Below are 288,358 nucleotides of genomic sequence, written 5' to 3' on the forward strand. Positions count from 1 at the left end.
TCCTGATGAGAGCTCTTCTCCCCTTCCTCATTCCCTCTCTTCCAGCAGCTGACTTGCTCTATTTGATCTTTATTTGTGCTCCCTGTTATACCATATGCCAAGGGGAATGCCTATTAGTACACACATGTCTGGGAATGACTGGTTGTGCAGCATGATGTGCTATCAATAAGGCGAAAGACTACCGATATGCCAATATAAGTGTAGGCTTTTATTCACAACAGAATCAGGAGCAGATCCCAACAATTAACCGACCTGGACTGAACAAGGGGGAGGAGACAGCCACCTTTATACTAGGTGCTGAGGGGAGGAACCAAACTGGAAGGGGATGTGTCCAGGTATGACAAACACACACAACGGTGGTCCATATAGGACAAAGGCACAACTGAGGTCCACCACATTCACCCCTTCCTTTTAAAAAAACAACACGGGGGTGAAGCGGAAACAATATCACAAGTCCAGACGAACCGGTGGCTTGATCCGTCGTCGCGATTGTCCTAGTGCAGGTCGCAGAGTCGTCCGAGCAGGGAGCGATGTCGGCCCAGGCTCCGCACAGTGAGCGTCGAGAGAAGGTGCTAGGTGGTGTGAAGCAGACCGATCCGTCGTCCCGTCCAGTCGTCGGGTACTGCGTGGCGACGGCTCCGGCGACTCAAGCGAGCTGTACATAGGGGCGAGAGGAATGAGCAGTGGCCCTGGTGGCGTATGGGGAACAGTGGGAACCGGAGCTAGGGGGTGGGGGGCTGCAACAGGCTCTGGGCACACTACATTGGGGACAGGGACTGAGGGAGGAAGAGGCGTAGCCGTCTCCGAATGGACGACACCAGGGACCGTGGGGCGGAAGGACGTGGTGACCTCCGGGGCACCCGCGGGTGCCAAGTCACGGACAGAAACCGTGTCCTCCCGCCCATCAGGGTACGCTACATAAGCATATTGGGAATTAGCATGGAGCAGTTGGACCTCCTCGACCAAGGGATCTGCCTTATGGGTCCGGACATGCTTCCGAAGCAGGACGGGTCCCGGGGACATCAGCCAATCCGGGAGCGAAGTACCCGAGGAGGACTTCCTGGGAAACGCAAACATCCGCTCGTGAGGGGTCGTATTGGTCGCTGTGCACAAGAGTGACCTAATGGAATGTAATGCGTCCGGAAGGACGTCTTGCCAACGGCTGACTGGAAGGCCCCTAGACCGTAACGCTAATAGAACGGCCTTCCAGACGGTTGCGTTCTCCCGCTCTACTTGACCATTGCCCCTGGGGTTATAGCTAGTGGTGCGGCTGGAGGCAACGCCTTTGGCGAGCAGGTACTGCCTCAGCTCGTCACTCATGAAAGAGGACCCACGGTCGCTATGAATATAGGCTGGGAAGCCGAACAGGGTGAAGAGCTTGTTCAGGGTCCGAATCACTGTAGCCGTGGTCATGTCCGAGCAGGGGAAGGCAAAAGGGAAACGTGAGTATTCGTCAATGATATTCAGGAAATAAACATTGCGGTTAGAGGAGGGGAGGAGGCCTTTAAAATCAACGCTAAGGCGCTCGAACGCGCGAGTGGCCTTTACAAGGTGCGCCCTACCTGGCCGGTAGAACTGCGGTTTGCACTCAGCGCAGACCCTGCATTTCCTGGTAATCGTCCGGACTTCCTCAAGGGAGAAGGGCAGGTTACGGGACTTGACAAAATGGAAAAATCTGGTGACACCCGGGTGACAGAGGTCGTTATGGAGGGACTGTAGCTGGTCTAGTTGGGCACTGGCACATGATCCACGGGACAGGGCGTCTGGGGGCTCATTGAGCTTCCCGGGCCGGTACATGATGTCATATCTGTAGGTGGAGAGCTCAATCCTCCACCGCAAGATCTTGTCATTCTTAATCTGGCCCTTTTGCCTGGTGTTAAACAGGAAGGCAACTGACCGCTGGTCCGTAATTAAGGTGAATCGTTGGCCCGCGAGATAATGGCGCCAGTGCCGGACGGCTTCCACGATGGCCTGGGCCTCCTTCTCGACCGAGGAGTGTCGAATCTCAGGGCCTTGTAAGGTCCGGGAAAAGAAGGCCACCGGACGGCCCCTCTGGTTAAGGGTGGCAGCTAGGGCAAAGTCAGACGCATCACTTTCCACTTGGAACGGGATGGATTCGTCCACAGCGTGCATCGCGGCCTTCGCGATGTCCGCTTTGATGTCATCGAAGGCCCGACAGGCCTCCTCCGCCAGGGGAAAAGAGGTCGATTTTAGGAGCGGACGGGCTTTATCTGCGTAACGGGGAACCCACTGGGCATAATAGGAGAAGAAGCCCAGGCATCTCCTCAGTGCTTTGAGGGTAGTAGGGAGGGGAAGCTGCATAAGGGGACACATACGGGCTGGGTCGGGGCCAAGGACACCATTTTCTATCACGTACCCAAGGATGGCGAGGCGGCGTGTCCGGAAAACACACTTCGCCTCATTGTATGTGAGGTTCAGGAGAGTGGCCGTACGAAGGAATTTTTGTAGGTTGGCATCATGGTCCTGCAGTCATGGCCGCAGATGGTGACGTTATCCAGATACGGGAAAGTGGCCCGTAGTCCGTGCTGGTCCACCATTTGATCCATGGCCCGTTGGAAGACTGAGACCCCATTGGTGACACCAAAGGGGACTCGGAGGAACTGGTAGAGGCGGCCATCCGCCTCAAAGGCAGTGTATGGGCGATCCTCCGAGCGGATAGGGAGCTGGTGGTAAGCCGATTTCAAATCGATCGTTGAAAAAACCCTATAGTGCGCGATGCGGGTGACTATGTCCGCGATACGGGGAAGAGGATATGCATCTAGTTGGGTATACCTGTTTATGGTCTGGCTGTAGTCAATCACCATGCGGTGTTTCTCCCCCGATTTAACTTCGACCACTTGCGCCCTCCAGGGGCTGGTGCTGGCCTGGATAATCCCTTCCTGGAGCAAACGTTGTACCTCGGACCGAATGAAGGCCCGGTCATCCGCACTATAGCGCCTACTCTTGGTGGCTATAGGCCTACAATCCGGGGTGAGGTTATCAAATAACGGGGGGGGGGGGGGGGGGGTGATCTTGAGGGTCGAGAGACTGCAGGTGGTGCGCGAGGGGCGCTGCAGTGACGGCGCCTTGCAGACAGAGAGCGGGGGATAAGGTCCATCATACTGCAGGGTGACGCTTCTATGATGGCTGAGGAAATCTAACCCCAGCAGTACAGCTGCGCAGAGTCGCGGCAGCACGAGGAGCTGAAAACGCTCGTAGACTGTGCCCTGTACCGTCAGCGTCACCAAGCAGCACCCGAGGACCTCCACTGAGTGGGAATTCGAGGCCATGGAGATGGTCTGGCTCCAGGGTCGCACGGGAAGGGCATATTGACGCACTGTGCGAGGGTGTATAAAACTTTCCGTGCTCCCACAGTCAAACAGGCAGTTTTCTGCATAACCATTTACCTTGATCTCCATTATGGACTTGGAGAGTTGATGTGGCTGCGACTGGTCCAAGCAAATCGATGCCACTGTTGAATTAAAGAAGAATCCATCTTCGTCGCCGTCTGATGACGTCACGGATGAAGCTTCCTGCTCAGCTTGCCTTGATGCCAGTCTCAAAGATGGCGACTCCCGCACGTCCGGTGACCGCATCAAAGATGGCGATTCCCGCACTTCCGGTGACCGCATCAAAGATGGCGATTCGCGCGCAGCCGCCGCCTGCATCAAAGATGGCTGCGCCCTCGGAGCACACATGGCTCCACGAGTCTTCAGAAGCAGCTTTGCTCGGCAGACTTTAACAAAGTGGCCTAGCTTACCGCATCCGGAGCAAATCGCGTCCTTTGCCGGGCAGCGACGCCGAGGGTGCTTAGGGAGGCCACAAAAGTAACATTTGGGCCCTGCTGGAGCAGCCGTCGCAGTGGAGCCGTCGGTGGAACGGGATCCAAGGTAAGACCCGAGATTATGGGAGGCTGCTTCTAACGTTTCAGCCATCGTGGCCGTTTTCCGGAGGTCTAGGTCATCTTGTTCCAGCAGACGTTGCTGGATGTATGTAGACTCAATGCCCGCAACGTAGGTGTCGCGGATCAGATCCTACGTGTTCTGAGCTGCTGAAACAGCCTTACAGTCGCATGCTCGGGCGAGGACTCGCAGGGCGCGCAGAAATTGGGCGCACGATTCTCCTGGCTGCTGTTTGCGGGTAGTTAGGAGGTGTCTGGCGTAAACCACGTTAGGGCTCTTTCGGAACTGCCCTTTTAGGAGTTCGATAGCGTCCGCGTAAGTAGCAGCGTCCTGGAAGATTCCATAGACAGTTTCGCTTACCCGGGCGCGGAGCACGTGGAGTTTAGCAGCGTCGGTGTCGATGGCCGTAGCGGTGTCGACGAATGCTTCGAAGCAGTCCAACCAATGATCAAATTTATCAGAGGCTCCAACCTCTTGAGGGTCTAATGCTAACTTGTCGGGTTTTAGAAACTGCTCCATACTAGTAACTGTTGTGAATAAAATTGATGCGCTATCAATAAGGCGAAAGACTACCGATATGCCAATATAAGTGTAGGCTTTTATTCACAACAGAATCAGGAGCAGATCCCAACAATTAACCGACCTGGACTGAACAAGGGGGAGGAGACAGCCACCTTTATACTAGGTGCTGAGGGGAGGAACCAAACTGGAAGGGGATGTGTCCAGGTATGACAAACACACACAACGGTGGTCCATATAGGACAAAGGCACAACTGAGGTCCACCACACAGCAGTCAGCAGAAAGACATTCAGAACCTGCCGCACCACTCCCTGCAGACTTTTGCAACTTAGAACTGCAGAAACAGCAGAAAAAACATCAACTACAGCTAACCAATAAGGAATTGATAGTGCTGGTGGATGGTCCATCATGCTGCTGAGCATGTGTAAGAAGTTTAACAACACCAGGTTAAAGTCCAACAGGTTTATTTGGTAGCAAAAGCCACACAAGCTTTCGGAGCTCTTAGCCCCTTCTTCAGATGAGTGGGAATTCTGTTCACAAACAGAGCTTATAAAGACACAGACTCAATTTACATGAATAATGGTTGGAATGCGAATACTTACAACTAATCAAGTCTTTAAGAAACAAAACAACGTGAGTGGAGAGAGCATCAAGACAGGCTAAAAAGATGTGTATTGTCTCCAGACAAGACAGCCAGTGAAACTCTGCAGGTTCACGCAACTGTGGGAGTTACAAATAGTGTGACATGAACCCAATATCCCGGTTGAGGCCGTCCTCGTGTGTGCGGAACTTGGCTATCAGTTTCTGCTCAGCGACTCTGCGCTGTCGTGTGTCGCGAAGGCCGCCTTGGAGAACGCTTACTCGAATATCAGAGGCCGAATGCCCGTGACCGCTGAAGTGCTCCCCAACAGGAAGAGAACAGTCTTGCCTGGTGATTGTCGAGCGGTGTTCATTCATCCGTTGTCGCAGCGTCTGCATAGTTTCCACAATGTACCATGCCTCGGGACATCCTTTCTTGCAGCGTATCAGGTAGACAACGTTGGCCGAATTGCAAGAGTATGTACCGTGTACCTGGTGGATGATGTTCTCACGTGAGATGATGGCATCTGTGTCGATGATCCGGCACGTCTTGCAGAGGTTGCTGTGGCAGGGTTGTGTGGTGTCATGGTCACTGTTCTCCTGAAGGCTGGGTAGTTTGCTGCGGACAATGGTCTGTTTGAGGTTGTGCGGTTGTTTGAAGGCAAGAAGTGGGGGTGTGGGGATGGCCTTGGCGAGATGTTCGTCTTCATCAATGACATGTTGAAGGCTCTGGAGGAGATGCCGTAGCTTCTCCGCTCCGGGGAAGTACTGGACAACGAAGGGTACTCTGTCTACTGTGTCCCGTGTTTGTCTTCTGAGGAGGTCGGTGCGGTTTTTCGCTGTGGCGCGTTGGAACTGTTGATCAATGAGTCTAGCGCCATATCCTGTTCTTATGAGGGCATCTTTCAGCGTCTGGAGGTGTCTGTTGTGATCCTCCTCATCCGAGCAGATCCTGTGTATATGGAGGGCTTGTCCGTAGGGGATGGCTTCTTTAACGTGTTTAGGGTGGAAGCTGGAGAAGTGGAGCATCGTGAGGTTATCCGTGGGCTTGCGGTACAGTGAGGTGCTGAGGTTACCGTCCTTAATGGAGATGCGTGTGTCCAAGAATGCAACCAATTCCGGAGAGTAGTCTATGGTGGGATGGAACTTGTTGATGTCATCATAGAGTTGTTTCAGTGATTGTTCACCATGAGTCCAAAGGAAGAAAATGTCATCGATGTATCTAGTGTATAGCATCGGTTGAAGGTCCCGTGCGGTGAAGAAGTCTTGTTCGAACCTGTGCATGAAGATGTTGGCATATTGAGGTGCGAATTTGGTCCCCATGGCTGTTCCGTATGTCTGGATGAAGAACTGGTTGTTGAAGGTGAAGATATTGTGGTCCAGGATGAAGCGGATGAGATGTAAAATTGCATCTGGAAACTGGCAGTTGTTGGCGCTGAGCACTGAGGCCGTTGCAGCAATGCCATCGTCATGGGGGATGCTGGTGTAGAGTGCCGAGACATCCATTGTGACGAGGAGCGCTCCTGGTTCAACTGCTGCATGTGCGCCGAGTTTCTGTAGGAAGTCCGTCGTGTCGCGACAAAAGCTGGGGGTTCTTTGTACAATGGGTTTCAGGATGCCCTCGACATAGCCGGAGAGGTTCTCGCACAGGGTCCCATTGCCCGATACGATGGGACGGCCGGGTGTGTTTGCCTTGTGTATCTTCGGGAGGCAGTAGAGATCTCCAACGCGGGGAGTACGTGGGATGAGAGCACGGAGGGTGTTCTGAAGGTCCGGATCAAAGGTCTTGATCAGAGTGTTGAGTTGACGGGTGTGTTCTTTGGTCGAATCTGCAGGTAACTGTCTGTAGTGTTCCTCATTGTTGAGTTGTCGGTACACTTCTTTGCAGTAATCCGTTCTGTTCAGTATGACGATGGCCCCTCCTTTGTCTGCTGGCTTGATGACAATGTTGCGGTTGGTCTTGAGAGTGTGGATGGCATTACGTTGTGCTTGGGTGATGTTCGGGGCTGTCTTGTGAGTGCGGCTGATGAATTTGGTGTTGACGCACCTCCTGATGGCTTGGGCATACATGTCAAGTCGAGGGCAGCGGCCTTCCGGAGGAGTCCAATTCGACTCTTTCCTCTTCGGATGCACTGCGGATCACTCTGTCGGCTGTTCCGGTTCATTGGCTGTCTCATTGTGTTCGTTGTTGGCCTCTTGGGGTTTGTGGAAGAACTCCCTCAGCCTCATTCGCCTGATGAATTCCTCTGTGTCTGCTACGAGACTGATGGGGTCTATTTTGGTGGTGGGGCAAAAATTAAGCCCTCGGCTGAGAACTTCGATTTCATCTGGTTGAAGTGTGTAGTCGGACAAGTTGACAATGGACTTCCCTGCAGTGGTACTGTTTTCTACTGTGGTACCGGGGGAGGCTTGGTTGCTGCTGGTGGTGATGCCGAGTTTCTCAAGTTTCCTGTTCTTGGTGTGCATGTAGATGGTGTAGTTCCTTTGTCTCGTCCGCTTGGCAGAGTTTCGCAGCTTGTCTGCGTCCTGAGCGCAAGTTGAGAATATGGATTCTATCTTGGTTTCCAGGCTGCGGCGTTTGCTGTAGAGTTGGTGTATGAGGTGGTTGAGGATGGTGAGAGAGGTGCGACGGCAAAGTCTCTCAGCGTAGTCTGTGTTATAGGTTGACCTGAGTGGGTTCGTGATCTGTAGTCCTTTCGGTATCTTGTCTGCTTTCTTGCATCTTTGTAGAAACTTGATGTCTGTGTCGATATGCGCGATCTTCTTGGCGATCCTCTCCACTTGGAGCCGGCAGTTTGCGGTGTCGATGGTAGTCATGATGTGGAGATGCCGGCGTTGGACTGGGGTAAACACAGTAAGAAGTTTAACAACACCAGGTTAAAGTCCAACAGGCTTATTTGGTAGCAAAAGCCACACAAGCTTTCGGAGCTCTTAGCCCCTTCTTCAGGTGAGTGGGAATTCTGTTCACAAACAGAGCTTATAAAGACACAGACTCAATTTACATGAATAATGGTTGGAATGCGAATACTTACAACTAATCAAGTCTTTAAGAAACGAAACAATGTGAGTGGAGAGAGCATCAAGACAGGCTAAAAAGATGTGTATTGTCTCCAGACAAGACAGCCAGTGAAACTCTGCAGGTCCACGCAACTGTGGGAGTTACAAATAGTGTGCCATGAACCCAATATCCCGGTTGAGGCCGTCCTCGTGTGTGCGGAACTGTGTGTGCTGAGCATGTGGTCAGCTGTGCAAGATTAAAAGAGGGAGCTGGCTGCAAGATTGAGCTGCAAAATGTCAAATCGGTGTTGCATGCAGATTGACAACATGATCTGCCTGATTTGCAAACTGCGGGCGTTTCCGGCACGTGCACTAATGCCTGCACCAAAATGATGCCTAGCATGATTTGCCCCCCCAAGTATGTATTGTGTGCCGCCAATGCCAGTTCGGAACTCTAGGGCACTCACTTGTGTCTGAAAAGGGTGCCAAAGAGCTCAATTTCTCCTCCACTGTTTTAGAGATAAATCAGAGCTTAGCTGACTAGTGACCACAAATACTTCTGTGTTTTTTATAAGTGGGAAATTCCCTGAGAGGTTCTAACTCTGGGTTACTTGACATCTGTTCTACTTTTCAACTTTAAAAAAATGAATGGCTAGAATTTTCTCCATTTGATGATCACAAACTAACTCCACAATTTCCTGATGATAGATATGCCAGTGAGTTGATTTATATTAGTCACTATATCACACCCTATCAGACAAATAGGGATGAGGATGGATGGGAACAGTTCCTTATGTTGACACATGGTCAAAATGTCACATTTGCCAGAGAAGCAGCACCTTTCGTTATTTTTCGAAAAGAGAAAAATATAAGTATAAATAACTAAGCTACAGTTGCAAAAAAATTGACAACATAATTGCTGGCTTAACACTTGGCTCATGGTGAGATATAAACCCTTATTTATAATAACGCATGAAAAGGTTAAAATGATCTTTAAAATATCCCAATTCTTAACATTTAGTCAGAAGTGCTCACCACTTATGAAATAAGAAAGGATAAACTAGGACTGTGTTTTGTATCCTTTAAGTAGATTAAAACATCAGCTTTACCTGAAGTTTTCATTGCTTTGGCAGTTGCCGTACTTAACAACTGTGTGAGTCGTGCCATGGTTACCATTCTCTAATTTCTCATTTCCAATTCTGCAATTTAAATTAAAGTTTTGTCTTTAATCGAATTCTAAAAGCCTGCTGAAAAGTATGTGCAATTTAATTGTTGAATTTTCTCAAAGCTTTCACAAAATGAATACTGTGGCATGGCTTAGCAAATTGCAGTGATGTAAATATAGGTTCCTGACAGAATATTGTGTGTGAGCAATGGTTTAATTATCTGCTTAATGTCTCACAAGCTTAGCTGGGAGCATAAAGTGTAACAGTAATGGATAAGATATTACAGATTGAACACGCATTTGAACCTTCGTTTACAAATAGCTGCTCAATGCGTCATTGAAACAAAAGGCACAAGCGAACAATGCCTATATCCATCAAGTACATTTATTGACAGCTTTTTTCTAGTTGGCTTTAATAATTAACCATGAGATTTGTCCTTTTCAGAAAGCTAAGCTGGTTCATTATGTAATAATTCATATAAAAAGGATATTCTATACAATATCAACAATCTGTATAAAATTAGGTATTCCAAATCAAGACAGTCCTCGTAAATTGCTCAGAAGTATTTTCAAATATTTGAGAAATTCAGTTATTTCTCATCCATTTCTTTCTTTTATTTTCGAGATTGTTTAAAACATAGTGAAGAAAATATTCTAACGTGCCATCTGAATTAAGACTTCCATCTGCTTAGTTAGCTTGGAGTCAGTATGAGTCCCTGTATATCTCATGCAACGTGTTGTATGCTACTCATTCCCAATGGCAGAATTCAAAGGAGTTTGACTAACAACAATTTAGATACAGCTAGGTTTATCTGGTAACCTCCCTCATCCCTCCAGAGTTCAAAGTTTCAGATACATTTATAAATTCCTTTGAAATCCTCTAAACATCAGAAATGTGAATTAGTAATATATACAATAATTGTGTTGATTAATGGTGTTTGTAATATTATTTAACATCAAAACTGCTTAAATCAGGCATATTTGAGTTATCGTGATTATGTATTACCCTGGGGACATTCTCTACCAGGGCATTTTTTAAACTCAGCTCCCTGTTAAAAGTGTCTGTTGTTGATACTTGTCTTCAAATCAATAGTGGTCAAGACATTCAACAAATTGAACACTGATTGTGAAGCATTTATTATTTTCCCCTAGAAACAATCAGAGTCTTTGGATAACATCCAGTGCAATCTTAACTGTAATTAATTCAGTCAGTGATAATAAATAAGATTTCAGAACAATTTACTTGAATGCTCTTCCACAATTCACAACCTGATCTTTTCACACATGTATTTGGAATTACGAATTGAATATTTCATATGTGAAAATATTTAGTACAGAATTATAAATTGAAATTTATTATATTTAACGTATATGATTCATTTACTATAGGCTCTTTCATGCAATTATGAAAGGGTAGTGCTCTGAAAAACAGCAGATTTCTAAGCAGGAATACAGCCACCTGAACAAATAATGTGGTAATCATAATGTCCGCATTGCAAAAACGCTCCATTGAGACCAAACAAGTTGGCACAAATAAAAATTTTAAAATGCTGGAGAAACACAGCAGGTTTGGCACAACTGTTGAGAGAAAAACAGAGTTAGCGTTTCGAGTTCGTATGACTTCTTCAGAGCTGTTTGCTCAAGCTCATATGGGCTCTGAACGTTCGATTTGTATTTGAGTACCTACTGCTTAGTTCACTCATTCTCAGCTGGATGTGGGGATGTTCGCTGATGATTGCAAAATGTTCCGCACTATTCCTGCTGCCTCACAGCACCAGGGACTCGGGTTCAATTCCCGGCTTGGGTCACTGTCAGTGTGGAGTTTGCACATTCTCCCCCTGATTGCGTGGGTTTCCTCTGGATGTTCCGGTTTCCTCCCAGTCCAAAGAGGGTTAGGTGGATTGGCCATGCTAAAAATTGCCCCTTAGTGTCAGGGGGACTAGCTAGCGTAAATGCATGGGGTTATGGGGATAGGGCCTGTGTGGGATTGTGGTCAGTGCAGACTCCATGAGGCAAATGGCCTCCTTCTGCACTGGAGGGTTCTATGATTCTGTGATTCAAGACTGCTCAGATACTGAAGATTTCTGCGTCCACATGCAGCAAGACCTGGACAACATTCAGGATTGGACTGATAAGTGGCAAGTAACATTTATTCCACACCTACTAGACAATGATCAACTCCAAGAGAGAATCTAACCATCTCCCCTTGATATTTAATGGCATTGCCATCACTGAATCCCCAACTATCAACATCCTGGGGGGTTACTATTGACCAGAAACTGAATTGGGCCAGCAATATACAAATGCTGTGGCTACATAAGTTGTTCAGAGGCTAGAGCGAGAAACCCAGTTCCTGACTCCCCAAAGCATGTTCACCATATTCTAGGCCCAAGTCAGGAATGTGATGGAATACCTTCACTGATTTAGATGAGTGCAGCTCCAACAATGTTCAAGAAACCTGACACTATCTGAAAAAAAACCGCTTGATGGGTACCCCATCCACCAGCTCCAACTTCCACTTGTGCATCACCAACATACAGTGGCAGCAGTGTGTACCATTTACAGGATGCAATGCAGCAACTCACTTTGGTTCCATCAACAGCACTGGTCAAAGGCTAGGAGTCCTGCAGTGAGTAAATCACCTCCTGACTCCCCACAGCCTGTCCACCATCTACTGAAATAGCTGAGTTGAGAACTGAGGAGTGCAATGGAATATTCTCCACTTGCCTGGATGAGTGCATCTTCAGCAACACTCAAGAAGTGTGACACCATCTAGGATAAAGCAGCCCGATTGATTGCTTCCTCCTCCTCAAACATGTAATCCTCCACCACTGTGAACCATGGCAGCAGTGTGTAACATCTACAAGATGCACTACAGGAAATCAGCAAGGTTCCTTAGGCAGCACCTTATAAACTCACATCAGAACTCTGATGAAGGGCCATCCAGGCTCGAAACGTTGGCTCTATTCTCTCTCCACAGGTGCTGTCAGACCTGCTCAGATTTTACAGCATTTTATGTTTTTGTTTCAGACCTGATAAGAACTTGGATATTTGTTTGGATAGCCTGGGGAATCCCTTTGGAGAGTGCAAGTACCCCTGTTGAATTTGATTTAATTTTTTATTCACTACCCCAGAAGTGGCCCAAAATCATTTCCGCTGTCTTCCCTTAACCTGAGGCATTTGGAGAAGTGGCTCCTGGTCTCACAGGACAATTTATTTTTATCCCTTGACTTGTGCACCCAGGTGCCAGGAAGAACTTTATGCTGGAAGAGGGGTCACCGTGCTTTGTGTGAAGGAAGACAGAAGATGGGCTTGGCATCCTTGTACACACGGGCCATAGATGCCAGTCACTGTGAGCAGCCGGAGGCTAGATGGAGGGCAAAAGATCAGGAAGAGGAGGCTGCTGCATGCACATGAGGAAGGAGCAGGAGGAGGGGCAGGATAACCTGGTCTTACCCTGGGGGTGAGGTGTACAGATCTAGGATGGAGAATTAATCTTGAAGGTGACTGAGGCTAAGCGGTGAGGTGGCGACATACATATGTTACATGATCCAGCGGCAACTCCAGCCCCAATCCATCAACCTCAATGCCCTTCCAGTGGCTCTAAAGGTAATTGGCACTCTCAGCTTCTGTGCCTCAGGATCTTTCCAAGGATCATCAGGAGACCTATCCCAGTAAACAACACAAAGTGCATTAAGGCTGTAACTAATGCCCTGTTTGCTCATGTGGAGAGCACATTAATTTCCCGTTGGATTTGGTATCTCAGGTGTAGGGAACCATGGCCTTTGCCCAATTAGCAGGCTTCCCTCAGGTACAGGATGCTAATCATTGCACTCACACTGCTATAAAGACCCTAACTCAATATGTGGCAACCTTCGTCAACCTAAAGCCCTTCCACCCAATCAATGTGGTTGATGATCACTACAAGGTTTTCCTTCATGTGTGTGCAAGGTTTCTTGGTAGCTGCCATGACTCCTCCATACTGAGGAGTTCTCAACTCCCTCAGCTAGTTCAGCTACCATTGCAGATTCGTGATTGGCTTCTAGGGGACTTGGAGGATGACCCCCTTTGGAAGCCCTCAGATGGAGATAGAGGGCAACTACAACAGCAGGCATATCCAGAAGAACCATCAAGTAGGCAATTGGCATTTTAAAGATGTACTTCAGGTGTCTTAATCGCTCAGGTGGAGCTTTGCATTATGTCCCAGCAAGAATGTCAAGAATAGTCATAGTGTGCTGCATGCTGCACAGTATTGCACAGCGGAAGGACCTACAAATCGAAGATGATGATGCCACGGGAAGAGTTCCAACTTCTGAGGAGGAGGGAGATGAGAAAGATAAGGAGGAGAAGGAAACCCCTGTTCATTTGGAATATTCCGAAATGGATAAAGATGTGGAGGCCATCAAAGGCACAGCAGCTGGGAGTGATGGTCATCTAGCGAGGCTGACTCTGCAGAAGGAAATCATCCCAGACAGGTCCTAGTGCAAAATTTTATTCTCATAAGCTCCTCAGATATCTCAATTGCCATCAGCCAGTCCCCGTTACATAACCCCACCTAAAATACCTTGAACATTGACTCCAAAATTACTCAAGGGACTGCCCATTCCCCCACATTCATCATCAACACGAATCATCAACAACAATAAATGTGGCTCAGTCACAAACTGGCTGGCATCCTCACCATGTGAACCAAGGCCCACATCATATTACAAACACACATGGTAGTAAGTTCGTCACAAGGTGGTCCCCTCACATGAATGCTAGTAACTATAAATGTGGGACCCATGATGCCAACTTGTCCATACTCAACCCATGCTCACTATACGCCTGAATTCTACTGCCTCGCCTGCCACAGAATCAGAGCAAGTGAGGGGCGGATAACGGAAATGTCCATTGACCTTGGGTGGGAATTTCCGCTCTCGCTCGAGCAAGTCCATAAAATCTTGCCCATAATGTCAGAGGTCAAACCCTATACATGCTGAAACAAGCTGCGCACCATCCATTCTGGCCATTTTGTTTTTGACCTGGATGCCATATTCCTGGTTCCCATATACCTTTGCTTAGTGAACACAGCACTGAGACACCTGGACTACAAATGCAACCAAAATAGTGGGCATGACAGATGACAAATATTACCTGCATGATACATGATGTTCAAGCTGCAATATCTTCACCAAGACCAATGTATAACACTGCAGATTAGTAGATGAATATCTTGCATCCTGCAATCATTCTTGCTGCCCAGCATCAACTTCTGGACTCTGATCATTGAGCCAATCTTAAAGTCAAATTTGGATGGACAATGAAAGATACATGAAACATCTCAGTGTTTGAGCTTTCGAACGCTGGAATCTTATATGGTACAGCAAAGAGGGAAGAATCCCCTCAAAGCATCATAGATCGGCCAACAACCTTGTTGATGACACATTGAGATGGACCTCAGCATCTTACCCTCATTAGTGCTGGTAAGAACCACCTTCATAATGTTTTTGAGCTTTTTGAGCTCTCTCGTGTTCAAACACACACTGATTTACATAAAAGTGCAAGTAAATATATTCAAGAAGTGTTCAAATGTGATATATAGAGTGTGAAAAATGTAACCTCAGTGAACAGACGGTGCCCTTCTCTCTTGCACATTCCTATAAAGCGACCCCCATATTACCTCAGAGGAGATGGAGGCTGGCTGTTCATTTCTCACTCTGAACAGGAGCATGGTGGCCAATCTCGCCATTCAGGCATCTGTTGGGGCCCACCTTCAAACTGTGATCTCTGCATCTCTGCATGGGCAGTCTGGTCACTGGCACTGTGTGGAGCAGACGAGGTTCTGGCAGAGAGACTGGGAGGTGAAGGGAGATGAGGGGTACCTGACGAGCTCTTCATACCTTTGCTCTCCTTAGCTATCTCCAAAGCCCTGGGTTGGTCATCATGTGGGGTTGGTGGGGCTGGCTGCTGGTTCACAGCAGTTGTCCACTTTAGCAACTGCTGGGCCAACAGCACAACTATCATATTAAAGATACGCAGCTCCTCATGTATTCATAAGAAAATAAGAACATAAGAAATAGGAGCAGGAGTAGGCCATCTAGCCCCTTGAGCCTGCCCCGCCATTCAATAAGATCATGGCTGATCTGAAGTGAATCAGTTCCACTTACTCGCCTGCTCCCCATAACCCTTAATTCCCTTATCGATCAGAAATCCATCTATCCGTGACTTAAACATATTCAACGAGGTAGCCTCCACCGTTTCAGTGGGCAGAGAATTCCAGAGATTCATCACCCTCTGAGAGAAGAAGTTCCTCCTCAACTCTGTTCTAAACTGACCCCCCTTTATTTTGAGGCTGTGCCCTCTAGTTCTGGTTTCCTTTCTAAGTGGAAAGAATCTCTCCATTTCTACCCTATCCAACCCCTTCATTATCTTATATGCCTTTATAAGATCACCCCTCAGCCTTCTATTCCATGGATGTCAGCACGCATACTCTGAGTGGAGTGGTCCAGGCCACTGAGAGGCTGCACCCTTTCCTGGACAAGTCGCTGCTCTTGCATCCACTCTGAGTGTTGTTGCAGGTATCTCTCTGAGATTGACCAATCTCCCATTGTTGAACCCCTGGGACAATATAAAGCTCATAATGGTGATGGACTCCTCTATTCACAGTCCAAGAGCTCCCATTACTTCAAGGACTCTACCAGATGTCCACATACTTACTGCTAATTTTCTAACTATTATGCCCCAAAAGGTGATTCCCAAGCCTTGTTGTTCCTGCCCACTCAAGTATTGTCATGACTTTCCTCCCTCTTGTGAGGCAGACTGTGCAAGTATGTCTCTAACTCTGACACCTCTTCCTGCACTCTGATATGGTGACTTTCACCCTGTGCCACCAACTCTACATATGTGCTACATTACTCGAATGTACTGGTGTCTGAGTTGGTGGAGTGTGGAATAGTCAGATGTGGGTGGCACAGTGGTTAGAACTGCTGTCTCATCATGCTAGGGACCCAGGTTTGAGACCAGCCTTGGGTGACTGTATAGATGGTGTATGCACATTCTCCCAGTGTCAGCGTGGGTTTCCTCCGGATGCTCTGTTTCCTCCCACAGTCTAAAGGTGTGTAGATTAGGTGGATTAGCTATGGTAAATGCTCGGGGTACAGGGATGGGGCGGAGGGAAAGACGTGGGTGGGATGCTCTTTCAGAGAGTTGGTGCAGATTCGATGGGCTGAATGGCCTCTTCAGCACTGTAGGGATTCTATGATGTGGCTGCCTCCTCGGACACCTTTTCCTCCTCTTGATAGCTGAGGGATGGTTTGGCCTGAGGTTAGTGGTGAGGAAGCAGAACTGTGTGAGACACGAAAGGAGTTACTGCGGTATAGCCCTTCTCATAGTGAAAGTGCTCTCTGCATGCCACTGGGTTTGACTGTGCTTGTGCTACCCCCTGATGCAACCCTACTGTTGCACCCCTCTCAAAACAATGTCTCAATGTGCTCAGTGAAATGGCATTTTTTTCAGCATGTGCAGTTATGACCAAACCAAGCAATACTTTCCGAAGTGTCTAAATGGAACTCTCTCAGCTCTTTGTTGGATTTTGTCATGGCGCAGTCTTCAACGATGTGAGTCATTGCTTGGGGTGCACTACAGTTGCAGTGCGATCAATAATATCATGACCTCTGCCATTACCACTACGTGCCAGTATGATTTCAACACTGCCTTTCTCACCTACTAACAGCCATTCACCATCACCGACAGGCCACTGCTCAGGCAGCCTGGCAATCCCCATGCCATTTGTTCAATGGAAAATAGATACCTCAGGAAAGCTGACTGACCCCCCCGCCCCCCCCCCCCCCCCCCTCCCAGTGCAGGCCATCTCTGTGCAGTTTGCACCCTTTAGGTCTGTGGTGACATGATTAAGTTAGGCTGATGTACAGTGCAGGGAGGGATATTGCTCGTGACTGTGTATCACAGTGCTCATTCATGTGTTCTGTGCACACCTACATTAGCGGCTTTTACATACAAGCCTCAATACTGAAGCAGCGGTAGGTGCCGTGTCTCACACCTTAGCTGCAGCATCCAGATATGACTCCACCCTTGGGTCTCTGCGTGGATGAACTAAGCTAATCACCCGGCCAGAATACAACAGGTCATTGAGCCTTTCCCTGTACTGAAGCCATGAGCACTGATGGACTCCTGCTGTGCTCACCGCAGTCGCAATTTGAACCCGGGTCTTCTTGGTTGCTGCAGGTAGATTACTGCGGCCAGCAGGGTAGAGAACTGGCTTCTTTTGGACCTCTTCCACCAAAACCTGAAGGCCTTGATCAGAATAGGCAATAGGTCATTGGACCTATCCCTTCCCCAGTTCCTCCTCTGTGTGACATTCTATCAATGAAAATGTAAGGCCAAAACTACTGTGAGCCATTCAGATTACAATGCTCACATTCACTTTTGTGCACTTCCATGCACTCACCATTTTCAACCTATCATCAATGGTTATGAGTAAGAAAATGGTTTTGCACAAATGCTGGGTGCTATGTGTGTTGCGGCTGTGACTCCAGGACACCATTCCCTGTGCTCCACATCCACTGACAGCCCTACCAGCTTCCCTCTTAGTCACACGGTTATGCTGTGTCAGTGTGCAGCTGTGAGGGACCTGATCAAGGGTCAACAGTGTGGGCATGTCATGATGGATAAGTGGTAATGAGTCTTGGCAGCTAATTACATGACTGCATAATATTTGTACCAGGTAGCGGTACCAAAATGATGCCATCTCCATGGATATATCTTGAGAGTTCACACCATCGTTTCAGTGGTTTAGTGGTACAGCACACTTTGAATTGGCAGCAACAACAGCAATTCCCCCACAGGGAAAACCCATGATGGGCCATCTGTTCCAGGGCCAGCTAACAGCTGGACAACATTTAGTTTTGACACTCATCTGACAAGGTAAGGACATCATCTGAGGCATCTGGGGCTAAATAAGCACAAATTGCTGAAGGTGGCACAGCAAGTTGACAAAGCGTTTATTGAGGCACATGCGATCCTGGGCTTTATAAACAGACTCAACATAAATAACAAACTTTATAAACAGACTTTATAAACAACTCAACAGACTGATCAAGGCTTTTGATCCGGACCTTCAGAGCACCCTCCGTGCTCTCATCCCACATACTCCCCGCGTTGGAGATCTCTACTGCCTCCCAAAGATACACAAGGCGAACACACCCGGCCGTCCAATCGTATCGGGCAATGGGACCCTATGCGAGAACCTCTCCGGCTATGTCGAGGGCATCCTGAAACCCATTGTACAAAGAACCCCCAGCTTTTGTCGCGACACTACGGACTTCCTACAAAAACTCAGCACACATGGAGCAGTTGAACCAGGAGCACTCCTCGTCACAATGGATGTCTTGGCACTCTACACCAGCATCCCTCACGACGATGGCATTGCTGCAACTGCCTCAGTGCTCAACGCCGACAACTGCCAGTTTCCAGGTGCAATTTTACAACTCATCCGCTTCATCCTGGACCACAATGTCTTCACCTTCAACAACCAGTTCTTCATCCAGAACATGGAACAGCCATGGGGACCAAATTTGCACCTCAATATGCCAACATCTTCATGCACAGGTTCGAACAAGACTTCTTCACCGCACAGGACTTTCAACCGATGCTATACACTAGATACATCGATGACATTTTCTTCCTTTGGACTCATGGTGCACAATCACTGAAATAACTATATGATGACGTCAACAAGTTCCATCCCACCATCAGACTCACCATGGACTACTCTCCGGAATTGGTTACATTCTTGGACACACGCATCTCCATCAAAGACGGTCACCTCAGCACTTCACTGTACCGCAAACCCACGGATAACCTCACGATGCTCCACTTCTCCAGCTTCCACCCTAAACACATTAAAGAAGCCATCCCCTACGGACAAGCCCTCCGTATACACAGGATCTGCTCGGATGAGGAGGATCGCAACAGACACCTCCAGATGCTGAAAGATGCCCTCACAAGAACAGGATATGACGCTCGACTCATCGATTGACAGTTCCGACGCGCCACAGCCAAAAACTGCACCGACCTCCTCAGAAGACAAACACGGGACACGGTGGACAGAGTACCCTTCGTCGTCCAGTAGTTCCCCGCAGCGGAGAGGCTACGACATCTTCTCCGGAGCCTTCAACATGTCATTGATGAAGATGAACATCTCGCCAAGGCCATCCCCACTTCTTGCCTTCAAACAAACACAACCTCAAACAGACCATTGTCTGCAGCAAACTACCCAGCCTTCAGGAGAACAGTGACCACGGCACCACACAACCCTGCCACAGCAACCTCTGCAAGACGTGCCGGATCATCGAAACAGATGCCATCATCTCACGTGAGAACACCATCCACCAGGTACACGGTACATACTCTTGCAACTCGGCCAATGTCGTCTACCTGATACGCTGCAGGAAAGGATGTCCCAAGGCATGGTACACTGGGGAGACCATGCAGGCGCTGCGACAACGGATGAATGAACACCGCTCGACAATCACCAGGCAAGACTGTTGGGGAACACTTCAGCGGTCACGGGCATTCTGCCTCTGATCTTCAGGTACACGTTCTCCAAGGCGGCCTTCACGACACACGACAGCGCAGAGTCGCTGAGCAGAGACTGATAGCCAAGTTCTGCACACATGAGGATGGCCTCACCCGGGATCTTGGGTTCATGTCACACTATCTGTCACCCCCACAACTTGCCTGGACTTGCAAAATCTCACTAACTTTCCTGTCTGGAAACAATACACATCTCTTTAACCTGTGCTTAATGCTCTCTCCACTCACATTGTCTGTACCTTTAAGACTTGATTCGCTGTAAAGACTCACATTCCAATCATTATTCATGTAAATTGAGTTTATGTCTTTGTATGCCCTGTTTGTGATCAGAACTCCCACCCACCTGATGAAGGAACAGCCAGTTCCGAAAGCTAGTGGCGTTTGCTACAAATAAACCTGTTGGACTTCAACCTGATGTTGTGAGACTTCTTACTGTCTTTATAAACAGAGGCAGTGAGAATTAAAGGAAGGAAGTTATGATGAACCTTTATAAAACACTCATCTGTCCTCAACGGCAACATTGTGTCCAATTCTGGGCACCATACTTTAGAAAGGATTAGATGACATGTGAGAGTGCAGGAAAGATTTATCAGAATGGTTTCAGGAATGAGGAACATTAATTAGATGGATAGATTGAAGGAGCTAGGATTGTTCTTGGAGAAAAAGGTTGAGAGGTGTTCAAAATCATGGAGACTTTGGACAGAGTTCTTAGGGAGAAACTGTTCTCATTGGTGGAAAGGTTGAGAACCTGAGGATGTTGATTTTAAGGTGAATGACAAAAGAGAAGGGTGACATGAAGAGAAAAGTTTAATGCAGAGTGTAGTTAGGACCTGGAATGGACTGTCTGAGGGTGTGGTGAAGGTAGATTCAACGGTGGCTTTCATAGAATCATAGAATCCCTACGGTGCAGAAAGAGGCCATTCGGCCCATTGAGTCTGCACCAACCACAATCCCACCCAGGCCCTACCCCCATACATTTACCGTAGCTAGACCCCCTAACACTAAGGGGCAATTTAGCATAGTCAATCCATCTAGCCTGCACATTTCTGGATTGTGGGAGGAAACCGGAGCACCCAGAGGAAACCCACACAGACATAGGGAGAACATGCAAACTCCACACAGACAGTGACCCAAGCTGGCAATTGAACCCAGCTCTCTGGCACAGTGAGGCAGCAGTGCTAACCACTGTGCCACCGTGCCACCCCTTTCTTTTAAAAGGGGATTGGATAAGCAACCAAAGATAAATAATTTGCAGGGCGACATGTAAAGGTGGGGTTATGGGGCTAGATGAGTTGTCTTGCACAGAGCTGGCAGGGACACGACGGGCCGAATGACCTCGTTCTGCACTGTAACTATTCTATGATCAAAGTTACGTGCAGGCTTAACACACTCTAGTTGACACTCTAGTTTTGGCGAGCATTAGTGGTGCATGTGGTTGGAGTGTCTTCAGCACCTGCACACAATTTTCATGGTTCCCTTCCTCCCCCCCTCCGCCCTAGTGACTGCTGTACAGGCGCTGATTCATTACTGGCCTGTGGTTATTTTTAAACGCTAGCTCTTGAAGAACTGTCACGACAGTGAGGGCTGGAGCGTGCGAATCGTCTCGGTTAATCCTCGCATTTAGCTGCCATATGGCTCTCTCGAATTTAGAGGTGAGATGCGAGAAACGCAACCAATTCCACTGGAAGACATTTGGTAGAGTCGTGTTAAGCTGAGCCACACAGACGTGTGTCTCTGGGCTTTCTGCGTGGGGAGATCACAGGAACCGCCCACGGATTACATGCGGAAACCGCTCCGTCTGTTATCTGGTGTTAACATGCAAGCTTCTCATTTCAGGAGTGTCTCCTATTTCAAATGCCGACTCTGCCCTTCATTGGGACATTTAGTTTGATATTTTGCATAAAATGTGGGTAAAATAGACTCTGTTCAGAGCAGCAGAGAGCATGTGGACGTTTTACAGTAGCTAACTACAGCCTGGCTTTGTGTTTACTCAGCAGTGCGTGAGCTCCTGGGCTCTCGCTGTTGTGCTGCACGCCAGCCGTGTCCTATCTCAGCATTACTCATTCTTTCATTGCAGTTCGCACAACGAGACTCATCGTAGCCCCAATGACCTTTTTTTTTGGTTTGAAATTTCCGGTAGCTGGAGTGCGTGTGTGTGTGTGTGTGTGTTTTTTTGCAAATAGATGTCGTGCCCAGGAGTTTGCGGGGCTTGTATACTTTGGTCTCCAGATAAAGCTTTTTTTTTTAACACGCTAGTCACGCAGGGCCAGAAGTCAGGTGCAGCTTGCTGAGATCACACTTCCTTATCGGCATGGCACCGTGCCCGCAGCAGAGGATCCCAGAAGAGCGATTCCCACTTTTGCACGCAGAGAGGTCAAAATTTATCACTCTCACGGCAGCCAGCTCACGGCACCGACGCAATGTGAATTACCCACAGACAGCAAAGAATTGTTCCATGGACCGAGCCCCCTGTGATAAAACTCTCACCAATCCAGATAGTCAATGATTTAATAAGAGTATGCGTGCATTCCAGTTTTCTTAGTACAAGCCAAAGTGTATTTTCATATTAAATGTAACAAAGAGAATAATCACATTAGTGAAGGCCTCCCTCTATGAAAATGTTCTTTGTATTACATTTTGCCACAGACATTTGTATGTTTAGAACATACAAAACAATATCCAATAGTATTGCAGAGGAGCAAAGCTGAAATATAATGACATTCAGCCCTCAAAGAGTTGCAATTTCCTCCAAATAATTATTAGGAAAACCCCAGCCACAAAACTCTTATTTCCTGAGCTGAGTTTCCCCCCTCTTATCCTCCATTACTGAAGTCGATTACTTCCACCTCGATAAAATTTTGTCTCGGCCAAACTGCAGCGAAACCTTCATCGATGCTTGACTATTTCAATACTCGCCAACCTCCCAACTCCCATCCTCCATCAGCCTGAGCCCATGCAAAACTCTGCCTTATGTTATCTAGACTCACATCAAGTTCTGTTCACACCTCACCTCTACGTCATGTTGACTCCCAATCGCAATTGCTCAGTTCAAAGCCTCTAAAGGCTTTGCTTTGTCCCATCTCTGTGACCTTCTATAACTATCTGAGATCTGTGTATTCCTCCAAATCTGGCTTTTTGCGCATCACCCACTTCCCTCGTCAAACTACTGGTGACCATAGGTTCTGGAACTCCCTCTCTAAATCTTTTCCCCTCAACAGTCCTTAAAAAATTCCTTACTTCCTTCACCAAGATTTTAACATTTCTTTCTTTGGTTTGGCCTTATTTTTGTCTGACTGCACTCTTGTGGAGTGCATCTGACGCTTTCCCAACATTAAATATGCTGTACAGATACTAGTTGTTGTTGAAATTAGTTAATGAGAAGGGGATAATTTAAATCAGGGTGCACAGACATCATTTAGTTTTTATTTGAAATTATACATATTGGGTGGAATTTTCCCCCGCCCACCACAGGAATTGTAGTGAGCGGGGGAGGGGGGGGGGGAGGTTTGGTGGTTGGTGGTGGACTATGCAAAGGTCCGTTGACTTTGGGCGTGATTTACTAGTCTTGGGACGAGTGCGGCCAGAAAATCCCGCCCATTGTCTTTATTTTCCTATAAAACTTAGGTCAATTTAAGAAGCAGAGCAGCAGAATTGGAGCGTGAGTTTCTCTGTAAAACAGACTGAGAAGCTGAGAAATACAAAATTGACATGATACAGAATCAGTGAGATCAGCCATGCTCTCGTTGAATGGTGGAGCAGAGGCGATGGGCTGAATGGCCTACTTCTACTCCTGTTTCTTCTGATCTGATGGCCCAGTGGCAGGAAGGTGCAACTGCAGATTGACAGTTTGCCTTATTAATGTGGACAATTGGGGGTGGAAAAAAAGTTCATAGTGCGTGAGTGTAAACTTAAGATTTTTTATTTATGACTAGCCAACCAACCATGGTATTGCACATGGAGGGTCAAGACAAAATTTTGTCTTTGACTGAAGCAGGACTAAAGAAAAGGTGATGATTGGACCAAGACACAGACTTAATTTCATCTCCATGTTAAAGTCATGCATTTTGTCATTGCTACACAGCAGTTGATTTGGACATATCTATCACATATAAAAACATTCTTAGATCTATGTGTACATTGTGTCAACCTATTCATTGAGCAGACCTATGAAGCATTGATTCTTTGCTCCAACGGGTGAAGATGCTTCCTCCAGTATTGCCCAGCAAGAGTGTGGTGTGTCATGTTGATATGCTGCATACTGTATAACTGTAAGAGAACGTTCAACCTTATGAGCAGAGGATTCTAATGGAATGCAGGAGGCTGAAGAGGTTCAATAGTTTCCTGATGCTGGAGCTATTTATCAGCAGCTGATTGATGAGTACTTGAACAGATGCATCCTTGGCCCCCAGCATCAACAGATGATTCCAAACATCTGCCTCAGTCGTTCCATGCATACAAGCAACTACTGCCTAACTGCCAAAAAAGACGTTCATATCCTGTCACATTCCAAAGTCCCAATTCATTACAGGAACACTCTATGTACAATGCTAATGAATTGCCTCTTTGTTTATTACTAGATACACCAACTGGCTACTTTTGCCATCCTATTCAGTGCTGTGCTATCTGCTCTGGTGATTCTGTGAGATATACACCCAGTGTTTAGAGTAAAGGTGTTGGAGTATTGTTGAATGTTAATCACTTCTGAAATGGTGGTGTAAATTCATTAAGTGAGCTTGAGTCACCCAGATACAGACTGCTCCAATTCTGCCATTTCCAGAGCCGACTGTCTCAGTACGCATTCTGGTACTAGTGGGCACTATAGAGATGTTGTCTTCCTGAAAGAGAAGCGTGTTAATCCCTGCCCCTGAGCTCTAGTTTTACATATTTCAGTTTTCTGCCCAAACAAAGGCAGTTCCCCTCCAAGCCACTCACCATCCTGACCTGGAAATATATCACCATTCCTTCACAGCCACCGGGTCAAAACCCTGGAACTGCCTCCCTTACCGCACTGTGGATGTATCTACACCATATGGACTGCAGCAGTTCAGGAAGGCAGCTCGCCACCACCTTCTCAAAGGCAATTTAGGAATGGGTAATAAATGCTGGTTTAGCCAGCAGAGCCAACATTATTTGAATGATTAAAAATCAGACCCACAGCACCATGGCCTCCACCACAAGTAGGGCAAGGATGCAGGTCCTGAATCCACTCCAGCCAACCCCCCCCCCCCCCCCCCCCCCCACCAACCCTCCATTGTAGGCATCAGTCTGATCCATTGCAGCTATCCAGCTAACTGCCCCACCCCCAGGAGCCCAAGTTGCTGTGGCAACATGCACAAACATTTAGTCCGGAGCTATGAATAGTGATGGCAGAGGCTCCAATTCTTGCCCCATTACATGGCTGATAAGGAATCTCTCCTGGTAAGCCATGTGGATGCATTGGTGGTTCTATAGACTCTGGAATAGTTCCTACAGATTGGAGGGCAGTTAATGTAACCCCACTATTTAAAAAGAGAGATAGAGAGAGAACAGGGAAATATAGACCAGTCAGCCTAACATCGGTAGTGGGGAAAATGCAAGAATCCATTATAAAGATTTAATAGCAGAGTACTTGGAAAACAGTGGCAGGATCGGACAGAGTCAACATGGATTTACGAAAGAATAATCATGCTTGGCAAATTTATTGGAATTCTTCAAGGAAGTAATTGATAAGAGTTGATGAGGGGGAGCCAGTGGATGTGGTTTATTTGGACTTTCAGAAGGCTTTCGATGAGGTCCACATAAGAGATTAGCACGTAAAATTAAAGCGCATGGGATTGGGGGTAATGTATTGAGATGGATAGAAAACTGGTTGGCAGAAGGAAACAAAGAGTAGGAATAAACAAGTCTTTTACCAACTGGTAGGCAGTGACTAGTGCGGTCAGTGATAAGAACTCAAATATTCACAATGTATATTAATGATTTAGATGAAGGAACAGAGAGATCTTGGAGTCCATATCCACAGATCTCTAAAGGTTGCCACTCAAGTGGATAGAGCTGTGAAGAAGGCCTATAGTGTGTTAGCTTTTATTAACAGGGGGTTGGAGTTTAAGAGCCGTGGGGTTATGCTGCAACTGTACAGGACCTTGGTGAGACCACATTTGGAATATTGTGTGCAGTTCTGGTCACCTCACTATAAGAAGGATGTGGAAGCGCTGGAAAGAGTGCAGAGGAGATTTACCAGGATGCTGCCTGGTTTGGAGGGTAGGTCTTATGAGGAAAGGTTGAGGGACCTAGGGCTGTTCTCTCTGGAGCAGAGGAGGCTGAGGGGAGACTTAATAGAGGTTTATAAAATGATGAAAGGGATAGATAGAGTGAACGTTCAAAGACTATTTCCTCGGGTGGATGGAGCTATTACAAGGGGGCATAACTATAGGGTTCGTGGTGGGAGATACAGGAAGGATATCAGAGGTAGGTTCTTTACGCAGAGAGTGGTTGGGGTGTGGAATGGACTGCCTGCAGTGATAGTGGAGTCAGACACTTTAGGAACATTTAAGCGGTTATTGGATAGGCACATGGAGCACACCGGGATGATAGGGAGTGGGATAGCTTGATCTTGGTTTCAGATAAAGCTTGGCACAACATCGTGGGCCGAAGGGCCTGTTCTGTGCTGTACTGTTCTATGTTCTATGAACTAAATGTAATATCTCTAAATTTGCAGATGACACAAAACTGGGTAGAAGGATGAGCTGTGAGGAGGATGCAGAGTTGCTTCAGTGTGATTTGACCAAGTTGAGTGGGTGGGCAAATACATGGCAGGTGCAGCATAGTGTGGATAAATGTGAGGTTATCCACTTTGGTAGCAAAAACAGGAAAGCAGATTATTATCTGAATGGCTATAGATTGAGTGAGGGGAATGTTCAACAAACCTGGCAGTTAGGTATAGCTCTTGGGGTTAATGGGATCGAAGAATATGGGGGAAAAGAGGGAACAGCTTACTGAGTTGGATGAGCAGCCTTTATCAAAATGAATGGCAGAGCAGGCCTACTCCTGCTCCTATTTTCTACGTTTCTATGTTTATCATTTGTCATAGGGAAGGATTTACAGAGTGATACATTTTAACACATTTTCTTGGACAGCATGTCCTGGAGTGGGGCCTGAACCTGGTGATTCTAGGGGAGGCTACCCACTGTACCACAAGACTTCCATAACACTGAGGCCTTTCTTCGCCAGTTTGAGGTAGAAGAAATGATTGGACTCCAAGCCTGCATATCAACAAGAGATTCTTCTATATGTGCGTGCATGATGCTCCTGAATGGATGCGTCAGAGGAAACTAGTGAGTGACCGTTCACCTTGACCACGGCTTTCTCTGGTTACTGTTGGAGTGAAAGAAAGATCCCATACTATATTTAGTGAGCATATTGGCAAATAAGAGTTTTTTTTGTTCCCCAGGCACAGTACTTTAAAGCTTACATTGCAAATTATGTCACATTAACTCAGTTCATTAGAAACGTGCACTTGTCTATGAAAGTGTTACTTTGCATTGGATACAAAAATAGTGTTTGATAGAACCAGAAGCAAATTAGCCATACAATAGTTTAAACAATTAGTGTAGCAGCACACATTTCCCACCCCCACTTGGCAAGCTGATTATTGGCCGTGCATTTTGTGCGTGCTGTAGTCTCATGTCATGCGAATTAAAAGGTACTTTGGAAATTAGGATACATTCCTCTTTGACTTGGGAGACTCACCACATCCACCATCCATTGTTAACAGTGTGAATTTGTGTGGGTCTTCACATGGAATCAAAACTTTGTAGTTAACTATGGAAAAAGTTGTCAGCTTTGTGAAAAGTGCAGTGAGGCTGACGGTGAAGGAGCAGCTTCTGAGATCTTTCACAGTTTCAATGGAAGCTCAGATTGTTTCTAATTTGATTCTAGGTTTGAGCATCTTTTCTGGCTTTAAGGTACAAAGTAGAGAGTAGACATTGGGATAATTTGTTGGCACTGCTGCCTCACAGCACCAGGGACCTGGGTTTGATTCCCGGCTTGGGTCACTGTCTATGCGGAGTCTGCACGTTCTCCCTCTGTATGCGTGGGTTTCCTCTGGTTTCCTCCCACAGTCCAAAAGACGTGTTGGTTTGGTGCATTGGCCATGTTAAATTCCCCCTCAGTGTACCTGAACACGGAGTGTGGCGACTAGGGGATTTTCACAGGAACTTCATTGCAGTGTTAATGTTGGCCTATTTGTAACACTAATAAATAAGTAAATAAATAACCCATCGTCCTTGCAGTCTGTTCTCGTGTGAAGAATTAAGAGTAGCTGCGACACCATGAGAGAGAGAGGAAGACACTCGATTCTTTCTTAGGATGACAACACAGCTCCACATTATGCCCTTGTTGGTCACAGAAAGCTGGCTGAGTCAGACTACCCCTCGCTGACACTGATGAGATTTACAGGGTGAGGACCAAATCACTCCTAAAATGGTGCGATCCTTTGAGATTCTCATGACTTTGTCCAAATATTTTGTTGTGTTGCAGGGAACAAGATCCTGAAATCTAAGGATCAGGCCGTATACTTTCTAGGGGATTTGTACCATATAGTCATGACAGTTATAACTGTGTACTAATATTTAAGAGGAACAATAAACATAAAGATGCCAAGTTTTGTTTTGTTCTCATTGAAAACAGAATCCAGAGAATAGTTTATTATAATTCGAAGAGAGCACTTCCACCCAACGAGAATCATGAATTCACCGCAGCATAATACATGCAGCTTTAGAGGTTTATTAATTCAGGTACTGAAACTGAAAATAAAATGCCTTTATCGAAAAAAGATGTCGGAACTCTCCTGGGTTTCTACTTGAAGTTGGAGAGAAGTGGGAGCAACACTTTAAAAATGCCTGATTTTCAACTTAGTGGGTGGTGGGACAAGGGAGCGCGACCAGCAGATAAGCTCAGTAATTAGCAGTGAACACAGAGAAGACAAATGCTACAAGAGCAAGGAGTGCTGGAAATCCGAAATATAAACAGAAACTGCTGGAAATCGTGACAGTCACAAGGAGTGAATGGGGGTGAGGAGGTGGAGGGAGGGCAGTGCATGCACTGTAGTTTTGCATGCACAAAACATGTAAGGAAGGGGTTTGCCTCGGATCCTTCCTAATTTAATGGCGGCACCTGATTGACATTCCTTTGTCTCTGTTACCTGGCTGTAGACTGCCAGATCCAGTAGCTGAATGACTGTCAGACCGGGAGGCCTTTGGCACCAGGCTGAAGTTGGGGAGCAGGAAGTGAGGGTGGAATCGGAAAGGTCTGTGTTCGGGGAAATCAGAAGTTGGTGTTGGAAACGTCAGAGATGAAGGGGTAAGGGGTTGGACATTAGTGGTGGTGGGGGAGGAGAGGTGGGGGGATTGGGGGTCGGGGTGAGGGAAGGGACGGATTGGTGGCTGGTGTCAGGGAGATTAGATGGATTGCAGTGGGAGGGAGATCAGAAGGTTTGGGGGCGATTATCGGAAAGGTTGGACCGGTTGCATATCATGGCTCTTTTTTAAAATACTTTTCCAATTCAATCAAATCAAATCCAATTCAGAGTCTCAACAAGTTGAGACATTTCAGATCCAGGCTGACAAGACAGGGCAAGCGACCAAACCACCCTGTCCTGGGCCCGATCTACATGAGCCAAGCTGATTGGAGAAGGGGGAGGTTCCTCCTCCAAGACTTGGGCTCATTTGCATCTTAGCCAAAAGGCCGAGATGCCGCTTTTAAAAATTGCTTCATATGAAACATATGAAGCTTCAATGTTATGGCTCTTTGGGAGGTCGAATTGTGGAGGGGGAATAACCAATCAGAGTTGGGAAAAGTAGGCAAGCCTGGGGAGCTGGTTGGGGGGAGGGGGGGGGAGGGGAGGGGCATGGTAATGGGTTGGGTGGGTTTTCATCCTGGTCCAAAACCAGTGCTGGAAAGGAACTTACCTACTGTATTCACCTCCCATTAGCTGCTGGGTTTTCTGAGGTCTGGAAAAGCAAGATGGTGAGGGCTAAATTTAAAATGGAGATAAAATGTGAGGCACACAGTATTCGTAAAATACCTAAATGGAATATCTACCTCCTGGGAGCAGGTTGGTTACCATCCCCCGCCCTCCTGGCCTTGATTAAAGCCAGAAGTGGTCTTGTTTGAGGTGGGTTGGGTTTGGGTTTGAGATTTCTCACATTTTATCAATGTTACCAATACAAACCAACCCATTTTAGGGATAAAATTCCCCTCTGTCAGTTTACATGCTCATCATCATAGCTTAATTGCTGGCAATACAGTCACAATTACTACATGCAACTTTATTGGAAGCTGTGTGCATCCTGGGGAAATGTGTACATCATAGAATGTTATGTGTGTTGCAGAGGGACCTTTATCCCCATTATCAAATCCCTTGCTCCACCCTACCTCAGGGAGCCACTCCAGCCACAGTCATTCACAGCCAACCTCTTCGCCTCTAATACCTTTTTTGATTTGATTTATTATTGTCACATGTATTAACATACAGTGAAAAGTATTGTTTCTTGCGCGCTATACAGACAAAGCGCACCGTACATAGAGAAGGAAACGAGAGAGTGCAGAATGTAGTGTTACAGTCATAGCTAGGGTGTAGAGAAAGATCAACTTAATGCAAGGTAAGTCTATTCAAAAGTCTGACAGCAGCAGGGAAGAAGCTGTTCTTGAGTTGGTTGGTACATGACCTCAGACTTTTGTATCTTTTTCCCGACGGAAGAAGGTGGAAGAGAGAATGTCCGGGGTGTGTGGGGTCCTTAATTATGCCTGGTTACTGTGCTGAGGCAGTGGGAATTGTAGACAGAGTCAATGGATGGGAGGCTGGTTTGCGTGATGGATTGGGCTACATTCACGACTTTTTGTAGTTCCTTGTGGGCTTGGACAGAGCAGGAGCCATACCAAGCTGTGATACAACCAGAAAGAATGCTTTCTATGGTGCATCTGTAAACGTTGGTGAGAGTTGTAGCTGACATGCCTAATTTCCTTCGTCTTCTGAGAAAGTAGAGGCGTTGGTGGGCTTTCTTAACTATAATGTCAGCATGGGGGAACCAGGACAGGTTGTTGGTGATCTGGACACCTAAATACATGAAGCTCTCGACCCTTTCTACTTCATCCCCATTGATGTAGACAGGGGCATGTTCTCCTTTACGCTTCCTGAAGTCGATGACAATCTCCTTTGTTTTGTTGACATTGAGGGAGAGATTATTGTTGCCGCACCAGTTCACCAGATTCTCTATCTCATTCCTGTACACTGTCTCGTCATTGTTTGAGATCTGACCCACTATGGTGGTGTCGTCAGCAAACTTGAAAATCGAATTGGAGGGGAATTTGGCAGCAGTCGTAGGTGTATAAGGAGTATAGTAGGGGGCTGAGAACACAACCTTGTGGGGCACCGGTGTTGAGGATGATCGTGGAGAAGGTGTTGTTGCCTATCCTTACTGATTGTGGTCTGTGACTTCGGAAGTTCAAGATCCAGTCGCAGAGGGAGGTGCTGAGGCCCAGGCCACAGAGTTTGGAGATGAGTTTCGTGGGAATAATAGTGTTGAAGGCTGAGCTGTAGTCAATAAATAGGAGTCTGACATAAATGTCCTTGTTATCGAGGTGTCCTTGTTATCTAGTTATCTTGCTACCTTGCTCCTATCACTCTCCATTCCACCATGGATAACGGTTCTTTCCACCACTGTGCCCAAGCTTTCTGGAACTCTCTTGCCAAATTGCCCAATTTTGTTCCTCATGTTACTAATTTTCCCCTAAAACTATTTTTATCAACTCTGTCTTTTGAGTTCTCTCCTTCTCATTTTTCTCCTATTTGCTTTCCACTATTTTCAACTCTGTAATATCCGTATGTAGCTAAACAACACTATAGAAATGTAAGTTGTGGTTATTAATGTTTATTCTCAGTTATGAATACAAATACATAAATTTTGATTCTTGGCTTACTACAACTGTTTCTTCATGCCCTTAAAGACAATGTTAGGTCAAACCTATGTGCTTCAATGAAGAGCTTGCAGTGGGTGAAGATGGAGTTGGCTTCTATTTCCCTGGACTGCCAAAGACAAAATGAGTCAAGGCTGCGACTCCAGTGAACCATGCTGGAAGTACATTTGTGTGTTGAAGTCAAAGTTGACGTGTGTTTAGGACAAAGATTTGACTCTGTTGATCTCAGACAACCTGTCAACACTCATTGCCCTGGCTCACGCATGAAGAATGGATGCAAAATGCTGCTGGGAAGCCTTCAATAAAACAGTAAACAAAGTGACTGTAAATCTTCCTGATATTATTATTGATTCTGCGTTGCATACTTGTAATATCAGTAATTAGAAAAAGTACTACAGGATTTTCCCATTTAGTTGGAGTATTAATTTTGTTGAAACAAGCATTTTGCAATATCCTTCCAATGACATCAGCATTGCTACTGGTTGTATTTGTATTGTATCACTCGCTCAGTAACTATACAGACTTTACAATAGACAGATGTTAGACTGGTTTGTTTTCCCAAAATAATCCCCTAGGGGACAGAAACCCTGTCTAATGCAAACAGGCAGGGAAGCCTGTATGGTTACTAAACTGAAAGATTTCTCAATAGGTAAGGCTTTTTAGTGACTAAATAGAAGAAATTTTGTTCGGTTACCAGAGGTTCCAGATCTTTTCCTGTTTCATTAAAGATCATGCATGCTGTGCGATTTCATCTACGTTCCTGAGAAATGAAAGCCACCCTTTTGGCATTTATTTGCTGTTGCCGAGCAAGATTACCCAATTGAAATGATGGTACTGCTGAGATAATGACGCTCTTGTTCAATCATATTACTAGTTGGTCAATGTGATGCAGGCAAATTGTCAATCATTTCAATTGTATGGTTATCAATTATACTTTTATCACCCTAGAACATAACTACATGATAATGATCCCTTAAGACTGCAGTGCATTATATTGTAAAGTACTATGAATGTAGAATAGTTCTATGAGATGAATCATGTGTACAATTTTAGTTTGGGATAAAAAGCAATTAGGTTGCTGAACATAATCTCCATCACTTATACCATCCACACTTATCGCATTTCAGAGCAGCTGCTTAAATCAGACAAATGGTGCTAACCATTTGCTAATGACTGAAGTCAATTATGAAGGCGCCACTTAAAACCTATTGAGCATGCCAGATACTTGGACGCCATCTGATGAAATACATATCCCACAGAAATCAGAATTGTTGTTCCCTTTGGAGATCCTGCTATAGTTGAATGATGTTATCATGAAAGTTATTTCTGATTGGGAGCAGCAGAGAACAAAGGAGCAATGGATTTCTCTTCAGCTGTCCAATTAAAACTAACATGGCAAATCCTTTATCTCTTATTTTTAGCCAGGATATTTTCATTTAAATTGACAGCTATTTCATTATCTGGATTAGTCTGAATTTAATGCTTTTCCCTCTTGTTTGATTTGTCATTGTTGTTACAATAACCCACATTACCAATAAGTTCATTGGAATCTTTAAGACGGGTAAATATAAACACTATAGCCAAGGTGGGAAATTCATGCCTGAAGTTAATGGACCTTTGGCTGGTCCATCAAATCATCAAAATCCTGACCTTTGTGTCTCTTTAAAATGTCGCCAACAGAAATAAACTAACAAAAATGTTTTAACCATTAGGAAAGTGTTTTCTAACTGCAAAAACTTGAGTATTGTTGAAAAATGAGGCATGCTGTTGAAGCTTTTCATTTTGCACTCATCAGGACAAATGCAAGAATGGCTAATTTCAAAGGGAACAACAATTTATACTGCATGAGAAAAGACTGCTGATTGGTTGGCAGGTCAACTTTGATCAGTTGAGACATTGCCATAAAGCGGGGTTTTCCAAACTTTCCTGCCATGGAGTTGGAGAACTTCAGACCTCCCAAGAATACTGACAGAACCCCTGAGAAATATTCTTATTATGTTGAAGAGTTAAACCACAAAAAATTGATTGTTTTTGCTCAACAGTACAAACATACAAAAACACATTAATAAAGGTCTGTTCTATTTCTTATATGATTACATTATTATAATTTAAATAATTCTCTTATTCAACAACATAATTAAGTCTTACATTTTTGTCATTTATAATGAGAGAGTGATGCTGCTTTTTTTGCTCATAAAGTCGTTTAGTATTAGGAGTGTTGCTGGAGAGCTGGATTCTTATATCAGACACGCACATACACACTCACTCTCTTTCACACACACACACACACACACTCACTCTCTTTCTCACACACTGTCACCTCTCTCATGCATTCTCACCTCTCTCACACACTCTCTCTCCCTCTCACACATACACACTTACACTCCCACCTCTCTCGCACACTCTCACCTCACTCTCTTTCACATATACCTCTCTCTCTTTCTCTCTCACACACACACACACACACATACTCACACTCCCATCTATCTCTCTTTCAAGCACATACACGCTCACTTCTCTCACACATGTATGCATTCCCATTCTAAACCCCTCTCTCACACAAATACTCTTACCACTATTCCCCTTGCTTCATGGACTCTTCTCTTCCCCCCACCACTCTGTGGCCAGTTTTTCCCCACTCCATGGCCACTACCTACCTCAATCTGCTGTCTACTTGCCTTTGCTCCACTTCCTGCTCGCCTTCACTCCGCTGCTTGTTCGCCTTCACTCTCACGCTTGGCTGGTACTTCGAATACTCACTTTGCCACTATTTCCAGCTCGTCCAATCAGATGCCGGCTTTTCAGTGCATTGGCTGCTCATAGGAATGGCAACAAATTAGCACACAGCAATCTCCCATGTACTGCCATGTGATCATGACCAGATAATCTATTTCTGTGAATTGATTGTGGGATAAATATTGACCAGGATACGGAGATAACTCCATGCTTTTCTTTGGAATAATGCCATGGATTCTTTTACATACATATGAGAGGGCAGACTTGGTTTAATGACTCATCGAGACGAGAACCCTTCTGACTATGCAGCACTCCCTCAGTACTGCAATAGTCAACTTTGATTTTGTACTCAAGTACTAAAATGTTATAAATTACACAAAGCTTTGTTTCACTGGGAAGTGCTTTTGTAGTGGTGTCTGTAGTGGTGGGAGTAGGTGTCTGTACCTTGAATAAAAATGAAAGTTGAGTGGTTGAGCATTCTGTTTATTCCAGAATGAATTTTATATATTAGAAGTATCATTTTGGAAGGCATGACATTAGGGTTAGGTTACACACCTCAAAGTGAAGGAAAAGGTTGAGTATTAGTCATCCTAGGTTGTTGCTATATCCCTCCCATCGACGAATCATTGCCCACAACATTATTTGCCAGGATCTACTGAATGATACGGAAACCTGGAATGATGAAAAAAAAAGCTACAAAATACTTTTAAGTCATGTTACATTGTAGCTTTTAAAAATAATTTGGTAAATGATTCTGCTGTCTGAATCTCATAGGCAGTCCCTCAGATTCAAGAATGATTTGCTTCCACACTAAAAATGACTTCTCGGGTGACTGAGCTGTCCAATGCATGACCCTCTGTCTCTGTCACAGGTGGGGCAGACAGTGGTTGGAGGAGCAGGTGGGTGGGAAGGGTGCCCAGGTTGCCACTCGCTCCTTTCACTGGACACTTGACTTCAGATTGCTTATGGTGATGAAACTCAAGGTGTTCAGCTTCTTCCCAGATGCTTTTCCGTCACATCGGGCGGGCTTGGGCCAGGGATTCTCAGGTGTTCAGTGAGGATATTGTTCATTTCAGGAAGACCTTTGGGATGTCCTGGAGGCGTTTCCTCTCCCTCTTGGGGCTTCCTTGCCGTGTTGAAGGCAAGAATAGAGTGCTTGTTTCGTGTAAGGAATACAGACAATCTGGCCTGCCCAATGAAGCTTATCGATCGTGGTCAATGCTTCAATGTTGGGGATGTTGTCCTGAGCACCTTTCGTGACCTCCAGAAGTCCCAAACCACTTTGTAGATAATGACATGTTTTTGAAGTGGAGTCACCATAGTAATGTAGGAAATGGTTCCATAAATTGCAATGAAATAATAACCAAATAGTCTATTTTAATGATATTGACTAAGGGCTAAATTTTGGATTTGGGTGTCTGTGAGTTACTAAAGATTATTTGTAAAACAACAATCTTTGTACATTGGTGCATCTATCCTGCCGATGGATTTGCAGGATCTTGCAGAGGCAGAACTGGTGGTATTTCTCCAGGGTTTTGAGGTGCCTGCTGTACATAGTCCCTGTCTTTGAGCCATATTAAGAAGCCTCACAACACCAGGTTAAAGTCCAACAGGTTTATTTGGTAGAAAATACCATAAGCTTTCAGAGCAGAGCTCCTTCGTCAGATGGAGTGGATATCTGTTCTCAAACAGGGCACAGACACAGAAATCAAATTACAGAATACTGATTAGAATGCAAATCTCTACAGCCAGCCAGGTCTCAAATGTACAGACAATGTGGGTGGAGGGAGCATTCAACACAGGTTAAAGAGATGTGTATTGTCTCCAGACAGAACAGCTTGTGAAATTCTGCAAGTCCAGGAGGCAAGCTGTGGGGGTTACTGATAATGTGACAGAAATCCAACATCCCAGTTTAGGCCGTCCTCATGTGTGCGGAACTTGGCTATCAGTTTCTGCTCAGCGACTCTGCGCTGTCATGTGTCGTGAAGGCCACCTTGGAGAACGCTTTTGCTGAAGTGCTCCCCCACAGGAAGAGAACAGTCTTGCCTGGTGATTGTCGAGCGGTGTTCATTCATCCGTTGTCGTAGCGTCTGCATGGTTTCCCCAATGTACCATGCCTCGGGACATCCTTTCTTGCAGCGTATCAGGTAGACAACGTTGGCCGAGTTGCAAGAGTAGGTACCGTGTACCTGGTAGATGGTGTTCTCACGTGAGATGATGGCATCCGTGTCGATGATCCGGCACGTCTTGCAGAGGTTGCTGTGGCAGGGTTGTGTGGTGTCGTGGTCACTGTTCTCCTGAAGGCTGGGTAGTTTGCTGTGGACAATGGTCTGTTTGAGGTTGCGTGGTTGTTTGAAGGCAAGAAGTGGGGGTGTGGGGATGGCCTTGGCGAGATGTTCGTCTTCATCAATGACATGTTGAAGGCTCCGGAGGAGATGCTGTAGCTTCTCCGCTCCGGGGAAGTACTGGACGACGAAGGGTACTCTGTCCACCGTGTCCCGTGTTTGTCTTCTGAGGAGGTCGGTGCGGTTTTTCGCTGTGGTGCGTCGGAACTGTTGATCGATGAGTCGAGCGCCATATCCTGTTCTTATGAGGGCATCTTTCAGCGTCTGGAGGTGTCTGTTGCGATCCTCCTCATCCGAGCAGATCCTGTGTATTCGGAGGGCTTGTCCGTAGGGGATGGCTTCTTTTACGTGTTTCGGGTGGAAGCTGGAGAAGTGGAGCATCATGAGGTTATCCGTGGGCTTGCGGTACAGTGAGGTGCTATCCAGGTCTTAAATGTACAGAGGTTGAACAGATTCCTGTTTGTTCTGTAGTTTAACTCAATTCCAGTGGGGAGTTTTCTGAGGGCAAGATGGATCACCCTGTCTACATCTGATCTCTCCACATCATTGAGCCATATAGCAGGGTGGGTATCCCTACTGCTTTGTAGACCATGAGGTTGTTGCCAGGTCTGAGGTCCGGGTCTTCAAACACTCTTCCTCAGGCAACCAAAGGCAGGCACTAGCACACTGAAGGTGGTGTTGAACCTCTTCATCGACATCTGCCTTTATTGTTAGTAGGCTCCCAAAATATGGGAAATTGACTATGTTGTCCAAGACCTCATCATGGATTTTGATAACCTGGCAACAGTACTGTGTGACGGAGCAGGTTGGTAGAGGACCTTTGTTTACAGATGTTTTGTGAAAGATCCATGCTCTCATATGACTTTGTGAAGGTGGAGCTCAACCTCTGAGTGGGCGCAGGCTCAAACATCGTCAGCGTACTGCAGTTCAATGACAGAGGATAGGACAACCTTGCAGGTGGCAGAGGTTGAACAGATTCCTGTTTGTTCTGTAGTTTAACTCAATTCCAGTGGGGAGTTTTCTGAGGGCAAGATGGATCACCCTGTCTACATCTGATCTGGTGTTGAGTCCATGTAATCTTCTTGTGTGCAATGTGGTACAGTTAATTGTAATTGGTTTCCTATTGTGTGAATCTTGATCAAATGTCTTTTGGAAATCAAAATACTCAATGTCTAGGTTTTACCATATTTGAATTGGATTACATAGAACATAGAACATAGAACATTACAGCGCAGAACAGGCCCTTCGGCCCACGATGTTGCACCGACCAGTTAAAAAAAAACTGTGACCCTCCAACCTAAACCAATTTCTTTTCGTCCATGAACCTATCTACGGATCTCTTAAACGCCCCCAAACTAGGCGCATTTACTACTGATGCTGGCAGGGCATTCCAATCCCTCACCACCCTCTGGGTAAAGAACCTACCCCTGACATCGGTTCTATAACTACCCCCCCTCAATTTAAAGCCATGCCCCCTCGTGCTGGATTTCTCCATCAGAGGAAAAAGGCTATCACTATCCACCCTATCTAAACCTCTAATCATCTTATATGTTTCAATAAGATCCCCTCTTAGCCGCCGCCTTTCCAGCGAAAACAATCCCAAATCCCTCAGCCTCTCCTCATAGGATCTCCCCTCCATACCAGGCAACATCCTGGTAAACCTCCTCTGCACCCTCTCCAAAGCCTCCACATCCTTCCTGTAATGTGGGGACCAGAACTGCACACAGTACTCCAAGTGCGGCCGCACCAGAGTTGTGTACAGTTGCAACATAACGCTACGACTCCTAAATTCAATCCCCCTACCAATAAACGCCAAGACACCATATGCCTTCTTAACAACCTTATCTACTTGATTCCCAACTTTCAGGGATCTATGCACACATACACCTAGATCCCTCTGCTCCTCCACACTATTCAAAGTCCTCCCGTTAGCCCTATACTCAACACATCTGTTATTCCTACCAAAGTGAATTACCTCACACTTCTCCGCATTAAACTCCATCCGCCACCTCTCGGCCCAACTTTGCAACCTGTCTAAGTCTTCCTGCAAACTACGACACCCTTCCTCACTGTCTACCACACCACCGACTTTGGTGTCATCAGCAAATTTGCTAATCCACCCAACTATACCCTCATCCAGATCATTAATAAATATTACAAACAGCAGTGGCCCCAAAACAGATCCCTGAGGTACACCACTTGTAACCGCACTCCATGATGAATATTTACTATCAACCACCACCCTCTGTTTCCTATCCGCTAGCCAATTCCTGATCCAATTTCCTAGATCACCCCCAATCCCATACATCTGCATTTTCTGCAGAAGCCTACCATGGTGAACCTTATCAAACGCCTTACTAAAATCCATATATACCACGTCCACTGCCTTGCCCCCATCCACCTCCTTGGTCACTTTCTCAAAGAAGGTTGGCTAGACAGTTATCTCACTTGTCTAAAACCACAATGTCAAGAAGGTTGGCTAGACAGATTGTCAAGAAGGTTGGCTAGACAGTTATCTCACTTGTCTAAAACCACAATGATTGCAGTTTACAAGTTTGTTGTTATACAAATAATCTTTAATAGCTCATAGATACCCTATCTGATATCTAGTCCTTAGTCAATATCATTAAGATATGCTATTTGGTCATTATTTCATTGCAATTTATGGAACCTTGCAAATTAGCTTCCCATTTCCCACATTACAATGGTGCCTACACTTCAAAAGCATTTCATTGTCTATAAAGGGGTTTGGAACTTCTGGAGCTCATGAAAAATGCTTTATAAATGCAAATCTTTCTTTAACAATTTGAGGGTCTAAGCACTTGGATGCCTTTAGCATTTCAGAGGAGCAACTACAGTGGACAACCAGTTTTAAATCTGCAAAACTGCACTGGTCTCACCTATCCCACAACTCCACCCAGGCCCTATCCCCATAACTCTAACACTAAGGGGGAATTTAACAAAGCCAATCAACCTAACCCACACATCTTTGGATTGTGGGAGGAAACCGGAGCACCCGGAGGAAACCCACGCAGACGGAGGAGAATGTGCAAACTCCACACAGACAGTCACCCGAGGCTGGAATTGAACCCAGGTCCCTGGCGCTGTGAGGCAGCAGTGCTAACCACTGTGCCACCGTGTAAAGGGTATTTTATGCAGAGAAAGCCCCTGCAAGAGCCAGCACTGGTTTAATCTCAAAGATGTAATGCATAAATAATGCAATTACATTTACTGCAAAGTAGATTTATCTGCAACGTGAACTCTGTCATCTTATCACATGGACGCTTTTGTTCTGATCGAATAACAGAAGAAATGTAAGTTCTCCTGTTCTCCCTTACCTCACCCTAATAATAAAGGTGCCATAAATAGATGCTAAACAGCCGGTACAAAATAAAATAGCTTTGGACTAAGCTTAAATCACAATTTGGTTGTTATTGTCAGTGACCATTGGTCACAAAAGGCTTGAAACAAACTGATGGACAGGTTGTAACGGTGCTTCATGGATAACCAGGTACACACTAGGGATTGAAAGCTGACTGCAAAAACTGGATAAGAATGGAAAATAAACACACAATAGATTTAGGAGGGATAGAGAAGATAAGAGCCGGAGAGATAATATTGAAAAAGAGGAATTACACGCAACAAAGAAGGTTGATACAGAGCCAATATGATTGGAGATCAAACATAATAAAGCACTTGTTACCCTAGTAGGTGTGTAATACAGATCTCCAAATTAAATGCAAAAGAGCTCTGCAATCTGATTAGAAGGGAGACTAAGAATAGCGAATTGATTGCTCTGCGTGATTTTAATCAATCATTTATCAATCGAAACAAAGAGTGAGTAAATAGGGAAAGGGAATGGAATTCTTAAAATGTATGCAAACAGGACTCCTTGCTCAAGCAGAATGTTAGTAAGCCTACAGGGCTGGAGGTGATTCCAGGTTCGATTATGAGAAATCAAATAGAACAGGTAGATGAGCTAATTATGGGTGACCACATTGGGAATAGTAACCAGAATATGGCCAGGATTCTCCCGCTGCGCTGCTCCAGACACCAGCTGGTTCCCCTCTCCACCACCGATCATGCCCCACTAGGTCCCGCCCCACCTTTAGCGGGTTATGCCCGTTGCGAGGTTCCCAAGTGCCTTTTTTTTAGCGCAATCAGCTCCGTGCCGGAAATCAGTGTGGAGCTGATTATCATTTTGAAATTAGAATTTCAATATGATTGGCAGGCCCAGGACGGTATTTTCCAGGTCTGCTAACATCTTCCCCTGCCAGGAGTGGTTCCCTGAGTGGCGTTCCCCACTAACGGGGATCAGGCAATCTGACCCTGCTGGAGGGAACAGAAGCCACTGCGACCCCCTAGGGGTAAGGAGGGCATGCTCCTTGGGCAGTGCCAGCCTGGCACCCTGGCATTGCCCAAGAGACAAACTGGCACTGTGCACCAGGCACTGGGCAGTCCCAAGGGGTTGGGCCTAGGGCAGGGCATTTGGGGGTGGGATCTATTGGGGCGCGATCGGTGGTGGGGGGGACCAGCTGCTACTCTGCATGTGGGATCGATGGGGGAGGGAGGAAGTGAGAGCTATTGGGGCTGGCCATCGAAGTGGGGGAGTGGTCGGGCCTGCTCATCGAGGTGGCGAGGGGTTGGAGTGTCTCGGGAGGGGTTGGGCCTGGTCATTGGGATGGGGGGGAGAGATTGGGGCTGGCCAGGTGGGACAGGGGAAGATGGGGGATGGCCATATGTGGGGGGGAGGGGAGGGGGAGAGATGGGGACTGGCCGGGAGAAGCCGGGGGCGGGGGGGGTGTGATGACCATAGGTGGGAGGGTGGGAGCGATGGGGGCTGGCCGGGAGGAGATGGGGGCTGGCTGAGAGGGGGAGAGGTCAGATGTCGGAGGGGTCCAGTAGGCCAGTGATCAGGGGGGTTGCAGGTCTGGCTAACGACCAGAGTCCAGCGTTTTGGGGGTTGGCAATGGGAAGCCATGGTGCATGCGTTGTGGCTAGCTCAGTGCTATGCTGCAGACCTGTCGGGCGGGAATAGGCCCCAGCCCCTATTTACCAGAACCAATCATGCTGAGGCACTCTGCAATGCACAGAGTGTTGGAGTTCACGCTCCAAAAACAGACAGCAATTACTCCCATTTTCCAGCCTGTTGGGCACTTAGTTTTTTTTTGAACATCCCGGCCTATATGTTTCAAGCTACAATTGATAAGGGAAAAAAAGTATAAAAACTAGAACAGATTGAATGAAAGCAGATTTCAATAAGGCAAAGAGCGAGTTAGCTGAGCAGAGGTGGAAGGAGACATTGGCACATAGTAGTGTAAAGCAAGTGAGATAATCAAAGAAATTGTAAATATATAGAAAAATACATTCCATTAAACAAGAGGGGAACTACTAAGAGTTTTAAGATGCTATGAATAAATAAAAATGTTTAAAAATACTTGAAACTGAAAGAGGGCAACCACAGGTCTAATAAGAACATAAGAAATAGGAGCAGGAGTAGGCCATCTGTCCCCTCGAGCCTGCACCGCCATTCAATAAGATCATGGCTGATCTTTTCGTGGACTCAGCTCCACTTACCCGCCTACTCATCATAACCCTTAATTCCTTTACTGTTCAAAAATCTATCTTTGCCTTTAAAACATTCAACGAGGTAGCCTCAAACGCTTCACTGGGCAGGGAATTCCACAGATTCACAACCCTTTTGGTGAAGAAGTTCCTCCTCAACTCAGTCCTAAATTTGCTCCCCCTTAGTTTGAGGCTATGCCCCTTCATTCTCGTTTCAGCCGCCAGTGAAAACAACCTCCCTGCTTCTATCTTATCTATTCCCTTCATAATGTTTGATTTGATTTAATTTTCATTTGATTTATCATTGTCACATGTATTAACATACAGTGAAAAGTATTGTTTCTTGCGCGCTATACAGACAAAGCATACTGTTCATAGAGAAGGAAACGACAGAATGCAGAATGTAGTGTTATAGTCATAGCTAGGGTGTAGAGAAAGATCAACTTAATGCAAGGTAAGTCCATTCAAAAGTCTGACAGAGGCAGGGAAGAAGCTGTTCTTGAGTCAGTTGGTACGTGACCTCAGATTTTTGTATCTTTTTCCCGACAGAAGAAGGTGGAAGAGAGAATGTCGGAGGTGTGTGAGGTCCTTAATTATGCTGGTTGCTTTGCCGAGGCAATGGGAAGTGTGGACAGAGTGAGTGGATGGGAGGCTGATTTGCGTGATGGATTGGGCTACATTCACGACCTTTTGTAGTTCCTTGCGGTCTTGGGCAGAGCAGGAGCCATACCAAGCTGTGATACAACCAGAAAGAATGCTTTCTATGGTGCATCTGTAAACGTTGGTGAGAGTTGTAGCTGACCTGCCAAATTTCCTTAGTCTTCTGAGAAAGTAGAGGCGTTAGTGAGCTTTCTTAACTATAGTGTTGGCATGGGGGGACCAGGACAGGTTGTTGGTGATCTGGACACCTAAAAACTTGAAGCTCTTGACCCTTTCTACTTCATCCCCATTGATGTAGATAGGGGCATGTTCTCCTTTACGCTTCCTGAAGTCGATGACAATCTCCTTTGTTTTGTTGACATTGAGGAAGAGATTATTGTGGCCGCACCAGTTCACCAGATTCTCTATCTCATTCCTGTACACTGTCTCGTCATTGTTTGAGATCTGACCCACTATGGTGGTGTCGTCAGCAAACTTGAAAATCGAATTGGAGGGGAATTTGGCAGCACAGTCATAGGTGTATAAGGATACAGTAGGGGGCTGAGAACACAGCCTTATGGGTCACCGGTGTTGAGGATGATCGTGGAGGAGATGTTGTTGCCTATCCTTACTGATTGTGGTCTGTGAGAAAGGAAGTTCAGGATCCAGTGGCAGAGGGAGGTGCCGAGGCCAGGCCATAGAAATTTTATATATTTCTATAAGATCTCCCCTCATTCTTAAATTACAAAGCCTTATGAGGAATATGATAAAATAAGTGGAGAGTTTAAGCGTCAGGGAAGTTAACAGAACTAGGAGGGAATGAAGAATTTCAAAACATAATAGTATTTAAAAGTGGAGGGACAAATTTCTTTTAGAATATTTTTATTGAAAATTTTCATTTTACATTTGCCGCGAAATGCAACAAATCCCCAAAATCGAGTACAGTACAAAGTAATCATTATTCCACACAGAACATATTGAAAAGACCAGTGAATAATCATATAAATGACTCCAATTATCCATCATTGCAATCGTTGCAGTCAGATGAGTAACGCCAGAGCTCACAAAATTGTAGCCATTCCCACGCTTACATCACGTGACCCCTCAAGGAAGGAATTTTAAAGATGAGGTGGAATCGCTGAGAGATGATTGTCAATTTGTAGATGAAAACTAAAGAATGATAGAGTTATTTAATAAGTGTTTTTCATGGGTCTTCATTAAACAGAAGAATATCTGAAAGGCATTGAATGCTGAAGTTGTTGAGAGTGATACGCGTGATATTATGATAGAAAATATTGTGAGAGATCAAAAGGAAATTATAGTTATTTTGATTAAAGGATAGCAAAGTGTCAGGATCTGATGGAATACATTTTAGCTTATTGAGGAAAATTGTAGAGAAACTAGAAATTATGCTTCAGGCCTCTGTTGAGTTTGAATGTATGTGCCAGGGTACTGGAAAATTTAGTACCCCATTTTTGATATATGATTAGATTATCTAAATAATTACTGGCCAGTTAGTTTAGGAATTATGATGAGGAACATTTTAGAATGTAAAATTACTGTATATCTAGCAAAGAGAATGTAGTGTTAAGTAGCACAAATTTCAAAGGGAATGATAAGTTCAAGAGAATTTGTTAAAGATTTTTATGAAGATGTGGCTACTGTGGTTGACGGAGGAGAACCGGTGGATGCGGTGTTTTTGGATTTCCAAAAGGCGTTTGATAAGGTGCCTCACAAAAGGTTGCTGAAGAAGATTGGGTCACACGGAGTTGGGGGTAGGGTGTTAACGTGTATTGGGGATTGGCTATCCGACAGGAAGCAGAGAGTCAGAATAAATGGGTGCTTTTCTGGTTGGCGGATGGTAACTAGTGGCGTGCCGCAGGGATCGGTACTGGGGCCTCAACTATTTACCATTTATATAGACGATCTGGAGGAGGGGACTGAGTGTAGGGTAACAAAGTTTGCAGACGACTCAAAGATAAGTGGAAAAGTGAATCGTGTGGAGGGCGTAGAAGGTCTGTAGAGAGATTTGGACAGGCTGAGTGAGTGGGCGAGGATCTGGCAGATGGAGTATAACGTTCACAAATGCGAGGTTATTCACTTTGGAGGAAATAATAGCAAATTGGATTATTATCTAAATGGAAAAAAATTACAACATGCTACTGTGCAAAGGGATCTGGGGGTCCTTGTGCATGAGACGCAAAAACCCAGTCTGCAGATGCAGCAGGTGATCAAGGAGGCAAATGGGATGTTGGCCTATATCGCAAGGGGGATAGAATATAAAAGCAGAGATGTCTTGCTGCATCTGTACAGGGCATTGGTGAGGCCGCAGCTGGAATACTGTGTGCAGTATTGGTCTCCTTATTTGCGGAAGGATATATTGGCCTTGAAGGGAGTGCAGAGAAGGTTCACCAGGTTGATACCAGAGATGAGGGGTGTTGATTATGAGGAGAGGCTGAGCAGATTGGGTTTGTACTCGTTGGAATTTAGAAGGCTGAGGGGGGATCTTATAGAGACATATAGGATAATGAAGGGGCTGGATAGGGTAGAGGTGGAGAGATTCTTTCCACTTAGAAAGGAAGCCAGAACTAGAGGGCACAGCCTCAAAATAAAGGGGGGTCAGTTTAGGACAAAGTTGAGGAGGAACTTCTTCTCTCAGAGGGTGGTGATCTACATATTCTCTGCCCACTGAAGTGGTGGAGGCTACTTCGTTGAATATGTTTAAATCACGGATAGATGGATTCCTGATCGGTAAGGGAATTAGGGGTTATGGGGATCAGGCGGGTAAGTGGAACTGATCCACTTCAGATCAGCCATGATCTTATTGAATGGAGGGGTGGGCTCGAGGGGCTAGATGGCCTACTCCTGCTCCTATTTCTTATGTTCTTATGTTCTTATACATCAGAATTGGTAGATGGGGAACATGTTCTTGATGTATTCTTATATAGACTTTAAGAAAGTTTATTACAAAGCTTCAAATGGGGGATAACTAGAAATGATGAAGAGATACCGAAATTAGGGAAACAGTAGCAAATTGCATTAAAATCGGTTAGAGAAAATTAGTTAAAGTGCAAATAGGAGTTAAATTCAGGGAATAAGCTTAAATTGGCTCAAGGTCAGTGTAAGGTGATATATTCTGGTTAAGCAAATAAGAGTAATTGTACTTTGGATGGAAGTAGGCCTGTGCTGTAGAAAAGCAGAGGTATTTGGGAAAATGGGTTCATTGGGCTTTAAAGGTAACACCTCAGCTTAATAGGGCCATAGAAAAGCTAATGAGATTTGTAGCTATAAAAATCGGTGGGAAGGGAATTCTGTGGTGAGTAACTCACTTCTTAACTCCCTCAAACCTGCCCACCATCTACAATACAATAAGGTACAATACTCTCCACTTGCCCCAAAACATTCAAGAAGCTTAAAGTGTTTAAGATGAAGTGGCTTGCTTGATTGGCACTCTATCTAGCATCTTAGATAAACACTCCCTCCATTACTGGTAGCAGTGGTAGCAGTGTGTACCCCAACTACAAGAGGCATTACAGCAACTCGCCAAGGCCTAGCAGAATTGGTTTCGGATGACCATGGCCACGTTGCTGGTGCTCTCGGCTCCTTCAAGATGCTGCCTACCTGCTGCCTCACAGCGCCAGGGACCCGGGTTCAATTCCAGCCGTGGGTCACTATCTGTGTGGAGTTTGCACATTCTCCCTGTATCTGCGTGGGTTTCCTCTGAGTGCTCCAGTTTCCTCCCACAGTCCAAAGTTGGGTGGATTGGCCATGCTAAATTGACCGTAGTGTCAGGGGAATTAGGAGGGTAAATGTGTGAGGTTCCTTCTGTACTGTAGGGATTCTATGATTCAAGGATGCTGATGTTAATATGCCTGTCCTCCCAGCTGATGTGAAGAATCCGTCTCAGATACTGGTACCTCTCCAGGGCCTTGAGGTGGCGTCTGTATGCAGGACAAGTTTCTGAGCTGTATAAAAGAGTTGGGAGGATGACTGCCTTGTACACGAGGATCTTGGTGTCAACCGAATGTAGTGGTCATCAAAGACTGCCGTTCTTAGGCAGCGCTCGTGAATTGAATACAATGTTGGATCTCTGAATCGATGTCACAGAAGATGGCGGTGGTAGGTACAGTTCCAGTGGAAAGGGAACCTTGATGACTGGGGATCTCTCCACTGCTGCAACCTTCATCTGCCATCGCAGCCATTGATAGGTTAGGTTGATTGGCCATGCTTAAAAAATTGCCCCTTAGTGTCCTGAGATGCGTAGGTTAGAGGGATTAGCGGGTAAATATGTAGGGATATGGGGGTAGGGCCTGGTGGGAGTGTGGTCGGTGCAGACTCGATGGGCCAAATGGCCTCTTTCTGCACTGTAGGGTTTCTATGATTCTATGATGATACCATATGAATATCTTCTGTCCGATCCGCTGTTGTGGAATTGTTTCTGATTGCGCTTTGTCTGGTTCTTCCCCTCTGACCTTATCGTCATGGGTGACCCTGCCAGAAGTTTCAGACTCCCGACAACATTGCTCTCGGGATCAACGGAATATTCAAGACTCTCAGCCATGGCAAGATGGCAATTCAAAGAAAGTCACAGAATCCCTACCCTGTAAAATCCTATGCATTTTGAACCTGTGGACTACGTGGATTTTAGTGGGGTCAGAGAAAGACTCACCACAAGGTCTTTTGAAGCGCCGAGCCATCAAAATAAAGAGCTGGAGGATAATGTTAAGCAGAAATTAAGGAGCAGCTCCAGCAGGTCATGTAGGAAAGGCTGCAACTACTGCCAGAATAAGTAGAACACAATTTCCTCCCAGCTGCAGAATGGGCAGGTGGCCAAGACATCAGAAAAAAGGCACGAATATTGATTCAAGGCCACTCTACCATACAACAATTTCCATCCCAATTCCCAGGGGTAATGTATTGTGTTTGAACACTGGTGCAAAGCTGGTGGCTTTCTTAACGTGATTATTTTGCTATGAACCTGCAAGTGTTAGTTAACAATTATAGGATCAGGTAGTAAGGGAAGATAGAATTTATTCCTTGCAGCCTTGGAATGTGTTATATCAACATTAGAGAAAAGGCTTTGTATAGTGAATGATTCATACATGCTAAACATTTGTGTTTTGCGTGGTTGCCTGGTTCAGTTCCTGTTCATTTTTTTTTATGCAGAGAGACAGCAAGCTATGCAGAAAAGAGTTTGAATATATGCAACTTCCAGCTCATGTTGTTGACAAGAAAAGTTTATGCCCGATATTATTATGATTCATCAGGCCAAGAACTTATTGAAATTCCGAAGCTTAACTCGCGCGATAACTGCAAACCTAGAATCAACTAACTGACTTGACCAAACTTCATTCTCCTGTTAAATGAGAAAAGTCCACAGATTTCATGTAATTCTGGCGAAGCAGAACAGCACAAACAGTTAGCTCTTGGTGAATTCAGAATACAAATTAACATACAAATTATTAGCAGCAGAAGGCCACTAGGCCCCTCGAGCCTGTTCCACCATTCATAAGAACATAAGAACATAAGAAATAGGAGCAGGAGTAGGCCATCTAGCCCCTCGAGCCTGCCCCGCCATTCAACAAGATCATGGCTGATCTGAAGCGAATCAGTTCCACTTATCCGCCTGCTCCCCATATCCCTTAATTCCCTTATCGATCAGAAATCTATCTACCCGTGATTTAAACATATTCAACGAGGAAGCCTCCACCACTTCAATGGGCAGAGAATTCCAGAGATTCACTACCCTCTGAGAGAAGAAGTTCCCCCTCAACTCTGTTCTGAACCGGCCCCCACTTATTTTGAGGCTGTGCCCTCTAGTTCTGGTTTCCCTTCTAAGTGGAAAGAATCTCTCCACCTCTACCCTATCCAGCCTCTTCATTATCTTATATGTCTCTATAAGATCACCCCTCAGCCTTCTAAACACCAACGAGTACAGACCCAATCTGTTCAATCTCTCCTCATAAGCTACACCCCTCATCTCCGGTATCAACCTGGTGAACCTTCTCTGCACTCCCTCCAAGGCCAATATATCCTTTCGCAAATAAGGGGACCAAAACTGCACACAGTACTCCAGTTGCGGCCTCACCAGTGCCTTGTATAGTTGCAGCAAGACCTCCCTGCTTTTATATTCTATCCCCCTCGTGATAAAGGCCAACATTTCATTCACCTTCTTGATCACCTGCTGCACCTGCAGACTGAGTTTTTGCGATTCGTGCACAAGGACCCCCAGGTCCCTCTGCAAAGTAGCATGATGTAATTTTTCTCCATTTAAATAATATTCCAATTTACGATTATTTCTTCCAAAGTGGATAACCTCACATTTGCCAACGTTATATTCCATCTGCCAGATCCTCGCCCACTCGCTCAGCCTATCCAAATCTCTCTGCAGACTTTCCGCGTCCTCCACGCAATTCACTTTCCCACTCATCTTCGTGTCATCAGCAAACTTTGATACCCTACACTCAGTCCCCTTCTCCAGATCATCTATGTAAATGGTAAACAGTTGAGGCCCCAGCACCAATCCCTGCGGCATGCCACTGGTCACCAACAGCCAACCAGAAAAACACCCATTTATTCCAACTCTCTGCTTCCTGTTAGATAGCCAATCCCCAATCCACACCAACACCTTACCCCCAACTCCGTGTACCCCAATCTTCTGCAGCAACCTTTTGTGAGGCACCTTATCGAATGCCTTCTGGAAATCTAAAAACACCACATCCACCGGTTCCCCTCTGTCAACCGCACTCGTCACATCTTCATAAAAATCCAGTAAATTCGTCAAACACGACTTTCCCTTCATGAATCCATGCTGCGTCTGCTTGATCGAACCATTCTTATCCAGGTGCTCTGCTATTTCCTCTTTAATGATGGACTCCAGCATCTTCCCAACTACGGACATTAAGCTAACCGGCCTGTAGTTACCCGCCTTTTGTCTACTTCCTTTTTTAAACAGCGGCGTAACAGTAGCTGTTTTCCAATCAGCCGGCACTACAGATTCCAGCGAATTTTGATAAATAACTACTAACACATCTGCTATTACTTCAGCCATTTCTTTCAGTACCCTGGGATGCATTCCATCCGGCCCCGGGACTTGTCTACCTTCAGTCCCATTAGTCTACCAAGCACTACCACTTTAGTAACAGTAATTGTATTAAGGACCTCACCTCCCACCAACTCTCGATCTCTAATATTTGGTAAACTATTTGTGTCTTCCACCGTGAAGACCGACACAAAGAACTTATTTAAAGTCTCAGCCATTTCCTCGTTTTCCACTATTAAATCCCCCCTCTCGTCCTCCAAGGGTCCAACATTCACTCTAGCCATTCTATTCCTTTTTATATATTTGTAAAAACTTTTACTATCATTTTTTATATTTTGAGCTAGTTTCATTTCATAATCTATCTTTCCTTTCTTAATCGCTTTCTTAGTCATTCTTTGTTGTTTTTTAAAGCTTTCCCAATCCACTAATTCTCCACTATTTTTGGCCACTCTGTACGCATCTGTTTTTATTTTAATACTCTCCTTTATTTCCTTCGTTATCCACGTCTGGTTATCCCTTTTCTTACAGTCCTTCTTTATCACTGGAATATATTTTTGCTGAGTACTTAAAAAAATCTTCTTAAAAATCCTCCACTGTTCCTCAGCTGTCCTACTTACCAGTCTGCTCGCCCAGTCTACATTAGCCAATTCCGCCCTAATCCTATCGTACTCCCCTCTGTTCAAGCAGAGGACACTGGTTTGGGACCCTACTTTCTCACCCTCCATCTGTATCAGAAATTCAACCATATTATGATCACTCAACCCAAGAGGATCCCTCACAAGAAGATCCTTAATTCTACCTGTCTCATTACACAGTACCAGATCTAAGATAACTCGCTCTCTCATAGGTTCTGTAACATACTGTTCAATGAAACTATCCCGACAGCATTCTAAGAACTCTTCCACAAGCCCTGCACGTCCAATTTGAGTCGACCAATCAATATGCAGGTTAAAATCCCCCATGATTATTGCCGTTCCGTTTTTGCACGCATCCATTATTTGCTTGTTTATAGCCCTCCCCACCTCTAAGTTATTATTTGGGGGCCTATAGACCACGCCTACCAGTGTCTTTTTCCCCCTACTATTCCTTATCTCCACCCACAACGATTCCACGTTTTGCTCCTTAGAGCCTATGTCGTCTCTCACTACCATCCTGATATTATCCTTTATTAACAGAGCTACCCCACCTCCTTTTTCTACCTGTCTATCCTTCCTGAATGTCTGATACCCCTGGATATTCAGTTCCCAGTCCTGGTCACGCTGCAACCACGTTTCTGTGATGGCCACTAGATCATACTCATTTGTATGGATTTGTGCCATCAACTCATTTACTTTGTTTCGAATGCTTCGTGCATTCAGGCAAAGTGTCTTTATGCCAGCCTTTATCTGGACCCGGTTTGTTGAAGCGCTACTAACATCTCCCGAGCCCTCTACTCCTTTAACTAGTTGAATGTCCTCAACATTAACCTGCACTTGTACTCTCTCCTTTACCTTCGATTTTGTAATTCCCCATACTCCTGCACCCTCCCCCCCATTTAATAGTTTAAAGCCCTATCAACGACCCTAGTTATACGATTTGCCAGGACTCTGGTCCCAGCACGATTCAGACGGAGACCATCCCATCCGAATAGGTCCCATCTGCCCCAATATTGGTGCCACTGCCCCATGAATTTGAACCCATTCCTCCCACACCAATCCTTGAGCCACGCATTCGTCTCTTTAATCCTATTGACTCTGTGCCAATTTGCGTGTGGTTCAGGTAGTAATCCAGATATTACCACCTTGTTGGTTCTGCTTTTTAATTTGGTTCCTAGCTTTTCATACTCCCTCTGCACATCCTTTGTTCCTGTTATGCCTATGTCATTGGCACCTACATGGACCACGACAACTGGATTCTTACCCTCCCACTCCAAGTTCCTATGCAGCCCAGATGATACATCTTGGACCCGAGCACCAGGCACGCAACACAACCTACAGCATTCTCTATCCTGGTCACAAAGAACAGTGTCTATGCCCTTAACTGCACTATCCCCAATTACCACTACATTTCTCTTTACTTCCTCTGCCTCAATGGCTCCCTGCACCATGGTACCGTGGGCAGTTTGCTCGTCCTCCTTGCAGTCCCCGTTCCCGTCCCTACTGGTAGCAAGAATCTCAAACCTGTTGTACAGATTCAGGGGCTGAGGCTCTTGGGACTCTACCTCCTGTATCCCACTCACTGCCTTCTTCCCCCCACTCCCTGCCTTCTTCCCCCCAACTCCCTGCCTTCAATAAGGTCATGGCTGATGTGATTGTAATCTCAACTCTACATTCCCAGCTACCCCCAAATAACCTTTCATCGTTTTGCCTATCAATAATCTATCTAGCTCTGCCTTAAAAATATTCAAAGACTCTGCTTCCACCACCTTCTGAAGAACAGAATTCTAAATACTCACGACCCTCTGAAAGAAAAAGGTTCTCATCTCTGTCATAAATGGGTGACCTCTTATTTTTAAACAGTGACTCCTAATCCTAGATTGTCTCATAAGAGGAAACATACCCTCCGCACCCACCCTTTCAGGATCTTTTTGATACTATTTGATCTTTGACCAAAATACAATATTATTATAATTTTCAAAACACAGGAAGGCAAAAATACAAGGTGGCAGGGTGGCCAGAGGAGTCAGCTTTGAATCACGAGAAAGCTAAATTATAATAGAACAAAAGCAATCAAGAATGCTTGAGAAATAAAAGGAGATTTGTTTGCGAACTGAAGTTGCAAGTTGAGCAGGAGGGAAAACAGGCACATGATTTGGTAAGAAAGGTCACGAGAAGCTCTTGATAACACAAGAGGGGAAAAACACAAATAAGAAAAGATGCCTTGAATGAGACAAACAGCAACAACTTGAATTTATATAGCTTGCTGCATGTAAGAAAATGTTTCAGCAGGAGCAGTATCAAATAATGAGCCACATAGAGTCATAGAGGTTTACAGCATAGAAACAGGCCCTTCAGCCCAACTTGTCCATGCCGCCCTTTTTTTAAACCCCTAAGCTAATCCCAGTTGCCCGCATTTGGCCCATATCCCTCTATACCCACCTTACCCATGTAACTGTCTAAATGCTTTTTAAAAGACAAAATTGTACCCACCTTTACTACTACCTCTGGCAGCTTGTTCCAGACACTCACCACCCTCTGTGGGAAAACATTGCCCCTCTGGACACTTTTGTATCTCTCCCCCCTCGCCTTAAACCTATGCCCTCTAGTTTTAGACTCCCCTACCTTTGGGAAAAGATATTGACTATCAAGCTGATCTATGCCCCTCATTATTTTATAGACCTCTATAAGATCACCCCTCAGCCTCCAACGCTCCAGAGAAAAAAGTCCCAGTCTATCCAGCCTCCCCTCATAACATGCGGAGAGATTGAGACTGATGACCAAAAGCTCGCTCAAAGAGACAGATTTTTAGAAGCGTCTTAAAGCAAGAATAACAGGGAGAGAAACACAGGGGCCTATGGAAGGACTTTCAGAGCTTAGGGTCTACACAGCTTAAGTTGCAGCTACCAATGGTGGGTCAATTAAAATTGAGGATATGCAGGAGGCCAGGATTGGAGGAGTTCAGAGATTTTGTTTATTCCAATGTTTAATTGAAGGAAATTTCTATTCATTCATTACTAGATGTTGGGAGTGACAAATCAGAAATAGTGGTGGGGTGGGAGGCTTGTTGGTGAGTTAAAGTTGGATGTCATCAGCAACATGTGGAATCTGACATTGTGTTATCAGATGGTGTTGTTGAGGGGAAGCATGTAAATGAAAGATAGAAAGGGGCTTTGAATAGATCTTTGGGTAAATGCAGAGTGTGGGAAGAGAAAGCCATTTTAGGCAACATTTTGGCTATGACAGGATAGACAATAATGGGACAAGATTAGGGCAGTCCCACCCATCTGAACAATGGAGGAGAAGTATTGGAGGAGTATGGTGTGGTCAACCATATCAAGTGCTGCAGACAGGTCAAGATGAATGAAGAGGAATAGCTTCCCAAGCTCAAGTGGAATGTTATGATTTTGATGAGGGCTGATTCAGTATGGTGGCATGGTTGGAAGCCTGAATATGGGCATTCAAATATGGACTTGGTGAAGAAATTATTATGGATTTAGAAAATGATGACATGTTTGAGCAACAATGGGAGGAAACAGACTTTGGAGATGGGGTTGTAGTTTGCAAAGACAGAGAATTCTTGAATGGGTATTTTGAGGAGAACAGTCATAATACCAAATTTAAGAGGAGGTGAACCATTGACATTAACAACCACGCTGGGAGCCAGAAAGGAATTTAGGTGGCCTGCAGTTTGGTGGGAAAAGGGTCGTGGAAGCTGGAGATGGATTTTATGGAAGATATTAGATTGGAAAGGGCATGGGGGAGAAAGGAAAAAAAAGAGAAAGATGTGAGCTTGGTTGAGGGTGGGGGGAAACCTAGAGGAAGCTTGGTTTGTTGTCTGGGGGAGGGAGGGAAGCACTCAATGCATCTGAACAGATGGTCTCAATCTTAATGACTAAGATGTGCATGTTTCTTGCATTTTATGTTGGAGGTGAGAGTTTGGGGGTAGAGCAGAGAGGTTTACGAAGAAGGTTTAATGATAAATCAGTTTCTTTGCATTCCAGGATGATCTTGGAATAGTGAACAGTTTTGGCAGAAAAGAGTAGGACCGAATAGCACTTTAGGCAGTTCAGCCATCTGGCATTGCATAGTTAAATCAGTTGTTCATCATTATTGTTCAAATCCGCATCCCCTGGGATGGAGATGAGGGCCATTGCAGGAGAACGAACAGTGTGAGAGAGGGAGCAACAGCATAAACTCCTCCACCCCCATCCCAGTTTTGGTTGACAACTCCTATTGGATACTTTCCTGAATTATGATCACATGATCATGCATCTTCGACTGCCCCAGCCAGTCAAATACTTTTACCCCCATTTTCAAAAGTTGTATATTAAAGCTAGGAAATCGTGATAAAATGGAAAATAAGGAGTCTAATAATTGGGAATGTTTTCCAGTGGTTGAATGGTTAAAGAAGTACAAACTATTTTAAGATGAAAATTGTAGAAAGACCGGTTGACTGTATTGGTAGAATTAGGGTTTTTGATGTGCTGATTAGCCTAGCAACACTGTAAACAGATGTATACCTATGGCAAATAGATAACAATGGAGAATAGGGCGTCAAAAGTTAAAGCAAAGATGGTAAAAGTTCAAAAGGGAAGACGAGGGTGCATTTCACACTTACACTTAAAAAGTGAGCTCATGTAATAAAGATAATTAGAGTGATTTCTGAGAAAGTTAGCTCAGATAAGGAAAGATCAAAACGGAAACAGGATACCGGAGGCAAGTTTGCCCTATGTAAGGGAGCTCATGGCAGGAAGATTTGTCAATTCTCAACAAGATATTTCTGGAGAAAGCCTGTTTGAGAAACCAGTTGTCTCTATCCTAAGTCAGATGCAACCCTACAAGATATAGGTGCCTGATGTGGTAACGTTTGCTGGACTTTGCTTATAGTTTTAAAACACATGGGATGTTGTTTTTGGAGGTTTAGTTCTGAGGTTAGGAAAATAGAGGGGTTTGGAACTGAGTAAATTTAAACAGACTGTGCATAACCATGAATGTAGTTAAGTGTATTTTTAGCTGACTTTCTTGTGTGTTTTACTGTTTAATAAACATTTATTGTATTTAAAATCATCACAAAAATGTCTGGGACATCCTTCACTGCTTTTCACATCTTTCCTCAAAGTATGCCAAATTGCAAAATATAGTTGAATGCAGACATTCCAAGTTTCCCATTGGGATTTGGAAAACTCTAGCATTTAACATCAGCTGTGCTCTTAACACTAACAACTGAACATGTTCACAAAAATGCCCTTATGATTTTTCTGTCCAGTTGCTTGCAGTAATGTTCAGATTAAGCTTTAATTCCTGAAAACTCCAGGACAATGCTGAAAGGTCGGTTCAGTCTTCTAATATGGTAGCTAATGCATCAGACAGGATTTCTTCTTTTCATGCTGCTTCTCGTATTACGAGCCTTGATACACTGAAGGAATATATTTAGATACTAGATCCACATGTATAATTTTGAAAAAGTGTAGGGGAGTTACTTTTTCCAATATCCCCCTCAATCGTCATCACAAAAAACAGGCTATCTGGTTATTATCACATGCAGATTGTGGGAGTTTGCTGTGTGTAAATTAGCTGTCATGTTTCCTATGAATGCAGTTCAAAAATACTTCTACCTCTTCTTCTTTCAGCTTCTCCCATTTTACTTGCGGTCGCCAGTGCTGATTGATCCTCCTGTCTTTCCTCACTCACCATTACATCATTCCATCTGGTCTCCCTTCCTCTTCTCTTTCTCCCTGCAGTCCGAACCCCACCATCCCCCTCACTGCATGCCCTCTCTTTCTCTAGACCAAAGACCACTTCAATCTCTTCTTGGTTACTTTTGTCGCTGCTGCAATCTTCATTGACTACCTGATATACTGGTTTCTGATTTTGTCCTTTTCATCTCATTACCATCCAGTCATTGTTCCTCTCTTCTTGCTCAAGTTGCTCCAATATATTACAAGTCTGGTCTCAAAACAAAGAACAAAGAATACTACAGCACTGGAACAGGCCCTTCGGCCCTCCAAGCCTGCACCGACCATGCTGCCCAACTTAACTAAAACCCCCTACACTTCCGGGGACCATATCCCTCTATTCCCATCGTATTCATGTATTTGTCAAGAAGCCCTTTAAAAGCCACTATCGTATCCGCTTCCACTACCTCTCCCGGTAGCGAGTTCCAGGCACCCACCACTCTCTGTGTAATAAAATCTGCCTCGTACACCTTCAAACCTTGCCCCTCACACCTTAAACCTGTGCCCTCTAGTAATTGACTCTTCCACCCTGGGAAAAAGCTTCTGACTATCCACTCTGTCCATGCCTCTCATAATCTTGTAGACTTCTATCAGGTCGCCTCTCAACCTCTGTCGTTCCAGTGAGAACAAACCAAGTTTCTTCAACCTCTCCTCATAGCTAATGCCCTCCATACCAGGCAACATCCTGGTAAATCTTTTCTGTACCCTCTCCAAAGCCTCCACATCTTTCTGGTAGTGTGACAACCAGAATTGAACACTATATTCCAAGTGTGGCCTAACTAAGGTTCTATAAAGTTGTAAAATGACTTGCCAATTTTTAAATTCAATGCCCCGGCCTTCTTGATCACCTTTCAGTGACCTGTGTACCTGTACACCCAGATCCCTTTGCCTATCAATACTCTTAAGGATTCTGCCATTTACTGTATATTTCCTATCTGTATTAGACCTTTCAAAATGCATTACCTCACATTTGTCTAGATTAAACTCCATCTGCCATCTCTCCGCCCATGTCTCCAACCGATATATATTCTCCTGTATCCTCTGATGGTTCTCATCGCTATCCGCAAATCCACCAACCTTTGTGCCGTTCGCAAACCTACTAATCAAACCAGTTACATTTTCCTCCAAATCATTTATATATATTATAAACAGCAAAGGTCCCAGCACTGATCCCTGAGGAACACCACTTGTCACAACTCTCCATTCAGAAATGCACCTTTCCACTGCTACCCTCTCTTCTTTGACCGAGCCAGTTTTGTATCCACCTTGCCAGCTCACCTCTGATCCTGTGCGACCTCACCTTCTGCACCAGTCTGCCATGAGGGACCTTATCAAAGGCCTGTCTTGCAGATATTTCCTTTCAGCTTCAGCAATATTTTTCTATCATGTAACACTCCATTGCACTTCCAATTACTTCAACTAGAGCTAATCTATTGCTTAAATTCCATTCTCCTACTTCCATCTTCTGCACTGAACGCAGGTACTTGAAGCTACTTACTTTCTCTATTCTTTACATGTAATCAATGCACCTTCACTCTGGTCCTCTTTTCTAGGCTCAAATTGATCCTCATATCTCTGTTATCCACTGCATTTCTTCAGTTCTCCAGATACGCAGTCATGTTCTCATCATGCCCACCACAAAGCTGATGTCATCTGCAAATACTGTTGACAATGGCACGTTCTGTCTCACTGGCTCAGTTAGAGCATCTCTGACAATCAGGAAGAGGAAGGGGCTGAGTGCTGGTCCTTGGTGGAATCCAACTTTGATTTTGTAACAAAAAACAGAGAATGCTGGAAAATCTCGACAAGTCTGACAACATCTGTGGAGAAAGAGCAGAACTGATGTTTCAAGAGAAGATGACCGGGGTCTTTGGTTTTGTAACTTTGACTTCTAAAGTACTTGGCTGGCTGTAAAGCAATTTGGGATGTCCAGTGTTTTTGAAAGGAGCTATATGAATGCAAATTGTTCTCTTCTTTCTGAATTCTAATAAGTATATTCAGTTCCCTTTAAACAGTGACTTTGATCAGAGACTTTTATCTGGGGCCTCTTTTTGGTTATACATTTTTTCTTGAGTTGCAAAATTGAATTGGGTGTCAGTTTTTTTCTGAGTTTTTGCAGGTTGCCAGGTGTGGTGACGTTTCTTTACTGCCAAACATGATGCTGTTGCTATTAAACACAGCCTGAAGGCGGCTGGTCATCAGGAGCATTGGTTCCCGAACAGGGCAGGCAAGGTGCAATGCAGCAAAGTGATTGACAGGTGAGCGTCGAGACCCCACGTTCTGCGTGAACGATGGCGTCACCGCGCCCCGCGGCGTGGTCTCCCTGGTTACAGCGAACGCGGCCTGGGTCGGCAGGATGCGCTGTTTCCGGGTGGATGCCCCGCTGTTTCCATCCACTAAATGCTAACGAGTGAATGTTGTTTCCGAGCAGCGAGGCTGGGAGAGCCCCGCACCTCCATCTCTCGGTGTGTTTGTTCAAGCGGAATTAATTTATCACCCGCTCGGTTAAAATACCCCGACGCTGCGGCTGGCTGCAGGCTGCTCGCTACAAAGTCATGATGTGGAGATGCCGGCGCAGACTTTCCCAACAAGTTACACCCAGGTCCCTTTAGTGAGAACCAAGCTGTAGGCACTCACTAGGGAGGCTGCTTATTCATGATTTTTTAAAAAGATGATGTAAATCAGTCTGTTTTGTTAAAGGCAAAATACTGCGGATGCTGGAATCTGAAACAAAAACAGAAAGTGCTGGAAAATCTCAGCAGGTCTGACAGCATCTGTGGAGAGATAATAGAGCCAAGGTTTCAAGTCCGAATGACCCTTCGCCAGTCAATCTGTTTGTGTTCTATTTCCGATACGGACACCGCCATCCCCAAATATCTCATTACAAAAATAGTGGGGATAGTAATTCTAATCATGGATGATCTGTAGGTTGATAGTTTTTCAATAGTTGCGGTGCAAGTTGGTATGATTAGAAGCAAAACGCCACACGGTGGAATTGTCCTCATAAGAAGTAACCGCGGGAGGTGTTGGTCTGCAATAAGCTATTGTTACCATCCAGTGACCGTTTGCTAGTTTCCACTCTGTTGAAGGTGGTTTGAAACGTTCTGTGTTGTTATTGTATTACATTATTCTTCAGATGGCTTGCAGATTGTGCCAGTCTTGTGTTATTGTGCCCTGGAGTGCAATGATTGAATAATCTTGGCTTCACATGTAATTTTGATGTAAGTTGTTGTAATGTATACTGAGCTGTCATATAATCTAGCTATCAGGTATCAGACGATTATGGTCATTACATGTATAGAGTTCATAGATTGGTGTGATTTGTCTACTGTTTTCTGGTTGGCAAAATAAAATGTACTCTAGCTGGGAACAGTTGGGATTTTTTAAAAAGTGAAAATCAGTCATGGCTCAATTCTTTTGGATGAAGTGTTAAATTGAGGCCCAGTCCGCTCTGGGTGGATCCAAAAAAAGGTGGATGTATAAGATTGGATGGCACTATTTTGAATAATAACAGGGGAATTATCTTCAGTTTTGGCCAATATTTATCTTTCAATCAACATCACAAAAACAATCTGGTCATTGTTGTTTGTGGAAATTTGCAGTACATAAATTACCTTTTATATTTCCTGCATTATAACAGTGACTACACTTCAAAATGATATTTAATTGTATGTAAAACAACTTTGGACATCCCATGGTTATGAAAGGCACTATATAAATGCAATTTTTTCTTCATCTTTCTGTGACTGTGCCTTTGGTAATTAGTTTTGTGGAAGAAATGTATTTGTTGACATATTTTAGGAAGTTCCAAGATACTTTAACAGCAAAACAAATAAGAAGGAGTCATGACTTGTCTTTACAGTACATATAATTTGCCAATACATTTTTAGGATTTGTCAATCAGATGTAAACTCAGCTACTTTTGGTGACAAACTTTCAAAGATCAGTTTAATAAGTGAATGATGAATTTGATAAAAAAATTTAAAATGTTTTTTGACACTTAAGCTGCTATTTAATGTGTAAGTAGGTCATCTAGTTCAGTGATCTTGACATATCATTCCAAGAGTTGTCAACAGGTGTGTCTAAAATCTTGTGATTTGTCTCCAAGCTGTTGAAGTCTGAGTTATACTGTGATCTTCAATTTTGGTGACTAATTTTTTACAGGAATTTGATATGAGGCTGGAATATTTCACAGGAATGTGCCATGGTAATGTTCACAGTGATTCACCACTATACTGTAGAAGAATTTTATATCGTTTTAATCACAACTGCACAGCCCACGAACATTACTTTGCTTCCGTTCCCAAGCATTGCTCTAGCCAAGCTTAAAGTTACACATGCCTTGCTTTTAAATTGCAATTTATTTTATGGTTTACATATTTTAGTTGTAACATGTGTATGTCAGCTATGACTCAGTTACTCTCTTGCCTCTGAATTGGAAGGTCCTGGGTTCAAGTCCCACTCCAGCCACTTGAGCACAAAGAACTAGGAGACACTGAGTGAGTGTTCCATTGTTGGAGGTGCTGAGTTTCACAATGTTAAACCAAGGCCCGCTTTGGTCTCTCAGGTGGGCATAAAATATTTGATGGCACTATTTCAAAGAAAGGCAGGGGAATTATCCTCAGTGTCCTGACCAATATTTATCCCTCACTCAATGACATTTAAAAATACAGATTATCTGGTCATTATCACATTGCTGCTCATGGGACCTTGCAGTTCAGAAATTGACTGCTGTGTGATAGTGGCCACACATCAAAAAGTACTTAATTGCATATCATGTGCTTTAGGATGTCCATAGGTTATGAAAGACACTGTCTCAATGCAAATCTTTCCTTCTATATTGCCACAGGGACAGCATCAGTTTGATGGTAATGTTGAACAGTTTTGATCTTCAACTTAAACAGATCACCATGGAACGCCATGTCCCAGTCCACCCTTTACCTGAAGAGATCCAACAGGTAAGCAAACATTTTTTGATTATATATATCAGAAAAGATCTATAAAATATTTTGTCTCTATTTGTACTGAGTTGTTATGATCTGTATAAGATAAATGTATTTACCATTACCATATAGCAATGTCTAATTGGCTTTGACAATGTTTAGAATAATTGATGCATATGATTGAAATATATTCATATTTTTAAGCCTGTGATATTTGATAGCAGATAGCATATTCTGGTTTTAGTACAGATATTCATTCCTGCTTCCAACTTTATCTGCCTTAAATAAATATGAATAGTGTTGAACGGAATTGATTTAATAATTCTTAATGTTACTAAGGTAAATATTTGTATTGATTTTGTTTTGAAACTTCACACTCTGAAGCTGCCAGTCAGAAACACTCTATGATTAGACATTGGGGGCAATTCTTCCAAAACATTCTAAGTGTCGAATTTGCGGGAAAACTGCAGTAATTCACACTGTCTTTTTCAGTGGGAGTTCAGACTATAATCTCCCACACTCTGTGCAATGCAGAGGCCTCCAGCGTGAATATGATTAGATTTCAGGAGGCTGGGCCTATTCACACCCGGGAAGCTGAAACCAGCGGGCCTCTGCACATGCGCAGTGGCCCCGAATTGTCATCCTCTCATTTGCTGGCCAGCTCAATCGCTGGCCAGCCCAGGACCTCTGCAGTGTTACCCCCCAACCCCCCCACATGGTCCGATCGCAGCACCCCGTCCTGAACCCTCCGGCCCAGCCCCAATCTCCAGATTCCTCCTTCACCACCCCCCCACCGCCCCCCTCCACTCCAAGCTGGGGTGAAACATTCTGGCGGGGTGGGAAATGCTAGCGGGCCTGGAGAATTCAGCCCAGGCCTGCTAATAGCATTTAAATATAATGTTAAATACTATTTAAATGCTAGCCCTGCCTCCCAGCTGATTTCTGGCGCCCCGTAGACAATGCCGGAAATCCAGGCCCGGGAGACGCAAGCGCGGTGCGATCGCATGCGGGAATCTCACAAATCGGCCGATGCGCGATTTTCCCAGCCTGTTGCACTAAAATTTAGCGTAACGGGATGGGAGAATCGCCCCCATTATGTTTACAATTCCACCTTTAGTTATTATCATGAAGGCTCTTTCCAGTGACATTATGATTGAAGCTTGAGAGCAGCAGGTAGAATCTGAATCCTTGATATCACTGGAGCAAAGCATCTTTTAATATGTCAGGGTGTTGATGTGATACTTTAGTGTCCTTTTAACAAATTCAGATACTATAGTGATTAAAATGCAGCTTTGTGAGCAACGGATGAAGGCATAGTTGTCTGCTGATGTTAACATTTTTTATTGTTATTTTTAAAAATCATACTTGCTTTTGCCTTAAGAAAACATATGGGCTGTAACTTCCTCGGAGTGGCAATCAGCTTCAGATGGGGAGCCATAGGGAGTCAGGTTGGGGAATACTGTTGGGGGTAGTTAGGACATGGTCGTTTGGGCATGGGGGTAATCCAGTGGCGGGAGTGTGGTCCAGGGTGGGGGAGTCCCCTGGGGAGGTGGGAGGTGTGGGGGGAATCCCAAAGGTGAGGGGTAGTTGGGGGTTGGACCAGGGGGACTCACATTGGGAGTTAGGATAGGGTGTTGAATGCTGTGGGATAATCTAGGATGGGGGAGTCCCATTGAGGGACGCAGTTGGGGGTAGGGTAGACCCCTGGAGCATCAAAGTGAGGGGGGGAGCCTGTGGGAGAGTAGCGGGGGTTGAGAGAGTCCTCTGGGGAGTTGTGGGTGTGGGGGGAATCCTGTGGTGGGAGGGGGGGGCGGGGTGGTGTGGGTGGGTTGCTCTGTGTCTGTCCAATAGTTATGCAGAAGTTAGAAGAGATTTTAATTCTTCGAACTTTTTCTGGGTAGCTATTTGTGTAACATAGCTGGAAGTGTATGATTTAAATTGCATTTTCAGATGTTCCTGGCGCAAGAGAATCAGTATTCTGCAACTTGATTTTTGTGTCTCTGTGCCCTGTTTGAGAGCACATTTCCACTCCATCTGATGAAGGAGCAGCACTCCGAAAGCTAATGGTGTTTGCTACCAAATAAACCTGTTGGACTTTAACCTGGTGTTGTTAAAACTCTTACTGTGCAAGACAATTGCCCAGAGGATGTTCGCACTTCTAGGCAACTGCTGTGCAAACCATTACCTTTTATCTTTCAAAAGGGATTCCCTAGCGCATCATTTGGGTACACTCCCAAATCCGACACTGGGGAGCTCAGAAGTTATGGTCCATAATCTCACTTTCATTTCACATGCAAACACATATGACCTGAATGTTGTGGATTGTCGTTTTTTAAACATGTAAATCAATACAGCAAAGTGAAAACAATTGGCTATTCAACTATAATAAATGAAACAGAAAATGCTGGAAATGCCCAGCAGGTCTGGCAGCAGCTGTGGAGAGAGAAATAGAGTTCACGCCTGTTGTGTATTTCGAACATTTTCTGTTTTTAGTTTAGATTTCTAGCATCCGGAATATTTTGCTTTGGCTATTCAGCTTGTGGGATTGATTGATTCACATATTGTATGTACATTGTCACTGGTTCAGTGTAGCCAAGATTTTCAGGAACTGAAAGTACAGAACAAAACCTTTGAATATAATCTACATCAGATACCACCTGTATAGACCAACTCAGCTTATAGTTAAACTATTCAAATTTCTAAATAGTGCAAAACCTTTTCTCCCATTCTTATGAACAAATAAGAATATTAATTTATTTTACTTAATCAAATTATTGTAAGAAGAGTTAAGGTAAAATTAGCATTTTTACGATTTGCCTCTGAAGGACTATTGACATGGCTTGGGCAAATACTCCAAGTCCCAGCAGGAGATTGCCTGACTTATGCTTCTAGTAATTAATGCAACTGCAATAAAGGAAACCTGGCCCTATAGTTAAAATATTTGCTCTGCATTTCATAAATAAAAAAGAAGTCTTAGTCAACATTGTTATGCCAACCAACTCTGGCCTAATGCTTACCAGTGTCAGACTTTTAAACAAATGTGTGATAGTAGGTTATTCTATAGGTCTCACTAAGAGGTTCAGAGGCCTGTAAATTTGTAATGTTTATTGCCAACATATAATTATTTACATATGTATGAAATATAGCCCAAACTAGGAACTCGCTCTATGTTGATTCCTATTTCATTCTCTCCATACAACTCTGTAAGTGCGCAGGTGCAACAGGCAGTAAAGAAGGCAAATAGTATGTTGGCCTTCACAGTGAGAGGATTTGAGTATAGGAATAGGAAGGAATGTTTTACTGCAGTTGTATAAGGTGTTGGTGAGGCCACACCTAGAGTATTGTGTGCAGTTTGGTGTCCTTATCTGAGGAAGGATGTTCTTGCTACAGAGGGAGTGCAGCAAAGGTTTATCAGGCTGATTCAAAGAACAAAGACCAAAGAAAAGTACAGCACAGGAACAGGCCCTGCAAGCCCATGCCAAGAATCCTGGGATGACAAGACTGTCATATGAGGAGAGACTCTGTCGGTTAGGATTACATTAATTGGAGTTTAGAAGAGTGAGAAGGGATCTCAAAGAAATGTATAAAATTCTAACAGGATTAGACAGGGTTAAATTCAAAAAGAATGCTCCCGATGGTGGGGGAATCCAGAACTAGGGGTAATAGTTTAAGGATAAAGGGTCAACCTTTAAGGTTGAGGAGGTGATAAAGGGTGAGGAGAAATTTATTCACCCAGAGAGTGGTGAATGTGTGTCATAGAGTCATCGAGGTTTACAGCATGGAAACAGGCCCTTTGGCCCAACTTGTCCATGCCGCCCTTTTTTTTAAACCTCGAAGCTAGTCCCAATTGCCCGCATTTGGCCCATATCCCTCTATACCCATCTTACCCATGTAACTGTTTAAATGCTTTTTAAAAGACAAAATTGTACCCGCCTTTACTACTACCTCTGACAGCTTGTTCCAGACACTCACCACCCTCTGTGAAAAAACAGCCCCTCTGGACGCTTTTGTATCTCTCCCCTCTCACCTTAAACCTGTGCCCTCTAGTTTTAGACTCCCCTACCTTTGGGGAGTAGCTGATCTATGCCCATCATTATTTTATAGACCTCTATAAGATCATCCCTCAACCTTCTACGCTGCAGAAAAAAATGTCCCAGTCTATCCAGCCTCTCCTTATAACTCACACCATCCAGTCCCTGCAGCATCCTAGTAAATCTTTTCTGCTTTCTTTCTAATTTAATAACATTCTTCTATAATAGGTGACCAGAACCGTACACAGTATTCCAAGTGTGGCCTTACCAATGTCTTGTACAACTTCAACAAGACGTCCCAACTCCAGTATTCAATGTTCTGACCAATGAAACCAAGCATGCCGAATGCTTTCTTCACCACTCTGTCCACCTGTGACTCCACTTTCAAGGAGCTATGAACCTGTACCCCTCGATCTCTTTGTTCTGTAACTCTCCCCAATGCCCTACCATTAACTCTGTAAGTCCTGCCCTGGTTCAATCTACCAAAATGCATCATCTTGCATTTATCTGAATTAAACTACATTTGCCATTGTCAGCCCACTGGCCCAATTGGTCAAGATCCCGTTGCAATCCGAGATAACTAGTGTGGAATTCACTACCACAGAAAATAGTTGAGGACAAAAAGTTGTGTGATTTCAAAAACAAATTAAATATAGCTCTTCGGGCTAAAGGGATCAAGGGATATGGGAGGAAGGCAGGATTAGGGTACTGAATTTGATAAGCAGCCATGATCATAATGGATGGTGGAGCAGGCTTGAAGGGCCAAATGGCTTACTCTTTCTATGTATGTACCATGTAGCATTAACTTTAATTCCAGTTTTGGCCTCTAATAACACAAAGTACTTTATGGGCAGAACTTTATGCTCTTCCCACCCTATAATGAGTTCTAAGAGGTGGGGGGGGAAGTGGTGGTGGGAGCAGTGAAATGCCATGATGGGATTCCCTCTAGGTTCCCACATGCCCCCAACCTGGCAGCAATTTTACACTGTGGCGGACAGGGCCTTTGACAGGAAGCCCGCCCATGTCCCAGTTAAGGTCCTTAAGTGGCCTCTTAATGACCTTTGGTCATTAACAGGTGGCAGCTCAGAGGGGGAAATGCAAAAATAGAGTAAATTCCATCCTGGGTGGGACCTCCAAAAAAAGCCCTCATCTGATTGGAGGCACACTTCCCTTAAAGCTTGGTGACCTCTTCTGGCCAGCAAGCCCAGATTGGCTGGCAGCTCTCCAAGATGGAAATTTCTTCCGAGTAAGGGGCGAAGGTCCCGCTTTATGCCAATCAATGATTGCTAGAGTGTAATATGTATGGCATCAGGGCTGCTGACTCTGCCCACTCTTCGGGTGGCAGGGGCCAGCCCACACCATCTTGAAAATTCAAGTATGGTTCTACATGCTCTGAAGCAGCTTTCATTTTGTGATGTGTACCTTGATACCTTTAAAAGTCAATTGAACCATCAGAAACAGATGGGGCTAATTATCGACTAGGAGTTATGATTAGAGATAATGGATTCATCTTCAATGTTCACTATTTTAGTATCAGCAATAATTATTCATGGTAAATAAATGAACACATTCTAAAACAATGGTCTGAAGGGTATCACACAATGCATTAATATTTCAAGAGTTTACAAACTTACATTAGTGCAACTTAATTGCATTCTACCATCTATAGTGCATGTCAAAAAGGCTCATGAAAACACAGTGCTCGATCACTTCTGTGTCAGAAAGACGCAGCTTATAAATGAATCCTATCAGCTTTCATTAAGAAGCAGAAAAAAGAGAGCTTGATGACTACAGAAAGGTTTAAATTAAAATTAGTAGAAATAAAAATAGTGCATCAGTGTGAAGATTTTGCATTGCTGTGAGCAGAAGACTTTGAATTTTCAGTTAGTTTAAATGGAGGAGACTCAAACTAAGCGAAATGAGACATTTGGATTGTGACTGCCTTTCTCATCCCTAAGCACACTGATGTGCAGAACAAATGGAAGCTGGACAATATCAATGATTTATTTTTAATGAGCCTTGTTAATGGTTCCTGTCAGGATAATATTTGTTGCAATTTCTGTCTCATAATTTCTCTCTGTCTTCTATATGCACAAAATAACTTGCATTTGTATTGCGTCTTTCATAGCCTCAGTCTCCTCTCAAACGTGTCACTCCTCAGTATGATACTGAGTACCAGGATTGCCATCTTGCTGGATTATTACTACTATCAGGTTGCCGTTTTGTAACTATTGGTATAACCTAACTAAATTGGGAAATGCTGGAAAAACTCAGCAAGTCTGGCAGCATTTGTGAATTCTTTAGTGTACATGCGCCTTGTGGCAATACCACAATGTATTCCTTGAAAATAAAATAAGCAGTAAAAAATATTATTTGTGAGATACATTATTAGTTTTTAAACTGTTATTTCAACCATGCCACAAACTTTGAATTAATTCTGATCATTTGTCGAGTCATGTTTCATGTGAATGACAGTTAGGGCAGTCATATACACCTTAAATAATGAACCTTTATTACAGGAAGCTGACAAATAATGAATAGACTTCAAGTCATGGACAGTCATGTTTCCTGGATATCAACTTTCAATGATCGCATTTGATGTTTGTTTATTCTGTGAGGTATTGCTCATTTTTAAGAGTTTTAAGAGTTGGGGTGGGGCAGTCATGTGCAAAACACTAAAGAAGATGCAATCTGAAAAAACGAGTAAATAAACCAGGATTAAACCTGGAACCATCAAACATTTATGTAAAATATAATTCCTTTAATGTTTATGTGGGATTGTAAAAATTGAGACTCATGACCAGTTAAGAGAGGATGCAAGACTGGACAATCTGTTCATAATCTGGAAGTTAAGTGTGAGTCATCTCATAATCTTAGCTACTGAGCACCTTCACAAAAGACTTATCTTTTAATGTCCTGAAGTGACAGAATCGTAGAATGGTTACAGCACTGAAGGAGGCCATTCGGCCCATCAAGTCTGTGCTGGCTCTCTGACACTACCTTGCCTTCTGCCCGTAGTCGTGCACATTCTTCCTTTTTAGGTAGTCCAGTTTCATTTTGAGTGCTTCTATTGGAACTGTCCCCATTACACTTTCAGGCAGTGCATTCCAGATCCTAACCACTCTGTTGAAAAAAATGGTTTTCCTCATGTTGCCACTGGTCTTTTTGTTAATTACTTTAAATCTGTGCCCTCTGGCTCTTGTTCCTTCCACCAATGGGAAATTTCTCCCTTCCACTCTGTCTGAATACTTTTGACAGCTTTGAATACTCATGTAACTTTCTTTCAAATAAAAAATGAATTTCAATATTTTCATATTTGTTTTTATTCTGCTGAATTCCATATAAAGATACAATTAAAATCACCTTCTCTGTTCTCTTAAAACTGTGGCAATCTATTCAAGTATTATAATAAAGGGTTGGTTTTAAATTGTTCTAAAGAATGTATATTTTGTAGGGTGTTGGAGTATCTGGCAGTGTTACTCCATGGTGTGTAAAATTACTCAAATTGGAATTCTGCGTTAACCAGGGATGTTTGAAATCTAGCCTTTTTGTGCCAAGAAAACTAAATCAGCAGTTTCTGTTACTATTTTCCTCTTCTGCAACACATTTTTTTTAAGGTATTAAACAGTTTACGACAGTTAAGAAGGCAGAGAATATACTGCAGTGTTAACTATCAGTTTCATATATTTGGAATAGAATTAAACCAATTTTGGCAAATACAGCACTACAGTTGTGAAAGATTGGTTGGTTGCTTCCAGACAGCAATTTTTGGAGCCAGTATGTACAATATCTAAGCTTGTTTGTTCAGAAAGAAAAGAAGTGACAGCTTGTGAGAACAGAGTGTTCTTTTCATCATCAGCCTAGTTTAAGTTGTCTCTTTGTACTTGATTTTTATTCACTGAATAAAATCACTTGATGTTCCCTTTCTCTGTAATATTAAATTCTGTAATTTCAGAAAGATAACCTTTGGAAGATATGGAGAAACTTATCTAGATGTAGTGGGGTTAGGTTTCTTGCAAGGTTACATTTGTAACTTTTGTCTGGAAGGTGAATATATTCCATATTTACAGTAACTAGCATATCAATTCACAAATGGAACAGAGTTAAGTTAGTGTTACATCACCAAGAATCACATTATGGTGATGTGGGATGCAGTTTCAATTTCCCACATTGCTAATTTCACACTGTCATCCCTGCTGCTGTAGAGACGCTCGAAGTAGAGAACAGATGTGAAAATCAGAAGAATTTTCCTGAATTCCCAGAATACACATTTAGTAGCTGGTATTGCTGAGGGCATGAGAGTGAATTAACCACTTGCCTTCTTAGATGTAGGTACTGTGTGATCCAGGGAGATAAATTGAATAATTATATTATACTGTCTCAGAAATTATGTAGGAACATGTGTAGGCAATTCAGCCTCTTGAGCATGTTCTGCCATTCATGGCTGATCTAACTTTACCCCAATCCATTCATATCTTCAGCCAAAAATATCTATCAATATCAGATTTAAAATGATCAATTAAGATAGCATCTACAATGTTTTGTAAGGGAAAGAGGTGTTCCCTAACCTCTGTCATGAATGACCTGGCTCTTATTTTGAGGTTACTTTCCCTTGAACTAGATTCCCCCATTATGGAAAAATTCTGTCTGTCTACCTCAAAGATTTGTTTTAAAATCCCAAAACCCTCAATCAAATCACCTCTTGCCTCCTATACCTCAGGCAATACACCATTCTTAAACTTGCAAAGCCAACGTGCAGAGTGGACCAGGCAAGCCCGAATCCATCTCTTTGTTTGCTCCAAAAAGTAAATTCATGGGCTCTACAAGAGAAACATACAAGATCCAAGCTGACAAGATAAGGCATTGAGCTTGATCTGGTGCATGATCTTTGCCAAAAGGCCGAGCAATACAAGCTTAGTTTATGTAATCACTCCTCATTACTAACCCTTGGAACTTCAATAACATCTGGTTAGTCTGCACTGCATGCTTTAATGGCTGATTTTTAAAAAAATCATTCATGGGATGTGAGCGTCACTGGCAAGGTTAGCATTTGTTGCTCATCCCTAATTGCCCTTGGTTGTGGGATCGCTTAGCTCTGTCCGTTACTTGCTGCTTATGCTGTTTGATACATAAGTAGACCTGTGTTGCAGCTTCACCAGGTTGACACCCTATTTTTAGATATGCCTGGCGTGTCATCCTGCAGTCTTCATTGAACCACGGTTAATCCTCTGGCTTGGTGCTAATGTTGGAGTGGGGAATATGCCAGGCCATGAGGTTAGGGAATGTGGTGAAGTACAATTCTGCTGATGGTCCACAGTGCCTCATGGTCACCCAGTCTTGAATTGCTATAACACTCTATCCCATTTAACACGGTGGAAGTGCCACACAAGGCATTTAAGGAAAGTTTTACATGCAGCTATGGATTTAAATAAAGCAAAATATCATCCACATTTTTGAAATATGCACAGGATAAGAGGATAGGTGTCATTCTATCAAAAACATGTTTTGCATAGAATCCAATAAAGATGTTTGCGAGAACTGGGGCTAGGGGGGGATAACACAGTAAGGAGTCTAACAACACCAGGTTAAAGTCCAACAGGTTTATTTGGTAGCAAATGCCACTAGCTTTCGGAGCGCTGCTCCTTCGTCAGGTGAGTGGGAGATCTGCTCACAAACAGCAAACAGGGCATATAAAGACACAAACTCAATTTACAGAATAATGAATAATGATTGGAATGCGAGTCTTTACAGCTAATCAAGTCTTAAAGGTACAGACAATGTGAGTGGAGAGAGCATTAAGCACAAAGAGATGTGTATTGTCTCCAGACAGGACAGCCAGTGAGATTTTGCAAGTCCAGGCAAGTCGTGGGGGTTACAGATAGTGTGACATGAACCCAAGATCCCGGTTGAGGCCGTCCTCATGTGTGCGGAACCTGTCTATCAGTCTCTGCTCAGCGACTCTGCGCTGTCATGTGTCGTGAAGGCCGCCTTGGAGAATGCTTACCCGAATATCAGAATATCAGAGGGATCCCATGGCAACACCATCTATTTGGGCATACATGGTGTCATTAAAACTGAGCTCAACTGCACGAATTGAGAAACAGATTTTGAGCCCATTCCAAAGAGTAATATTGGACTTGAAACTTTAACTCTGTTTCTCTCCACGGATGCATCTCCAAAATCCACAGTATTTTGATTTTATACTACCTGAAATAGTGATAGAATCAGCTTCCAAAGGAACTGTCAAAAGGCAATTAGACGTGTATTCAATGAGAACTAATTTGCATGGTTATGGGGAAGAAACTAGTTTGTTGTCTAAATTGGACAGCTTTGTCAACATGCATGATGTGTAGTTTCAAATATTTTTGATGTGTTAAGCATCCCGTTGGCCAGCAGTAATCATTAGCGTTACTTTCTGGGAATCTTATTGGTTGCTTATTGGTAAACAGAGCTGGTTTCTCTATATTTGAGTAAAATTACTCACAAGTGATACTGTTAAAATCGTTTCCAGGCATTGGTGGAAATTTAGTGGATTTCATTTTATGCAGTAATAGCTCATTGATTTCCCCAATGGTAATTTTAATTGTGATTGCTATTGTGTACTGTAGCTTGGTGAGCTTGATTGGTCTATGGGAACAATATGATTTTAAAAAATCATATATCATTGTTTTCTTAAAAATCCAAATAAATAAAATCATAAATGGAGCACAATTTGAAAGAGAAGTATTCAACATTTTCTTCTAAATTTACTTTAAAACTAATAGAGATATATATGTAGCACAGACAAATAAACAATAAATTATAAGAAGTGTTTATGTGCACATTCATATGTAGACATTATTGCAATACTTCCAAACAATTTACCTTTGGATATTAGATTTTGTGTGCATTTCATTGAAAACACAAAAGTATCTGTTATACCTTTTTCTACTTCGGTTATTGTTGTGATAGGTGTTTTCAATATTCAAGGTGTCACACTGTGTGATGCGCAATAGCTGTTCCCTTTTCGATGGAAATGCATTACGCTGCAATTTTATAATCTGGCTACCGGTCATGCATGAGTTTCTCTTTACAATTTCCCAGCTGCCATTTCATTCATAGTAACTGAAATTTTTAACATTCAAAATAAGGGTTTAAACAAAACCAAAAAACTCAACAAGGATTGCTAATTTTACAATAACATAACAAATTTATCCATCGAATTACCATTGGATTTTAATGCCTTTGTTAAAGTTTTTAATTGATGGTCACAGGGCCTCCAATAAGCGCAAGCTTGAAAGTGATATTTGTGCCAGAACGCGTGACTTGAGTTAAATTTGGCTTGTGCATTTCTGAGCATGTGTTGGGTCCCTAATTGCTCAGGATGCATCTGTACTATTCAGTCAGCAACAATAATGGGATATTTTCTTCATCCCTGAGTATTTTTTGCATAGTAAGAAGTCTCACAACACCAGGTCAAAGTCCAACAGATTTATTTGGTAGCAAATATTTTTTGCATAGCAGCTTTTCTTTAATTAATCTTAATCTTGAGGCCACATTTGTAGTTTTTTGTGTTCTGTGTTATGCGAGAGATGAAACAACAGTGCTCTGATTACACATCAGATTTTGTTTTGTGTTCTATAAATATTCAGTTAAGAGAAAGTGAGAGTGGCTTTCTTGATTTTATTTTTGTTTCTGTTTTCAGATTTTAAAAATACACCTGTTGAGTTTTGAAGCTAACTGATTAGCCAACTGTATTGTTGTCAGAAAAAATGATCAATGCTGGTTATATACTCCTGTGAGACAATAGGGTAGATCTTGGTTTCAGCATGCTGGCTACACATGAGCATGTGCCCGACTCCAGCTACCTGAGAATTAATGGAAATTGATCCTAATTGCAGCTCATCAGCATGGCACTGCCACAGTTTGTTCACCTAAGTGAAGAGCTTTAGCTACTTGTCTCCAGTAAGCCTTGGGAAGCTGGAATGGAGTGGGCTGTGGAGGTGCAGATCTGTCATGACTCCTGTTGAGTTTTAGGAGTACCTCTACTCTTTCTGACCTGGCAGAATTTTTTTAAACTTTGATGTTCCTTTTGATGCCAGAGCTGCTGATGATTTCTGGGCAACCACTCATCAGTACTTAATATCAGCAAAGTGTCTGCCTGTAAGTATCCTTGTCAGCAAATAAAGGAAATAATGTGAGAATTCCAGAAAAAGAGGATGAGACATGCCAAGACTAAGTATGTCTCAAGTTCCAAACATAAAGAGGAAAGGACAGAGGTAAAGATGAAAGCTCCATGGAAAAATACAACAAGAAATTAGGAGACAAAGGGAGAGATTGTAAGAAAACATTTTGTCAAGATACAGGACAGTAATTCCATCAAAAGTAAGTGTTTGAAAGATTTGGGAGAGAAACAAAAACAGAGGCATGGAGGTTTGTAGAGTCATAGAGACTCTGTGGACTTTGAAAATGGCACACAGGACCCAGATTCAGAAATTCTGCCCTCATTTCCAACAAGTCTCTTTTCACCAAATGGGAGAGGGGACAGGTTGTAACTCATATGAGGAAAGCCAGAACTCAGCAGGGTCATCTGAACTCTCAAACTGACCCAATTTTCGCTGTGGCAAGGGCTTTAACTCACAGTATAGGATTTACAAATTTTTAGAGTAGTCAGAAATGATCTTGAAGGACAGGTAAAGACAGTGAAGTTATTTAAAGCCCCAGCTGTTTAAAAAATAAAATGTCTGTCTGCCTGAATCAGGGAGAGATTTAAAAAAACTCCTGCTATGAAGTAAATATTCAAAACAATAGGCTGCATCTGTCAGAGTTGAAAACATCTCTTATGGAAGTTACAACAGCTGTTTGTTGACATTACCCCAAGGGCTATCATTATGTTATTATTAATGTTGGGCTGTTTTCTACAACCAATCAATATCTTGGTAGGGAATCCTAGGTTTGTTCAAGGAAGTTAATAATGGATTAGCTGTCTTTGATGTAGGGTCATGATTACCAATCTGTTTGTTTTAATAAAGGATTAAGTACTTGAGGAACATTTAAAGTTTCAAATGAGCTTTTGTGAAGTGGAGTACTTTTTTAAATATATTAAATGATGTAATGAAGGTTTTGTGGTGAAGTGGTTCAAGTCCCACTCCAGTGCTTGATGGCCAAGGATGGTGTTTTCATAATACATAGTTTGAGTATCAACTTGTAAATCCTCCCAGAAGTATTAAGAGGAGGAGATAAGAGGAGATTCCTGGTCAACCATGTGATAGAAAAAAATTGGAGCTGTTAGCATTGCTGTTTATAGCTCCAGGCTACAAAATGGTCCCCCCATGCTGACGCTATAGTTAAGAAAGCCCACCAATGCCTCTATTTTCTCAGAAGACTAAGAAAATTTGGCATGTCAGCTACAACTCTCACCAACTTTTACAGATGCTCCATAGAAAGCATTCTTTCTGGTTCTATCACAGCTTGGTATGGCTCCTGCTCTGTCCAAGATTGCAAGAAGGTCGTGAATGTAGCCCAATACATCACGCAAACCAGCCTCCCATCCATTGACTCTGTCTACACTTCCTGCTGCCTCGGCATAATTAAGGACCCCACACACTCCGGACATTCTCTCTTCCATCTCCTTCCTTCGGGAAAAAGGTACAAAAGTCTGAGGTCACGTACCAACCGACTCAAGAACAGCTTCTTCCCTGCTGCTGTCAGACTTTTGAATGGACTTACCTTGCATTAAGTTGATCTTTCTCTACACCCTAGCTATGACTGTAACACTACATTCTGTACTCTCTTGTTTCCTTCTCTATGAATGGTATGTTTTGTCTGTATAGCGCACAAGAAACAATACTTTTCACTGTATGTTAATACATGTGGCAATAATAAATCAAATCAAATCAAAATCAAAAATGTATGTACAAGTGTATGTTGTCACATGAACTTGGAGTCTGACTCATTGTGGGGAAGGGTGAAGGTGGGATTGCTATTGGCTGGATGGCTGGTATAGATCAGATTGGTGCCAAATGCACAGGGTTTGATCCCCATTCCAGGTGGGTGGATTTGGGACCTGCCGCTTTGCCTTAACCGTAGTGGAGATTTACCTCCGATCTACATCCGGGGGCAGAAAGTCAAACTCCACCCCACCCCCTCTCCCCAGAGTGAAGTTTGTGCCATTCAGGTGAGTTTCTCCTGTGGCGGGCATGGTGCGCAAGGAAATTTCCCACTCGCGTTACTCATCTCAACAGTGAAAATCCATGCTGGAAATTGGAAGACTGAAAAAGCAAGATTTAGGGAATGGGACACAAGAAGGAAGACAGTTGAATCAGAAACCAAGTTTTCTGTCCACAGGCAAAAATAAAAAAAAATAGTTTGATATAAGAAAGTATCATTGCTTACTTTGTCACGGAACACATTACCATGCATTTGCATGGTATTTGAGCAGGTAATGAGGCTTGCGCTGGATAGCACTCCAAGCTTCAAGAATTATTTAAAGAATTTTAGGGCAAGATTGTGAATACAGTCAATCAAGCCAGTTCTGCAATCCACATTTTCATCCAGTGAAGCTCATCAATGGAGAAGAATCTCACCAAGTTGGGCCAAGTATGTTATAGATCAATTAAGAACTCACCTATTATGTTACTCTCATTAAAACAATAAGAGCATTTATCATACAACAAGATACAGAACATCTGGGTTATCCTATCAATGACTACTGTTAAGTGCACTGGCGACATTGGCAATAATGTTTCGAACAAAAGGGTGCAATGTAAAAATTTTAAAAATCTCAAACTTGAACCCTTCCTGCTTCAAACAGCCCATTCCTGCGTTAGTGGAAATGGGAAGAGGAGTGAAGGGGTGGGGGCTAGCAACTAACCTGCTCCCAGCTGATAGATTGTCTATTTAAATATTTTAATGAGATTTTGTGCATTGGACTACATCTCTCTCAGAATTAACACTGATTGCCCAAGTTTCCCTGCCCTTCGGAAGGATGATGTGGAGATGCCGGCGTTGGACTGGGGTAAACACAGTAAGAAGTTTAACAACACCAGGTTAAAGTCCAGCAGGTTTATTTGGTAGCAAAAGCCACAAGCTTTCGGAGCCTTAAGCTCTTTCTTCAGGTGAGTCACTTGAAGAAGGAGCTTAAGGCTCCGAAAGCTTGTGGCTTTTGCTACCAAATAAACCTGTTGGACTTTAACCTGGTGTTGTTAAACTTCTTACTTCGGAAGGATGGCAGCTAAAGATGGGCAAGGACTGGCACCTGGAAGAGTTAAATGCTTTATGAGCACTATTTTTGGGCCAGGAGGTGAATGGGTGCTTCATCTTGAATCCCACCCTACGAATACTGAACCCCCCCAACTAAATCTGATCTGCCGAACCACGCAGTACCCATCCCCTCTCATGATATCCAGTTTGAGTAACAGGAAATTTACCTGCTCTGGGGCTGCAGCCTCTGGAGTGCTTAATTCTTGAAATGGGAGCAAACCTGTCAATCAGGCTGACCTGGGGAGGGAATCTGTTCAGAAAAGAACACATACATGCATCTGCTCTCACTTGGGAACTGTCCCCCTGAAACTATTAGGGTGATTGGATCTCAATATGTTGTATTATGCATTCTCAACAAGCACAAAGTTTGCAATTCAGAATAAATTCATGGTTTTGGCACAAATAACAGTTCCCACATTGATGAATATGTTTGTTATAACACAGCCTTGCATTTTGTTATTTGTCTCCCCTTATTTGCAGCCATAATTGCCCCATAATTTGCTAAGTTTTGAAACCTCAACTGTTTGTAACGTCAAAATGCTTGTGGATTTTCTAAAACTCATATCTTTTATCTGATTTGCTATCAACCAATTATAAGAACTCAGACCTTATAACAAAAGTGACTGATGATGTGCACAATCAACGTGTACTGACTTAATAAGCTTACAAAATGGAACTCCTGTTTTAAATTGAGAACATTGTAACTGCACATTAGATCACTCTTAGTCCTAATATGCAACAGAGCCAGAAAAAAAATCACTGCCAAAATAGAAAGGAAAAAATGGTCACATATGGTAAACTGACAGTGTACACAGTTCATTCTCATTAGGAAATGAACATTGGGAACCAAACATTTTTAATGTTATTACAAAGTGTGCATTAGAATAAATGGTCTATGACATAACATAAAATGTACAAGCTGAACAAGCCTGTAACATTAGTTGTAAACTCTCCAAATAATATTAATTATTTGCCGGTTTTTGCTTACCTTATACCACATGGCTGCTTTTAAGGAAAATTATTGAATGCATAATACATTATTTTTGAAAACGTATTTTCTCTTCTGACCCTCAAAAGACTGACCTCTTGGTATAAATGGCACAAGCTAATTTTGGCATTACCACGTATGGCAAGAGGATTCAAAGGCTAACATGTTGGTGCACAATGCCAAAATACAAGGAAGGATGGTAAGGTGGGGTGTGGGCCAGGGTTGGGTAGAGAAAGCAGTGAATGTATACTTTAAACTAGGAAAGCTTAAGGAAGGGCAGAATAGGAGCAGGATCTGGATTTTTGGGCCGGTAAAAGGAAGCAGGAAAGCATGGGAACAGATTCTATGGTTCAGCATAGTATGGAACATGAACATAATCCAGAGTCAGGCTTGTGTGACGATACTGTGCCTTTGTGAAATGTATTTGTGTTATGTTACTTGTGCAAGATTTTTTAGCAGTCAGTTCTATACATCAGTGCAGCTTTGTCTGTAACCAGCAGCCCCTGTTGATACTATAGAAGCATTATTAATCCTAATTGCTAGAATGTCTGTTTTAATCTGGACTAATGCAGTTCTGTTACTTTAGTGTGTTCTCCTATTGTTTTTCAGTGTAGAACTTGCTTGATAAAAAATATCATCTGATTGGACAGGACTAGGCTCACACAGAAATAAGTCCAGTTGCTGCTTGGGATCTTTAGAGAGAGGTAGCTCTTTCTCTGGATTTGGAGACTGGGATCTGTCAGGAAATAAATCCTTTTTTCTGGAGGCTGCTGTACGGGAGTCAGAAAACAGTTGTATTTCTGTGTCTGACCAGAGGGGTTAAAAAGCTGGAAATCTAGCATCCACATGAGCCTATATTGTTTGTGCTAATTTAGTCTGAAGAGGGATTTATATCTGTGGGGTTATTCTTAACCACTAACCATCTCTTTGGTTCTAGTGTAAGAATTATACCTTGTCATGTTTAAGTATTTTCAATTGGTAAAAGTTATGCTGATTCTTTTTGTTATATTTTAACTGTGTTATTAAATAAAGTTTGTTTTAATAAAAGCTTCTAAGTGGGTCAATCAAATCATACTTGGAGCAAAACACCTTTTGCTCACCCTAATGCCAAAGTCAAAAGAAGTTGGGGCGAGGCTAACTTCATAGTATACCTTAGAGGTTTTGATCTGATCCCTAACATCTAGAAGAAGAAAGCAGAATGGAGTGAGAGCAACAACAAGAACCAGGACTGGGAAAAAAAGAATAGTTGGAACTGTGAAATAAAAAAAATTGAGACCAGATCAGAACAAGAACTAAGGCGAAGAAAAAAGTAGTGGCGAGAAATGATTCAGATCTTGCCATAATAGGTCAAAATATGCCAATAATGCCTAACATTGCATTTGCCCTCACTAGGATTCATATTAAATTTGTGAAGATGTGCAGCTTTAAACAAATGAAGACTGTAAGAACAAACAATATAATAGATCTATTATATTGTTCCTCGTGTTAAAGGCTGTGTTTTTCCTCGTGTCATTTCTAGGTCTGTGTAGAATAAAGGGTTAACAGATGAGATCTGCTACTGTATGATGTAGATGATGTACTACTGATATCAGTCAATCATGTGTTAGATTCTCAAGAATGAGGTTGGAACCATGCCTAGGGGCAATGTGTCTACTCTGAAACCTGTTTATATGTGGAACTACTAAAGAAGTGTTACACAGATACTAGCGTATGTCTACTGTCTGTCTACTAACCAAGTCCCATGTCTAGAATCAAGATAGAAGGACACATCTCAGAACATGGTGGTAGTAGCAGAGACATTGATATAAAATAACACATTGTTGTTATTGAAGGAACCACAGAATGAAGAAATCTTTGAAAGCAAGTCATTAAGAAATTGGCTGAAAAGGAGGCACATTGGAGAGGTAAGAATAACTGTACCTGGTAAGCAGTCCCTGTCTTTGCCCCCCTCATTTGACTGTCTAGGGATTCTGCAGAAAAGCCAACAGTGGGACTTTTCAAAATGTAATTTTCTCCGGTTCCAAGCAGCATGAGACTTTCACCAAAAAGATCAAAAGATTCTAATTAGTTCCTTTCTTTATACAGTAGTTTCAGTAGCAGATTATGTTCTCCTAAGCAAGGGGTGCAAGAGTCCACCATGGACCAATCATTCTTAAAGCCTTTGACAGATGCTATAGGAAAGAAAGAACAGGAGGTAAGAGCGGAGGGGGAGTTGCACTTTTGATTAGGGAAAACCTCACAGCAGTACTGAGAGGGGATATATTAGAGGGTTCGCCCACTGAGTCTATATGGGTAGAACTGAGAAATAAGAAGGGGGGAATCACTTTGATTGGGTTGTATTATAGGCCCCCAAATAGTCAACGGGAAATTGAGGAGCAAATATGTAAGGAGATTACTGATAGCTCCAAGAAAAATAGGGTGATAGTGGTAGGGGATTTTAACTTTTCCAACATTGACTGGGACAGCCAAAGTATTAGAGGCTTGGATGGCGAGAAATTTGTTGAGTCTATTCAGGAGGAATTACTCATTCAATTTGTGGATGGCCCAACAAGAGCAAAACTTGACCTCCTCTTGGGAAATAAGGAAGGGCAGGTGACAGAAGTGTTAGTGAGGGATCACTTTGGGACCAGTGACCATTATTCCATTAGTTTTAAGATAGCTATGGAGAACGATAGGTCTGGCCCAAAAGTTAAAATTCTAAATTGGGGCAAGGCCAATTTTGATGGTATCAGACAGGAACTTTCAAAAGTTAATTGGGGGAGTTTGTTGGCAGGCGAAAAGACGTCTGGGAAGTGGGAGGCTTTCAAAAATGTATTAATCAGGGTTCAAGGTAAGCACATCCGCTTAGAGTGAAGGGCAAGGCTAGTAGAAGTAAAGAACCCTGGATGACTCAGGATATTGAGGCTCTCGTCAAGAAGAAGAAGGAGGCACATGACATGCAGAGGCAGCTGGGATCAAGTGGATCCCTTGAAGAGTATAGAGGGTGTAAGAGTAGAGTTAAGAGAGAAATCTGGAGGGCAAAAAGGGGACATGAGATTGCTTTGGCAGATATGGAAAAGAAGAATTCAAAGAGATTCTACAAACACATAAAGGACAAAACAGTAGCTAGGGAGAGAGTAGGGCCTCTTAAGGATCAACAAGGTCAACTGTGTGCGGATCCACAAGAGATGGGTGAGATTCTAAATGAATATTTCTCATCAGTATTTACTGTTGAGAAAGGCATGGGTGTTAGGGAATTCGGGGAAATAAATACTGATGTCTTGAGGAGTGTACATACAACAGAGAAGGAGGTGCTGGAAGTCTTAGAGCGCATCAAGTTAGATAAATCCCCGGGATCTGATGAAGTGTATCCCAGGACGCTGTGGGAGGCTAGGGAGGAAATTGCGGGTCCCCTAGCAGAGATATTTGAATCATCGACAGCCACAGGTGAGATGCCTGAAGATTGGAGGGTGGCAAATGTCATGCCTTTGTTTAAGAAGGGCTGCGGGGAAAAGCCTGGGAACTACAGACCGGTGAGCCTAACGTCTGTAGTGGGTAAGTTGTTAGAAGGTATTCTGAGAGATAGGATCTACGGGGATTTAGAGAGGCAGTGACTGATTGGGGACAGTCAGCATGGCTTTGTGATTGGAAAATCTTGCCACACAAATTTGATTGAGTTTTTTGAAGGGGTAACCAAGAAGGTTGATGAGGGCCGTGCAGTTGATGTTGTCTACATAGACTTGAGCAAGGCCTTTGACAAGGCACCACATGGTAGGTTGTTGCATAAGGTTAAATCTCACGGGATCCAGGGCGAGATAGCCAAATGGATGCAAAGATGACTGAAGTCAAAGGGTGGTTGTAGAGCGGTGTTTTTCAAACTGGAGGCCCTGTGACCAGCATTGTGCCTCAGGGATTGGTGCTGGGTCCACTATTTGTCATTTATATTAATGATTTGGATGAGAATTTAGGAGGCATGGTTAGTAAGTTTGCAGATGACACCAAGATTGGTGGCATAGTGGACAGCGAAGAAGGTTATTGAGAATTGCAGTGGGAGTTTCATCAATTGGGCTCGTGGGTTGACACTGGCAGATGGAGTTTAATTCAGATAAATGCAAGGTGATGCATTTTGGTAGATCGAACCAGAGCAGGACTTACTCATTTGGGGAGGGTTGGGGAGTTAAGTAGGGCATTGTGGAGAGTTATAGAAGAAAGAGATCTAGGGGTAGAGATTCAAAGCTCCTTGAAAGTGGAGTTGCAGGTGAATAGAGTGGTGAAGAAGGCATTCAGCATGCTTGGTTTCATTGGTCAGAACATTGAATACAGGAGTTGGGACGTCTTGTTGAAGTTGTGCAACATTGGTAAGGCCACACTTAGAATACTGTGTACAGTTCTGGTCACCCTATTATAGAAGGGATATTATTTAACTCAAAAGAATGCAGGAAAGATTTACTAGGATGCTACCGGGACTGGGTGGTTTGAGTTATAAGGAGAGGCTGGATAGACTGGGACTTTTTTCTCTGGGGCATAGGAGGCTGAGGGGTGATCTTATAGAGGTCTATAAAATAATGAGGGGCATCGATCAGCTAGATGGTTAATATCTTTTCCAAAAGGTAGGGGATTCTAAAACTAGAGGACATAGGTTTAAGATGAGAGAGAAGAGATACAAAAGTGCCCAGAGGGGCAATTTTCTCACACAGAGAGTGGTGAGTGTCTGGAACAAGCTGCCAGAGGTAGTAGCAGACACGGGTACAATTTTGTCTTTTAAAAAGTGTTTAGACAGTTACATGGGTAAGATGGGTATTGAGGGATATGGGCCAAAAGTGGGCAATTGGGACTAGCTTAGGTGTTAAAAAAGGAGCGGCATGGACAAGTTGGGCCAAAGGGCCTGTTTCCATGCTGTAAACCTCAGTGACTCTGTGACTTACTTAAGCCTGAAGCAAAACTTATTAATTGAATAAACATGTTTAACTGGTGGTCACAGCAATCTGGGGAATCGATTAAACTATTTTGAACATACCTGGCTAGTTGTTGTGGATACGGGGTGCTGAAGGACGAGTCAATCCATGATCGCATAGCCATGGGTGTTTGGGATGAAAATTTCTCCAGCTCAGTGAATTTAAATGGGCTATAACATGGTGCAATTCTGAGGCTTCATATTGTGCTGTTGACTGGGCCAGTCCCCGGGCAGCAACCCCACTCAAAACAAAACCCATAAAACCAGGTGAAAGGGCAGGAAACCCCACACTGGCAGCCATTTTGAGATTCTTATGTTGTGATGTGGAAATCCAAATAGACATCAGGACATCCTAACAGGGGTTGTAGAATGCTTCCAGTGTGGCAAAACTAGACATTTGAAGCATTTCTGCAAATCCAACAATTTTAACTGAAGTTGTAAACCAGAAACAATTTATGAAATACATTCTATCCAAGTAATGGAAAGTTAAGAAAAAGACAAAATTATAGAGTTCCTAAGGGAAGTTGATAGTCTTAGTCTGGATTATTGGTCAGTTACAGTCCAAATTTCAAGGTTTCAATACTACTTTTGAAATTGATACTGGTGCTGCTGTTAACATATTAGAACATGATCTCGACTGGCTTCAGCCAATGACCCTTCATCCATCAGATATCAAGTTACATGTTCCAGGCAGCATAGACCTTCCAATCAAAGGCAGGATTATTGTTCCTCTTCGCAACAAGGGGGTGACAGATTGTTTATTCTTTCTATGTTGTTCACAATCAAGATACATTCTTGTTGAGTGGCAATGTTGGCCTACTTCCAGGAATCATAGAAAGAAATCAGATGATACTTATCACTTGAATGACTCATTGCCTTTCATGCAACCATCTTCAACTTTTTATTTAGAAGCAGTGAAAATTCAGCCTTTAGAAGCTGAGCAAGTTTATACACTCAGCAATAACTTTCTTTCTTTACAGAGACACCATCCACCAGACCCCAGGGCAGAGATGGATGTTATGAATCTCTCAGCTGTTAACAAAGGAAGGATAGTGGTCAGGGATACAGAAGAGGCTGTTGATCCTCATGAAGACCTGCTGGACCTGAGTTCGTTCTGTCTAGAAAATTATGAGAAAGAATCCCTTGCAGTGCTGAGTGATCTCCTGGAGGCTGAGGTCTTCAAGGATGATTTGCTTTTCCAGTTGATCGACCCACCTTATGAAGTCTTTGTTGTCTCTTTAGAGGAGTCAGCTGTGTTTTTGGTGGCTGAGAAGCATTCAGTTGTTACTTCCATTGACCCTACCAATGTATTTCCTACGTCTGGGAGGCGATGGCCGAGTGGTATTATCACTCGACTATTAATCCAGAAACCCAGATAATGTTCTGAGGACCCGGGTTCGAATCCGGGTAATCAGTAAGCAAGGAAACTGCTTACTGATTACCACGTACCATCTTCCTTCGGCTGATGTATCAGTATTTCTCCATGTTGAACAACACTTGGAGGAAGCACTGAGGGTGGCAAGGGTGCAAAATGTACTCTGGGTGGGAGATTTCAATGTCCATCACCAAGAGTGGCTCAGCAGCAGCACTACTGATCGAGCTGGTCAGGTCCTAAGGGATATAACTGCTAGACTGGGTCTGCAGCAGGTGGTGAAGGAACCAACACGAGGAAATAACATACTTGACCTCATCCTTACCAATCTGCCGGCTGCAGATGCATCTGTCCATGACAGTATCAGTAAGTGTGACTACTGCACAGTCCTTGGGGAGACGAAGTCCCGCCTTCACATTGAGAATAACCTCCATCATGTTGTATGGCACGATGGATATGCTTCAGCAATGGCTAAGTGAGATCTGGTTGGGGCACTATGAACTCCTTCCAAGTGCCCCTTCTCAAAGATTCAGAGAGGAGCCTTCAGACACACAGGACTAGCCAAGTTTCCCAGGGAAATCCGCCCAGGGCAGCCCAAGGGTGCCCTGCTGCTTCAACCCCATACCTCATCAATTCCAGGAGGTCAGGCCGAGGAGGATGCACCTGCACCCGAGCAGTTACCCTTAGCAGGCTGAGGCCCCCAATGTTTGGGCCACCAGAGGACACCTGTCATACTTACCTAAGACTACACAGCAATGCTGTCAGCAGGCTGCCTCCACCTAAGGTGCGGCTGCCAGGGCTGTACCTAGTTGGGCGAGAAAAGTTAAAAAATATTGAATGCAGACTGGGTGGCATTCACTCATTGTATATAGTAATCACTTTCAGTATGTAATGAAAATTAACCAGAATAAGCAAAATGTAGCATTCTGTAATTTTAAAAATGTAGCAATTCTGTTTTCCAAATTCCATAACAGATTTGTGGATTTTGGGATTATATAACTGTTTAAATATCTGGCTTTATAAAACTTTTAATCATTAACAGTTTTTGCTGTGGAGCAATAGTTCAACAAGTGCTGCTTATTGAGATTAGTCCACTGTTTTTCTGGTATGGCAGAAGAAACCAATGAGTGACCGGTTATCATTTGCCTATTATGCTACACCTGATACCCGATTGAAGCTTAGCATAGACTGGCTTTTGAGAAGAGGTTGCTTGTCTTCTTGGCTACATGAGTAATAAATCTAAGATGAGAAAAAAAGGTTAAAAGCTGATTAGTTCAGGTGAACTTTACACAATGAATTCCCACCAACAATTTGTTCTCTTTTACTGACACACTGAATACTGTCAGTTCTGGAAGATAAATAGCAAGCCTGATAAGCTGGTTCTTACTTTCATATGAGGGTAACTAATCAAGAGAATTAATTTCTACAAAGAATTTTTCATCTGTCAAAATACCAAAAAAGTCAACATTAACATTCATGCCAATCAAATTATTATTTTGCTTGTTAATGTTGTTAACATTTGAACATATAAGCAGGCATTAAGTACAGCATGAGCAAATTGTGGAAATATGGATGTGTCACTCAAGTTTTGTTGACATTCTTTGCTTTATCTAAAAGTGTTCCAGTGAAAGCAGTATGTTTGTTTCCTAGAAAGAGGTGATTTTCAACATGGTATATTTTGAGTCTTGGGCAAATGGGAGGAGAAGGTACAGAAAAATTAGACAGATTTGTTTGTGCTACTGTCATGCACTTCCTCATAAAGGCTTTAGAGCAACACTTAGAGAGATCCATGCCACCTGATGTGAACCAGAGGACAATGAATGTCCCAGCCAACCTAAAAAGATTTTTTTTGAAAGGGTGAAGGGAATAAGTATAAAGAACAATTTTCCGAGAATATGGCATTCAAAGAAATGATCCTGAAAAGCAAAAAAAAGGAGTACTGGAAACAAAATCGATTGATAAATTATGCAGAACATGGTACCATTTTTGAGATGATGTGGAGATGCCGGCGTTGGACTGGGGTAAGCACAGTAAGAAGTCTCACAACACCAGGTTAAAGTCCAACAGGTTTATTTGGCAGCACAAGCTTTCGGAGTCTCAGGCTCTTTCTTCAGGTGAGTGAGGAGTTGTGTTCACAAACAGGGCATATACAGACACAAACTCAATTTACAAGATAATGGTTGGAATGCGAGTCTTAACAGGTAATCAAGTCTTAAAGGTACAGACAATGTGAGTGGAGAGAGGACACACCTCTTTAACCTGTGCTTGGCCCTCTTTCCACTCACATTGTCTGTATCTTTAAGACTTGATTACCTGTATCTTGTAAATTGAGTTTGTGTCTGTATATGCCCTGTTTGTGAACACAACTCCTCACTCACCTGAAGAAGGAGCCTGAGACTCCGAAAGCTTGCGCTGCCAAATAAACCTGTTGGACTTTAACCTGGTGTTGTGAGACTTCTTACCATTTTTGAGAACAGGACTTCATTATGGTGACATTATTTTTAATGAGTCTTCACTGTGATCCTAGTTCTCCCTGTATGTTCTCCTAAGAACTAGGTTTCAATTAAATAATTATCTTGAAAAATTGGATTTTCCATTCGAATTATGTTGTACAAAAGGAACTATTTGTACTTTTCCTTATGTTCTAACTCGTCTGTCAAATAATACCAAGTATCTATTTCTTATCTTTAATAATACAAGCAATTGGTATTTCTTTTTCACAATAAATTATTGTTCTATGAAATGTTATAAATTAGCTAATCTGGAATTTGTTTCAATTAGTGTGGCAGACTTTAGCCTTCGTATGAATTAGAGAAAAAATAAATTGACAAAAGGTGTCTGGAGGATGAGTTCATAGAATACAGTTGAGATGGTTTCCTGGAACCAACCGGGCATAAGGCTATTTTAAATCTTGCATTGTGTAATGAGGTAGGGTAAATTACTAATCTCATCATAGAGAATTCAGTGGGGCAGCCAGTGAAAGGGTTTCCTGAGCCGCGTGGAACTTGTTACTGTCAGTAATACAAGAGCACAGTGGGAGGCCATTGATCATGAAACTAACAGATATTGGAGAGCTTTAAACGGTGAAACTGCATAGGTGATGGCCTGCCTACATGAAAGACTTGTGCTCACAGCACTTGTTCTCAGATTGTGCTTTCACCAATTATTAGGTGATTTCCAACTTTTTGGAAGTCATTTCACCTACCTACCTTACTCACCTTGATCTGATCTTCTATGCTGCCAGCCTTCACTATGGCATGGGAGTAACTTTTACAGCTCTTTGACCTTTGATCAGAAACAACCCATCAACTGAATGAACAACTGAGCATCACTGCAATAATAGGATCAACATACAGCTGCCTACTCCACCGCCACATGCTGATCCACAGGACAGAGGGGATACACAAAGAACTGCAGCTTGACAGAGGAGATGACCCAGTCCAGGGTCTACAGACTGAGAAACTATATCTTTAATGTGACTGAACACCAGTGCCTCATGAAGCTCAGGCTTTCATGGCAGGTGTGCTGACATCTGTAGCCTCCTGAAGCAGGACCTCCTTCAGATGGGCCTGTTAGGCATGTACTGTCAGTGACTGTGAAGGTGGCCATGACTGCAGAGCAACTCCCGGTTGTCTGTCTCTCCCTGGAGTTGTATGCTCTCCTCCTGTGAGGAAAGTCAACTGGGAATAATGAGTGTGAGAAATGATCGTATAAAGAGGGAGGAATGTGAAAGGTGAATGTTAGACATGGCTATGAGTTATCAATAGGAGTGTTGGCTGTTGAGATCAGGATATGATCAGGTGCCTGAATAGAGAGGAATGAGTGGAGCTGTAAGATGTATTGGTTTCAGGAGTATGGTGCAGGAGCCTACTGGGACAGTCAGAGTGTGAGACAGTAGATTGCCATACACTTTTCCTGCCCTATGGAGGTCCTTGAACCTCTTGGGACATTATCTCCAGGTTTGAAGGAACATGCTCCTGCTCATTACTTGGCCATTTACATCCATGCTTGCTTGGTTTGAGAGGCTGATGTTTTCTGCTTCTCGCGGACAGGAGGATCTTTGTTTCACTTCTTCCAATTCTGCAGTAGAACTTCCAGAGAAGAGTCAGCAACCATCCCAATACACCTTTCCATTTCCGCAGTTGCTGAAGCCTCTGGAAACAATGTAGAATTCAGCCAATCATGAAGATCAGGTAAAAGAGAGGAAAATGGCAGGTTATTAGCCTGGTAGGTGAATTTTCTTAAGTTGTGAGAAACTAATGTCGATATTCAGAGATGTTTCCTCATAGAAAAAGCACAAAATTAGTATGCAAGTACAACAGACTGAGATGAGGATAAATTTCTTCACTGGGTTGTGATTCTTTGGTATTCTGTACACCAGAGGATTGTGGATGCTCAGTGATTGAGTCTATTCAAGGTTGATACAGATAGATTTTGGGCTGTAGGGGAGAGGGGGCTAGGGATCAGATATGAAGGTGGAATTGAGGTCAAAGATCTACCATGATCTTATTGAATGGCAGAGCAGGCTTGTTGGCTGTCAGGCCTACTCCGACTCCTATTTCTTATGTTATATCCTGCAAAGTTAATCAAGTTTCCACATCATAGACATTTTTTAAAGTGACTTGATTATGAAGTAGAATGTTTTATAATTATCTTACTTTATATCTACCATGCAATGCAGTGCCATAATTGCTTTTTCAATTCTAGCTGCTACTTGTGATTTTCAAGTTTACGTTTATTTTATTACACTTCACTGTAAAATATCTCATAATTATGCATGTTCCCCCATGATGGAAAATCACTTTTTGAAGTAAGTTGCTGTTGAAACAGAGCAAGGAAGGGGAATTTTAACTGAAATAAATGTGCGGGTTTGGACAGAGTGGGTGGGTTAACATCTTAGAAATCAGCTTTAACTGAGACAGCAACTATCCCACTCCAAGAAGGTGGATTGGTACTTCGATATGATAATGAAACTGTGAACCCCATGTCATTTAGCTTTTTAAAGTACATTGTGTTTGACTGGATTGCACAAGCCTCAGAAAACACGGCAGCTACATCCAGGCAAAGACTTGGCAGATCCAGGAGGTGAACACCATGACACCTATCCCCTAGATCCAACTTGGTTGCTTGAGCAACTTCTGCAATCAGGCACATCCCCACCACTGCCTAACCTTCGCCATGAGGCCTTGTTTTCCCCCAGCCCAGTCAGCCTCCCTGACCAGATGCTGACCTCATCCCCTGCCTCAAATTTCCAATCTCACCGCCAGGTACTCGATTTTTCCTCCCTCCACCAAGGCTTCTCAACCTTATCTGGCTCTGCTGCCTGCAATGGTCAGTACCCCATTAGACCAAAAGCCTGTCAGTCAGACGGGCTTCTGGGCAAGGAACTGACTTATGAAATCATGCACATGCCATGGAATTCGTACTGGAGGGAGTTTTAACTTCTGAGTTCTCCTCATCTTTTTAATCAGCCACCTCTTCATTCCCAGTGAGTCATGTAACTAAACATTTCGGCCATTATCTTCAGGATAGATGCTCAAAATCTTCTTGCATCTTTCATTATCACTTGGTTGTGTGCTTATAATAAAACAAAAATAATTGTGTGTGAGCAAGGGGAGAGAGCAAGAAAAAGATTGTTTCCTAAATAAAATTGGTTGAAGATTGGAATGGAGCCACCAATAACATAGACTTGCACTTATATGATGTCCAAGACATGTTTTCCCATTGTTGCTATACTTATTGAACTACATTGACTCAATGGGCCAACCACACCTGGAATTTAAAGTTTTTCATACTTGTGTTCAAATAACTCCATGGGTTCACCCTTTCCCATCTCTAACTTCCTTCAGCCCTACAACCCTCCAAGAATTCTACGTTCCTCCAATTCTGACTCGCTTTGCATCTCTGATTTTCTCTGCACCACCCATTTAAGGTCATACCTTCAGTCGATTAAGGGCCAAGCACTAGAATTATATCCCTAAAGCTGCTGCCGCTTTAACTCCCTCTTTCTTTAGGACAAGTAAAACCTGCCATTTTATTGAAATATTTGGTTACCTGTCTGAATACTTCTATGTGAATCGATATCAAATTTTGTTTGACATCTTAATTGTATATTGTATAGGCTATCCTATCCGTAACAAAATGTGGTGCAGAACTGCTTTCTCACCCCCCATGTAATTGGAACATTTTCTCTTGTTAAAAACCTTTTTTTTAGTTTATTTATTATTGTCACAAGTAGGCTTACATCAACACTGCAATGAAGTTACTGTGAAAGCCCTCTAGTCGCTACACTCTAGTGCCTGTTCGGGTATACTGAGGCAGAATTTAGTATGGCCAATGCATCTAACCAGCACATCTTTCGGATTGTGGGAGAAAACCGGAGAACCCGGAGGAAACCCACGCAGACACGGGGTGAACGTGCAGACTGCGCACAGACAGTGACCCAAGCTGGGAATTGGACCCAGATCTCTGGCATTGTGAGGCAGCAGTGCTAACCACTGTGCCACTGTGAAGTGAAGTGTAAGCTTCTGCTGTACTTTTCAGCATACTCTCAGCTGTAGTCAGCTTCTTACATCTCCATCAGTCCTATCAGTGCTAAAACATTGGCATCCTTGGATAGGAAACTCAACAAATTCCTTTGATGAGCAACTTGTAGCCATCCCATGCACATTCATTCTGTTCTTGAGTTGACCTGACCCAGCCCTCCCCTAAAACAATGGTGCTTCTTCCTCTACTTCCAACTTTATTTAGGTAGGAAAAACCATGAACCTTATACTATTTGAAATGTGGCCTGTTTACCCATTTTCCAAACAGACAGCTGCATGGTTTTCAGCATCATTGGCAATTTTAAGCTTTTGCAAGCAGGGTTGTAATGAAACAGCCAAGCTCTCAATAAGAGCTGATTTCAATGTCTGGAGCTTAGTTTGAATATTCTAACTGTGCTGACCCTGAAAACAAAGATGGGGTCAATGCTAATACAGGCAGAACATCCTGCTACACTTTTGTTGTTGATTGTGGTGCCAATAAATTGCATGATTTGATGTCTATCAATTATTTGGTTACCATGATAATTGTGGAATCAAGTGGTGGAGGAGAGATGGAGTTAGGGGTTCATATTATAATATGTGCTTTCGTTGGCCACAGGGCTGTATAACATCAAGCTTAATCCTATTTCTCCTTTCTTTATTGATAAATGCAGCCCAGTAGAGAAGCTATTTTAGTCACTCCATTTCCTTGTTTAGGAAGTGTATCTCCTACTTCTTAATGAGAGAAATAATGACGTAAATCACAGGCTATAAAAGATGCCATGGCACTGCTTTGAAGAAGTATAGGATAGTTATCCCTGATGTCCTGGCCAATATTTACCCCTCCATCACAAAAACAGATTATCTGGATATTATCTCATTGCTTTTTGTGGGAGCTTGCTGTGCGCAAATTGGCTTTCATGTTTCCTGCATTAAAACAGTACCAATAATGCTGGGTAGATGCTGAGAGGATGTTTTCTCTTGAGGTAAAGTCTAGGACCAAAGGGCATCATCTCAGAATAATGGGTTGCCCATTTAAAATAGAGATGAGGAGGAATTTCTTCTCTCAGAGGGTAGTGAATCTGTGGAATTTTTTTTACAGCAGAGAGCTGTGGAGGCTGGGTTGATAAGTATGTTCAAGACAGATTTTTAATCAATAAGGGAAACAAGGTTACAGGGATAAAGTGGAAAAGTGTAATTGAGGATTATATCAGAGTGGTCATGATCTCATTGAATGATAGCAGACTCGATGGGCTGAATGGCCTATTTCTGCTCCATGTCTAATGGGCGAAGTATTCTTATTATGGACTAAGGAGTACCTCATTGTTTGCAAAGCATTTTTAGATATCCAGTGGTTGTGAAGTTTCCTATATAAATGCAAGTCCTTCTTTCTTTAATGGTATTGCTTGCATTTGATATTATTGTTGGAAATAACTCGTGTTTCTTTGACATTTCTCCTTCTCCAAATTTTATTTCCATGAAAACTAGTTAATCTATACATAGTTTTCCCTCCCAGTTATCTCAAATCATCTGTGGCTTATTACTAATTATTTTTTACCTTTCTCCTCCAGTGGAAAAATTGGCAAATGAAATTTCTGATCTTGCGCAATTTAGTTGGAATTTCTGTGGTAATGGTTACAAGGTAGTTTTGGTGAACATATATGCCTAACCACGACCTTTGCTTCATCTTGCTTCTGCTTACTTTCCATAATTTTAGAGAGTTAATTGTGCAATTTTCTAATGGAGCAATCCTGATGGAATTCATTTTGCAAATTCAGCTTTACACTCTGCTTAACTTTCCAATCGTTAATTTGACTTTCCAGCTGTTAAGTTAAATGATTGGAAAATCAGAAGTTTCCACCAAGGACTACATGGGAATTGCCTGGGAAGTTTCAGTTTCCATTGGGCAATTACCTTGCATCTAGAACCATCTGAAACCCTGATTTAGAACATAGAACATAGAACAGTACAGCACAGAACAGGCCCTTCAGCCCACGATGTTGTGCCGAGCTTTATCTGAAACCAAGATCAAGCTATCCCACTCCCTATCATCCTGGTGTGCTCCATGTGCCTATCCAATAACCGCTTAAATGTTCCTAAAGTGTCTGACTCCACTATCACTGCAGGCAGTCCATTCCACACCCCAACCACTCTCTGCGTAAAGAACCTACCTCTGATATCCTTCCTATATCTCCCACCACGAACCCTATAGTTATGCCCCCTTGTAATAGCTCCATCCACCCGAGGAAATAGTCTTTGAACGTTCACTCTATCTATCCCCTTCATCATTTTATAAACCTCTATTAAGTCTCCCCTCAGCCTCCTCCGCTCCAGAGAGAACAGCCCTAGCTCCCTCAACCTTTCCTCATAAGACCTACCCTCCAAACCAGGCAGCATCCTGGTAAATCTCCTCTGCACTCTTTCCAGCGCTTCCACATCCTTCTTATAGTGAGGTGACCAGAACTGCACACAATATTCCAAATGAGGTCTCACCAAGGTCCTGTACAGTTGCAGCATAACCCCACGGCTCTTAAACTCCAACTCCCTGTTAAAAATCTAAATTGGAAACTTTGGATAGTTCCGACTCTCTTAGCAGAATAGTTCACCAAGAAACGTTAGAAGTATTAAAACCAGTTCTAATTTCTGGGTAACTTTTTACTAACCCTCATTGATCCCTTCCTTACTGAAGATGGTTAGGCCACATTTGGAATACTGCGTCCAGTTCTGGTCGCGACACTACCAGAAGGACGTGGAGGCTTTGGAGGGAGTACAGAGAAGGTTTACCAGGATGTTGCCTGGTATGGAGGGTCTTAGCTATGAGGAGAGATTGGGTAAACTGGAGTTGTTCTCCCTGGAAAGATGGAGGATGAGGGGCGACCTAATAGAGGTGTATAAAATTATGAAGGGCATGGATAGGGTGAACAGTGGGAAGCTTTTTCCCAGTTCGGAGGTGACGAACACAAGGGGTCACGGGTTCAAAGTGAGGGGGGCAAGGTTCAACACAGATGTCAGGGGGACGTATTTTATACAGAGGGTGGTGGGGGCCTGGAATGCACTGCCAAGCAAGGTGATTGAGGCGGACACGCTGGGATCGTTTAAAACTTACCTAGATAGCCACATGAACAGACTGGGAATAGAGGGATACAAAAGAATGGTCTCGTGGGCACATGAGCGGCGCGGGCTTGGAGGGCCGAAGGGCCTGTTCCTGTGCTGTATTGTTCTTTGTTCTTTGTACTGGAACCTCACCCAAGCTATGCCCCCTGACCTCCCTTCCCCCAGACGCCTGACCATGCAATTGCCCCTGATCCACGGAATACCCCTGCACTCCCAACTACCCCTGACCACTCAGCTAATGCCCAACCCTCCCACACACCGACTACCCCAACTCCTGACCATCTCCCTGATAATTCAACTATCTACCCCACCTCCTGATTACTCTCCCAATACCACGACTGCCCTCCTATTGCCCTCCACTTAACTTACAAACTTAGCTTCTCTCCAAGTTTGCCAAAGTAGCTAGGACATTTAAACTTGCCAGTTTATGGCAGCTAGTGCCATAAAAAGGGGATGTGGCTTTGTTTCCCTTGATGATTCTGCACAGCACTGAAGGCCTCCAGGTGCAATTTACACTGCACATTTCTCAATCAGCAGGCCTGAGGGGGAAGTTTGGGAGAGAAATGTGGAGCTCCAGACTAAGGTAGAAAAGTAGGAAAGGGTGACAATCTGATCGTTATTCCATGGACGATTCAGTCCAGCATTTGTACTTAAATTACCCTTGGTTAGTATGCTTTTTTTTTACCCAAATACTGAATTATAAATGCAATATGTCGTGGACGCTGTAAATTTGAAATAGAAGCTCAAAAATGTTGGAAATGCTCAGCAGGGGGCGGCACAGTGGTTAGCACTGCGGCCTCACGGCGCCAGAGACCTGGTTTGGCTCACTATCTGTGTGGAGTTTGCACATTCTCCCCATGTCTGCATGGGTTTCCTCCGGGTGCTCTGGTTTCCTCCCACAGTCCGAAAGACATGCTGGTTAGGTGCATTGGCTATGCTAAATTCTGCCTCAGTGTACCCGAACAGGCACCAGATTGTGGCGATTAGGGAATTTTCACAATAACTTCATTGCAGTGTTAATGTAAGTCTACTTGTGACACGAATAAATAAACTTTAAAAAACTTTAGGTCAGGCGATATCAGTGGAGAGGGAAACAGAGTTAACATTCAGGTCCATGACCATTTGTTTGAAATGTTCATGACAGATCATTTACATGAAACGTTAACTATATTTCTGTCTGCACAGTTTTTGCCTCATCTGAATACTTCCAGTTTTTTTTGTTTTTATTACCATATTTATAACATCATTCATTTAAATAATAACTGTGAAATCTTGCATGTGTTCATAGAGTCATAGAGGTTTACTTCCCCCTCAACCCATCCCATTCCCTCTTACTTCCTTTCAGCAATGATCCACTTTGTTTCCCTCATTCTCCACCGCCTTTCTTTTCAGCTGTCTTCTCAGTCCATCCTGTCTTTTCACTTCTACCTCCTAATCTTCCTATCTTGCAACACCCATTCCCTCTCTATCCATTTTCTATTCCCCGATCAGACTGCCTAGAAGTTTGCTACCAAGTTCCAAAACATTCATCTAAAAAAAGATTACCGGGTTTTTAAAGTGCCTATGGAGTTATAAATGGCATGTACTGTTTTTCACACCCACTTTTTGGTTACCAGACAGTGCAGAGAAACTGGCAATAATGAGGGACATGCCTGGGAATGGCTGACCAGGAAGTCAAAGACCCGATTTGTACCTTGCTGCAAGTGGCAGAGGGTGTGAGTATTGGTAATGATTGAGGCAGGCAGGCAAGAGCATCATGAGGTCTGACCCAAGGTCTGACATGGGTGACCGAAGTTTGGAAGCGTTGGAAGCTCCAGGAGGGAAACAAACAGGAAAAAGCCTGAGAACTTAAATAAAATAAATAAAGCTAAATACAAATACAGTATACAAATGAGGCAGTATGAAGCCAAAATAAATTTAAATGGACATAAACCTACCTTATATATCCAATAAGTGGTAAAATTAGAAAAAACTAGTGAGTTAAAAAGGAGTTGGAGAAAATAAAGAATTGAACCATTAAAAAGAGAACCTGGGTAGAAAAAACAAGAATAGATATTTGAGAGAAGATGGTGTGATACTGGTTTGTTATAAAACAAGTTATAGTTATTTAATTAATCTCATAGTTGCATCATTTGACATTTTCCAGTCATCACTACAGTACGTAGGTGTTTCTGATCATGTTCTGTAAATCTTGTTAATGATTTCAGCCTAATTTTAAACTATTTGGAGGTTGGTTTAATACTAAACAAGAGTTTTATTACATACTGGAACACTTGCTATATTTTGGGAACAAGATCAGACTTCTGGTTGGTTTTGCACTGATCTCTTATGGCTTATCACATTACTTCAATATCCTTAGCCAAATTTATCCCTGCTACTTGAAGTGAAAGAAACAAAGTATGGTTATTGGTTTATTGGTTAATCTGAATTTGGGTTTGTTGTATCAGTTTCAAATAAAATTGACAAGATTCACTTGTCCAGATAGGACGATAGTATGCTGTGGAGATAATATTTCATGCACAAAGTTTATCATTGCTTATCTAGAACACTCATGCACTTCCAGATCATATACAGTAGAACCATCACCTCGTTTACAGTTTTCCTTATCAGGAAAGGCTGATTTCATCTTTTCCCAACCTTGTTCATTACATGTAGGCCCAAGTACACTCTTGCACCAGACGTTTGATTCTGCAATGACTCTTTCTGGCTCCAGTTATAATTAAATTGCTTCAGTTTTTTATAAATTTATTACATCTTCCTATTCTTTTTGAATATTTTCTACAGTTACCAAAGGAATAGACCAGTTAGAGATTATGAAGATTTCAAGGGACTAGTTAGAGATTATGAATAATTAATTTTGGTAATTGTATGAAGCAGTTACCTCTACACAGCATAATTTTAATAATATGTGCCTTTTTGTCCTTTATTTATCTGCTCTAAAGCTTACACAAAAACAAAGCTAATAATCCATTTACACTTGCCTTCTTTGTTAACTGAGAAGATAAATGTTACAAACTAAACAATTTATATTTAATAAAAGTAATTTCCAAACCTGAATTGTACATTAGGTACATGTTCCCATTTGTCTAAAAGTTTTGTACTTTTATTCAATCGTCCTATCTGGACAAGTGAATCTTGTCAATTTTATTTGAAACTGATACAACAACAGCAAACCCAAATTCAGATTAACCAATAACCATACTTTGTTTCTTTCACTTCAAGTAGCAGGGATAAATTTGGCTAAGGATATTCAGCAGTAGATGCTTCAACACTTTGTGTTCTATATACTAAGTATTGTTTACTTGCTTATTGCTCAAAGCAACAGCAAGTGAGGATGACTGGTGCTAAATGTTCCAGAAAAATATTGCCAACAGTTCCAAATTAAATGAAAACCATTAGCTTCCCAAAAACATTCCTTACTTTGGTGACAAGTATATTAGTGATCACCTCTAACATTTGTTCTGCATGAGTAAATTACTTTACATAAACAACTTTTACTGGAAAGAACTATATGTTTACTATTTCTTTTTGAATCAAGGTGAGGATTGACAGTTGTCAAGAATTGAACATTTTCTTCTTTTCCAAAGCACCAGCACTAACAGAATATAGTATGCCACCCAATATAGCATAGTATGGTGGAATTTACATTATGTTGCTCTGTCCTTCCCTTTGTAGTCAATGTCATTTTGATATAATTAATTTTCTTTTCTTTGAAGAAAGGGTATGCAGAAATTGTGTGCATTCTGTTTTGGGAAATGTCACTTAGTACAAAAATCCTAAAACTTTCCAGCCTCTAACAGTCATACTAAACCAGCTTGTTTTTGGTATACTCTATACAAGAAAAGGGCTGTGGTTAATAGACTTTAAGTGAAGAGGGTTTGGGAGAAGCCCTGGTAGTTGAAGAGGGGTCAGGAGGAGCCCTGAAGATCTAATAAAGCAGCAAAATGTTGGTGACTGTGGTACCACTTTGGAGCAGTAGTGCTGTGACGGTGTGACCAAAGAGCTGAAGTTGTGCCAGTGAGTTACCTCCTTGTAGCAGATTCAGGAATCCAGGGAATGAAATCTCAGGGGATGAGTTTGATACTGTACGAGGTGGGCCGTCTTTGATGTGTTCGACTTGGAGAAACGTTTGGAGAGGACTTCGAGATTAGATCTTTGAAGGTGAAGACAGGAACTCCTTGGGAGAGAGACACAGGGTGCTGGCACCAGTACAACAGATAAAGAAATGAAGATGAAGGCATTTTTAGCAGATGGGAAGATTGGAGTGATAATAGAGAAGAATGGACCCCAGGAGTGCCCAGGGAACTTTTAACACGTGCTTAAGATGTGATTCAAAATATCGTTATACGACAAACTTCTCGTTAGCAGAATATCAGTGTTTTTGAGGTAACATATGACAATGAGAATTCAGCAGTTAAGATGATGATGATGATCATCATCATAGTCAGTCTGAGGGAATTGTAATGGTCATAAAAAGCATTAATCTGGTGATGAGTGTACTGGTCATGGAATTATTTAATTGTGCTGTGCTGGATGATGGATGCACTTCAACAGTGCCTGGAACATGTTGAAATGTTGTTTAGATTCACTTAGTAGCAAGGATTGGAATAAGGCCAGGGAATATGAAAGTTCTACTTGTTTCAGGTTTGAGGATGACAACACTGATGATGACACTGAAAAAGGTGGTGATTCCATGTGAAATAGCTACAAAAGTTCACTTAATACTACAGAGGTAGACTTTATTGAGGTTACTGGGCTGCTGAGCAAGCCTCCCATGAGAAAGGAAACTGGACATGGAATTTGGTAAATAACTTGTTTTTACATTTTGGGATGTTGGTAGTGCCAGCCTGACACCCTGGCACTGCCAGGCTGGCACCCTGGCAGTGTCCAACAGGCACTGGACAGTCCAAGGGGTGGGGCCTAAGGGGTGGGGGCAGGGCCTGAAGGGGAGGCAGTGCATGGGGGCTGCACACACTGCAATCGGGGATCACTGGGGCGGCGATTAAACTGGGGTGACAATCGGCCTGGGAAGGGAATCGGGTGTGGTGATCGACTGGGGAGCCATGATCGATGGCGGCAATCAGGGGGAACCTGCATTCGGAGGGAAGATCAGAGTGGTGGGGGAGGTGCTGCCCGGGGGCAGTGGGGGAATGACACTCTCCTAGTGCACTGTATACTCTTGACAGTGCATTGCGCGATTAGGGCACATGCGCAATAGCAAGTCAGCAGTCGACATCCTGGCATGAATAGGCTCCGTACCACCCCTACTGGTGAGAATCACACTTTGACTCACGTTTGTTTCTAAGTGTCATAAGATTTGATTTTTTTCTCTCGCTGAAAAAGTGGGTCAGAAACTCTCCCATTTTACACTTGTTTTACATTTTACCTGGATAGTCACATGAGCAGTCTGGGAATGGAGGGATACAAACGAATGGTCTAGTTGGACCAATGAGCGGCACAGGCTTGGAGGGCCGAAGGGCCTGTTTCCTGTGCTGTACTGTTCTTTGTTCTTTGTTCAGCAATTATTATTTTTTTGGTAAGATTGGCCCCAAATTGTCTTTAAAGTTCCATAGATAATTTGCTTATTTTAAAAGGTGTAGATGTGTTGATGATGAGTTTACAAAGCTCATTGAATAGATTCGTGAAAAATGTGCCATATTTAAAAACTATCGGAGGATGCCACCACTTCCTATAGGACGTCTTCCATTGGCATGAGATGTCAATGAAGTAATAGACATAGTTTTAATTGCCTGGGACAAGGACAGAAACATTTTCCTTTTGCATTTTATAGGCATGGCAACCAGATTCAGTCTTTCTATGGTATTACATGGTAAAGACAAAAGTACGATTGTGGATGAAATTGTGGAAAAATGTATCGAGACCGGAATCGGAGCACCAGCTATATTTCTGACTGGCAATGGGAGGGGAATTTGCTGAGGAATAGTTTAGATTTTTGTGAAAACATAAATATTGTAGTCAAGAACACTGCAGTATTAGTTCCAAGAGAAGAAATGTCTACCAAATGATACTGCTAGGGTCAAGGTTAGTCAAATTACAGAACATCGTATACAACCAAAGAGGAAAAGACGTCCTCCTGACCGACTTATTGACTGTGTATAATAATTAATAATGCATACTGCTGTGTCTAGAGTATTATTGATCCTATGTATAACATTATAGTAATTTGTTGTCATGACCACAGAAGCAAAGGTGGAGTGATGTTATATATTTAAGTGGTTGCAGGTTGCATTAAGAGCTGATCACATGATTTGATGGTGATGTCATTGGGGTGTTGTAGAGGCTGCTGTTTTACTTTCAACTTGTACTCTGTACAAGCACCAGGTCCGAGAATAAATCTTTTGTTATTTAAAACCCACAGCCTCTAACAATGTTAGGACATTATAGGTCCCCACTAGGATGCTCTCTATGTAGGAGTCCTCCCTTTCTCCATCAGAAAGTTAGGTTGGAGATTATTGCATGCAACAGCCCTTGCAACCTGTGATGAATATTTAGTTCATGGTTCATGCTGAAATTTTAAAAGTAACTTTTACTTCTGGGAAGATTAAAGTTTAACAGTAGAGAATTGGGTAAATGCAAGCAAGCAGTTTGGAGTCTATTACACTTAAGCGGGTGAGGTAATGTTGACTTAAAGAGTGAACCGCTAGTCAGGGAACAGCCAAAAAACTGCAGACAGGCTTACTTAATTGGAGTTCTGGGGACATGATTTCTTTACTGCTTGCAAAGAGGATGATAGAAACAGAGGTAAGCCTGAGGATTGGGAACAATTTAGAACCCAATAGAGGATGACCAATAAACTTATAAAGAAAGGGAAAAAATAATATGAATGCAAGTTAGCAATAAATATAAAGATGTACTGTGAAAACTTCTTTAGGTATGTGAAAAGAAGAAAGATTGACTGAGACAAAATTGGGTCCATTGCAGGTGGAGAGTAGGGAGAATAGGGAAATGGTAGAGAAATTTAACAATTACTTTGTGCCTGTCTTCACAGAACAAGATACAGAAAACCTCCCAGAAATACTAGGCAACCAATGGACCTGTAAAACCGAGGAACTGAAATAGATTACTTTTAGTAAAGAAGTAGTACTTGGAAAGATGATTGGATTGGAGGTTGATAAATTCCCTGGACCAGATGAGCTACATCCCAGATTATTGAAAGAGGTGGCTGTAGAGATAATGGATGCGTTGGTGGTTATCTTTCAATATTCTATGGATTCTGGAGAAGACCCTGCAGACTGCAAAGTAGAAAACATAAGAAGGGGAATAAGGGAAAATGGAGAACTTACAGATCTGTTGGTTTGATGTCAGTAGGAGGGAAAATGTTAAAATCTGTAATAAAGGATGTGATAACTAGACATTTAGAAAATATGGTAAAATTGCACAGAGTCAACATGGATTTATGAAAGGAAAATTGCCTTTGACAACTCCTCCATTTGAGTTTTTGAGGGTGTTACTTGTCGCATTGATAAACAAGAACCAGTGGAAATGGTATATTTGGATTTTAGGAGGCTTTTGACAAGGTCCCACACAAGATGTTAGTAAACAAAATTAGAGCACATAAGATTGGGAGTAATATATTAGTATAGATTAAGAATTGGTTTACAGATAGAAAGCAGAGAGTAGGAATAATGGGTCATTCTCAGGATGGTAGGCTGTTGTTAGTTGGGATCTGCAAAGATCAGTGCTTGGACAATCTATTAACAATCGATATAAATTATTTGGATGTGGAGACCAAATATAACATTTCCAGATTTGCTGTTGACACTGGTGAAAATGCAAATTGTGAGAAAGATGTAAGGAGGCTTCAAATGGACTTGGACAGGTTAAGTGAATGGGTAAGAACATGGCAGATGGAATATAATGTGAATAAATGTGAAGTTTTCCACATTGGTGGAAAAAGATATACAGAACATTTCATAAATGGTGTGAAGTTGGGAAAAATTGGTGTTCAAAGGGACCTGGTGTCCTTGTTCATGAATCACTAAAAGCAGGTGCAACAATCAATTAGGAAAGCAAATGGTATGTTGGTTTTCATCACAAGAGGATTTCAGTACAGAAGTAATGTCTTGTTGCAACTGGAGTATTGGGTACAGTTTTGGTTTCCTTATCTAAATAAAAATGTACCTGTGATAGAAGGAGAGCAGCAGAGGTTCACCAGACTTTACCCTGGGATTTTGGGGTTGCCTTTTGAGCAGAGATTGAGAAACCAGTATCTGCATTCTCTAGAATTTCAAAGAATAAGAGGTGATCTCATTGAAGCTTACAAAATTCTTACAGGGTTTAACAGGGTGGATGTAGGTAGGATGTTCCTCTGGCTGATGAGTCTAAAACCAGGGGATACGTATCTCAGAATATAGGGCCAGCCATTTAAGACTGAGATAAGGAGGAATTTATTCACTTAGAGATTTGATTTATTGTCACAGGTATTGGTATACAGTGAAAAGTGTTGTTTCTTGCGCACTATACAGACAAAGCACATCGTTCATAGACTGCATAGGGGAGAAGGAAAGGAAAGGGTGCAGAGTATAGTGTTACAGTCATAGCTGGGGTGTAGAGAAAGATCAACTGAATATAAGGTAGATCCATTCAAAAGTCTGAAGGAGAAAAGCTGTTCTTGAGTCGGTTGGTACATGATCTCAGACTTTTGTATCTTTTCCTGATGGAAGAAGGTGGAAGAGAGTATGTCCAGGGTGTATGGGTTCCTTGATTATGTTGGTTGCTTTTCTGAGGCAGTGGGAAATGTATGGATGGGAGGCTGGTTTGTGTGATGGACTGGGCTACATTCACAAACCTTTGTAGTTTCTTCCGGTTTTGGTCAGAGCAGGAGCCATACCAAGCTGTGATGCATCCAGAAAGGATGCTTTCTATGGTGCATCTGTAAAAATTGGTGGGAGTCTTTTGAGAAAGTAGAGGTGTTGAATCTTTGAAATTCTCTACTTCAGAGGGCCATAAAATATATTCAACAATAGAGCTTCTACGATCTTCAATGGGTCAAGAATTCCAAAGATTCACAACCCTTTGAGCCAAGAAATATCCACTCATCTCAGTCCTGAATGATTAGCACCTTAACCTGAGATTGTGCCCCCCATGCTGTAGGTTTCCCAGCCAGAAGAAGCAACTTCTCAGTGTCCACCCTGTCAAGTGCATTGGAATCTTGTATACTTCAATGCGATCACATCTCATTCTTCTAAACTCCAGAGAATAGACTCAATTTTCTCAGCCTCTTGTCATTGGTCCCCGGGATGAAGGTTGGCCAATCTAGTGAGTGTTCTTGTACTGCCTCAAATGCAAGTGTATTCTTCCATAAATATGGTGACCAAAACTGAAAGTATTCCAGGTGTAGTCTCATCAAATTCCTGTAAAATTGGAGGAAGAGTTCTTTATTCTTGGACTCCAATCCTTTTGTGATAAAAGCCAACATGTCATTTGCTTTCCTAATTGCTTGCTATACATCCATGCTAATCTTCTGTTTTTTCATAAAGGCATCAAAATCTCTCTGAATTTCAACGTGTCATAATTTCACACCGCTTAAAAAAATTTCTGCCTTTCTTATCCTTCCTACTAAGTGAATAACCTCACATTTTTCCACATTATACTCTATCTGTCACCTTGTTGCCCACGTACTTAACCTGTCTATATCCCTTTGCAGCCTATTTGTGCTTTCCTCACAGCTTACATTCCCACCAAGTTTTGTATTGTCAGCAAGCTTAGATACATTACTCTGTCTCTTCTGCTAAGTCATTAACATAGATTGCAAATAGCTGAGGCACTAACACTGACCCATGTGGCACTTCACCAATCAAAACCTGATCCCTACTCTGTAGTAAACAATCCTTTATCCATGCTCATTTTTACTCCCAGCTCCATGAGCCCTCATCTCGAATATCGTTAGCATTTTGTGTGGAACCTTATTAAATAACTTTTGGAAATGCAATTATACTACATCTACTGTTTCCCTTATAGTTATGTCATCAAGAGACTCAAAAGATTGGTCAAACACTATTTCCCTTTCGTAAAATCATGTTGATTTTGTCAAAGTGGTTTCAAAAGCAATTTGAATGGCATTTGGGGTAAATAAACTTTCAGAGTTAATGGGGATAGAACAGAGAAATGAGGCTCATTGGACTGCTCCACAGAGAACCAACATGAACTTAATGGCCTTAATGTCCTTCTTCTGTACAGTTATGACTCAATTCAATCAAATTGTTAGTCGTTGATGGTAATGATTCTATCAGGCAGTTGTTACTCAGTGCATTTCACACTATCAGGGTTTCTCAGTGTCTCACAAAAAAAGTACTTTTGAATTATAACCGCTGTCATTATGTAGTGAACAGATCAGTCAAATTTCCAAAAAACAGCAATGAAATAATAATTAAATAATCTGTTTCAGTAAAGTGTTTGTTGAGAGATAATGTTTGACCAGGATACCAGGAACACTCTCCTGCATTTTTTGAATAAGGCCCTACGGTCATTTACATTTGACTGAATGGACTGTCACATCCATGCACTGAACCAATGCTGACATTGTTCTTAAGGATTCTGGATGCAGCAGGGAATAGAGCAAATGGTCACAGTCAGATTACCTGGCATTAGGTAAATGAAAATGACATTCATCATAAAAACAAATTTTTATGGTAAATAGCAGGATGTGCTGAATAGCCTTTTCCCATTTATCACTTTGAATTTGCTAAATTACAAAACTATTGGGAACATGTTTACTGCTTCAACTTATTAATATCCAAACTGTCAGATAAAGGATGTACAATATTATGGAAGGTTGTTTAAAAAAGTCTCCAATCTTTGAGGCAAAACTGTATTGCATGTGTCTCCAGAATGATGTTTGCATCACAAATGTGTGTGTGTGTCTTTGACCGGCCTCCATGTTGAGCTTCATTCAGCTTCCTTTGTAATTGAAGTTGTTCCAAGCAGCTTTCTAATTGTCTTGGAAATGTCTAAAATCTTCAGAAATTCAACATCTATTCAGCTAATATTTATATGTAAACCAACATTTTAAAACTTGGAACTAAGATTCACTATTTCCTTCGTTGAAAGGAGTGTGACATCCCATTTGTGCTAGATTACCAGTTTAACAAAAAATGAATTTGAAGACCAAGGGAAGCTTGTCAGAGATTGTGGGAGTCGCGATTGTGGTTGGTGAGGTGATGTTTTGAATGATTTTGAAGATGAGGACAATCGTTGCAAATGGAGAGGGCCTTGCAAAGAAGGACAGACCCCAAATTGGCCAATTCACTTGTTCAGTGATGTCATTGCATATTACTTGTGTTCATAATATGTGAACACATCACACTGCTTCGCTTTTGTACAAAAAACAAATTTTTAAAATTAACTATTTCCTGTGTCATTAACTATACAACTTCAACTGTGGAAAAAAAACAAATCTTTGTGAATATGCACATTTCGCATGACTACAGCAGACTCTTTTCTCCCCGTTTGTAAATCATGCATTTGTAAATCATGTTTAAAAACTGGTGTACAAAGCCATCATGATCTCTTTACAGGTTTTGGACTGATGGCTTTGGTTCAGTACTTAAAGAAAATCCTGTTTCTTCAGAAATTGATATTTCAAACATTGAAGTCTGAACTGGTTTATGTCGGACATGAGCTTGTGATCAAGAAAATCATTCTCATGTTTTGGTTCATCCCTCACTTATCATGTGATCTAGATAGACATTTCTCACCTTTCCATCAAACCAAGTATCTTTTGGTTTCAGATTACTACATTTCCCACATCTCACTTGTGTGCCTTGCAAGGGGTGCATATTGAACAAACATGTTCATTTTGTTTGAAACTCTATTCATTTTTGCTTGTGTTGCACTGAAAATTTTGACTGAATTCTTTTTGTATTCAGTTTTAACACTCATGTTTGGTAGAGCCAGACTTGACGTGCCCTTAGCCTTCTTGTGATCAAACATTTAGTGTGTGTACGCTGTTGTGGCCTGTAGGGATATTCTTTGCTTCAGTAGAAAATCAGTTAACCACTGTTTCATACAGTTTGAACATCCATGCAGTAGTTGTTTTTTGAGTGTAACGGATTGTCAGCTGTTCCATTTCATACATACAGGCATACAAATTAGGAGCAAGTGTAGGTCACTCGCCCCCTCAAGCCTGTTCCGTCATTCAACAAGATCATAGCTGATCTGATTGTAACCACGACCCCATATTTCTGCCTATCCCTGATAACATTTCACCTTTCAAGAATCTAGCTCTGTCCTAAAAATATTTAAATCTGCTTCCACTGCCTTTTGATAAAGAGAGTTTCAGAGACTCACAACTCTGAGAGGAAAAGAAATTTCGTCATCTCTGTTTTAAATGAATGACCCCTTATTTTTAAACAGTGGTCCCCAATCTCCAACAAGAGGAAATATCCTCTCCACATCCACCCTGTCAATATCCCTCAGGAAATAAATGTTTTGATCAAGTCGCTTCATACTCTTCTAAACTTGAGTAGATACAAATCTAACCTCTCCAACCTTTCCTCATCAACCAACCCACCCATTCCTGGTATTAATCTAGTAAACCTTCTCTGAACTGCTTCCAATGCATTTGCATATTTTCTTAAGTAAGGAGACCACTAGTGTACACAACACTCCTGACAGGGTTTCACCAATGTCCTGTACAACTGAAGCATAATCTCACTACTTTTGTAATCAATTCTCCTCACAATAAACAATAACATTCTATTAGCTTTCCTAATATAATGTATACTAACCTTTTGTTATTCATGCACTAGGATACCCAGATCCCTCTGCACCTCAGCACTCTGAAATCTCTCACCATTTAGATAATAAGGTTCTTTCTATTCTTCCTGCCAAAATGGACAACATATCCCCTGGTGCGTATGGGAGGAGTTCCTCTCTTTTGTATCAGAGATCGGTACACCCCACCACCATGAACAGCATAGATTGGGCCTCCTTTTTTTGCAGCAAGTGCTGGATTATCTGTTTAAAAAAAGCAACCTGTGAGCCGCACACCAGTTTTCTTGCCTCAGCCAGCACACTGCAGAAAATGGAAAATTCTGTTCATTGTTCAAATTAATGGTGAGTGCATCTGGTGTTTGAAGATGTACTTTATGATGTTGACTGCTTGTGTGAGGTAATTGAATGTCTTGTGGCACTGCATCACAGAGAATAGGCTCTCTAACTTATTAAGCAATGTAAGCTCATGCATTGGAACTTTTAAGCTAAATCTATTTTCACAGTACAGCAAAAGGTATATTCATATCCAAGTTTACAATAATTTTACAGTCACAGATTGGGCTCTGAAGTTCTCAAAATGCATGTAAAAATACATTGGCCCAGAATTTACTGGAGTCTCGCACCATCTCCTAATGTGTTATATGGAGCACAAGTCCAAGGGAATTATTGGATTGGTGATTCAGGCCATTGTTTACACCAGGCCATCATTTGCTGGAACTTTTGCACTTGTCAACCACTAACCACTCCAAAAATGTTGAATATTTAATTTTCATAGCCTCGTCCGCTTATAAATCAGTTGTTTGCTCATTGAATAATACCACTGCGACCACCACTGCCCCTTTGACTGTTGGCACTCCAGGATTTTAATTTAGATATTTCTTGCCATTTCATCTTCCTTAGAATTCTTTTTTTATGGTATGACTACACAATGTATAAATATTGCCGTAGTCGCAGAGAATCATAGGCTGCTTGTTCCTTTGAGAGAGAGTTGACTGGTGGTCATTTAACCTGAAGGTCACCACACTTCGGGCGAGGGGCAAAGTTGAGAAAGCGGGACCTTCATGGATAACCTCAGCCGGTACAAGAATTGAACCTATGCTGCTGGCATTGCTCTGCATCACAAACCAGTAATCCAGCCAACTGAGCTAACCGTGCCCCTCTAAATCAAAGTGGAGAATGTGGAATTGATCCCACTACCTCTCACATGTAATACGCGCAATCTTGCTTAGCTCAGTTGGCTGTACCATAAGATTCAGTCCAGTGGAAAATTATTCTGAAGAACAAAGTTTACAGGGTTCCTCACCTAGTACTAGGTACAGTTAAAAAAAGTTTAATCTGTTTTAATACAGGGGGCACCTGAAAATACAGCATAGAAATAATGTTCCTTGAATGTACAGAAAGAACAAAATGGCGCTATCTCAAGCCAGACTCAGAACGTGATGACATCATCACACTGCTTGCACACTTTAAAATGGAGAATACTACACTTTAAATGGAACCCAGCCAAAAAATAAAACCTTTTAAATCAAAACCACTTTAAAAGGGGACACTTAAAATGGGGATTTACTGTACTCTGTGGTGCTCAAACAATCGCTGAAAACCTCTGATCTCGTCCATGGCTGGGACTCTCTGGTGTCGCTGCAGTGAATGGAGCTCTGGCTGAGCATCAAATTCTCCATTCTCACTGACAGCAGGGCAGCTACACATGGGTTTGGAGAATCCGCCCATTTTGGGTCAAAATATAAATTGCAGTGCGTTAAGACATTGATTTATACTGCAGACATTACAGTAACTTGTTTATTAACAGATACACCAATATTTTATAAGGAAAAATAAGTGGCATTCATATTGCAGTGCAGTAACATATACAGATAACGGAAACATTTCAACCAATTCATTGCAGATAATCATTGCCACTTATGTTCCATGTAATTTAGTTGTGGTACCTTTTCAGATTAAAAGTTTCTTTGTTCCCTCTTGATTTTAGATGCCTCAGGATGAGACTGTTTGCAAATATTGTGGAGTTAGTTACCTAATACATCGTGAATTCAAATTAATGGAAGAAAAAGTGAAAGCAATGGAAGCAGAAATGGAATTTTACCGTGAAAGCATTGAACGTGAAAAAAAACTGCAAAGAGAACTTTGTTCAATGAATGAATGCATGGAACAGCTGAAAAGTGATAATCAACAGAAGAGGGAAAGGTATGTATGAAATTTGCAGCACCATACTTTGAGTGCACTTTCTGTAACACCAAAATGCTGTTTGAATTCAACATTCCACATGGTAGACTTATATTGTTTTAGTTTTGCCCATTTCACCAAAAGTGCTGTTTGCTTTTTGTTAGCTGGAAAGTATATGGTCTGACCTATACACTTCTCCATGATTGTCATCAATACCGCTGTTTCCTTGGGTGACAGGAGGTGCTCATGTGCAGCATAAGAAGCCAGCCTTGCTTGTTCCTCCTGAGATCATAATCATGCACCAAACACACTATCAAGTAGCTTGAATATGAATTGATAAACCATACTGTCACATTTGCCAAATTTAAATATTAATTGGGGTTTGTGTTTAAAAGAAACCCACTCTATTTGGGGAAAGAATACCCAGCATTGCAGTTACAAAGCCACGAAGGCTAAAACATGAGAGAGATTATATGATAAAAATATCATTAGAAGTCAATCAATAGAATTTTACTCTTAGAAAAATAATCAAACTTGGTTATTTTCTGTTCACTAAATAATTATATCTCAATTTAAAACAAATTTATGAGCCTGACTATCGAATAGGGCTGGCTGATACCCATCACTCCACAGGGTAATTCCGACTACCCTGCTTTCCAGTTAAAGGTTGTACAAATGGAAATGGTTTGTCTTGTCATCTCGAGGAAAACTTGCTTGCAAGAGGCTGGCCATCAATATGTTACTTCCTCTGTTTATTCTGCACTGTGCACAAACACTATAATTGCCAGTAGCCATCCATCAATGAGTCACCATTTTGCTAGTTTCTATTGATTAGTCTTAACAAGCAGGGATCCTACTGCCGTTGACAATACTGATACTATCAATACAACATGAAAAGTTTGGATGGCAAATTGGATACAGAAATAATAATCATAGAATCTCTACAGTGCAGAAGAGGCCATTTGGCCCATCGAGTCTGCGCCAACTCTCTGACAGAGTAACTTACCCAGGCGCTCTCCCTCACCCTATCCCCATAACCCCACACATTTGCAATGGCTAATCCATCTAACCTACACATCTTGGGACATTAAGGGGCAATTTAGTGTGGCCAACCCATCTACCCTGCAAATGTTTGAACTGTGGAAGGAACCAGAGCACTCGGAGGAAACCCACATAGACATGGGGAGAATGTGCAAACTCCACACAGACAATCAATGTGGTATAAGTACACCCACAGTGATGTGAGGAAGGGAGTTCCAGGATTTTTAAACAACAGCAATGATGGTCAGCGATATAGTGCCAAGTTAGGATGGTATGTGGTTTCAGGGGAACCTGCAAGAGATGATGGCTCCATGCATCCACTATCCTTGTCCTTCCAGATTATAGAGGTCACAGTGTTGAAAGGTGCTGTCGAAGAAGGCTTGATGGGTTGCTGCAGCACATCTTGTATATGGTACACATTACTGTCATTGACTGTGTCATTAATGATGGGAGTGAATCTTGAAGGTGGTGGATGGGGTGCCATTCAAGTGGGCTGCTTTGTTCTGGATGGTGTTGATGTTCTTGAGTGTTGTGGAGCTGCACTAATCCAAGCAAACAGGGAGTATTCTATCACACTTTTGCCTTGTGCCTTGTAGGTTGCATCAGGAGATGAGTTACTTATCGCAGAATTCCCAGCCTCTGATGTGCCCTTATAGCCACAGTATTTAAATGGCTGGTCGATACTGTGGAATTCAGCAGTGGTAATGCCATTGAATGTTAAAGAGAGATGGTTAAATTCACTCTTATTGGAAATGGTCATTGCTTGACACTTAGTCGGCACAAACGTTGCTTGCCATTTATCAGCCTCAGCTGAATATGGCCAGGTCTTGCTGCATATGGACTCAGACTGCTTCAGTATCTGAGGAGGCATGAATGGTGCTGAACATTGTGCAATCATCAATGTACATTTCCACTCCTAATCTTATGAAGGAGGGAAGGTCATTAATGAAGTTGCTGAAGATGGTTGAAACTAGAAAATTGTCCTGAGGCACTCATGCAGTGAAGTCCTGAAGCTGAGATGACTGACTCCAACAACGACAACCAGTTTCCTTGTGCTAAGTATAACTCCAGTCAGTGAAGAGTTTTCCCTCTGAGTTCCAATGAGTTTTGTTTTGTGCTTCTTGATGTCATAGTTACTCCGACACCTCCCCCAGCGGGGAGGGGGGAGGTGTCGGAGCTGCCGGTGGAGTGATCAGGAAATTGGGACTGCGGGGGGAAGATTGAGATGGACCGGGGGGTGGGGTCCAGGCTGGCATGGACACGTAGGTCAGCGATTGGGTGAAGGGGGGGGGGACGGCGGGGAGGGCAATCGCATGGCCAGCAATGTGGGGGTCACAAGTGCATTGCCATTCTCACCTCACCGGTTCATAACTCATTTTATCATGGATTGCCCATGAATTCTTGGCTTCTAGTGTCAGATTGGGGGCATACCCCAAAGATACACTTGGGAATTTCTCTTGGAAGCTCCCAGGTAAAGGGAGCAATTGTCCAGAAGCGCCAACTTCCCCATGACAATTGTGCTGGGCTGGGAATTATCTCACAAATCACTAACTTTGGATGGTTCTGCCAGTGTTAGACCAATGGTTACTCTGAAAGAATTTGAAGAAATAAAACCATTTTTAACTTCAGCATAACTATTTTAAATATCCAATATGATAAGGGTTATGGATAACGGGCAGGAAGGTGGAGATGAAGCTGAGACAAGATCGGCCATAATCGTATTGAATGGCAAAGCAGGCTCGAGGGATTAAATTGCCTACTCCTACTTCTAGTTATTTTCTCTTCCCAGTCCCCATATGGGACATCCCCCACAATCCTCCCCCACCATGGTATTCCCCATCCTTGACTTCCCACAAGCACAGGATTTCCCACCCCCACCTCCGGCCTGACTTAAACCCCCACCCCGCCAACTGACCCAACCCAGCTGGATTACCCCCCCACCCCACTAACCCGACCTGACCATCCTACTGCTCCTATCCAACTTGACCCAAACTGACCTGACCACCCACCATCTCCATCAACCCGAACTGCACCCCAGGAATCTACTGCTGCGCTGCCTGAATCTCATCCAGTCTCGGTCAGGAAGGTTGGGAGAGACAGGCACTGAAGAAATTTAGCATATTCACATGGGTATGGAGTGGCAATACGATGCTGCTTGCCACTCTGAGGAAGTTATGGCCCTATATGCTCTAATACCAGCCATGTTGCTGTGGTGGACTGCCTAATGGAAGGTAGTTTTCTCACCACAGGAAATGGACCTGATTGCTGACTGTTAAAGAATTCATGTAGGAAGACTGAGGAACATAGAAAACAAAGTTTTACTTCAGTTCCGTGTAAGTGCTCATTAAAAATAACTACTGTATAATTGAATTCAATCGACTCGTAATGTGAGAGAGAATTTAATTCAAAGGGATTTTTGAACATCTGCACAGTGGGATTCATTACCTTACAGTGAAGGATTTTGAAGCAGATTTAGCTGTCGGTTTCATTTTCTGGTTACTTTCCCCAGCTCTTATAATTCAATTGACTTCAGTCTGCCATCTCAAATATTTGTATGTTATATTGTTCTTCTGATGTGCATTGTTGTGTTTCTGATGACTTGAGAGCACCTGTTATTTTTCTGTTAGATACCTATTATCCTTTACTTTTTAACAACTTCTACCTGTTTACTGCAATTTTTCTTTCTTTTTACTTTTCCTAAAGGCTTTTGATCTTTTCCACACTTAACGCTGCGCTGCTTCAGACTCAAGCGGAGACCGTGTATATTGAGCTCCCCACTGGGCGCCACAGCCTCCGCGAGTCTCCGGCTGCCGGATTTCCAATACCATTAACTCCACACCAGAAATCGGCGCAGAGTTGTATAACTTATTTAAATGCTGATTTGGATGTGAATAGCGGGCCCGGGACTGAAGTCTCCCTCCCCGCTGGGGGAGGGGGGGAGGTGTCGGAGCTGCCGGTGGGGTGATCAGGAAATCGGGACTGTGGGAGGGGGGGGGGGGGGAGATTGAGGTGGGCTGGGGGGTGGGGTCCAGGCTGGCATGGACACGTAGGTGAGGGGGGGGGGGGGGCGGGGAGGGCAATTGCATGGCCAGCAATGTGGGGGTCACGGAGCTGGCCAGCGATCGGGTGGCCGGCAGTGCGGGGCTATTGCACATGTGCCGATCTCAGCGCTGACAGATCGGTCATTCGAAGTGACCAGCTCAGTGCAATGCTACTGGCCTCTTCAGTGGGAATAGGCCCCATCCCCTGATTTTTAATGATATTCATGTTAGTGCGCTCTGTAGAGTGCAGAGTGTGGGAGATTCATTTTGAAAATCCTGCTGAAAAAACCAACAGGCTTTGCTCCAGTTTTTATGCGAATTCGACACTTAGAATTTTTTGGGTGAATGCCACCCAATAGTCTGTATTATAGTTCATTGTTGCCAAATCATGGGCGGGATTCTCCAGCCGCAATTGCTCCAAGGCCGGAAATTCCCACCCGAGGTCAGCAGACCTTTGCATGGTCCGCCCCCTCCCGCTATGATTCCTGTGGCGGGCAGGATGGGAAAATTCCACTACAAATCTCCAAATTACTCCAATCAGGTTCCCATTTGCTGTATATCATTACCAATCGTCCTCTTGATCCCAAACCCTATATGTCTTCCACCCTCATGAGCATGTTGCTGACTTCCAATTACATCTGTCTCTTTGTGTCTTTGAAGCTGATCTGAAAGTCATCAAGTAATTTTATGTGCGCGCAGAGTGGCATTATAAGTTTTTGTTGAAGTAGAACAATCATGGATTTGTAATAGCTTCTTCGCAAATGAAATAAAATTTTCTATTAAACAAAACATCACTGGCATTGGAGCAAAACTGGTTCTGGTGAAAATTCACTCCATCTATACCGACCTACAGGTTGCCATCTGCGAACAAATGTCACCAAATAAAGCTTGCAATTTTTGTATGTATACAATACAAAGATGTTTGCTGAAAGTAAGTATTTGTCACTGAAAATAAGCATGCAGGTGCCAGGTGGTGAAGAAGGCAAATAGTAAGTTGGCCTTCATAGCAAAAGGATTTGAGTGCAGGAGCAGGGATGTCTTGCTGCAGTTATACATGGCCTTGATGAGACATGGAATATTGAGTACAGTTTTCTGAGGAACGATGTTCTTGCTATGGAGGAAGTGCAAAAAATGCCTCCCTGATTCCTGGGTTGGCTGGACTGACATATGACGAGAGTTTAGAAGAATGAGGGGGATCCCATTGAAACCTATGAAATTCAAACAGGACTAGACAAGGTAGATGCAAGGAAGATGGTGGGAGCATCCAGAACCAGAAGTCATAGTCTGAGGATAGGGAGTAGACCATTTAGAGCTGAGATTAGGAGAAGTTTCTTGAACCTGTGGAATTCTCTACCACAGAAAGCAGTTGAAGCCAAAATATGTTTTGTATGTTTTCAAGAAGGAGTTAGACTTGGCTTTTGGGGCTAAAGGAATCAAAGGATATGTGGGGGTGAGGGCTGGGGGGTGGAGAACTGTGAACAGGTTACTGAGTTGGATGATCAACTATGGACATAATGAATGTGCCAGAATTTAAGTTCTGAACATGGATTAAATTGAGATAATATAGAGTACTACAAATAATACAGGAATCCTAAAGGCAAACATAGTTGAGTAATCAAAGAATCCAAAAGGTAATTAAACATTTGATGAGACCACACATTATGGGGATGAAATTATCTTTGAACAGAAAGGGACTGAGTTGAATTTTCCATTCTGAAGACTAAGTCTTGACTAGACTAGGGTGCAAACCAGATTTCTTGGCTCTCTCATGGTCTTACCAGCTCTCCCTGCCCATCAGCTGATGGGGCGAGATGATAAGATCACCCCAGGATGTTCCATGGGTCCAGCAGCAGCGTGTTGTCCATGAAGATGAGCTCGGCATGAAGCACAGGAACTGGTCAGCGCAGTACTATGGCAGAAAGTTGTTGCACTTACCCCAAAGTCTCTGGCGAACTGAGGACTGCCTTCTGCATTTGTGTCATTGGTTATTGAGTTTAACACTGACGTAATTTCCCGCAAAATTGTAAGGCCTGACAGGATGTTGGCTGGCAGCTGTTTTAATTACTTCATGAGGTGCAAATGGAGTTTGTGCCACCTGCCAGCTGGAAGAGCGACCCGCCATTGGGAGAATTGCATCAGGATTTGACATCGGCAGGTTTCTGTCTTTTTTGCTCCCGTCATATTCACCGGGGTCGCATGTCACCAAATCCACTGCGGTTGGTTGGGAGAATTCCACCCATAATGTGTAACAGTTTAATCAAAGCATTGCTAAGACCATATCAATCTCAAAAATATAGAAGAATATTTTTTATATTACTGTGGTGCTATTGACTCCTGATGCATGGGTCTTACTTCGTTATAGTTATGCACACAATAATTCACTAACCTAATAATTACATGACATTGAAGACCCACTTTTTAAAATGGATTTCTTGTTCTCATGTCAGATTTTGAATTACACACTTCAAATTTTAAATTTGGTAAACAATATGTCAATACTATTTGAATATTATATGAATATATAAAACAAAATGTAAGAAAAGACCAACATGCCCATCCATACTGACCCTATCCATTAGATGGTTCAACCTTGTGCATGACCATTCCCAGCCTTTCGTAAGACTTTTGGAGGAAGGCAATTTTTAAAAAAAACAAAAAATGCCAGACTCAGGAAAAATTTCAGAAAATTCCTTCCTGAATGCTTAAGTAAATACAGCTTGCTCTAGGAAACCATTGCATGTATTCTCATGTAAATCACATCATATGACATTTAAATTGACTACAGAAATGACTGTGCATGGCTTTACCTTTTGAATGTTTTTTTGTAGAATCAATGGTTTCCAAATATCTCTAATTATGCCTTACCTCTTTACTATACAATTTCATTAAAAAAGCAATTTGTGTTTGAAAATTGATATGATCATTAAAACCCAATAATTTCTGCCTAATCAAGTCAAACAGAAGCAAAACTGCAATGAAAAAGACATGATGAGAAAGCCAATTTGGAAGCCTGTGTAGATGCTATAATTATGTTGTCATTCAACATTGGTGCAATGTAACACAAAACTATGGATTCAAACAGATTATGTCACCAAATGCTTTCTCAAAGAATTTTTAAGAACATTTAAAAAGAACAGAAAAAATGAGTATGTTTACTCTGATGATAAAGAATGGATATGCTTTGTTCAAAGATTGGTTTCATTTTCAAGCCTTCAGTCTGTTCAATATTTTTAATTGGTTTTGTAAGTATGTTGATTATGAAGAACTATATTGTTTCTAAGCTAAATCTATTTTGTGCTTTCCAACCTTTGTTCTTATAGAACCATAGAACCATAGAAAATTACAGCTCAGAAACAGGCCTTTTGGCCCTTCTTGTCTGTGCCGAACCATTTTTTGCCTAGTCCCACTGACCTGCACCTGGACCATATCCCTCCACACCCCTCTCATCCATGAACGCGTCCAAGTTTTTCTTAAATGTTAAAAGTGACCCCCCGCATTTACCACTTTATCCGGCAGCTCATTCCACACTCCCACCACTCTCTGCGTGAAGAAGCCCCCTCCTAATATTCCCTTTAAACTTTTCTCCTTTCACCCTTAACCCATGCCCTCTGGTTTTTTTCTCCCCTAGCCTCAGCGGAAAAAGCCTGTTTGCATTCACTCTATCTATACCCATCAAAATCTTATACACCTCTATCAAATCTCCCCTCAATCTTCTACGCTCCGGGGAATAAAGTCCCAACCTATTCAATCTCTCTCTGTAACTCAGCTTCTCAAGTCCCGGCAACATCCTTGTGAACCTTCTCTGTGCTCTTTCAACCTTATTTACATCCTTCCTGTAACTAGGTGACCAAAACTGTACACAATACTCCAAATTCGGCCTCACCAATGCCTTATATAACCTTACCATAACACTCCAACTTTTATACTCGATACTCCGATTTATAAAGGCCAATGTACCAAAGACGCTCTTTATGACCCTATCCACCTGTGACGTCACTTTTAGGGAATTCTGTACCTGTATTCCCAGATCCCTCTGTTCAACTGCACTCTTCAGAGTACTACCATTTACCCTGTACGTTCTACTTTGGTTTGTCCTTCCAATGTGCAATATCTCACACTTGTCTGCGTTAAATTCCATTTGCCATTTTTCAGCCCATTTTTCTAGTTGGTCCAAATCCCTCTGCAAGCTTTGATAACCTTCCTCACTGTCCACTACACGTCCAATCTTTGTATCATCAGCAAACTTGCTGATCCAATTTACCACATTATCATCCAGATCATTGATATAGATGACAAACAACAATGGACCCAACACCGATCCCTGCGGCACACCACTAGTCACAGGCCTCCACTCAGACAAGCAATCCTCCACAACCACTCTGGCTTCTTCCATTGAGCCAGTGTCTAATCCAATTTACTACCTCCCCATGTATACCTAGCGACTGAACCTTCCTAACTAACCTCCCATGAGAGACCTTGTCAAAGGCCTTGCTGAAATCCAGGTAGACAACATCCACCGTCTTCCCTTCATCCACTTTCCTGGTAACCTCCTCGAAAAACTCCAATAGATTGGTCAAACATGACCTACCACGCACAAAGCCATGTTGACTCTCCCTAATAAGTCCCTGTCTATCCAAATATTTGTAGATCCTATCCCTTATCACACCTTCCAATAACTTGCCCACCACCGACGTCAAACTTACTGGCCTATAATTTCCCGGATTTCTTTTGGAACCTTTTTTAAACAACGGAACAACATGAGCCACCCTCCAATCATCTGGCACCTCCCCCGTGAATACTGACATTTTAAATATGTCTGCCAGGGCCCCTGCAAGTTCAACACTAGCTTCCCTCAAGGTCCGTGGGAATATCCTGTCCAGTCCTGGGGATTTATCCACTCTGATTTGCCTCAAGACAGCGAGCACCTCCTCCCCTTTAATCTGTAAAGGTTCCATGACCTCCCTACCTGTTTGCCCTATTTCCGTAGACTCCATGCCCGTTTCCTCAGTAAATACGGATGCAAAAAAACCATTTAGTATCTCCCCCATCTCTTTTGGTTCCATACACAGTCTACCACTCTGGTCTTCAAGAGGACCAATTTTATCCCTCACTATCCTTTTGCTCCTAACATACCTATAGAAGCTCTTTGGATTTTCCTTCACTCTGTCTGCCAAAGCAACCTCATGTCTTCTTTTAGCCCTCCTGATTTCCCTCTTAAGTAGCTTCTTGCACTTTTTATACTCCTCGAGCATCTGATCTGTTCCTTGCTGCCTGTACATTTCATACAACTCTCTCTTCCTCTTAATCAGTGTTACAATCTCCCTCGAGAACCAAGATTCCTTATTCCTATTTACTTTGCCTTTAATATATTTAAGGGGCTTATAATATCCGCACTTCAAATCTAATGTCGTCCTCTGTGCAAGAGATGCTGACAGATAGAGCTTGATTTGTGTCTGTATGAATGGCAGCAGTGTATAACTAAATCCAGTCAACCATCCCAGAATGAAAAAAGAAAACAAACAGAGCTGGAAAGGGAGAAAAATAATGATGCAAAAAAATTGCATGAGAAAGCCAATCTGGGGAGGGGCCGTTGTTTTAACAAAAAGGCATTTCACAAATTGTATTCTTCAAATTAAAGGTCTTGCCTCCAGTGTGCAACCATCATGCGATGCCCCCAAAGTATTGAGCATCCTTCAAAATATCACAATTGGTTGAAATGACCACTTATCTGTTAAGTTTCTGATCAACTATCTGATTGATTAAATGTGATTGAATCAAGAATTCACAACAAATATCAGTCTACTTGCCTGGATGAGTGCAGCTCCACAGAACCATTAATAAAAATACGCTCTCACAATCAATGGAAATGGCCACTTTAATTTTAACGTAAATTACATTGTTTTATCTGCCAAACCAAACTGTCTGTTCTGTAAATTTCAATCTGTATAGATGTTATTAAATTGAATCACTGAAACAAAAAAAAACTCAAGAAGCTCGACGCCATCCAAGACAAGCAGTCTGCTTGATTGGCACCCCATCCACCGCCATTAGCATTCACTCTCTTCCACAACTGAGCACAATGGTAGCATTTGTACCATCTGCAACTGCAGCAACTCTCCAAGGCACCTTCAACAGCCCCTTTCAAACCAGCAACCTCTACCAACTAGAAGGACAAGGGCAGCAGATGCATGGAAATACCACCACCTGCAAGTTGCCCTCCAAGTCACCATCATGACGTAGAACTATATCACCATTCTTTCATTGTTGCTAGGACAAAAATCTGGAATTCACACCCTAACAGCAGTGTGGGTATACCTTCACCATATGAACTGCAGTAGTTTAAGAAGACAGCTCACCACCACCTCCTTAAGGGATATTAGGGATGGGCAATAAACGCTGACCTTGCCAATGATGCCCACATCCCATGAACAAATAGCTAATCTGTACCCCAACCCCAATTATCTATGTTTCCTCCATATCACTTGAAATCCTTCCTCACTGAATAAAGAAATCTATCAATTATAATCTTGAAAGTTTTCGTTGACTCAGCATTTACATTTTTTTGGGGGGAGAAAGGTTCTGTTTATCCAACTCTGATGAACAATGTCCTAGTTCCACTCCTGAATGGTCGCTTGCTCGAATTTTTAAATTATGGCCTCTTTGGATCCTCCCACCACAGAAAATAGCTTCTCTGTACCTACCCTATTGAATACTTCTTTCATTTTTTGGATTAATTCTGAATCTTCTATACTCAAGAGAATAAAAGCCCAATATATCACAATCAGAGTTTTATTTACTGTGGGAAATTTTTGAGTGTGTGGTAGAGATGCACCTTGATTGTTGCAATTTGCATCTTCCTCTTGTAAAATTATGATAGATGTTACTGGATAAAACATATACAAATAACCACTTCAAGGCATGAGAAAAATGAAAAGTGTACATTACACATACACCTGATTGGCTCAGATGCCATTTTCATAAAATAACAATTCACAATTGAGAGACAAAGTACCAATTAACAAATATCAAGAAGGTATAACAGATAAATGTAGAATCAGTAGGCTGCAAACAGCTGTCAAAAAATAAATGACAAAATAAATCAATGATTTAACTAAATTAAGGTACTCCGATCCTTTTATCCCAATGTCTTAAAGGTTATCCTAATTTGGACTTGAGTAGAAATTAAACATATTTGGATACATACACATTTATATATATATATAATTCTAATATAAATTATTAATATTTTCATTTGGTAGTATAGAACTTGAGTTTTGCTGATAAGGAGAAAACAACAATTTATACTGTATAAGAAGAGAATGCTGATTGGTTTTCAAGTAGACTCTGATTGGTGGAGCCATTACTATGGAGAATAGAATGTTGATGGTGACTGACATAACTGTCAAGCATTATTTGAAATTTAAACAAAGGCACATTGGCCCTGATTGGTCAAGGCATTGCCCTGAGGAATGAGGCTGCCACTTATTTAGCTGAAACAGGTGCAATGTGTATACATGTTCTTTCTGTCTGCAAAGAACAGGGCCGTGTTAAATATATACAGCTTCCAGTACACGCAAATACACCGCACTGTGGCCCAACTGACAATCTTAAATTTGTTGTCAGCATAATACTTGGCACACTGAGGATTATTTAGCAAATGTTGTCCAATCATGGAATCACATCTAATGTTGAACACCGTGTTTTGAGTTTCGCAAGCATCAGTTGGTTGAATACAGTCTGTACCTTGCCTGTTGTGAACAGTAGCTGGGACATGCTGTTCGAACACACAGTATAAATTGTTGTTTTCCCTTTACATTGGTATTCTTGTAAAATATCCTGATGAATGCAAGATGAAAAGCTTTGAGATGTCTCTTTTTTCAGCAATATTAATATTTTGCTAAGATTTCTGAGTTTCAAGTTTCTGAATTTATTAGTTATATGTTTACTCCTTTTATTTATTTTTAAATAGTAATTTAAAGGTAGACTTTCATTTGCAACACTTGTTCTTTTCAGATTTGTACCAGTAAATGTGTGCCAGTTGATGTAAATGGTTAAAAAGTGTTTAGTATTGTTATGTAAATTTTAAAAATTCTTGAATTAAATGTGCTAAAGTCAATATCAACATTAATATACACATTAACTTTTTGATATTGATGTGCAGAAAATGGGTTAGCATTTCACTTTTGTTGATTACACATAGGCAGGATAGCAACATAACTGAGTTTGATATTAGTAAGCACAACACTGTAATAAGGTAATGCAAAGATGAATTTTACTATCTAATTATAATTCCATGCACATCAATGTATGGATGTCATGCTAGTACTAAGATATTTCTATTTAATTCTTTGAATCTCAAAAACAGCAGAACTGATATAATGGCCTGGATTTTGGAGTCAGCAGCCAACAAATAGCACTGCAGCATTAAATAAAGTCATGGCTAACCTTTTACATTAACTCCACTTGCCTGTCTGATCCCCATGTTCCTTGATTTCCATAGTGCCCAAAAATCTATTAACTCAGGCTTGGATGTACTCAACCACTGAATATCCATAGCCCATTTGGGGAGAAAATTTTAAACATTCACAACCTTCTGAATGAAGAAAATTCTCTTCATCTTATTCTCAGGATATGGAATTATTCCTTTAGGATGATGATCCCTAGTTATTCCCAGTCAGAGGAAAAAGCCTTTTGAGCCTCTAACCTGCGAAGCTGTCTTAAAAATGTCATACCTTATAATGCGATCACCTCTCATTCTTCTAAACGCCAGAGAAAACGGGACTATTTTACTTAATCTTTCCTCATTGGGGAGCCCTGTCATCCCAAGAATTAATCTAGCAAACTTTCATTGTATCAGCTCTAAGGCAAGTATATCTTCCTTTAGGTACAGAGACCATGGCTGGGATTTTGTCTAGCTGACAGGGTTCTCATCAACCAGTCGGAGTAATGGTGGAGACCCTCGACCAGCTCCATGGAAGAGGCCTGACAGAATCAATTTCCCTTTAGGCATTTAAGTGGCCATTGGCAGGCCTTCGCTGCAGTTGAGGTCCCTGCCAATGCACATCCCATGCACCAAGAACTGCTAGTCAATCAGGAGCCTGCAGATCATCATTGCTGCCAGCACCAGTGGGAGCAATGGATGCTGCCAGCAATACACCTATCCGAGACCCAGAATCATCCTGTTACTTCAGGTCAAAAGTGAATGAGAATGTGAAGGGGGTCGCGGGATGGGTAGTTGGAGGCAAGGGAAAGGGAGTGGCTTTCAGCCCCTGCCCGATGCCAGGTTCCTTAATTGAGTATAGAGTGCCTGACAATGAGGGACCCCAACTCGGAGGCTGCTGACAAACTGGCGGGATTTGTTGTGCAGCCTTTCAAGAGTGCAGGGGAGCCATGTGGCCACAATTTAAATCCAGAGTCATCCATTAATTTTTAGTGGGTTCAGGGATAATGGGTGACTGCTGGCTCATTAATGAGTTAATTGACATCCCGCCACCAACAGCCTTGTTAACCACATCCACCTCTGACTTAATCAAGGAAGACTTTGTCAAGAGACTGTCGTGGGGTTTTGCCCACATTAAAATGGACCCAGTTGCCATGTTTCTCAGTGCAATGGGCTGCATTAAATCCAGTCCCATTACTGTACATAGTATTCCAGATATGGTCTCATCAAAGTACTATATAATTACATCAGGATTACTTTTATGCTGCAACTCTGTTACAATCAAGGCTAACACACCATTTGCCTTCTTAATTGCTTTGTGCACCTACATGTTGACTTACTGTGACTTACGTTTAAGACCCCTCAATCTCTCTGAATACTAACTTTTATTAATCTCTCAAATTTAAAACAAAAATTTTGCTTTTCCATTCGCCCTACCAAAGTGGATAATTTCAAACTTCCTCACATCATACTCGACTTTATCTGTCACCTTCCACTCCACTTTTAACAGTGAATTCAATACAGAATTTACACCAACCCCTTTAGAAGTTTTTCTGACTGGTGTACAAACTGTTCACAATTGATTTAACTTTCACTTCCCAGACGCTTATTAAAATGGCATCAAACTTTGAGTTACTTCTGAAGTCTGCTGTCCCACTTTAAATCTAGTTACTGCAATTGTCTTTTTAACTCCATGGCCAGAATTCTACCAGCCTGCCCGCTATGGGAATCGGAGCAGGCGAGGGGTGAAGCGTGGGAAGGTCCTTTGACCTCAGGTGGGATTTTGCGGTTTCGGGATAAGCAAGGCCTTAAAATCCCACCTCACATCTTTATTTAATCTTCCTTGATTTCTCATGGACAGTACTTTGGTCTCTGTTCTCCTAACTTCAGTCATCTTAGACATTCTTTCTGTTCTGCTCACTCTCCAGTGTCCTGTCTCCAACTGCAATTTATCCAGCTAAAACTAAAATTTAACAAGCTTTCTTTTGTCTTAAAAGGGCATACAGTTGCTAAGCAGCATTCACGTGCTTGTGCCTTTTATTTATTTTTCATGCTATTCTAAGTACAATAGAAACACAGTTGGAACTTAACCAATCCCCACCCATGCAAGTGCCTTTGTCCAACATGAATCTAACTGTATGTTTTACACTTCCAGGCACAGAAACATTAACTTAAACTCACTTACAACTATCCTTATTCTCAATGTTTACCAATGCAAATCCCTTCAAATTACCTTTGTTTTCCGAACATGCCTATAAATGTTTTAAACATTCGGTCTCTTCCTGGCATAATCTGCTCCATTTTACTATATCACTACTCTCTTCTACAGACTTGATTTGATCTTCTCTTCTGAAAAACCTCCCATCCCCCCTTCCCATGTGGGCTTTTGTGAAACAACTAAGAATTTAATTAGAAATGGAATACCATTCTTGCAACCATTCCTATCACTGTTTTACAAGTGAACTCAATATTGCACCTGTGTCTGAGTTTTGTTTTAAAACAATTTGAAATTTTTAAAATCTGCAGTACCCTTTTGAGAAATAAAAGTGTGCTAAATTTGTTACATTTTTTCAAACTAAATGATGAATTTATTTCCTCCAATTATTGTGAATGTTTCCAGATGTCATTTATTCTGCTATTTGCAGCTGTCAGTGCTCATTGCATTTCAAATCCCAAACTTATTTGGAAAGTTTTTTCTATCCTTATTCTTAGTCCAAGCTCCTATTACTGCAGGGCCCTGTGGAAAGCTATTTTGTGTTTCTTTTTCTCAACAAAGTTGTGGTTATGAATTACCAACCAAATTGGTAGAAAAATAAGTAAAATTATTAAAGCCATTCAGGTTGTTGTGACATTATGCTTGTTTGGAAATCGGGGTAAATGGACTCAACATGGTCTGACTATGCCTGAGACATTATTTGCATTTCAGTTGAAAAGCTAATGTCACAGCCAGTGAACTTTATACAGAAACTCTGAAATCATCTATTGAGTGAAAGAAAGTTATCATGACCTCTCAAAACTAACTTAGTGACACAGAGTACTCTGACTGGAGGAATAACAAAGATGCCTTCATAGGAATTAAATGGGAAATGAGTAAGTGATGGAAAGAATAATTTGATATGGAGATTAGCTTTTACTTTAAGCACATTCTACAAGTTCCTAATGTCTTCTGGTCAGCTTTGGACTGCAATTCATCTGCCTTTTTGCTCCACCAGGTGTCACACATAATCCTCAGTTCAGTCCGGTTTGGTTTATGAATAATATCCCAAGCTAGCTTATTTTTGGTTGATAGTTTGTCCTTCATTCATGAGTGCAAAAGGTGTTTCCCTCCTTGCATACCCTTTTTACATCATCATCATTATTTTAAGAAGATTAGTCCTAGTGTTTACTGCATTTGGTCCCAAGACTTCCATAGCTGCAGAGGGCTGCATTTCTAAAGCTGTTCCAGTCAACTTTATTATTACCAGAAGCTGCATTTACAGTGATCAGATGTTTTTGAATAATTGTGCAGAGTTCTTGCCTTGAGCAAACTGATTTGAGCTTAACTGGGGGCTTTTGAGGCAGTTTAATGTAATTGTTCAGTTATTAATGAATGAAGCGATGCTCTGTGCAACATCTGGTACTTCTCATTGCTTTGGGTATCTTGACATTGTTGATGTTCTATTTTCTGACCATGATAATCAAATGTAGGTTTTGGACTGAGGATCCTTCCAAGATATCTCGATCTAGTTTGATAATAAAGGATGGTGTTGGTAATTGTAAGGCTATGTTTAGTGCATTGCGTTCAAGGTCAGGAAGCTATTGCTGTTGTAATTTCCAATGCCATGTTTGCCAATGATGCCCCCCTCAGGTTTGATGGTCAACTCCAAAGTTAGCATGAAGTGTCTTGGATGATGAGTTTATCATTCTTAGGCATTGAAGAGGCAACAATGATATAGTTCTTCACAGAACCTGATTTTGATTTAATTTGGATTTGCCATGGTTGGTCTATAGGCACTGATAATGGTGGTATGATATATCCAAAAAGGGGAAAGCTCTTTTGGGAAGGCACCAAACTTAACAGGAGATTTCAGCGGGAATGTACAGAGGCAAAGTTGAGGTTTTGCAGGGACTGCATATCAAACAACCCACCTACCCAACCCTTCACACACCACTGTCCCACATGTGGCACAGTCTATAGAATGAATATTTGATTTCATTATTGGCCAGCTCAGCACCTATTGAACCAGAGTCAAATGCAAGTCCTCAATCCTGAGGGACTGCCTAAGAAGAGGAAAAGGAGGATGATATTTTGCAGTGAGCAACAATCTTAGTGACATCAGGAGGACATTGATTGTTTAGTGTGCAGGTATAGCAAGTGATTAGGAAGGCAAATAGAATGTTAGCATTTATTTCAAGGGGAATAGAATATAAAAGTAGGAAAGTTTTACTGCAGCTGTACCGAATCTGGGTGGACCACATGTGGAGGATTGTATACAGTTCTGATGTCCTTAATTGAAAAAGGATATAATTGCATTAGAAGCAGTTCAGAGAAGATTCACATAGCTCATCCCTGGAATGAAGGGCTTATTGCATGAAGAAATGTTGAGTCTAAATCCATTGGAATTTAGAGGAATAAGTGGTGATTTTATTGAAACATAAGATCCTGAGGGGATTTAATCGCCTTGGATACCAGCCGGATGTTTCCTCTTATGGGACAGACCAGAATAAGAAGTCTTCCTTTTAAGGTGGAGATGAGGAGAACTTTTTTCTCTTCGAATGTCATTGGTGCATGGGAATTCTCTTCCCAAGAAAGTAGTGGCAGCTGAATTGTTGAATTTATTCAAGGCTGAATTTTTGATAGACAAGGAAGTCAAGGGTTATGGGGGGGGTGGGCAGGCAAAAAAGTAGAATTGAGACCGCTACCAGATCAGCCATGATCTTATTGAATAGCAGAGCAGGCTAAAAGGGATTACTACTCCTGCTCCTAAGTCTTATGTTCCTATGTACCTTTTGGAAAATTCTCATGTTTATCTGTGATACTGGACTTGGATAGCAAAGCGAGCAGTCTCAACACTGTTCCTTTTTACTCTAGGAGAAGGCAAAGTCAGCACCATTTTTAGAAAATTTACCAATAAATTTCACTTAGTACTGCAACTTAAAAATTATGCTTGTTTAGGTTTTGGCAAACAGTATAGTCTGCATTCAGGTCTATTTGTGGAATAATCTTCCATCAGTATTTAAAAACCAAGGAAGGCTAAGAGATTGTCGGACAAGCAACATCAGGGAATGGACAAATATGAACAAGCAAAAGGCACTGAGGACAACTGGTGCAACATTGCATCCAACTCTCAGCAAGAGGAAGGAATCTGAAAAAAAAGTTAGGAAATTCTGGGCAGAATTGCTGAGAGAGAAAGATTTAGTTCTTGGTTTTAGATATTTAAGATCACAAAAATAGGTAGCTTGATAGCTGCAACATGTAGACCACAGATCAGAAATATGAGCAATTTCAGGGCACTTTTTTAAGCCTCTTTCTCATGCCATGTTGGTGAGAAGCCATTCTAAAGAAGTCTGCTGAACTCTAGTGCAGCTTCATTAAGTGAGGAATCAACCTATAGCCTGAATTGCTTACTCTTTTCCCATCAGTACATATCTTGTAGAATGAATGTATGTGTTGGGCATTTGGAGAATGAGACTCAGGAACACTCACTAAACGAATGTAACTTTATGGAGTGTGTTTTCTCTTAAAACTGCTGCTTCTCTGTTTCCCACTCTACATCGCATTACATCACTTCCTTGCATACATTAGTACAGCAGTGCTCTATTTTTCCTCCTTATTTTCAATGACCCAAAAATAAGTTCAACATGAACATTAGTTAACAGGTTAGTCACTACTATAAATTCAGGTGGTCTGGAGGTCTCTGGCTGATGGCAAACCTCTGGCGTTTCCATCTTTCCACTGACAGGAACCTCTGACATTTTCATCTTCACACTGACGTCAGCAGTGGCTGGTTTAACCAATGTTGATATGGAGCTGGAGGTTGTCTCTGCGCCTGAACAAGTGAGGTGTTGACTTCCTCTGCTGTCTGGTGATATAGGGGTTGCAATAAATGGCCTACATGTTTCTTCCAGATAATGTCACCTGAGGTCTACGCAGCATGAGGGACGGGTACATTTTGCACAAGGACTGTGGCAGGAACTCATTTTTCCCTTGAGGAGTAATTCTGAGCCAAGATTCCTTGTCCCTAATGGAAATCTCTGTGCTTTGCCTTGCTTCCACGCTGTTCCACTTGTGCTTGTTGTTATTATTGCACAATCTCCTTGGTTTTTGGTTTTTGGATGTTTTACAAGATTTAATGCAGAACGCAGCTGCCTTTTTAGCATGACTAAGGCAGGGAGGTCTTGGTCGTGGCATGTGTAATATTCCGCTAGACCATCAAGAATTTGTTGAGGCGTTTGATAAGCGAACCTTCTTCTTTGGTTGTTTTCAAAGCATGTTTCATGGTTTGGATGAAGTGTTCTGCTAATGCATTAGTGGCAAGGTGAAATGACACAAGTGTAATGTATGGAATGCCATTTTCGTGTAGGAAGTTCTTAAATTGTGACTAAAGTGACTAAACACTTCTCCCAGCTTCTCAGTGGTCTTCTCAGATGACGTAGATATTATCATAGTGACCCCTGGCCAATTGGTGTAAGCATCAACAGTTAGTAAAAATATGTCCTTCAAAAGGTCCTGCAAAACCCACATGTGCATGTTGCCAAGCCTCTTCAAGCAACTTCCATGGATGCAGGGGTGCTAAGGGTAATAGGTTTTTTACCTATGCACGGGAAGAACATGTTTTTTTTTCTATCTCAGTATCAAATCCAGCCCACCAGAAATAACTTCTTGCTATTTCCTTCATGCTTACGACTCCGCAGTGACCTTCATGTAGCTTCTCCAACACCTATTTCTTCAGTGGTGATCGAATAATCACTCTGAGCTCCCATAGAAGATACCCTGAACGAACTGACAGCTCCATTCTCCTGGAGTAGTAGGGTTTCAGGCTAGGTGTTAGTCCTGAAATGTTTCCTTGTAAAACCATGTCCATTACTTCTAAGAGTACAGGGCCATTCTGAGTGTGTTTTCTCACTTGTCTAGAAGTGACTGGCATGTTGTCTATTTGTTTAAAGTAGAAAATATTCCTTTCAAGCAGTCTGAAGAACTGACAGGTCGCGACAATCTTGAAAGTCCATCTTCATTACAATGTAAATTAGATTGGCAGTATTTAATGGTGTAGGTATGTGCAAACAGGAGCAATGCCCATCTTTGCATCCTACTTGCAGCAAATGACGGAATTCCTGTTTATGGTCCAAAAATGAAGTGAGTGGCTGATGGTCCATCAGCAACGTAGACTCTCTCATACAGGAACTGATAGAATTTCTTGACACTGAGGATGGTCCCCAATGCTTCCCATTCAATCTGGGCATTGTTGCTCTCAATTTTGCTTAATGTTTGAGAAGCAAAAACAGTTTAACCGATGGCATGATGTGAGAGATACCATAAGGAGATGCATCACAAGGTAACTGAAAGGATGAAGTAAGGTCAAAGTGCATGAGAGTTTCAGGCTTAGGTAATGCTTCTTTGGCCAGCATGAAGCTGTTATTGTATTGATCTGACCACTTCTACATCTTGTTCTGGCAGAAGAGGTTATGTAATGGTTTCAGAACTGTTACCAAATTCGGAACAAATCTTCCATAATAATTCAACATTCCAGGAAGGAACATACTGACTTGTATTCTGAGGTGCTAATGACTTATATTCCAAAGTTAAGGCCATCACAGAGATGTACCTCTGTGATGGCCTTAACTTTAAAAGGAGATTTGTGAAGGCCAGTGGTGTCAATCACATGTCCCAAGTACTCGACAGAGGATTGGAAGAACTCATATTTGTCTTTATGCACTCTCAGACCCAATCTTCCAATCTCTGCAGAGTGACATCCAAATTTCAAAAGTGTCCCACTATATCTCTTCCAGTGACTAGAATGTCGTCCAGAAAACACTTGCCTCCGCTCAGTCCACTCAGGATCTGACCCATTGCCCTTAGAAACAATGCAGGAGAAGTGTGATACAAAAGGGCAATCTTTGGTACTGGAACAAGCCTTTCAGAAGTTCCTGTGATTTCTTGTCCACATTCATCTGCACGTAGGCCTGGCTCAGGTGAATTTTGCTGAAATGTTACCTTCCCACCAATCCTGCAAACAGGTCCTCAATGTGAGGTATTGGGTACTGCTCAGCACATAACACTGGATTTATGGTGACCATAACGTCCCCACAAATCCTCACAGAGCCATCTTGATGACTGAAACAATAGGTGTGAACCATTCACCGTCGCTGAAACTTTCCAAAACACCAGTGTTTACATGCCATTCCAAGTCAGCCTCCACCTTTGGCCCAATAGCATATGGTACAGTCCGTGTCTTCAAACATTTTGCTTGGCTTCCATCTTTTATGTTTAGTTTAACTGTAACCTTCTTCATGCTCCCTAATTCTCCATTAAAACTTTCATGAGTCCTGATTCTCTACTGGCCATCATGTGGACTTCAGCCCAGTTCACTCGAATCTTCTCCAGTCATGCACGACCCATCAATGCGGACTGGTTTCTTTTCACCATGTGTAGAAGCAAATCTGCTGTTTGCCCATTGAGCTGCACAACCACTTCAATGCGGTGCTTCATGGGAACCACTTCTGTGTACATCTTCGTAGTATCCTTGATAGCTTTTGGGGGATGTGTTGGAGTTTCTCATTGTAGATAGCCTCTGGTACCAGCGAGATTGCTGCTCCAGTGTCAACTTCCATCCTTACTGGCTGTCTTTCTAACAATATCTGTGTGCAGTACCAGTGATGGCTAGCACATGTAGTAATAGCTCTCCCTGTGTCTGTGATTCACTTCGCTCTTCTCAACACAGCATGGACATTTCTCCAGGTTTTTTCTTTTTCTTTTTATTTATCATTTGCTTTTTGTTTCTACAAGCACACTGTGTCCTTTTTTTTGAAAGCTTCGATAGTCCGTGTCTTTACACCAGCATTCAGCAGCAGAATGCCCGTGCTTTGGTCACCTACAACATGTATGGCCCCAGTGGCTTTCGGTGTCGATTCAGTGGACATTTTGTGCACCCGAGTGGATGAACACAATTGCTGAGCTCCCTTTGCAGCCAGCTGCATAGAAACAGTGATTTCAATGGGTTCTTGCAGAGTGAGATTATTCTCAGTTAACAGATGTTTTTGTGCTGCTTTGTTTCATAGACCACAAACAAATCTGTTATGAATGGTGTCATTAAGCTCATCTCCAAATGCACAATATTCTGCAAGTCCTTTAAGCACTGCAACAAATTGTGCGATTAACTCCCCCTCGTGCTTCTTTTATGGAATCTAAAGCGCTATGTAACCCCAGAGGTTTAGGTGAAAAATGTGCTTGCAAAATTCCCATGATTTGCTTGTACATTTTAGTGCCTGGTTTATCAGGTTGCACAAAACTGTGGAGGGGATTAAAAGTTTTACCTCCCATCACGTTGAGGAAAGTGGGCACCATAATTTCTTCCTCTATTTTGTTCGCCAATGCAAAATAATCAGAACGCTCAGTATAAGAGCTCTACTGCTCCACATTCTCATCAAAGATTCCAACATTGCCAAAAATTCCTGCCATTTTTTACTCATGCAGGTTTCCCGTATGCATATTTTGTTTCTTATTTCTTACTGTGCTTACCCCAGTCCAACGCTGGCATCTTCACATCATATTTTGTTTTTAGCAGCGGCCTCTTATTTATACAGGCATTAATTTGATCTTCAGTCTGTCATTTACTACAGCTCTAAAATCTGTTTTTCAGAGTATCTTTTACACACACCTACATTAGCCAACTGATTTTTTCTGTAGACAACAATGCAGTATACATGTGTGAAAAGTTTCCCTTTTTCTGACTTTCCTTTGCTTAAACTTCTTCTTTTAAGTGACTTAGCAAGTGCACGTCCCTTATCCTCATCGCCAGTTTTGTTGTGTATTTGGAGAATGACACTCAAGAACACTTGATATACAAACATAACTTTATTGACAGTGTCCCTACTGATTACACCTGTGGGAAGTGCACCCATCTATAGCTCCTCCAAAACCGTGTTAGGGAACTGGAGCTGGAGTTGGATGAACTTAGGATCATCAGGGACGCAGAGATGGCCATAGACACAAGCTTTAGGAATACATTTACTCCGAGGATTGAAAACAGATGGGTGACGGTGAGAGGGGCTGGGAGGAAGCAGTCCGTGCAGGGATCCCCGGTGGTCGTTCCCCTTAGCAACAAGTATTCCGCTTTGGATACGGATGAGGGGGATGACATACCAGTGGGGAGCCGCAGTGAGAGGATCTCCAGCACTGTGTCCGTCTCTGTGGCTCGGGAGGGAAAGGGGGAGAGCGGGAGGGCGATAGTTATTGGGGACTCGTTAGTTAGAGGGATAGATAGGAGGTTCTGTGGCAGCAAAAGAGACTCACGGATGGTATGTTGCCTACCGGATGCCAAGGTCCGTGATGTCTCAGACCGTGTTTTCCAGATTCTGAAGGGGGAGGGGAAACAGTCACAAGTCGTGGTGCACATTGGTACCAATGACATAGGTAAGAGAAGGGACGGGGATTTAAAGCAGGAATTTCTGGAGCTGGGCTGGAAGCTGAGAGCCAAGACGAAACATGTGGTCATCTCTGGTACGTTGCCGGTACCACGTGATAGCGAGTTGAGGAACAGGGAGAGAGTGCAGTTAAATATTTGGTTGCAGGGATGGTGTAGGAGGGAGGGTTTCAGATACGTGGATAATTGGAACACGTTCTGGGGAAGGTGGGACCTGTACAAACAGGACGGGGTGCACCTGAACCAGAGGGGCACCAATATCCTCGGAGGGAAATTTGTTACGGCTCTTCAGGGGGGTTTAAACTAATTTGTCAGGGGAGTGGGAAAGGGAGTTGTAGTCCAGAAGTCAGTGAGGGTGGTGAGGTATTGGGGAAGGTATCAGGGTCAAGGGTGGGTACTGGTAGACAGGAAGGTGGGTTGAAGTGTGTCTACTTCAATGCAAGGAGCATCCGGAACAAGGTAGATGAACTTGGGGCGTGGATTGGTACTTGGGACTACGATGTTGTGGCCATTACCGAGACGTGGGTAGAACAAGGACAGGAATGGTTGTTGGACGTTCCGGGGTATAGATGTTTCACTAAGTGTAGGGAAGCTGGTAAAAGAGGTGGAGGAGTGGCATTGTTAATCAAGGATAGTTTAACGGCTGCGGAAAGGCACTTCGTGGGGGATCTGCACACTGAGGTAATATGGGCTGAAGTTAGAAATAGGAAAGGAGCGGTCACGTTGCTAGGAGTTTACTATAGGCCCCCAAATAGTAATAGAGATGTGGAGGAAGAAATTGCTAAGCAGATTATGGATATGTGTGGGGGTCACAGGGTAGTTGTCATGGGGGACTTTAACTTTCCAAATATTGATTGGAACCTTTGTAGGTCAAATAGTTTGGATGGGGCAGTTTTTGTGCAGTGTGTGCGGGAGGGTTTCCTGACACAATATGTGGATGGGCCGACTAGAGGTGAGGCCACATTGGATTTGGTACTGGGAAATGAACCGGGCCAAGTGTTAGATTTGGTTGTGGGAGAGCAATTTGGAGATAGTGACCACAATTCGGTGTCTTTTGTAATTGCAATGGAGAGGGATAGGGCCGTACGGCAGGGCAAGGTTTACAATTGGGGGAGGGGTAATTATGATGCGATTAGGCAAGAATTAGGGGGCATAAGTTGGGAACAGAAACTGTCAGAGAAAGGAACTAATGAAAAGTGGAACTTTTTCAAGGAACAAATACTGGATGTCCTTGATAGGTATGTTCCTGTCAGGCAGGGAGGAAATGGCCGAGTGAGGGAACCATGGTTCACAAAAGAGGTGGAATGTCTTGTGAAAAGGAAGAGGGAAGCTTATGTAGGGATGAGGAAACAAGGTTCAGATGGCTCGATTGAGGGTTACAAGTTAGCAAGGAATGAGCTGAAAAAGGGGCTTAGGAGAGCTAGGAGGGGACATGAGAAGTCCTTGGCGGGTCGGATCAAGGAAAACCCCAAGGCTTTTTACTCTTATGTGAGGAATAAAAGAATGACCAGGGTGAGGTTAGGGCCGGTCAAGGACAGTAGTGGGGACTTGTGTATGGAGTCAGTAGAGATAGGCGAGGTGATGAATGAATACTTTTCTTCAGTGTTCACCAAGGAGAGGGGCCATGTTTTTGAGGAAGAGAAGGTGTTACAGGCTAATAGGCTGGAGGAAATAGATGTTCGGAGGGAGGATGTCTTGGCAGTTTTGAATAAACTGAAGGTCGATAAGTCCCCTGGGCCTGATGAAATGTATCCTAGGATTCTGTGGGAGGCAAGGGATGAGATTGCAGAGCCTTTGGCGTTGATCTTTGGGTCCTCGCTGTCCACGGGGATGGTGCCAGAGGACTGGAGAATGGCAAATGTTGTTCCTCTGTTTAAGAAAGGGAATAGAAATGACCCTGGTAATTATAGACCGGTTAGTCTTACTTCGGTGGTTGGTAAATTGATGGAAAGGGTCCTTAGGGATGGGATTTACGACCATTTAGAAAGATGGGGATTAATCCGAGATAGTCAGCACGGATTCGTGAAGGGCAAGTCGTGCCTCACAAATTTGATAGAATTTTTTGAGGAGGTAACTAAGTGTGTTGATGAAGGTAGGGCAGTTGATGTCATATACATGGATTTTAGTAAGGCGTTTGATAAGGTCCCCCATGGTCGGCTTATGATGAAAGTGAGGAGGTGTGGGATAGAGGGAAAGTTGGCCGATTGGATAGGTAACTGGCTGTCTGACCGAAGACAGAGGGTGGTGGTCGATGGAAAATTTTCGGATTGGAGGCAGGTTGCTAGCGGTGTGCCGCAGGGATCAGTGCTTGGTCCTCTGCTCTTTGTGATTTTTATTAATGACTTAGAGGAGGGGGCTGAAGGGTGGATCAGTAAATTTGCTGATGACACCAAGATTGGTGGAGTAGTGGATGAGGTGGAGGGCTGTTGTAGGCTGCAAAGAGACATAGATAGGATGCAAAGCTGGGCTGAAAAATGGCAAATGGAGTTTAACCCTGATAAATGTGAGGTGATTCATTTTGGTAGGACTAATTTAAATGTGGATTACAGGGTCAAAGGTAGGGTTCTGAAGACTGTGGAGGAACAGAGAGATCTTGGGGTCCATATCCACAGATCTCTAAAGGTTGCCAGTCAAGTGGATAGAGCTGTGAAGAAGGCCTATAGTGTGTTAGCTTTTATTAACGGGGTTGGAGTTTAAGAGCCGTGGGGTTATGCTGCAACTGTACAGGACCTTGGTGAGACCACATTTGGAATATTGTGTGCAGTTCTGGTCACCTCACTATAAGAAGGATGTGGAAGTGCTGGAAAGAGTGCAGAGGAGATTTACCAGGATGCTGCCTGGTTTGGAGGGTAGGTCATATGAGGAAAGGTTGAGGGAGCTAGGGCTGTTCTCTCTGGAGCGGAGGAGGCTGAGGGGAGACTTAATAGAGGTGTATAAAATGATGAAGGGGATAGATAGAGTGAACGTTCAAAGACTATTTCCTCAGGTGGATGGAGCTATTACAAGGGGGCATAACTATAGGGTTCGTGGTGGGAGATACAGGACGGATATCAGAGGTAGGTTCTTTACGCAGAGAGTGGTTGGGGTGTGGAATGGACTGCCTGCAGTGATAGTGGAGTCAGACACTTTAGAAACATTTAAGCGGTTATTGGATAGGCACATGGAGCACACCAGGATGATAGGGAGTGGGATAGCTTGATCTTGGTTTCAGATAAAGCTCGGCACAACATCGTGGGCCGAAGGGCCTGTTCTGTGCTGTACTGTTCTATGTTCTATGTCTCTCATTGCATCACTTCCTTGCATACGTTACTACAGCAAGGCTCTACGGTGAGCCAAAAGGAACAAATATATAACAGTATGGAGGATTTTTGAGAAGAAAATGGAAATGCGGTAAATGTGCATGAGGTTGATTTAAGTGACAGAAATTTGTGCAGATTTTGTCTCAATGTCTCTGCACCTTCCCCTATCTGTGGCAAGATGAAGTTAGCCAATGGATAAGACTGCAGCTGATTTTTGCAGTCCCCGATGCAACCATACCGAAAAGCTGAGCTTTCCACAAAGGCTCACTACAATGCTTTCTTAACCGAGGGAGTTAGGATATCTGCTCAGTCCACCCATTTTGACACATACTTATGCAATGAGATGGGTGCCTCTTTAACATACAGGATACAAATCTGTCAACTACCCTCACTTAGTTTAGCCTACGATCTAATGCGGTTTCCCTATTGTGGCTACTAAAATGCACATCTAGGAGCCATAGGCGAGAGTTGTGTAAGCAGAGACGACCAACAGTTCGGGATGATACAAGGAATTTGGTATAACACTAGTCAGGAGTACTACCATTTCTGCTTAATGCTACACCCCTTAAAGTGAATTAAAGTTATCAGAAACTTAGCAAGTAAACATGTTTAAAAATGTTTGCTTTAATACCAGTAGAGTAATTATATATTTGTTTGATAAATTTAATGAAAAAAGGAGATAGTTTGATCAAAATTTTCTTTTGTTCTCAATCTTAATTACATTTCTCACTTATTTTTCAGTTTAAATTTCTTGACTTTACAACTTGCAACTAAGCAAAAAGAATTGGAGGGCATGTTTTTGAAAGTGAAAGACATTGAGGGTCAGCTAGTAGTAGCTCAGAATCAATCACAAGTTTTCAGGTAAGGATACCAATAAAATCACATTATTACTAAAAACTTGAAAAGGAAAAGGCACTGAAACACATGTTGTCATTGTGCTACTTGAAAAGAATACATGGCATGTGAAATGAAAAGGTTTTGTATTTACTAAGGAATCAGGATAGCATGACAGGAAAAAGGCAGCAGATGTTTAACAACTGTTTTGGAACCTTTTGAATGTTCCAAACAGGATTGCAGATTCTTTAGTTTTACATTGGATAAAGGGGATTAAACAAAGCAGGTGACACGTTGCATGCTATAGCATCAGTACAAATAATTAAAGACAGCAGTTTCCCTAGCTAAGTCAAAGTAAGCATCTAGGTTCATGAATGGTCTTTCATTATTCTGATGCAGACAACATTTCTATTTTGTGTAACCTCCAATTTAGGTTTTGTTGAGGAGAATGCTAAATTCTTTCAGATTGATTATTTGACTGCATTCAGGTTACATGAAAGGGACTAAGCACCGCATTAAAATCTGGTCAAAGTAATTCAACAGAGGGAATTCTATCCTTGAACTGAATCAATATCATATTTCACAGAGAAAGAACAAAGCAGCAAGAACACGTCATGGAGCAGGCAACCATTTTCCTTCAGGGAATAAGGATTGAACTGGCAGTGCTTAGGGAAGAAGTGAGGAACAATTTGATGATATGGGGCCCTTTCAGCAAAACAATGACACATTGCCTGGAGGCCACAAGTAGTGCTGTACAGATGGGTGAGTGTAGTCCTGTTACTGGTACAGAAACAGAAAAATGCTTTATGGATTGCAGTTAAAAACCAATAAATGATGGGATTTTATATACACTGCATTTTATTAGTCTGATTAGATTTGAGAAGTTTTGACACAATTGGTCATTTTACATTCCATCCCTTACACATCAAAATATTAGTAACTTTATTCCAACCAGAAAATGTGATTGTGCTTTATTATTAAATTTGCAGATGTACTTATTACAATGTGAGATGAAAACCCGAGAATCAATTTAACCTGAAGTTTGCATTTGCTTGATCAAAATTTATATCAATGTCCATTCAAAGTGAAATCACTGGTTTAAGGAACATTTTCTTTTCTAGTTCTCTGTAAATTGGTGTTATTTAATTTATATTTTCCATCTAAATTGAAATTGATTTATACATTAGAATTTTTAAGAGAATAGACACCATAAGGGTGATTTTATGTCCCCACCATTGTGGTTGTATCTAAAAACATGGCAATCAAGGATATAAAATTGTGAGCAGAATTGAAGTACTGATTTGCTTGTTGTCCACCCGTACCAGTTTTCATATTGAAGTTCAATCCTGGTGGTCAAAGCTCGAGTTAGAAACCAGCCAGAGTCTCATTAATGAATACAAATGGGATCATAATCTCTGCAGTACTATTTTCAAATCTATATTGCTGCTGAAGATATATTGCTCTTGCACTTAGAAAGTGGTCAAAATTATAAGGTGATGACTTTAAACATAATTTAAGGAGCTGCCATTAGGGGATGTTTAGGCAGATTTTACTGCAGTTGTGACTTTTAAGCATGAAAACATGCTTAATCTCCATCCAATTCTAGGTGGTGCAAAAGATTTCCCTGCCACTAAAAGCTGCTGCTCCCTTTGTCTCTTAGTGCTTCCACCTGGACTCTTTGAAGTCCTTTAAAATTGGTCATCTCTCTGAAACTCCTGCCCCAGATTGACAGATTCCCAAAGGGAGGATATTTTGTGCTGGCAACTTATCAGATTCATTAATATTGGGTCCAGCCAATTATGCAAGTATAGCTTGGATTGTAATTTTGTCATTTGTGTATTGTATTGTGTACCTGTAAAAGAAAAATGACAAAAATAACATGGTACAAATGCAAGGCAAAATAAATAAAAGGGGGGGGGGGGGTGCATCAAACAGGAAATCCCATGACAGCAGTGGGATCTTCTGGCCAATTGTGGGCCACCTCTGCGCAGTGAGATACACTGTGGGGGAGGGGGAGGGTTGTGGAAGCTCCAGCCCATTAACTTTGTTTCTCTCTTCACAGATGCTGCCAAAACTGCTGAGTATTTCCAGCATTTTCGATTTTTAGTTCAGATTTCCAGCATTCACAAGAGTTTTGGTTTGAGCTTATTGTTCAGTTTTTTAAATTCATTCACTGGGAATTGCTCTCTAGGCTAACATTTGTTGCCCAAGCAGTCATCTGCAAACATCCCCGTTTCTGATTTTATGATGGAGGGAAGATCACTGATGAAACAGTCATAAATGATTTGGCTAGGACACTACCCTGAGGAACTCTTACAGTGATATCCTGGCACTGAGATGGCTGACCTCCAATAACCACAACCATCTTCCTTTGTGCTATGTATGTCTCCAATCAGTGGAGAGTCTTGCTACTGATTTCTCTTGACCCCAGTTTTGGTAATTAAGGCATTAAAATAAAACTCTACAAATGAATAACTCAGAAGGGAACTATATATTTTGAGCTATAAGAAGTTAACTTCATCCTTCACCTGAATCCATGCCATGGAAGCATTCAATATTACAAAGCAACAGCTATTCTCCCAAGGGGAAGAGATAAACATAGTCAAAGTCAATGAATAATTACAGAAATGCTGTTTAGAGGTTGAAATTTCACTTTTGAGTGCATCAATATTGCTGGTATGTTTGTGACAGCACATTTCACTTCCAGTACACTATAGGCACTTTGCCAAGTTTTTTAGTGTTCCTTCAGTGATGTGGTCTAGTGCACAGCCTACAAAATTGTATCATGTGCTGGTGGTGCAGAAGGTGCAGGATTTCCTGGGAAGGAGCATATGCGTACATGCACAATTCCCTTAAGCGACTTTTGCATTTCCTCCTGGCAACAAAGTTTGAAATTAGTCATTTTCTGTTATATATAAAACTGAGATGAGACAGGATTGTGCTCATGTCCAGAGGGCAGGGAGGAACAGCCTGTGTCATGCAAAGTGTCTTAAAAGGTATATTAAAGTTAAACAGAACAGGAATATGAAAATTGATCCAATTAAAAGAAACAAACAGAAATATAGTGCAATAACAGTGAAGGCTGATTTATTTAAAAGGTTAGGTTAGACAATTATAAAAAACATCCTGATGGCTGTGCTTTGTTCTGCTTTGCTTTAAGGGTGCAAAGTGCTGGCTTGGCAGCAATGGCACAATATCTTGGAAAAGCCAGGACAAAAAGCACATGTCTTAAATGAATGTTTTAATGAAAACCTGTGCCAAAGACCAGCATACCCCTCCACTGATGCCCGTCAGCAAACTCAGAGTAAACACAAAATTGACAGACTCAAACCTCAGTTATTAACCCCATTTTAACGAGTTTCCTATTCCATTTCTTTTGCAACCTAACTTAAAACATGGCAATATCATTGAAAAATACAGGATGTGCAAGAGTCATTACAGGGCAGTAATCTTGTCAATGGATTTCTAATGTCAAAAATGGGAGGGCAGGACACAAGTGGCTTTAACATCAAATAAATCTTGAGGTGGACCAAAATTTTATGCTCCCTCCCCCGGCGGGTTCTGAGGATCCCTCTGGGATCCCATCTGCTCTGACCCAGATGAGATTTTACAGTGAAGTGGACAGGGCTTTGGACAGAAAGCCCACTCATGTCCCTATCAATGTGGCCACTCAATGATTACTGAAGGGCATTTTCCCACTGAGACTCAATTATCAGGATGGGGGAGGGGGAGGGGGGGGCTTCGCTCTGTCATAAGGCTCCCTTCAGACTGAGGGTGCATTTTTTCTGGTTGTATCACAGCTTGGTATGTCTCCTGCTCTGCCGAAGACCGCAAGGAACTACAAAAGGTCGTGCATGTAGCCCAATCCATCATGCAAACCAGCCTCCCATCCATTGACTCTGTCTACACTTCCCGCTGCCTTGGCAAAGCAGCCAGCATAAGTAAGGACCCCACGCACCCTGGACATTCTCTCTTCCACCTTCTTCCGTTGGGAAAAAGATACAAAAGTCTGAGGTCACGTATCAACCAACTCAAGAACAGCTTCTTCCCTGCTGCCGTCAGACTTTTGAATAAACGTACCTTGCATTAAGTTGATCTTTCTCTACACCCTAGCTATGACTGTAACACTACACTCTGCACTCTCTCGTTTCCTTCTCTATGAATAGTATGCTTTGTCTGTATAGCATGCAAGAAACAATACTTTTCACAATATGCTAATACATGTGACAATAATAAATCAAATCAAATCAAATCCCCTTTCAGACATGAACCTGGAGAAGGAGAGGGTATTCATCATGGCAAAAATCTCGACGAGTGTTGTACCTCAAATGTATTTAGACTGCAAAAGAATTTCAGAGTGCCTCAAAAGTCATCATATTTCTGTCCATCTATGATGAATGCATTGGACACCAGTCAATGTCCAGAGCATTCTATAATTTAGTATTTTCCAATAATGGTTGACTTGTGGGTTTTATTATATTTCTGGTGTATATTAATAATGCTCCATGCTCTCTTGTTTCGCATCATGCATCTCTGCACATTTTGAATTTATAGTTTGTCAGCACTACATTTTTAAATTGTTTTGTCTAGCTTCTTCCTGAGAGGGTGTCCATACTTCCCTGTGTATAGTGGGTTCAAAATACATAAGGCGTTCTCATATGCAAGTGTCCGCTTCAGAAAGAAATAACTCATTGCTATTTATGGTAACTATCTCGAGGTAATCTAAAACAAATTGTTTTGATTGTTTAAGCAGATGCAAAAGGTCTACCACTGATAATTAAAAGTTGTTTCTACACTAAAAGTATTTGAAATAGCTAAAAATGCAACATAAGCAATGCAAATAGAACAGTAAGATAGTAATTTAGCTAATTCAATTAAGCAATTTAGGAACAATTGCCCAAAGAGTTGCCTTTAAGGTTCCAAAGTGATACGATCTGTAAACAGCCTGAGGATGTCCCTGCTATATAGGATTTTATTGAACTAAGTGCTGGAGAGTGAATACAGGCTTCAAAATATTGAGTACAGGTTTTTAAGCCATTAAGTAGTGAATTCATTATCCCTGGCTCAGATCCAAAGAAGATGCTTTCATTGAGTTATAATCAGGTCATGATCCCTCATATTTGCGTGGATCCATGTATTTTAAAAAGGTTGTAAGGTAAAGAGATGGTGGGGGGAGAGGTTTATAAATGTAATGTTACATTTATCTGAAGATCCATGCTCAGTACAAACTCTTTGGGAATGACTGATCCAAAAAAAGATGTTCTGACACATGGATCATTCAGAAGCAAAGTTCCCTGTGTCTCATTGATGTAACATTCCTTAGTTTTTCTGTCTTAATCAGAAGTTTATTCTTCAGTTCTTCTTCTATAAAAACTTTTATCTAGCAAATATAAGACACCCCCACCCTTACCAGTACAAGGTACCTTTAGGGACAGAGTGTCAGAAGCTAGAAACTAAAACAAAGTTGCAACATAGCCCATTACAGGGAAAAGTATGAATCCCAGCTAATTGTGAGCAATCTGTAATTGAGGATGCTGACAAGTGACCCAGTGCAGATGATTTCAGTCCAAATCAATTTCCAAGTGCAAATAATAACCCTGTCCTGAGGGGGTTCTTCAACTCAACACTTCAGAAGTTAATGTCTGTGTATCATGGAAGGAAATTGATCTAATCATGTCTCCCATCAATGCGAGCTGTACAAGCTCTGAATATTGTTCGTCACGTGTGTACTTTTGAGCCATTTGAGGTATGCTATTCAAAGCTGTCAACTTGTCAGATATTAAAGACTTAGACTTAGAAGTTTCCACATGAGACAGACAAAACATGTGCTTCTATTGGTTTCCATAGCTAGTTTTGTTTTTGCCTGGAATAGGTTGCCAGCCTGTTGCCAGAGGCTGTAGCTTGCATTAAACATGGTTGACCAGGAAACACTCTCCATCCGACTGCGTGCCATAAGCATATTGGAAGGATTTACAGGTTAATAATCACCTGTTTTGGCCACATTATGAACATATCTTCCATGGCCATCAGGTGCTGGAGTGGGACTCAAACCCAAAACTTTGGTTCATTGCACCACAAGACCTTCAATGCATATATCAAAGGAATTATTCTGAAAGTAAGGTCACTTTGTAACCTCAGATTCTGGTCACTACTACAGTTAATAAAATGCTGAATGTTTAATTGAATAATTATATCCACTAATAATTTGCTGCTCAACTGCTTGGTAACTCTGGTTATATTTATGCCGATTAGATACCTTTGTATCAAACTTTAAGTTGAGATTTGTGACCAATACAAAGCTCTTAGTGCATAACTTGTGGTCTGGCTTCTTCATTGATGATTGGGCAAGAAAGAGTTAATTTATTCATTCAGCAGCTTGAAAGTAATATAATTGAAGGTTAGTAAAGTGAATTCATTTTGATCCAAATTTTTTTTTGGAAGATAATTCAGCCGAGTTGGACATCATTCAGCCCTAGATTTATGTTGAGAGATAATATCCTAGACAGTTCCTTTGTAAGGAGTTTAAGGATTCATCTAGTTCCTTGACATACATTTTTCAAGGTAACAAAACCCAGCTTTCTTTTACAAATTTGAATTAAGAGAAGATCTGAGGTAGCTGCATTGGTTAATCATAGAAATCATAGAAAACCTACAGCACAGAAAGAGGCCATTCGGCCCATCGAGTCTGCACCGACCACAATCCCACCCAGGCCCGACCCCCATATCCCTACATATTTACCCACTAATCCCTCTAACCTACGCATCTCAGGACACTAAGGGCAATTTTAGCATAGCCAATCAACCTAACCCGCACATCTTTGGACTGTGGGAGGAAACCGGAGCACCCGGAGGAAACCCACGCAGACACGAGGAGAATGTGCAAACTCCACACAGACAGTGACCCAAGCCGGGAATCGAACCCAGGTCCCTGGAGCTGTGAAGCAGCAGTGCTAACCACTGTGTTACCGTGCCGCCCTAAATAAATGAATAGTGGTAAATGCCAAGGTAATGAATATTGATTGGCTGACATTTAAAGGTTATTAAATTTTAAAATTAAAAGCCATTAATTGTTATGTATTTCTCAACAGCATACTTGTTTAACAATAAAACAAGCTTACATGGGTTACTTGCCTGAGTTAAGTATTTGCAAGACCTGGCATTGATGATGCATGATGATTGACAAGTTTGTCTGTAAGAAATTTTCACAAAGGCTCAACTTTGATTTGTTGTAAATAATATTTATTTTATTTTGTGCCAGCTTCGATGAAATGAAAAAGAAATACATAACTTTATCAGTGTTCTAGATTCTCCAGATCCTCTTTTGTTTTATTCCTACATTGAGCCATGGCATCTCAGGAATGTACAGGAGCAGAAAAGGTCATTTTGATTCATCTGGCCTGTCTTAAATTTAAAATGAAGTATCTTTCTCATGTAAAACCTTTAGTCAAAGAAACAGAGATAACTGTTAAAAATGCTAGGATTTCTATTATTTTGGAACCACTGTAAACCGTGTTATGAAATTAAAATATTCTATTACTGTATTCATTCTGCTGGCTGGAAAAACTGCAAAGGGACCATTCAGTTTGCCAGTGGACATCAAGGAAATATGATTTGCAGTCAACCATTTCTAATACATAGCCCAAAAGTAGAAAGATTTGATGCATGCCAGTTGGATATAGGAGCATATTGGTTATGTTACTGGACTGGTAGGCCTCGGCTAATGATGAAAAGGCTCAAATTCAAATTCCAAGACAGCTGGGGAATATTAATACCACCAGCAGCAGAAAATTCATCGAAAAATGAAGTATAAACCTGGTGAAGCTACAATACAGAACCACATCGACGCTGAACAGTGGAAGCAGCATGCTATAGAAAGGGCTAAACCAAAGATTAGTTGTGATGCCAAGCACATCATTATGAATGCAAACATCTACTACCCATGAGGCTTCCAGGGCCCTTTCACTTTGACCAGGCCATGATTTTACAGAAGCAGCCTACGATTGCACTGTGAAACTCCAGAACACTTACTCATTGGCATTCAATCGAAATATATAAATACAAGAAAAGCGGCGAGCAAACTGTCAGAAAAAGCTTGATTCAGGTCCTTGGACACATTTTTAAAATTCATTCATTCATTCATATGCATTGCTGGCAAGGTCAGCATTTATTGCCCAGACCTATTACTCTTGAGAAAGTGTGATGAGCCACCTTCTTGAACTGCTGCAGTACATTTGTTGTAGGTACACCCACAGTGCTGTTAGAGTGTTCCAGGATTTTGACGCAGCGACAGTAGAGGAATGGCATAAAGTTCGAAGTCAGCATGGTGTGTGACTTGGAGGGAAATTTGCAGATGGTGATATTCCCATGCATCAGGGATTGGGCAAGGTTGCAGTCCTGTCATTGACCTACGCTGGTGAACATGGCCTGTGTTGGGAAAGGCACGGTAAAACCAGTATACTAGTTGACACTGATCTTTTTGGCTCCTGTCCATCTCCGTTCTTGCCCTCAGCAGGACCCAAAAAGTTAAGCATGAAGACTTTCTGGACCAATTTGCATCTGCAGTATACCTTAACTACTTGTCAGAAGATAGTGCATTTAATCCCCACACCAGGTTTTGAGGACATAATCCAGGCTATCACTCCTGTGTAGTATTAATGGAGTGCTGCTTGGAAGTAATAGTAATTAAGCTAATGAAAAGTTGTAAGTAAGATCTGAATACAGTGCTTCTTTGCAAGGAGGGATTGCAGATTCATACCCATACCCACTCTGACTTGCTATGGAACTCCCTGCATTTCTCCACCCCGATCATCCACTGGAGCCCCTAACTATCCTTCCAACCCTCCCCGACAATACCCCATCCCCTGACTGCCTTCCCCACCCTGACTACCCTACCCACTTCCCCAACTATCCAGTCCACCCCCTCACTGACCATTCGTCCTACTTTCCAGTGACAATTTGATTGTGATTGCCACTCCATGGATGTTACCGCCCAGTGACTCCTATAAGTTACGATCCATGCAGTCATTCTCAACAGCTGAGGAAAGAAACGCCTGCATTTACCATTGCTAAAATGCATTGTGTGTTGCCTACATCGTACTTATATAATTTGATCTACATGACGAACTGAAATATATTTAATGAAAATTAATTTTCAACAAACAAATCTGGGTGGCTTTTCAACTTGCCATCTCTCCTGATAATTGATTGTGATTGTGGACTCCAGTATTAGATACTATACGGTACACTCTATACTGCATATTGTGTCACCTGACCTGGGAGTTGACAATCAGCACATGTTAGAGATGGTTGGAACAAGGCTTCAGATGCCTTGCAGTTGTGTGTTCGTGGTATGAAAATGTGTTGTTAATAAAGTTAGTTCAGCAGCAATGGTGTACATCATAAAAACAAAATACCATCCAAGCTTAAAACTAGCACAGCCTTTTCTTCAACTTTGCACCTGGGAACAGAGTGTTCCATAGATACTAAATAAAGCGATATCAAAGCCATAATATTTTATAAATAGGTCACTGCTTCCAAGAATCCCACAACCTCACATCATGATTAGCCCTAATTCCACCATATCTAGACTCCAAGCTGACCTTGAGAGCAATGTCAGTACTTGACTCCAGCCGTGGCATTGTGGGTTCCAATTGCAGAGAAGGGTGTATGGTAGCAGTGAGGAGGTTACAGGTTGCAGAGTCAATGGAAGTGGCCTGTCCTTCAACTTCTAAATAGCACACAAAAGGCTGAAATAAAGGAGAACTTTTTATTATGTGAGAAACTGAACAAATGAAAGAGGGATATTTAGCAGTATAATAATAGCAAATCTACTTACAATTGTCTGTGCATTATTCAGATTCTACAAACCCTTAATAGTGTAACCTTTTGAATAAATTTGCATGTAACAGTTTGAATGCTGCACTGGATTTGATCTTGTTTCTCTTCGCTCGGATTACAGGAAGTACATGCATTTTGAATATCCTAGTTACATGCAAACAACTTTCTTTAGTTTTCACTATTTCCTTCTGCTCTCAGTTCTAACAGCATATTAATGTTGCCAGTTTAATGAGACATAAAATATCACTAAACATTGTTAGTATCGGAGCATCTTTGAGTATTTTTTGAAAAAATGTGTCCATGTCTAGTGTACACAAACATTTGATACTGCTTAATAATCTAAGAGTTTATAAAATTGAAATCTATTTATTTACTTACTGTGTGTGTGTGTGTGTCCACGTGTGCTGTTGACTGGCAAAGATACTTAGTGCCCTGAATTGTGTTGGCTTGCACAAGTAGTATGGGAGATGGGGTAGGAGGGCAACAGCACCTCTTAGTGTTGGGAAGCCTGCTCGGTATGCAGTGGTAAAGATTTCAGTCGAAAAGCACTTCTAGACATTTTAAAATGAAGATGTTACTCCAGTTATTGGAAAAATGTTGAGAAAATCATGGCAGCAGATCACTTCAAGTGACTCCACTTGAAAAGAAAGAATTTATGTGAGACAAGTTGCAGGTCATTGAAACACTGGCCTGAAGCCACCCCCCCCCCCCCCCCCCCCCCCCGCAAGCAGACAGGACAGGGGGCATGAAACTGCATGGACACCCACACAGCCTGGAAGCAATTTTATGGTGATGCAAGCGGAGGTGGCAGGGAGAACCCACCCTCAAGGAATCGGCACTTCCAGAGCTCTCTCCCTCCCCTGGCCTATCCCCCAACAACAATCCAGTGACCCCCCACCACTCCCCCTCTCCCCCCCCCCCCCTTGCCCAAGAGATCCCTATGCTCTCTTCCCTGAGCCCTCTACTACTTATCTGGCCTCCATGTCCCGAAACTTAGTCCCAGGTATGGTGCTTCAGTGCCTCTTTCAACCACTGCAGTGCTGGAGAGCTGTTGGCTAATCTGATTGTCTAGCAGTTCTCCAAGGCGGGACTTCCATCCTCACTTGAAAGGAAGTTCCATTTACTGCCAATCAAAGATATTAATATGGCCTGTTGGAACCAGTGGGGATGTGTTCCCCACTTGCTCTCCAGAGGGCAGGAGCCAAGCCCAAGCCATCTGAAAAATTGAGGCCGTTTACTTTGTTTCTCTCTGATCAGATGTAACCTGACCTGCTGTATATTTCCAGCATTTTCTGTTTTTACCCCACATATAGCATACATGCACATAGCTGTACTCCATCCATCAGTACATGTGGAATGTTTGGCCCTAATATTTGCAAGGAAGAATGGAGAGTGGGGTGCAGCTAGGAGAAAACCCAACAACTGGGGGTCAGAGGAGCTCAATATAATTTTTTTCTTCTGTTTCCAACCTGGCTGATGGTCAGATTGACTGGTTGTTTAGCCATGAGGTCAGAAAACCTGCAGCAGGAGACCAGAGCTGGGGATAGATAAGGAAAGAGGCAGCAAGAGATTTGGGTTTGGTGGATTAGAAGAGAATAGAAATTGGGCCAAGTAGAAAAATGGAGTTAGTGAGGGGAGAACAGAGTGAAAATTCAGGGGGAGCAAGAGATTGGAGCTTGGTGGGGAGTAGACAGCAGAAATCAGGAGGGAGGAAGCGAGAGATTGGAGCTTGATCAGAGGACAAAGCAGCAGAAATTTGGAGTGAGGAAGGATAAGATCAGGGCTTGGTGGAGGGCAGGGGAAGAGACAGAAATGGGGAAGGAGCATATGAGAAATCAGGGCTTTTGTGGGGAAAAGAACCAAAATTGGGTAGGAGGTGTTGTGTATTTGGAGAATGCCACCCAGGCATTCTCTCCCTAAATGAACGTAACTTTATTATGGTGTGTTCTCTCTCATACCTACTGCTTCTCTGTTTCCCACTCTGCATCACATTGCATCACTTCCTTGCATACATGACTACAGCAGGGCCCTTTGGTGAACCAAATGGGTCAAATATATAACATTTCCATTTCCTTAATTTGAACGATCCCAAAACAAATTCAAACATGAACAATAGTTAATAGGTTAGTCACTATTATAAATTCAGGTGGTTTGGAGGTCATTGCTCTCAGGACGGTTGACAGTGAACCCCTGGTGTTTTTATCTTCATGCTGATGTCAGCAGTGGTTGGTTTAACCGGCGTTGACGAGGGAACTGGAAGTTGTCTCTGCGCCTGAACAGGTGAGATGTTGATTTCCTCGGCGGTGCCTGGTTTTGTAGGGGTTGCAGGAAAGACGTGATTTGATAAGGCTGAACCTGAATTCTCTACAGGTTCCAAACTTAGCTGACCTGTTTTTTTAGATAGTAACTGGACTGCATGTCTCCTCCAGATAATGTCATCTGAGGTCCAGACAGTATAAGAATCAGGTCCAGTTTGTGCAAGGACTGTAGCAGGAACCCTTTAGGAGTAATTCTGAGCCAAGCCTCCTTGTCCCAGATGGAAACTCTGTGCTTTGTTTTCACGCCGTTCCACTTGTGCTCGTTGCTGTTGTCACACAATCTCCTTGGCTTTTGGAGGTTTTAGAAGATTGAGTATAGAATGCAGCATTTTCATCATGGGTAATACAGGAGAGATCTTGGTCATGGCATGTCAATCACTCAACAGAGGATTGGAAGAACTCATACTTGTCCTTATGGACTTTCAGACCATAGTCTTCCAATCTTTGGAGAGTGACATACAAGTTTTAAAGGTGTTCCTCTTCATCTCTTCTAGTGACTAGGATGTCATCCAGATTGAACTGGACTCTGCTCAGTCCAACTCAGGAGTTGATACATTGCCCTTTGAAATGATGAAGCAGCAGGTGTGATTCCAAATGACAATCTTTGGTACTGGAATAAGCCCTTGTGTGTCACAATTGTGAGAATTTCCTGTGATGACTTGTGCACATACACCTGAAGTAGGCCACTCAGGTCAGTTTTGCTGAAATTTTGGTGCCTCGCCAATCCCGCAAATAGGTCCTCAATGTGATGTAATAAGTAATGTTCAGCACATGACACTGAACGTATAGTGACCTTAAAGTCCCCACAAATCCTCATGAAGCCATCTTTCTTAATGACTGGAACAATAGGTGTGAACCGTTCGCTGACGCTGATATTTTCAAAAACTCCAGTCGTCACCAGCTACTCCAAGTCAGCCTCCACCTTCGGCCTAATAGCATATAGTACAGGCCATGTCTTCAAACATTTTGCTTGGCTTCTGTGTTTTATTTTTAGTTTGACTTTAATGTCCTTCATGCTCCCTAATTCTTCATTGAAAACAACACTGTTTCTTTAAAATTTTTGTGAGGCCTGATTCTCCATTGGCCATCATGTGGACTTCAGCCCAATTCAGTGGAATCTTCTCCAGCCATGTGCGACCCATCAACGCTGGGTCATTTCCCTTCACTATGTGTAGAGGCAAATCTAATATTTGCTGTGCAGCTGCTTCAATGCGGCCTTCAGGGCAATCACTTTACCTGTACACATCTTCAGCACTATCCCTGATGGCTTTAAGTGAAGGTGTTGGAGCTTCTCTTGTAGATAGTCTCTGGCGCCAGTGAGACTGCTGCCCCAGTGTCATCTTCAATCCTTACTGGCTGTCCTTCCAGCAGTGGAGTTAACCAGTACCTGTGTGTAGTACCAGTGATGGCTAGCACATGTAGCGATAGCTCCTCCTCTGACTGTGTGTGACTTCGCTCTTCTCAACCCTGTTGTACAGCATGGACATTTCTCCTTTTATTTTGTTTAAATGTTGTCTTGGTTTGTTCTTGCTTTTTTTTTTATAGTTTGCTTTTTGTTCCTGCAAGTACGCTTTATGGGTCCTTTTTTTCTACAGCTTTGATATTCAATGTCTTCACACCAGCATTCAGCAGCTGAATGCCCTGGCTTTGCACACCGGTCACACACGTGAGCCTGGGCGCCTTTTAGTGTCGATTTTGTGGACATTTTGTGAACCTGAGTAGATGAACTCGACTGCTGGGCTTTGCAGCCAGCTCCATAGAAACAGTGGCTTTCTGCAGAGTGAGATTGCTTTGATTTAACAGATGTTTTTGTGCTGCTTTGTTGCGTAGACCACAAACAAGTCTGTCACGAATGGTGTCATTAAGCACATCTCCGAATTCACAATCTTCTGCAAGTCTTTTAAGCACAGCAACAAATTGTGCATTGCATCACTTCCTTGCATATATTACTATAGCAGGGCTCAATGGTGAGCCAAAAGGGACAAATATATAACAGGAGGGAATGAGAGATGAGGGTCTAGTTGGGGGGAAATGTTGGATTCAGGTGGGAGCGAGCGATGGTGTAGTTTTGTGGCAGAGGGACAAGTGAACACAATCAGGATGGAGAGAACAAGAAGTTGGGGTTTGTTTGGGCAGTGGGGGAAGAGAGAAGAAATTGAAAAGGAACAATAAAAGAGTAGGGCTTGCTGGGGGAAAAGGATGGAAATTGAGAGAGTGTGGGAGAGAGATCTGATTTCATGGGGGAAGAGAGCACAATTGGGAGGGAGGGAACAAAGGATAGTGGCTTGACAGGGCAGTGGTGTGGATGACATGGAGGCATGAGTAGAAGTCCAGAAATCAACAATCAGGCTTGATTTATATCTGTTAACGAAGTGTGCTGCCTCTCCAAGGTACATATGTTATGGGTTGGGGGCATTTCCTCATTAAAAAATTTTAGTTCAAAAGCCACTGTCATGTGCAGAATTGTGCACCAATGCAGAAAACTGCTTCAATCATGAGGTTACTGTATTACATTTTTGTAACTTTCATTTAATAACAAAACTTCAGTGCCAGTTAAGCATGAGAAAGAATCATCATTCTGAATGTGGGTCATGGCTGCCTGTCTGTTTTGGTCATTTTGTAAAGCTCTGTATAATAAAGCAGAGAACACTTAGGTACATCACGAAAAGGGTTGGACAACAAGGCATGCTTAGAGACCTAATTTTGCTCCTTGGGAGATAACCACTGTGAAGCTACAGCAAATAATGTTTCAGTTCCCTGTTATGGAAGACAGGACACCTGGACCTGAATCTTTCCTCTAACTGGTACAAGAAGGCTGATGAATTGAGATTTAGTTTTAATACATAGGAGATGAGGGAGATCAAAATAGAGAGCTATTATAATGAAATTAAAAATTGTTTTTGGTTTTCAGAGATGTTCAGACTGCAAGAAAGCCTGAAGAAATCCAATCAAGAGGTCAATTTCCTTCAACAGCAAGTAAGAGAGCTACAGCTTTCATCAGACACAATTGCACTACAAACCCATCAAATCCATGTTTTAGAGCAGAAAGAAGCTGAACTCCAAATCAGGTGCTGTGACTTGCAGGAACAAGGACACGGTAAGTGAGACTTCTGCTGAAGAACATTGATTGATTTATATAATAAATGACTGCTTTAAAAACTTAATGCTTTAATCTAAGCCCCAGCACACTGAAGTCATAATGACCAATCATCATTTTATGTAATTACATATACAAAGAATTACAACTAGATTTGCTCCGCATACACTTAAAAAACAGAGGTTAGAATGGCAATAAAATAGCGATATCTTCTCAACTGTTATGCCACTAATTAAAATACAGCAGAATTTTCACATTTTAAAATTATACACATCTCAGCAATAATTTATAAAAATAACAGCGTTTTATTTCAAATACTTGTCCATGGAATTGCAATCCAGATCCCAATCAAAAGCTATTGTACACAATCATTACATTTTCAAAAAATACATTCAAATAGTGCTAAATCGGAAAAGCTGTAATCTGTGACCTTGAACTGTTGATGTTGTGGTGCAAACTTCAAAAATTATTTAGTTCTCAACAAGGAAAAAAGAAACACTTGTTAGTGAAATCTTGCGGCATTGGCAGCCATTTAAAGTGGGAAATGATTTTCCAAGGCTATTGGTTTGACTGGTCTTTGTGAAATTGATTTACTTCTGAGCCAGTCACTGCAATAATAAAACATCACGTAACACTGCACTGGTGCTTCTGGTCCTGGAACTAATTCAGTTACTATGTCCACACAGCTGTTTGGCATTTAGAGCAAATAATGTCATATGCAAAATATTATTGAAATCCCCAGTCAAACCAGGGCAACTTGCCCTGCTACTAGGATCCAGTGCAGAGTTTACAGATGGGAATTTGATCTAAGTGCTGGTTTTTGGGGTCAAGGCCAACATCGTCCTAGTAACAAGTTATAACATTTATGTGTTATCCAGGCTGGCTGTACTTACTTAGTATCTCACAAGATGTTCTGGCAGCTCATTTCAAAGGCAGAATAAACAAAAGTGCAAAAAAACCTTGCACTGTATGTATTACAAATGCAGTCATTTGCGTAGTATTTCAGTAACCGTTCTTGGAACAGGAAATTGCATCTTTAAACTGTTTTACATATTCTTTCAGGGAAATAAGAATGGAAATAGAAGGGGCTGTGGCCTAGATCTTTCAATCTTCCTCATATATGGGATTGATGCCAAGGGACTAAAGGGTGCAAATATTAAAATTCTGTTCATAAAAGGGAGTGATAAACCTAGTAACTGTAGCCCAGTCAACCTACCATCAGTGGTGTGGAAACTTCTCGAGGCCATAATCCAGGACAAAATCAATTTTCACTTGGAAACCTCATAAAATGGGCAGCATAGTGGCACAGTGGTTAGCACTGCTGCCTCACAGTACCAGAGACCCAGGTTTGATTTCTGGCTTGGGTCACTGCGGAATTTGCATGTTCTCGCCATGTCTGCGTGGGTTTCCTCTGGGTGCTCCGGTTTCCTCCCACAGTCCGAAAGACGTGCTGGTTAGGTGTATTGGCCATACTAAATTCTCTCTGTGTACCCGAATAGGTGCCGGAGTGTGGCGACTAAGGGATTTTCACAGTAACTTCATTGCAGTGTTAATGTAAGCCTACTTGTAACACTAATAAATAAACTTTAAAAACATGAGTTGATTAATGTTAGACAACATGCAAAGGCAAGTCGTGTCTGATAAGTTTGATTGAGTTCTTCAAATAATGGAGCGCATTTAATATTGTGTATTTGCACTGACAAAAGGTGCTCGAGTATCATATAATGAATTCGTTTAAAAACTAAGGCTCATGGGATTAATGTGGCAGTGGATACAAAATTGGTCATGTAACAGAAAGCAGAAAATAGTAGTGAAAAGTTATTTTTCAAACTGGAAAGAAATATACATTGGTGTCCCCTAGAGTTCGCTGTTAGGACTATTGCGTGTTTTGATATGGCCACAGGGAGCAGTGGGGGATGGGGTCAGGAGAAATGTGACTGGGGAGGGTTTAGAGCAGCCACAGTGCGCATGCTCAAAGAAAGAACAAATAGGCAGTGGTGAGAATCACAGTATACAGGCTGGGTCATTTAGAACTGAGATGAGGTGAAATTTCTTCACTGAAAGGTTGGTGAACTTGTGGAATTCTCTACCACAGAAGACTGCAGATGCCAATTTGCTGAATGTCAGAAGGAAATAGATTTCTAGACACAAAGGGTGTCAAGGGGTTTGGGGAGAGAGTGGGAGTAAGGCCTTGAGATAGAGGATCAGCCATGATCACGTTAATAGTGGAGAAGGTTTGAGGGACTGAATGGCCTATTCATATTCTTTTTTCTATGCAAATTTGAGAGCAAAAATAAGGGACGCTTGGAACATGCATGAGAGCAGTTTATGGCGGGGGGGGGGGCAGAAATGTGGGAGCCGGGGGACAGGATTGATGTGGGAGTTGGGGGGCAGGATTGATGTGAGAGTGGGGGGGCAGGAGAGATTTGGGAGTGAGAGGTTGGAAGAGATGTGAGAGTGGGGGGAGACAGGATTGTTTATTTATTTTTATCAGTGTCACAAGTAGGCTTACATTAACACTGCAATGAAGTTACTGTGAAAGTCCTCTAGTTGCCACACTCCGGCACTGGTTCAGGTACACTGAAGGAAAATTTAGCATGGCCAATGCATCTAACCAACACGCCTTTCAGACTTGTGGGAGGAAACTGGAGCACCCAGAGGAAAATCACACAGGCATGGGGAGAACGTGCAAACTCCGCACAAAGTGACCCAAGCCGGGAATGAAACCGGGGTCCCTGGCACTATGCAGCAGCAGTGCTAACCACTTTGCTACCATGATGTGGAAGTGAGGGGGCCGGAGAGATGTGAGAGTAGGTGAAGAGGGGGTGGGGGGGAGCGGGGGCAGGGGCAGGATTGATTTGGGATGGGAGAGTATGAGAGATTTGGGAGTGGGGGAGGGAAGGAAAGTTGTGAGAGTGGGTGGAGAGATGTGGGAGTGGGAAGGGTGCAGAGCAGCCACAGTGCACATTCTTAAAGAAAGAACAAAGAGACAATAATGAGATCATCGGATCCCTTGCCCTTGCTCTTATAGTTGTGAGAATCTACCATTCCTTTAGTCCCAATGTCAGTGTCTTTGTTCCATAAGAATTGGTCATCCTGCTTCCCTGCACTCCTCACCTTATAACCTACATTGTGCACCACTCTCCCCCTTGTACCTACATCATGCTCCCCTTTTCCCCCCTCCCTCTTACATCTTGTGCTTTCCTTCCACAGAAACCATAGAATCCCTACAGTGCAGAAAGAGGCCATTTGGCCCATTGCGTCTGCACCAACCACAATCCACCCAGGCCCTACCCCCATATCCCTACATATTTTACCCACTAATCCCTCTAACCTACACATCTCAGGACACCAAGGGGCAATTTTTAGCATGGCCAATCAACCTAACCCGCACACCTTTGGACTGTGGGAGGAAACCGGAGCACCCGGACGAAACCCATGCAGACACGAGGAGAATGTGCAAACTCCACACAGGCAGTGACCCAAAACGGGAATCGAACCCAGGTCCCTGGAGCTGTGAAGCAGCAGTGCTAACCACTGTGCTACCGTGCCACCCTGCCTTTAAAAATGGATCATGCTCTTCTCTCTCCCTCCTTCCCTCCACCTCCCATAACTGCACCATGTGAAGAAATGGCAGTGAGTTGAGTCATATTTGAACATTGTTCAGTTGATTTCACAAGGCCTGATGTAGGCACGTTGTGCCCTTACAACTAGTGATGCCTGTGTAGGTCCTGTGTCGGTCATTGGACTGCTTAAAAACTGGAAGTTAGTCTCCAATGCCACTTTTCATTTTGTTCTGATATATATTAATAATCCAGACTTGGGTATAGGTGGCCGTGGTGATTGTCACTTTAAGACCCGCCTTACTGAGAAAGGGTCACGTTGTGTGAACAACAAACCAACACTTAACACTGGGAATCTCCCTAAAGGGAAGAGTTTTTTGAGTGAGAAAGAGTGTACTATGGGCTAGCTCGAAGGTTAATGAAGGCTAATGAAGCAACCTTATCAATAAAGTTTGTTCAATCCAGTCACCTGATGAAGGAGCAGCGCTCCGACAGCTTGTGATACCAAACAAACCTGTTGGACTTTAACCTGGTGTTGAGACTTCTTACTGCCATTCAATAAGATCATGGTTGATCGGATTGCAACCTCAACCCCACGTTCTTGCCTAGCCCCATGACCTTTCACCCTCTTGTTAATCAAGAATCTAGCTCTGCCTTAAACATATTCAAAGGGTGGAATTTTCCTTTTGTTTTCAAAGTGCTGGCTCAGATGAGAAAAACTCACCAGCTGCATTGCAGGCTTTTCCTGCCATATTTTCCAGCACTTTGAGAAAACAAATGTTGGAGCAGGGTCCCACACTATCATGATGGGGGGCATGTAACATTGACCTTCCAGAGATTGGGGTGCCTTTTTTACAAGATGCTCCAATCTAACAGCACTAAAAATAGAACCCAAGATTCCCCCCATGCACAGAGAAAGTCACCCCCCCACGCACGTGGAGAACTCCATGCCCGTCAACGCACATGGGAAGAACCCCTATCCCACACACACATGAGGACTCCCCCCTTCATGGACACAGGGAACCCCCCCACATCAAGGACAAAAAGTACCCCACCTCCTTGTTGCATACAGGAAACCTCTCCCAATGGACCTCCCCAGAGGAAGACCCCTTAGCACTTCCCCTTGCACTACCCCTGGTACTGCCCCATACTGCCAGGAGGCAGTGCCTAGACAATTCCAGGGCACTGCCAGGGTACAGCCCTGTAACAAGTCCCTCTCCCCCATGGGAGCTGTACGTACCTGTACACCCCTAATGGATTCTCTTCACCTGGTTCACATTGCTCGGAAAGAGGAGAGATCCAAATGCAGAGGGGTGCAATACAGTGGGGAAGCCCACTAATGATTTGAAATCTATTTAAATGAGGTTCCAACCTTTCTGGTTGTGTACCCCGTTATGTCAGTGGCGGGGGGGGGGGGGGGCAAGGATGACCGCGTCATGAGATCTCGCCGTGAGATTCTCTATTATACCTCTTGCGAGATCTTGCACCTCCGTTGCCATTTATGCCCATGGAAAACGGGGGCGCAAAATCCTGGCCATAGACTCCGTTTCCACTGCCTTTTGAGAAAGAGAGCTCCAGAGACTCATGACCCTCTGAGAGAAAATATTTCTCCTCATCTGTGTCTTAAATGAGCGACCCCTCATTTTTAAACAGTGACCCCTAGTTCTAGATTCTCCAACAAGGAGACACATCCTCTCCACATCCACCGTGTCAATACCCCTCAAGATCTTAAAAATTTAGATCAAGTCACTCCTACTCTTCTAAACTCTAGAAGATATAAATCTAACCTGTCCAACCTTTCCTCATAAGACAACCCATCCATTCCTGGCTGTAGCCTTGTGAACCTTCTCTGAACTGCTTCTCAACATTTACATATTTCCGTAAATAAGATGGCTAGCACTGTATGCAGTATTCTAGATGTAATCTCACCAATGCCCTGTGCAACTGAAGCATAACATCCCTACTTTTATAATCAATTCCCCTCACAATGAACAATAACATTCTATTAGCTTTCCTAATTTCTTGCTGTAATTTTATACTAGCCTTTTATGAATCATGCACTAGGACACCCGATCCCTCTCAACCTCAGAGCTCCGCAATCTTTCAGCATTTAAATAATCAACTTCTTTTTATTCTCCCTGCCAAAATGGACAATTTCAAGGTCCACTTAATACTCCATTTGCCAGATTTTTGCCCACTCACATAACCTATCTATAACCTTTTGTAGCCTCCTTATGTCCTCTTCACATGACCATGTTGGCTGTGCTTTATTGCCTTGAATTTTTCCAAGTGCCCTGCAAACGTCTTTTATTAATGGCTTCTAACATTTTCCCTATGACAGATGTTAGGTTAACTGGGGGGCCTGAAGATTCACAGAAATAAATTTTTAAAATTGGCAGGACAAGTTAATGAAGCTGTTAGAAATGTGTGAGGGATCATTGGCTTTATAAACAGAGGCATGGGCACCAATGATCACACTAGATTTGCAGGGAGAGGGGGTATAGTGGTTAGGCAACCTGAAAACATTGAGTCAGAGACCAGGATTAAGAGAGGAGCTGGACATGGAGATGTTCACTTGTGGGGATGGAAGCAGGTAGGTTTGTGGATCGGCGGGAACCAATTGTGACCTTCCTGGCCCAGGAGCAATGCTGCAAAGGCACTTAACTGTTCCACCTCTAGAAAGCAGGATAGTCACACCCATCCCTCAACGACTGCCGGTGATATTCAACCAGCAACCTGGGGCCATGCCATTACCCTGCAGGCATGCCCACATCCCTGAGTGGTTGAGGGAGTCCCTTCAGCTCAATGTGCACCAGAGGGACCCATTGGTGCTCCCCACTCTCCTCACTGGGGCCTGCTCTCTGGTTCCAGTGAGCTCATCCCACTTATCTGTATTCTGGGGCTCCAGTGACAATCCTTCTCCTGGGATCTACGGCAGTACCAGCGGTGGCCACTGCTCCCAGTGGCATTGCCAGTACTGGAGAGCTGCTGGAGCCTGATTGACCAACAGCGCTGGGAGACAGGAAATCTGCCCCACAGCATCTGGAAACCCCAGAGAGAAGCCACAGACTGCCTGACTGCGATTAAATCCCGATTGAAGTGCCATTAATTAGCATGGCGGGTTTGCAATCAGCCCTCCAGCCAGTAGACTTGTCACTGTCATGAGCATTAAGTTCCACCCAATGTGTGTAGAACATAAGCTAGAATTAGTCTTCTCATGCATGCTGTTTTTATTCATTGATGGATTGAAATTGAATAAGATGATATAATGGATGTCAATCAAAATTCTCTGTTCTAATGGCAATTTGGAGAAAGCCAAGTTACACAACAAATTTAACATAATTACTTTAACCCCAAACCTCATGGTACAAGATATGTTTGTTACTGCAGACAATTTTAAGATCTCAAATTGAAGTGCAAAATTAGACCTATGCACAAGATCTTAATACGGGCTGAATTCTGCTGCTTCTACTTCTAGTTGAATTTGTAATGGTGTTAAAATTGCCATTTATTGATTCCAACAGATCTAGAAAATCATCTTGGGACTCAGCAGCTTAGCTTCCAAAAAGTTACAGAAGAAATGGAACAATGCAAGGAGTTGTTACTGTGAGTGAAAAACTTGAATCATTTTGTGATACAGTAATAATAAATTGATGGATAAAATTCTCAAATCAATTAATCATGACAATTTAAAATTGTTTCCCAATCTCAATAGGCAGTAGATTCTTTTGCAGTCAAGATTTTTAGGATGATGGGGTTAGACTCATAGGGCGGGATTTTCCGGCCATGCTTGCCCCAAAACCGGAAAATCCCGCCCAAGTTCAACGGACCTTTGCACGGTCCGAATCCCGTCCGCTACTATTCCTGTGGTGGGCGGGACGGGAAAATTCCCCCAATAGAGTCATTACAGCATGGAAAGAGGCCCTTTGGTCCATCGGGTCTGTGCCGGCAATCAAACACCTATCTATTCTAATCCAATTTTCCAACACTTGGTCTATAGCCTTGTATGCTATGGAATTGCAAGTGCTCATCTAAATACTACTTAAATGTTGTGAGGGATCCTGCCTCTACCACCCTATCAAGCAGTGAGTTCCAGTTTCCAGCCACCCTCTGGGTGAACAAATTTTTCCTCTCATCAACTTAAATCTATGTCCCCTGGTTATTGACCACCCTGCTAAGGAGAAAGGTTCCTTCCTATTTACCCTATCTGAACCCCTCAGGATTTCATACACCTCAATCAGCGCACCTCCCCCCCCCCCAGCCTTTTCTGCTCCAAAGAAAACAACCCCAGCCTATCCAGTCTCATTTCAAAGCTGAAACGTTTCAGCCCAGGCAACATCCTGGTGAATCTCCTCTGCACCTTCTCTAGTGCAATCACTTCCTTCCAATAGTGTGGTTCCTCATAACCTCCCTGCTCTTATATTTAATGCCTCAGTTAATAAAGACAAGTGTCCCATATGCCTTCTTAACCACCTTATCTACCTGTCCTGCTGTCTTCAGAGATCTATGGAAATGCACACCAAGATCCCTCTGATCCCATGTACTTCCTAGGGTCTGACCATTCATTGTATATTCCCTTGTCTTGTTAATCCTCCCAAAATGCATTGCCTCACAATTTTCAGGGTAAAATTCCATTTGCCACTGTTCCGCCCATCTAAGCAGCCCGTCTATATCATCTTGTAATCTGAGGCTTTGCTCCTCACTATTTACCACACCACCACTTTTGGTGTAATCTGCGAACTTACTTATCATACTTCTTACATTCATGTCTAGATCATTAATGTACACTACAAACAGCAAGGGATCCAGCACCAATCCCTGTGGAACACCATTGGACACGGGCTTCCAGTCACAAAAACAACCTTCAACCATTCCCCACTGCCTTCTACCAATAAGCCAATTTTGGATCCAGGTTGACAAATTGCTCTGGATCTCATGGGATCTTACCTTCTTCATCAGTCTCCTACGTGGGACCTTGTCAAAAAGTCTTACTGAAGTTTATGTAGACTACATCTACTGCACTATCGTCATCTACACGCCGAGTCATCTTGAAAAATTCAGTCAAATTTGTAAGACATGATTTTCCAAAACCACGCTATCCTTGACTAATGCTTGTCTCCCCACGTGGAGATTAACTCCGTCTTTCAGAATTTTTTCCATTAGTTTCCTTACCACTGAAGTTAGACTCACTGGCCTCTAAATTTCTGTTTTTTTGCCTACATGTCCCCACCAACACTGTTTGTCTAATGCCATTTCATGCTCAAACGAGCGTCAGTTGGCTACAGGCAATACTTCAGCCCCTCAGACGGAGGAGGGCCTGCCTTAGCGCCAGTCAATTAATTGGTCAGCAGAGCAGTGCCAGAAGCTGAAGTGGACAGAAATGGAAATACCTGCAGTTTCTGGAGTCTAAATCTCAGGATTCCAGGAAGAGGTAAGTTTCGTGAGTCTCAGAGCAGGGAGGATAGGGGATATCTTGAGAAGGTGGACAATGGGGATTGGGATGTCAGGGGAAAGGGAGAGAGCGCGGGGTTTGGGGGAGGGGGATTCTGCGGTTACCTTCTGCAGGATATCTAGGATTCCCCTATTCTGTGGAACTCCTTCCAGCAGTCTAAAAATTGTGGCTGGATGGGAAATGGCCCTTAAGTATTCAGTAATTGGCTACTTAAGGCCTCAGTTAGCAGGAGGGTGGGAAGCTTGCCCAAGGCCTCGTCTATTTCAGCATAAAATTGCTGAGTGATTAGAACAGGCGGGAACCCAGCGGGAAACCGGTCTGCGCTATTTCATGCTCACCACCTCCCCGCCCCTGTCCCCTACCTGCCTATAAAGCCATCAGTGGGGGAGCATAAAATTCAGGCACATGTTTCAGTAAACAGAAAAGCAAGTTAGATCTGTTCTTCACAAATAATAGAGCCAAAGTCAATGGGTGCGATTTTCCCGGCCTGTTGTGCTGCTCAGGTAGCGCAGCAGGCTGGGAAATGTCAGCGTGGGGCCTGTAGCGGGAGTCGTGACAGTGTCCAGCCAATCACGACTTTCCCATGCCATTTTTTTAAAACATAATCAGTCTTGTGCCAGAAATCAGCGCTAGCCTGATTACAATATGGAAATCGGAATTTCCATCCCATTAGTGAGCCCAGGATGGGACCGTCCAGGCTTGCTAATGTTCTCCCCACCGCCCTCCTCCCCAACCTGCCAGGAGAGCTTCCCACCAGCAGGGATTAAAGCTGGTCCCAATCAATGGGGACCAGGTGTGATCACCTCACTGGCAAAATATAGGCCATTGAGGCCCCCCTGGGAGGTCAGGGAAAGGGGGTGCCCTTTGGGCACTGGAATCCTGGCACCCTGGCACTGCCCACTGAGCACACTGCACTGCTCAGGAGGCAGGGCCAATCGATGATGGGGGGGACACTGCTGCACCCTCTGCATTATGGCTGGGGGAGGGAGGGAGGAGGGTGATTGGGGCTGGCCATGGGGAGTGGGGGGGCCAGGGCTGGGCCAGGGCAGCTGGTGATCGGGGCTGGCCGGAATGGGGGTGGGGGGTCGGGGAGGCTGGCGATCAGAGGTGAGGGTGTTGGGGAAGCTGTCAGGAGGCTGGCGATGGGGGAGCTATTGCGCATGCGCCGATCATAGTCAGCGGAGAGCACGGGATAAACCTACAAAATCACCAGATACTACAACTCTTACCAAAGACCAACCAAGTCAAAGCAAAGAAGTTGAAGAGGAGACTACCAATCTTCCAAACCTCAAAAGGACATGATCAGGGAGAGTTGTGAAATCTCCAGGCTGATTCAATCTATGAAGTCCGAGACTTGGGGGAAATGAGGTTATAATGTAAATATAATTGTAAAATATATCTGTACAAAGATTTGGGGGAGGGGAGATGTAATTTTAGGGTGTTCAGAGCGAAAAGAGTTTGAGATCAGAGAAATAGTACCACTCACATGACATAAGAGAGAGTTACACAACTAGGTGTCAAGAAGTAGAAAGCTCATGACCGAGACCGAGTACTACCTGTAGTCTTGTACATTTATAAATAGCTATGTTCTTTCAATAAACAGTTATTGTTCAGACATATCTATGTCTCCGCAACTGTTCCTTAGCTAGTACCAACTAAAACATAAGGCAACCATATAAGGATAGTCTTGTACTTATTTTGTTGTCCTTCTGGCATCAGTTGCATAGATTTTCTTCCAGTGTACTGAAGAAAGCTAAGTGACAACATTTTGTACAGCTTATTTGTCCACTCAGGAAGCTGTGGGTTCAAGATTTCTATCAGTACAACTAGTTTTAAGTTTCTGATCAAAAGTTCCTTAGAAGGTTTGAATTATGAAAATACTAGCTTTAAAGTTTACATCATCTAGAATACACTCATTATTAACTATTATACAATGCAGAATATTGAAATAACAAAGATATTACTTCAAGACTCTGACGCCTTTTCAGGTTTACATCAAAATTGTCTTTCCATGTTTGAGTGTGAGCAAGGTAGTTCTTACCGTCTTGATCAAGGATCTGCAATAAAACTGACTATCAGGTCAGAACTCTCATTGCTGTTGTGGGAAATTGCTGAATGCACATTGTCACTCATATTTCCCTTTATAAATGTAATCATTAATATAATAATGTATTTAATTGACTGTAAGGACTTGGCATGCACTGAGACCCTGGAGGGATGATATAAATGCAAGCCATTTCCACCTTAGCACCCCAAAGTATTCATATACCCCGACTCTTCCTCATCCAGACGCTTGTCCTTAATGACACTCCTTCAGACATTGGAGCAGCTTTCCCAATGTGTGCTGTTGATACCCTGCTGTACTTGTATCTTAGTTCCACAACAGTGCTGTCTGATATTTCTGAAGCTCTGTAAGGCCAAAGTTCCCACCAGCATCTCCCTTCCTCCTTCCTAGATTCTTGCTCAAATTGAACCCAGCAGTGCACACCTTTAGCCTCTTGTCAACTATGATCTAATTTAAAATCCTATATTCAGTTCATTACAATTCTGTGGATTTGAAAAATGTCTAACTGGAAAATCACTAGTTACCCTGTTAAGAAGCTTGTTTTAGTCAGCAGCCCTACACCCCCAACTGATTCCAGCACTGCTGGATTCACACATTTGTCGACTCCAGATTTATTTTTTCCAATACTCTCCTTGTGATCTTCGATCTACGTCACCAAGGAACAATCCCACCTGAAGTCCTGCGTGGCTATCATCTTGTCATTGCCTCCATCCACTCGCTTCCTGTCACTCACTTCATTTACTTCAAAATCTTTTTTCTTCTCTTCAGGACTCTTCATGGTATCGCTTCTCTCTATCTCTGTAACCTCCACCAAATCTGCTTATTCTTTCTTCTAATCTGACTCTGATTGACAGTGTATTCCCTGCCTTACTGTGTCATCCAATATTCTGAAATCCTCACTAGATCCAATTCTGCTGAAGTTGTAATACCAATTGTGAAACACCTGGGAATGTTTTGTTTCATTAAAATAAATTTTTTAAGTTGCTGTGGTCGTTAGAGGGAAATATATTGTATTTTGATGACATTCATTGAGTTTACTGTGAGATCATTACCATTCTTTGAAAGTTAATGAAAATTCCACTTTACCAACTGTATAAAGACCATTAAAGCATGGTTGTTGGCATACATTCCATTATTGAAAATTAAATATATTCTACTGATTGTCTAAACTCTGCATCGCTTAACAGCAGCCTCTGCCAGTGGCTAAATTTCTTGTTTTGTTCTGATTTCAACCATTGCTGTCATGATTTTTGATGTAATCAGCCTTCCCCACCCAACTTAATTACAGTCTTGTTGTACATTACTTTTTGTTCCTCTGTAACTTGAAGCAAAGTATATCCCAAGATCACTGCAAGTTGGATCTTGTGGTATATTTGTGGGAGTTCTCTGTCTATGTTTTAAGTCTGAGTCTGAGGAGCCTTGTTCCTGCTTGTGAAATGCTTATATAAAAGAAAAAAAATGAATAACTTGCGTTACTATATTACATTTTATGACCACAGGATGTCCCATATAGACAGTGATTTTTTTTTCCAGAAGTGTACTCACTTCAGCTGGGGGGGCCTTGATCAGTGCACCCTTCCCTCAGAACTGAATTAGAGTGTCAACCTTGATTCCTTTTTGTACTCAACTCCTAGAATGGAACTTGAAACTGCAACCTTCTGACTCAGACACATGAGGGTGCAACAACAGAAATACTATAATACATAATAAGAAATTGTTAAATTTGTATGTAGATTAAAGAATAACTAATTATGGATCGTATTATAAAACAATTAGATAGACTGCGAGATTAAAATAATGGCCCTTGACTTCCTGGCTCCCCAGCCCCAACTGACCCCACCTCCCTGGACCCCCAATCCCAGCCCCCAAGTCCAACCCTACCATGTCCACCACCCCTCCCTCTCCAAAAACCCATCCACTCACCTTATACATTTAGCTTCTCCCTTGCCTGTTGTATTAAATGGGACCTTCAAATTCACTTGCTTTACGTTAACTAATGCTGTAAAGAAGAGGGTGTGCCCTCCTTCGCTGCGAGTCTTTTGGACTTTGACGCTCGAGCTGGGATCCACCACACTGCCTGTGTCCCTCCCAGCCTGAGTCAGGAAGGTCAGGCAAGGCAGGGGCTTAAGAATTTTAGTGCAGATAAGTGAGTACAGAGTGGCAATCTCCCACTCATTGGCACTCCAAGGGAGTTTGGCCTAGCATTAGTTAATTGGTCAAATTTTACTTTGTAGAAAGAAAAATAAAAAGATGAAATGCTCGAAATTTGAAATTAGAACAGAAAATGCTGGAAACAAACAGTTATGTTGATATTTGAAAAAAGAAAATGCAAATGAACAGACACCTTAAATGTTTTATGGGACAAATGTTGTGGCCTGTAAAGAATCGCCTAAGTCCCTTTCAGTCTCACTTATGTTCAAAGTCATACTCTGGACGTAACAAGCATGAGTACTATGAAGAATGAGTACAACGACAAGTGTTGTGTTAAAACAGCAATTTTGCTGAATATTGAATAATGATGATAATACAACAATTATAATTGATACTATATAAACAAAAAGAAAATAAGAAAAAAGGATGAAGGATAACTTTATTGAAAGGAGAAAGCACTTTGTATATATCTGAAGCAATGAAGACAGATGTTTGTTTAAACACAAACTGCAACCCCAATGTAGTCTGTTCAATGACAGCACCCCCCCTCCCACCCCCCACCAAGTTGGTACGTAATGTTACCATCTCCTTGGTACATGCATTATCAAGTTGCTGAGTATTCCCAATGGGTGGGTACTACAGTCAGTCACTCCATTCCTGGCTCTCCCTCTTGTGTTCAGAGGTGACTATTCCACTACGCTGCAGCACTGAGTCCCTGAAGCGATTACCATTTTAAGCCAAATCCTTGGTTCCATTCCAGCCTTTCGAGGCCTGGTAATCTTTCCCAAAACAAATCTCAGCTCTTATCAGTGCTTGTCACAGGGAATACAGGGCCATGCCGACTTTGCAATATCCAAGTTGTTTCCGCAGCTCTTGATGGTGTCTTCTCTGCTCCCATCAATCAGGTGTTACGTCTATTAATCAAACGTCATCTTCTAATGCTTCAGATGGCCACACCAGATAAGATTATTCAGCAACTTGGTCTGTAGTCCAAGGGCCACAGAAGACTGTAGAACAGTCCTTCTGATAAACAAAATATAACTTATTTTAGTATTCTGAAATGGAAAACAAAGAGTCAGTCTAAACAGCAGCTGCTTGGCATTTCAGCTGAGAAGCAGGTCACTACTGAGTATTATTGTTTAATTAATCAAAGCACGGGATGGATTAAGATCAGTGTCTACCAAGTAAGATTAAATACAAAATGACTTTAGGCATTCTCTAAAGCCAGAGTAAAGCAGAAATAAAATTGCAAAAAAATGATAGCTGCAGGCCTCAGGCCTACAGACCTCCATCAACTGTGGCACCACTGTGTCTGTTTCCCTCTTTAGCTTGAAGACTATAGAGCATCTCATTCAGACAGATGCAGAGTATAACCCAGTGTGTGCTGGACTCATTATTGCCTGCTTCCAGTGCAAAAGAGATGTGAAACCCATAATTTACTTTCTGTAAATTCATGCTGAAGGCTAAAATAGTGCTGTAAGGGAGACTTCTTTCTTCCAGTTGTGTCCTTGTGCTTAAAAGTACTTTTAGCAAAGTTTTCAAGCCACTCTTTCTCTACACCAGTCATACAGGAGAGGGAATGAGAGGCAACACAGTGTACAGCAAGAGATAGAGAGGACTGGAAAACACCAGTCAGATGTCTCAGTGAAAGAAATGGATTGAAAGATACCCCCAGTTAGTACAAATCGCTATAGCTTAGACAGAACATTCCACTTTATGAAAAAGAATCACCACATATTGCTACCTGATTTGCGCTGATCACCAATAGCTTTGTTAAGTCTAGTAATTATCAGTATAAATACTCCTTAACATTGTGATAATTATGAATGACTGCTAACCAACCTCCCTAGCCCAGAAATTAAATATCTATGAATTTGGGATCGCATTTCTTTAGGTTCTAAATTGTTTTAGGGGATTTTAAAATGTTAATTTGAATTTTCTGACATTTCTCTTACTTTTTCTTTCTCTTTTTTTTGCTCCCTTATCCTATCTATATTTCCCTCTCTTTCACTTCTTGTATCCGATTTGGCATTGAATTCACCCACTCCAATTAATCTTCTTTCTCAGTCCTTTCTGGCACAGTAGTACAGTGGTTAACACTGCTGCTTCATGGCGCCAGGGATCCGGGTTCGATTCCCGGCTTGGGTCACTCTCAGTGCAGAGTCTGCACGTTCTCCCTGTGTCTGCATGGGTTTCCTCCGGGTGTTCCAGTTTTCTCCCACATTCTGTAAGACGTGCTGGTTAGGTGCATTGATCCAAACAGGCGCCGGCCGGACTGTGCCGACTACGGGAATTTCACAGTAACTTCATTGCAGTGTTAATGTAAGCCTTACTTGTGACTGATAAATAAACTTTAACTTTACTTTAACTTTTTCTCTGTTTATTTCTGAGGTAAGAAAATATACTATTTGTCTTGTTCACCAAGCTGATAGATGCCCTCTTTCCCTTGCCTCACTCATATTTCCTCAAATTTCTAGTGAGTTTGCAGGCAATTTAAAAAAAAAATTAAACATGCGACTGCAGTTTTAACTAATGGGGCATTCTCAATGTGAACATACAGATTAGGAGCAGGAGAAGGCCACTCAGCCTTTTGAGCCAGCTCCACCATTCAGTTTGATCATGGCTGAGTTGATTTGAATCTCCACGCCACATTCCTGCCTATCCCTATTACATTTCACCTCCCACCCACTTGCTTATCATGAATCAATCTACCTATGCCTTAAAAATATTCAAAGGCTCTGCTTCCACTGTCTTTTGAGTAAGAGCCCAAAGACTAACAACCCTCTGAGAGAATTCATTAATATAAATAGAATGCGTGACAAACTGTTGGGCATGAATACTTCTTTTTAAACACATTCTGTTCTGAAAATAACAGTATGTGGTCACACAAGTTGCTGACTAGCTTCCTTGTGACATTTTGAAGGAGTTCATGTGCCTTGTATTAAAAACAAATACAGTTTCTTTTTTTTGTATCAACAACATAAGGCAGAAGCATTCAATATTTGTCCAATATTTTTCATATTACAATACGGGCCGCACGGTGGCACAGTGGTTAGCACTGCTGCCTCACAGAACCAGAGACCAGGGTTTGATTCCCAGCTTGGGTCATTGTCTGTGCAGAGTCTGCACGTTCTCCCTGTGTCTGCGTGGGTTTCCTCCGGTGCCACGGTTTCCTCCCACAGTACAAAAGATGAGCTGGTTAGGTGTATTGGCCGTGCTAAATTCACCCTCAGTGTACCCAAACAGGCACCAGAGTGTGGCGACTCGGGGATTTTCACAATAACTTCATTGCAGTGTTAATGTAAGCCTATTTGTGACAAAAGTAAACTTTTAAATAAACAATACTTTAGATCTGCAATGTTAGCAGTTAGAGCTGGTCTGCAGGAACATTGTAACAACAATAGCTCACATTTATATAGCATCTTTGATGTAGTAAAATGTCCCATGGTACTCCACAGGACCATAATCAAGCAAAATGTATACCAAGCCACATACGGAGAAATTAGTGCAGGTGATCAAGCATTTGGTCAGAGGGGTATTTTAAGCAGTGCCTTAAAGGGGGAAAAAGAGATAGAACATAGAACAGTACAGCACTGAACAGGCCCTTCGGCCCACGATGTTGTGCCGAGCTTTGTCTGAAACCCAGATCAAGCTATTTCCTCCCTATCATCCCAAAGTACTCCATGTGCCTATCCAATAGCTTCTTAAATGTTCCTAAAGTTTCTGACTCCACTATCCCTGCAGGCAGTCCATTCCACACCCCAATCACTCTCTGAGTAAAAAACCTACCTCGGACATCCTTCCTATATCTCCCACCATGAACCCTATAGTTATGCCCCCTAGTTACCGCTCCATTCACCCGAGGAAATAGTCTTTGAACGTTCACTCTATCTATCCCCCTCATCATCTTATAAACCTCTATCAAGTCTCCTCTCAACCTCCTCCGCTCCAAAGAGAAAAGCCCAAGTTCCCTCAACCTTTCCTCATAAGACCTACCCTCCAAACCAGGCAGCATCCTGGTAAATCTCCTTTGCACTCTTTCCAGTGTCTCCACATCCTTCTTGTAGTGAGGTGACCAGAACGGCACACAATATTCCAAATGTGGTCTCACCAAGGTCCTGTACAGTTGCAGCATAACCCCACGGCTCTTAAACTCAAACCCCCTGTTAATGAACGCCAACACACTATAGGCCTTCTTCACGGCTCTATCCACTTAAGTGGCAACCTTCAGAGATCTATGGATATGAACCCCAAGATCTCTCTGTTCCTCCACATTCTTCAGAACCCTACCTTTGACCCTGTAATCCACATTTAAATTTGTCCTACCAAAATGAATCACCTCGCATTTGTCAGGGTTAAACTCCATTTGCCATTTTTCAGCCCAGCTCTGCATCCTATCTATATCTCTTTGCAGCCTACAACAGCCCTCCACCTCATCCACTACTCCACCAATCTTGGTGTCATCAGCAAATTTACTGATCCACCCTTCAGCTCCCTCCTCCAAGTCATTAATAAAAATTACAAATAGCAGAGGACCAAGCACTGATCCCTGTGGCACTCCGCTGGTAACCGGTTTCCAGTCCGAAAATTTTCCATCAACCACCACCCTCTGTCTTCTGTTAGATAGCCAGTTACCTATCCAATCGGCCAAAACTTCCCTCTATCCCACACATCCTTACTTTCTTCATTAGCCGACCGTGGGGGACTTTATCAAACGCCTTACTAAAATCCATGTATATGACATCAACTGCACTACCTTCATCTACACACTTAGTTACCTCCTCAAAAAATTCTATCAAATTTGTGAGGCAAGACTTGCCCTTCACAAATCCGTGCTGACTATCCCGGATTAAGCTGCATCTTTCTAAATGGTCGTAAATCCTATCCCTAAGGACCTTTTCCATCAACTTACTGACCACTGAAGTAAGACTAACTGGCCTATAATTACCAGGGTCATTTCTATTCCCTTTCTTAAACAGAGGAACCACATTCGCCACTCTCCAGTCCTCTGGCACCACTCCCATGGACAGTGAGGACCCAAAGATCAAAGCCAAAGGCTCTGCTACTCATCCCTTGCCTCCCAAAGAATCCTAGGATATATTTCATCAGGCCCAGGGGACTTATCAACTTTCAGTTTATTCAAAATTGCTAGTACATCTTCCCTCTGAACATCTACTTCCTCCAGCCTATCAGCCTGTGACACCCTCTCTTCCTCAAAAACATGGCCCCTCTCCTTGGTGAACACCGAAGAAAAGTATTCATTCATCACCTCTCCTCTCTCTTCTGACTCCATGCACAAATTCCCACTACCGTCCTTGACCGGCCCCAACCTCACCCTGGTCATTCTTTTATTCCTCACATAAGAGTAAAAAGCCTTGGGGTTTTCCTTGATCTGACCCGCCAAGGACTTCTCATGCCCCCTCCTAGCTCTCCTAAGCCCCTTTTTCAGCTCATTTCTTGCTAACTTGTAACCCTCCATCGAGCCAACTGAACCTTGTTTTCTCAACCTAACATACGCTTCCTTCTTCCTCTTGACAAGACATTCCACCTCTTTTGTGAACCATGGTTCCCTCACTCGGCCATTTCCTCTCTGCCTGGCAGGGACATACCTATCAAGGACACGCAGTATTTGTTCCTTGAAAAAGTTCCACTTATCATTAGTGCCTTTGCCTGACAATTTTTGTTCCCATCCTATGCTTCCTAATTCCCGCCTGATTGCATCATAATTACCTCTCCCCCAATTGTAAACTATGTCCTGCCGTATGGCCCTCTCCCTCTCCATTGCAATAACAAAAGACACCGAATTGTGGTCACTATCTCCAAAGTGCTCTCCCACAACTAAATCCAACACTTGGCCCGGTTCATTTCCCATTACCAAATCCAATGTGGCCCCACCTCTTGTCGGCTTATCCACATATTGTGTCAGGAACCCCTCCTGCACACATTGCACAAAAACTGCCTCATCCGAACTATTCGACCTATAAAGGTTCCAATCAATATTTGGAAGGTTAAAGTCCCCCATGACAACTACCCTGTGACCTCCACACCTATCCATAATCTGCTCAGCAATTTCTTGCTCCATATCTCTATTACTATTTGGGGGCCTATAGTAAACTCCTAACAACGTGACCGCTCCTTTCCTATTCCTAACCTCAGCCCATATTACCTCTGTAGGCAGATCCCCTTCGAAATGCCTTTCTGCAGCCGTTACACTCTCCTTGATTAACAGTGCCACTCCTCCACCTCTTTTACCAGCTACCCTACACTTACTGAAACATCTATACCCCGGAACTTCCAACAACCATTCCAGTCCTTGTTCTACCCATGTCTCCGTAATGGCCACAACATCATAGTCCCAAGTGCCAATCCACGCCCCAAGTTCACCTACCTTATTTCGGATGCTCCTTGCATTGAAGTAGACACACTTCAACCCACCTTCTTGTCTGCTGGTACCCACCTTTGACCATGATACCCTTCCCAGTACCTCACTACACTCACTGACCTCCGGACTACAACTCCTTTTCCCATCCCCCTGACAAATTAGTTTAAACCCCCCCCGAAGAGCCGTAGCAAATTTCCCTCCCAGGATATTGGTGCCCCTCTGGTTCAGGTGCACCCCGTCCTGCTGGTACAGGTCCCACCTTCCCCAGAAAGTGTTCCAATTATCCACTTAGCTGAAACCCTCCCTCCTACACCATCCCTGCATCCATGTGTTTAACTGCACTCTCTCCCTGTTCCTCAACTCACTATCCCGTGGCACCGGCAACATACCAGAGATGACAACCTGTTTTGTCCTGGCTCTCAGCTTCCACCCAAGCTCCCTGAATTCCTGTTTTAAATCCCCGTCCCCTCTCTTACCTATGTCTTTGGTGCCGACGTGCACCACGACTTGTGACTGTTCCCCCTCCCCCTTTAGAATCCTGAAGACACGGTCAGAGATGTCACAGACCCTGGCATCCGGGAGGCAACATACCATCCGTGAGTCTCTCTTGTTGCCACACAACCTCCTATCTATCCCTCTGACAAATGAGTCCTCAACAACTATAGCTCTACCGCTCTCCCCCTTTCTCTTCTGAGCCACAGGGACAGACTCAGCGCTGGCGATCTGGTCACTGCGGCTTACCTCTGGTAGGTCACCCCCCTCACCTGTATCCAAAGTGGAATACTTGTTGCTAAGGGGAACGACCACAGGGGATCCCCGCACTGACTGCTTCCTCCCAACCCCTCTCACTGTCACCCATCTATTTTCATTCCCTGGAGCAACTATATCCCTGAAGCTTGTGTCTATGCCCCTCTCTGCCTCCCTGATGACCCTAAGCTCATCCAACTCCAGCTCCAGCTCCCTAACACGGTCTTGGAGGAGCTATAGATGGGTGCACCTCCCACAGGTGTAATCAGCAGGGACACTGACGGTGTCCCTCACCTCAAACATTCTGCAGGAGGTACATTGCACTGCCTTCACTTCCATCCCCTCCATATAACTTACTGCTACAAAGAAAAAGAATTGCTCCATTGGAACACTGAACCCTTTTTCCCCTTCCTCAGAGTGCACTGGGAAAGAACAAGGATTCGAAATTGAAGGGTAACAGAATGAATTTAAACCTGTCCTGTGTTGCCCGTTTCCACCTAAGCCCTGCGAGCCAAAGCCCTTACAGCTCTCACTCTGCTTCCCACTCACTCCACTGCCCGCTCCCGACGCTGCCCGCTGTATAGTGCGGCCTGCTTTTTATGTTCCAGTCGAACAAAGAGGTCGAACCCCCCAGGTAACTGACTTTTATACTAAGAACTCAACCTCCCAGAATCCCAGATAGAGAGACAAAGAGGATTAGGAGAAGAAATTCCAGACCTTGGGTCATAGACAAATGAAAAAGTAGGGGATGCCACAGGAGGCCAGAATGGGAGAAAAGCAGAGTTCGTGGAAGATTATACCAGGCTTCCAAATTCGACTCCTGTACGGGATTACTATTCAGTTCTGGCTTCTTGCCAGGAATTATAATCTGCCCTCTGGTCTTTGATTTTGGTGTTTATTTAAAAAGAATGGACGATGTGAAATTTAATGATCATTGTTTGTATGTCCACACAGGAATAAATCAAAGGAAGCAGCAGATCTCCTCTCAAGGATAACAAAATTGGAGTGTGCACATGAAGAAGGAGAATCCAGGTAAGTAATAGGTTTCCATTTGCTGTTGTGCAATATTGCCCAGAAAATAATTTCAGCTACTAATGTTCTTTATATTATCACAGACACCAAAAAGAAATGAAAGAAAAAGAGGAACAAAGGCTGCTTTGTGAAAAAAGGTGTAAGAGTTTAGAACAACAGCTAGAAGCAAAAGTTCGCAAGGAGTCAGAAATACAAAACCGATCGTCACATTCACTAAATGAACTATTGACTCTGAAAGCTGCCCTAAGTGAGGCAGAAAAGGACGTGGCTGCATTGAAACAAGAAAGGTAAAAATCAGATGATGTTGCTGTTAAAAAAAACATTTGAAATGACAAACATTCAAATCATGAAGTGCATTGATCATGCTAAATTCTCCCTCAGTGTACCCGAACAGGGGCCAGAGTGTGGTGACCAGGGGATTTTCACAGTAACTTCATTGTAGTGTTAATGTGAGCCTACTTGTGACACTAATAAATAAACTTTAATTTAAGAAAAAACATGACCTGCCTCTCTTCCCATGCAAATAACGTCAACCGTGGTGTCTCCCCATCTCCCCTAACACCCCGTAATATCATCAATGAGATTCTAATGTCTATTCAATTGTCTATTCCATCTATCTACCTACAGATTTCCCCTACAGATGCCACAAAAATGGCATGCTCTAAAGTTCAGCAACAATTTCTATCTTGGAGGCAGGAATCGCGAGTTGGGCCATTTTCAATGTCATCATCGTGCCTCCTGTTGGTAGTACTGCCTATGCTATATTCACGGCAGGTGTGGGCTGGAGTTGGTGCAGGCATCTACCAAAAGGAGGCCCAAGGCAGAAATCAAGGTGGGCAGATGCCGAGGCGGGCAGTATAAAAGGTTCACCTCTACACACTGAAAATCAGCCCAGCTCTGGAGATAATTGAAAGGTCTCGTAACCGACATCCCGCCTCAGACATAATTTGCTCCCTCACCTCATATATCCTAAATGCACCCATATACCTCCCTCCTCTACATGCCCTCTATAATACACAAACCTCTCCAGCCCAGGCCTCCTCAATCCATGGCCCCATCTACACCCCTTAACCCACCCTTTCCCTAATCGTGCTATAATCACTATGTACAGAGCTCATGAGCCTTAGAATAAAATTGGAAAGTCTTTAGTATGCTCATACAAGTACAAAAATAAACATAAATTTATAAATCACTTCAAAAAACACTATACTCTTGGGGGGTCATAAAACTGTCCATTGAAATAAACTCTCCGTCCCCTTGACAGCTGTGTCAACAACCCCTGCTAAGCTGAGTTCTTTTATGGATTTGGAGCTCAGCCAAGCATTCATGAGATTCTATTGAATGTATGTCAACAAAACTTCCAGAGCTGAATACATTAAGCCTTAACAATTGTTATAAGAATTCAACTGTCTGTTCAAGCTTTTAATCAGTGCTAATCTATAGATAGCGAGTTGATATTAAATTGAAAGATTAAAACACAGGGAGCAATTGCCACAGAAAAATCTGAATTTCAATATTGTTATTCAATAATGCAAAAGAGCACTTTATCCAGTAGATAAATGACTCAATGCATCTGAAGACTTCTCTACTTTCATAATGCTGGTCAATTTAATGGCCATTTACCCTTTAAGAACAAAGCCCTATCAATCACTGCACTAAAAACATATTTATTATACAGCATTTAATACTGACTTATGAAGTTGGCAACACGTTTTGAACTTACCTGTCAAATGGTGTCTGACTCCAGATCAGGGTTCCTCCATTGTCTATAACACCTCTGAACTGCTGTGAACCATGTTACCTCCAAAAGCTTGCATAATTCCATTAAAAATGCATGGGGGCAATTCTCCCAGCCTGCTGCCCTGCTTTTTGTAGCCAGGAGACTTTAGCGGAAGCCATTTTGCGGGCTCCCCACTGGGCACCAGGGCTTCTGCGTGTCTCTGGCAGCTGGATTTCCGGTACCGTCGGCTCCGCACCAGAATTCGGTGCGGAGCTGCATAATGTATGCAAATGTTCATCTGCATTCAATTTCAATCTCATTAGGGGGCCTGGGACTGAAATCTCCGGGCCCGCTAGTTTCTCTATCCCAGGGGGAGCTGGTGACCCAATGCCGCTGGAGTGAAGGGGGGTCATCGAGGCCCCCCAGAGGGTTGGGTGTCAGGGGTGGATGACCCCTGGGCATTGCCACCTTGGCAGTGCCAGCCTCAGCCCCCTGGTACTGCCTGAGGGGCATAGTGCCAATGCCCTCGGAGCATCTTAGCACTGTCCATCGGGCATAGGGCAGTGCCAAGGGGACATGGCCTAATGGGGGGGGGCAGGGTCTGATGGGGCGGGGCCTCTGTGGGGCAATCGGTGGGGTTGGGGGCCCACTGCCACTCTGCATTTGGGCTGAGTGACAGGGAGGGAGGGCTGCAATCGGGGCTGGACATTGGGGTGGGGCGGTCAGAGCTGCTGGTGGGGGGAGAATGGGGGATTGTGGAGGGAGATCAGGAGATTGGGGCTGCGGGGATGGGGGGAGGGAACATCAAGGAGATCGGGGTTGTGGGAGGGGATATCGAGGCTGGGCACGTTCAGGGGGTCCAGCGATTGGGCCGTGGGGGAGATTTGCACAGTCAGCGATGTGGGAGTCACGGGGTTGACCAGCAATCGAGTTGGCCAGCTATTGGAAGGCTGGCAGCGCGGGGCCACTGTGTGTGTGTTGATCTCAGCATTGATTGATTGGTGCATGCACAGTGGCCTGCTTAGCGCTATGCTACCGCCCTTCTAGGTGGGGATAGGCCCCGCCGCCTGATTTTTGGACTGATTTATGCTAGCGCACTCTGCAGTGCACAGAGTGTGGAAGATTCATTTTGAAACTCACGCAGAAAAAAACAGCGTGATTTACTCCAGTTTTTAGGCAAATTCGACACTTAGAATTTTTTTGGGAAAATTGCCCCTCACACCTCCGCAATGGAACCGACAATGTCAGGATAGCTGCATGCAGGCACCCTTATCCCGCAATCTTCAAGATTTCCGACAACGGGAATGGGAGCAGGAATTCTGGAATTGGGTCTTATCCACCATTTTTTAAAGCCCAACAATCGTGGGCTGGTCTTGCACCGGGATGGGAAAATCCAATCCAAAGAGTCTAATGGAAGTGCTGTATTCTAGGCTGCTGTATTTCAATGGCCACAGAAAGTTGTTGTGCCTATTAGCAACAAAAGTAATCAAGGCTTTTGGGAACAGTAGTGTACTTCTGTTTGAAACAAAAGGATAGTCAGACATAGTGTATCAAACAGCAAATTAACACTAAGAAATAAAGACAAAGCTCACCAGGCTTGTTTTTGGGATAATGTGGTATTCTGGCATCAGTGTAGTTATTACAACCTGTGATTTCTTTGTTAGCACAGTGGCACAGTGGTTAGCACGGCTGCCTCACAGCGCCAGGGACCTGGGTTCGATTCTGGGCTTGGGTCACTGTTTGTGTGGAGTTTGCATGCTCTCCCCATGTCTGTGTGGGTTTCCTCCGGGTGCTCCGGTTTCCTCCCACAGCTCGAAAGATGTGTTGGTTAGGTACATTGACCCAAACAGTCGCCAGAGTGTGGCGACTAGGGGAATTTCACAGTAACTTCATTGCAGTGTTAATGTAAGCCTTACTTGTGACTAATAAATAAACTTTACTTTTAGACTTTTTCTCTACCCTAGCACAAAGCATGTGCTCATTTTTACTGTAGAAAATGATATTTGATGATTGACAGGCATTAATCCATACAGGCTGCTTCTCCATATCTCTTAACTAGAAGGGGTCACGAGAAGACTACAAATGATTGAACCTTGTTCTGGTGACATTCATATTCTCAGAGATTACTTCAGTCAGAATGTTGTGTCTTTGTTGGGATTCTTCACCAATCCCGTCTCTTTTCGATAAACTTTGTCATGTATCCATGTCAGTTCTGACGTGAGGTTATGTTAAATCATCATCTTTGTTAAGGTCATGCTTTACATCTATGTGCTTATCTCTTCCTGGGAAGATGAAATTGGTCTTGTTCCCCTGTCATTTTCTCAAGCATCAGAAAAGGTTTAAAAATATATACCATGCTTTTTACTATCTTCCCATTACTCCCCTTTCTAATCTGGAGACTGTTGACTTAATGTACTTTTTTTTCAAATGACCCCATCCGTACAGCAAAGCATTCATCTTTTCAAATATGCCAGATACTGCCCAGAATCTCACCCTTCTCTGACTGGAAATCCCCCTCTCTTAAATCCACACAGAGTTTTTTCTTGGTCTCCCTGCCACTTTAGTCGTTAATCCTGGTGTTGCTTTCTCCCAGCCTTCTAATATTCGAAGTGTGAGGGCCAACAGTGATTTTTTTCTGAAGATCTTTTCTCGATGTTCTCGATGAAGTAAAATCTTGCTTGTTGCCAGCTTTCTTTCTGTAATGCCCTAGCTATTTTAGGGATTGTGGATTTTACAAAGAAAGAAAAGCCTTGGCTTGTGCATGTAGATTCAAACTAACACACAGATTTATTGAAGAGCTGCTCTTTGCACTACACAGATACAAAACTGAAAATAAAACAGCAGCATCTGCAAACACCTTAATGACATCACCATCAAATCATGTGAACCGCTCTCAAAGTAACCCTTTTAAATATATAATATTTTCTATGTTTCTATGTTCCTGGAGCATGGTGTCCATACAGGCTGCAAGCATCTCAAACTTGTTGCTCAATTACAAGGGCTGAGGATCTTCTGCTTCTGCCTTCTCGATCTGCTTACCTGTCTGATTCACAGTCACACCCACCTGTCCCTGACTGCTGACCAATTCAGATGGTGCTAACCTAAGGGATGTGACTGTCTTCTGGAACAAAAGCGTCCAGCTTTCTTTCCCTTTCCCTGATGTGTCACAGTATCTGCAGCTCAGCCTCTAGCTCATTAATTCTGAACCGTAGCTCCTCAACCCAGTGACACTTATTATAGATGTGGTTGCCATGGCATCTGGGAGCTCCCACATGCTGCAGCTGTGACACATCACCCATTCTGCCATCTTTATTGTGTTAATTAAATTTATTTTTAAAAATTAATTCATAGTTCCCCTCTTCACTAAACTCCTTCACTCATCAAACTCCAAGTTTCATGCTCTGTGCACTTAAGAAACACTCAGTGTAGATAAGCAGCACTTAGAGACTCCTGTATTTATGCTCCCAGAAAAACAATGATGAATCAGCTTTGTGAAAGCTCAGAAACCACTTTAAGCTAGCTACCTAATTAACTAGTTAGAGTTGCTGTATAGGAACTTGGATATCCTTATTTAGACTGGAAGAACAGTAACTTTCAGTTAGTTACTAAATGGAAACAGAAAACTAGACTTTCGAGAGAGATTAACCCTTGAGATCCCCTCACCCACTAAAATCCCAGTTTCACAGTCTGGGCACTCAAGCAGCACTTACTGCAGACCTTGGCTCACGAGATCACCAGGAAATGTGAATGAGCTTAGAACTTCAGAATCATCGGGGAGACTGGGAGCTGATCAACACTCTGTCCAAAAAAAACAATATCTATCCCACTGACTCTCTGAATCCCTTTTTTTGTTTGCATCAGTCCTCTCCACCGTATTTATTCCCTCCATCAACACTGATAACTGTTCTTGCCCATTCTGCCCCTCCCAAGAATATTATAATCCCCAAATGTTTATTTTCTACTGCTGTTCAATTTGCAGCCTGGTTCTATTAGAGCTATTAATTCTATACCTATTTGAACATAACTGTATCTAATTCCCTAGTTTATTTCCTACACTATAAATGTTTCAACATGTGCCCTTTATCTATTTTTGTTCATATTTAATCCTATTCTTTTTGCTTCACTGAAACCTGTTAATTGGTAGCACATAACTAACTTGTGTCTTGTCATATTGGTTCATTAACAGTCTGCAGTACATGGTAGTAAAATCCTAAAGATGAAAGTACCAGTGTAATTTTATTAGTAAAGCAATATTTACTACCACTCTTTATTTCCAAACACTTGTAATTCCACAAGTGAAGTAACAGGAATGATCAGTTAAAAAAATATATATCAATGTGTTCACACCAGGGAACAACCTTATTATCTCAAAAATGATTGCAACTAGCCTTGAAGAAAACAACCCTTCCTGTAAGAGAACAGCATGGCATGCCTCCAAACTTTGAGGAAAATAAGCTTTTAACCTCTGCTTTATTTACAATTTCTTTAGAGGCAAATGCTAAATAATTGTAGAATTGTAATTGTAGCTTTTGACTCCATTAGGTCATTTTACACCATTTTTTTGCACCAAGTTTGAGCACAACCAGTAGTGGGGGGAAAAATTCCAACTGTTCATCTAATTGGATTCATATTGACTACCTGAAATTTAGTGAAAAAACTGATTTTACTTTTGAAATGTGGTCAAGCTGAGTGACATATAAGCCCCAAAATTAACTTCAAGATGTATTGAGGAACTGCAATCAATCAGTTATCATGTGGAAACCCAAAGGTATTTTCAATGTGTCTGCCTGTGGTACTTTAACACAGCCACTGCTGCTCTAGGTTTGGCATTGAATGCATAGTGACATCTGGAGGGTCCTAGCCTGCTTTCAGAGTTCTGCTGTGTAGCAGTATCATCCTCCTCAGCCTGTGGAACTGGACCTGACGCAGGAAGAGAAGATTCGGATGGGCGGGATACTCTCGGAGTCACCTAGGTGGATGGTTCCCGGATGTGCACCATCTGCTCCTCCTCACTCTGGGTGCCCAAGGGCTCCTGGCTTCCTCCTTGGGATAGAGGGACAGCTGAAGTGAGTTTGAAAAGCCCCACTATCCTCTGGTGTTAACACTGATGGATCCCTGGTGTCCAGTTTTGACCTCCTCACTTGAGGAAGGATATGGCGGAGGCTACCTCATTGAATATGTTTAAATCACGGATAGATGGATTCCTGATCGGTAAGGGAATTAGGGGTTATAGGGGTCAGGCGGGTAAGTGGAACTGATCCACTTCAGATCAGCCATGATCTTATTGAATGGCGGGGCAGGCTCGAGGGGCTAGATGGCCTACTCCTGCTCCTATTTCTTATGTTCTTATGATGGCATTGGAGGCAGTTCAAGGAAGGTTCACCAGATTGATTCCAGGGATGAAAGGGCTGTCATATGAGGAGTGGTTGGATAATTTGGGCTTGTACTCGCTGGAGTTCAGATGAGGGAGGATCTGATTGAGGTATATAAAATGTTAAAGGGGATTGATTTGGTGGACATTGAACAGATGTTCCCCCTAGTGGGATAGTCTAAAACAAGAGGTCATAGATATAGAATAAGAGGAGGAAGGTTCAAAACTGAGACGATGAGAAACTACTTCCACAGATTCACAACCCTCTGAGAGAAGTAGTCTCTCCTCATCTCAGTTTTGAACCTCCTTCTCTTATTCTATATCAATGACCTCTTTTTCTAGACTGTCCCACTAGATTCACAACCCTCTGAGAGAATTCACTGCCCCAGAGTGCAGTGGAGGCAGAATCAATCAACAGATTCAAGAAAGAAATAGATATGTTTCTGAAGAAAAGTGGGCTGTGGGGAGGAGGCAGGAAAGTGGAATTGAGGTCAGGATAAGATCAGCCATGATCATGTTAAATGGCACAGTGGGCTTGAAGGGCTGAATTGCTTACTCCCGCTCCTAATCCTTATGTTCCCAGCAAATGCCTGCACCATGAAGTGCATGTCCTGCAGCAATACAGATTGACGGTTCTTCAGCAATGGGGTCCGTGAATCCCTCCTTTGTGGTGGTGTTGGGCTGGTGGACTCCCTGGGCTGCTTGACAGATGTGCCTGCTAAAGACAGGAGAGTTCATTAGTGCGTGGCAGGAGCCTTTAGAAACTGGAGACATGACTCTCAGCATTGTAGTTGGTTGGATGGTTGATGCAGTGCTGTATCCTCACTTGGTTTATCATTCCCAACCTCACCATCAATCAGTGTCCTCCCCGCCAGCTGGATAACTCTCCTCAAAGTCTATGTGGACCTTCAATTCTGGCATCCCTCCAACCATCTGCTATCTCTTCCTCTTATTGTGGGCCAGCTTGTTCTGCATGAAAACAGATGGAGAGAGTGTAAGTAGGATGTGTGCCAGGGCAGATGATAAGGATGCTTGGCAAGTGTGGACGAGTGAGGCGATGAGGACGCGACTCACAGGAGAGATGAAGACATGTGTGAGAGAGTGAGTGGTGGTGCCCCTTAGCTGTCAGTGGATATGTAATGTGTGTGTGGGATGAGAATATGAGAAGAGTGACTTACCCTGGCAGAATGGAGGAAATCATTTCTCCTCTTCCTGCACTGCATGGCCATCCTCTTCTGCAAGCAGTTGGCACTCATAACCACAGTCACTGCCTCCTCTGCTGGGTTTGTGACCTTGCTGGCTGGCTTTCTCCCAGTGTGCAGATAGGAGACATCAGCCCTCTACAGCATCAAGCAATCTAAAAACTTGGGGGTGGATTTCTTGGCAGCCATCAGTTCTCAGCGACCTGTGGCTAGTGTACGCGGGGGCAACCTTTAAATGTGGCGCTGGATGATTGCAGTGCTGAGATAGATGGTGGGGCAGGCCTTCCCACCAGTGATACACATGGAACCTTTGGATGAAAGTCCTTGACACTGAGTGCTGCAATATATGGCAGGAAAACCTGCCATTGCCATTGGTAGTCTCTAGGCCCGTCTCCCATTGACCTTTGCCGATTTCTGAGAAAATCTCGCCTTAAGTATCTTTTTCTTTTAATCATTTGTGGGACTTGGATGTGGCAGGCTGGCCAGCATTTATTGCCCATTCCTAGTTGCCCTTGAGAAAGTGGCAGTGAGCCGCCTTCTTGAATCACTGTAGTCCATGTGCTATGAGTGTTTGTAACCACTGTGTTTATGTGGCGAGTGTAGTTGAGTTTCTGGTCAATGATAACCCCAAGGATATTGACAGTGTGGGATTCAGTGGTGGTAACACCATTGAATGTCAAGGGTTGGTGGTTAGAGTGTCTCTTATTGGAGATGGTCATTGCCTGGCATTTGTGTGGCGCGAATGTTACTTGCCACTTGTCAGCCCAAGCTTGAATATTGTCCAGATCTTTTGAACTTGGACTGCTTCAGTATCTGAGGATTGCGAATGGTGCTGAAAATGGTGCAATCATTGTGACTTCAAAATACCCTTTGATTCTGTGATCCATATCAAATATGAAAATAGATCTTTGCTATAAGATTCAGAGTGTCAGACCACTGGAAGCAAAGACATGAGGACCAGTCAGTCATGTAGAAAGAACCCCTCCAGCCTTCCCACTCCATCATTTTTGCACCATCAGCAAACTTAGATATGTGTCTTTCCATCCCATTACCTAAGTTATTGATATGCTGCTAGTCACATCTTGCCAATTAAAATACCTGCTTATTATCCCTACTCTTTGTCTTCCCCCAGTCAACAGATTTCCTAGTCAGATTAGCATTACCTTCCATTCACAAGTTTCAACTTTATGTAACAGCTTCTTATGAAAGACTTTACCAAATGCTATTTGAAAGTTCATGTAAAGAACATTCCCCTGTCCACTACTTTAATCACTGCTTTGAGAAATTTAGTCAGGTTTGTCAGGTATGCCTACCCTTTACAAATCCACGTTGGGTCTCTGATCAGCTGAAAAATGTTTAGTCACTGCATTCTTAATTATGGACTCCAGCAATTTCCCAGATGTTAGGCAAACTGTTCTATAATTTTCTGCTTTTCCTCTTTCTTAAATAATGGAGTGGCTTGCACAATTTTACAATCTATAGGGATAGTTCTTGAATCAAGAGAACTTTGCACGTGCCCTAACTATAATCTTCCAATGTTCTGACCTACTTCCTGTAAAGTCTTAAAATATTAAGGGGAGACAGTGGTATAGTGGTATTTTCACTGGACGAGTAGGTTCCAGGTTTATGCTCTGGGGACATGGGTTAAAATTCCACCACAGCGGATGGTGGAAATCAAATTTCAATTCATCAATAATTCTGGGATTGAAAGCTAGTCTCAGTAATAGTGACAATGAAATGATTATCAAAAACCTATTTGATTCATCAGTATCCTTTGGGGAATTAAATCTGTTGTCCTTACAAGGTGTCACTCACATGTAACCCCAGACTGTTAGTAATATGTCTGTCCCTAGACTGCCTTCTGAAACTGCCTAGCATGCCACTTCAATTGCAGAAATTAGGAATGGGGAACAAATTTTGACCTTGCCATGAAATAATTTTAAAAAACGATTCCTGCTATTTCACTTGGTTTAATTCTGGCGAATTTATGTTTTTTAATTCTTTCATGGGATGTGAGCATTACTGGCAAGGCCATTATTTGTCACCCATTCCTGATTGCTCTGGAGAAAGTATTGGTGAGCTGCGTTCTTGAATTGCTGCAATGCATGTGATGTGAGTACATCAATAGTGCTGTTAGGAAAAAAGTTCCAAGTCTGTGACCCATTGAAGGTACAGCAATACTGTTCCAGTTCTGGGCGCCAATTTTAGGAAAGATGTGAAGGCGCTGGAGTGAATGCAGAAACAATTCACGAGCATGGTTCCAGATATGAGGAACTCCAGTTATGAAAGTAGTTGGAGAAGTTAGGGCTGTTTTCCTTGGAGAAAAGAAGGCTAAGAGGAGAATTGATAGAGGTATTCAAAATCATGAGGGGTCTGAACAGAGTATATCAGGAGAAATTGTTCCCACTCGTGAAAGGATCAAGAATGAGAGGGCACTGATATTAAGCAATTTGCAAAAAAAAGCAAATTGCAAAAATAAAAGCAGAAATAACATAAGGAAAATAATTTCATGCAGCAAGTGCTTAAGGTCTGGAATATACTGTCTGAGAGTGTGGTGGAGGCAGGTTCAAAGGCATTCAAAAGGGAAAGAGACTGTTATTTGAAAAGGAATTATGTGCAGGGTTATGGGGAGAAGGCGGGAGAGTGAGACAAAGTGAATTGCTCATTCAGAGAGCTGACATGATGGGCTGAATGGCCTCCTGCGCTGTAAAATCTTTGCGATTCTGTGAAATCAGAATGGCGTGTGACTTGGTTTAGAAGTTGCAGGTTGTGCACTCATGGGGCCCCTTTTGCTCCTAATCACATTTGTTTTATTAATACAATTGTAAAAATGTTGCTTTTGATATCCCGTGCTAGATTATTTCCACCTTCATTTTCATCTTCTTTAACCACCCCATCCATAACTAAACCCACGTGCCAGTCAGGTTAAATTTCAACCCTGCTCCCCTGACCACCTCACCCCCCCACCCCCTAAACCCCCGCCCATCATTTCAAATCCTGGTGAATAAAAATGTTATTCAGATTATTTACACTTGTTACTTCCTGCACTTACCTTTCTTCCTTACAGATACAAAACTGTTTTAGAATATTGTGTGTTTCTGCTCCCTCTCACCAAGAACAAAGTCTCCCAGCTTTTTAATTAAACTGTCAGTCAAACAAAACCAAGGTTCTGATCTGCAGTCTGATTTGTGAATGATTTCTGTCTTCATTTCAAGAAACTATAGCAATTCTAACTTCTAGCCGTAAAGGAACACACAATGTTCCTTATAATCCTAAAATTACCTAGCTTTATTAATATTTTCCACAATGTTTGATTATCTTTTTTCAATTATAATTGATCTAGTTTCATTTTAAAGGTATCAGTTAATCTGGAATATTCTGATAGTCCGTACCAAATGGCTAATGGAAAACAAATCTTTTACTTTCTGGTCTTGTTTGAGGCTTGTGATTTTTATCTTCACTACCCAAGCTGGGTATCTCAACCTTATCTGTATCTTTCATTATTCTGAACACCTATAACTTTCTTGCCAATTTTTTCCCACATGAAATAAGTTTATCTGTGCCATTTCTTTTCTACCTGTGCCTTAATCCTGTGATTTTTTTTGCCCCCGTTGTCCCTTGACATTGTGGAACTGCAAAAAGATGAAATCATAGCAGTTATGCAAATAATCTGAGCACCATAGCTCGTACTACAATCACAGCTAGTGGTAAACAAAACCCCGGGGTTACTGAGCCAGAACTAATACTAATTAAAGGCTTTTGATCATGACCTCAATGTGTTATTCATATAATTACAGCATTGAGATTTTGCTTATGCTTAAAGTTCAGGGGAAATGAAATCCAAGGATCATATCATCCTTAGGAAGTGCACAAACTAACAAATAGGCAGAATCAGAAGTGGTTTCCAAGGGTGACACAAAGTACTCAATCCAACACAGAAACCTTCTTTTCAGCTTCTCAATACTGGGCTAAGATACTAGACATTAATGCACTCCACATGGGGCAGGATGTTTCCACCAAAGCTTCACATTCTGTAATTCCCATCTCTGCCAACATTATGGTAGATGTGCCAGCAGCTCCTTAAAATAATGAAAATTGGAAAGTGCTGGCAATCTTGCTCCCAAATATTTGATTTTTTAATCTGCCTGGATAAAACAATAGTAATCTTTTTTCTTAAAGCATGCAAACACCAATTTGTATTTATATAGCACCTTTAACATCATAAAATATTTCAAGGTGCTTTAAGGGAGTTTTATCAAAGAAAATTTAGATTCACATAAGGAGAAATGGCAACAGATGTTCAAAAGTTGCTCAAAAAGGTAGCTTTTAAGGATTATCTTAAAGGAAGAGAGAAAGAGCAGAGAGGTGAAGAGATTTGTGGAGGGAATTCCAAAGCTTAAAGCCTAGGTAACTGAAGACATGGAGTGGTGAAAATCAGAGATGGAAAAAAAGCCAGAATTTGAAGGAGCATCAGGATCATGGGGAGTCATGGGGCTGAAGGAGGTTACAGCAAAAGTAAGGGGCAAGACCACAGAGTTCAATGAAAACAAGAATGAAGATTTTAAATTTGAGGCATTACCACCAATGTAGAATAGTGTGCACAATGCTAATGGTTGAGCAGCTCTTGGTACAAGTTAGGTCAAAGGCAACAAAGGGACAAGGTGAGAAATTAGCCAGGAGAGCAATGGAATAGTCAAGTCTAGAGATGACAATGGGATAGATGAGCTAAGACAGGGACAGAAACTGGTGATTTTTTCTTGAATCATATTTTTAAAGCATTGTTGCAGATCCCAGCAAATAGTCTAACTTTATTAGTGGAATCAATATCCACATGCTCATCTGTACTTATCGATCATCTTCTGTATTTAAGAGTATAAAGTCTCCAGATGATAAATTGAGTATTTCCCAAACCTTAGGAAGGTGTATACATTTCAGTAAGGAAACCTTTGCAGAGGTTTTCAGTTCAATCTGTTTGGCAGTAGACAGTCACAATCATGTATGCATCATTAAATATTAGGCTAATTTTGTTAACCATCATATGAGAAAATACTCGACTGGTTCTGATACACAACAAGCTGCCACAATCAAGCCACAATTAAAAGGCCATTAAGGTCATATCAGTGTAATACGACCTTGATTTTCATACATGTATGAGGCATCTATCTGATTTGGGTGAATGCCTCATTCATGGATTAAATCCCTGCAAAGCAAGAACAGGCAGACAACTAACCTGTTCAATTTTAACTGCCCCGCTGCCAGATTTCCAATGGGAAAGGGAAGTTAAAATGTTGACAGTTGTATTTATATTGCCTAAGCCAAAGCTAAATTTACTAACACGAGGATTTGATAGTGTGAGCATTGTCTGATTTGGCTGAACGTGCATGTTTCCATTTCTCAGGAACAACTGTGCTAGTGTTTTTCAAGACCATATTCTAGGTCATGACATCTGGAGTTTACTATGATAAAATATAATTTATTTGGAATTGTTACATTCTGTAACATCAACTGGTGCTCGGCAGATTAACCAATTACAGTATGGACCTTTTCTATGCCACAGTTTATCATTACTTTGGATAAAACTTAATTTATTTCAGCAGCCACTATTTAGGATTTGACTGCTATCTTATTCCTTGTTTGGGCATTTTGCAACAAACCATTCCCTTTGTTGCGTTTGTGTAGATCTGTAAACAAAGATTCCTGTATTTGTTTGGCAGGCTATATTCATGTTCAGAAACAGATTAGTTTCCAACATGGACATTTCTGTAAGAAAAATGAGACTTGAGACTGCCACTGGTCTGGCAGTAATGGAAAATCAGCTGCAACTCAAAAGTAGTTATTTCTCTGGAGCTACAAATATTCAATTTAAATTTGTTAATGTTCCCCTGGCAAAGTTCACATGTTATGGTAGACGATTTACTTGGCTGCCACTGGTGTGCATTGTGGAGATTCTGGCCAGATTCTGAAGCAATAAGTGAATTGTTTTTTTGAAAAAACACCACTTGGAGATCAAAACTACAGAGTATACTCAGAGAATGAAATGCCTGGAATTAAGAGAATAACCATCAAAATGGGGATAATTCCAACTTCTAACTGGTTCTATCTATGCTATTGGTGGCAATACAAATGAAAATGATAGCTCAGTATTACCATATCCAAAACATAATGCTTTCTCCCTGCTGTTGTCACACAAACAAGGGTGGCATTTATAATTCTGGTATTATTTTAAAGTTCTAAAGTTCATTTATTAGAGTCATAAGTAGGCTTGCATTAACACTGCAATGAAGTCACTGTTAAAATCGCCTAGTCGCCCCACTCGGGCGCCTGCTCTAAAGAAAACAATCCAAGGCTATCCAGCCTCTCTTTATAGCTCAAAAGCTCCATCCCAGGCAACATCCTGGTGAATCTCCTCTGCACCCTGTTTACTGTAATCATATCCTTCTTATAGTGAGGCGACCAGAACTGCACACAATACTCCAGCTGTGGCCCAACCAAAGTTAGAATGTGATGAACATTATTTAAGTGACGTAATGTATGTGAACTTGTTAGTAATGTTGATTTCTTCCTCCAAATTTGTTATGAACTGTGTTTGCTTTCTGAAACCTCAGCTTTGCAGAATCTTTGTTGAACATCATGAGTGACTTTCTCTTCATAGAACCCTTCCATTGCTTTCCAATATTGGCTAATTTCAGTCTGACCATATGTCCACACTTATGAATGTTCAAAATAGCAATTAAAATACTTAACAAACTCAGTATGCCGTTGTATCTTCCAAGCCATTTTAGGCATCTTAATTTGTGGGAAAGTACGATAGTGATTTATATAGGTCGTGCATATGAGAAAAAGATGAACTGTTACTGTCAGTACAAGACCTCAGAGCTGTTATCATGAGTTGTAAATTTTGTGTGCGTCATTTTGTGTTGAACAATGTGAGTGGACAGAAGAAACACTTGGAGACAACCAAACATGTGTTAGACTATTTAAAATAATGGAAATTGGTCTCACCATGAACCTCATGATTTCAGCTGACCTCTTGCCACATCAGCTGGGCCATGTCCATTAAACTGAGTTCATCAGGAGTCTTGCAAGCTGGCAGACTGAAGTGGGCTTCTTAAAAGGAAATCACCCGGTCAGTTGGGGAAACGTATTTTATTTTCAGCTACATTTTGCAGCATTTCCTTTCTTGATTTTTCTAGGTAATTGCTACTTTGCACGTCAATAGTTTCTATCATTATTTTTAGTAGCTGCTAGCATTTTAACTCAATCCTGCAACGTGGTGAGGATGATGGGCATTTCTTGTGTTTCAAAATGGTTGTGTTACTTAGGTGAGAGTTCACGTAAGGCCAACAAATTCTGGTGCAATCACATCCGAGATAGGTTTTCTGCACCATCACTTCTCTTGGACTTGCATTTATAGACTTCACAGTCCCTAACCTTACCCTGGTGTGTGCGTGTGGGTCTATATTCATTGCCACTATTTGATAAGGCAGACTGTAAGAGAGGATGTCCTACAAACAAATCTAAAGCCCGGCTGGGTCTTCCCACAGAAGACCACAACATGAAGCTTTCCTGATACCAGATCTTTCCAAATCCATTTGAGAACAGCTTCTGCATCACACAGTCAATAAAATCAATGGGTAGAATTCTCCCATGTCCCCACCAGTGGGATCAATGGCGGGCAGGGGAGGGAGAGATTTCAACGGGAGGCCCAAAAATCGGTTTGAAGCCAATGTGAAATTACAGCAGGATCATCCGACTCTGCCCGCCATGGCTGATTGAAAATCCCACTGAAGGCCAGCGTGAAACCAGTTTGCATCCCGCTAATAGGATGCAGATGAAGGTCCGGCTGGAAATTTCCTCCCATAGTCGATTCTTCGTGATGCCAGCAGGAAAACACACTGGTCCAGAACTTGCTTGGACCAATGTGGCATGCAAAAGTCAGGATTTACCTGAAGAAGGCGTGGGGCTGCCTCCAGAGTTCAGGATGGAGGCTGTCAGTGACCCTGGACCACCACAGAAGTATTAAGGGGGGCACTATCAGTTGGTTCTTAAAACTTTAGCGTCTTCAAGGAGGTCCATCTTTCAGCCTCAAAGTATTGTTGGAGATCAATCTTCTCTCTTCAGCGATGGGTCAGTAATGTTCGGCACCTTTTAAATATGGCCACCCAGATATCACGGCAGGATATACACCATCAAATTACCTAGCCACAGAAGATAATGCAAAACTCCCAAAGGTATAATTAATTAAATCGGGTGTGGACAATATGACATAACTTCCTGTCAGCCTCTGCAGTAGGAAACTATCCCCGTCCCTGCCCCTGCCATGGGACTTAGCCCCAGATGGGAGATTATTGCTCATTGTGTGACAATATTTTCACTTTCATTATAGAAATAATGCCTCAGCTCAACAGGTCACAGTTTCCATTTGATGACTTGGTTACACTGATTGCAAGGCATCACAGATATTACCTGGTTATGGAAAAGGAGAAAGGACAATTTAGAATCAGAATAGTTAACTAGGGGAAAACCAATTTCAATGGGGGTAAGGATGATTCATAGAATCATAGAAGCCCTACAGTGCAGAAAGAGGCCATTCGGCCCATCGAGTCTGCACCGACCACAATCCCACCCCAGCCCTACCCCTTATCCCTACATATTTACCCGCTAATCCCTCTACCCTACGCATCTCAGGACACTAAGGGGCAATTTTCGCATGGCCAGTCAACCTAACCCGCACATCTTTGGACTGTGGGAGGAAACGGGAGCACCCGGAGGAAACCCACGCAGACACGAGGAGAATGTGCAAACTCCACACAGACAGTAACCCAAGCTGGGAATCGAACCCAGGTCCCTGGAACTGTGAAGCAGCAGTGCTAACCACTGTGCTACCATGTCGCCCCCAATTTATTTAGCCCAGGTCCAAAGGTTAGCAGGAAAAACGTAGGTGAACAATGAGCTACCTTCGAAGGAGAGATAACTTAGGCACAATTGAGGTATATTTCCTCAAAAGAGAAAGGTCGGATAAACAGATCCAGACTCGCTGGATGACAAAAGAGAAAAGAATTTAAGATGAAGAAGAAAAAATATGCTCATGACAAATGTCAAGTGGATAATACAATAGAGAACCAGAACAAATATTGGAAGTTCAGAGGGGAAGTGAAAAAGCAAATAAAAGAAGAAAAGAGAGGGTGTGAAACAGACTGGCAGTTAATGTTCAAGAAATCCCAAATTTTTCTATAGGCATATAAATTTAGAAAAAAATTGCTTCTTAGCTCTTTACAGTCCTCTTCTTTGGGTCTGTAAAGTATATAAAACCTTATATGCTTTGAAAAATCCCTTTTTAATTTACTTTATTATTCATGATCTACCAAAGCAATTCATTCTGTCATTCTGTATCCATTCTAAGGTGCCTTTCAATTAAACATGACATATATCAGAAACTATCAAAAGTTAAATTTTAATTAGATTCCCAAGATGTAATGAAACTCCAATACTTAATCTGAAGTTGGAGACAAGTCTCAGGACATTTGTGCATGTGCTGGCTGGGAAATGGCCGTCAGTGTACATTTTGTTTATTTTTCCTCCTTCAGGCCGAGAATCAGTCCTGTGCACCTAACAGTTGTGATGTGGAGATGCCGGCATTGGACTGGGGTAAATACAGTAAGAGGTTTAACAACACCAGGTTAAAGTCCAACAGGTTTATTTGGTAGCAAAAGCCACTTTTGCTACCAAATAAACCTGTTGGACTTTAACCTGGTGTTGTTAAACTTCTTACTGCACCTAACAGTTGGACAAGCCAAGCTTTGCTGCACCTGTCATTCATTGTGGCATGTTGAGTATGTGGCAGAGAGAGAAGACAGAGATTTGAAGCTCTTTGAGAAGAAAAGCTGCAAGGTTATTGGAATAGTAGTTAACTGAATAATCAATTTTAAGATTCAGTAACATAATCCATTTAATAGCAGTGCTATTGGAATACTAAGTTTAGGGTACTCATTTGTTTGCTCTTCATTTGAAGAAATAGTGAGTTTAACATGCATATGTGGGTGTCTTGGGGAGATATACGAGGTGGGGGAGAAGCATCAAGTGAATGCTCATGAATTCATTGGCAGAAAACTGTTTGCAACTCTGCCAGTCCCATGCGAGAAACCTTTGCATCAAGCTAGTCTTAACTCTTCACTGGTTTATGTGAATAAATTGGTGGGATAAAGGAGTAGTGGGAATTTGAATAATCTTTTTGTGTTTGTTTTGAGATCTTTCCAACCTATGTATCTGGTATAGTATAGTTCATTTTTCTTGTTTTAATGACTATTTTATTTTTTATATTTAAAAATTCAACACCAGACTCCTGTGAATTTGTTCAGTGACATATCTCCATGGTTTCGAAAGAAGTCTCACTCTGGGATCTGACTTGCCCAGTATTAACATCAGCTGGGATCATAAAGAAGGCCAAACTTTTAGTTAAATGTTTAACTTCCTTGTTTTTCTAAATACCCATATTAAAACAAAAAGCTACTTGTGTCGATTTTGGCCTAGCCCCATGTTCACACATCCAAGTTGATCCTTTGATCTTTATACTTTATCAATATATACTTGGCATGAGTTGCCAGTTCTCTACAAGCACCTCACCTGACAAAGAGATGAATGTCAGTCTCTCCTTGCCTCACCAGCAGTAGTCATTCTGTATCATAGAATCATAAAACACCTACAGTGCAGAAGGAGGCCATTCAGCCCACTGAGTCTTCACCCGAAAGAGCATCTTACCCATCTTTGGACACGAAGGGACAATTTAGCATGACCAATCTCTCTAACCAACAAATCTTTGGATTGTGGGAGGAAACTGGAGCCCTTGTAGGCAATCCACGCAGACATGAAGAGAATGTGCAAACTCCACACAGTTGCCCAAGGCTGGAATTGAACCCAGGTCCCTGACACTGTGAAAGCAGCAGTGCTAACCACTGTGCCATCGTGCTGCCAAAAGACGTGGAGGAGGGATTGAAGTGAGCTATTTGGGAAGGAGGGTTTTGCAACTTTTATCCAGTCAAAGGAGCACTCTTGCCCAGGATACTGAGCAAAAAAAACAAATTTTTCAGTGGGACCTGTGAACCTGAAAAAAGACACAACACATAACCAATTTCTATCCTTATGTCTGATAGCAATTGCTTTTTTAAGAATTCTGCTTTTTTGTTCCCTTATTTAATCAGGCAGAATAACCATATAGGTTTGTAAGCTTCACAAACCTACATTCCCCCAGCACCAGTCCTCTAATCTGAAATGTCTGCTAATTCACAAATAGATCTTTGTTTGTTTTAGTTCTGAGTTATTTAAAAAAGAAATTAACCTGATTGTTCTTTGAACCATGATAGGTTGATTCACTTTTATTGTCAATCGAGATGTCTGAGAGTGTGTTTAAAAGGGTCAACCCTCCACACCATACCAAAACACATTCATTCACCGCTCTGACCCAACCATGCTGCAACAAACCTTATTTACATAGAATGTACATCTCAGAAATAGACCATTTGACTAAACTGGTTGACACACCTCCTACTTATCCACATTGAAATTCATTCGTCAGTTACACATCTATTCCACTTATTGGGTAACAATTTTCACTAAACCATTAACGTGAGTCTGGTAATTTTCTATAATAATATAAAAGCGAAATACTGCAGATGCTGGAATCTAAACAAAAACAGAAAATGCTGGAAAATCTCAGCAGGTCTGACAGCATCTGCAGGGAGAGAATAGAGCCAGTGTTTCAAGTCTGGATGACCCTTCATCAGAGCTGTATTTTTGGTAATTTTCTGTTCCCTTTTAGATTGTTTTCAACAGAATATTTCAACTATACATTTATACATTTTTCTCACGTGAATTATGTTTTAAATGTTTTACTACATGCTATATAGCTTTGAGCTTTATCAATAAGTATGTTTATTTCTTACAGGGAACAGATGATGATTTCACACCAGAACAGGATTGAGCAGCTGCAAGAACGTCTTCGGCAGAAGTTAGGTGATGAAGATAGCTGGAGGGTGAAAGTAAGGAACTTCTTTACTGCTAGTTTTTCTCACAGTTGTATTGCCACAAGTGACATTTTTTCACCCTTTAATTCACTAATTGATACCCAGTAGAACATGAATGGGTCAACAAGTGAATCTGACATGCTGGATAAATATCCTTGGCAAACCATCAATGGGAAGATTGCCTTTTAAAATTAATCACAGTGTTCCCCGAGGTTATCTCTCTTGCTTAGAAGCTCTATTTTGTTTTGAAGAAAAACATCTTGAATTCTTGAACATAAATGTTCATGTGTTGATAGTAACCATGACAAAGCTTTGCTGGTTCTGATTTCAATGACGATCACAACTCCTGATTGGCGTCATTCTCATTCTGAATGCCAAATGTCATTCTCGCTGGCATACATTTTCACTAAGGCCATCTGTGACTGATGTCACACTTACCCTGGAAGGCTGGTCTCAAGCTTAAAGACCCACCTTTCACCAGAATATTCATATTTACAGGCAGATGTTGGTGTTAAAATATTTGAAGAGAATATATCACACTAGTTCTCAACAAGAACGTCAGAACATGTTATATTGGCAGTGTAAGAGTGTAATGCTAGACCCCTTCCCTGTCAGGAAATCTGAAATAATCCACATGTGAAATCAAAAACTTGGCCTTGATCCTATTCATTATTAACTGTACTTTGTATCATATTGAAATGTTCAGCTTCCCACCATGAAATGTTCAGTTCCTTTGGCACATGAAAATTCTACACTTACTTGCAGAAGGTAGTTATCAGTTTGAAACTGAGATTGACAATGTGTCTGATACATGCTGTTTTCCATCTGCTGATCTTTTAATTTGGTAAATTAATTGTGAGATTTTCCACCAAAGGTAATAAAGTGTCAAGTTTAAAATATAAGAGAGAAGATAAGAACTACAATTATTGAAAACAGGACTTTTTGTCTTCCGCCTTTTAAGGTTTGCAACATCTGTTAAATTTGTTTTATTTTAGCCCTCTAAAAATGTTTGCAATTTTGAATGCAAAAGTCTTTCATGGTCAAAAGTCTTTCACAGAAACTTCATGTGACAATAAGTATCCTTTTAACCTATGCAATTATAGTTGCAGTGATCTGGAGCAACACTTACACAGCTGTTGAACAAAGTTATTTTCCACTAATCAAAGACAGTTTCATTTTAGCGTTAATTGTATGCTAATTGTGTTTAATTGTATGCAGGTGATAGCCAGTAACTGGGGATTCACTTGTAATGATGTGGAGATGCCGGTGTTGGACTGGGGTAAACACAGTAAGAAGTTTAACAACACCAGGTTAAAGTCCAACAGGTTTATTTGGTAGCAAAAGCCACACAAGCTTTCGGAGCTCTTAGCCCCTTCTTCAGGTGAGTGGGAATTCTGTTCACAAACAGAGCTTATAAAGACACAGATTCAATTTACATGAATAATGGTTGGAATGCGAATACTTACAACTAATCAAGTCTTTAAGAAACGAAACAATGTGAGTGGAGAGAGCATCAAGACAGGCTAAAAAGATGTGTATTGTCTCCAGACAAGACAGCCAGTGAAACTCTGCAGGTCCACGCAACTGTGGGAGTTACAAATAGTGTGACATGAACCCAATATCCCGGTTGAGGCCGTCCTCGTGTGTGCGGAACTTGGCTATCAGTTTCTGATATTCGGGTAAGCGTTCTCCAAGGCGGGCTTCGCGACACATGACAGCGCAGAGTCGCTGAGCAGAAACTGATAGCCAAGTTCCGCACACACGAGGACGGCCTCAACCGGGATATTGGGTTCATGTCACACTATTTGTAACTCCCACAGTTGCGTGGACCTGCAGAGTTTCACTGGCTGTCTTGTCTGGAGACAATACACATCTTTTTAGCCTGTCTTGATGCTCTCTCCACTCACATTGTTTCGTTTCTTAAAGACTTGATTAGTTGTAAGTATTCGCATTCCAACCATTATTCATGTAAATCGAGTCTGTGTCTTTATAAGCTCTGTTTGTGAACAGAATTCCCACTCACCTGAAGAAGGGGCTAAGAGCTCCGAAAGCTTGTGTGGCTTTTGCTACCAAATAAACCCTGTTGGACTTTAACCTGGTGTTGTTAAACTTCTTACTGGATTCACTTGTACACATACAATGAAACTGTGGTTGTTGGGGGAAGAGGTACATGCTTTAGCTTGATATTTTAATGCTTACAAGAATGTGTTGTTACGATGCCAGCTGATACTACTGGACAATCAGGTCTTTGAATGGAACCTTGGCTCAACAGACTAACTTTTTTTTACAGATGTGGATGGACAGTCATAGGACTGCCAATTCATTTTTTAAACGTGAAAAGATTGACTATAATACAAACTCCTTCACCCCACCTTTATCCTCACAAATGTACATAGATTTTCAAGGATACCACGAGTTACAAAATACACGGTACACTATAAAGCTCTTGGAAAGTATATAGTCCATGTAACCCAATAGGCCAATTGTGGTCAGACATACTACACCCTGAAACAAAGTGGCAGATACCACCCATAACTTCTGTGGACTTCGCATCTAATGCCCCAGATACTTATCACACTGTGAGCCAAAAGGTTTCACTGGAGCTCCAATTTCCATATAAGTGTTTCCAAACGTTACTCTCGAAAAACATAGAATCTTTTCTCAAACAATAATTTCATTCAAATGCCTTCACCAAGGATCCACTTACAGGATTTTAATGTCTCTTTCACTATGCCTCTCTCTTGGAAAGCATTCAGACTTCCACACAATTTCTCAGATGCACAGCCATGCCAACAGAACACTACTTCTCCACAGGTTGTATTAAGGTGTGACTAATCTTTTGATTTATCTCTGATATCTGGTTCCCCATTTTAAATCTGATTACTGTCTCAGAGCACTTTTACTTGAATTCTCCTGAACTTCTTATTCTTTGTTCCTTTAACCTAACTGTTTTCCTGAGACATTCTTTTTGTCGTCTCTCCCCACCCCCTCCCGGTTATTTGAACTTCCTCTAGTTCTTTGGGAAGTCTGCTTTATATAGTTCCCATGATCTGTCCAGCTTCTTCTGGGTCCAGCTTGAAATTAAAACTCCAAAGTTCTTTCTAACCAACAGGTGGCCTGGTTGCTAAGCAATAGCCAAGTCTTTCTTTAACTCTGTTTACTTTCACATTGTAAACCCTTCAATCACAATAAAGGCACAGTTTGAAATTAAACCAAAACCCACAAACAGGCAACCCCCTTTGACATGAATCTAACTGAAATTTTAATCCTTTCTTACACAGAAACACAAAATTAAACTTACTTAAAGCCACACATTGTTTCTAATACTCGCAAATACAAATATAGATTACTTAAACCTACCTCTGTGTCCTGACTGTCAATATTAGCTCCAGTTCTATCCTTCACCAGCTGCATTTCTGGATTATAACAGGAATGTCCCTAACACTGGGATCTGCCACTGCCCATTGGAAACTGGCTTGAGAGATCAGCACGGCTTCACTACTCCCCTCAACCCCATAATCAATTTTGTGCAACCAAAATGTTGGTCTATAATAAAGTCATGTGTTTGTTAAACATTCTTGTAATTGACATTCAAGACCGAGCTATTGTTTTTGACTCCCGCCATAATCTCAATTTGCTGCAATTGACCCCACCCTGTGAACTAAGCCATGCAAAACATTTGCATCTTGCTGCAGTTCAGCCATCATATTTACCATCAAGACAACTTACTTCCACCTCCACAACATTATTCACTTCCATTGGTTCCTCAACCCCAACAACACTAAAATTGAAACATCACAATGAATAGGTATAATAAATTATGCCTATTGAGTTGATGTACAAAGTGATCAATCAAGTTTAAATCAAATTTAATGTTGTGAGAACAAACAACAAAGAACAAAGAACAATACAGCACAGGAACAGGCCCTTCGGCCCTCCAAGCCCGCGCCGCTCCCCGGTCCAGGATTGAATCCTGAATCCAGGATCCCCGCCCAATTTTCCAGCCTATCTACATACCAATATCCTATCCACCGAGCTGTCCCTCACAGCTACGATGCTTTGTTCATTACAACCTATTAACTTACCCCCACCCCCCCATTCCAGACCATGTGATCTCCAGGGAGAGGCGAAAACCCAGAGTGAAAACCCCAGGGCCAATATGGGGAAAAAAAATCTGGGAAATTCCTCTCCGACCCCCTGAGGCGATCGAAACGAGTCCAGGAGATCACACTGGCCCTGATCGGAAAATGCTTCCCAACCCTAGTCATTTCCACTTCCACGAACACCATATGAATTCCCTGCCCCCGAGACAGGTTCCCAACTATCCGCAGTCTCGCTCTGTACTGGCACCAGCAAGATGATCATAGAATGAAGCCTTGAAACGAGAAACAAGGAACAATTAGCCCGCGCCGCTCCCTGGTCCAAACTAGACCACTCTTTTGTATCCCTCCATTCCCACTCCGTTCATATAGCTGTCTAGATAAGTCTTAAACGTTCCCAGTGTGTCCGCCTCCACCACCTTGCCCGGCAACACATTCCAGGCCCCCACGACCCTCTGTGTAAAATATGTCCTTCTGATATCTGTGTTAAACCTCCCCCCCTTCACCTTGAACCTATGACCCCTCGTGAACGTCACCACCGACCCGGGGAAAAGCTTCCCACCGTTCACCCTATCTATGCCTTTCATAATTTTATACACCTCTATTAAGTCTCCCCTCATCCTCCGTCTTTCCAAGGAGAACAACCCCAGTTTCCCCAATCTCTCCTCATAACCAAGCCCCTCCATACCAGGCAACATCCTGGTAAACCTCCTCTGTACTCTCTCCAAAGCCTCCACGTCCTTCTGGTAGTGTGGCGACCAGAACTGGACGCAGTATTCCAAATGCGGCCGAACCAACGTTCTATACATCTGCAACATCAGACCCCAACTCTTATACTCTATGCCCCGTCCTATAAAGGCAAGCATGCCATATGCCTTCTTCACCACCTTCTCCACCTGTGACGTCACCTTCAAAGATCTGTGGACTTGCACACCCAGGTCCCTCTGCGTCTCTACACCCTTTATGGTTCTTCCATTTATCGTGTAGCTCCTCCCTACATTATTCCCACCAAAATGCATCACTTCGCATTTATCAGGATTGAACTCCATCTGCCATTTCCTTGCCCAAATTTCCAGCCTATCTATATCCTTCTGTAGCCTCTGACAATGTTCCTCACTATCTGCAAGTCCTGCCAGTTTTGTGTCGTCCGCAAACTTACTGATCACCCCAGTTACTCCTTCTTCCAGATCATTTATATAAATCACAAACAGCAGAGGTCCCAATACAGAGCCCTGCGGTACACCACTAATCACAGGCCTCCAGCCGGAAAAAGACCCTTCCACTACAACCCTCTGTCTTCTATGACCAAGCCAGTTCTCCATCCATCTAGCCACCTCCCCCTTTATCCCATGAGATCCAACCTTTTTCACTAGCCTACCATGAGGGACTTTGTCAAACGCTTTACTAAAGTCCATATAGACAACATCCACGGCCCTTCCTTCGTCAACCATTTTGGTCACTTCTTCAAAAAACACCACCAGGTTAGTGAGGCATGACCTCCCTCTCACAAAACCAGTGAGATACACTAATATTTAAGTACTCATGGATGATATTTGATAATGATTCTGTCCCAAGGTTGTCAGTTATAAAAAAAGGTCAGATGCAAAAAAGTAACATTTGCCTTCTCACCAGACAAATGGTCTAACTGGAGGGTAATATATTTGCTACACTTAAGGCATCTGAATTTTTGCACCCTGAATAATTACACTGCAATTATCTTTAATTTCACATGTGTAAGTGGAATTTTCTCAGGTTTCCCCGGGGTGCTCTGTATTTGTTGAACCTCACTCAACCAATACATAGACTGTGAAAGACAATATATAGTTAAAGAATGAAAAGGAATTTATTTGCTAATGCATGCATCAGGAGACAGACAGAGTCAGTGAGGGTTGACTGTCCTCTCTGAGTTAATATTGCAAGGTAAAATTATTATATTATTCTGAACATTACAATATCCCACCCAATCTTGTCAATCAAATTGGAAGGCCCAATCACAACGTTACCCATTATTACCTTAGCCAATAACGTTCCACCTGTCAACAGGAATAGGAGATTATTAGCTTATTGCCCATATAGGTTCCTTCCCCTTTGCCTAGGAAACCTAACCCACGTCATTAGCAGTGTCCAAGGCCATGGTTAATATCTGTGATTTTTAATTGGTGAAAGGAATCACTCTTTTGCTGAGACCAGGGCCTCCTTTATCAGCTTGAGAGACTGCTCCAGCCTCGCTACCCATGAACAAATTTACTTCCTTAAATAGCAGGCCTCTTAAACTTGCCTTTCGCATGTCCAAAAACAGATAACAGAAGCTGCTTTCTGTGCTCCATTGTATTAAAATAATTTGGTCTGTCTACCACTGTGTTTCCCATCATGCTGCATTCAGAATGAAGTTGGCCAAAGCACAATACCTATGTATTGAAAATACAATTTAAGCTTATAATGCTTGGTTAATTTGTGGTTATACAGTTTATGATACCTTTGCAGTTTATAAATATCTTTGCTTATTTTGTTCCAGGTACATTGTGAATTCTCACTATAGATGGCACTTGATAATTACCTTAACCTAGTCTACTTATTATAGTCAAACTAAAATGAAGGGCCTCATACTAGAATTTTATACTACATGTGTGAATGAACATGACCTGTCAGCATGGAGATTATCTTTTATGCCCCATAACAAAATGTCATTCTGACCCAGACAATGTTTCATTGAATAGTTCACAAAGATTTTAAGAAACTAATGGATCTTACTCATAGATAATTTTTTTCTTATATTGAGAGCATAACTGGACTTCTCCTCACTGACTATTTGTTGAAGAACGTTAAGGATACATGCTGCAATATATTTGGAATAACATTTGTAACAGACTTTCCTGTTCTTGTGCTAATGGATGGCCTTGGCGCAGCCAATAGAAGCAAATCATGCACAGAGGACCTTATACCAGTAATGGAACCAATTATTTCTTCACCGGTACTTTAAATGATGAAGAATTGGACAGCTTGCCTTCTTGAAGTGCACTACTGCCACCCATTTTTCTTCTATGTTTTGTACATAGGGAAACTGCACAAGGCTAAGGCACATGAACAGGAATATGTGATCCAGTGTGCCAAGTTAACATTCAATAATTGCATAAATAGCGTGCTTTCCCAAGAATAAATAAATCAATATGTCTCAGCATTAGAAACAGGATAGTGGAATACAAAAAAACATATAGGGCAGGATTTTTCGCGCAGCCTGTCACCTGTTTTGCGGTGGTGGAGGTGGCCCGCCATTGGTCTGTGGAGGTGGCCCGCCATTGGTCTGTAGAGGTGGCCCGCCATTGGTCAGTGGCGGGATATTCTGCTCCCGCTATAGTCAACGGGGTTTCTCGTTGAATGCACCCTTCACCGCCATGAAACCCACGGCAGGGCTGTGCCATGGGCGGGACCGGAAGACCCCAGCAGCGTGAACGGCCAAACAATTCTGGCCATAGAATATATCAGGAATGTTTAAAATTACTGGAATATACTTCCACAGTATCCCTTTGCTCAATATAGCTTTCACACTGTCTCCTTTCACACAATCTGGCTTCATGTTTGCAACCAGTTCACACCCAGATTTAAATATCACAACTGTGATTACATTACTGTTGTACATGAATAATGCTAGCTTTTTGTTGCATCTTAGCTGACTAAATAATCAGCTGAATAATCAGATTTCATTGGTTAAATTTTGCACAGTTTGAGGGATAAATGGATATGTCATTAATGGTTTCTATTTAAAGGTTAAACTATGAAGCTGCACTTACATTCTGCAGAGTGCATGCTCCCTGAGCTGCTTGTATGCCCTGCTCACTCTTTGTCTTGCCTGCAAGGATTCCAGTGCTGCCTTTCCTCGGGGTGCTGGAATTATATTGAAAAGGGTTTCCCAAACTTTGCGAGCAGCAGAACCCCGAGTGACTTTCCAAGAACATCGGAGAACCCCAAGCATTCTCGTAATGTCAAGGCTCCTTTTTTGCCATTGAATCAATGTAAACACAGGAATCAAATGTAAAGAAGTCTTTTCTAGCTATATCTATGCATATTTTAGGAATGAGGAAGAGGCACACAGACACAAATACATTCGCCAGCTACATGCCCCTCTCGCATTAACTCCTGGCCAAGCCACCCTCCCACCACCTCTTAACAATAATGGCTGGCAGTAACACCCACTATGTGAGTGGGTAATCTAAAACGTTCTCTTATTTTAAAAAAATTAAGTAAACTTTTGTCATTCTTCATGGGAGGAGTGATGCTGGAAAGCTGATTCTCATATTGGACATACAGATTCCTGTGTTTGCATTGATTCAATGGCAAAAAAGGAGCCTTGACGTTACGAGAATGCTTGGGGTTCTCTGATGTTCTTGGAAGGTCACTAGGGGTTCTGCTGCTCGAAAAGTTTGGGAAACCCTTTTCAATATAATTCCAGCACCCCGAGGAAAGGCAGCACTGGAATCCTGCAGGCAAGACAAAGAGTGGGCAGGGCATACAACAAGCATACTCACCTCCCTCTCACACACACAAACACATCTCCCTCACGCACACATATGCACACACACATGCACACGTACATGCACATTCAGCTCTCTCACACACACACACAATACTTTTCACTGTATACTAGTACATGTGATAATAATAACTCAAATCAAACCAAAACACACGTCCCCCTCTTTCACAAACACATACTTACAAACATGCACACACATTCTCACCTTCCTCTCACACATACACACACGTCCCCGTCGCTCACACACTTGTCCCCCTCTCTCTCGCACATGCATTCACCCCTCTTTCTCATGCTCTGAGGCCCAGTCTGCTCTGGCCCACCGCTCTGAGGCCCACTCTGGTTCCTGCTCTGGTCCCCCTGCTCCAAGGCCTGCTCTGGCCCTCCTGTAATGAGGCCTGCTCTGGTCTCCTTCTCCAAAGCCTGCTTTTCCTATCACTGTGCTGTTGATGCTCGCCCTGATGTGGAGTTTTGAGTTTTGTGCTTTCCTAGCTCATCCACAGTAAGAAGTCTCACAACACCAGATTAAAGTCCAACAGGTTTATTTGGAATCACGAGCTTTCGGAAGCTCATCAGGTGAACGGATAGGTAGGTTCACAAACACGGCATATATAGGCAAAGACACAATTGCAAGATAATTACAGATTGGAATGAGAAGAATGGTTGGAATGTGATTATTTACAGGTAATCAAGTCTTTACAGGTACAGACAGTGCGAGTGGGGAGAGGGATAATCACAGGTTGAAGAGATGTGAATTGTTTCAAACCAGGACAGTTAGTAGGATTTTGCAAGCCCAGGCTAAATAATGGGGGTTACATAGTTTGACATGAACCAAAGATCCCAGTTGAGGCCATCCTCATGCATGCTTGTAATTGTAGATAAACCTGTTGGACTTTAACCTGGTGTTGTGAGACTTCTTACTGTGTCCATCCCAGTCCAACACCAGCATTTCCACATCATAGCCCAACCAGTCAGAGGCTGGCTTCTCCAGAATGGTCTGCAGCATTTTTCAAATTGTACAAATGAGCCTGTCCTACCACAAACTCCCTGGGAAGCTCCTGCGACCACCCTGGGTTCTGCAGACCACAGTTTACTGCATTGATATCTTACACATGGACTATGTGGCCAAGTGTTTATGCTCCACAGAAACTGTGGTCTTTTGGAGATAGCAATATTATTTTTCTAAGTGCCTGCACAAATGATCATGGCTTGAATCTTCTGATGTGGAGATGCCGGCGTTGGACTGGGGTGAACACAGTAAGAAGTCTCACAACACCAGGTTAAAGTCCAACAGGTTTATTTGGTAGCAAATACCATAAGCTTTTGGAGCACTGCTCCTTCGTCAGATGGAGTGGAAATGTGCTCTCAAACAGTTGTTTGCACTGTTTGAGAGCACATTTCCACTCCATCTGATGAAGGAGCAGTGCTCTGAAAGCTTATGGTATTTGCTACCAAATAAACCTGTTGGACTTTAACCTGGTGTTGTGAGACTTCTTACTGTGTTGAATCTTCTGGTCAGTGACAATGCTGTGCACATTGCCTCTGCCCACAAATATTTTCATGACCTAGTATTACTGCGCATTTTTTCTGATCCTGGCTGAAGAAGAAATGTGCTGTGCCCCCTTTTTACAACACTAATTGCCATACTGAGGTAAGTTTAAAAGTCCAGTCTTTGATTGTGGGTTAGTGAATGGATGAGTTATTGGGTGTGTGGGCAATTTGTTTAATTTGGTGAGTGGATGAGATGGATGGGTGGGTGAGTGGATAGGTGGATTAGTGCGTAGTATGTTTGGGAGAGTTAGTCAAGTGAATGCGGAGTAGTCAAGTCTGGTCAGGGGTTAGTCAGGTCACATATACTTGCGGGGGGATAGTCAAGTTGTCATGGGTGGTCAGGAGCTAATTGGCTCTGTTTGGGGATAGTTAGGTGGTCAGGGGGTTAGTTGGATCAGGTTGGGGGGGTAGTTGGGTGATTCAGGGATAGACGGTGTTAGTTGTGGAGGGTAATTGGTTGGTCAGGAGGGGTGATTGCATGGATAGGAAGTAGCTAGAGGGCTGTGGAGTAGTCAAGTGTTAGAGGGGGTAATCGGTGGGGCCGGTGGTGTTGGCTGTGGAGTTAACCATGCGTTAGATCTAACATCTGCTGGATAAAGTAAACTCATTAAAGTAACTCATGCACATTTATTCTAAGTCTTGGATTCTGATTAAGAGCCAGAGAAATTTGCACAGGGTCCTGGGCAGCAGGTGAATTGCCCACATTGAGTGTTTAAACTTTCCAGGCAATTCCCATGTAGATCCACTCATCAGGACTTCCGCAAGGCCCTGATGCGCATCGTCCATCATGCATCTGGTCTTTGGTAATCTGGAGACAGAAAATTTGGGCCATCGTTTTTAAAACTCTGTCTTGTGACTATTGTCGCGTTTGTTCAGATACTTTTTTATAGACATCTGCTGTGATTGACAAAAATTGCTGTGTAGGTTTTATATTTTAACTTAATGACTAGCCAAGTGGTTAATAAAAGTGTTCTTTCTTTGACTCGTAAATCTTGTTTGATTGGCTCCTTATTGTTCACAGCTTAAATAGTTAAATACATTTGAATTCAGAAAAGGCATATCCTCATAAAAATAAACCTAAATCTCTGTTGTGACCAATCAAGGAGGTTGAATAGAAGGGAACCAATTTACGCCTCATCAACTGATCAATAAAATCCCTTGCTTCCTCATCGGAAGTGGATAAGGAGCTGGGGCTGAGGCACTTGCTGCAATACTACCTCCTCCACCTTTTCTTGCTGGTAGCTGGAATAGAGAAAACAAATAATTAGTGATTGACTAGGCTGAATCCTACATTATAGATAACTTAGTCATTGTCTGCTAGCTATCAGTGAATATTGGATGGAGCCTCACTGACTTGATGGGGAGGCCAATCTTGCCTTCTGTGCAGCAATGATTTCTGTCCTCACCAGTCAGCAATGCGGCCTGCTCCTCAGCTCTGGGGTACCCTCCCCGGTCTAGGCCCTCTTTCGCTGCTTATGGGCGAGCTTGTTCTGGATAAAGACAGATGGATTGCCTGTGAGCATTATGGGTGAAAGAGCAATTCCAAAGAATGCATGCCTGCTGTGTGTGCTTAGTCCTCCCCAGTAAGATATGAAGATGCTGTTTGTGCAGGATCTAACATGAGACGGTGATCTTAAAGTGGCTGGCAGACAGACATGCAGTGCTGTTGTTCCATCTGCTGATAGTGTGTGACATTACAGTGGAGTTTAACCCTTAGACTTCTGTTTCTGTCCCTCAGAAAGAGAATCTCCCAACTTCCCTGGAAGGGAATCCTTGGGGCAGTCTCACTGAAGAGTGGAGCAGATGGTTTTGAACGTTTGGTAGGCATGCTGATTTAGATCTTGAGCACACACTCGGTTTGGAGTAAGTGAATGTCGGTGCAGGTGCCATTTAAATATGGCACATGAGCTTCAATTCCATTGGATAACGGAGGACAAATGAATCATTGTTTGTTCTGCCATGTGATTTGACAAGCTCTTCGCTGATTCATAATTAATGACTGAAAAGCAGAAGGTCTGATGCGAAGTTCATTCTCACCACCACTGATTGTAGGTATAGCAATAACATTGGTTTTTAAAAAAGCTAAAACCTGCTCTTGTAACAGTAACAAAAATCAGTCCATCTGTCTTTATCCAGTAACAAAAATTACAAGAAGGAAGGGAGAGTATGTGCTGATTTGAATTAACTTCCTCCTTTTGAGTAAATTTTACATTCCTAGCAAAATAGAATGCCTTGACTCGTATTTTTAAGGGAAGGTTACATTGACGTGATGCTGAGCATTAAGCATGTACATTATTGTTCTGCAGATAGATGCGGAGCTATCCATGCAACAAGCGCATCACTCCACAGAGCTTAAGGAATTAGCACTACGGATGAAGGAAGAAGCAAAGTTTAAAATGGATACTGAGAGACAAAACCAGCAAGAACTAATAAATAAATACAAAGAAGAACACAAGACTCTTCAGGCAAAGGTTTCTGATAGATTATAATCAAAATGGCTTCTGAAATGCTATGATCTTACAACTGTCTGCATTTGTATATATAAAACATGCCCGCGTGGGTTTCCTCCAGGTGCTTCAGTTTTCTCCTACAGTACAAAAGACATGCTGGTTAGGTGCATTGGCCATGCTAAATTCTCCCTTACTGTACCCGAACAGGCACTGGAGTGTGGCAACGAGGGGATTTTCACAGTAACTTCATTGCAGTATTAATGTAAGCCCACTTGTGGCACTAATAAAATAAACTTAAAATTCCATTTAAAATTGTTTGTCCTCTTTTACTCATGCACCCACCAGAACTCATTCTCAATTATTAGATTCCTACATTTTCATTCTATCTCAACTTCTTGACACTTGGTAGTGCAGAACTTGAGTATTACTGAAACAAGAGACATGCCATTGAAACTTTTCATCTTTCACTCATTGGGGCAGATGCAAGATTGTCAAATTTCAAAAGGAGCAGCAGTTTATACTGAATGAAAAATTCAATCAGCACCCTTTCCCCATACAGTCTCAATTCTTGTTCACTTTGAAATTTGGCATTCTTGCATCTGTCCGAATGAGTGCAAGATGAAAGCTTTGACAGTGTGTCACATTTTTCAGCAATGGTCCTCTAACATGAAACCATTTGCAGTGAAACATGGGTTAATTCAGTAATTGCGATGGAAATAAAATACATTCTGAAGACCTTTGGATTACGAATATAATATCAAAATGTTAAAGTTTGTAAAGTGTAGCAATTATAATGGATTGATTTTGGATACGTGAGAAATTGAATGCTTCAGTGGGATGGTAAATCAAAGGGAGAATTTTGTTTAAAGTATTTTCATGTTTTAAAAAATAAACTACAAATATACTGACATTTTACTATCCAATGGAAACCCTTAAAATGTGTCTGTCACCTTGATAGGATTTTATTGTGCTATCAACAATATGGAGTTCCCCAATGTATGATAGAACAGATCGATAGGAAATCATGAGGGCCACAAATTTGGAATAGCCAGTTACAACTCCACATCTCGGCATCCTGAAAAGTATGGATAAAGGCTAGAAATGCAGATTTCCAAACATGCGCACTGGCTTCTTGTTGACCCCAATGGAGGCTGATTTTTTATTCCCCAGTGTTCTGTTGAGATCTGTGTACAGATTGTTGGATTCAATCTTCAGATTTGGAATTAGTCTCATGAATTACATAATCTTTGAAAGGCAAACCCTTAAAAAGTCTAGCAATCACTACTAATAAATATAATTATCTTGTGTAGCGCAGTTTTCTAAACTGCATATTAAAGACAAAAATGCATTAGTGGGGTAAAATACATGGGGTTACGGGGATAGGGCCTGGGTGGATGCTCTATTGGAAAGTCGGTGCAGACTTGATGGGTCGAATGGCCTCCTTCTGCACTGTAGGGATTCTATGATTTATAAAGGAGCTGTTATGATCCTTGACTTCCCAAAACACTTAATGCTCTGTAAAGTACTTTGCAATGTAGTAGTTTGTAATGCAAAAAATGCTCAATGAAGTTGCAGATGATCATCCTATCAACCCATGAATTACATATGAATATATGAATTAGGTGCAGGAGTAGGCCACTCGGCCCCTCTAGCCTGCTCCGCCATTCAATAAGATCATGGCTGATCTGATTGTAACTTCAACCCCACGTTCCTGCCTACCCCAATAAACTTTCACCCCCTCGTTGATCAAGAATCTATCCAACTCTGCCTTAAAAATATTCAAAGACTCTGCTTCCATTGCCTTTTGAGGAAGAGAGTTCCAGAGACTCATGACCCACTGAGAGAAAAGACTGGGATTATCCCAAAAAAAGTTCCCAACGTGCAAGAAAATGGGAGTAAATGCTGCTGTTTTTTTAGAATGGTTTCCAGAATGAATCTCCGACGTGCTGTATGTCACAGAGAGCCCTAGCAGGACTCGCTCTGGAAATCTATGGGTGGAGCATATTCCCACCCGAGAGGTTGGCAGCATAGCGCTGAGTGGGCCACTGCACATGCGCACGTGCCGATCTATCAGCCCCACATTGCCGACCTCTAGGTGGCTGGCCAGCCTCACAACCCCCCATCGCTGGCCTCCTGGATCTCCCCAGGCCAGCCCTGATGTCTCCCCTCTCCCTGCCCCGGCACAGTCCCAAGCCCCCTCCCAATGACCAGCCTAAACCCCCCCCCCTCCCCGACAGCTCCAATCACTCTCTTTCCCTCCCTCTCCCAGTCATCCCAATGCAGAGTGACAGCAGCAGTGGACCCTCCCACCCCCACCAATCGCACCCCCCCCCCAATTGACCTACCGCAATAGGCCCCGCCCCCTTGGAGTACCAGATGCCTGGTGGGCAGTGCCAAGGTGCCCTTTGGGCATTGCCAGTTTGTCCCTTTGGCAGGGCCAAGCTAGCACTGACTGGCACTGCTCAAGGGGCACCTCCCCCCTCCCATTTACCACCGACCTTCTGGGGAGGCCTCAATGGCCTTTCTTCCCTCCAGCAGAGTCGGGCTACCTGTTCTCCGTTAGTGGGGAGAAGGAGTAAATCCCAATGTACCACTCCCGGTAGGGGCTGGTGGGGGAGAGATGCTAGTGGGCCCAGAGACTTCAGTCCTGGGCCTGCTAATCAGATGAAAATAGCGATTTCAATATTGAAATCAGCTCCGCACCGATTTCCGATATGGAGCTGATGATGCTGAAAATCTTAGTGTTGGAGACTCGCACAGGCCGGAAGCCCATGAAACGGCTCCCACTAATGTCTCCTGGCCTGCTGCCCTACTCGAGCAGCGCAGCGGGCTGGGAGAATCGCCCCCAACATTTCTCCTCATCTCTGAATTAAATGAGCGATGCCTTATTTTTAAACTATGACCCATAGTTCTGTATTCTCCATTTGGAGGAAACATCCTCTCCATATCCACCCTGTGAATACCACTCAAGTTCTTAAAGGTTTCAATCAAATTTCCTCTTACCCTTCTAAACTCTAGTGAATACAAATCTAACCTCTTCAACCTGTCCTGATAAAACAACTCATCCTTTCCTGGTAATGGTAGGACAAACTGTCTCTAAACTGCTTCTAACACCTTTACATCTTTCCTTAAATAAGAAGACCAATACTGTACCCAACACTCCAGCTGTGGTCTCATCAATGCCTTATACAACTGAAGCATATCCTCCCTACTTTTGTAATCAATTTCTCTCACAATAAACAATAACATTCTATTGGTTTTCCTAATTATTTGCTATGCCTGTATACTAGCCTTTTGTGATTCATGCAGTAGGACACCCCAGATCACTCTGCACCTTAAGAGTTCAGCAATCTATTATTGAGATAATAAGCTTTATTATTATTTCTGCCAAAATGAACAATATTACATTTGCCCACATTATATTCCATTTGCCAGTATTTGCCCACTCACTCACTTAATCCATGTATGTCCCTTTGGTTAAATGCCATTAAATCAGAACACAGGAAATATTCTGTTCATACTATGGATAACAGTATTTAAAATGATGAAAGGGCAAAACCTGTGTATAAAGTGAAACACAAGAGCATCATTGTGAGTTGTGACAAAATATGGATACTACCCATATGTCCTGGATATCAAGCTGTCAGATTTTCAGACCTATTTTGGAAAATAGGACCATAAGAACACACGGGATACGTAAAACCTTCAAACTCACCATGCTCATTTCCTTCACAATTAACCAACAATTGTTTTATCCTGGACTCTATCCAACCCATTCCCTTACAGGTCATTTCCAGGTTTCCCCCAATATTATAGGAGCTCTACAATGACGGTGGAAGTTGGAAGTCATACTTGAAATCCTTCTTTCCAAATATGTTAAAAATAATAAAATAAATTGCAAAATAATTTCAATAGTAAAAGCCCAGCTTTTCATTTCTATTGTCATTTGAAGATAAAGTTTAATTCTATGACAAAATGCTGAGCAGGAAGTAGAACCATTTGTCCTTACTAAAATACAGTTGGTTGTCAGCATTTCAGAATTCATAATGAAAATTATTGTAACTGTCTACTAATTTTACAAATTGGTGGATAATAAGACCCAAATATTGAAACATAGGGTGTTTAAATTCACCGCAACCAGTTTTCAATTTGAATTAAGTTTTTGGATGTTTTTTGTTAGATTTCTGACTTAATCAGTGATGCCACCAAACCATTACAGTTGGAAGTGAACAGAATGAAGAAAAAGCTTCAAGATACCCAGAACCAACTAATAGAGAAAGAGCGTTCCAAAGATGGTGAAATATTTAATCTGGAAAAGGTCATCTCTCAGCTCAAGGTAAAGTTAAAACAAGAACAAGACAAAGTGGAATCCATGACTGAGGAACTGAGGACTGAAATACAGCAGAAATCAGCAGAGATAAGAGAAACACTGCAGGAGGTAGAGCAGCAAAAGGATGAGCTGGACCAGGCCAAAAAAGAGGTACATATCCATGTAATTATTACAAAGACCTAACTGTTTAACAAGTTGATACATTAAGTAGTTGAGCTGTATGGACCAGGCAGGTTCCAGGTTTCAGCCCCTGTGTTCTTGTCTTCTATTGCTAATCAGTGGAAGTGCCGGGTGTCAGAAGAAGACAATAATAAATGTTCTTATTCATAGCACAAAGGCTCTTTACTCCTTCACATCTCTTTAGTTCTTAATAAACCTTCATTAAATGCATGGACTTATACCCTAAGCACTTGGCAAAATAAGCATGTAGTAAAATAATTTACTTTGATATTGGTTGAGGAGGCAGTTTTTTGGCACAATTGTTCATGACCTGGCAGTTGGAATTTGGAGCAGAACCAAGGTCTAGCAGGGTGCAACCCAGTCCAGCTCTATTGGAAATTCCAACATTTTCAAGCGTATGTCAATAACATTAATGGCTGAACATATTATTCTTTAACTGAGGGAATTATTTCATTTGGTAACTTTTTTATAATTTATGCCTTTAGCAACACTGGACAGTAGAGATACCTATTTCACAAAAGCAAAGCAAAACATTGTAGATGCTGGAAATCTGAAATATAAAAACACAAGATGCTAGAAATATTCAGCAGGTCTGGAAACATCTGTGGAGAGATAATGGGCTGAATTTTAGCATCTGGATGAAGGCCATAGACCTGAAGCCCTGACCAGAATTCTCCAACTATTCACACTGGTCAGAATTTCTAGTTCTGCCGATCGTACACCCTGCCACAAGTTACCCGGCTGTGTGGGGTGCAGTCAATGGGAAATTCCATTGATAGTGGCAGGACCAGAATATCCTGCAGCCAGCAAATAGCGTGCCATCTCTCATTGAGGGAAACATACTGCAGGGAGGCCTGTGAATCCCCCTAAATTCTGGGTAGAATTTTACACTGCTCAGGCAGACGAGCGTTCAACCCGGAAGCACATGAAATTGTGTGAGAAGACATTGGGCGAACTTCCTGATGTCACCGTGCACTCACATGAGATTCCAGTCAGTGGGCACAAGTGCAAATCAGATGTGTGCCAACTGACAATTAGGAAGCTGATTTCAAGGATTAAATCTCCAATTGACCTGCATCTTACGTTGCTTATGTGAATTTTAGCTTGGCGCATGGACAACATGGTGGCCAAACCGTTTTTGCCGCTTTATCATTCAATGGTGGGATAAAAGGAGGCAGGATCAAAGACCAGATGAGTTGGTTGGAGTTATTGAGAATTTGGTGTGGGCTTCCACCAGAGCATTGTGAATGTTCTCACTGCTTCCTTTTGAGGTTTGTGTACCTTGTTTGGAGTTTTCAGGACATTTCAGTCTTGTGACATCTCTCTGAGAGTGTCAATGCTTTGGCACCCTCAGTGCATGTGTCAACCCCATTTGCATCTCTGAAGATGGGTACTGACTATTCAGCAGGGAGACCTCCTCTGAGGAGGAAGACAGGGGCCAAAGATAGAGGAGGCCACGTGGTCACAGACATCACCTCAGAGGAGAGGCACAGCTAGTTTAATAGTAGTTGGCTGTTCTTCATTTCAGTGGTATTCTTTTTTGAATGTCTTTTGCAGGTTTTCACAAATACCTTTTTGCAATTCAATTTATCCATCTCTGTATAATTTATACATATATTCTGTGAATATAATAATGACTTGGCATGTTCCCACTTGCAGAATACCTTTCTTGAAGAAACTGTGCGCAGGGAATGTGAGGAACGTTATGAACTCACTGAGGCTCTAAGCCAGGCTCGGGAACAGTTGATGGAATTAAAGAGACTGAGTAGAGAACTTCCACATTCTCACCGTTCAGTTAGTCAAGGAAGTCTTAGCTCTTCCTCCTCACCTGCAGGGAGTCAGACACATAAGATCCAAAGAAGTCCCTCTCACAATAGCAGGACTAAACTGAGTGTCATGCCTGGGATCCCAATGAATGTTAATGCCTCAAACAATGCTGGATCCACTGCTTTACCCATCATACCAGTACTGCATCCATCGAAAGGGAGAGTGTCATCTGTGGGTGAAATCAAACAGAGGATTGCAGCTGCTGTAAGAAGAAAGTAGGCTGTTCACAAATTCAGGAAGGTGCTGTTTGACACAAATGTTTACCTGATTGGACTATGTATATTCTAACAATAAACTCAAATAACGGGGCCCTAATTTAACCCATGCAAACCCATCCATCCACACAGGTCCCATGTGCTTTCTACCAAGAGTTGTTGTGCAGCTTCATAAAACCATTAACTTTTTAAATACAGCTAAACATGGTTTCATGTCTAATGATTCTGACAAAATAGGAAATGTTTACTGACAACTAATATTATCTTAAGATCCATTTACATAAGAATTGCATAGAATGTACCACACAGAAACAGACCACTGAGTCCAACTGGTTCATGTGAAAGCCGCTCTTCATCTGATCGCATCAGCATATTCTTCGTCTCTTTCTCCCTTATGCATTTAACCAAGTTCCTCTAGAATACATGTGCTTACCTCATGTACTTGAGGTAGCTTGTCCCATGTTTTATCCACTCCATGGGCGGGATTTTCTGGCCCTTCCCGCTGATGGGATCTTAAGGTCCTGCCGAAGGTGACCTTCCAGAATGGGTTCCCTGGTGGTGCAGCCAGTGAGCAACGCCAATGACCATTGACTTTGGCAGGACTAGAAGATCACGCTGGCAGCCAATGGCTAGCTGTCTCTGCCTTGGGAAAACCCGTCGCAGGGAGGGCCGGAAGATCCCAGCTCATGTATAAAGAGATATCTCCTGAATTCCCAGAATTTACTCTATCTCACTCATCTTATAGTTTTTGTCTATCCCTCAAAAGCAAACATCTTCTCTGTGTCCATCAAACTCTTTTGTCATCTTAAGGACAAATACCCCATTCAGTCTTCTCTTTTCTAAAGAGCCCCAGCTTATTCAATCTTTCCTAATAGGTGGACCCTCTCAATTTTGATATTATTCTAAATCTTTCTCCTTTGGTAGTGCATCTAACTCTTTTTGTAATATGGGAACTGTGCACACCTAAGTGATTTCTAACCTGGAATCTGTATACATTTAACTTAACCTCTCTGCTTTTCCATTCTATCAATTGTTAACATGTGTTACTACTTTTGGTGATTTCTGTATTTGTACATCTAGGCCCCTTTGATATCCTATTTTGATTTTTGTTTTACAAGGAGGAAGTGACCTCATTCTTCCACAAAATGCACCAACTCACTCTTGCCTATATTCAAATTATTTCACAAATACATATTTCTGCAACATATGAAGGAATTCCCCCTCCCCCCAATGAGGCTTCCACTAGGCTCTGGCCCTTGGCACAGGTTGGTACTGCCAGGTTAACACTGCTAGATTGGCACTGTCAGGTTGGCATAGTGCTAACCTGTGCCAAGGGACAGTGCCATTGGGCATTGCCAGGCCATTGCCTCGCCATGTACCTCTCCCCTGGGGGGGCTATACTCACCTTTATGCCCATGGAGGGATCCCCATGATAGGTTCACATCTGGATGAACCGTCGGCCTGGTTTGAAAATAGAGCGGGGGGGTGGGTGTCAATATCTGGTGAGGGGGCATGTTTATTAAAATTTATTAAAATGTATGTAAATCAGGTTTATGCCCATTATGGGCATGGACCTGATGACATCCCCAGCAAGGAGCGAGGAAGATCCAAAATGACGATCTCGCTGGAGAGATCTGTGACTTCCGTATCTTGAGCACCCACTGCTCAAAAGGAGTTGGCTCAAGATCACTCCCTCTGTTACTGAAGGCCTTTTGGTAAAACATATATATTACATCTGTTGCACTAGCCTTGCTTCCTCTTCCTATTATTACTTCAAAGAATTCAATAAAGTTGATCAAGCATGTCCTTCCCTTTTGAAATCCATTCCGACTATTCTTTGTTGTTTTATTGGTTTCTAGATGTTTTCCTATTACATCTTTGTGAAAATATTCTATTATTATTACCAGCACCAATATTAAGCTTACTGGTCTATAGTTCTCTGTACTTGTTCTACCTTCCTTTTAAAATATAGAAGTCATTTTAACCATCTCCTGGTTCTCTGGAACTATAAAATCTGCTATCTCTTCCCTAATTTTTATTAGATATGGGTGCAATCCCATCAAGGACTTTTATCCTCACTTAAGTTTCATTAGATTTTTAACTGTCTCTCACTTTTCTATCCTGAATCTCTTTATACTTTTTGATCTCTTCATAAATGAGATTATATCTTTTTTAATCTCTTAGTTTAGAAGTACTTGGGAACTAGAATGAAAAGTGATAAATGCTCAATTTGGCCTGGTCAAATTGCATCAGAAATAAATGAATTAATCTTTCAAAAGATTGCTTTGTGGTCATGAAAACTAGATAGTTCCAGCATCAGTTCAAATGGTTTATGCTAATTTTGTAATGATGAATATTATGACATTGAACTTGATAAATTGATAGAAGCAAAGAGTATTTTTTTAACAGTCTAACAATAAAATTAAAATAAATATAATGTTGCAGGTTTTATTTTGGTGCAAAAAGTATCAATACAATTTTCAAATTGCTGGGAACTGGTATCACTTATAGTTAATAAGAAAAAAATGAGACCAGTAGAAGCTATGTATTGCTTTGTCAAATGGATTTCTGGAATATCAAAAAGGAAATACAGAAAATCCTAAAACGTTGCTAAGAAAAATGTTGACTGCAAACTTTGGCTCCTTGTGCCTGGTCTTTTGATGCTATGATTGCCATTTTGGCTGAAGAATGGCCCCTCATCTGTGCTGGACATCATTTCAGTGAGAGCATTAGCATGCATGTAAAACTGATTTGACATCAGCACTGCCATTATGGACGTCAGTGCTCCAGTTAACATTGTTTCTTAAACAAGCACAGCTGAACAGGCGTTCAACAAAAAGGACCACCCACCAGTTAAAGGGATTATGAACTTCTTTCAAGTTAGTTGCTGATTAATTTCTACTGGTTTTTGCTGTGATTGTTTAAATGTTTGGTGTTTCCTTGAGTTTAAGTTTTGCTAAGGTCTACAGGGGCGGCACGGTAACACAGTGGTTAGCACTGCTGCTTCACAGCTCCAGGGTCCCGGGTTCGATTCCCGGCTCGGGTCACTGTCTGTGTGGAGTTTGCACATTCTCCTCGTGTCTGCGTGGGTTTCCTCCGGGTGCTCCGGTTTCCTCCCACAGTCCAAAGATGTGCGGGTTAGGTTGATTGGCCAGGTTAAAAATTGCCCCTTAGAGTCCTGAGATGCGTAGGTTAGAGGGATTAGTGGGTAAATATGTGGGGGTAGGGCCTGGGAGGGATTGTGGTTGGTGCAGACTCGATGGGCCGAATGGCCTCCTTCTGCACTGTAGGGTTTCTATGATTTCTATGATTTCTATGTGAGTGTGAAACATAATGAAGGACTTTGTCTTAACTCCAAGGATGGTGCACAAAGCACTTATTCATGTATGGGTGCAATGGTAAGCCTTCCCCTTAGATCACAGCATGGCAGAGAAAATTAACAGAGGCAGAGGCAACACAGCAAAGGACATGCTTCTGGAAGAGGGTGAAGGGGGGGAAGGACTCTCAACAGAAGGGCTACATCTGTGCAGAGTGTTCAGGGAGCAATTCTCCTATCTCAGTCTCAGCAAGGAACATCGTATCAGACATCAGTAAGGACATCCTCATCGAAATCTGTCACCTGTTGCAACTACAGCTGCAATCTCAGAGCTAGGTGGGAACAGTATTGCTGTGGGTATGAAGGTGACAGTGACATGAACTTTTATGCATTGGACTCCCTCCAGGCTGGAGCAGGTGAAAATTGCAACATCTCCAATCTGTAATTGAGATCACTAAGGCTCTATATTCCAAGAAAGCTTGACCGCAATTGATGCTCTCATGTCAGAGAGAAACAGCTGGATTGAGCGCGTGGCTTTGAGAGGATTGCAGATTTCCTCATGTTTCAAGATGCCATTGACTGCACACACACCTCTTTGCAGGCATTGCATGCCGACTTTGATTTCCCACAAGCAAAAGGAATTTCGGTCACTCAATGTCCAGGTGATGTGAAACCATATGGAGGTCAATGCCTGGTATCCTAGCAGCAGTCACAATGCCTTTATTCTATAGCAGTATGCTGTGCCATCTGCATTTGTGTCAGCACAACAAACACACACACACGAGGGAAGGATATCCCATTCCTGACTGGACTGTCCAGGACTCACTCAACTGTGATACCAGCAAATGCAACCTAAATTACCTATTCACCGATTGTATAATATCGTACCTTCCTCTGTAACTGATCATCACAGTGTCCATTTGACTATTAAAAAAATGAAAAAAATCCAAATAAAATTTGTAAATCAAACATGCAAACATGAATTAATTGCCCTTGTGTGTTCCCTTAGTGCCTGGTTTCCTTGTGCCTGTGCCTGTCGTGGTGCAGTGCTACCTCAGTAGCTGAAGCATGAAGGCTGCTGACTTTCAGTAAGGGAGTCTGCAGATGCCCTTGCAGGACGACCAATGGCAGAAGGTCTGGATTTGGACTACATCATCTTGGCATAGGCAGCAGCAGTCCAAGCAGACTGGCTAGTTGAAAGGCAATGGCAAGGGAACCGGAAGATTGGCAGTGATGGGAGAACAAATGCTGTCCTCCTAAGAGAGGACAGCAGGTTCTTGCTCCACAAAGCCATTTCCCTGAGGTAATTCCGCAGCAATCTATTAATAGAGGACAGATTACTGTGACATCATGCAGGTCCCTTTGAGTGCTTGCATCTACAGTTTTGACTGCAGCAACCTTTGTGTGGCAGTGATCTGAGCTTACATGACAGGAGTCTGAACTTCCATAGCAGCATCCAGATGTTGGATGGTTTCTGTTTGCGCTTCAATGGAAGCTGAGACAAAAGCCATCTGATGCTACATCATGGTTGGTTCTGCATGTGTTCTCATGGCCAACTCTTCAATGCTGGAAAGGATGAGCCCCAAGCTCTGTGCAAAGCCCTGTGTAAATTGGTGCTGGACTCCTCCATACTCCTTGACATGACAATCTGATAGGCCAGTTGATGCACCAAGCATTTTGTTGTCAACACCTATCAGCCTCCTATAATCTACCTCAAACTGTTCATCTGAGCCCTCTGCAGCAGAACTCAAGCACAACCGTTCCCCTTCAGTGAGCTGACACCTACACAATCCTTTACCGCTGCACTGGCTTCAGGTTCATCATGCAAACCCTGCTTCTAACCCACCCTCAACAATGTAATCAATACCAGGATCTGAGCTGGTGGCTGTGTGTGTGAATGAGCGATGGTGTTTCTTTTTCATCAGCGTCTTCCTGCTCTTCTACCCCTTGCTCTTCCATCATTGCTTGACCAGGTTGTAGTTCTTGGGTATCTGAAAGAGAAAAGGCACAAAGGTAAGTTTGTGGTGAAGGAAGATGGGGGAAACAAGAGGAGCATGAATACACTGTTTTCAGTTGTAAATAAGTAGAGATTGGGGGATTGGTGAGATGTGAGAAAAAGGAATTACCTAAAAGGAAATTACAATCTTCCATCCTTGCTGCTGGGTATGGCCTCAATGATGACTGCTCCAATGATGGTGATCACTGTCTCTTCCATCAGGGGTAGGACATGCAGCCATGTCCGTTCCTAACTGGCTAGATGCTGTTGCCTCAAGTTAGGCATAAACTTGTCCCGCAATGCAGAGACAATTGTATCAGTAAGTGGTACATTGAGTTTGGGTGATGTCGCTGGCAAGTGGGCAGGCTGTGAGATGTGGGTGTAAGGATTGCAGCAGTGCTAAGTGTGTGACAGTAAATTGAAGCAATGAATGTTAGATTGATATTGTTGGTAGGTGAGTGAAGGAGTTATGGAGCATTGAGCAGTGTGTTAGGTTAGTGGTGCAGAATCTAGAACAAGGGGGCATAGTTACAGGATAACAAGCTGATCAATTAGGACTCAAATGAGGAGACATTTCTTTCCTCAAGGGGTTGTGAACTTTTAGATTTCGCTGCCATAGAGGGTAGTGGATGAGCCATCATTGAATACATTTAAAGTTGAGGTCGACGGATTTTTAGTCTCTCATGAAATCAAGGAATATGGGGGTGGGCGGGAAAGTGGAGTCGAAGCCCACGATCAGCCATGGCCATATTGAATGGAGGAGCAGACTCAATGGGTCACATGGCTTCTCCTGTTCCTTTTCCTTATGCTCTTATGTCCTGCAGCAACACGCCAAGGCTCCTTTGACAACAACTTCTAAAGCTGTGACCTCAAATATCTGGAAGAACAAGAGGTGCAGATACATTGCAACATGACCCCTGCAAATTCCTCCCCAAACCACACATCATCCTAACTTTGAATGATGTGACCATTCATTTGCTGTCACTGAATCAAAATCCTGAACTCCCTCCTTAACCGCACTGTGAATCTACTTCAACCTCAAGAATTGGTTCAAGAAGATGGGTCACTTTCTCAAGAGCAATTAGAGATAGGCTCTCAGTCAAGTACACATAATGAGGTTTGGTTGAGAGCCCATTACAATACGAGAACACCTGCTCCCCAGAGGAGATGTTCCCTGATCTCTACCGTCAATTTCACAATGTTAGTTGATTCAAGCGTTTGCGGCTTTTGAAACTTCAATGGGCCTGTATTCAATGGGTCATTTTTATTAGCTTGGTCCAGATTTCTTTTTCACAGGAAGAGGTTTTGAATGGAATATCTTTTCTCTAAGCTTTTTTTTACACATGCCAACTGTGGTGTGTTTATCTGTTCAAGACAGTGGGTCAGTGAGCATGGAACTGCCAAAGCCAGATGGTAGTGGAATTGATAGCGAATGGAAGGTTCGAATCATGCTGCTAGAGTCCAGTAACCTTGATGATCTTTTCTCATCATGAGCACATAATGTAATATTAGAGCTCAAGACATTCAAATTAATTTTCTTTTTGATGATGCTTTAGTTTGAGATGATCAGAGGTTTTGTGGTGCAGTGGGTAGCATCTCTGACTCTGAGCCAGAAACTCCAGTTCCAGTCCTACTCGAGGACGTGATGGCCACAGATGATCCATTCATAACGTGGCCAGACAGATTGATTATCAACCTGCAAATCTTTCCAACATGCCAATGGTGGGCGATAAGGATGGGAGAGAGGCTCGTGGTCAGCCATGCTCGACGCAGTGTGGTATCCCTCAGGTTTTTAAGCCTCTGGCTTCAAGCTACCGAGCTGCTCTCAGAGAAAAAAGCCACAGAAAATAGACATAAGCATGTGCTGTGTCTGCCTCATGTGTCTCTAGTTGCAGAAAATCTCATTCTTAGCTTGAGATGTCAAAAGTGGAAATAGAATTTTTATTTATACGATGATGCCCTAAGCTGAGTGTTTATGAACTTCTTACAGAATAGTGAAAGAAAGTATTTAGTGTTCCACACTTGTGATTAATTATGGAGGGGCCATGTTTTATGTTAGTAATAAATCTCTAAACTCTCTGGATTCTATGTTCAGTACATTATATTCACAACTTTGTATAACGCATCTCTTTTACAGTTGAAGCTGTTCACAATTTTTAATAGAACATATGTCAGACAGCTGAACATTGGCACAATAATCAGACTGTAAAGAAACAACATACTCAGATGTTGAACGCACTTCCGAGAATATTCTTGGAATCTGTTTCATTTTTGCTCAGAATGGCTGTTAAAGCTTAAAGTCCACAGCTTTCTTCCTCAGGTTGAAAGCCAGCTGTCGTAGTCTGTGGCTGGTAAGTGTCTGAGTGTGAATGTGAATAAAAAATCATCTGTGGCATTTGATCCTAACCCATGCCATATGAGCTGACATGGGGGGGTAGTTATAGAACCGATGTCAGGGGTAGGTTCTTTACCCAGAGGGTGGTGAGGGATTGGAATGCCCTGCCAGCATCAGTAGTAAATGCGCCTAGTTTGGGGGCGTTTAAGAGATCCGTAGATAGGTTCATGGACGAAAAGAAATTGGTTTAGGTTGGAGGGTCACAGTTTTTTTTTTAACTGGTCGGTGCAACATCGTGGGCCGAAGGGCCTGTTCTGCGCTGTAATGTTCTATGTTCTATGTTCTATTTGTGCATCTCCCCTGAGCTGTATGGTTTCTCTTCATAATGTGAACAAACAACTCAGATTGCTTCAACTCCAACAAATATTAAAATGCCTGCAATTATTTAAAAGTTTATGCCACAGTCAAATAATTGAAAGGGCCATTTTATTACGTGACTAATTATTATCTGTGATTCATTTCATGAGTAAGTGCAACTGATCCAGGATTTATTTCTCTTATCTCTGCGTTTTTTGTCCTTCCCCTTCCTGTTTCCCTTTCATTTCTCTTCTGTTTCTCATTTCCCTCCCTGATTCCAAAACCCCAGAACTGAACCGTGCACATTGCATGAATCTCCATTTCATGTGGTGAACTGCTTTGCATTTCCTTTATGTTTTTGAAGCTTTTAAAGTGATACTTTCATGACTGTAAGAAAATGTAATGCCACATTTGTGAGCAAATACATCTAAGTGAAACTGTCATAGGTGCCTTATTCTGGAGAACTGCTATCTCCCAGATTTCCCTCGCGTGGAAATTGTAAGAAAACTGAGAACCTGACAAGAATACACATTTATCAAAAGCTCCAGATAAATCCTTAACAATATACCTTCACTCTTAGTCAAGAAACCTTTTGAACAATACCCAAATTTTACTGACCAAGTTCAACACTTTTTCTTGCCTTAATATTTACACCACTAACCTTTGGTCAAGGCCTGTACATGGTTCTGCGCAACTTTACTGACCCTTATTTGCCAACTATCAAGAAGAAATTTGGTAATAAACTCGTGAATGAGCAGTTGTTTACGAACCTTAAAATAACAGGCCAGAATTTTTTTTCACTCAAACTCACTTGAGCTTTGCTGACCATAAAACTTGTCATTAACCAACACAATTGTGCAGGGTTTCAAAATGCTATTTTTCTTCATATTTAAAAATATTCCTTCATGTGTTTAAAGAGTGGTAACCTGGAACATTGTTATTAACACAGCAGAAAATTATCACCAAAAAACATCTTAATAAGAGTGTCTAGTCCACAACCTGTGAATATCTGATTTTAAAAATAACTGAAGTTGACATTAAAAAAACTAAAGTAAAAGTTTATTTATTCGTCACAAGTAAGGCTTACATTAACACTGCAATGAACTTACTGTGAAATTCCTCTAGTTGCCAAAGTCCCGCGCCTGTTCAGGTCAATGCACCTAACCAGCACGTCTTTCAGAATATGGGAGGAAACCGGTGCACCCAGAGGAAACGCATGCAGACACAGGGAGAACGTGCAAACTCCACACAGACAGTGACCCAAGCCAGAAATTGAATCTGGGTCCCCAGCTGCTGTGAGGCAGCAGTGTTAACAACTGTGCCACCGTGTCGCCCCAGAAGCATTCACTCATTTTATTGGTGTTCAATGGTCAGTTTGTTAGTAATGTTTTTTTTAAAAAGTCTGTTAGTGGCTTTGCACCTGAAAACAGCTAACTTTTAAGAGTCTCCTCAAAGGCCCGAAATCAAGCCTAATTAGGAGAAACCATGATGTTTAATTTAATCTGCAGGCATGGTCAATTTTATGGGCATGTGCAACTTCTAATGCAATTGTTTTTAAACCAGTGCACAAAAGAATGTAGAAACTTTATTTGTGTGAGCATAATTTATGCTTGAAAATCCTGGCTAACTGTGCTATAAAAATCAACATAATCTAGGGAAAATCCAGGTTGGCATATATAAATAATTTGTAGATGAGATTAATTGATAGAGTAAGTAAGCGGTTACAAACGCTGTTCAATTTTGTCAGAAGAATTTCAGCTGGTACGACTTGCTGATTATAAATTTACAACGTAGTTCAATGTCTGTGATTGATATCAATTTGTGAGATTCATTTAGTATCATCAAAGGCACAGGAAAGGCGATTGTAGCTGATCTGTGACCTAACTCCAGATATTCATCTTTGCCCCCTATTCTTTAATACCCTTGGTTAATAAAAAATCTGTCACTCAGTTTTAAATTTAACAGTTGATCTATCATCAATTGCTGTTTGTAGAAAAAAGTTCCAAACTTCCAGTATCTTTTGCGTGTAGAAAAGTATTTCCTAGTTTCACTCCAGAAAGATATGGTTCTAATTTTTAGACTATACCTATTAGTCCTAGACTCCCACCCAGTGGAAATAGTTTCTCTCTGTCTATCCTGTGCCCCGTAATATCTTGAAAACTTCAATCAAATCACTCCATGGCCTTCTAAATTCCAGGAAATAGATGTGTAATTTCTCCTTGTAATTTCACCCTTGGGTCTAGATATAATTGTAGTGAACTTACACTGCACTTCCTCCAAGGCTTGCATATATATTTTTCGAATGTCTACTGTCCACAACTGCCCCAGTATTCCAGGTGTGGTCCAACCAGGACTTTGTATAGCTGAAACATGTCTTCATGTTTGTTTAAGTTTATTTATTAGTGTCACAAGCAGGCCCACATCAACACTGGAATGAACGAGGTGAAAATCCCCTAGTCGCCACACTCCGCCGCTTGTTCAGGTACACTGAGTGAGAATTTAACATGACCAATGCACTGAACCAATGCGTCTTTTGGTTTGTGGGAGGAAACTGAAGCACCTGGAGGAAACCCATGCAAACACAGGGAGAATGTGCAGACTCCGCTCAGCCAGTGACCCAAGCCGGAAATTGAATCCGTGTCCCTGGCGCTGAACAACAAAAGGAACAACAATGAGAACAAAGAAAATTACAGCACAGGAACAGGCCTTCGGCCCTCCAAGCCTGCACCGACCATGCTGCCTGACTGAACTAAAACCCCCTACCCTTCTGGGGACCATATCCCACTATTCCCATCCTATTCATGTATTTGTCCAGTCGTCCCTTAAAAGCCACTATCGTATCTGCTTCCACGACCTCCCCTGGCAACGAGTTCTAGGCTCCCACCACCCTCTGTGTGAAAAACTTGCAGCAGTGAGGCAGCAGTGCTAGTCACAGTGCCACCGTGTCACCTCCTAGTATTCTAATCCTCCAAAAACAAAGGCCAGCATTCCATTATCCTTTTTGGTCATTCATCCTACCTGTTCATGGCATTTTACTTTACTTGAATGTTGCTCCTTGCCTCTTTAGTAGTCCATGGCAAGTAGAGCTCTTGCCCATTAGGAGTATAAACTGCTTCCATATTACAGCGAATTCTCTTCAGAACACCTCCCACTGATCTGTTGTTTTACCAATTAACAGATTTGCCCAGTTTACTGTGGAAACTCTTTAGATAATTGATAAATTAACAGCATTGGACAAGCAGCCCATTGAATAGACTAAAAGAGTATATGCTTGTAGTTAGCAGTGTTTCCAGAAGCCATATGCTTTGGATTTATGAGCTGGCACAATTGAACTGGTTGCTTTTCCACCTTTGGTGAGGATGATTCTAACACGTCAAAATGATAAATTTCCATCTGTTATCTGTTCCCCAAAACCTTTGCTCCTGAGTAACTTCAGATTCCAGCTGGTAGCCAGAGTGTGGAGCTATCTGGTCTATCTTAAATTTCACTATACTTGATACCTAATAAACTTATAGATCTAAATGACACACTCACATCTGGCTGGTACAGCTGTACAATTTGAATTTCTCTAACTTTCCCTCTCTATTAATGATTCACCTTTCCAATTTTACAGAGACGCACTTCTACATACACTGGACAAAGTATTACTCAAAGAACTAGGACTAGTGAAACAACTAAGGTTTTTTTTATTCCTTCACAGCTAGCTAGGCCAGCATTTGTTGCCTATCCCTTAAATGCCTTTGAGATTGAAGATTGAAAACCAATAACTGAGAATTGAGACTGAGCTTTAGCATTCTAGGAACACTGAGTACTTCCTTGGTGCTCCTCCTGGTCTTGGGGCGAACGCGGCCTGAAAATCCCACCTGTAATGTTTTGAGTGTAGAAAACGATGAATTTGAAAACAGTTTCAGAAAGTTCTAATTCTGATTTAAAATTCTGGTTGGAATTCTCTGGCCGTTCACACCCCACCACTGCTGCCAGCAAGAATGGAGAATTTGGCACTCAGCCAAAACTCCATTCACTGCAGCGGGACCAGAGAATCCTGGCTGCGAGCAAGGACAAAGAACCCAGCCAACATTCTTTGATGCATGCAACTGGTTATTCTTTAAATGATTTTCTTAAAAAAAAAACTGCTTATTAACCTGATTTTCTATCCATGTACCATGAAGTCACTCTCCTCACTGAAGATTTGCAGATGGTATTGTGAAAACTCAAACACATTGTGCAGCATTTCCCCATTCTGTCTTTCAACTTTAACTCCTGTCAGTTGGGGCTTTTCTTGAGTGTTAGGAAACAGATAGCTTCATCAAGGCTAAGACACTGCCCCAATTTAGCTCAGTTGCTTTGTTACGGCTGTGGGGCCGGCTGTCATGGGGCAGGTCTGCTCCAATGCTGACTTTGCTGGAAGCAAAGGGGGGGTTTGATCCATCCTTCCTCCACCTCTATAATATTCTGGACCTGGTGGTTGGGAAGATTGGGGGTTTGATGTTGGAGGAAGTGTTTAGAGACCTAGGGGTTGGGGTAAGTATAGCTTTGGGGGTATAAATCTTGGGAGTTTATCACACTTTAATATCCCACCCACACCAAAACTGTCCTTATTTCTAGGTGAATATTCCCTCCTTTAGTTTGCATATAAGAAAGGCTGCATTTGCTGCCAATGCAGTGTGTATGATTGCACTCTTTACTCCATCGCGTCACTGGGAGCAATGGAGTAGACAGCAGCCAGGACAGAGGTAAATGAAAATTATCTGCATTTAAAAATTTGGCGAGGAAGCTAGGATTTAACTTTCAGTTGTAGACAAGTTTCAGTGCTCTGACCCATTGACCTGAACATCTATATAAATGCTGCAAGACAGGCTCATTCTCACCAGCATTTTCCATTTATAGATTATTCTTTTTGTATTTTACCCTTTTGCTTGGTTTGTTGCTGAGAAATTACATCAAGCAACTGAAGAGTTGATACAGACTAATAAAGAATCTGCAGTATGAGGTGTACAATGTTGTGGGATGTTTTACAGGCTGGACTAGCATTAGTCTAGACTACAGTTAGTCTCAGTGGGGCCCCTTATATTCTGATTTATCTGTATGACTGTACTTATCCACTCATTTCATTCCCCTGCCAATTTACAATGGTATTTTATAATTTAAACATAGCCCCAGACTCAAACCAAATTTGGAAGGGCAAAATCCGACATTGGTTTTCTGCACATGTGCGAACAAGTGTGCATGTGCAGATGGGTATGGGCGGCCATCTTTGCCATCATCCTGCATTGGCAGGTGTCAAAGTATATAGGAAAACATTTTTATACAGGTCTTTGAGGCTCTCACAAAAATTTCCCAAAGTTCTTCACAACATATTAATTACTTTTGAAGTGCAGTCAAATTATGCAGATCAATGTCTACAAACAGCAATGGATGGATGACCAGGAGGGGGAGCGGGGGGGGCGATCTTATCAAAAAAGTTCTAAGTGCCGAATGAGTATCGAAACGGGAGAGGATCACACCGTTTCGGGCACAAGGCTGATCTCACCGGATATCTGGTGCTGATGAGATCACGAGAGGCAAGAAATCAGGCGCAAACCCCATTTTTTGGCTCTCTTGTGATCTTACCAGCTTGCCCCGCCCATCGGTCAGTGGAGCAAGATGGTAAGAACCCCCCATAGATTCATACAGCACAGAAACAGGCCTTTTGACCCACCATGCCTATGCCAACCATCAAATACCAATAACTGAAACTTTCCATCCCAAGCAACAAGGAAATTTGGCATGTCTGCTACGACTCTCACCAACTTTTACAAATGCACCATAGAAAGCATTCTTCCTGGTTGTACTACAGCTTGGTATGGCTCCTGTTCTATCCAAGACTGCAAGAAGCTACAAAAGGTCGTGAAAACAGCCCAGTCTATCACTCAAACCAGCCTCCCACCCTTGACACTGCCTACACTTCCCACTGCCTCGGAAAAGCAGCCAGCATAATTAAGGACCCCACGCACCCTGGACGTACTCTCTTCCACCTTCTTCCGTTGGGAAAAGGATACTGATTCAAGAACAGCTTCTTCCCTACTACAAGCAGAATTTTGAATGGGCCTACCTCGCATTAAGCACACCCTAGCTATGACTGTAACACTACATTCTGCACTCTCTCCTTTTCTTTATGTACGATATGCTTTGGTCTGTATAGTGTGCAAGAAACAATACTTTTCACTATTTGCTAATACATGTGACAATAATAAATCAAATCAAATCAAATCAAAAATCAAACATCCTAGTGAATCTCCGCTGCACCCTCTCCAGTGCAATCATGTCCCTCTGATAGTGTGGTGATGAAACTGCACTCAATACTCCATCTGTGGCCTAACCAATGTCTTGTAAAGTTATACTAATCCTCCCTGTTCCTATATTCTATGCCCCAGCTAATGAATGCAAGCATTTTGTATGCCTTCTTCACCACCCTTTCTATCTGTGCTGTCACCTTCAGGGATCTTTGCTCCTCAATACTCCCAAGGGACCCACTTCAGTGGGTCCCTTTGCTCCTCAATACTCCCAAGGGACCCACTGTACATTGTGTATATCGAACCCTATTAAACTTCCCAACCTCACATTTATCATCATTTCATCTGCCATTGCTCTGCCCAATTTACTAGCTGATCAATGTCAGTCTGTAGCTTAAGATTATCCCCCTCACTATCAACACCACCACCAATTTTCGTGTCATCTGCAAACTTACTGGCTGGAATTTTCCCGCCTTCAGGCCCCACTGCTGCTGCAAACGATGACGGAAAATTTGGCGTTCAGTCAAATCTCCTTTCACTGCAGCGGGACTGGAGAATCCCGCTGGCGGAACAGCTGGAAAATTCCGGCCACTAATTAAAGCTTCTACATTCACATCCAAATCGTTAATGTACATAACAAATAGCAAGGATACCAGCACTGATTCCTGTGGTTTAAAGTTTATTTATTAGTCACAAGTAGGCTTACACGGGGCGGCACGGTAGCACAGTGGTTGGGGCGGCACGGTAGCACAGTGGTTAGCACTGCTGCTTCACAGCTCCAGGAATCTGGGTTCGATTCCCGGCTCGGGTCACTGTCTGTGTGGAGTTTGCACATTCTTCCTGTGTCTGCGTGGGTTTCCTCCGGGTGCTCCGGTTTCCTCCCACAGTCCAAAGATGTGCGGGTTAGGTTAATTGGCCATGCTAAATTGCCCCTTAGTGTCCCGGGATGCATAGGTTAGAGGGATTAGCGAGTAAATATGTGGGGATATGGGGATAGGGCCTGGGTGGGATTGTGGTCGGTGCAGACTCGATGGGCCGAATGGCCTCTTTCTGCACTGTAGGGTTTCTATGATTTCTATGATTTCTACATTAACACTGCAATTAAGTTACTGTGAAAATCCCCTCGTCACCACACTCCGGCACCTGTTTGGGTACACTGAGGGAAAATTTAACATGGCCAATGAACCTAACCAGTACATCTTTCCGACTGTAAGAGGAAACTAGAGCACCCAGAGGAAACCCATACAGACACGGGAAGAGCATGCTGACTCTGCACAGACAGTGACCCAAGCCGGGAATTGAACCTGGGTCCCTGGTGCTGTGAGACAGGAGTGCTAACCACTGTGCTGCCCTGTACACTGCTGGTCACAAGCTTTCAATCACAAGAGCAGCCCTCCACTATCAGCCTTTGCCTCCTATTAACAAGTCAATTTTGGATCCAATTTGCCAACTTGCTTTGGATCCCATTAGCTCAAACCTTTTGGACCAACCTTCCATGTGGGACCTTGTCAAATGCCTTACTGAAGCCCATGTAAACTGCATCAATTATGTTACCCTCATCAATATATTTGGTTACCCTTGAAAAAAATTCAATTATATTTGTCAAACACGATCTCCCACTAAAAATCCATACTGACTATCCTTGATCAATCGCTGCCTTTCCAAGTGTTGATTAATCCCGTCCTCAGAATTTTTTCCAATGATTTCCCTACCACGGACCTTAGACTGACTGGCCTGTAATTACCTGGCTTATCCCTGATGCTCTTCTTGAATAAAGGTACCACATTAGCCATCCTCCAGTCATCTGGCACTTCAGCTATGGCCAGCAAATATTTAAATATCTCCATCAGGGCTCCTACAATCCTCCCTTGTCTCCCATAGCAGTCTGGGATACATCTCCTCAGGCCCCGGAGATTTATGCACCTTTATGTCCACTAAAACATTTAATACCCCTTCCTTATTTATCTTAACGTGCTCTAGAACTTCACTGCCCCTACTGAAATCTCCAGCTATAATGTCTTTCTCTTGAGTGAATGCAGATGTAAAATATTAATTTAAGACTTTCGCTCACATTCTGTGGTCTCTAATTGCCCCCACTCTTTCCCTGGTCATTCTCTCGCTCTTACTGTATTTAGAAAATGCCTTGGGGTCTTCCTTAATCTTATCTGCCAATGATATTTTGTGGCCCCTCTTTACCCTCTGAATTTATTTTTTAAGCATCCCCTACACTCTCTATATTCCTGAAGGGCCTTTCCTGTTTTTAGTGCTCAGTACCTACCATATGCTTCCTTTTTTTTCTTGATCAAACCCTCGATATCCTTTGATATTCAGAGTTCCCTGAATTTGCTGCCCTTGACCTTCATTCTCAGAGGAACACATTGGCCCTGAACGCTCAGTATTTCACTTTTAAAAGATTCTCACTTTCCAAATGTAGGTTTACCTGCAAGTAACTGCTCCCAGTCTGTGTTTGCCAGATTCTGTCTAATAATATTGAAATCAGCCTTCCCCCAATTCAGACACTTGGGGCGGAATTTTCCCATCCCACCCACCATGGGAATTGTAGTGGGCGGGACATGGACCATGCAAAGGTCCATTGACCTCGGGCGGGATTTTCCAATCTTGGGGCGAGCACGGCTAGAAAATCCCTTGATTTCTGGACTATCCTTATCCTTGGAAACTTGCAGAGTTATGGTCACTATCCCCAAAATATTCGCTCACTGACACTTTAGCTACTTGCCCACTTCATTCCCTAGGATTGGGTCTGGCACTTCCCCATCCCTAGTAGGACTATCAATGTACTGGCATAAAAAGCTCTTTAAAAATTCAACCCCATCTAATTCTTTCACATTAAACCGATTCCAGTTAATATTGGTGAAGTTGAAATCCCCTATCACTGTAACCCTATTCCTCACATACCTCTCTGTGATTTGTCTACATATCTGCTCCCCTATCTCCCTCTGACTGTTGGGAGGCCTGTAGTATAATCCCAGCAAAGTGATCACCTGTTTCTTATTTCTAAGCTTCACTCATATGACCACATTTGAAGAGCCTTCTAAGACACCCTCCTTCATAACTGCAGTGATGGTCTGTTTTATCAATAATGCAATGGCCCCTCCTTTCTGATATCTGCTCCTCTCATGCCTGAAACTTCTGTAACCTGGAATGTTGAGTTGCCAGTCCTGCCCCTCTTTCAACCATGTCTCAGTGATTGCAAAAATATCATGGCCAGAATTCTCTGGCTAGTCACGCCTCACTGCCGCTGCGAGCGAGGATGGAGAATTTGTTGCTCAGCCAAGCCTCCATTCACTGCAGCAGGACCGGAGAATTCCACTGGCGTGAGGGGTCAGAGAATTCCAGCCCATATTTCCACCTGCTGATCAATTCTAAGTTCATCTGTCTTACCAGGTAATTGGGATAATTAGGTTTCAAAATTGAATAATCTGTTGGTAGATTTTGTTTCACCAGTAACAGAGAAGTCAGATTCATTATGTTCATATAGTACTATGTGATGATTTACTATGAGACTGGTGTCTGTAGTCAGCCACAGTGGTGGCATATCCTTTAATGAGTTGCAAAATGCAAAATACAAATGTATCACTTTCCCCATAGTGTTAACCAGAGGATAGGCTGAAATTGATCATTTCATTTTAAGTTTCTGAAATGTCTATGGTCACAGCCTAAAGCTAAGGCCTGTGAGCCACGATTATATCAACTTAAAGATTGGCTGAGACAAGCCATCGAACTAAACAGTATTATGTTGATAATAGATCATTAATGGCTATGTTTCTGAAGCTCAGTTCCTAGTCTTTTATTTCTGTGTGTATATCAATAACGCTTGACCTATTTGGTATGTGTTGCATGTATTTTATTAACATTCAATTGAAATAGTTAATGGTTATCCACAACTTCTTGTCTCAATGTTTTTGGACCGAGAATGCAGTGCATTGGAGAGCTTATATTGGAGCTCTGACAACAGGAAATAAACCACCGCATATTTATAGGAAAACCTGAAAAGGAAATCGCTAAGGACTAAGTTAAAAAGAGGTAGTTTATAAAGCAGAAGGATTTTTTCCACATTCTGTCAGTGAAGGCCTGTGTCTGCTCATCAGCCAGCTCACTGCCCTACTGGCGTTTTTCCTTCATTCTCAGGATGTGGCTCCACTGGCAAGGGCAGCATTTATTGTTCACCCCCAGATAGCCTGAAGAAAGTGGTCTTTTTCTTCAATCGTTATACTCCACATTGTGAAGGTACACCCACTGTGCTGTTCGGGTGGACATAAGAGTTTGAGCTAATAATAATGAAGCAATACCGAGTTGGCTGTGTCAGAATGGCATGTGACTTAAAAGGATAGTTGGGGGCGATGGTTTTTCCATGCACCTGTTGTCCTTCTCCATATGGTAGAGGCCGCAGCTTTTGGAGAAGCACTGAAGAAACCTTGGTGAGTACCTGCAGTTCAGCCTGTAAGTAGTACACATTGCAGCCATGTATGTTGGTGGTGGCCCTTCCACTGGGAAGTTTGTGCGTTCGATGTATTGCTGATCAAGATTGTTAGACGTACACCCATCTGGTCAAGTGGCAAGTATTCCTGCACACGGTTGACACACTTGGAAATGGTAGAGAGGCTTTAGGAAGTCAGGAATGAACCATTGAATATATCTGACCTGCTCTGGTAGCCAAGTATCTATGTTGCTGATCTAGGTCAGTTTCTGGTCAATAGTGATCCTCACCCCACAAACCAGCCAGCACAATTTGTTTATGGTAGGGGAACAGTGATGGTAATCTCAATGAGTGTCAAGAAGAGAAGGTAATGATCTCTCTTGTTGAAGGTGGTCATTGCTCCACCTCACCTCTCAAACATTGAGTAAAAAAACCGGTAAAACTATTTATTTACGTGTGTGACTGGCAATTTTACCAAAACTAGCTCAAATATTAAAGACAATTCAATATCTTATACACATCACTAAGGGTTTGGGTGGATTGCCATTGGTCGGGCATACTTCTGGTATCTATTTATGCTGCACTAGCCATGTGGAAATGCAGATGAAATCTGATCATTGTATCCAGCCATTAACTAATCATTCGGTTATTTTCTTTCATGTGTAGTGGCTTCCTGACATTAAATTGGGTTGTAATGTAACATGGATCCTGGATTTAATTCAGGGAGGATTTTGGTTTGGTGATAGCAAGATGGATGTGAAATTTAGCTGCTTCTCCAGGAATGAGATCCAAAGATATGCGGGTTAGGTGAATCGGCCATGCTAAATTGCCCCTTAGTTCAGTGGAACTAGCTAGCGGTTATGGGGATAGGAAATGGTGGTTCAGTGCAGACTTGATGGGCCGAATGGCCTCCTTCTGCACTGTAGGATTCTATGGGTTCTATGGAGAGCTGGGTTATTATAACTGTCAGGCCTGGGTGTTCGATACCATCAGCCAACTCCCCATCCATTCCAGTCTGTGTGCACAATACATTCAGGTGAAGTTGTGCTAGTGGAGGTGCTTTATAGTAGTGCTATCTGTACATTACTCCTGCTGCTGCAATGCCAACACTCTCTGAGATGCAACAGGCATTCCTAAAGCTCAGGTACTTTGCCATTCATATCGCTGCCAAGGAGAGATTGTCAGAACTTGGCACATATGCACTCCGACAGCTCTCCTCAATCATTGAGACAGAACAATAATACAGCAAAAAACTTAAATTTCACTTTCAGGCAGTTTATTTAAAGAGATTACGAAACAATGACTGCTGGAATTCTGAAATAAAAGACAAATAAATGTCCTGGGATTTACATTGACAATTTAAAACCTAGATCAACCTGTCTTTCAATGTTCTAGTGCCAATTTTACCAATACCCACTCCACATAATTTTCCATCCATTAAAACAGCATATTCATTCAGAAAATGATCTTAGCATTTTTATGATATACATTTCCCAATAGATTTTGTTGCAGTTTGATCTGATACACCATCTTCCACTCAGGTTTTGTTAGAAAGTAGCAAATAATATATATGGCAAGAATTCATTCTGTTCATTTGCTTTGGTTAAATATTTCAGATTAGTTTGAAAGGTTATATAACTTGCTGCCTCAACATGGTAATGATGACATTATTTCAACAATTATTGAGTATTAATGTTGTTTGTTGCTTCGCTGAATTTCAACTGATGTTATTTATTCAGTTACTGCTTGGAGGTGATGCCATACTGTGATGTGAGAGTGTGGGAGAATTTGACTGATATTAGATAAAAGGGTCATGTTGTATCTGTAATCTTCATCACATTCCACAGAGGAGGATGCCCGGGCTCACTGATAGCATCCCTACATCTGAGCCAGCAGGTTATCAAGTCCCATTTCTGATGGTCTCAAAGAACAAAGGGGGAGTGGGAATACTGGGTTGAAATCTACTAGGATGCTCACATTCACTTACAGAGGCATAGTAAAAACCTAAGAAATAGGAGCAGAATTAACCTTCGAGCCTGCTCCGCCATTCAATAACTCCAACCATATTTTCTCCCCTCTCCCCATATCCCTTGGTTTCCCTAAAATTCAAAAAATATATCTATCTCAACCTTGAATTTGTTCATGAACTGAGCATCTAGGGAAGAAAATTCCAAGGGATCACAAGCCTCTGAATGAAGAAATGTCCACCCTATTAGGAACATTTAAGCGGTTATTGGATAGGCACATGGAGCACACCAGGATGATAGGGAGTGGGATAGCTTGATCTTGGTTTCAGATAAAGCTCGGCACAACATCGTGGGCCGAAGGGCCTGTTCTGTGCTGTACTGTTCTATGTTCTATGTTCTCAGTCTCAAATGGCCTTTGCCTTACCCTGAGATCAAATCAGCCTCTCAGCATCTGCCATATCCCACATAACCATATGTTTCAGTGAAATCAACTCTTATTCTTCTAAACTCTAGAGAACACAGGCCCAGTCTACAAAATCTCTCCTTAGAGCACAATCCCTTCAGCCCAGGAATCAATCAGTTAATCTTTATTACATTTCCTCTAAGGCATGTATATTCTTCCTTAGGTATGGAGACCAAAATGGTACGGCGTACTCCAATACAGTACAATACACAGTACACATCAAAGCCCTGTATAACTGGAGCAGTATTTCCTTACTCTTGTATTGTAACCATACTATTTGTTTTTTTTCTAATTGCTTGCTGTAACCTCCAAGTTGACATTCCAGACTGAATCTTATCGAGGTGATGGGGGTCTCAGCCACTGGCTAGAGAGCCAATGAGAGCCCCACACTCTCTTTTTGGGACGGCTTGCTGCAAGTTCAGGCATTTGACAGCCCAAAGGCAGAGAGGGCAGCCGGCCAATCAGAGGTTGATCATACTATGATTTTTTTAAGAGCTCTGTTATTATAGGTTTCTTTGGTAGCAAATGCCATTACCAAATAAACCTGTTGGATTTTAACCTGGTGTTGTTAAAATTCTTACTGTGTTTACCCCAGTCCAACACCGGCATCTCCACATCATTATAGGTTTCAGCATTTTCCTATTGGCTGATGTCAGGCTAACTGGTTTCTGGTTCCCTATTTTCTCTCTTCCTTCTTTCTTGAATTGAGGTGTTGTATTTTCTACCTTCCAATTCTCTGGGACTGTTCCAAAACCTAAAGAATTTTGGAATTCACAATCACCTGTCTCCCATCCGAATTGGTCGAGAAGCTCAGAAGAGGTCTCTTAATTAGTTTGCTTTGACCGAAACTGGAACTATTCAAGCGATCAGATTCATGACCTGAAAACACCTGAAAAATAACAAAAATGGAAAATGCTGGAAAATCTCGGCAGGTCTGACAGCATCTGTGGAGAGAGAATAGAGCCAACATTTTGAGTCTGGGTGACACTTCATCGTGCCCGATGAAGAAGAAGAACAGCAAACAAAGAAAAGTACAGCACAGGAATAGGCCCTTCGGCCCTCCAAGACCATACTGATCATGATGCCCTAATTAAACTAAAGAAAACATTCTGCCCTTACTCGGTCCATATCCCTCTATTCCCTCCCTGTTCATGCACCCATCCAGATGCCTCTTAATGTGCTTGCTTCCACCACCTCCTTTGGCAGCGCATTCCAGGCACCCACCATTCTCTGCATGAAAACCTCCCCCGCACATCTCCCTTAAACTTTCCCCCTCTCATCTTGAACCTGCACCCCTTGTAATCGACACTTCCACCCTTGGAAAAAGCCTCTCATTATCCACCCTGTCTATGCCTTTCATAATTTTGTAGACCTCTATCAGGTCTCCCCTCAGCCTCCGTCTGTCTCCGTCTGCACCCCTGATCTGCCTTTAAAATAAGATTCCCCCCCCATGGACACGGAGGACCCCCCCACCAGTGAAGTATTGGGGGGCATTCTTCCCCTACAGAGCCATTGCTCCCCCTTGCTGTCATCGGGGGTCTCCTCTCTCCGCCCCACCACACATGGGGAAGTCCCCATTGGAGGAGGGTTATCCCCCTACCTGAGCAGCCCAGCACTGCCCCCTTCATGTACTCCCTGACACTGCCATGGTGCCGGGGGCAATGCCCAGTCTTGGCCCTCAAACCCCGGGGCCTCCAGGCACCTCCGTGCCCCCAGCATGGTCACCATGACCGATTTTCATTTTTGATTTGCACTGACGTAACGTCACACCACCAGGGGAGGATTCAATGTGCCTGAAGCAAAAGCGTAAAGCCGTTTAATAATACTAAAATGTATTTAAAAATCATGCAAATCAGGTTCATACTCTTTCGGGGGGATGGGTAAGATCGCAAACCCAGATCTTGCCGCCGCAAATCCCATTTTGGCCCTCGTGAGATTTAGCGGCCATTATGGGAGTTGCGCCCATAGTGACCAGAGCCACTAGATCTCGGCCATGTTCTTTATAGGAAATTAATCAAGAAACGTTGCCATATTCTAACAGCAAAGTAACCAAGTATAAAGGCACTTGCTGATCAAGCAAACACTGATTTACTAACTAACTAACCATACTACAACCCAAAAGGCTGTTTGTGTGTTTAGAATTTTGTGATTTAATGATTTGGGCGGCACGTTGGCACAGTGATTAGCACTGCTGCCTCACAGCGCCAGGGACCCGGGTTTGATTTCTGGCTTGGGTCACTGTCTGTGTAGAGTTTGCACATTCTCCCCGTGTCTGTGTGGGTTTCCTCCAGGTGCCCTGGCTTTCTCCCACAGTCCAAAGATGTGTGGGTTTGCTTGATTGGCCAATGTTAAATTGACTCTAGTGTCAGGGGATTAGCAGGGTAAATATGTGGGGTTACAAGAATAAGGCCTGGGTGGGATTTTGGTCGGTGTAGACTCAATGGGCCGAATGGCCTCCTTCTGCACTGTAGGATTCAATGATTCTCAAGAAAGAATGAAAAAAAATCTGTATTTCCATGAGTGTGTTTTACAATCTTAAGGTGTCTCAAAGAGCTTTACAGCAAATGAAGTGTTTTGGAAGTGTAGTCACTGTTATAATATAGGAAACACAACAGCCAATTTTGTACACAACCATGTGTTAATGACCAGTTAATCGACTTCAGTGGTGTTGCTTGAGAGATAAATATTGGTCAGGATGCCAGGAAAGCTCATATGTTCTTTTTTGAAATAATGCCATGGAACATTTTACATCCATCGACCTGAGAGGGCAGACGGGATATTGGTTAATGTGTTCTCGGAAAGGTGCCAATTTTGTTGCGGCTAAATAAACATCGCTGTTTATTTTTTAAAAATGCATTTCCATCAATAGTTGATCAGTGCTTTGTCACAGAATCTTAATTTAGTTAAATAATTACTTCAAACAATACATTGGCCATTAACGATTAAGGGCTTAAATTGGATTGTAACTAAACTTGTAACTCAGTGAAATGGAATTGCTACAAAACACTCTCTGACCTGTAACTCACTTCTTCACTGCAGCAACAGGATGACTTTGGTATGGACACCTGTATGCACTTAACACAAATTGTTGTGTGCTGTGAGCTGGAATGCAGCCACCTGGCTGAAACGCTGAACTAAAATTTCTGAAAGGTATCGTGGGAGATGGATATATGGAAACTGAAAAGCATTTGTTTTATTGTCAGTCTAAAGGCCATTCAACTTGGGTGCGACTAATTCTCAATATTTTGAAGTTAGCCATCCACCATTGTGTAAGGGAGGTCACTGAGGCTCTTTCTTCAATGAAAACCAACAACATTTAATTGACAAATATGCAGAGGAAGCAATGACTTTGCGAGAATTGCAGACTACTCCATGGGAAATTTTGTGGCGCAGAGTAGCGCCCCTACCTGTGGACCAGAAGCTCCGGGTTCGAGTCCAAATTGTTGGCCATGACCATGAAGGAGCATTCAACATGGTACAACAAGCTGATTATCAACTCGGGAATCCTTCCACCATTTCTCCTACTATTTATGGGAGACAGTGGCGCAGTGGTATTGTTACTGGACTAGTGACCCAGAGTAATGCTCCGGAGACCTGGGTCCAAATCCTACCACAACAGGAGGTGAAATTTCAATTAAAAAACCTGTATACTTTCCCCATGGTGCAAACAAAAGTTGCCACAGTGCCATAGGCTGACTGGTGGTGCTTTAACCTGAGAGTCACCACACCTCAGGCAAGGGGCAAGGTTGAGAAGGTGGAGCCTTCATGAATAACCATATCTGGTATGGAAATTGAACCCATGCAGTTGGCATCACTCTGCATCATTAACCCAGCTGCCCAGCCAACTGAGCTAACCCGATCCCATGGTGCAGGGAACCATTGGCTGCAGAGCCATTGTATTGTGGGTGCCATATGTCAAATCTCTCATTTACCTGAACTGAAAGGGATTCTACTCCCGTCAGATCCAGCTGGTGGGTGACCATCAGTATAGAACCTCACAGCTCAGTGACAAGTATCCTAGTTTTAGTCATGATGCCTTCATTCTGAAATGATTTGCTATATCAGCTGCATTTGAACGCCATAGGAAACCAAACTGTGGTTTGCTTTGGATGACAAGGGTTAGCCACTGACCACGTGGCTGATGAATCCGGTTTGCAAACCACAAATTTGTGCACAGCATGCATAAAATGTAAGCCATGCTGTCACATGAAAAGTAGGGCTGAATATTACAGAGATGTGGACAGCTCACCTCCCCAATCCCAACCCCTCACCCAGAATCAAAGTCAGCATGGAGCTGACTTGCTGTACTTTAGGGAAGGAAATCTGCTGACTATACGTGGTCTGATCTACATGTGATTCTAGAGCCACAGCAATGTGGTTGACTTTAAACTGCCCATTGAAATGGTCTAGCAAGTGACTCAGTTCAAGGGCAAATAGGGATGGGAAACAAATGCTGGCTTGCCAGCGATACCCACATCCCATGAATGAATAAAGAAGTCTCAAACACCTCTCAATCTAAAGGTCTGGGCCACAGCCTTCGCCATCTTGGCATGGGCAGCAACAGTCTGGGCTGGCTGGCTGGCAGCAAGAGCACTGGTAAAATTGGGGGAGTGTTTAAATTTAAGTTTATTTATTAGTGTTACAAGTAAGCTTACATTAACACTGCAGTGAAGTTACTATGAAAATCCCCTCGTTGCCACACGCCTGTTCGGGTACACTGAGGGAGGTTTTAGCATCGCCAATGCACCCAACCAGCATGTCTTTTGGACTGTGAGAGGAAACCAGGGCACCCAGAGGAAACCCGCGCAGACACAGGGAGAACGTGCAGATTCCGCACAGTCACCCAAGCCTGGAATTGAACCCGGGTCTCTGACGCTGTGAGGCAGCAGCGCTAACCAGTGTCACTGTGAGTAAGTGCTGCCTTCCTGAGAGAGGACTGCAGGCTTGTTCTCTCTGGATTTCACTGCCTCTCAACCAGCACCGGACAGATTACTGGATTGTTGTGATACCCTCATTGCACACTGTGACCCACAGCTATGATAGAAACAAGCTGAGCTTGCGTGACTTCAGTCGAATCTTCCATTACAGCATTTAGATGATGAGTGGCTGTGCTTGTGCTATAATGGAAGCTGCAACTGTGGCCATTTGCTCAGGTCCACAGTGTGTAAGTGGAGTTGGCCTCCACTTCCAAGCCAGAGAGGGTTGGATCCAAGCACTGCCCATCACTCTGGGCCAGACTTTTGTCTAGGGATGGAGGTGGGAATGGAGCCAGGAATTACAAAAAATTAGAATATTTCAGTAATTTCACATTTGCAGAGCCTGCCTGACTTGTGTTATTTTTATGTGGCCTTTTGCAGGTTGAGAAGGTCTTGGATTGCAACCTTGCATGCACCTCTGCTAAGGTCAAGGTTGCCATTGTGAACACTATAGGAAATTTGAATTTCTTTCCTCCTTCCCCCCATCATTTCATGTGAACCACCTCATTATAATATTCATGACCACTAGAGGAAGACTACTGAGAGTCAGGTTCATTCTGACAGTTAAGTGTTAAATGATTCGACAGCTTCAAATGTCACTATTAGAAATTATATTGAAATTTAGATGTGTTTCAACTTGTGGTGAACCACAGATGGTTACCACTATGGGTACTGAACCATAGATGGTTACCACTATGGGTACTGAACCATAGATGGTTACCACTATGGGTACTGAACCATAGATGGTTATCACTATGGGTACTTGTATATATGTTACTCTTGTTACTGTTGGGGTTAGGGTTGGGGTGTTCCACCTGTTAGCATTGTTCTGTGGTACACTCCGTTTGGCTCCGCCTTCCTATAGGAGTATAAAGGTCACTGCACTTCCTAATGACTCTTAGTCTGGGATTGCATTGTTAAGCAGCATGCCTCCCGAGTGGATTAATCGCGCATCAATTTTATTCGCAACAAATTTTGTTCTGAAAAAAAAAATGGAGCAGATGCTGAAACCCGATCGGCTAACCTTGGATCCGCGTGCCGCGGGAACGTCAAACACTTTCGACCATTGGTTGAAGTGTTTCCAGGATTACATCGACGCCTCAACAGCAGTCCAAACCGACGCCGACAGATTGCGGGTCCTCCACGCAAGGGTAAGCGACACTGTGTATGCAACAATCCGTGATTCACAAGATTACAATGAGGCCATCGAATTACTCAAGAAGCTGTACCATAAACCGCCAAACGAAATTCATGCCCGTCACCTACTAGCCACTCGACGGCGGCAGCGCGGCGAAACGACGGGACAGTACCTGCGCGAACTTCAGCAGCTAGCCAGAGCCTGCAATTGCAAGCCAGTGTCGGCTACTCAATACACTAACGATCTGATCCGAGATGCGTTCGTGGTGGGAATCGGCTCATCCTATATTCGCCTGCGGCTGCTAGAGCAGGGTAACTTGGACCTGGCTAAGACGGTAGAATTGGCTGATGCGATGGAAACGGCCTCCAGAAGTCTTGAAACTTACCCCACCGACCACGTGGGAACATCATGGCAAGTACAGCCACTGACTCAACTGTACCCGGCGGCTCCTAGGAACTGCGCGATCGTGCTTTCAACCTCGGACCTGACGGCTGCGGCAGCTCCAGGAGGCCCACGGTGCTATTTCTGTGGATTGGCGAAGCACCCTCGTCAGAGATGTCCGGCCAGGACGGTATTTTGCTCCACTTGTGGGAAGAAAGGGCACTATGCAACAGTGTGCCGAGCAAAGCCCCCTTCTAAGCCAAGCAGTGCTGCGTGTGACTCCCCAGGATCCGTCTCCTTGTCTCCGGCTTCGTCGATGTCTACAACCACGTGTGATTCACGGGCGCCGCCATTCCTGATGACGACGACGCAAGACACGTGCAACCTGCGGGTGCCACCACTTTCAACGCCATCGACCACGTGCGATCCATGGGCGCAGCCATTTTGGTCAACACCGGCCGCAGGAGACCAGCAGGGGTCCTCGTCGTCGACTATCTCAGCTGCCTGCAGTTACACTCGGGATCCAACAGTGGCGTCAATCATCCTGGACAAGGCCAAGCCTCACAGACTCGACAAGTCCATGATGGGCATAGAGGTAAACGGACGCCTGATACATTGTCTGTTTGACAGCGGGAGCACGGAGAGTTTCATCCACCCGGATACGGTGAAACGGTGCACTCTCCGCGTGCAAACTGTCTATGGCGTCAAGGTCCCGATCTGTTATCGTTCTTGGGAGCTGCGTGGTAACTTTAACGGTGCGGGGCACAGTTTATGAGAACTTCAGGCTCCTCGTGTTACCGCACCTATGCGCTCCGGTACTCCTGGGGCTAGACTTTATGGTCCACCTGAAGAGTGTGACCCTGCAGTACGATGGGCCACTCCCTCCACTTTCAGTGGGAGAACAGCAGCCTCCAAATTGCCCAGCGCGCTCCACATGCAGTCTCTCGACACTCAAAATTACCCCACCTTCCTTATTTGAAAATCTCGTGCCAGGCTGCAAGCCCATCGCGACTAAGAGCAGGTGTTACAGCGCTGAGGATCGGAGCTTTATTCGATCTGAGGTTCAGCGGCTCCTCAGGGAAGGGGTCATTCAACCTAGCACTAGCCCATGGAGAGCACAAGTCGTGGTGGTCAAGACTGGAGACAAGCCCCGGATGGTCATAGACTATAGTCAGACCATTAACAAAGAACAAAGAACAAAGAACAATACAGCACAGGAACAGGCCCTTCGGCCCTCCAAGCCCGCGCCGCTCCCCGGTCCAGGATTGAGTCCTGAATCCAGGATCCCCGCCCAATTTTCCAGCCTATCTACATACCAATATCCTATCCACCGAGCTGTCCCTCACAGCTACGATGCTTTGTTCATTACAACCTATTAACTTACCCCCACCCCCCCATTCCAGACCATGTGATCTCCAGGGAGAGGCGAAAACCCAGAGTGAAAAACCCCAGGGCCAATATGGGGAAAAAAAATCTGGGAAATTCCTCTCCGACCCCCTGAGGCGATCGAAACGAGTCCAGGAGTCCAATGGCCCCGATCGGAAAATGCTTCCCAACCCTAGTCATTTCCACTTCCACGAACACCATATGAATTCCCTGCCCCCGAGACAGGTTCCCAACTATCCGCAGTCTCACTCTGTACTGGCACCAGCAAGATGATCATAGAATGAAGCCTTGAAACGAGAAACCAGGAACAATTAGCCCGCGCCGCTCCCTGGTCCAAACTAGACCACTCTTTTGTATCCCTCCATTCCCACTCTGTTCATATAGCTGTCTAGATAAGTCTTAAACGTTCCCAGTGTGTCCGCCTCCACCACCTTGCCCGGCAACACATTCCAGGCCCCCACGACCCTCTGTGTGAAATATGTCCTTCTGATATCTGTGTTAAACCTCCCCCCCTTCACCTTGAACCTATGACCCCTCGTGAACGTCACCACCGACCCGGGGAAAAGCTTCCCACCGTTCACCCTATCTATGCCTTTCATAATTTTATACACCTCTATTAAGTCTCCCCTCATCCTCCATCTTTCCAAGGAGAACAACCCCAGTTTCCCCAATCTCTCCTCATAACCAAGCCCCTCCATACCAGGCAACATCCTGGTAAACCTCCTCTGTACTCTCTCCAAAGCCTCCACGTCCTTCTGGTAGTGTGGCGACCAGAACTGGACGCAGTATTCCAAATGCGGCCGAACCAACGTTCTATACATCTGCAACATCAGACCCCAACTTTTATACTCTATGCCCCGTCCTATAAAGGCAAGCATGCCATATGCCTTCTTCACCACCTTCTCCACCTGTGACGTCACCTTCAAAGATCTGTGGACTTGCACACCCAGGTCCCTCTGCGTCTCTACACCCTTTATGGTTCTTCCATTTATCGTGTAGTTCCTCCCTACATTATTCCCACCAAAATGCATCACTTCGCATTTATCAGGATTGAACTCCATCTGCCATTTCCATTTCCAGCCTATCTATATCCTTCTGTAGCCTCTGACAATGTTCCTCACTATCTGCAAGTCCTGCCAGTTTTGTGTCGTCCGCAAACTTACTGATCACCCCAGTTACTCCTTCTTCCAGATCATTTATATAAATCACAAACAGCAGAGGTCCCAATACAGAGCCCTGCGGTACACCACTAGTCATAGGCCTCCAGCCGGAAAAAGACCCTTCCACTACAACCCTCTGTCTTCTATGACCAAGCCAGTTCTCCACCCATCTAGCCACCTCCCCCTTTATCCCATGGGATCCAACCTTTTTCACTAGCCTACCATGAGGGACTTTGTCAAATGCTTTACTAAAGTCCATATAGACAACATCCACGGCCCTTCCTTCGTCAACCATTTTGGTCACTTCTTCAAAAAACACCACCAGGTTCGTGAGGCATGACCTCCCTCTCACAAAACCATGTTGACTATCGTTAATGAGTTTATTCCTTTCTAAATGCGCATACATCCTATCTTTAAGAATCTTCTCCAACAACTTCCCCACCACGGACGTCAAGCTCACCGGCCTATAATTACCCGGGTTATCCTTCCTACCCTTCTTAAATAACGGGACCACATTGGCTATCCTCCAATCCTCTGGGACCTCACCTGTGTCCAGTGACGAGACAAAGATTTGCGTCAGAGGCCCAACGATTTCACCTCTCGTCTCCCTGAGCAGCCTTGGATAGATTCCATCAGGTCCTGGGGATTTGTCAGTCTTTATATTCTCTAACAAACCTAACACTTCCTCCTTTGTAATGGAGATTTTCTCCAACGGTTCAACACTCCCCTCCGAGACACTCCCAGTCAACACATCCCTCTCCTTAGTGAATACCGACGCAAAGTATTCATTTAGGATCTCCCCTACCTCTTTGGGCTCCAAGCATAAGTCCCCACTTTTGTCCCTGAGAGGTCCGATTTTTTCCCTAACAACCCTTTTGTTCCTAACGTATGAATAAAATGCCTTGGGATTCTCCTTAATCCTGTCTGCCAAGAACATTTCGTGACCCCTTTTTGCTCTTCTAATTCCCCGTTTGAGTATTTTCCTACTTTCATTATACTCCTCCAGAGCTCCCTCCGTTTTTAGCTGCTTGGACCTAACATACGCCTCTCTTTTCCTTTTGACCAGTCCCTCAATTTCCCTGGTTATCCACGGTTCTCTAATCCTACCCTTCCTATCCTTCTTTTTTACAGGCACATGCTTGTCCTGTAGCCCTAACAACCGTTCCTTAAAAGACTGCCACATACCAGATGTGGATTTACCCTCAAACAGCCTCTCCCAATCAAGAGCTGCCAATTTCTGCCTGATCCCAATAAAGTTAGCTTTCCCCCAATCCAACACCTTACCCTTGGGACACCACTCATCCTTTTCCATCACTATCCTAAAGCTAACAGAATTGTGGTCACTATTTGCCACATGTTCCCCAACCAAAACTTTGAAGACCTGACCGGGCTCATTCCCCAGCACCAGGTCCAGTATAGCCCCCTCTCTAGTTGGGCTGTCCACATATTGTTCCAACGAACCCTCCTGTACACATTTTACAAATGCCTCACCATCCAGAGTCCCTGCCCTCAGCGATTTCCAGTCTATACCAGGGAAATTGAAGTCTCCCACTACAACAACCCTATATTTCCTGCACCTATCCAGTATCTCCTGACATATCCATTCTTCCACTTCCCTTGGGCTGTTGGGGGGCCTGTAGTACACCCCCAACATAGTGACTGCGCCTTTCCTGTTTCTAAGCTCCACCCAGAGTGACTCGCTACACGACTCCTCCGAATTGTCCTCCCTCTGCACCGCTGTAATATGCTCTCCAACCAATACCGCTACTCCCCCACCTCTTTTGGCCCCTCCTCTGTCTCGCCTAAAACACTTGTACCCTGGAATATTCAGCTGCCAGTCCTGTCCCTCTTTCAACCAAGTCTCTGTCACCGCAACCACATCCAAATTCCTCGTGCGCATTAAGGCCCCAAGTTCGTCTGTTTTACCTGCTACGCTCCTTGCATTGAAGTATAAGCACTCCAGACCCCCAGGCTCAGTGAGGTCGTCCTCCCCCAGAGTGCTCTTCTTCTTTGCCAGCCTTGTCCCAGCCCCAAGCTCGTCCCCAGCCACCACACTTATAGACCTAATAGTTTGATCCCCACCCCCCTGCCATACTAGTTTAAACCCCCCCGAACTGCATTAGCAAAGCTCCCAGCCAGGATATTTGTGCCCTTCCAACTTAGTTGTGACCCCTCCCTCTTGTACAGGTGCCATCCTCTCCTGAAAACCTCCCATTGGTCTATGAAAATAAAGCCCTCCCTCCTGGACCAGTCCTTTAGCCAGGCATTCATTTGAACCAACTCCCTATTCTTATCCTCACTGGCACGAGGCATTGGGAGCAGCCCAGAGATGGCCACCCTAGTGACCCTACTTTTTAACCTAATTAATAGGTACACGCAGCTGGACGCGTACCCTCTCCCGCGCATATCTGACATGGTCAACCAGATTGCGCAGTACCGGGTGTTCTCCACCATCGACTTGAAGTCAGCCTACCACCAGCTCCCCATTCGCCCAGAGGACCGAAAATACACGGCCTTTGAGGCGGATGGCCGTCTCTACCACTTCTTAAGGGTCCCTTTCGGCGTCACTAATGGGGTCTCGGTCTTCCAGTGTAAGATGGACCGAATGGTGAACCAAAACGGGCTACGGGCTACCTTCCCGTACCTGGACAACGTCACTATCTGCGGCCATGACCAGCAGGACCACGACGCCAACCTCCTGAAGTTTTTACGCACTGCGTCTCACCTGAACCTGACCTATAACAGGGAGAAGTGCGTATTCAGCAAGCACCGCCTAGCAATCCTCGGATGCGTGGTGGAAAATGGGGTCATCGGCCCCGATCCAGACCATATGCGTCCCCTCCTTGAACTTCCCCTACCCAGTAGCATCAAAGCACTGAGAAGATGCTTAGGCTTCTTCTCGTATTATGCACAGTGGGTTCCCAATTACGCGGACAAAGCCCGTCCGCTCATCAAGTCTACCTCTTTTCCCCTGACAGCAGAGGCTCGCCTAGCCTTTGAAGAGATAAAAGCTGACATCGCGAAAGCCACGATGCACGCTGTCGATGAGTCCATCCCCTTCCAGGTGGAGAGTGATGCATCTGATTTCGCCCTGGCCGCCACACTTAACCAGGCGGGCAGGCCCGTCGCCTTTTTCTCTCGCACCCTCCAAGGCCCTGAAATTCGGCATTCCTCTGTGGAAAAAGAGGCTCAGGCCATTGTGGAGGCCGTACGGCATTGGCGCCATTATTTGGCTGGCAAACGATTTACCCTGCTCACGGACCAGCGGTCCGTGGCATTCATGTTCAACAACACGTTAAGGGGAAAAATTAAGAATGATAAAATCTTGAGGTGGAGAATCGAACTCTCCACCTACAACTATGATATCATGTACCGTCCGGGGAAGCTCAATGAGCCCTCAGATGCCCTGTCGCGTGGAACATGTGCCAGTGTGCAGGAGGACCGGCTACAGGCCCTCCACAATGATCTCTGCCATCCGGGGATCACTCGGCTCTTCCATTTTGTAAAGGCCTGGAATCTGCCCTATTCCATAGAAGATGTCAGGTCGATAACTCGAAGCTGCCAGGTATGTGCAGAGTGCAAGCCGCACTTCTACCGGCCTGACAGGGCACACCTCATTAAGGCCACTCGCCCTTTTGAACGACTGAGTGTTGATTTCAAGGGCCCCCTCCCTTCGACAGATCGGAATGAGTATTTCCTCAACGTGGTTGACGAGTACTCCCGATTCCCCTTTGCCATCCCCTGTTCTGACATGTCCGCTGCCACGGTCATCAAAGCCTTGCGGAGTCTTTTTACCCTGTTCGGCTACCCCAGTTATATCCACAGTGATAGGGGTTCGTCGTTTATGAGCGACGACTTGAGGCAATACCTGCTCTCTAAAGGAATTGCCTCAAGTAGGACTACGAGTTACAACCCCAGGGGTAACGGGCAGGTCGAAAGAGAAAACGCTACAGTCTGGAAGGCTGTCTTACTGGCGTTAAGGTCTAGGGGTCTTCCAGTCTCCCGTTGGCAAGAGGTACTTTCTGATGCGCTCCATTCAATCCAGTCCCTCCTCTGTACGGCAACCAATGCTACCCCACATGAGCGGATGTTTACCTTCCCTAGGAAGTCTTCCTCTGGGACCTCACTGCCGTCTTGGTTGATGTACTCAGGACCTGTCCTCCTGCGGCGGCATGTTTGGGCCCGCAAGTCCGACCCTTTGGTTGAACAGGTCCATCTCCTCCACGCCAACCCTCAATATGCCTATGTGGCATATCCTGACGGGCGAGAGGACACGGTCTCTATCAGAGATCTGGCGCCTGCAGGGGACCTGGAAACCCCCGTCGCTCCCGCACCCCTGGTTAGGATTCCTTCGCCCATTCTCTCCCCTCCTGACACGGCGCGGGCAGCATTGGGACCTCCACTTAATCCTCTTACTCCCGTGTACAGCTTGCCTGAGTCCAGGAGATTGTCGCCACCTCGAGGCCCACCGGTGCGTGAGGAACTGAAGGAGTCACTGGACACCACCTTGGAGAGAGGGACACCACGGTCACCAGAACCGGCACTGCCGCCAGTGCTGCGGAGGTCGCAGAGACAGTGCGGACCTCCGATACGACTGAACTTGTGAACATATGGACAGTTCGTATTGTTTTTTTTTACCCCACCGGCCTTTGTTTTTAAAGGAGGGGTGAATGTGGTGAACCATAGATGGTTACCACTATGGGTACTGAACCATAGATGGTTATCACTATGGGTACTTGTACATATGTTACTCTTGTTACTGTTGGGGTTAGGGTTGGGGTGTTCCACCTGTTAGCATTGTTCTGTGGTACACTCTGTTTGGCTCCGCCTTCCTATAGGAGTATAAAGGTCACTGCACTTCCTAGTGACCCTTAGTCTGGGATTGTATTGTTCAGCAGTATGCTCTATTCTTGTTGCGAATAAAAGCCTTTATTCTTGGGTACGATCTAGCCTCCCGAGTGGATTAATCGCGCATCACAACTACAATGACTCATCATAGGGCTCTGTACGTAAAGGTAAGTTAACCATTACACTGACCAGCATTGTTTAAGTATGAGATGCATTGGAGTATTTTCCCATTGGAAAAAGTGTCACAATTCATTAAAAGCTGCAGGAAAATGTACCGGAAAGTTCTCCTGCAAGGTTTGGGACTGTGGTTTAATTGTCCGGATATCTTTATCTTTGAACAAAATTGCCCTGATGTTGAAAGTTAAAAAAACTGATCACCTATGCACTCCATTGATTGACAGGTAATTTTTTTTTGAAATGGAAAAGACACCATTGTAGCTTCGAAAATAAAGATAATCTGGTTATCAGTTTTAATGGACACCATTATTGACATTTCCAAGTGTTTGTTTTGTTAGTTGCAGCTCCTCACAAATTTGATAGAATTTTTTGAGGAGGTAACTAAGTGTGTTGATGAAGGTAGGGCAGTTGATGTCATATACATGGATTTTAGTAAGGCGTTTGATAAGGTCCCCTATGGTCGGCTTATGATGAAAGTGAGGAGGTGTGGGATAGAGGGGAAGTTGGCCGATTGGATAGGTAACTGGCTGTCTGATCGAAGACAGAGGGTGGTGGTCGATGGAAAATTTTCGGATTGGAGGCAGGTTGCTAGCGGAGTGCCGCAGGGATCAGTGCTTGGTCCTCTGCTCTTTGTGATTTTTATTAATGACTTAGAGGAGGGGGCTGAAGGGTGGATCAGTAAATTTGCTGATGACACCAATATTGGTGGAGTAGTGGATGAGGTGGAGGGCTGTTGTAGGCTGCAAAGAAACATAGATAGGATGCAAAGCTGGGCTGAAAAATGGCAAATGGAGTTTAACCCTGATAAATGTGAGGTGATTCATTTTGGGAGGACTAATTTAAATGTGGATTACAGGGTCAAAGGTAGGGTTCTGAAGACTGTGGAGGAACAGAGAGATCTTGGGGTCCATGTCCACAGATCTCTAAAGGTTGCCACTCAAGTGGATAGAGCTGTGAAGAAGGCCTATAGTGTGTTAGCTTTTATTAACAGGGGGTTGGAGTTTAAGAGCCGTGGGGTTATGCTACAGGACCTTGGTGAGACCACATTTGGAATATTGTGTGCAGTTCTGGTCACCTCACTATAAGAATGATGTGGAAGCGCTGGAAAGAGTGCAGAGGAGATTTACCAGGATGCTGCCTGGTTTGGAGGGTAGGTCTTATGAGGAAAGGTTGAGGGAGCTAGGGCTGTTCTCTCTGGAGTGGAGGAGGCTGAGGGGAGACTTAATAGAGGTTTATAAAATGATGAAGGGGATAGATAGAGTGAATGTTCAAAGACTATTTCCTCGGGTGGATGGAGCTATTACAAGGGGGCATAACTATAGGGTTCATGGTGGGAGATACAGGAAGGATATCAGAGGTAGTTTCTTTACGCAGAGAGTGGTTGGGGTGTGGAATGGACTACCTGCAATGATAGTGGAGTCAGACACTTTAGGAACATTTAAGCGGTTATTGGATAGGCACATGGAGCACACCAGGATGATAGGGAGTGGGATAGCTTGATCTTGGTTTCAGATAAAGCTCGGCACAACATCGTGGGCCGAAGGGCCTGTTCTGTGCTGTACTGTTCTATGTTCTATGTTCTATTAGGAATGCCTGACTGAATTTCAAGAGTTCTAGAATCACATTACTTAGCATGGGGCTGTGTTCACAGTTTGACAGTTTTAAGACATTATTAAAGAATTAACTGCCCCTGATGTGGTAAGCGAATAAATGTGCTTTTATAATGAATTGATAACTTGAGGGGATTTAATTTTTGGAATGACTTTTAAAAATGAGAGGTTTTTCAATATGAAGTGTGCTTGAGTGACAATTCTATTTGTCAAACACAATCTAAGTGCATGTTATTTTTTTCCTTGATTACTGTTTCTAAAACCTTATCCACCATTGCTGTTAAACTGATGGCCTCTGGTTGCTATGAATTTCATTACACATTTTCTTGAATACAGGTGTCAGATTTGCCACCTTCCAATCCTCTGCACCCATTCCCATATCTGAACAAGGTTGGAACATTATGGTTTATTGAAAGAGTGGGTACTGGCATAACCTGCTGATGTGTCTAGCCAATGAACAGCACAGTTAGTGCAGGCTAATTACAGGGATTATTCGATAAGCGAGTAGCACGCCAAGCTGGCGTGTTGCCTGCATTGCAGTCAGTGGGCATCCCTGTGATCTCTTCATTATAAATAATGTGTTTACAAGAGACAAGAGGGTAAAATTTGTGTGAAGGCTATCCCAATCTCTTACAGTAACATTAGTTGTAACCTTAATGAAATGACTTAAACAACAAAAATTCCATTCCAGTATATTTTATATTGATATTTATTATTTCTAGTATATATGACACTATTATTTTAACATAGTCAGAAAGATACCCTCGATGGATGGGTGGCTGTCTGTGTGGAGTTTGCATGGTGCTCTGGTTTCCTGCCAAAGTCCAAAGGTGTGCAGGTTAGGTGAATTGGCCATGCTAAATTGCCTCTTAGTGTTCAGGGATGTGTGGTTTGGGTCAATTAGCCATGGTAAATGTGCGGGGTTACAGGGATAGGGTGAGGGGGTGGACCTGCATAGGATGCTCTTTTGGAGAGTCAGTGCAGACACAATGGGCCAAATGGCCTCTTTCTGCACTGTAGGGATTCTATGATGCCAAAATGTTTGAAAGAATATTGATCAAGCATGCTCTTTGTAATACATATGACAGAAAATGGGTTAAAGAGAGATTAGCTATGAGAACATTTTTACTCAGATAGCTAACTCACTTTTTCAAATGTCAGTGAAGCCACTTCAACTTTCCTTTTGTTACAATTCTAAAATCATTTTGCGATGATGCCCAAATTTGGGAACAGTGGCAAAAGAAAATACATTCTTCTCGCACTTGTTCAGTTAATGACCAACTGCTGCATGGGAAAACAATGTGGCATCTGTATGTAAATGTGACTAATAGGTAAATGTGTGCTGACTGGATTCTAGTGAAAAACCTCTGTTGCAAATAAAGGAACATTCAAATATAGTGCAAATTAGCGTAGCCTCTGTCAAGGGCGTTTTGGGATGCGTGAGCTTGAAGCCTTTCATGGTTTTTAATTATTTCCCGTATCTAAATAAATCCATGTGATCCTCTTTCTATTGCACAAAGGAAGCATTTTGAAATCTGTAAGGGCAGATCACCAACATTATCCAGCTGCTTGGTTCAAAACTAATTAAACATAGACAATGAATACCTGGCAGTCATTTACTAGGATTGAGTCTGACTGAGGAACGTAAATAAAACCATAAGATCGTTTGGGCCCAGAGGTCATATTGCATCCTTTATCTCATGCTCCCTGATGTAACCCAGAAGGGCAGCAGACGCATGGAAACACTTCCGTCTGCAAGTTTCCCTCAAAGCCACGCACCATCCTGACTTGAAAATGTATTGGTGTTCCTTCACTGGATCAAAGTCATGGAACTTCCTTCCCAGCAGCACCAGATGGAGCACAGTAGTTCAAGATGGCTCACCATTATCTTCTCAAGGACAATTAGGGATGGGTATTGCTGACCTTGCCAATGTCCACATCCCTTGAAAGAATTTTTTAAAAGTTAAAATGTGAAGGTCGCCAGATGTATTCATTCTGAAGAGTATCTACTCTTTCAGGTGGTGATAGATCAGTTGGGAATGAAATAGGTCTTTGCAGTAGCTTGATACGTTCTCATATTAAACTGTTTTGAGCCTCGATCAATTTTAGTTTACATTAAAAAGGGCTGTGAGTTTAGCATGAGCACATCTCAAATTACTGACAGATCAATTTCAGCCCCACTGTATAGGAATATAGGAAAATAGGAACAGGAATAGGCCATTCAGCCCGTCAAACCTGTTCTGCCATTTAATATGATTATGGCTGATTGGATACTTCAATGTCTTTTGCACTCACTACCCCCATAACCCTTTCCATTATTGCTAATCAGAAATTTACCAATCTGTGCTTTAAACATACATAATGACTGAACTTCCACAGCCCTCCCGGTAGAGAATTCCAAAGATTCACAACCCTCAGTGTAAAGGAATTTCTCCTCGTCCGATTCTTAGTCACATCCCCCTTATTTGAAATTGTGACCCCTGGTTCTAGACTCCCCAACCAAGAGAAACATCTTAGCTGCACCTACCCTGTCGATTTCTTTAAGTATTTTGCAGGTTTCAATGAGATCACCTTTTATTCTTTCTAGAGAATTCAGTCCCAGTTTGCCCGATCTCTCTCCATAAGACAGTCCCACCATCCATGGAACAATTCTAGTAAACCTTCATTGCACTCCATTTATGACAATAATGTCCATACTGAGGTTAGGGGACAAAAACGTCACAAAGTGCTCGAGGTGCAGTTTAACCAAGCTCCTGTTCAATTAAGGCAAGACCTCTCTACTCTTGTACTCAAATCCTCTTGCGATAGAGGCCAACATTCCATTAGCCTTCCTAATACTTGTTCCACCTGCATGTTAATCTTCAGTGACTTATGGACAAGGACACCCAAGTCCCTTTGTACATCTACACTTTCTAATTTCTTACCATTTAAGACTCTACCTGTAATGGACCCACATTTATCTGAGCCAAATACTTCCTTTTTACATACCTAAAGAAGCTTTTACTGTCCGTTGTCATGTTTTCTTGTTAGATTGCATTCATTGTCAATTCTCCCCTTCCTTATCAGTTTCTTGGCCTACCCTTTGCTGTATTCTAAAAACCTCCCAATTGTCAGGTTTACTATTATTTCTGGACAGCAAAATGTCATATTATTCATGATATTGTCTATTTTGTACAATCCTACACTTCCTTTGTCAGCCATGGTTGACTGGTTTTTTTGGGGGTGGGGGGATGTATAGATGCTGTCTGTTACGTAACAGTTCTTTGAAGACTAAATATTGCCAATGCACAATCATATCTTTAAATATATTTTCAAAATCATAGAACCCCTACAGTGCAGAGGAGGCCATTCGGCCCATCGAGCCTGCACCAACAACAGTTCCACTCAGGCCCGATTCCCGTAACCACAAGTATTTACTCTGCTAATCCCCCTGACACAATTTAGCATGACCAATCCCCTTAACCCACACATCTTTGGAGTGAGGGAGAAAACTGGAGCACCCAGAGGAAATCCACACAGACACGGGGAGAATGTGCAAACTCCACACAGGCAGACATCAGAGGCCGGAATTGAACCCGGGTCCCTGGTGCTGTTAAGCAGCAGTGCTAACCGCTGTGCCACCGTGCTGCCCTGTCTACCTCAGCCAATTCTAGTACCTTCTGTTTTTCCTTCAGAAATCCTGTATTCACAATTTTACTCTTGCAACTCACATTTTCTCATCTTGGTTAGAGTTTCAGGGTTAACTTTCACTAACTACCTGCAATGCTACAGAATGCTATTTTTACGGTAGGTTTACCAGAATATAATATATGCATATTATAGGGAATTTTTCTACACAGTGCCTTTTATATTTGGCAGACCTAACATGTCGAAATAAAGAAATCAAAATAATGGCCCATAACCTACAATTAGAGGTGGCAGAAAGCCATTGGCCACCAAAAATAGAAGAATTTTTACACACTTACCTGCATGCACAAATTGCATCCAAACTTCTGATGGGAGCAGCAGCCTTCAGCCGAGCAATCTCCGCAGGCCCCAGCATGACACAGGGCTCTTGCCATGACCAGACTGGGAATGCCCATTGAGACCTTGCTTGGAAGTAGTACTTTTGTATTGAAAACAGAGAGAAGGATTTCTCCGCTGTTATAAAGGTATGTTGACTTTTCTTCACTATTTCTTTTAAGTAGTTAATCCTATTGTTATTGGCTCATTTAAAGTGTAATTTTATTTTAATGTTTGAAGATGAGTATTATTTAATATGTATAAAGGAACATAGGATTTTAAAAAATAACAAAAACCTATTTACATCTGCTTTATATTACATAACTTTACATGTGACATGCTTGTAAGTATTTGTACATTTTGATTTTGAATATGGAAACAGAAAATTTAATTAGGAACTTCTCAGACCATGATTTGGATACCTTATTGCATGAGGTTGAGCAAAGGAGAGTTCACATTTTGGGCCGTGGAAAACCTAATTGTGTTTATCATCAATATTCTTCTGCCTTGCTTACTTCATTTATAATTATCTTCAAAGTTTATTTATTTATTAGTCACAAGTAAGCTTACATTAACACTGCAATGAAGTTACTGTGAAAATCCCCTAGTCGCCACACTAGAACATAGAACATAGAACATTACAGCACAGAACAGGCCCTTCGGCCCACGATGTTGTGCCGACCTTCATCTGAAACCAAGATCAAGCTATCCCACTCCCTACCATCCTGGTGTGCTCCATGTGCCTATCCAATAACCGCTTAAATGTTCCTAAAGTGTCTGACTCCACTATCACTGCAGGCAGTCCATTCCACACCCCAACCACTCTCTGCGTGAAGAACCTACCTCTGATATCCTTCCTATATCTCCCACCATGAACCCTATAGTTATGCCCCCTCGTAATAGCTCCATCCACCCGAGGAAATAGTCTTTGAACGTTCACTCGATCTATCCCCTTCATCATTTTATAAACCTCTATTAAGTCTCCCCTCAATCTCCTCCGCTCCAGAGAGAACAGCCCCAGCTCCCTCAACCTTTCCTCATAAGACCGACACTCCAAACCAGGCAGCATCCTGGTAAATCTCCTCTGCACTCTTTCCAGCGCTTCCACATCCTTCTTATAGTGAGGTGACCAGAACTGCACGCAATATTCCAAATGCGGTCTCACCAAGGTCCTGTACAGTTGCAGCATAACCCCACGGCTCTTAAACTCCAACCCCCTGTTAATAAAAGCTAACACACTATATGCCTTCTTCACAGCTCTATCCACTTGAGTGGCAACCTTTAGAGATCTGTGGATACGGACCCCAAGATCTCTCTGTTCCTCCACAGTCTTCAGAACCCTACCTTTGACCCTGTAATCCACATTTAAATTAGTCCTACCAAAATGAATCACCTCACATTTATCAGGGTTAAACTCCATTTGCCATTTTTCAGCCCAGCTTTGCATCCTATCTATGTCTCTTTGCAGCCTACAACACCCCTCCACCTCATCCACTACTCCACCAATCTTGGTGTCATCAGCAAATTTACTGATCCACCCTTCAGCCCCCTCCTCTAAGTCATTAATAAAAATCACAAAGAGCAGAGGACCAAGCACCGATCCCTGCGGCACTCCGCTAGCAACCTGCCTCCAGTCCGAAAATTTTCCATCCACCACCACCCTCTGTCTTCGATCAGATAGCCAGTTACCTACCCAATCGGCCAACTTTCCCTCTATCCCACACCTCCTTACTTTCATCATAAGCCGACCATAGGGGACCTTATCAAACGCCTTACTAAAATCCATGTATATGACATCAACCGCCCTACCTTCATCAACACACCTAGTTACCTCCTCAAAAAATTCTATCAAATTTGTGAGGCACGATTTGCCCTTCACAAATCCGTGCTGACTATCCCGGATTAATCCGCATCTTTCTAAATGGTCGTAAATCCCATCCCTAAGGACCTTTTCCATCAATTTACCAACCACCGAAGTCAGACTAACCGGTCTATAATTACCAGGGTCATTTCTATTCCCTTTCTTAAACAGAGGAACAACATTCGCCACTCTCCAGTCCTCTGGCACCATCCCCGTGGACAGCGAGGACCCAAAGATCAAAGCCAAAGGCTCTGCAATCTCATCCCTCGCCTCCCAAAGAATCCTAGGATACATTTCATCAGGCCCAGGGGACTTATCGACCTTCAGTTTATTCAAAACTGCCAATACATCCTCCCTCCGAACATCTATTTCCTCCAGCCTATTAGCCTGTAACACCTTCTCTTCCTCAAAAACATGGCCCCTCTCCTTGGTGAACACTGAAGAAAAGTATTCATTCATCACCTCGCCTATCTCTACTGATTCCATACACAAGTTCCCACCACTGTCCTTGACCGGCCCTAACCTCACCCTGGTCATTCTTTTATTCCTCACATAAGAGTAAAAAGCCTTGGGGTTTTCCTTGATCCGACCCGCCAAGGACTTCTCATGTCCCCTCCTAGCTCTCCTCAGCCCCTTTTTCAGCTCATTCCTTGCTAACTTGTAACCCTCAATCGAGCCATCTGAACCTTGTTTCCTCATCCCTACATAAGCTTCCCTCTTCCTTTTCACAAGACATTCCACCTCTTTTGTGAACCACGGTTCCCTCACTCGGCCATTTCCTCCCTGCCTGACAGGGACATACCTATCAAGGACATCCAGTATTTGTTCCTTGAAAAAGTTCCACTTTTCATCAGTGCCTTTCCCTGACAGTTTCTGTTCCCATCTTATGCCCCCTAATTCTTGCCTAATCGCATCATAATTACCTCTCCCCCAAATGTAAGCCTTGCCCTGCCGTCCGGCCCTATCCCTCTCCATTGCAATAACAAAAGACACCGAATTGTGGTCACTATCTCCAAAGTTCTCTCCCACAACCAAATCTAACACTTGGCCCGGTTCATTTCCCAGTACCAAATCCAATGTGGCCTCACCCCTTGTCGGCCTATCCACATATTGTGTCAGGAAACCCTCCTGCACACACTGCACAAAAAGTGCCCCATCCAAACTATTTGACCTACAAAGGTTCCAATCAATATTTGGAAAGTTAAAGTCCCCCATGACAACTACCCTGTGACCCCCACACGTATCCATAATCTGCTTAGCAATTTCTTCCTCCACATCTCTATTACTATTTGGGGGCCTATAGTAAACTCCTAGCAACGTGACCGCTCCTTTCCTGTTTCTAACTGCAGCCCATATTACCTCAGTGTGCATATCCCCCTCAAAGTGCTTTTCCGCAGCCGTTAAACTATCCTTGATTAACAATGCTACTCCTCCACCTCTTTTACCAGCTTCCCTACACTTACTGAAACATCTATACCCCGGAACGTCCAACAACCATTCCTGTCTTTGTTCTACCCATGTCTCCGTAATGGCCACAACATCGTAGTCCCAAGTAGCAATCCACGCCCCAAGTTCATCCACCTTGTTCCGGATGCTCCTTGCATTGAAGTAGACACACTTCAACCCATCTTCCTGTCTACCGGTACCCACCCTTGACCTTGATACCTTCCCCAATATCTCACCACCCTCAACACTGACTTCCGGACTACAACTCCTTTTCCCACTCCCCTGACAAATTAGTTTAAATCCCCCCTTGTATTTAACACTCCTGTTTTAATGTTTAGTAACATTTTGTAAAGTTTAATGGAAAATGTTTATTAAAAATAATGTTATAAATACAAAACTTTGATACCAGGTTAACATTAACTAAACATTTTACTTTAGCAGCTGCACTATGACACTTTGTTTAATTGCCTCATCTTTTCCAATTTCTTACAAATATATTTTTTCCCTAACACAACGATCAATAAAATATTTTTATACATTAACACAACAATTCTGTCGTCTCTAAACAAGGAGGTGAGGGAGGGATATGAGGAAAGGTAAGGAGGGGAATGGGAGGGAGGGAGAGTGAGGGAGGGAGGGAGGGAGGGAGGGAGGGGAGGGTGAAGGGGAAGGAAGGGAAAAGGGAAGGGGGGGTGGTGGTTTGGCCATAAAAACTGTACATTTCACATGTAGCCTGACTCTTCTGTGCCTCTGTTGAAGCCTCAAAGATAACTTCAGTTAAAATGCCAAACTAAAAGTGTGGTATATCAGCGATGGGGGAACATGACTCCAGATTTTCAATCTGGACTGGATTCTGCAATACCTATCAGACAGATAGTTCATTCAGCTTACAAGAGAATTGCATATGTCACTTTAAGGAATACTTTCCTAAAACATTTGAACCAGCCAAGTTGCATAATTCCCACTGTAAATGTAGGCTTCTAAAGATCAACATTGGTTCAAGGTGATTCTTAAAATTGGGATAAAGACTGTGTAAAATACATAGCAAAATCCAAATGATCTTCAACTAAAACTTATTCGATACACTAATGTCCACCTTGTTATATATATTTTTATCGGAATTAATTGTGCCATGACAAAGATGTAATTTTAAGAAGACCTTTCTTTCACCTTCTGTGCATTGCATATATGTTAAACATATTTTTAAAACATTCACAAAAATAATTAACCCACCCAAAGAACGTTTGCTGCCTCTACTTGCTGCAGCTGGACCCAAAAATAGTGTGCAAATAAGTAAGTGCAAATACTCACCTATCATCAGCGCAAGTGACAGATGTTAGAGAGAGACTGCAGAGCAGCGATTCAATACCGGCATCGAAACAGAATTGGAAGTTTAAACTTAGCGCGTTTCCATGGCACATGCCCATGTGTCAGAACTTCAGTATTGTCCTGACTTACGTGTATGGCGCACAATAGACTTAAGTCAGGATTCAGGCCAGAGGTTACAAGCTATCCCATTCAATATGCAAGAGTGGTTATTTCCTCACTTTATATAATTTTACCGAGCCTGTTGGATTTTAAGATAATTTCAATTATATATGGGAATTCTAAAACATATAAAATACATACCTTTCACATAAATTCCATAAATACAGGTTTCCTGTAGTATTGGGCAGAAAGGCCTGAGGCACACAAACTTAGCAGGAGGCTCAATAAATTCTTGAACAATTGAAAAATTCGGGGCCTTCCTGAGGCGGATAAGAGAACAGTGCCAGTTTATAACAGATGCTATAAAACCCTGGGCGCCTAACTTCATTTTCCAAGGTGCTAAATACCTACCCAGCACACAGGTCTAACTTCTTATCCACAGTCTAAAACAGGAAGTTCCCTGATTGTTCCCCTGGCCTGGAATGTTTTTATGATTGTCATCTGCTTGCAATTAACAAAAAATGCTGATCAGTGGAGCACATTCTGAGATCTGAGGTCTTTCCTTGTGTGTTGCCAACTGAACTTCATAATAAATACACTTTCATTCAATATAGATGTGCACACAAGGCTTTGTGAATATCTTAGACAAGAGTAACAGCTGGAAAAAGTCACATTCAAGTGTTTGCACCAAGTGATATGAAACACAAGTGTCTGAAGCAAGTCACGTCTCCCCACCCTATGAACTCTTGTGTTTAATGTGCACCCACATCTCTTGGGATCTGTTCCCTTTTGTGCTTCGTGTCCCTCCTTGTTGATGAGATGAGACTATCATTATTGATCAAATAGTGTGCACATGTTCAAAGGAGAAAAGTGTGTGGTGGTACCAGCAGGGGTTTGGGGAGAAGAGAGAGTGAGCTTCACAGAAAAGAAAATCTCAGATTCTGCTTTTAATCCTGCAATATGATGCCATGACACTTCTGGAAAGAGAGCTGAGGAATAGGAGCACAATAAAGGAGGAAGGAGAAAAACAGAAACAAAATAACATGAGCAGTTAAACCCAAATCTGGAGGAGTGCAGTAAATGTTTTGCCTTTTGCTCAAATCTGAAATGTCAACTTGTTCCTGATTTATAATGAAATAATCACTACCTTGATCATGTTTAATTTTGGATGAATGTAGGTGGCTGTGAGACCTTTATTTGCATCAAAATCTGATAGACATAATTTTTACAAAAGCTAGAAGAGGAATCTCAGCAGCCCAGAGGCTGACAGTGCTCACCAACTTATTACCATATCTTTGCATGATACAAGTGGAAACCCTCACACCAGTCCCTTATTGCCACATCTGGGGACCCAGAAACACGAGCAGTTTTAAAGCTGCTGTGTGGTCGAGTGTCTAACTAGACAACACATAACACAAGTGCAGACAAGATTTATGCTACCACATCAGTCAGGAAAGTACGTGGGGAATGTTACCCTCCAAAAATGGGTACGTTAGAGTCAGATGGGATGTGTACATTTTTTTAAATCTTGAGCCTTCACCCGCCAACTTCCAGTTTCAATGGAGGCAAGATGAAGGACCGGCGAACAATTCGCTCCAAGATCACAGTTAAAGAACAAGAACCAAGAACAAAGAAAATTACAGCACAGGAACAGGCCCTTCGGCCCTCCAAGTCTGCACCGACCATGCTGCCCGACTTAACTAAAACCCCCTACCCTTCCGGGGACCATATTCTTCTATTCCCATCCTATTCATGTATTTGTCAAGGTGCCCCTTAAAAGTTGATCATTTAAATATTATAATGAAGCTTATTGCACATATTTAATCTTTTTCTTTCTTTATTTGTTCATGGAATGTGAGTGTCGTTGCTAATCCAATATTTACTGCCCATCACTAATTGCCATTGTATAAACCTATAATCTGCCTGCTGTAGATATTTCCATTGTACTGTTAGGAAATGAGTTCCAGATTTTCACCCAGTAAGAGTAAGGAACAATGATATAGTTCCAAGTCAGAATGGCATGTAGCTTGGAGGTGGTGTTCCCATGCATCTGCTGCCAATATGGTAGTACTCCCAGGTTTGGAAAGTGCTGTCAGAGGAAGCTTGGCAAATTGCTGTAGTGCATCTTGTGGATGGTACTCACTGTTCACCAATGATAAAGGAAATGAATGCTTATGTTTTTGGATGGAGTGCCGATCGAGTAGACTGCTTTGTCCTGCATAGTGCCAAGCTTTTTGAGTGTTGCTGGAGTTACACTCATCCAGGCAAGTGGAGAGTATGCCATTACAATCTTGACTTGTGCCTTGTAGATGGTGGAAAGGCTCTAGGGAACCAAGATGTGAGTTACTCCCTATAGAATTCCCAGCCTCTGACCTACTCTAGTAGACACAATGGGCTGGATTTTCTGGCCGCACTCACCCCAAGACCAGAAAATCCCGCCCGAGGTCAACGGACCTTTGTATGGTCCAGTCCTGTCTGCTACGATTCCCGTCGCAAGCAGGATGGAAAAAATTCACCCAGGATTTATTTGGCTGGTCGAGTTACATTTCTGATCAACGGTAACCTCCAAGACGTTGATAGTGTGGAATTCAGTGATGGTAATGCTGTTGAATGTTAAAGAGAGGTTGTTAGATTCTCACTTGTTAGAGATGGCTGTCGCCTGACACTGGTATGGCTCAGATGTTACTTGACACACATCAGTTCAAGCCTGAATGGTGTCCTGGTGTTGCTGCATGTGGGCACAAACTGTTTCGTTATCTGAGGAGTTACAAATGGTTCTAAACACTGCAATCATCAATGAACATCCCCATCTCTGACTTCATGTTGGATAGAAGGGCCATTAATGAAACAGTTGAAGATGGTTGGGCCTAGGACAAACTCCAGCAATGATCCTTAAACTTCCAATGGGATGATTTCCGCTCCCTGAAACTAAAAGTTTCCAACACTCAGCTCAGGGTCAGAGACTTGGGCCTGATATCTGTGACTAACCTGCAAACGTACCCTGGAAATGCTACGCAGTGTAATACCTTGTCTCACTCAGTGATTAATAGCTTAACTCAACTGAGCACCACATCCAGCCTGCTCAATCACCTCTCCAAGCTGACCCAATTACCCCCCACTACCAGCCAACTAACCATCCCAACCACCTAACCACCCTGACGTGATTTGATATTTCCCCATACCGCCTGGCTACTCATTGACCGCCTGACTTCTCCCCTGACCCAACCTGACTATCCCCCGCCAAACCTAGCTCCTCCCTCCCCCAACCCAAGTACCCACATCACCCAATCACCTCTTCACCCAGCTACACACCTGATCCAGTCACCCAGCACTCACTAACTTTTTTTATTAACTTACAAGATATGAACATGGCTGGCTGGGTCAGCATTTATTGCCCATCCCTGATTGCCCTGCCTGACTTAGAACTATATCATCGTTCCTTACTCCTACTGGGAGAAAATCTGGAACTCACTACCTAACAGCACAATGGGAGTACCTACACCAGGGTGACAGCAGTAATGAGTTGCCTTCTTGAACTGCTGCAGTCCCTGAGGTGTAGGTATACCCACAGTGCTGTTAGGGAGGGAATTCCAGGATTTTGACCCAGCAACAGTGAAAGAACCTACTCACCCATTCATTTACAGAAAGACTTAGGCCTTTAACAACTTACCAGAATGCAGCAACCACTGTTATGAAAAAGGGTTGTGCCCTCCCATCTTCCATCTCTTATTGCACCTGAAGATCTTCTCCATTGATGTATGCATTGAGCCTTTGATGCAAAATCAGAAATCTTCATGGGCAAGGTCAATGTGCGCAACAACAACTCTGACCAGAAGATCGACCCACAAGGTTCTGAGGGGGCTTGACAGGATAGATGCTCAAAGGGGAATCTAGAAGTACGCAACACTGGTTAAAAATAAAGTGCTCCCATTTAGGACAGAGATGAGGAGAAATTTCTTCTCTGAGAGGGTGGCTAGTCTTCCACAGAGAGCAGTGGAGGCTGGGCCATTAAATATTCAAGGCTGAGTTATGCAGAGTTTGATTGACAAGATAGTCAAGAATTGTTGCGGACAGGAAAGAAAGTGAAGTTAAGGCCACTATCAGATTGGCCACGATTTATTAAATGGCAGAGCAGGTTCGACGGCTGCATGGCCTACTCCTGTACCTATTTCTTATGTTCTTAAAAAATGACTGACAATAACAGTGGATTGGCAGCAGTAATAATCACTTTAATATTCAATATGCACTTTGCTGTTAGAATAATAAGCACTTTACCATCTTACATTAAAGGGTGTAAGAGCTTTACTGTTCTCATTTATAATGTTACCAGTTGCAAGTTTAATCAAATTCAAATGCTGCATACTTTCTGCTGAAGGTATGGCAGATGTTTGCTCATTCCTGACTCTACCACAGGCTGGGAGTTCCTCTTGCCGAATGTAGATTACAAAATGTGTTCTGCAGACCGTTGAGAATCTGGACAGGGTTCCTAAGGAGTTCGTGACCTCAACAGATATCTGTTTATCAGCTCTAAGCCATACCACTTGCACATGCCTCTTGACTCACCACTGTGGTATTTGTATTCCTGTGTACTATTAAAATATTTTCTGCAATGATTGCACTATTTACCTTCAGGTCACTGTGCCGTTTATTAAAGATTAGAACAGGGTATCATGAGAACAGGAGACCTCCCTGACTGAAAAACTGGAAGACAATTGCTGCAGCAGTGTACACAATCCCTCTGCTCTCCGATGTGTTATTCTCTCTGGTTTGTAGTAGGGGTGTAATGTGTTCTTCTTAGGCAATCCCTTGGGAACAAGGATATGGTTGTTCTCAGTCTGGTTCAATGGGTTCTCCAATGGCTGATGAATCCAATAAGTAGTATGGATGTACAGTGACAGCACGCCAAGTAAGAAAAGTATAACACTCATTAAGTCAGCAAGACTATGGAGGTTTCTTCTCTGTCCTGAGGCAGGAGGTTATGTGTTCAAGGAAGCTCCAGAAACACAAACCAGGTTGATATTGAGTACAGTACTGAGGGAGTACGACTCTGTCAGAGATGCCATCTTTTGGATGGAACATTAAACCATGGCTTTGTATGTCCTCAGGAGGGTGTAAAAGATCTCATGGCACTACCTGAAGAATAGCAGGTGAGATCTCCTGGTGTCCTGGCCGATATTTACTTTTCCTTCAGCATTTCTTTTAATGAAAAGAGACGGCCTTGCCATTTATATCATTGTTTTCTTCTGGGCCTTGTGTTCAAATTGATTGCCTTATTTCTTAGCATTATTACAAGTGTTTCAAAAGCACTTCATTGCTATTAAAATGTTTTGGGAAGTCTTGTCATGAAAGGTGCTATATTAATGCAAATTCTTACCTTCCAAATTGATGGCTACTCCAATCTGAATGGTATTTGGTTCAATGGACTGTTTTTATAAAGGGAGCGGTTATAAACTGGAGGCACTGCACTGGTTCCAATCCTAACTGAAGAGTGAGAAGTGATAGGCAGGCCCAGGTTACACTGCCACTTCCACTGGTCAGTGAACATGGAGGTCTGCTCATGTGTTTTGTTCGGCCCACTGGTATTCAATTGTTAGTTAAATGCAAATGTTTTTGAATGTACAGGACTTTATTCATATTAAAATGAACAGCGTCAGCAATTCTAAGGAGAATCCTGCTGCAGCCAGAGCAAACTAGAAGCACTGCGAGAGTTCAGCAGCTTCTATAAAGGTGGTAGTGGCTGTTTGCACTGCCAGTCCCCAGGAATGGTTTTGTTGTCAGTCCTGAAGGAATAGGGATCCTGAGTGACAGACAGTCATAGTCCCAAGACTTAGGCCACACCATAGGGTTCCAGGAACACCAGAAGGGCATGAACAGTGACGGGGGAGCACCGTGGCTGCTCTGGAAGTAGAAGTGCAACACCACCATCTTGAGACCCTGAATCATTGACACAGTTTAAAAATGAAACTGTATAGAAATCTCCACAGGAGGGGTCTGAGGCAGTGTGGGAGGACCCCTTGCTGGACTCTGGGGCCCTTTCAGATGGCACTCTCATAGTCATTAGATTTTCATGGAGATGCAGCTCAGCTGATGGAACACATGAACACTTTATTGAGATGTTTTAGTTGGAATCACAACGTAATAGTGCACTTTTATGCACAAACTGTCATTGGGGTCACATTAGAGCTGGTCTCATTGAGCATTTAAACTTCAGAGGAATGGGAGAAAGGAAGGGGGAGCACAGGTGCTGGATATCTGTAAGGTGCTCTATGGAACTCTGTAAAGTGCATAATCCTATTGGCATGGGTCACAGGCCACAAGGCATGCAGTCATTCCAAAAGTGCAAGGCAGAGGTAATCTCTATTCTTAATCGGGCAGCGTATATGCCTTTAGTGAGAATGACCATAGCACAGCTGTGCTCAAGCCTCTTCCACCCTATATGGAATTGAAATGTCAGGCTGTTGGGGTGGCTTCTTAAGCACCTATAATCTGAGCAAGCGCCTCAGCTGCAACAATGAAAGGCGAGTGGCACAGAGACAGCACTAGGGCATAACAGTGGCTTTCTGGCTGAGAGTGGGAGGTCTACTGTAGTTGGCCAATCTAAATTCATCTGTTGGATCTATCTGTCCACAGGAAGAAAGAGGATTTAATAATGGCGGCCATATGCAATACTGCCTTTTTGATGACAGTCTCAGATTGGGCGGCCCCATGGCACAGTACTTAGAACTGCGGCCTCATGGCACCAGGGACCCGGGTTCGATTCTAGCTTTGGGTGACTGTGCGGAGTTTACATGTTCTCCACCCGCCTGATTGGATTTCCTCCGGGTGCTCCGGTTTCCTCCCACAGTCCAAAGATGTGTAAATTAGGTGGATCGGCCATGCTAAATTGCCCCTTAGTGTGCCAAGGTCTGTAGGTTAGGGGGGGGTTAGTGGGGTAAATGCATGGGGTTATGGGGCTAGGGCAGGAGGAGAGCCTGGGTAAGATGTACTTTTAGAGAGTCGGTGCAGATTTGATGGGCCGAATGGCCACTTTCTGCACTGTCGGGATCCTATTATTCTATGATTGAGAAGAGGAAATGTCCAGTGCTGTCTAGCACAGCGTAGACAAGAACCAAGCCCTGAGGTGCATGATCCAGGGGAGCCCCAGGAAGACCTAGAGCCTGAGGATGTCAGACCCATCCTACGGAGGTGAGTGGCATAGCAAGGCTTGACCAAAGATGCTTTTACTATTGGAGGTGAATGAGAGACAGTGCCGTGCGTGTTCATGTGTTCCATCAGCTGAGCTTGCATTTCCATGAGAATCTAATAAGTCTGAGAGTGCCATCTGAAATGGCCCCAGAGTCCAGCATGGCCTCCTCCCACACTGCCTCAGACCCCTCCTGTGGAGATTTCTTTACAGTTTCATTTTTAAACTGTGTTATTGATTCGGGGTCTCAAGATGGTGGTGTTGCACTTCTGTGATTGTCAAGAAATGTGGTGGTTTATATCTGCTACATTCTGTGGGAGGATCTAACACCACATGGACTGGGAAGCCACCCTCTCCCAGTGCCCTTGAAGGTCACCATCGCACTCAACCTTTTCACAAGTGGAACATTCCAGGGACCTGTGCAACTTCGATCGGGAATCAACACAGAAATGTGTAAAGGAGGCGACTGATTCCCTTTACAGCAAAGTTCATTATGTAAAGTTCACGATGGATAACGCTAACCAGTTTGCTAGATTCTGGGATTTATGGTGATCTCCATCTTCTCAGAGTGCAGGGTGCCATCGATTGCACATTTGTCGCTTTAAGAGCTCCCTGGCAACAACCCCGATCTTCATAGAATCCCTACAGTGCAGAAGGAGGCCATTTGGCCCATCAAGCCTACCCTTTTACAATAGGAAAGTGTTCCACTCAATGTTCAAGTGGTGCACAATCACCAGGAGTATTGTGTCAGGTACTCTTCTACATCCTGAATCACATCCTTGGGCCACAGCGTTTACAGAGTTGACTGCTAGGTGGTAAGGGGTACCTCCTTTGTGACTGTCTCCCAGGCTGATGAGGTGAAGTTGTTGGACTTCTTGGAGCCATCCTTCAGGTGAAGGACATCCTGGTGTTGCTGGACACCTTATTAAAGCCTCTTAACTACACCTCAGGGCTACAATCTTCTTTGTCTTGGGGGACATCTCAGGGTCGGTGGTGAACATAGCTGGGCTGCAGAAAGTGAATGTTTGTGTTCAGCTGGTATTTAAATATGGCACTTGGACCTTTGACCCAATGGGTGGCAGCAGGATGGAAGAATCTGCCCAGCCCACCATGTGATTCGGAGATCTGCTTGCCAATGTAAAATTGATGAGGTTTCAAGTGTAAAATTGGGTGGGATATTCCGCCCAGCGGGAAACGTGCCACTTACCTGCCTTAAACAATTCACTGAGTAATAGGCACTTTCTATGGTACTTAAGGATTGAAGATCTATATAGTGTACCCTTTGCCTTATGAGAACAAGCATTTCACCATATTCTGATGATAAAAATAGGTAGTATGTGATGCGCTATCAATTAGGCAAAAGACTACTTGTGTGCCAATACAACTGTAGGCTTTTATTCATAACAGAATCAGGAGCACATCCCAACAGGTAACCAACCTGGACTGAACAAGGGGGAGGAGACAGCCACCTTTATACTCGGTGACGAGGGGAGGAACCGAACCGTCAGGGGATGTGTCCAGGCATGACAAACACACAACGGTGGTCCATATAGGACAAAGGCACAACTGAAGTCCACCACAGTATGGTTATTAGTTACATACACTGATGAGTATGCTGCATGGAGTGCTAAAGGAGCAGAATTCCTCTAAAAGGATCAACTTAAACACCACATAAGTAGCCAAGGGATGAAGGTAAGAAAGGGACAATCTTCAGAATCAACCAGGAAGATTTCAGTTTTGTCAGAAGTATAACTGTCTTTTATCTTCTAAGAAAAAAGCAAGCCTGTAATTATTGCAAAAGAAACACAGTGCTTCAGTAAACCGCTGAATCATTGGATAGTTAAGAAAACATCCATTAAAAATTCACATTCCAGCTGTATTTTTCACAAAAGCTTCACTGTTGCTAGGGTGACACAATAACGACTTATAAACAAAGGCAGTTTGTGGGGCATCATTAAGTGGGTCCAAGAGTCATTTATCAAAATAAAAGCCACACGTGGGTAATATTTTCAGTGTGTTCCTTGGGATTTCCATGGCAATATAGAGATTATGGTATTTGTTATATTTGTTCAGCAATACAAAGGGAACTCATAATAACAAGCCATAAACAGATTTAACCTCAAAGTCCAGATCAGCTGAGTGAATTTTATTTCTGGTGGTTAATTTTACTGTCAACTCCATCTTGTGAAACCTAAAATGTGACGGGGGCGATTCTCCCAGCATGCTGCGTAACACAGGGGGCTGGGAGATGTCAGCAGAGGCTGTCTCGTGAGCTTCCTGCTAGGCGTCACGGCCTCCGCGCATATCTAGGCCAAAGATTTCCAGCATCATCAGCTCCATGCTGGAAATTGGCGCGGAGCTAATTAGCATATGCAAATCTTCATTTCCATTTCATTAGCGGGCCAGGGACTGAGGTTTCTGGTCCTGCTAGCATCCCTCCCCTCCAGCACATCCCCCCTGCCGCCAACGGGAGTGGTTCACTCCAGCGGGCTTTACTACTGCTTGCCACAAACGGGGAACAGGCACCCTGACCCCGCTGGAGGGAAGAGACGCCATTGAGGCCCCCCCAGGTGGCCGGGTTAAGGGATGTGCCCCTTGGGCAGTGCCAGCCTGGGGGAGTGGTCTGGACTGTCGGTGGGGGGAGATTGGGAGCTTGGGGCTCACCTGGTTGGGGGGGGAGGGGTGAGGGGAGATTGGGGCTGGCCGGGGAGGGGAGGAGTGGGGAGGGGAGATCGGGGCTGGCCAGGGGCAGGGGGACATCAGAGTTTGCCCAGGAGTCCAATGATCTGGGGGGTGGGGGGCAGAAGGCCAGCGATGGGGGGTTGCGGGGCAGGCCAGCAATTGGGTTGGTCAGCAATCTGGAGGCCGGCAATGCGGGTCCACTGTTCATGCACAGATCTCCGCGCTGACAGATCGGTGCATGCGCAGCGGCCCACTCAGCGCTGTGCTGCCGGCCTCTCGGGTGTGAATAGGCCCCGCCCACAGATTTCCAGAGTGAATCACACTAGGACACTCTGTGATGCACAGAGTTTTGGAAATTCATTCTGGGAATTACATTGAAACAATTAGCGGGAATCAGTCCCAATTTCCCTCAAATTGGGGACTTTGAGTTTTTTGGGGAGAATGCCAGCCGATATCTCTTACTCTGTCTGTCGGTATGTGTGGAGCAAGAAAGCTTTTCTGACCCCACTCTGTGGTGCAACCCTGGATCCAGGTCAGAGTCTGTACCTAGGTGGGAAATTTGGAAAATGCTGCCTGGACAATTACCTAGAGAATACTTTAGTCTTGAGGCAAACAAGGTTAGGATCAGTCCGAGAGAGAACATATTACAAAATGGGCCGTGGACTGAAGGCAAATGCTGAAAATAGCAACAAAACCCAATAACTTCCCTGTCTCCCTCCTCAATGAATCAACTCCGTTCCCACATAAAGAGGCATATTATTTTTAACGCCCTGAAGTCCACTCCTCAGAATGGATCAGGCATCAAGCTGGAGCATGGTGAGTTCTTGTGAGCTGCCCCCAGCATATCCTCTAATTCTATCTTTTACTCTCATTTTATGCTCTTAAAACTTAATTCTAACCCTCTTAAACTATATCCTGCACTCTCTCCCTTCCTTCTGCCCTATGTACTCTATATATGGTATGTTCTGTCTGTATAGTGCGCAAGAAACAATACTTTTCACTGTATCCCAATATATGTGACAATATTAAATCAAATCAAATCAAAACACTACCTGTTTCTTCCATGTCCTGTCATGCGATAGTAACTCTACATTCCTGAGGACTGCTACTGGAATCAGCTCATTCTTTGTTTTTATTGCAGCGTCTAGCACCTCTGGAGCTGTGCTTTCTAAATATGATTTCACTGATACTTTTGGATATGCATTACGGCTTTTATTCACTGTTTCCAGAAGGCACAGGCCACTCCAACCATCAAATAAAACAGCAAATCTGAGTCACAGGCATGGGAACTGAGTGATCATCTGTAAAGAGGGTTCAGTTAGAATGGGATGTGCTCAAACCCATGAGACAGAGGAGACTGATTGTTAATTTGTTGTTTGCTCTATTGTGGATCACAGGGGCTCCTTCGGTCAACTAAAAATTCTAGCATTGCCTTATCTTTCTCCATTATTGAGATCATTGTGATTCTCTTCTGGAAGAGAGGGAGTTTCTTTTCTCTATATACTTATTTTTCCTGTGTGTTTCCTACTCCCTACTTTCTGGCCTTCCTCCAAGAGGACCAGCATAGGCCTCAATTGACAGTGGCACAGTGGTTAACACTGCTGCCTCTCAGCGCCAGGGATCCAGATTTGATTCCCAGCTTGGGTCACTGTCTGTGCGGAGTCTACACCTTCTCCCCGTGTCTGCATGGGTTTCCTCCGGGTGCTCCGGTTTCCTCCCACAGTCCGAAAGAAGTGCTGGTTAGGTGCATTGGCCTTGCTAAATACTCCCTCAGTGTACCCGAACAGGCGCCGGAGTGTGGCGACTAGGGGATTTTCACAGTAACTTCATTGCTGTGTTGATGTAAGCTGACTTGTGACACGAATAGGTAAATCGTAGAAAGCTATTCTTTCCTTCATATCTTCTCCCATTCATTTAATAGGGAGGTCTTTCAAAGAGGGAACCCTAGAAAGTGAAGCTTTAAATCTTGACCTTGAGTGGTGATAACAATCATATTATCAACAGCATGAATTAAGACTGTGATAGGATTTTACGGCGTCACTCGTCCCGAAACTGTAAAATTCCGCCTGAGGTCAACAGACATTTCCATTGTCCGCCCCTTGCCCGCTCCGATTCTGTAGCGGGTGGGGCAGTTAAATTCCAGCCTGTAAGTCTCGAAAGGAATTTAAGTTGTAACTTCACAGTACAATTACACTAGGCCTCTTTGTTCTATTTTCTTTCAATTGCTGTAGAAATCTAATACTAGAAGGATAAGATAGGGTAGATATCGAGCAACTATTTCCTCTGGTTGGAGAACTCAGAGTCATAAAGATATAGGTTAGGCCATTCACTGGGAAGTACTTTTCCACATTAAGTATAATATTTAGAACTCTATCCCCCTAAAGGCTGATGACCTGGGATTCTAGGATAATTGGGTAGTTCCAGGTTAAGATGAATTTTTGTTTGGTCAGGATATCGAGGGTCATGAAGCAAAAGGGGGTTAATAGGAGCTGTGATACAGATCACCCACAATTAATTGAGTGGCAGGACAGGCTCGAGGGGCTGAATTTCCGGCTCCTGCTGCTAACGTTCCTATGTTTTGAGTCACTATCCAAGAGAAATTTCACCCCCGCTGTCTCTGAGTTGGCTCACACCCATTTTTCTTCTTTTTAATGGAAGAATAATGGGAAATTGCTGCAATGTAAAGTCTTTAAACAAAATTCTCCTGCCCTTCCTTACATCATAGTTTATATAACCCTCTAGCACAGAGAGATTTCAGTCTGACATGTGGAGCTGTGAAATAGACTTCACTGGTGGTCCTCCTATAGCAATTTATATAAAGCCGGGTTTAAGGTGTAGTTAGCAATTTGAAGTAATACCACAAGAATAAGTTCCATTTTTACAGCTCCTTCAACATAATAAAATGTCAGAAGGCTTTTCACAGAAGTATTATGGAACAACTTTTGATACAGAGCCAGATTATGAGTGGTTAGGACTGCTGACCAAAAGCTTATTCAAAGAGGATGGATTTAAGGAAGGTCCTAAAGAAAGAGAATTAGATAACTGGAGAAGGTGAGGGAGAGAATTCAAGATCCTCCCAAATAGCTGAAGACATGGCTGCTAATGATGGAACAATGAAAATGGGAGTTGTACAAAATGTCACAATTAGAGCAGTGCAGAGATTTCCAAGGGGTTGAAGGGATGGAGGAAGTTTTTTTTATTCATTCGTGGGACATGGGCATCGTTGGCTGGCCAGCATTTATTGCCCATCCCTAGTTGCCCTTGAGAAGGTGGTGGTGAGCTGCCTTCTTGAACCACTGCATCCACGTGCTGCAGGTTGACCCATGATGCCAGAGTTTCAGAGATAAGGAGGGATGACAGCATGAGGGATTTGGAAACAAGGAGGGTAATTTCAAATTCAAGATTCCGCTGGACAAGGAGTCAATGTAGACCAGCTAACACAGGAGGGGTGAAAGGTGAATGGAACTTACTGCAAGTTAGAATAACAGCAGCGAAAGTTTGGATGTGTTCAAGTTTATGGAGCGTGAAAGATGTTAGGTCAGCCAGGAAAGGATTGGAATAGTTGAGTCTAAAGGCATGGATGAGGGTTTCAGCAGCACATGAACTGAGGCAGGGATAGAGATAAGCAACACTACAGAACAGAATTAGGCAATCTTGGTAATAGGACAGGTGTAAGTGGGTAGGGTAGCTGAGGTAAATGATTAAGAAGGTTGGGTGGCAGATGGGTAGAGTGGCAGAGTGGTAGCTGACTGGGGTGGCAGGTAGGTAGGGTGGCAGGTGTGTAGGGATTATTACTTTTGTGTGCACTGCAGCTGCATCAGAACATTATTATACACTTCTAAATATAACCAAGGCCTTTGATCAAATTGTTTTTGGCAGTTAGGGTTTGCCAAGCTTCATACAATGGATATTAGAGGGGGGATGTTGAAAATGATCATCGTCCATGGTGGCAGAAGCTCTCAGCCATTCATTCTGGATGGGAAACAAGACAAAGATGACAACCATTTTCCTACCCACAACTCTTGGCACAAATCCTCGAGAGCATTGAAATGAAAAACAACCCTGACATTAAAGGAAGAGATGAGAAAGGGTAAGAACACAAAATAACCTAATATTTTGAAGAGGTGTTCCCCTATGAGGCCAACTCTCAGATCTAACCCTACTGTGGGTGGTTTGTGAATTAATTACTTCTGAAGATGCAAGACCAACTTTGGCAGTTGAGTGTACCTCAAATAAAATTATTTCAAATTTGGGAGCTTCCAAGTTTCTATGGTGATATTGCAGAACAGTTTACCTTTTATTCCCTATTAGTTTTACTTGCAGTGATTCCCATCAAAGAATCCAAAAAAATATGGTGGGGGGCGATTCTCCAACGTCGCCACGCCTGCCGCTGATTGCGCCAGTCACGAAGAAATGCATGCGGACCTAAAACTCAATTTCTTACATGGCGCCAAACAGTTTGCGATTCTCCTGGCCCTTTTCTAATGGCGTGAATTAGATCATTCCCAGAAAGTGCGCGTGGCTGATTTGCATGAGTTTGACTGGATTTCAGTCTCATTAGTGAGTTCAGCGTGTGATCATCCCCTTTGCCGGAATGTTCCCACCTCTCTGGCGAGAGAATCACTGCTGGTATCCACTAGCAGAGACCTGAGGCGGTGGTCACGGCAGGGGGCTCAGAAGCCATTGACGCCCCTGGGTGGTCGGCAGCAGGGCCTGGCAGTGCCCATTAGGCAATGCCCGCCTGGCATACTGGCAGTGTCCACCAAACAGCCCTAGCGGTGCCAGTTGGGCAATGCCAATGTGCGAGAGGCAATGCCAAGTGGGTGGGGCCTGAATGGGGCTATGACGGGGAGGGCTGTCATAGGGAACATATCGCCAATGGGGGGGAGCCCGATTCCCGTGAGAGGAGGGAGGGGGTCTCCCACTGCTCTTGCGAAATGGCACTCAATCATTCTGAAGCAAGGCTCACCAGCGTGTTTAGACCATGCACCCCCCTAGTAATGTGACAATGCTTGCAACTCACCAAACAGTGACTGAGTGTGGGAGGATTGAAGTGCGGAGAGAGCCTGAGAGGCCGGCGCGGATTGCTCCGTTATTCCTACTGTTATGACACTAAAGATCCACATCTCCCCTGAGCACAGTGGAACTAAATTTGCTACGTTGACCTTTAATTTGTAGCATTGAACGTAACAGAGAGTAGAACCGCTTCTCTGAAAGATGGAATTCCCCCTCCGATGAGTTATCTCTGCCAATCACTGCTCCAGGAATAGAGAAGACAAATTCAGAGGAATTCTACACTAATCTTCCGATCTGACATCAGATTATTGTAAAATGTTATCATCACAAAGTACTTTCCGTTCTTTATGTTCTTCTTTGCCTATTCTCCAACATTCCTGTTGTTTTCTATCCACTGCCTCCTGCTGAAGCCTCTTTGCTTTTTCAGCACAATGAAGGATAGTGCCCTTAAGGCGTGGAATAAACATCTGACATTTGCTGAGGAGAACTGCATGTTCTCTGGTGATAACACTCTGTACAATGTTGTGACTTTTTGTTCCGCAGTAATGAAATACACTAAGCGTGATCTTTTTCTAAAAAAAAAATCAAATGATTGAATTAAAATTCGATTGCAGCAATAAGATTTATGCGCACTCGCGTGTTTAATTCTGAACAACTAGAAGTTAACAAAAATGTATTCTGAAAAGAATGTCACAGTTTCACAAATGAAAATATTATCATGTTCAAAACAAGAAATGAATTGGCCAATTTACACATTTACTGATCTTTTTAAATTAAAAAATCTAATTTTGTGGTAGATCAATTAAATCATCATAGAAATCATAGAAACCCTACAGTACAGAAAGAGGCTATTCGGCCCATTGAGTCTGCACCGACCACAATCCCACCCAGGCCCTACCCCCATATCCCTACATATTTTACTCGCTAATCCCTCTAATCTACGCATCTCAGGACACTAAGGGGCAATTTTAGCATGGCCATTCAACCTAACCCGCACATCTTTGGACTGTGGGAGGAAACCGGAGCACCTGGAGGAAACCCACGCAGACACGAGGAGAATGTGCAAACTCCACACAGACAGTGACCCAAGCCAGGAATCGAACCCAGGTCCCTGGAGCTGTGAAGCAGCAGTGCTAACCACTGTGCTACCGTGCCGCCCTGAATTCATTTAAAAATTAAAAATTCTCAACTAATATTTGCAAGAATACAAGTTGATTTATGAATCAATTTTTAAAAGCATACTTTCGCAGGATAGATTTACATTTCAAGTATATATATTTATGTTCAATTATATTCATTGTTGAAACTATCACTCACAAATGCATTAATTCACAATTTTCTGAGCAATTTCTGCCAATTAGACGCTTAATGTAAAGTAAATATATGTAATGCAGTTATACCCTAAATTACCCCACATACAAAACCAGGTTGCAGTAGATTAGAATGATAAATTGATAGGAATAGACGCAAGGGGAAGAGAGCAGTGTCCTCCATGATCCTGTCTGATATCCTGGAGAATCAGAGCAATGAATAACTGACTGATGGGGCCGATCATATTGCCTCACTTCCCCAACCAGGATTTCTTCATTTCTATTCCCTTAGGACCACCACTGGCTGCTCCTTTTTTGCCCACCGTACACAAATGGTGATCTGGGTGGGGATGGGGAGGGAGAGACCACAATCCAAGTGCTCAGCACATTCCCTCCCACTTTGTCCAATTAACCACCGCTGCTTTCCGGGGGTGTTATTGGAAGGTGGTTGCAGGCACCGGGAGGTTACTGATAAAGGCTCCAAGTCCCTCTGAAGGAGGGAGAAGCTATTGGCTCAAACCTGTTGACATTCCCAATTGTGGTCAAGGCTCTTCGTGAGATGTTGGGCGGGATTTTCTGGTGTGGGAGCCCCAAGACCAGAAATTCCCACCTTTAAATGGTCCACTGGATTTTCTGTCCCACCTGCTACGATTTCCATGCCGGGTGGGACGGGAAATTTTTAGCCAACCTGTAGGATGCTGCTGTCCTTCACCACCTCTCTTGGTTATCCCTGTTATCACACCAGCAGGAGTTTCTGCCTTTACATTGATGGATTTTGTCTTGGCATTAGAAATGGTGCAGGTAGCCTTCCTTGCATAATGAGTGACTCCTGATCTAAAGAAATGTGTTTATTTTAAATTTGTTGAAGTTTTCAGACTGTTCTCTCCAAGAAAAATATTTATGTTAACACAGAGCCTTTCTCAATCATGTCGCAAGTTGCTTTATAGCTAATGAAGTGGTTTTAAAATATAGTCACTACTTAATGTAGGAAAGATACAGCAAATTTGCACACAGCAAGCTCAGCTCCCACAGATAGCATTGTGATAATGACCAGATAATCTGCTTTTTAGTGACGTCGATTGAGGGATAAATATTGGCCAGGATACCGAGGTTAACTCCCTGCTCTTCTTCGAAATTGTGCCAGGAGACCATCATGAAAAGGCAAGTGGTTTAATGTTGCATCCAAAAGACGTCACCTCCAACAGTGCACCACGCCTTCACTGGAGTGTCAGCCAAGTTTTTGTGTGCAAGTCACTGGAGTGGGTCTTGAACTCACAGCCTTCTGACTCAGAGGCAAGAATGCTAACAAATGAACCAAGCATTGAAATCATATATACTATTAACAGATTAAGAGACTAACAGACAAAGCGCAAGGGACCCGGGATTCCAGGACCCCAGTTTAATTCCGGCCTTGGGTCACTCTCCATGTGGAGTCTGCACGTCCTCCCCGTATCTGCGTGTGTTTCCTCCGGGTGCTCCGTTTTCCTCCCACAGTCCAAAGATGTGCGCGTTAGGTTGAGTGGCCATGCTAAATTGACCTAGTGTCAGGGGATTAAGAGGGTAAATATGTGGGGTTACGGGAATAGGGCCTGGGTGGGATTGTGGTTGGTATAGACGTGATGGACCAAATGGCCTCCATCTGCACTGCAGGGAAAACAATGAATTTAAAAATGCTGCAGATAATGCAGCTGTGCCACACTGATGTTAGGATCACTGCTCTCTGGGTGCTGTGTACTCCTGTGTTGCTTCCTGATGGCCTTGCACTATAACGCAAGATCAGTGCTTTAGGATAAGTAGTAGGTCGCCTCCTGTGACAATTCACAGAGTCAAGGCCAGCTGTAGTCTTCAGGTGAAGTGGCATGAGACAGCAAAAAATAATTACAGCCAAGTGTACAGATTCAATCCCATTTTTAAAGTTAAAGAATGATATGGATTTGTGATTGTAATGATGGCAAAATTGTCATTGTTTGCATTCATTACAAAGATGAAACCAACAGCCAATTCTGGCATCTGCACATGCGTTGTTAGAGGCAGAAATCCAAAGGTTTCTGTCAGGGATTTTCTGCTCCTCTCGAGGAAGAGACCCACAGATAGAAATCTGAAATCACTTGACATAAACCTGCACTTTTAGACTATTTATCCCATGGTTAAAAACCCTTAAAGAAGTTACACGCGTGGAATGAGGTAAAAAAATTAATTTCATCCTTGCGGACTGTCAAATTGCTCCATACCAAGAAAATATTCCACTGATCCTTAACACACTAAACATTGTCTTTTTTAGAGGTTATTTCAGCTTCTACTTTCATCACATCTTTATGTCAAAGCATTTATTTAATTCTGTAAAATGATTAAAAAGTGAAGGATGATTGATGAATAATACTTCCTGGTTTGTTGTTTTTCTTTAAGGTGATTGGTTGTTTGGTCTTTTTGTGAGGTGCCCCTTCTTGAATCACTGAAGGCTAACTGGTATAGGTATATAATAGTGCTGTTCAGGACTCCCAGGATATTGGCCCAGGGACTATGAAGGAACAGTGATATATTTCCAAATCAGGATGGAGAGGGGTCATGGAAAAGAGCTTACAGGTATTCCCCAGTACTTGTTGCCCTCATCCTCTAGGCAGTAGAGAGTCCAGGGATTACAAGGTGCTGTTAAAGAAAACTTAGAGAGCTGTGGCACAGTGACACAGTGGTTAGCTTTGCTGGTTCACAGCGCCAGGGGCCTGGGTTCAATTCCCCTGATTCCCATTGACTTCAGTTTTGCTAGGACTCCTTGATGCCACATTTGCTCAAATCCTGTCTTTATGTCAAGGCCAGTCGATCAGCTCATCTTCCTCACCTCTGGAATTCTGATCTTTTGGGTGGAATTGAACTGTCGCAGCAATGGGCAAGTGTCTTCTCGTGGGGCCCTCCCTTACCACTGTGCGTCCCTCTGTTGAGCACAGGAAGCTCAAGATGAGGAAATCCCCTTGAGGCTGCAGGCTTATCCACCATGGTTCATCTGGTAGTTTGTCCACATGGCATGACCTTTACCCACTGCCAGTTGAATATCAATGGCAGTGGGACAAGACCCTCATGTGGTTATTTAAGGACCTCAATTGGTTTCCAGGTGGGAATTCTCGACCTACCCACCCCAAATTCACTTGGGGGGGAATCAGAATGATGATGGGCTCTCCATCTTACTGTCCCAAGACACGCCCCCTCCCATTCCCTGTCCCAGCACACTCCCAGGTGGAACATTAGATTCCGCCCTTTGTCCATAGTTGGACCAAGGCTGTAATGAGGTCTGGGGCCAAGTGATCCTGGCAAAAACTAAACTGAGCACCGGTGAACAGGTTATTAGTGAGTAAGCACTGTTTAGTAGCACAACAATAAGACCTTTCATCAATTTACTGATAATTGAGAGTAGGCTGATGGGGTCAGATTGGATTTGCTTGCTTCTTGTGGCCAGGGCATACCAGGGTGCTTTCCACTTTGTCAGGTGATGCCACTGTACAACACTGGAACAGCAATCTGGAGCACAAATCTTCAGTACTGAAGCTGGGATGTTTTACAGGCCAGAGCTCTTGTATCCAGTATGCGCGGTCATTCCTTGATGCCGTTTGGAGTGAATTGAATGGTTGAGCAGGTTTGATAGGCCCTACGGCCTACTCCTGCTCCTGTTATGTTTTAATGTTCAAGTTCAGCTGTGAGTATTGTCATCTCACCACTACCTGTGCAATCTAGACCTTTATATTCTTAACTTTGATTTCATTCTGTATTTAATATGATAATGTACAACAAACCATAAAATCATACAGAAATTTGGTGAGTAGATCAGTAGAATTAATTAGTCTTTAGGAGCAGCTCTGCAGCATAAATGAGGAGGTAAGAAGTGGGAAACTTTGGTGTTGCAGCATTATTATTGGTGAGAGAGAGCAGAGAGAGCTGGATTCGGTTGGGTTGGGTGAGGTTGGGGTGGTGGTGGTGGGTGGGGGGTGAGGGGGGGGGGAGGTCAGATCTGGTCAGGGGGATCCAGCCTGGTTGTCTCAGTTCAGAGGATCAAGTTTGAATGGGGAATCCTGTGCAGGTGGGGAGTTGGGTGTGGGGAATACTGTGGCGGGGAGGTGGGGGGTGGGGCGGGGCATGGGGGGGGGTGGAGGTTCTTGTGGAGTCCCCTGTGAGGTTAGGAGAGTGGGGGTAGTCCCATGTGGGGATCGATCTGGATATTTAAAATAGTTATGCAGAAGTTAGAAGTGGTTTTACAGTGTGACGAGTTACATAGAGCATAGACCATTTTTATGGTCCCCATAAAGCCCAATAACCTTTACAAAGAGATATGATTTTCCCTGTTTTCAATGGAAATAATTGCACAAGGTTTCATTTTTAAGACTTTTACTGGAGCAAACAAACTAAAACCAACATTGACTAAACAGTGTTTAATAGGCAACTAATACACTAACTACAGAAAAGACACTTCCTCAGTAATGAATTAGCACAACTGAAAACCCCTCACAATGTTTAGACATCGTTAGAAGTATGCAGCAGATCTGGAAACATCTGTGCGAAAGAAACAGCATTAAATTTTCAGGTCAATAACTTTATCGATTTTACGTACACTTCTTTTAATTTAGTATACTGTATTAGCTGTTTGTGATGCAGTCTGCTCTACATTGGGGAGACAGACACAGACTGAGTGATCACTTTGCAGAACACCTTCGTTCAGACTGCAAGCTTGACCTTGATCACCAGGCTGTCATTCTAATTCTCTGTCTTGCTCCCACTCTGACCTATCTGTCCTTGACCTGTTGCAGCATTTCAATGAAGCTCAGTGCAATTTCATCTTCTGATTGGGCATATTGCATCCTTCTGAACTCAACACTGCGTTCAACAGTTTCACATTATAACCATTTTGTTTTGTGTTCTTTGCAGGTTTAGTTTTGTTTTACTTGTTTCTTCCTATTTTCATTTACCTTGCCTTTGGCCGGCAGTTATTCAGGATCCTGTCAGTCACATCTCCTATAGTCACATCATTGTTTCTTTACATGTCCCATCATCACTCCCTTTGGCCTATGTAACCTTTTGCCATTTAATCTCTCCAGTCCTCCACCCTATTGTAGATCTGCCCTTTTGTTTTTTTTTTGGTCCCACCCTTCCCTCTTTCATTTGTTCTAAATTTATTACATTTCTAAAATTTTCCCAGCTCAGGTGAAAGGTCAATCACCTGAAATGTTAACTCTGTTTCTCTCTCCACTTGCGCTGTCAGATCTGCTGACCCCACAGGGGACTCTTCCCCCACAACACCCCTCCCCCACAAATAAGCACCCCCTCCCATGATATTTCCCACCCCTGGCCCCACCCCCCTCATCCACCACACAGGATTCCCACCCCACCTCCCAACCTGACACCCTGAACTGACCTAACCTGACTCGACCACACACCCACTGAGCTGGGGTTGCTAAGGAAACTTAGCAACAAGTCTTCTGTTCAACACCTTATCAAACACCTTTTGAAAATCTATATACACAATTCTCATTGCATTTCGTTTATTAATATACCCACTCCTCAAATAACTCTATTACCTTTGTCAGACATGACTTGCATTTCGCAAATTCAGATTGGCTGTCTTTAGTTAACCCATATATTTCCGGGTAAATATTAATTTAATTTGCTATTTGACTTCTTGAAGGTTACTCACTATGGAGGTTAGAATAATTGCATTCTCATTCTGATATATCTCTTTTTATCTTTTTAGCAGAGCTACAACATTGCCAACTCTCTAATCTTCTGGCATAACCTTCATATCCAAGACAGAAGTCAGGGCCTCTGATATTTCTAATTGTCTGAACTTATGTGAGGAAGGAATTTGTTTTGATTTCATTTAACAACGTTGGCTTATGAAGAACCTTAACTGCAATTCACTCAAAATTCACTGCCTTTCTAAAATACAGCCATTCTCATGTTCCTCCTATCATATCAAACTTTGAACCAAATAGTCCATTAAATATGCCTATCCACAAACACTGAGAATGGTTCCAAAACAAGAAACCATAAAATAAGGGGTATTATCAGGTATATTTTCTTCTAGTCACCAATATGAGGAAAAAAGTTAATGTATAAAGAGTAAGTCAAGAAAGTTTATTTTCCTGTTATATATTTGTACCATTGCACAACTTGGTACCAGCACCACCCAGTTCCAGATCTCATTTCAACCTTGATGAAAACATGGGGGCAAGAGCTCAATTCCAGAAATGAGGTGAGAGCGACTGCCTCTAACATCAAACAGCATTCGACCCACCGTGGATTCAAGAAACTTTAGTAAAATTGAAATCAAGAAGGAGAGGAGGGAAAGCTTTCATTGGTTGGACTCATACCCCAAGGGGAAGATTGTTGTGCTTGTTAGAGACCAATCATCACTGCCCCAGGGCACCACTGCAGAAGTTCTCAGGGCAGCGCCCTATGCCCATCAATTTTCCAGTGTTTCATAAATAGCCTTCACTATTATGTCAGGAGAGAAGATGTGACGAGATATTTCTACGAGCATTGCTGTTGATTATATACTATTCAGCTCCATTCACGTTTCCTCAGATAATGAAGCAGTTCATTTAGGTAGCAGCAAAACCTGGAGCACATCCAAACTTGGCTGGAAAGTGACAAGTAAAATTAGTCCACCTAAGTGCCAGGCAACGACCATCTCCAGCAAGAAGGAGGCTAACCACCTCCCCATGACATTCAATAGCATTATCATTGCTGAATCACCTACAATCAACATCTGGGGAGGGGGTCATCACTGGCCAAAAACAGAACTGACCCAACTCATTAAGTACTGTGACTACTGGAGTAGGGCATATTCTCCATCAAGTAGCTTCACTTCATTCCTCCCCAAAGCCTCCCCACCACCTAGATTGTACAAGTTAGGAATTTGATGGAATAAATAAACAGGAAGCTCAACATCATCTAGGACAAAGCAAGATGCTTGATTCTCACTTCATCCACTAGCCTAAACATCCATTGTTGGTGTATTGTGCCTACGCTGTATACAATCTACAATTTACACTGCAGAAACTTACCAAGGCTCCTCTGGCAGCAAATCCCAAACATGCAATTTCCACCCCCCTGGAAAGACAATGACAGCAAGTCACCAGCACCTTCAAGTTCTCTCCAAGTTTCACACCATCCTGACTTAGACATGTATTGACATTCCATCATCATAATTCCTGTGATAACTCCCATGACTTGCATAGTGAATCACTGGCTGCCCTCCCTATAGGACTCATTGAATACAAGCTCCCTGGGGAATGGTAATTAACCAACCAGGTGCAGCTTGAATACCAAGCCCTCAATAAAGCAGGCCCCTGATTGGGTCCATTATTCCTTTTGTCCTGGTTGGGACAAGTTGTGTTCACTGCAGGCTTGTGGTTTTCGTTTTACTTTATTTTGTGCAGTAAAAGCACAGTTCCTTTATAGCTGACTCCTGGAGTTATTTGCCGGAATTCTACCGCCCCACCCGCCACGGGAATCAGAGCAGGCGAGGGGTGGACAATACGAAGGTCTGAGGACCTGGGGTGACATTTTCCAGTCTCGGGTCAAGCGAGGCTGTAAATTCCCACCCATTGTAACTCCCTACCTACCGGTATTGGGGACTGCGGTGGCCAAGACAAAGGCCCATCACCACCTTCTTAAGGCCGATTAGGAATGGACAATCAATGATGCCCTTACTAACCATGTTCACATCCTTTATTTCTCAATTCCCCTTTTGACTTGTACTAATGATCAGAAAAAAATTTACCCATATAACAATCATGGTTAATCAGAAACTATGATGTCTTTTAAACAGATACACAAAAGGAATTACTTTTTATGAGAAATATATTCTTGGTAAAGAAAATGAGAAAAAAAAGGAATCTGCAAGCTCACAAAAAACAAAATGAGGTGGCCATGTTAAATTGCCCTTTGCATCAGGAGGATTAGCAGGGTAAATACATGGGGTTACGGGGATAGGGCCTGGGTAGGATTGTTGTTGGTGCAGGCTTGATGGGTCAAATGGCCTCCTTCTGCACCGTAGGGATTCTATCATTCTATGATTCTAGTCTGATGAGCAAACATTTTGGAAAAACACCAACCATTTTACTGAGTTGAATTAAATGATAAATGACCTGCATTTTCTAATTATTATTATTTTAACACTGGTGCCAACACATTAAAAGAATGGGTCACTGAAAGCATTAAAGTAATGTTGATTGAAAATTCCTTCTCAATATCGCTATTTTACAAACATTTTAATACGCAGAGTAACATCACATTGAGTACAATGTGTGCACCTTCATATGGTAATCGCCCACATGCTGTTCCTTATTTGCATGCCTTCAACTGGGTGTGTTCTTCAGTCAGTCACGTATGGTTCCCCCTTAGCCCAGACTTGTTTTACTGCCTGGAGAGATTGTTTATTGAAAAAAGAATGTCAGTTCAACCTGAAGGATTAAAAGTCTGTTTTTGAAATGAAAAAATATTTTTTAACCCTTCTGCTGCTGAACGTAAAAATATATACATCCTACCACAGAATACAATGGCTGGAATGTAATCATGCTATTTGATGAGTGGTACGGTGGCACAGTGGTTAACACTGCTGCCTCACAGTGCCAGGGTTCGATTCCCAGCTTGGGTCACTGTCTGTGTGGAGTTTGCACGTTCTCCCCATGTCTGTGTGGGTTTCCTCCGGGTGCTCTGGTTTCCTCCCGTAGTCCAAAGATGTGCGGGTTAGGTTGATTGGCCACGCTAAATTGACCCTAGTTTTGGGGTGATTAGCAGGGTAAATATGTGGGCTTACGGGTATAGGGTGGGATTGTTGTCAGTGCAGGCTCGATGGGCCAAATGGTCTCTTTCTGTACTGTAGGGATAATATGATTCTATGAAGCTAATGTGTTCAATTGTCTCAGTGGCTGCCAGATCAGTGAGATCTTGGGTTTGAGCCCAGGCTGTGCTGAAGTAGCTGATCTCATTTCTAGCAGTGACAATTTGCTAATTGATGCACCTTGGCTGAAAAGGAGCAAAAAATCAGGCAGCTTTCCTATTCCTAATCATTATCCAGTCAACCCTGCTTCAGATTGCTTGTTTGTGAATGCCAAGTATGATAGGATGAGGTTTGGCTGTAGTTACAACCCATCTCCTCTCACCACCACACACTGCCGCACTACCCAATGAAGCAGTGCAATGACGCTCAGTGTACAGGGTCATAGCTCAGACATCAGGAATAATCACTTGGATGAAACACCAAAGGGCCATTAGCATTGAAGAAACAGTACCTCATCTTAAAGTAGTGGCCCCAATACAGGCAGCCAGCAATCCTGTTGAAAACATGCAAGAGCCCTCGTTAACTAGGGCGGCACCTTGGCAGACTGGTCACAAAGAACAAAGAACAATACAGCACAAGAACAGGCCCTTCGGCCCTCCAAGCCTGCGCCGCTCATGTGCCTACTAGACTATTCTTTTGTATCCCTCTTTCTCAGTCTGTTCATGTGGCTATCTAGATAAGTCTTAAACGATCCCAGCGTGTCCGCCTCAATCACCTTGCTTGGCAGTGCATTCCAGGCCCCCACCACCCTCTGTGTAAAACACGCCCCCCTGACACCTGTGTTGAACCTTGCCCCCCTCACCTTGAACCCCGTGACCCCTTGTGTTCGTCACTTCCAACCTGGGAAAAAGCTTCCCACTGTTCACCCTATCCATGCCCTTCATAATTTTATACACCTCTATTAGGTCGCCCCTCATCCTCCGTCTTTCCAGGGAGAACAACCCTAGTTTACCCAATCTCTCCTCATAGCTAAGACCCTCCATACCAGGCAACATCCTGGTAAACCTTCTCTGTACTCTCTCCAAAGCCTCCACGTCCTTCTGGTAGTGTGGCGACCAGAACTGGACGCAGTATTCCAAATGTGGCCTAACCATCGTTCTATACAGTTGCAACATCATATGCCAACTTTTATATTCTATGCCCCATCCAATAAAGGCAAGCATGCCATATGCCTTCTTCACCACCCTCTCCACCTGTGCTGCCACCTTTAAAGATCTGTGGACTTGTACACCCAGGTCCCTCTGTGTGTTTGTACTCCTGATGGTTCTGCCATTTATTGTATAGCTCCCCCTTACATTAGATTTACCGAAATGCATCACTTCACATTTATCTGGATTAAATTCCATCTGCCATTTCTCCGCCCAATGTTCCAGCCTATCTATATCCTGCTGTATTCTCTGACAATGTTCATCACTATCCGCAACTCCAGCAATCTTCGTGTCGTCTGCAAACTTACTGATCACACCAGTTACATCTTCCTCCAAATCATTTATATATATCACAAACAGCAGAGGTCCCAGTACAGAGCCCTGCGGAACACCACTACTCACAGACCTCCAACCGGAAAAAGACCCCTCCACTGCTACCCTCTGTCTTCTATGGCTAAGCCAGTTCTCCACCCTTCTAGCTAGCTCACCTTTTATCTCGTGAGATTTAACCTTTTGCACCAGCCTGCCACGAGGGACCTTGTCAAACTCTTTACTAAAATCCATATAGACGACATCCACGGCCCTTCCCTCGTCAATCATTTTTGTCACCTCCTCAAAAAACTCAACCAAATTTGTGAGGCATGACCTCCCTCGTACAAAACCATGCTGTCTATCGCTAATGAGATTATTCAGTTCTAAATGCACATATATCCTATCTCTAAGAATCTTCTCCAACAACTTCCCTACCACGGACGTCAAGCTCACCGGCCTATAATTACCCGGGTTATCCTTGCTACCCTTCTTAAATAACCGGACCACATTTGCTATCCTCCAATCCTCTGGGACCTCACCTGTGTCCAGTGAAGAGACAAAGATTTCTGTTAGAGGCCCAGCAATTGCATCTCTTGCCTCCCTGAGGAGTCTAGGATAGATGCCATCCGGCCCTGGGGATTTGTCTGTCTTAATGTTTCCTAAAAAACCTAACACTTCCTCCCTTGTAATTGAGATTTTTTCTAACGGGTCAACACATCTCTCTGAGACAATATCAGTCAACATGTCCCTCTCCTTTGTGAATACTGATGCAAAGTATTCATTTAGGATCTCACCTACTTCCTTTGGTTCTAAGCACAATTCCCCTCCTTTGTCCCTGAGAGGTCCGCTTCTTTCCCTAATAACCCTCTTGTTCCTAACGTATGTATAAAATGCCTTAGGATTCTCCTTAATCCTGTCTGCCAAAGACATTTCGTGACCCCTTTTTGCCCTTCTAAGTCCCTGTTTGAGTTCTTGTCTACTTTCTCTGTATTCCTCCAGTGCTCCATCCGTTTTTAGCTGCCTGGATCTCATGTATGCCTCTTTTTTCTTTTTGATTAGACCCACAATTTCACTGGTTATCCACGGCTCTCGAATCCTACCTTTCCTATCCTTCCTCTTTACAGGCACATGCCTGTCCTGCAGTCCTATCAACTGCTCCTTAAAAGACTACCACATGCCAGATGTGGATTTACCCTCGAACAGCCTCTCCCAATCAACAGCCACCAAATCCTGCCTAATCCAGCTGTAGTTAGTCTTCCCCCAATTCAGTACCTTACCCATAGGACAACACTCATCTTTTTCCATTACTATCCTAAAGTTTACAGAATTGTAGTCACTATTTGCCACATGTTCCCCTACTGCAACTTTGATGACCTGACCAGGCTCATTCCCCAGTACTAGGTCCAGTATAGCCCCCTCTCTAGTTGGACTGTCAACATATTGTTCCAAAGAACCTTCCCGTACACATTTTATAAATTCTTTCCCATCCCGGCCCCCAGCCATAAGTGATTTCCAGTCTATGTGAGGGAAATTAAAATCTCCCACTACAACAATCCTATTTTTTCTGCACCTGTCCAGAATCTCCTTACATATCCGTTCCTCAACTTCCCGTGGGCTGTTGGGAGGCCTGTCGTATACCCCCAGCATAGCGACTGCGCCCTTCCTGTTTCTGAGCTCCACCCACAGTGACTCGTTACCTGACCGTTCCATATTGTACACCCTCTGTACCGCTGTAATATGCTCCCTAACCAGCATTGCTACTCCCCCACCTCTCCTCGCCCCTCCTCTGTCTCGCCTAAAACACTTATACCCCGGAATATTCAGCTGCCAGTCCTGTCCTTCTTTTAAACAAGTCTCCATCACTGCAACCACATCCAAGTTCCGCGCAAGCGTTAAGGCTCTAAGCTCATCTGTCTTGCCCGTGACGCTCCTTGCATTGAAGCAGATGCACTCCAGACCTCCAGGCCCACTGAGGTCATCCTCCCCCAGAATGCTCTTCCTCTTAGATAGCTTTGTCTTGGCCCCAACCTCGTCCCCAGCCTCTATGCTTATTGACCTATTGTTCTGATCCCCACCCCCCTGCCACATTAGTTTAAACCCACCCGAACCACACTAGTAAAACTCCCAGCTAGGATATTCGTACCCCTCCAGTTTAGGTGCAACCCGTCCTTCTTGTACAGGTGTCATCCTCTCTTGAAGACTTCCCAGTGATCCACGAATTCAAAACCCTCCCTCCTACACCAGTCCTTTAGCCATGTGTTCAGCTGTGCAGTCTCCCTGTTCTTAGCCTCACTAGCTTGTGGCACTGGGAGTAGTCCAGAGATCGTTACCCTAGAGGCCCTGCTTTTTAGCCTACTACCCAACTCCCTGAATTGCTCTCGCAGGACCTCCCTGCTCTTTCTGCCTACGTCATTTGCACCAATGTGGACAATGACGTCTGTCTGGTTACCCGCCTTTTTTAAGATGCTTCCTACCCACTCAGAGACATCCAGGACCCCGGCACCCGGGAGGCAGATTACCATCCTGGAGTCTCGTTCACGCCCACAGAACCGCCTGTCTGTGCCTCTAACCATTTCATCCCCCACTACTATTGCTCTCCTGGTTCCCCTCTTTCCCTTCTGAGCCACAGAGCCCGATTCCGTGCCAGTGACCTGGTCACCGTGGCTTACCCCTGGAGGGTCATCCCCTCCTCCACATTATCCAAAATGGACAACCACAGGGGATCCCATCACTGACCGCTCTCTCCCCTCCTCTCTCCCGTCTGACACCCATCCCTTACTGTTAAGGGGGACAACTACCGGGGTACTCTCTGGTACGTGACCTTTACCCTTCCTAACCATGACCCACGTGCCTTCCTCCCGTGGCCCTGGTGTGACGACCTGCCTGTAACTTCTATCTATTAACTTCTCATTTTCCCTGGCTAGACTAAGGTCATCGAGCCGCAGCTCCAGTTCACTAACGCAGTCTCTCAGGAGCTGCAGTTCGACGCACCTGGCTGCCTCACAGCGCTGGGGACCCAGGTTCAATTCCATCCTTGGGTGACTGTGTGGAATTTGCACATTCTCTCCGTGTCTGCATGGGTTTCCTCTGGGTGCTCCAGCTTTCTCCCACAGTCCAAAGGTGTCAGGTGGACTGGCCATGGTAAGTTGTCCCTCAGTATCCCAAAATGTGTAGACTAGGGGGATTCGCAGAGTAAATACGTGGAGTTATGAGGATAGGGCCTGAGTAAAGTGTAGACTCGATGGGCTGAATGTCCTCCTTCTGCACTGTAGGGTTTCTATGGGCGGGATTTTACAGCCTCACTTAAGCAAGACCAGAAATTCCCGCCCTAGGTCAACGGACATTTCTGTTGTCTGCCCCTCGCCCGCTCCAAATCTGTGGTGAGCGAGGTGGTAGAATTCCAGCGTATGAGTCTGATTATCAAGGGGTGATGATTAGATTCTTTCTTGTTGGAAATGCTCAATGCCTGGTACTTGTGCAGCGTGAATGTTACTTGCCACTTATCAGCCTAGGCCTGAATGTTGTTCAGGTCATGCTGCATATGGATACAGACTGCTTCAATATCTGAGGCATTGTGAATGGATTGTACAACCATCAGTGAATATCCTACTTCTGACCGTATGAAGAATGGAAGGTCATTGTTGAAGGAGCTGAAGGTGGTTGGGCCGAGGACATTACCATGAAGAACTCCTGCAGCATTGTCCTGGGACTGAGGTGATTGATCTCCCACAATCATCTTCTTTTGTGTCAGGTATATCTCCAACTAGTGGAGAGTTTGCCCCCTGATTCCCATTGATTCCAGTTTGCTAGGTCTCCTTGATGCCACGTTCAGTCAGTAACTGGACTGATGCAAAGGACAGTAATTCTCACCTCATCTCTTGAGTTTAGCTGTTTTTCCATGCTAGAACCTGGCTCTAATGGTCAGGAGCTGGGTGCCCTGGGGAACCCAAACTGAGCATCGGTTTTGAAAATTCTTTCATGGGATGTAGGCATTGCTGACTAGGTCAGCATTTATTGCTCATGCCTAATTGCAATTGAGGTGGTGGTGGGCCACATTCTTAAACCATTACAGTCCAGGTAGGTACACTCACAGTTCTATTAGGAAGGTAGTTTCATGATTTAGACCCAGTGACAGTGAAGGAATAGAGATATAGGCTGGGATTTTACCGTCCCGTCCGCCATGGGAATCGGAGTGGGCGAAGGGCAGACCGTTGAAAGTTTTGTTGACCTCAGGCAGGTTTTTACGGTTTCGGGACTATCCCACCCATAGTTCCAAGTCAGGATGGTGTGTAGCATGGAGGGGAACTTGCAGCTAGTTGTGTTCCTATGCAACTACTGCCCTGCCTTCTTAAGATTTAGCACGGTGCCATGACATATAACATGATGGAGAGTAACCTCACTTTGTCTCCACGAGGACTGTGCGGTGACAATTCTT

At 43.1% G+C, this 288,358-nt stretch overlaps 1 protein-coding gene across 1 annotated transcript; it reads left to right on the forward strand.

The window, feature by feature from the left end:
• The first annotated feature begins 58,728 nt into the window (after window positions 1–58,728).
• On the forward strand, window positions 58,729–213,708 carry lekr1 (Leucine-, glutamate- and lysine-rich protein 1). The gene is made up of 13 exons (XM_078202251.1): window positions 58,729–58,879; window positions 61,264–61,372; window positions 108,283–108,497; window positions 135,661–135,780; window positions 136,340–136,515; window positions 150,820–151,005; window positions 158,093–158,174; window positions 172,320–172,397; window positions 172,481–172,684; window positions 192,632–192,725; window positions 205,193–205,357; window positions 209,517–209,816; window positions 211,506–213,708. Exons 1-13 carry the CDS (start codon window positions 58,815–58,817, stop codon window positions 211,890–211,892), a joined length of 2,181 nt encoding a protein of 726 aa, XP_078058377.1. The 5' UTR covers window positions 58,729–58,814; the 3' UTR covers window positions 211,893–213,708.
• The last annotated feature ends 74,650 nt before the right edge of the window (window positions 213,709–288,358 follow it).

The sequence above is a fragment of the Mustelus asterias genome, chromosome 3, assembly GCF_964213995.1.
Source record: "Mustelus asterias chromosome 3, sMusAst1.hap1.1, whole genome shotgun sequence".
Lineage (NCBI taxonomy): Eukaryota > Metazoa > Chordata > Chondrichthyes > Carcharhiniformes > Triakidae > Mustelus > Mustelus asterias.

Coding starts and splice junctions, on each gene's coding strand:
- lekr1 (XM_078202251.1), top strand. CDS start 58,815: ATGCTAACGAGTGAATGTTGTTTCCGAGCAGCGAGGCTGGGAGAGCCC. Junction 136,516..150,819: donor AAGTAGTGCTGTACAGATGG/GTGAGTGTAGTC, acceptor TTTGGTTTTCAG/AGATGTTCAGACTGCAAGAA. Junction 158,175..172,319: donor CAATGCAAGGAGTTGTTACT/GTGAGTGAAAAA, acceptor ATGTCCACACAG/GAATAAATCAAAGGAAGCAG.